The sequence below is a fragment of the Aythya ferina genome, assembly GCF_964211825.1.
Source record: "Aythya ferina genome assembly, chromosome: Z".
NCBI classification, from domain to species: Eukaryota; Metazoa; Chordata; class Aves; order Anseriformes; family Anatidae; genus Aythya; species Aythya ferina.
Window position 1 is genome coordinate 56,049,663 of NC_140299.1, and position 288,358 is coordinate 56,338,020.

The window sequence follows — 288,358 nt, forward strand, 5'->3', positions numbered from 1 at the left end:
TGTATGAGCTTATCTGAACAGTTTGCTGAGTTTAGCTGAACCTATCTTCATGAGGCGATCAATGTGCCTGTTCCTGTCCTGATCCCTATTCTGCTAGCCTGTCCCTATTCATTCCTTTTTTCTACTTCTTTATTGATGACATAACTTCATTACATTGTGTTGCCTTTTTATCTTGAGGACAGGCTTCCCTCTTAATAACCTTCTCCCCTCAGCAATCCTTTTCAAACAACTTTTCATTGGTCAAACAACTTTGCATATAACAGCAACAGCAAACACCTAGAAACTTCCATGCCTTAGTGACTGGAGAACAAGAGAGTGCATGGAGTCTCCTGAATCACCCTTCTTTGTTCCCTCTAAACTCTTTTACATTTCTGATGGCCTCATCATTAACAGTCTAATGTTATCATCAACCATGGGGCTTGCTGACCCCCCATGGCCACACTCCCACATTTCCCCCTTCTTTATTAATATCAACCATCTTATTGACACGAATTATTATGCCATATATCACACATAGGGGCCCACTAGTGATAATATGAATATGTATATATATATAAATATACAAAAATGCATGATATGTACTACTCCATTGTACCCTTCTACTGCAGTTCCCCTGTAATCTTTGGAATATTAAAACAAAATCTTCTTAAATCATCAAGGTCTCTCATATATAATAGTGTTATGTATGGAGTGGTAATTCATGTCAGAAAAATGGTTGATATTAATAAAGAAGGGGGAGATTTGGGAATGTAGCAATGGGGGTCGGAAAGCCTCATGGTTGGTGATAACATCAGACTCCTAAGGATGAGGTCATCAGGAATGCAAAAGAGCTTAGAGGGAACAAAGAAGGGTGATTCAGGAGACTCCATGCCGTCTGGGGTTGCTTGTTTTCCCCTCTGTTAAGGCACGGAAGTTGCTGGGGGGTGGGGTGCTGGTTAGAACTGTTAGCATTTATTTTTAATGTTATATGATAATAATATAATTAGTGTGATTTCAAGGGTTAATGAAATGCGGGAAAAGCAATCACTTTTTTTTGCTTTCGGGAACCTTGTGGTGGGCAGAGCATGTGCAGAAGAATAGGGAGACAGTCGAAGCCGCTCCTGCAGTCTGGAACAAAAGGTTGGTAATGGTGATGGGGAAACCGTGAGCCTTTCACCCACAACGACTACCACAAAGAGAATTATATTATGAAGTGGGGATAGGATATCCATATGTATAGGCGTACTTGGGTTTCTTGTAAATATGTAACAGCAATGTCCTATATATATTTGGAAAGTTCGACAGGTGCGTGTGCGTGTTGGTAGAGCATAAACTCCCCGCGCACCCAGTGCTGTTTACTTGCCTTTTATAAATATTCTTTTATGTTACTAAGTTCAGAGTTGAGACTTCATTTATAACAATAGGAAATAAAATAAAATCAATATTAAAATAAAATAAATAAAAATATAATACAATAAAGGTGCCACAAAATCCTTGATGTCTGGCCTTTAAAGAAAATTGATTTTTTGAAAAGATTGTTTTCTATATTACCTGACCTTACTTTGGTTTTGTGATAAATGAAAATGAGATTTTGGTAGAATAATGCAAAAAAGTACTTTGTCCTTTTCAGGAACAAAATGAAGAACATGTTAGAGCTATTGCAGATGAAATGGTGAGTGAGGATGGTCAGCTTTATGGGAAATGAATAAATAAATGAATAAATAAATATATTTTTCCTATTTATAAATGGGAATTCTCAAGCTATTTTTTCTTAGAATATTGGGATTATCATAGGAGCTCAGAATATTTCAGGCTGGAAGGAGGTCTCTAGTTTAAACTCATGCTCACAACAAGGTCAGCTGTACACTCAAACTAGGATGCTTTTTGCTTTGTCCAATCAGAACTTGAGAACCTCCAAGAATGGAGACTGCACCATCGCCCTGTATGACCACTCTCGGACTGTCCTCATGGGATTAAAAATATATATATATTTTGTTTATTTGTAATGTCATTAGATTCAATTTATACTGATTGTCCCTTATCTTTCTGCTGTGCATTGCTATGAAAACTCTGTCTGTGTCTCTTCAACAATCAGCTCATGGGCACTGGTATTTCCCAGACTGACTCTTTTCCAGATTGGACAGTTAACTCTCTCTCTCAATTTACAGACAAGTGCTTCAGCCTCAAACCACTTCAATGATTCTCACAGAACTTGTTCTAGTTTAACATGTACCCCAGACTTCATTCAGTACTTTCTTTATGTGTGTACTCAGGAGTGTATTGTTGTTTTTTGTGTATGTCGCAAGGGTTAGGTGGGAGCTGAAGTTGAGATAAATTGCTTGTGGATGAGGAAAAAAGCAATTAAGTTGGATAATTTGCTCTAAAAAAATATGTGTTAATTGCTCCCAGTAGCCTTCTCTTTCATGTGCCTGGTATTGCTCTTAAACTCTCAAATGCTGCACCTATGTAGAATTCAACAAAAATGTTAGTCTTTATTTATTTATTTATATATTTAAATAGAAAAAAATATAAGGTTAAGGTTTTGTGGAAAATAAAACCATTACACCAGTTTCATTCAGGACTGAAAAGATCATTTGGAAAAAAAAATATTTATTTAACTGTTGACCAAAAGAAGACTGTTTCTTTTTTGTACTCTGACTCATGACTAATTTTCATTCAATGTTGGGAGTATTTTGAAATGTCTATGTTCTTTAAGAATATGTATTTCCTTATAACATGAAGAAAGGTAATCTTTCTCCTATTGCCTTGCATTATATCATCATTATCATTATCATCATCATCATCACATTGGATCTAATAAAATAATTAAATGATTGGCATGCCATTGGCATATCTACTATGGTGATTTGAATGGACCTATCTAGTTCTGAAGTCACAAGGCAGTGATTATCTTGCAGTTGTCCTTTAAAACAGGCATAAGAATTTATATTTAAAGAGTATCAAAAGTGTAGCTACATAAGAAATTAAAAGTTTTCTCTATGCTTTGCTGTTCAAAGAATATATCTAGTAACTAGTGTGATCCAGATTTTTTTCCAGTTAGATTTTAAATCTTCTGAAATATTATTTTAATAGTAGAGCAAATATTTATTTTTCTCTTGGCCATCTTAACGCCATGCCCAGTGAAAACCATAGTGTCTTTATGATTTTTATGTACATGTATTGGTTATTTAACTGAAATATTCATGCTTTAGAGGAAAGGTTGTATAAAACTTATAGATCAATGAGATTTATAAAGTCTCCTAGATAGACTTAGTCTGAGTCTCTTGTCTTCTTTGCTTAAAACCTTAATTTTTTTCTTCCTCTGGTGTTCATTTTATAAGTGGCATAGACACAAACTATTCTATAGCAAAACATAACATCGAGAACTTGTTCTCCACTGTCGTGCATATACATTTTTTTCTCTGAGTGTGCTTTGTGAATTTTGGCCAGAAAGTTAAAGATCACAGGGATCTCTGAATCTTCTTGAATATATGCTTCATGTGACACAGACAATGGGGCAAGGGATGGCATTAAGGTACCTCTTTTTATTCTTTGTCATTGGGGTTTATGTTTGTTCTTGCAAAATTTGGAAAAGTATCTGATTGTTTTGTTGCACTTTCATATCACTATATTTATTCTTGTAATGAGTCATTACTAGCATCCATTTTGCTGAGTAGCTGTTGCACTGCAGGCTGGGATTAGGGCTGTGTAGTGCTACTACAAACACCAGTAGGGGACTTGTTCTGTTGTGGAAGATGATAGAAACTTGAATTAGTATGTCTAGAAACACAAGGTGTGATGTTCCAAGCACTGAGTTCTCTTCATGCTGGTTTTAGGAAGAAAAAGGAATGGATATTTTCTTCTTCTATCCTCAGAAATTTGATCATCTTACTCTGTGAGAGGGCAGATCCCTTCTCCTTGAGATAATGTTTCTATGCTTTTTTGATCTTTTACTTAGAGCAGTGTTTGCAAAATCCCTCCCTCCCTTCCTCCCTCCCTCTTTTTCTCCCTCTCACTTATCCCCCCCCCCTCTAATTTCTACTAAAGCTGTTTCAGTGGTGCTGTTCTGAGTGTTTAGGAAACTTGCTTCTGCTGTTCAGAGGAGAGAGCTTGTCAAATATTTGTATGGACCACTGACTATTTGTTAACATGGCTTTCAGCCTGTCCTCAGCAAATGAATGTTTTAGTCTCATTATCACTTCCTACATCACATATAGTAGAGTTTCAACTTTTCAGAAATTCTTATGTCTGATAGTTCTTTTTGGAGTAGGTTTTGAATGCATGTAATAAGCTTTACTAGAATCCTATCATTTACAGGCATTCAAGCTGAACCGAATGTTAAGAAGTGTGGCTGTTAAGGGCAATAGATATGCACTAGAATTACTCACAAATAATCTGAGTCAAATGATTTCTGTTTTCATTTCAAATTCAGAAAGCATTTCTAACACACTGATACATGATTAATTTTCAGGTGAATCTAATTGTTATATCTCAGGCAATTGGTTAAAAAATAGGTGAAAGTTTTTGACTAAGATGCTTTATATTTTGGAACTTCCTCAAACCTCAGAGATAATCATAGGGAGCTAGTCCACATGAGAGAAATGTTTGCGCGCATCCTGCCAAAATGGTTTTGCAAAGATATGTCTAAGCTACCAGACATTTTATACTGTTCCAATTGTCTTTTCTCTAGGTATGCTTTATGAATTTTGACTAGAATGTTAAAGATGAATACTCACTAAGGTATTACAAAAAGGCATTCTGCATCTGATTGAATATATGCTATATAATTATTGTTTTGTATTCCTAGACATGAAAACTAGCCTGCTATTGAAACTTTGTGATTAAAATGTGGATTTACTAAGAGCATGACAAGATTTATCTCTTGATTTAAATACTACTGGTGATTCTTTTCCTGACTGATACACTGCATCGATGTATCAAAACACAGAAGCAATGAATGCTTTTAGGATAGAATAAGAATAATAAAGTAAACTTTGGAAGGCAGTCTGTACTAGACTTCAAAGTTTGCATCATACATGGATAAAATATGCATCTACATCTCTCGAATGGAGATCATGGAAGTGAAGATTCATTGCAAAACAGAGAAGGACTAGACTAGGAGAAGAAATAGAGGCAGAGAAAGGTGAAGTGATTTGCCCAGAATTGCTGTTTAGTGATTAAGCTAGAAACAAACTGCAGGGCTCTAAAACCTATTAACTAATTCATCAAGATACCAATCTGACATTGTCATATGAAAGACAGTGATGCTTAGTGTTATACCCTTAATCTATTTGTTCACCAAAGGCAGCAATGACAGAATGCTTAGATTCAATCACTCAATGGATTTATTGTTGCTGCTGTTTTTCTTCTTGTCAGAATGTTTTTGAGATTTATTTGTCATCTGACACACTCTCTCTCTTCAAAGGGAGAACCCTTGCTTTCTGCTTAAAGAATGCCTTTTATAATCTTGTGGTAAACAGTATTTGGTCAAATAGCAGTATTTCTAAGACTGCTAGTAGAAATATTTATAGTTTTTTGAAATGCACAAAGAGGGACTTGGTAGGGTCAGTTGCTCTGTTTTTGCTTACATCCTTTGTCATATATTTGTTTGAACTGCAATCAAGAACTTTTTTTCTTTCTTTTTTTTTTTTTTTCTTTTTTCTTTTTTCTTTTCACTCTGCCTTAACCAGAAGTGGCCTTTGGTTCACTCTGTGACAGCTCAGCTCATGACTTGGACATTTATTATTACTTTATAATAGCTCATGACTGAGATTTTTAGAAGAGTATTGTTCAATAATGCCCAACAACTCAAGCTGCATTTCAGGTTTCATTGAAACTGCTTGATGTGTATAGATGATTTGGTGTACTTCAGTTTTATTGTTTTGCCTGGTGCATTGAATTGGACCATTAGAGAAAGAAAGTTTTCTGAAATCATTGCTCACTGTTAAGCCTTTATGTTGGTTATTAGACGCTAATCATCTAATGAAAACAGGCATGGTTTGCTTCTCTGGGCTAAAGCCTTCTGACATTTGCTTATTAAAGCTATTTTTTTTCTCTTCTCAGTGTGCTGCCCCAGCTCACCAAAAACAGAAACAAAAACAACCAAACAACATCAACAACAACACCCCCCAAACAAACAAACATGCAAACACATACACAAAATTCCAGACTTATGAAAATGAAATCAGCAGTAGTACATGGTAGATGGGTACATTATGAGACTTGGCTTTTTCTGTTGGTCCTGAATTGTTTCGTAACCTCTGGAATATTATATAACTTGAATGGCACTAAAAACAGCATGATTTAGAACTGTAGTTAGCATCTCACATGCTCAGGAATTGCAAGATTGAATAAAATACACCATTGTATTCCAGATACCACAGTTAATGTTTATTTACAATAGCAATTAATGCCTCTGTTTTGTTTTACTTATCTGTAGTGTCACTTCTGTTTTAGAGTTATTGGAAATCAGTTTTATGTTGTTTGAACATGAATATTGATACTTTGATGGTATGTAGGCAGGCCTGTACTTGGTATGTCAGCTTTCCATGCTAGCAAGCAAATTGTGATATGGAATTGGCACAACTTTTTTGTCAGATTGCTGAGCTGGAGCTAGCGTTGTATCCTTTGTGGAGAGCATAGTGTTATGACAATAGATGCAAGAGTCTCTTGGGTCCTGCTCCAGTTCAAAAGGCTTACAGGACAAGCAGGGCAAGAACAAGTTGTATAGTGTACCTATTCTCTGCAGTAAGGAAGAGAGAAAAACTTATAAGATCTATGGGCTTCTAAAACTTAGAAGAGAGAAAAACTTAGCAAGAAATATGGGCTACACAGAGTTGAAGTCAATGAACTTTTTTAAAAGGTATTTTTATATGACCTAGGCTTAATAGGCTATTAAGTTTTGTTGAAACTGTGATTCTGTAATGTTAATCAGTTACACAAAAACATACTTTAATTTACTTTGCATGTCCAAATTTCCTGTCAAGATAAACTTATTTTTGATTATCCTAGATACGACCTTTGCTCTCTGATGTAATATTCAAAACTTAAACGTATCTGTTATGTAACAAAGAAGTGCTTTTATTCCTGACTTTTTGTGTAAAATACAAATAAAACCAAAGGTAACTCAAGACATATATAATACACCTATTATGAGAATTCTCATGCCCCAACAATTTTTTTTTTGAAGTTATCTTTAAAAGTCAAGACTTTTAAAGTCATTTTGCAATGATCCAGAAATGCCCCTTGTTTTGACAATTGTCACCGTAAAGATACATGAAATGCAATTGCCCAAATATTGTGTAAGGGGTCTAACCCATTAGAGCCATGAGCCTTGATTTCCCCTATCTGTAAGACTTAATACATTGTGTTACTTGGTAACATTGTGTTACGTTCGGTAAGGGTAACTTTTATTGTGGCCTGAGTATCTTACAGTTCTTTTCACCATTGTGACTAACTGGGGCAGTTTTTCCCCTCTGTATTTCATTCATCTAGCTTTGTTCCTCTCATAATTTAACATTGATGTTTAGCTCCATGTAAAGGACCTGTGTAACCATTTTTGGTTTCCTATCTCTGTTACAAGAGGTATCATCAAATAGTACTTTTTACAGTTAACCAAACTAAAGCTCTTCATGAAATCTACTATAACACTTTATATTTATTTATTTATTTTCTTTCTACAAGAGCAGAGGACTAAATAGCAGAAGACATATAATAGCACTACATTCTGTAGTGACATATGCTGGTGTTAATGGCACTAATTGGTGACACTAATTCCATTTAATGGAACACATTGGTAGACAAAACTAGGCTAGTGTTATATATGGCGTAATAATTAGCGTCCAGAAGATGGTTGATATTAATAAAGAAGGGGGAAATGTGGGAGTGTGGCCGTGGGGGGTCAGCAAGCCCCATGGTTGGTGATAACATCAGACTGTTAATGATGAGGCCATCAGAAATGTAAAAGAGTTTAGAGGGAACAAAGAAGGGTGATTCAGGAGACTCCATGCCGTCTGGGGTTGCTTGTTCTCCAGCCATTAAGGCATGGAAGTTGCTGGGTGTTTGCTGCTGCTGGGCAAAGTTGTTTGACCAACGAAAAGTTGTTTTTGAAAAGGATTGCTGTGGGGAGAAGAGTATAAGAGGGGAGCCTGCCCTCCAAAGGAACAGGCTAGCAGAACGGTGACCAGGACGGGAACAGGCACATTGCCTCATGAAGATAGGTTCAGCCAGACTCAGCAAACCGCTCAAAGAAGCTCGTACCGAAAGTCGCTGGAAATGGGCGCACCGGAGCTGCAAAGAAGCTCACGCTGAGAGAAGCGGAGCCGTGCACACAACTGTCCCTCGCTGGTAAGCAGTTGCGCATTATGGGGAATCATACGTCCTTAGAAACAAAGACTGTCCTGGTAACCTTACGGCTTATTCTCCTTCTTAACAATCAGACAGTTTACGATCCTGAAATATGGGACCAAATTGAGGTCAAGGCGTGGGACTCTGCAACTAAAAATGACAAGGTTGCAGTGGGATTGCTCGGCACCTGGTGAGCAGTCTCTGAGGCCTTCAAGAGCCATGTGGGACCACAGTCAGACACGTGTGGTTTGCCAGACAGTGAGGGAGCTGTGGGCTCCTTTACTGATCCGACTGCTACGCCATCGGCCCTTCTGCTGCTACTGCCATCAAAGGCTTTTGCTGTTATGCCTCCTGTTGACCCGAACGTGCCTTTTGACCCAGGCCTCATTGGCCTTGAAAAGGAGATGGATATGCTTTTCTTCGATGCGGGAGGAAGGGGATACATAAGGCCTGAAGACCGAGTTGCTTAACAACTTAAAGTGAGACTTATTGTTTAAAAGGAATGGAAAATGGAGACTTGTTAGTAATCAAGAAAAGGAATGGAAAATGGAGACTGTTAAGTCATGGAACTTAAAGGATTGTTTGTTACCTTTCCTGATTGTACGTATGTATAGGCATACTTGGGTTTGGTGGGTAAAGCAATGTTCTGTGTGTTTGGAACGTTTGATGTTTGTGTGTGCGTGTTAGTGGAGCGTAGACTCCCCGCACAACCAACGCTGTTTACTTGCCTTTTATACCTTTTATACCTTTTGAAATATTTGTTTTATAAATATTACTAAATTCAGATTGAGTTGAGACCTCATTTATAACACTAGCAATGCGGGTAAATGTAGGTCATGCATTTTTTTTTTCCCCGCTGTCTCTAGAGAGCGATGTATTTTCATTATTTAAGGGTTTGCAGGAGTGTTAAGAGAGAACTGTGCAAGAAGCAGCTCTTTCTCCTTTTATATGTCTATCCTTTCTTACCTTTTGTTTATTATTGTTAGTCATGGGACGCCCCAATAGCTCCTTTCTCTGTGTACATGCCAATTGTATAGTAGCTAGTAAATACAGATTGTGTGGGCACTTGTCCCTTTCCCTTTCCCTTTCCCTTTCCCTTTCCCTTTCCCTTTCCCTTTCCCTTTCCCTTTCCCTTTCCCTTTCCCTTTCCCTTTCCCTTTCCCTTTCCCTTTCCCTTTCCCTTTCCCTTTCCCTTTCCCTTTCCCTTTCCCTTTCCCTTTCCCTTTCCCTTTTCCCCTTTCCCCTCCCTTCCCCCTTTTCCCCTTTTCCTTTTCCTTTTCCTTTTCCTTTTCCTTTTCCTTTTCCTTTTCCTTTTCCTTTTCCTTTTCCTTTTCCTTTTCCTTTTCCTTTTCCTTTTCCTTTTCCTTTTCCTTTTCCTTTTCCTTTTCCTTTTCCTTTTCCCTTTCCCTTTCCCTTTCCCTTTCCTTTTCCTTTTTTCCTTTTGCTGCTTGTGTTCTTTTACTGACCATGGTCAGTAACTGCAGAATCTGTGTACAGATTCTGATTGATTTGTACCGAATATTTGTGCCTGAGTTGACAGATCTTTTTTTCAAGTGGAGATGTTTTTCATATGGTAAACAGTTTGAAACCTGGGCTCAACCTAGAGAACATTGTTTTCATGAATATGCATAATTTATGATTTTATTAATGTAGTCTTGTTTTCTAAAAAATAATAAGAATAGTAATAATAAAAGAAACATTTTGAAGGCTACCTCTTGTTATAAATGAAGATACAACTCAATCTGAATTTACTAATGTTATAAATGAGGTCTCAACTAAATCTGAATTTAGTAATATTTATAAAACAAATATTTCAAAAGGTATAAAAGGTATAAAAGGCAAGTAAACAGCGTTGGTTGTGCGGGGAGTCTACGTTCCACTAACATGCACACACAAACATCAAACGTTCCAAACACACAGAACATTGCTTTACCCACCAAACCCGAGTATGCCTATACATACGTACAATCAGGAAAGGTAACAAACAATCCTTTAAGTTCCATGACTTAACAGTCTCCATTTTCTATTCCTTTTCTTGATTACTAACAAGTCTCCATTTTCCATTCCTTTTGAACAATAAGTCTCACTTTAAGTTGTTAAGCAACTCGGTCTTCGGGCATTATGTATCCCGTTCTTCCCGCATCGAAGAAAAGCATATCCATCTCCTTTTCAAGGCCAATGAGGCCTGGGTTAAAAGGCACGTTAAGGTCAACAGGAGGCGTAACAGCAAAGGCCTTTGATGGCTGTAGCAGCAGAGGGGCCGATGGCATAGCAGTCGGATCAGTAAAGGAGCCCACAGCTCCCTCACTGTCTGGCAAACCACACGTGTCTGACTGTGGTCCCACACGGCTCTTTAAGGCCTCAGAGATTGCTTGCCAGGTGCCGAGCAATCCCACTGCAACCTTGTCGTTTTTAGTTTCAGAGTCCCTCGCCTTGACCTCAATTTGGTCCCATGTTTCAGGATCATAAAATGTCCGATTGTTAAGAAGGAGAATAAGCCGTAAGGTTACCAGGACAGTCTTTGTTTCTAAGGACATATGTTTCCCCATAATGCGCAACTGCTTACCAGTGAGGGGCAGTTGTGTGCACGGCTCCGCTTCTCTCAGCGTGAGCTTCTTTGCAGTTCCAGTGTGCCTATTTCCAGTGACTTTCTGTATGAGCTTCTCTGAGATGTTTGCCGAGTCTGGCTGAACCTATCTTCATGAGGTGATCAATGTCCCTTTTCCTGTCCTGATCCCTATTCTGCTAGCCTGTTCCCTATTTATTCCTTTTTTTTTCCTGATTCTTTATTGATGACATAATTTCATTATATCGTGTTGCCTTTTTATCTTGAGGACAGGCTTCCCTCTTATACCCTTCTCCCCTCAGCAGTCCTTTTCAAACAACTTTTCATTGGTCAAACAACTTTGCATATAACAGCAACAGCAAACACCTAGAAACTTCCATGCCTTAGTGACTGGAGAACAAGAGAGTGCATGGAGTCTCCTGAATCACCCTTCTTTGTTCCCTCTAAGCTCTTTTACATTTCTGATGGCCTCATCATTAACAGTCTGATGTTATCACCAACCATGGGGCTTGCTGACCCCCCACAGCCACACTCCCACATTTCCCCCTTCTTTATTAATATCAACCATCTTCTGGACGCTAATTATTACACCATATATGACACTCTGGAGCAAATAAGTTTTTTAAGATACTTTGGCACCAATTGAATGTTTTAAAATACAAACTGTGTCGTTAGTCTGTTTAAAGTTCACCTGAATCTATGTAGTGGAGAAACCTTGATTTAATCATTTGTTAAATGTGTTTGTGTGTTTTTAATTTTATTTTTTTTTTTGAACTTTGGCTTTTTCTTTGTATTCTCAAATACTTTTTTGGGAAATTATCTGTTTTGACAGATTACAATAGTTGATGAATTTTGTTCTCTCATCATTGAAAGTGTGAACTTGAATTTGCACTCCGAACAGTTTCTAGAGAAATATAAGTAGGCTGTATGCCCTTCAGATTTGAGTGGTTTTGGCTATGTTGTTCTGGTCAAAACTGACTTTCAGTTTCTGCACCATGTTATCTTCTGGGGATAGTTTTCTCTATGAGTCTTAATAGCTTGTTGAGAGGACCTGATGGGATCTAGATACCAGAGATATTTGAAAGAAGTGGAAGAAATAAGCTTCTTATTCATCACTGCTACAATTTCCAATCTAATAATTGTTTGTTCTCATAAAAAATCATTGTGAGGTAGGTAAATATAATGATCCAATAGATACACTAGTTCTAGGTATTGTTTATTTTATTGTTTATTCTACAAGCCTGAGTACCAGGTTGTTTCCTACAAACTGGCACCCCTAAAAATTTTCCATGACACTCTGTACAATCCCTTATCAATACGTTTGCATGTGTGTACAATTGGGCCATGATTTTTAAACATCCTTCCACTACTGATCTTCTAAGCTAAACTCCAGTTTTAAGTATTTGAATAACATCCATGCAAGAAATAAGACTAGCTATATGCTTGATTTGTTTTCATTGTAGTGTTTTGTTGTTTTTAGCCATATGTATTTCTCAACAACATTTTGATCATTCGTCAGAACAGATAAAAGGAATGTTCTATGGATTGCATGCTGAATTATTTTGTCTAGTTAAGGGGTTCTGAGAATGATGGGTGTTCTGTAATCAGTTTAGCTCCATAACCAGTGCTCTGTGCCTGAGAGGCCCACTTCCAAGTGATACTTTGCTATGGTATTTTATTGTCCAGGAGTGTTTGTTGGCATGTTAACCATGGGGCAGATGCCAACCAGATGGTGTGGGAAGAATCTATCAGGAAGGCATCTGGACTGTTCCTGCTTGGTAGATGCCTGATCTGTTATGAAAATATCTTCCTCTTTAATTCAGAAAGTATGTGCCTATGAGAGACTTGCAGAATAATACTATCACAAAATAACCAAAAAGTCAATGCATTATGAAAACAAGGGAAAGGCTCTTACTCATATGGCATAGTTTTAAAATAAATAAATAAATAAATTACCAGTTGCGTCTCTTTTTAAATAGTAACAATCCAAAAACTGGATATCATGCCAAGTAGTAAAGAAAAGAAAAGAAAAGAAAAGAAAAGAAAAGAAAAGAAAAGAAAAGAAAAGAAAAGAAAAGAAAAGAAAAGAAAAGAAAAGAAAAGAAAAGAAAAAAGAGGGAAGGGAAGGAGCATCTATTCAGCATCATGTTAAATGACAGCTCTTGTCCAACCTAGCTGAAATGTTATTTATTAACATAACCAAAGGAGTTAATTATGTAAAGTGTAAATGCAATAGACAGGCAGTTGCAAATGAGAAATGGTTCAACATGACAGAGATTTTGGTTGAAAATGCACAACAGTTCATGTAAATGAAATGAATCATTAATTCATGTGTCCACACAATCTATCCACTGTCTTCTGGCTTTTCTACTGAATTTTTGAATGACTGAGGAAAATGGACAAAGAGCAAGGTAGAAATATGGTATTGATACCTACTTTGATTTTTCTGTTGTTCTTGAAATAGATTATGTTGTCATCGGTGGTTTTGTGGTTGTTTTTCTTTTCGATGAGCTTAGAGATCTGAAACATTCCAACAGAATGAAACTTACAGAAGGCTATGGAAGTATCTGCTGGTATATATTAGTGACACTTCAACGCATTCTTGGAATGTGATGGAAATTCAAGGCTTGTAAACTAGAATCTAGTTAGAAGGGACCCACCAGGGCCATCGAGTCCAACACAAGACCATCCAAAAATCAGACCAGAAGCCTGAGAACATCATCCAAACAATTCTTGAACTCTGGCAGGCTCGATGCCATGACCAGTGCCCTGGGGAGCCTCTCCAAGTGCCTGTTCAACCTTTCAGTGAAGAATCTTTTCCTAACACCGAGCCTGAAACTCCCCTGTCACAGCTCCATGCTGTTCCTTCAGGTTCTGCTGCCTGCCAATCCGCTCTCTTAAGAGGAAGCTGTAGGCTTCCCCTCAGTCTCCTCTTCTCTAGGCTGAAATTGGCTTCAGCCCTTCTTCGTATCTCTTCCCCTCTAGACCCTTCACCATCTTTGCTGCCCTCGTTAGGACACTCTTTAATAGGTTTCTGTCTTTCTTATACTGTGGTGCCCCAAACTGCACACAGTACTCGTGGTGAGGTCACATCAGTGCAGAGTAGAGTGGGACATTCAATTCCCTTGACTGTCTAGCAGTGCTGTACTTCATGCAACCCAGGACACAATTGGCCCTTTTAGCTGCAAGGGCAGACTGTTGACTCATATTTAAGTTGCTGTCAACCAGAACCCCCATATCCCTTTCTGCTGGGCTACTCTACAGCCTCTTGTTCCCCACTCTGTACATACATCCAGGGTTGCCCTGTCCCAGGTGCAGAATCTGGAACTTATTCATGTTAAATTTGATACTGTTGCACAGCCCTCTAATTTGTCAAGATCTCTCTGCAAGGTCTCTCTACCCTTGACTAAATCAACACCTCTTCCTAATTTAGTGCCATCTGTAAACTTACTGCGTATACCTTCAAGCCCTGCAACCAAGATGTATGCAAAAACATTAAAGAGAACTTGTTCCACAGTGGAGCCCTAGGGAGCCCCACTAGTGACTGTCTGCCAGTCAGATGTAACCCCATTTACCAGAAACCTTTGAGCCTAACCCATCAGTTCACCAATTGTATTAATATAGATTTAAAATATTTTTATTTAACTAGATTAGAAAGTCATTACTGTGTTTTATTGAAACTACTGTTCAGATGATGTGTAGTGGATGCTCTTGTTAAAGGAAGGAGGTATCATGTCCTATTGTAAAGGAAAAGCTTTGTCTGTTCTTTTGTTTCTTAAGATAACATTCACTTTTGTGGACCATTGTCAACTTGAACTTTTAATTTATTTACGAGATAGGTATTTCTATTACAGTTATTTCATATGCATACATCTTTTCTGTCTTGCAGGTAACCACTTTTCAAGTTAAATAATAATTTGCCATCAAAATAAGAATTATATTTTGGCCAGGTTAGTTACTAATTATTAAAATTACTTATAGTAGCTGTGTTTCATAATTGCTGCAGTGTTTTTCATTAAGGAAAATAGTTTTGTTTGTTTGTTTGTTTGTTTGTTTTTCCCTTTAGTGTCATAGAATAGACATTATGCTATTGCTTTTAAGCTATAATACTGTAGTGGGTTTACATGACAAGGTTTTGGTAGTAGGGGGCCATAGGGGAGGCTTCTGCAAGAGTCCAGAAGCTGCCCCATGTTAGAGAAGGGCCTTGCCACTAGCCAGAGCCAGGCCAATAAATGATGTTGTTTAAGCCTCTGTGAGAGCATATTTAAGAAAGAGAAAAGAAAAAAAAAATGCTGCTCATCAGCAGCTGGGAGAGAGAGAGAGGAGTGAGAAGCAGCCCTGCAGACCCCCAGCTGAGTGCAGCAGGAGGGCAGGAGGTGCTGCAGGCAGGCAGCAGCAGTTCCCCTGCGGGCTGTGCAGGGAGAGGCCCCTGGTGGAGCAGGCTGTCCCCCTGCAGCCCATGGGTCCCACATGGAGCAGATCTCCACGCTGCAGCCCCCCCATGGGTGGAGGAGCCCCCGGTGGAGCAGGTGGATGTGGCCTGGAGGAGGCTGCGGCCCATGGAGAGCCCCCGCAGGAGCAGGCCCCGGGCCGGAGCTGCAGCCCGTGAAGAGGAGCCCACGCAGGAGCAGAGGGTCTGGGGGGAGCTGCTGCCCACCCGTGGGGACCCGTGCTGGAGCAGTTTGCTCCTGGGGAATGGATGGATGGGCCCCATGGGACGGAGCCGTGTGGGAGCAGTGCTTGAAGAGCTGCTGCCTGTGGGCAGCCCCCGCAGGCTCAGTTTGGGAAGGACAGCATCCCGTGGGAGGGACCCCACGGGGAGCAAGATCAGGGAGTGACCATGAAAGAGCAAAAGAGAGGAAGTGTTAGGGACTGACCTCAGCCCCTATTCCCCTGTTCCCTTTCACTGCTCAGGGAAAGGAGGTGGAAGAGGGTGGATGGGGGGAAGGTGTTTTTAGTTTGCTTTTTGTTTCTCACTGCTCTAGCTTGTTAATAATAGGTAATACATTTTATTAATCGCTGTATGCTGAGTCTGTTTTGCATGTGAGGATAATTTTTGAGTGATCTTCCCATCCTTATATCAATCTTTGAGTCCTTTTCATCACATTTTATCCCCTTTTCCCTTTGAGGAGGGAGAGTGAGAGAGAGCTAGTGGTTGAGTTCAGCTGTGCAGCAAGGTAAAACCAGCACACACAGACCACGTACGTTACTGTGCATCTTATGTCCTTTATTGTAGATAAGTAGCCTCTTCAGGATTCTGCAAATATTTTTATTCCAGATGCAGCATAAAACCTTAAGGCTTTACTTTCCATTTTTAGAGTGTGTGGAGCTGATCTGATTTCAGAAATATTGACATTGAGCTAGTCCACTCTAAAATGCACTAGAACTGTCATCTTTTAGGAGCTGTGACATATTTGCATATTAGATAAAGGGTATATAATTTAGACAACTTCTCACTTTTGACTTCTGACAAGATATTTTTGTTATTCTGTATAACTTCTTTGAGCCTGTAGCCATGTTGTAATTATTGTTCCTCAAGGATACTTTTCCTCTATTAGACACGTTTTTGTCTTCTGGCAAGCTTCTTTCTCTTTCAATAAATGACTCATTTTATCATAAGCATTAAATCCAACTGAACTTTAAAAAAAAAAAAAATTTATGAAGTTAATTATATGAAATGTCTTATTTATCACAATTACATGTTATAGTACTGCAACCTCCTGCATTGTAGAGCTTAAGAAATAATAAAACAATGACTGCTTAACTTTCAACTGTTGTTATATTGCCACTAAACTTTTCTTTTGGAAAAAAGATTATAATACAAAATAAAAAACTGTTAAGACTACTCTAGTATTATGCATTTTTGTCTTTAATAATTGACTGACTGATTCTCTTAGAAAGATGAATATAAGACACATATTCTTCACTTAGTTGAAAATGCTAATATCTTTTGGTGACTACAGCTTTAGTACAGCCCTCCCTTGGATTTAAACATCAGACAGTAGGATTTCAAACTACAACTTAGACAATGCTTTTAGTTAATCTTCTACTTAGTAACATGGGAACCAATAATACATTAGTTTCAGTACAAAATTATAAAGTGTAATGATTATGCATTGTTTACTATATTATACATATATATGCACACACACATATATACATATAAATATTTTAACTGTTTCCTTTATCTTCTTGACTTTAGAAGATTTTGAACACACATCCCTGAAAGAGTAATTCTCACACTGAGTTTCTTGTTTCTGAAACAAACTTTTGGACCACAAAACCTATGCTGCATTTAATATGAAAGTTCATAAAAGTAATATGGCTTTTAACTGGACTAGCTACAGAGTAGAAAGTAGAGGTACAGAAAGAAAAGTATACTGCAATTACATGACTCATGCTCTGTATGGTTAGAAACCATAAACAGCAAAATCAATGTAAAACCAGTGCATATTTTTCCAAAAACGTATATATCTAGGAATACCCAATGTATATTAAGCTCTCTGAATGTGCATGTGATTACTTGCAGAACATATATATTCTCTCAAAACATCAATTCATTAAAATAAATAATATCAGTGGAAGAAAATGTTTCCTGCAGCAAAAATTACAGGAAAATATACTTAACATTAGATTTACCACACATGGTAGTGAGAATAAGATTTTTTTTTTCTATATCAGTTACAAAGATAAAGAGAGATAAGACAGATCTCAGTCCTTCATCTTCAAATTGAATCATCTACCTTTTTCAACATATGATGAGGTTCAAAAAGAACAAAGCTAGTCTTAAACATTTCAATCAATTCTTCTCCATGCTGGCAATAAATGATTATCTAATATCATATTCAAACATCATTCCAACATTCCATCATTCTTCCACATGATCCTCTTATTTGGTCTACCTGACAAGAAGTTACAGTTCAAGCTCTGTTTTATGATAGTGAAATCACTGAGGTGTTTAAAGAATATGAAAAACAGTGCTCAACATGATTTTTAGTCCAATAAAGTGTATGACTGTAAATCTAACATAAGCCAGACAACAGTGAGAATAACAAGACACTGTTTTTTCTTCCTTTTCATTCTGTTTGTGAGCATTATCTGAGTCATCTGAGTATGTATCTGTTTCCTCTGTCAGAAAAAAGAAAGAAAAGAAAAAAAAAAGAAGGAATTATAATAATAAATAACCTGCTACTAATCCATTTCATAGAGTGAACATAATAACTTAAAAATAATAACTTAAAACAATTAAGCACTACACTATATCACTGATCAGAAACAGTGAAGGATTTGGATTTTTAATAATATCTTCTTCCCAAGAGAATCCAGAACCCTAATATTTCATACACTGGGTGCCTCAGGACATATCTCAACTCAGTCTGAAAAAAATGGACCGAAAGGCATTCAAATTTATGTTGCACCTGACTACAGAAATCCCACAGGGTAACTGACTTGCAGGACAGAGCAAACAGATTTCAGGCATTAGAAGGTTGAAGTAGGACAGGAAATATGATCTCTGCTCTTTGATTCCAGTGAACTGTTTATTTTTTTTGAATGATTGTTCAATGTTAAATAAATAAATAAATAAATAACTGTCCATCCTCAACTAAACTAGATAGCAAGGTACATAGAGGTTCACTTGATTTTGTCCCTTCACAGCTTTTAATGGAAAAAAACCAGCAACTCTTCATTGAAACCCTGTCTCTGTTTATGTTGATTCTTCAAGAAAATCTACAGCATTAGATTCCTCTAAAGCCACAACACAAGAAATACCCAGTTCTTAAACTCTGACCAAATTGCAGATTAATGTTAGTACCAAGCTCATTAGCTCCATCAAAGCTATAGTCTGCTTTGGGTATGGAAAACTCACCTGCCTTGACATGGTTGGGAAGAGTGCAGAAAAATAAGAATGAAGATAAAAGTGTGGGGCACCGTACTCAAATATTCAGCTGAGCATAGTTTTTCAAGTATGAAGGTTTGAGCTTGGATGCCTTGATCCATTAAGATCTGAAGATCAGATCAAGTAATCAGCTTTCTTCTTCAGTAGAAGCATGAACTGACTTGTGGAAAAGAAAGCATAATGGACAGGATTGTATATATATCCTCCAGAGTTGGCAGTAAACTACCTCTGACTACCAACAAACCATTCAAGCAGCTTGAACCTTCACCTGCTAGAATAGTTCTACCTAGACCACGTTTCCCTATTCTGCTTATGATAATGCCATGTGCAGCTAGGTCTATAGCTTTACTTATATAATTTTTTTACATCTACCTTCCTGCCCATAGCTTAGTTCATCATGTCAAAATCATCCAATAGTCCATTCTGAAATTCTCTATATTCTTGATAAATTTATGCTGGCAGTGACTTACCACCATCTGATTCTCTGATAATTTATTTTCTCCCCTCTCTACTCTGACTGTCTTAAAGTGAGGTTTTGCTATTTCAGAGTGGCTTGGAATTTCCCTTTCAGTGCAGTGAGAGGAGCAGCCAGCTCTGAGAACACAAACAGCTGCAGCTTTCCGGGAAATTTACTTTCCAACAAAAACATCACTTTGCAAGAATTCCCCTCTCACACCACTTTGTTGTTGTTGTTGTTGTTTAGTTTAGGTCTTTGTGGATCTTTCTGTTGAAAATAATTTTGTGTCAAAACAAAAGACAACTACTCTTTTGACTTATGAGAGTAGAGGGGTAAATAGTAGCAACCAGGGGACGGGTACCCTACATTTGGGAGATGATACTTCTCAGCTCTCAGTTGTCCATAATTCAGAACAAAACCTTTAGTTGATGCTCTTCCACTATTCAGATTGCATCTTCATCAGTAGATGTTATAAATTGTTTATTCCCAGATTCTCTCCCCCCAATTCCTTCTCTACACTTTCTTCCCTCGTCCTCCTTCCCTCCTTCCTTTATCTATTTTTTTCTTCTGTGAGAAGATTGAAAAGCCTCTGGATAATATACATGTAAAATTTTCAAGAGACAGGAAAAACAAATCTCACATTTTTCTAATTGCAAATATGATATGGGTAGTACAGTATTAATTTATGCTCAAAAAAGATCAATTTTCATTAAGAGAGGAGGTGTTTTACCTTTTTTACTTGAGGGAGCTAAAACTGGGAAAACTCCATTCAAACTCCATTCAACTCCATTCAACTCCATTCAAACCTTGAGACCTAGTTAGAAGAAAGTCACTTGCTTTCTGTTCATGTGTTCTAATCTATTAATTTAATTATTTTTCTGCACCATATATGTGTATACTTTTTAATTCTTGGAAACTTTTCTACCAATCCAATTACTCCTGACAAATTAGCAGAATTTATATTTAAAATAAGGCATCATGAAACTCTTTCTTCCAAGGCTGCTTACAGAATATTTACTCTAAATCCTAGAATGTAGCAGAAAGGAATTCACATAACACACATTCCCCATACTATTGCATTTTGTAGAAATATTTGTCATTTATTTATTTATTTTATTCATCATCTTTAAAAGGTAGTTCAGGAATCACCTGGCACCTTTTTTCTATTCTGTTCTATTCTGTTGCTTTGTTACCTCCCTCACAGACAAAGCTAAACAAAAGCAAACAAACAAACAAAAAACTACCTAGATCACATTTTTCACTATATGTATTTGTGGTGATTTTGCTTAGGTGGCCAGCCAAGAGTCACATCAGCCGCTCTCTCACTCTCCCTCCTCAAAGGGAAAAGGGGGAAAAAACACAACACAAAAAGCTCAAGGGTTGTGATAAGGATGGGAAGATCACTCAAAAATTATCCTCACATGCAAAACAGACTCAGCATACAGCGATTAATAAAATGTATTACCTATTATTAACAAGCTAGAGCAGTGAGAAACAAAAAGCAAACTAAAAACACCTTCCCCCCATCCACCCTCTTCCACCTCCTTTCCCTGAGCAGTGAAAGGGAACAGGGGAATAGGGGCTGAGGTCAGTCCCTAACACTTCCTCTCTTTTGCTCTTTCATGGTCACTCCCTGATCTTGCTCCCCGTGGGGTCCCTCCCACGGGATGCTGTCCTTCCCAAACTGAGCCTGCGGGGGCTGCCCACAGGCAGCAGCTCTTCAAGCACTGCTCCCACACGGCTCCGTCCCACGGGGCCCATCCATCCATTCCCCAGGAGCAAACTGCTCCAGCACGGGTCCCCACGGGTGGGCAGCAGCTCCCCCCAGACCCTCTGCTCCTGCGTGGGCTCCTCTCCACGGGCTGCAGCTCCAGCCCGGAGCCTGCTCCTGCAGGGGGCTCTCCATGGGCCGCAGCCTCCTCCAGGCCACATCCACCTGCTCCACCGGGGGCTCCTCCACCCATGGGGGGGCTGCAGCGTGGAGATCTGCTCCATGTGGGACCCATGGGCTGCAGGGGGACAGCCTGCTCCACCAGGGGCCTCTCCCTGCACAGCCCGCAGGGGAACTGCTGCTGCCTGCCTGCAGCACCTCCTGCCCTCCTGCTGCACTCAGCTGGGGGTCTGCAGGGCTGCTTCTCACTCCTCTCTCTCTCTCCCAGCTGCTGATGAGCAGCATTTTTTTTTTTTTTCTCTTTCTTAAATTTGCTCTCACAGAGATGTAGACAGCATCGCTAAATGGCATGGCTCTGGCCTTTTGGAGTTGGCTGATGCTGCAACTAACCCTTGTCTAACATGGGGCAGCTTATAGACTCTTCTCACAGAGTTCTGTAGCCCTCTGCTACCAAAATCTTTCCGCATAAACCTGTGCTGTTTTGTAGAAGCTGATATTGCAGAGAAAGTTACAAAGATTTGTACAATTATTTGCACCAAAAATCTTGCAGATAGAGCCTTCATATTTTATTATACACAGTACCTAAAAATGTATCTTTTGGAGACACATATGTCAGGAAATATTATGCAAAGGTGACTTTTATTTTTAATGATAAAATAAAGCATACAATTTATGTGTCAGTTTCAATTTCTGCAATGTTACCATTTCCTATTAATCAAACAGTTGAAAATCCACTTGGTAGGACTATTTGCCTGCTCTTCTCCCTTGTCTGTCCCTGTTCTTTTTTCTTTATAATGTTACTTTATCTTCCTTCAACTCTTTTACATATTTGTTGAAAATGACTTTGATATACACCATGGTAGGCACACAAAAGATTCTCATAAATTTATAAACAACACTGTCCCAACATGGTGCAGAGTCTGCCTTGTAAGCCCTAACCCAGTGGCTGCAAATCACTGTCAGACTCCTCCTTTAATTTGCACTGCAGGGAGTGATGCTGAAGGGGATATACATGCTCTGGGAACTTTTCCAGAATCACATTGAAGTAATTCAAACACTCCATATGGACGGCACTAAACAGGTCCTGCAGCTTGCCATAATGCTTTTGGGAGCATGTCTGATAAAACTGCTGCTGGTGCTGTTGCATTTGTAACAGTGATAACTGGAAGAAGGGACCAGGGATGAAGGTAAAAAAGATACAGATTTATTTATTGCTTATGCTGTATTTTTTTTTTTTTTTTTTTTTCACTGTATATTCTTTTTTCCTTTTCTGATCATCTTTCTACATGTACTTCTTCCTCTTTGCCTAACTAGATAAAAACTTTCTTTCTTTCTCTCTTTCTCTTCCTTCCTTCCTTCCTTCCTTCCTTCCTTCCTTCCTTCCTTCCTTCCTTCCTTCCTTCCTTCCTTCCTTCCTTCCTTCCTTCCTTCCTCTTTCTTCTCCCCCTCCCCCTCCCCCCTCCCCCTTTCCCCCTCCCCTTTTCCATCTCCCTCCCCTTCCCTCTCCCCCTCCCTCTCTCTCTCTCCTTCTCTCCTTCTCTCCTTCTCTCTCTCTCTCTTTTTTTTTTCTTTTTTTTTTCTTTCACTTTTCTTGTAGTACAGCTGAAAGCACGAGCATGTAACAACTGAAAGAACAAAATCTACTTTTAGGTAAATCTCTGTACCTCAGTATGTTATGTGGATTCAGAAATCTAGCACAATATACTATTGTACCAACTCCTCTAAACTGCCTCAATTATTTACATTCTCAAGCACTGTCTTTCTTTTTAACTGTCTACTTGCTCAATATGTCTTAATGCCAAAATTATCAGCATGCTGGTAGAATTTTTTATGGTATACAAGCTACTTTTTCCCACCTGTTTTGCAAATTTGGACTTTGGATGACAAGGCAATAGACATCTCAAAGTCAGTATTGATAACACTTAGAAATCTGAAAAGCTTTTACCAAGAAAAAGCCAGCAATGGCAGCTAGTAATGGCAGAGTAGTCAGTCAGGCACTGGAATGGGTTGCCCAGGGAAGTAGTAGAATTGCTGTCCCTGGGGGTGTTTAGGGAAAGGTTGGACCTGGTTCTTAGGGACCTGATTTAGTGGGTGACATTGCTAGTAGGGTGATGGTTGGACCAAATGATCTTGAAAGTCTCTTCCAACCTTAATGATTCTATGATTCTATGATTGAGTCTTTGAGTCTATGTGTCTATGATTCTATTAACAGCACCATGGAAGTACAGGCATTAGGCTATTGCTGTGTAATCCTAGGTCAACTCTTACCCATTTTCTAGTTGTGTCCCATGTTGTGTTCTAGCAACACTTGAAGGGAGCCCAAAGCAATTTTGAGTTACAGAAGTGCACAAGGTTTTTCTTAGAACTAAAATTGGTTTGAATTGTTTAGTGAAGTCTAGGTTAAGGAATACAGCATAAAATTGCTGGTAATAGAAAGGCAAGTACATAACTAATAGGTTTAGCTGTGAACAGATGTTATGCTGTAAAACAGTTAAATTTATTTGCTCTGATGTCTATTCCTTTCCTTTCTAAGTTAAATTAGAAAAGGATAAAAAAAGGCCTAAAGTTATTCGCCTTACATTAGCATGAATATTCTTTAAAAGAGTATTTAAATAAAATAACTCAAGTAAATGTTCCAAAACCTAGACTGTTATCTATGAATTAAACTATTTATTTTTTTTTTATTTTTTTTTTTCCCTGAGGAATAAAGAGGAAGTGGCCTAATACACTGTACTCATGCAACTTCATTTGACTGTCTGAAAAAAAAATAAAAAATCTCATATTGCAGATACATTTTCCCTTACATTGCTTTTGTTTTCTTCACAAATATACTAGATAGGATAAGAATATTGGTGCTGGGTAAATTGGTAAGTAATATGAAAATCAGGGATATGGAATATGAGTTTTTTGTTGGTTTGTTTGTTCTGAGTAAGCCAATGTTTAATCGTAACATGGATATTGAAAATTTGAGTACTCCTTATTGCTCCTAGAAAATACTTTTTTTTTTTTTTTTTTTTTTTTTTTTTTTTTTTTTTTTTTTCTGACAGAAAGGAAAGAAGGAAAGAGTTAGATAAATTAAGATCTGATTCTAAAATGACCTTTAATATGATTGCTTTGGCAGCATGGTGGCTGCCTCCTAAAAGAGCACGGCAGCTATTTTGTCTGGCATGCAGCTTTGGGAAAAAAGGGCTTGTGTCTATTTAGACCTTAGGCAGACTGTTCTGAGGTCTCTACATTATGCTGTATAGGCATTAATAAAGTTTGAATTAAGATTTTTTTGCTCCCTCCAATGCTCACTTTTCTATGACAGTGATTTAGCCAACTTGTGTAAAGATACCCAAATGCTCATATATATAGCATACGCATATGACATTTTTCTTTGCCTTAAGTTGTGCTTGTGAATCAGGACTAAAGTAACTGAAAATTATGTTTTGCAATATAACATAGATATGAACTGTTCTTTTTGTCATTATTTTTCAAATTTGTTTCTTTGCACTGTTAAATCAGACACAGGAAATATGTTTGATCACCTAGCTCTTCTATTTACATAGACACAGTAAGTACTGACATTACTAGAAAGAAAGAAAAAAAACAAAACTCAACAGCAACAACAACAAGACCCAAACATGTTGAATGTTTTAATGCATTTTTGTCAATGATTAAATTGTTTTGTATTTTAGGATAAGAATGTATCTTGTTATATACAGTAGTGCAGAATCATCTAGCTTAGTTGGCTGTGGGTCAAATTCAGTATTTTCACTGTGCCCAGTGTTTTTGGATGTGTTTGTGCACTCTAGAGGGCTGATATGTTTGTGCACTCTAGAGAGGGCTGCACTCTAGAGAGCAGAGGGTCTTCTTGTCTGGTGCTACTGCAGCAGCTCATCTCTTCAAATGTTTGTGTAGGTGCCCCAAATATGGAAGAACTGAGTGAAACTGTAGTACTCCTACATGTTCGTTATTATTATTCTTTCAGTGTTAAAAAAGGAAAATATGAGAGAAATGCTTTTAAAAAAATGTGAGTAAAGGGTAAGAATTTCCAAAACTGTGAAAGATCTTTTGTTTTCAGAGAAGATGCTGAATAAGTACATCGTATGGTTGTCTTACATATGGAGTGGTAATTCGTGTTGAGAAAATCGTTGACATTAATAAAGAAGGGGGAGATTTGGGAATGTGGCCATAGGGGTTGGAAAACCCCATGATTGAGATAACATTAGACTCTTAACGATGAGGCCATCAGGAATATAAAAGAGTTTAGAGGGAACAAAGCGTGATTCAGGAGACTCCATGCAGTCTCTTGTTCTCCAGCCACTAAGGCATAGAAGTTTCTGGGTGTTTGCTGTTGTTGTTACATTCAAAGTTGTTTGACAAATGAAAAGTTGTTTTTAAAAGAACTGCTGTGGAGAGAAGGGTATAAGACGGGAGCCTGCCCTCAAGAAAGGAGAAGAAAAAAAGGCAGCACGTTGAAGTTACATCAATAAAGAAGCAGGAAAAAGAAGAGGAACAGGCTGACAGAACGGGACCAGGATGGGAACAGGCACATCGATTGCCTCATGAAGATAGGTTCAACCAGACTCAGCAAACTGCACAGAGAAGCTCGTACAGAAAGCCGCTGGAAACAGGCACACTGGAGCTGGAGAGAAGCTCACGCTGAGAGAAGCGGAGCCGTGCACACAACTGCCCCTCGCTGGTAAGCAGTTGCGCATTATGGGGAATTCTATGTCCTTAGGAACAAAGACTGTCCTGGTAACCTTACAGCTTATTCTCCTTATTAACAATCGGACAGTTTATGAGCCTGAAATATGGGAACAAACCGAGGTCAAGGTGTGGGACTCTGCAACTAAAAATGACAAGGTTGCAGTGGAATTGCTTGGCACCTGGCAAGCAGTCTCTGAGGCCTTAAAGAACCCTGTGGGACCACAGTCAGAAACGTGTGGTTTGCCAGACAGTGAGGGAGCCGTGGGCTCCTTTACTGATCTGACTGCTACACCATCGGCCCCTCTGCTGCTACAGCCATCGAAGGCCTTTGCTGTTCCGCCCCCTGGTGACCTGGATGTGCCTTTTGATCCAGGCCTATTGGCCTTGAAAAGGAGATGGATATGCTTTTTCTTTGATCTGGGAAGAACGGGATACATAAGACCTGAAGACCAAGTTGCTTGACAACTTAAAGCAAGACATATTGTTAAAAGGAATGGAAAATGGAGACTGTTGTTTGTAATGAAGAAAAGAAATGGAAAATGGAAACTGTTAAGTCATGGAACTTAGAGGATTGTTTTTTACCTTTCCTGATTGTACGTATGTATAGGCATACTTGGGTTTAGTAAGCCACGGAACTTAAAGGATTGTTTGTTACCTTTTCTGATTGTACAAATGTATAGGCATACTTGCGTTTAGTATGTAAAAGCAATGTTCTGTATATTGAGAATGTTTGATGTTCGTGTGTGTGTGTTGGTGGAGCGTAGACTCCCCACACACCCAGTGCTGATTACTTGCCTTTTATACCTTTTATACTTTTTATAGCTTTCATGCCTTTTATAAGTATAAATATAACAAAATTCAGATCGAGTTGAAACTTCATTTATAACAGTTGTTTTTTTCATTTTGAGAATTGGAGTGTTCTTCTAATCTTAGGTCAGTTGTCTACACTATACAAAATAAACGCATCTGACCTAACTCCAGGTATGTGGGAGTTTGCAAATTCAGTAGTAATGCAATTGCCATAACACACTAATTCCATTTAGCCTAAGTTTTAAAGCTAGACACGTATGATTCTCTTTTCAAACTGATGCATCCAGTAGTAAACTGAAGACTGTGCTATTCTGATGGATGTTGCCAGGGAAACCACTTGCCTTGTCACTATACATTGAAGACGACCCTTCTTTGTTTAAACTGAGCTCATCACAATGGAGAAAGTAACAGCATTTACAGAAGGTGAAAAGGATGAGAAGCACAAAATTTAAAACCAATCTGTCAGTGAACTGAAGATAGAAGTTATTGCACGCATCAAAATGACTCTCTCTTGCATTCTGATCCTCTTTATAAAAGAGGCAAAGGAAATATTGAACAAATGTTTGTTCCTCTTCTTGTATTAACTGAGACAAGTTTACAGCAACTGTAATTTAATATGTCTTTCTTCATTGCATTCTCTCTTAGAGACAAAGGAAGGAAAAAAACAAACATTTAATTGAAATGTTTTCCTACCTGTGTTTTCAGCAAAGATCAGTAATTGCTTTTTAAACTGGTGGTACCAATGGCACTTGTGAATAATCATTTTCCCCATTCTTTGCATTCTCTCTGCTTGCTTGCTTAAATGGTTATAGTAAATAAATCAAAACCAGCAGCATTGTATAACAGAAAAGAGGTCTGGTTGGAACCTGAACAAGTTCTTAGTCCCAGCATACCAGCACCAAGGCAGACTGAATTGTCATTTAATTAAGCCAAAAGACATGTGTCTAGTTGGTTCTTGAAAGTCTCCAGCAACAGAAATTCCTTGGCACCCCTCAATTAACTTTACAGTCCATTTCAGGTTTAAAGTAGGCTATCTCATGTCAAAATAAACTTCTTTCATGTTTTACCACGTCAGTGCTGCTGTATTTTTACTGACTCTTGGAAACCATTGGTCAACCTTACTAGGACACAGAACAATCACTTAACAACTGGAAACTGTAACATCTCTACTACATAAATTAATTATTGATAATAGTAGTTAAATGGGCCGCTAACAGTCATAGAAAAATACAAGAATTTGTGTGTTACTGATTAATTTACTAAATTGTTATCTTAAATGTAATGAGAGGAAATAAGAAACATGATAATACTATGTAATCCCTTAATTCATTCTCCTTTCCCCTCTTCTTTCTTTGTCAATTTCAATAAAATCTGCTCATTTCCCACATGGCCCACCCATTCACTACTGCTTGTATACAAACAACATTTTCAACTCAGCCTAATTGTTGTCCTGGAAGAATGAAGCAAAGAGATTGCTTTGTATTATAGCACTATCGATGTTTACCCTAAACTTTTTATTACTATGAAAATACTTACATTAAATTGATACATCTCTTTTCTAGGTGAATAGGAAGGACTTGAACTTCCAATACTATCCATGACAAAAAGGCTAGTAGGACTTTGACAGTTACACCTGTTATAAATGAAGTCTCAACTCAATCTGAATTTTGTAATATTTATAAAACAAATATTTCTAAAAGGTATAAAAGGCAAGTAAACAGCGCTGGGTGTGTGGGGAGTCTACGCTCCACCAACACGCACACACAAACATCAAACATTCTCAATATACAGAACACTGCTTTACATACTAAACGCAAGTATGCCTATACATACGTACAATCAGGAAAGGTAAAAAACAATCCTCTAAGTTCCATGACTTACTAAAATCGAGTATGCCTATACATATTCATGATCAGAAAAGGTAACAAACAATCCTTTAAGTTCCATGACTTAACAGTTTCCATTTTCCATTCCTTTTCTTCATTACTAACAAGTCTCCATTTTCCATTCCTTTTGAACAATATGTCTCGCTTTAAGTTGTTAAGCAACTTGGTCTTCAGGCCTTATGTATCCCATTCTTCCCAGATCAAAGAAAAAGCATATCCATCTCCTTTTCAAGGCCAATAGGCCTGGATCAAAAGGCACATCCAGGTCACCAGGGGGCGGAACAGCAAAGGCCTTCGATGGCTGTAGCAGCAGAGGGGCCGATGGTGTAGCAGTCGGATCAGTAAAGGAGCCTGCAGCTCCCTCACTGTCTGGCAAACCACACATTTCTGACTGTGGTCCCACAGGGCTCTTTAAGGTCTCAGAGACTGCTCGCCAGGTACCAAGCAATTCCACTGCAACCTTGTCATTTTTAGTTGCAGAGTCCCACACCTTGACCTCAATTTGTTCCCATATTTCAGGCTCATAAACTGTCCGATTGTTAATAAGGAGAATAAGCTGTAAGGTTACCAGGACAGTCTTTGTTTCTAATGTGGGAATATAAATGTTGTTTTTGCAGAGTTACATTGTTTAGAGGGAAGGAATGTGGTACTGAGATACGCTTACAGTGATAAGAAAGCCTAGCAGGCGACCTTGTAAAATGCAGACAACTAGACTCCTTAGGACAATTAGGTGAAAATCACGGTGTTAAGTCAAGTCAGATAAGTGAAGAAACATTACCACTTCAAACAGTAAAAATGTCAAAAAAACCCTGAAATTTAACAGGCCAGCAAATGAAGGCCATGCATTGTTTGTGAAGCATCAGATAGATTGTGAACCTGGATTACCCACTCAGTGGGGAAACAGGGAAGGGTCCTGTCATCAAAAAGTATATAAACTGTGTTTTGGAACTAGTAGATGCACTCTCTCCTGCTTGTGGGGTGCCCGCCATTGCAATTGCAAGTAAATTACTACTTCACTGAGATCCTTGCCTGAGCCTAAGTTATTGGCTGCGGAGTGTTTCTCACACTAAGGATGTATGATTTCCCATAATGCGCAACTGCTTACCAGTGAGAGGCAGTTGTGTGCACAGGTCCGCTTCTCTCAGCGTGAGCTTCTCTCCAGCTCCAGTGCGCCCATTTCCAGCGACTTTCTGTATGACCTTCTCTGAGCAGTTTGCTGAGTTTGGCTGAACCTATCTTCATGAAGCAATCAATGTGCCTGTTCCCGTCCTGGTCTCCATTCCGCTAGCTTGTTCCTTTTCATTCCTCTTTCCTGCTTCTTTATGGATAACGTAACTTCACCGTGTTGCCTTTTTTTTTTTTATCTTGAAGGCAGGCTCCCCTCTTATACCTTCTCTCCACAGCAGTTCTTTTCAAAACAACTTTTCATTGGTCAAACAACTTTGAATGTAACAACAACAGCAAACACCCAGAAACTTCCATGCCTTAATGTCTGGAGAACAAGAAACCAGCTGGAGAACAAGAAGCCTGAGACTGCATGGAGTCTCCTGAATCACCCTTCTTTGTTCCCTCTAAACTCTTTCATATTTCTGATGGCCTCATCGTTAGAGTCTGATGGTACCATCAACCACGGGGCTTGCTGGCCCCCATGGCCACACTCCCACATCTCCCCCTTCTTTATTAATATCAACCATTTTCTCAACACGAATTACAACTCCATATATAACATCAAGAATGCAGAAACAGCTGCGGAAGACTTTGTAACACAAGCAAAAAACACATAATTCCCTCCCCTCCCCTCCCCTCCCCTCCCCTCCCCTCCCCTCCCCTCCCCTCCCCTCCCCTCCCCTCCCCTCCCCTCCCCTCCCTTTCCTTTTCTTTTTCTCATTTTGCTTACCTTTGCTTCCCTCCATTTTCCTTCACTTTGCTTCTTCAATTTTTTTTAATACAATATTTTTCTTTTATTAGTGCAGTTTATGGCTGTCCTGACCATGATACAACAGCCTTTGTGTCAAGAACAATCATCAGTTGTCAGCAGTTGTGAAATTCAGACAATTGTAGTATGATACTAGAATGTTTTGCTAAAAAGTTTGTGATTTTTATAAGGTAGAGGGCAATAAGAGTAATACCCTTAATATGTGGTAGTGATTCTGGCTGGAAAACCACTGCGCATGGAGGAGTTGGTGATCCACATCAGGTTTAACATTAGTAGGGCTGGGCCTGCCCCTGTGCTGTGAGGCTGCTGAGTCCTGCCCCATGGCTTTCAGTCCTGTACCACGTTGCACAAATTGCTTGGCCACAGGGCAAACTTGGCCAGCTATCTTAGCAGTAGTATAATGAGACTGATTTGGCCAATTTAACTTTGTACTGGGTCTGGCTGGGATGTTAACTTTCCCTGCAGCAGCCCATACAGTGCTGTACTCTGTACTTGTAGCTGGAACAGCAGTGGTATCACACCAGTGCTGTGTCTGCTGCTGAGCAGTGCTGGCACAGCATTGGGCCTCTCTCTAACCCTCTTAGGGGATGGGCAAAAAGTGAGAAGAGAAACATCACCAGGGCAGCTGACCTAAACCAACCAAAGGGATATTCCATACCATATGATGTCACACTCAGCAATAAAAAGGTGGAAACAGGAAGAAGAGGGGAGTGGTGGGCTCTCGTGAAAATGTCAGCCCTCCTCCCGAACACTGGCTACGTGGGTTGAGGCCCTGCTTCAAGGATGTGGTCAATCATCGCTCATTTGTGGGAAGTAGAGAGTAATTTATTTCCTCTGCATTTCCACATAGCCTTTGTTTGTTTTATTTGTTTGTTTTCCTCCTTTTTTTTTTTTTTTTCCTTTCCCCCTCCCTTTTCCCCTTCCCCCCCCCCCCCTTTTTTTTCCTTTAGTTAAATTGTTTAGTTCATAATAATCTTTCTTTTATTATTTCCCTTTAATTAAATTATCCTTATCTCAACCTGTGAGTTGTTCTTTGCTTTACTTCTTCCCCTCCTCATCTAAGGAGGGGGAGTGAGAGAGCGGTTGTGGTGTTTAGCTGCTCAGCATGGTAAAACCACCACAAACTTATGGAAAAATGAAAAATGCTGTGAAAGGCAGATGTGTTACCTAAAGAGTTAATGTGCAATGAATGTTGCCAGCTAGTATTGACATGTGAACCAAGATGGACCAAAACTTGTGAAGGTAGGTCCATTCTTCTCAGAAAAGAACACATACAGAGTAAAGCTTTTCCTGTGATATTCTGATAGTGTCTAGATATCTGATTTCTATTTTTTTTTTTTTTTTTGGGGATGTTTTCCCATCCATTTCATTCATAAGCACTAACATAGTTATGCTCTAGAAATCTATTGAACATGTCAGTACTTTTGGACTCCATAGCAATCTTTGACAGTGGGTTCTCCAGCTCCATTGTTGTGCATTGGGTTTCAGCAACAAACACAAAATCAGCATCTTGGGTCTGCCCCAAAATTCCTCTGGGTGCCCTGTGTATCCTATGTTGTGTAGTTGGTGAGTAATCATTCAACTACTTTCCACATTACAACTCTACTTTTATGGGGTGGAGTAAACTCCACACTTCATCTACATGCCTTCATATAGGCTTGAAAATTTCCGTATAAATATCCTATCATTTTTTGCATCTCTCTAACCTTTACATTTGCATTGCATAATATCTGGAAGAAATCTGTAAGAAAACACTATCTTTAAACTGTTGGTGAATTCAGCAGATGCTTGAAAATGTCAGATGAAGAATGGTAGGACAGTCATGAAGTACAGGTGCTTGTACTCAGTTTGTCAGCATTCTAATTACATTTCACTGGTGGAAAACACATGAGACTTAAAACAAATGACATGATAGTCACTCAAGTTCCTTGAGAAATGGCATCACTGGCACTGTGGAAGCATTCTGACTTGTCAAGAAATGCAGCAAAAAATAGCTCTCCCCTGAAATCATTCCCTGGTAAAGGATGGATAGATTTTTATTTTGTTTGTTTTATATTATTTTATTTATTTTATTTTAAATCTTTTTTATTTTATTTTATTATTCTGCTAAGATTTATTTATTTGTATGTGCAACTCGAGAAGTTTGTATATGATTAGATCATTTGCACTTGCACATTATCCCCATGATAATGATGGGCTCCAATGGCAAGATCTTCTGTCTAATGAAAAGGATAAGAAAATAAGAATAAACAGAAAATAAGAATAAACATTTAAACTGTGGGAATACTTATCTTAATTCAGCTTCTAATCCACCTGACTGTCTACCTTGCAAATAATACTTATTTCTTGAGTACATCATTCATTTTTCAGATGTCTGTAGGCACAAATTTATTTATTGTTTGGAAAAATTAAGTCATGTAGTTTTGCTTTCAGTGTATAAACAGGAAACTAGAGAAAGAAACAGCAAATATCCAGTTTCTGGAACAGGGGATGCACTTCTAGTGCAATGCGTTCAAAATATATTACAACTCCAAAGGTGGTTGTTCTGCTTTGGCTCTGTTGGTTAATAAGAACAATTGGAGGTATACCTTCTCCTGTGGCCTAGTCAGTACTGGTTACACCACTTGCATTGCAGACAGGTTGCTGTCTTCGTAACTCTATTGATGAAACTAGCTTGCAAATATTTTGCTAAAGAAACTTATCTTGTGTATCAGCTATGTGCCCAGATGCAGTCTCAGCTTACTTAACTGAGAAATACATGTATTGTACCACAGGAGTGTTAACCTGAACAGTAACTTGAAACTACAGAAGACAGATGGGCAGTTAACTATAGTTACACAGTATACTATAACTCTAGAACACCTCAATTGAAATTTAAGATTTTATTATATTTGACAGTTACTAGCATTTGGTTATATAATGAGAATATCTTAGAGAAAGTCTTAGTTTAGCTACTGAGTTGCGTGGTTATTTTAAATGGATAAGATATTTAGATTCTTCATCTAAATTATACAAATTTAGATTCTTAAAAGTTTAAGAATCTACAGTTAGAGACCGTAGAGGGCTATGGTTTAGAGAACTTATGAAACTGATTTACCAAGGATGTGTAGTCACCTTTGGCAGGGTTTTGTTTTGTTTAAAATTTAAAAGATCAAACCTATAGCAGGCGAAAAGTAGAAGGATGAATGCACTTTATAAAGATGTAACACAAACACACAAAAAACGGTGGACTATCAGAGGCATGCATGCATTCCACATTTCACTACTTTCCCTACAGACTGACTAGTAGTTTGAGAAGCTACAATGACAAATTCAGCACTATACATACAAGTTCATTGCATTGTTTTTGTGAATTAATTGTATTTTGATTTTTATGTTGTGATTATGCCATATCTAGCAGTTGTAGAAGACTGATTTATGATTGATTTCTGTGACAAGATCTTTCCAGGCTCCTATCTTAATCTGTTAGAAAAATCTATTAAAATCTGTCTCTTTAAAGGGGCAGAATTCAAGTAGTTGCAGACTTCGTTTAAGAAAGATTGAGTACCATAAATTTTGCTGGCTGGGATGAGCTTAAATTCTTAAATAAATAAATAATTATTAATAAATATACACATATATATTTCATAGAATAATAATATAATAATATATATTATATACATATATATATCCATTAAAAGAACACTGTCAAGAAGACAAGGGTGATTTTTAGTTTACAGTTGATGGTTTTTGTCAACTGCTGTAGAAATACTGATGAAAATCCTAGTGGTAGTATTGTGCTTGTGTTGTTCATTTCACTACTTCGCACTTCAGTGGTTTAATATAATCATTTTATTTAGATAGTAATTTAGAGGGAAACAAATAATTAATATTTATTTTGAACGCATTTACTTTGAAAGTTAGATGTAACGTCTTGTCCTGTCTTTTTAATATGCTACTACAGGGTAGGTCAAATCCTCCATTTGACTGGTAGTTCTAGTGTAAAAGAAATACAATATATTATCTTCCATCCTTCATGTACATGCCACAAAAATAATCAGTCATTTCAAGTTCAAAGCTATATATAAGCATCACTCATCAGAAAAATGGCCTTTTTTCAAGTACAGCTAAGCAGAAATGCCTTCCCATTATTCATCATAAATACTTTCATGTGCACTTTAACAAGAAGAAATATGCTAATATCTTCTTTTATAATGCTTTCTGCTTTACCTTTCTAATTTACCATCTCTGTTTCACAGCTGTATTTGCTTCTTAACACTGTTCCTTTGGCTATTTCTGGTGACACAAAGAAAAGAAATTCTAGCTCAATAGAGTGGACTTCCTGAAATGAAACAGGCTCATTCTTTGCTCCCCTTTGCTCCCCTGCTCATCCTAGAGCAGGGATAGGGGTAGCCTGTCAAACTTTTTCTATCCTAGAAATTAAATGATATTGTTATGAGACATCTGTGTGTATGTGTGTATGTATGTCTCTTATCTGTCCTAAACTGTGGCCTAAGTGATGATTACAAATGAAATTAGATTTTATCCAGACTTTTTATCTTTGCATCTAGTTCTTACTATGGCCTTACCAACCATCAGAGGTTTTGTGCTTCCTTTGGTCTCTTGTATTGACTTTTAACAGGTCATTTAAAGGTCTTTGAAATTGGTACTAGAGTTTGGTTTTATCTTCACAGGAGCTGGAGTTAATAGCATGGGGAGAATGAAAAGATGAGTTTTATGGATTGAAGGACCCTGTGTTAAGAAGAAAATTGATCTTTTTTGCCTAAAACCAAGAAAAATATTATTTTAATCCTGGCAACTATTATTCACTTGGCTTACTCACATGACACAATGAGTAAGGTTATAGCAGGAGTAGGTAGTAAGGTAGAAGCAAGTGGTCATAATCACTTGGCACAATGTTGACTTACTTACTCAGAAACCAGTGCAGTAGTGCAGTTGCAACAGAATATGAAGAACACAGTAAAATTTAGAAAGTAATCATGATTAAAGAGCATGACCAAATGATCAAAATGTACTTTGATACGATAGTCCTGTCTCTAGCCAAAACTTGGGCTATATGCTTGTTATGATTTCAATGTGTTCACACTTTAATTTCATCGCCATACCTAAATGGACAAAATGACTGAAATGAAGCTTCCAAAACTATGGCAGTGACAGCAGTACTTATTTCTCTACACACTCACCTTAAATTCACTGTTGTTTCAATTCAGGTTTGTATGAATTCTGTTTTGTCCTTTCCAGGTTCTTGAAATTAATAAGAATCAAGGAAAAGAGAAAAAGAGAAAAAGAGACAAGATAAAGGAAAAGAGAAAAACTGAAAAAGGAAAAAAGAAAATGAAAAAGGGGAAAGGAAAAAGGGAAAAGGAGAAAAAGGGAAAAGGAGAAAAAGAAAATGAGAGAGAAAAAGAGGGAAAGAGGGAAAGAAAAAAAGTGAGAGAAAAAGGGAAAGGGGGAAAGAGAAAAGGAGAGAGAAAAAGAGGGAAAGAGGGAAGGAGGGAAGGAGAGAGAAAAAGAAGGAAGGAGAGAGGAAAAGAGGGAAAGAGGGGGGAAGGGAAGGAGGGAAAAGGGAAATGGGAAGGGGAAGAGGAAGTGAAAGGGGAAAGGAAAGGGAAAGGGGAAGGGGAAAAAGAGTCACAGCCTGATGTTGTTTCAAGTGAAGTTGGGAAAGCAACCTGTCTCTGTACTGAATGTTGGCCTCACCCTCTCCTCATCTTTTTCTTGACCAACAATGTGACAAGCCTTGTTAAGAGCCAATAGGCACGTGACAAATGACTTAGTCCCACCTAACCAAAAGTATAAATCTGGTATTCAGAAACCTCTATTTTGAGGAAAAGAACTCCAATTACTGGATGGGTTGATGGACCTGGACCTCTCTCCTTCCCAAGCAGTAACACCTCTCTGGTAAGACTCTCACCTCCGATTCTGTTGGATATTACCTGGAAAAATATTGATAACAAAAATGGTGAACTATTAACTCAATCTCAATTATTGCAGTAAATGAATTTATCACCAGCATTTCTGAATCTGTTATATCTGTCATCTTAATAAATAAGCTATCTTTGCAACTTTGTAGAATGGATAGAACACAGTAGAAGTGAACAAAAGATTAGAAAAGGTACAGATAAAAGAATTATATGTGATATATTGGGGGCTTGCTTATCTTGTACTCAAAGGAACTTAAAAAGTCCACTCCCTCCAAAAGAATTGCAGATTTTAACACAACATTAATATGTTGTGTTAAAATCGGAGAATGAAGTGTTGAAAACATCATTGACTTTTGAGAAAAATAACCAAGAAAAAGTGGGTCACAGATAGATATCTTCATGAGTGAAAACCAAAATCTTAAATCTGAATATAGGGAATTTAAAATGCAGTTGGCCTCAGGTGAAATGTGAGAAAAACAACTACATAAAAGAAATAAATCTCTTAATAACCAGGTACCATCCTATGTTTTGGCTAAACAAATTCACAAATTAATCACAGAATCACACAGAATCACAGAATTGAAGGGGCTGGAAGGGACCTCAAAAGAGGTGTTCAGGTAGGTGTCCAGATGGGCCTTGAATATCTCCAGAGAAGGAGACTCCACAGCCTCCCTGGGCAGCCTGTTCCAGTGCTCCGTCATTCTCACTGTGAAGCTCTTTTGCGTGTTGGTGCAGAATCTCCTGTGCTCTATCTTGTGGCCATTACCCCTTGTCCTGTCCCCACAAACCACTGATAAGAGGTTGGCCAAATCCTTTTGTCTCCCACACTTCAGGTATTCATATGCGTTGATGAGATCCCCTCTCAGTCTTCTTTTCTCCAGGCTGAGCAGACCCAGGTCTTTCAGCCTTTCTTAATAGGGAAGATGCTCCAGGCCTTGTATCATCTTTGTGGCCCTCCACTGGACTCTTTCCAGGAGATCCCTGTCTTTTTTTGTATTGGGGAGACCAGAACTAGACACAGTACTCCAGGTGAGGTCTGACCAGAGCAGGGTAGAGGGGGAGCATCACTTCCCTTGACCTGTTGGCCACGCTCCTTTTAATGCACCCCAGGATCCCATCGGTCCTCTTGGCCATGAGGGCACACTGCTGGCTCATGGTCAACCTGTCATCTCCCAGGACCCCCAGGTCCCACAGAGCTCCTCTCCAGCAGGTTGTCCCCCAGCCTGTACTGATACTTTGGGTTGTACTGATACTTCAGGTTGTGCAGGACTCTACACTTGCTCTTGTTAAACTTCATTTGGTTTCTTCCTGCCCATCTCTTCAGCTGGTCCAGATCTCACTGAAAGGCAGCACAGCCTTCTGGTGTGTCGGCTACTCCTTTCAGCTTTGTGTCATCGGTATACTTGCTGAGGGCAGACACTATTCCCTCATCAAGGTCATTGATAAAGAGGTTGAACAAGACCGGACCCAGCACCGACCTCTGGGGAACACTGCTAGACACAGGTCTCCAGCTGGACTCTGCGCTGCCGATCACCACCGTCTGACCTCAGCCAGTCAGCCAGTTCTCAGCCCACCTTACTGTCCACTCCTCTATACCACACTTTCTCAGCTTTGCTACCAGGATGTCATGGGAGACAGTATTAAAAGCCTTGCTAAAGTCAAGGTAGCTGTTCTCCCTGGTGGGAGCTGCTCATCCACTGCTCTCGCCCCATCTACTGTGATGGCATCAGCATGGTGAATCCATGCTAACTACTCATAATGTTCTTCTCTTCCAATTGCTTGGAGATGGCATCCAGAACAAGCTGTTCCAACCTCTTTCCAAGGACAGAGGTGAGACTGGCTGGCCTGTAGTTTCCTGGCTCCTCCTTCTTGTCCTTCTTGAAGACTGGGGTGACATTGGCTATCCTCCAGTCTTCAGGCATCTTTCCTGTTCTCCAGTGGTTCGACGATCACCTCTGCCAATTCCCTTGGCACCCATGGATGCATCCCATTGGGACCCATGGATTTGTGTGCGTTGAGCCCACTCAGATGCTCTCTCATCAATCAGGGGGGAGCCCTCCATTTCCCAGATCCTTTGTCCTCCCGCCAGGGTCAAGGAGTCCCGGGGTAGAGTCCCTGAAGCAAAGAAAGCATTCAGTATCTCCGCCTTCTTGGCATCTCCTGTTACCAGGAATCCCCCCTCGTTCTGCAAGGGACCCACATTATCCCTACTCATCCTTTTACTGTTTACATACTTTAAAAAAAAAAACAAACAAAAAACAAAAACAAAAACCCCCACCTTCTTATTGTCTTTTATCTCTTTTGCAAGCCTCATCTCTAGGTGGGCTTTGTCATGTCCCTGCAGGCCCTGACAACACTTCTATACTCCTCCCAAGAGGACAGACCCTTTTTCCAGATTTCATAGACCTTCCTCTTCCTTTTGATCTTATCCATGAGCTCCTTGCTCATCCACACAGGTTTCCTGCTCCCCTTCCCTGATTTCCTACTCTTAGGGATGCACTGATCCTGAGCTTGGAAGAAGTGTAGTTGAAATGTAGCCCAGCTCTCACAAGCACCCTTGCCTTCTAGCAACCCAGCCCATGAGATACCCCCAAGTTGGTCCCAGAAGAGGTTGAAGTTGGATCTCCAAAAGTTCAGGGTAGCAATCCTGCTTTTAGCCTTACTTCTTCCACCAAGTTCCACCTTGAACTCCACCATCTCATCGTCGCTGCATCCCAACCTGTTCCCAACCTTCACATCCCTAACAAGCACATCCCTGTTGGTAAGGACGAGGTCCAGAAGCAATCCCTGCCTTGTCGGCTCCTCTACCACCTGTGTGAGAAAATTGTCTTCAACGCATTGTAGGAAGCATTTGGACTGTGCATGCCTGGCAAAGGTGCTTACCCAACAGATGTCTGGATAATTGAAGTCCCCCATAAGAACCAGCGCCCGTGATTGTGAGGCTACTACCAGCTGCTTGTAGAAGGCCTCATCGACCTCCTCCTCCTCCTGACCTGGTGACCTGTAGTACACCCCCCCAACAGTGTCCCCCATACCAGCCCACCCCTTAATTATCACCCACAAGCTCTCCACTTGTCCTTGGGTACACTTTAATTGCTCCCCCACCTAAAGGGCAACCCCACCCCCTTGCTTCCTCAGCCCGTCTTTTCTAAAAAGGACATAGCCCTCCACGACAGTGTTCCAGTCATAAGAGCTGTCCCACCACGTCTATGTGATTGCAATGAGATCATGGCCCTGTGACTGAACACAGATCTTGAGCTCATCCTGTTTATTTCCCATGCTCCTCGCATTGGTATACAGGCATTTTAGGGAAGCAGCAGGCAGAGGTACCCCTGGAGGGATACAAGAAGAAGATTCCGGACGGGGTATCAGGATCATTATCTTCTCTGAGAAGCCCTCAGACAATCTACTATCTTTAACAGTGACAGCAGTGAAAACTTCCCCCAGCTCTTCTCTGTCACTTTTAGCTCCCCTCCCTTCCCCCGTCAAACCTAGTTTAAAGCCCTGGCAATCAGCCCAGACAGCTTGCTCCCCAACACATTTATGTCCCACATGCTGAGTTGGAGTCGGTCAGCAGCCCACGAACCTGGCTTCTCAAAGGACTGCCTAAGATCAAAATACCCAAATCCTTTGTCCAGACATCACCCCCTCGGCCAGTCGTTCACCTGTCCCGTTCTCCTTCTTTCTGGGTCCCAGTAACTCAGCAGGAGGACTGAGGAGAACACTGTCTGCACCCCCAATCCCTTTAACAACCTTCCCAGGGATGCAAAGTCCATTTTAATATTCCTCATTTTTCTAGTTGCAGCTTCCTGGGATTCAACCAGAATGACAAGAGGCTAGTAGTCCTCTAGTTTAATGAGCTGTGGCAGAGTCTTCCTAACGTCTCTGACACATGCCCCAGGAAGACAGCACACCCCTCTGGATAGGTTATCTGGGCGACAAATGGGAACCTCAGTGCCGCTCAGCAAGGAATCTCAATCACTAATACTCTCTGCTCTTTTTTTTTTTTTTTTTTTTTTTTTTTCTGTGGCACTGGTTGTGAAGCACTGCTCTGCCTGGCCCCAATCCCTATGCTCAGTACTTCCCCCAGTCGTGACATGCTGCTCAGTGCTGCTTCCCGGGTCCAGACCCTCAACCTCATCCTCTTCCTGCCTGAGAGCCTCAAATCTATTACCCAGGGACACCGTGGAGGTTGGTGGCACCATTGGTGTTGGAGGCAAATGTCTCTTTCTGCTTCAAGCACAGAAAACAGCCCCTTTTCTCTTGTGGACGGTCAAGCCTTCTGTCCTGCATGTGATCAGTTGGGTCAGCTACTACCCCTTGCAGGACTTAGGAGGGGGCTGCTGGGCATCAGCAGGAGCAGGTTGACACCTCCTATCTGTCACTCTCAGAGACTCCCAGGAGCCCCTCAGGCTGCCGATTTCTTGCTGCAGCCCAGCCACCTGCTCAAGGAGTTCCTTATGCAGGGCACACCTGTACCAATGACATCCCTCTTTTCCCTCAGGACCCAGGGAGGGCTCCAGATTCCAGAGCTCCCCAGTCTCCAGCCTGGACAGGGGATCCACCTGAGTGCCCACATGAGCCCAGAGAGGCAGTATCTCCTCTGTTTGGGTTGCCGCCTCAGACTGGCCACTGCAACGGACACCCACCACGGTGAATTCTAGGTGCAAAGAGGTAGAGTTCCTCGAGGAGAGGAGGGGAAGAGAAAGGGAGGTGGGAAAGGGAGGAGAGGATCCTTCTCACACTCCTCCCTGTCCCGCGCCAACTGCCTGCACTAACTGCCAAGCCGGTCCTGTTAGCGCGTCTTGTTGGCAGCTCTCCTGGGTCGTGGAGCTCTGTAGGGACTGTTTTTTTAGTGCCAGGGGCTGCTGTCCCCTCGGCTCTGCCCTCAGCCCATCAGCGCCCGCGGCGGCACAAGCACAGGTCCCTTCCAACCCAAACCATTCCATGGTTCTATGTTTTGTTAAGTATTTCTGTGTTTTGGCTTATCTGTAAACCAAAACTGTAATATGATCACAGTTAACAAAATTGTTACACTGTTTGGAACCATAATAATGTTTATCATGATCCATTGAATGCATCACAAAGCCCATGGGACCATGCATTAGTGAAATACACTGGGAGCTTTGAACTGAAATCCAATTAAAGAAACCTTGACTGCATGATGATAGTAACACATGGAACCAAAACTTATTTGAAAAGTGGATTTCCCCAACTCCAGGGCACAGGTTTCTTTCTAAACAAAGGTAATATGTATCAATATGATATTCTTATAAAATATTACAGGGCAACAACTACATTATAATGACTTTGATCTTCAAAACTTCTTATTTATTACTGGACAAAAAGAGCACTTTTACATTAATTAGAAGTTTTCTATAATTCTGTGATAATTCTTTTGCTGTCAGCTTGCTTTGTTATTAATAAAGTTTGATCCATAAAATTCAATTAATCACTTTAAGGATAATATATCTCCATTACTAAGAAGATAATTCCAGTCTAGTTTTTTTTTTTTTTTTTTTTTTTTTTTTTTCCCCCTGTAATTTAATATTTTTGTATATTTTTATGGGTGTATCCTAACTTAATTCACTGTTCAACTTTTCTCATTACCTCTGGAGAGATAATCTCTTTTAAATGTTGTCTGCAGGAAGAAATTGCAGGAAATTAATGAAAAGTCTGAATAGAAATGGTAGAGGGATTGGATTTGCAGATCCAAGGGTTTATTTTTAGTCATCTATTTCTGTTATAAATATATTTAGGAAATCTGCTAAGGAATCTTCAATGGATTTAACCTACATTGCACATTTTGCTTCAAAAACTTCACAAATCTGAAACTACACTGTTTGAAAATAAATACCTGCATGCGAGTTTGTACTAATAAGTCACTTGTTTTTAAGAATTTTGGTGACATTGCTTTCCTGCAATTAAGAAATAAGAAATGAAAGGCAGAATTTCTTTTATCTCATTAAGTTCATGAAAATCCGTTTTGTTTAGTTGAAAAAATAGCCTTCCTGTTCTCAAAGAAACTCACGTTTTATTATTAAAACACAAAAAGAGATTCTCATTTCCAGTTTCAGTTTTAACTTTTTATATATTCTGAATAATGCAGATCCATAACCAAACCAAACTACACCAAACCAAACCAAAACAAACTTTTAAATTTTATTTATTTATTTGTAATAATTATCTAACAATAATATAGCAAGAGAATAGATCCAAGGAGAGGGAGAGAGCCCATTCTTTTCAATGCTTGAATGAATTTTGAGGTGCTGATCACCAGATTGAAAAATGCTGATTTTTCAAGAACTTAAATTTGTACTAAAACATGAAACAAATTCTTCATTTAAAAACAAACAAACAAAACCAACAAAAAACAGCATGTCTGTAATATTTTTTTGTGCATTAAATTTCATTATCTCCATCTTCATTCTATTCACACCCTTTTTGTAGTTTTTCTTATGCAGAACATGATGTCGAATTTTCTGAATATTTTATTTTTCAACAAAAATAACATTAATGTGTTTTTTATGCTACGGGAAAGGCTTTATTTTATTTTATTTTATTTTATTTTATTTTATTTTATTTTATTTTATTTTATTTTATTTTATTTTATTTTATTTTATTTTATTTTATTTTATTTTATTTTATTTTATTTTATTCTCTCATTTTTTCATAGAGTTTGATTATAAGTGTGCATTTTCCACCAAAGTATTTCTGTTTCAAAGGAAATTTTATTTAAAAAAATAATAATAATATAAAAACTACAAATTTTATTGTTGTGAAGCTGTCAAGGGACTAAAATACAGTATAGGGTGTAGGTTGAAAAGATTTCTACCTGCCATCTGCAAGCAAACAAACCTAAAGATGAAAAACATTTTCAATAATCTTTCCAGCATGTATTTTCACATGGTTGAATGCATCACTGAAACTTGTTAAGGAGTGTAAAATGCTTTACATTTTTAATTTATTTCAATCCTAAGAAAAAGAGCGTTTCCTTAAATTCTTTCTTAACAGCTTAATAGCTACTGCCAGAAAATAATCTTAGTACCTACTCTAAGGTACATATTTTTTCCTCAAAAACATATACTATACCTAGAGTGGAATTCTTTCTGCTACCATCTATTTTTCCTGTTGTCTCTCTCATATGTGATGACTTATGACTTTCGGTACTTGTTATTTAACATAGATCTTCCACATGATTCACAAGATGCAGTTAAATGAAGAGTTAACTGAAAAGTTTTGGTTCTACTTATTAATAGATAAAAGTAGTAACTTTTTTTCCCTTCTTTGCTCTTATTGGAAGATTGCTATCAGTCCATTTTTTTTTTTCTAGGCTCAATAGATTTAATTAAATATAACAATATCTTCAGAGTGATTAGATTTATTAACTGAAAAATATTATATGTACACATATGAAATATCTGGAAAAGGGGATATTTGGCTTTTTTCACTTATAGGTAGTTATTGGCTTTTAGGTAGTTATTGACTTGTTTCACTTACAGGCAGTTTCAGGCTGAAAGTGAACACTATGCCATCTAATATCGTTCTCTCCTTATGGTGGGTCCTTTAGTTTAAACCATCTCTTCTTCTGAGCTCAGTAGCACATATTTCCTTAAAACAGAGACTTGCAGTGTCTGTCAGGGAACATGAAAGATTCATCATCTACAAACAAGACAAAACAAACAAAAAAAAACATTGAATAAGAACTTTGATTTTCTACTAAATGTGCCGAGTGTTTGTGTTAGTGAAAGTGTTGTGTTTATGTTCTTATAAATCCAATAAGCTTAATATTTTAAAAGTGATTTTATAGAATATTTTGATTTGCCTTAAGAGAATCTTTTGATGTTTTTTTTGGTATTTTCCACTTAGCTTTGCTAAATTTCAGTGAGTGTCCTGGACAATATTCTGACCCCCATAAAACTACAGTAGCACACAATTTGCACTTGGAAGGAAGACCTATTTACTCCAGAATCTGTGATAATAATGTTAGGGAAGAAATAATGTTAGAGCAGAATGGTGAACACAGACTTGTTTCAGCATGCATTTTTGGCTCTTCTCCCAGCCAAGAGACAGGCAGTGGGAGTACTTCAGATAGGCAGATCTCCATTTCCAAGGGACACATAAAAATGTAAAATCAAATATATAACAGACAGAAGCATTGTGGTTTTGTAAAAAAAAGTATTTCAAGAATGTATGACTTTTTTATTTCTTTTTTTTTTTTTTTAATTTTCTTTTTTTTTTTTTTTTTCCTTTCTCCCCAAATCCCTGAACAATAAAGAAGTAGAAAGGGAGAAAGGAAACTCGTTTTGTCTGGTAATAAAAATGTGCCAGAACTGCCAGATGTTCATCACTCAGAATGGAAACAGTTAGAAGCCTGTTTTAAATACAGTGCATTGATGGGGTGGAGTGAAGAACTTGTGCCAGAAGAAAACACATCTGAGTGTTGATTTTTAAAAATGATTCTTGTCTTTCTAAAAATAGCTTTCTGTCCTCTGGAGAAAATAAACATAAATCTTATGGTTGAAGACTTTTTAGATCAAAGGCTATGTTATAAATGAAGTCTCAACTCAATCTGAATTTTGTAATATTTATAAAACAAACATTTCTAAATGGTATAAAAGGCAAGTAAACAGCGCTGGGTGTGTGGGGAGTCTACGCTCCACCAACACGAACACACAAACATCAAACATTCTAAATATACAGAACATTGCTTTTACATACTAAACCCGAGTATGCCTATACATACGTACAATCAGGAAAGGTAACAAACAATCCTTTAAGTTCCATGACTTAACAGTCTCCATTTTCCACTCCTTTTGAACAATATGTCTTGCTTTAAGTTGTCAAGCAACTCAGTCTTCAGGCCTTATGTATCCCGTTCTTCCCTCATTGAAGAAAAGCATATCCATCTCCTTTTCAAGGCCAATAGGCCTGGATCAAAATGCACGTCCAGGTCAGCAGGGGGCTGTCATGGTTCCGCTTGAGTGGGCAGCCGAGCTCCACCACAGCCGCTCTCTCACTCCCCCTCCTCAAAGAGGAATGGGGAGAAAATATGTGAAAAGGGCTCAAGGGTTGAGATAAGGACAAGGAAATCACGCAATAATTATTGTAACAGGCAAAACAGACTCAGCATAAGAAGATAGTAAGATTTATTGCTCATTACTAACAAGCTAGAGAAGTGAGAAACAAAGGAAAGAAACCAAAAGCACCTTCACCCCCCATCCACCCTCTTCCACCTCCTCCCCCGAGCGGCGCAGGGGAATGGGGGAATGGGGGTTATGGTCAGTCTACAGCGCTTCTTTGCCGCTCCTTCTCGGTCACTCTCGTCCCCTGTGCTGTGGGGTCCCACCCACGGGATGCAGTCCTTGATGAACTGATCCGGCGTGGGCTTCCCACAGGCAGCAGCTCTTCCAGAACTGCTCCAGATATGGGTCTGTACCATGGGGTCCATCCCTCAGGAGAAAACTGCTCCAACCTGGCTCCCCTACGGGCAGCAGCTCCTGCCAGGTCACCTGCTCCTGTGTGGTCTCCTCTCCACGGGCTACAGGTCCGGCCCGGAATCTGCTCCGGCAGGGGTCTTCCACAGGCGGCAGCCTCCGTCGGTGCAGGGCCACCTGCTCCACCGTGGTCTCCTCCACGGGCTGCAGCGTGGAACCCTGCTCCACTGTGGTACTTCATGGGCTGCAGGGGGACATCCTGCTTCACCATGGTCCTCACCACAGATCGCAGGGGACTTCTGCTCCGGTGCCTGGAGCACCTCTCCCGCTCCTTCTACACTGACCTTGGTGCCTGCAAGGCCGTTCCTCACTGCTCTCTCCCTCCCAGCTGCTGTGTGGCGCAGAGTTTTTTTCCCTGTCTTAAATGTGCTCTCACAGAGGTGCAAAACAACATTGCTTATTGGCTCAGATCTGGAAAACAATGGGGCCCTTCCCAAACATGGGGCAGCTACTAGATCTTTCTCACAGAAACAACCCCTATGGCCCCCTGCTACCAAAACTTTGCTACGTAAACCCACTACAGGGGCGGAACAGTAAAAGCCTTCGATGGCTGTAGTGGCAGAGGGGCCGATGGCATAGCAGTCGGATCAGTAAAGGAGCCCACAGCTCCCTCACTATCTGCAAACCACACATTTCTGACTGTGGTCCCACAGGGCTCTTTAACGCCTCAGAGATTGCTCGCCAGGTGCCGAGCAATTCCACTGCAACCTTGTCATTTTTAGTTGCAGAGTCCCACACCTTGACCTCAATTTGTTCCCATATTTCAGGCTCATAAACTGTCCGATTGTTAATAAGGAGAATAAGCTGTAAGGTTACCAGGACAGTCTTTGTTCCTAAGGACATATGGTTCCCCATAATGCGCAACTGCTTACCAGCGAGGGGCAGTTGTGTGCACAGGTCCGCTTCTCTCAGCTCAAGCTTCTCTCCAGCTCCAGTGTGCCTGTTTCTAGCGGCTTTCTGTACGAGCTTCTCTGTGCAGTTTGCTGAGTCTGGTTGAACCTATCTTCATGAGGCGATCAAAGTGCCTGTTCCCATCCTGGTCTCCGTTCTGCTAGCCTATTCCTCTTCACTCCTTTTTGTGCAGGCTCCCCTCTTATACTTTCTCTCCACAGCAGTTCTTTTCAAAACAACTTTTCATTGGTCAAACAACTTTGAATGTAACAACAACAGCAAACACACAGAAACATCCATGCCTTAACGGAGAACAAGAAACCAGCTGGAGAACAAGAAACCGGAGACTGCATGGAGTCTCCTGAAACACCCTTCTTTGTTCCCTCTAAGCTCTTTTATATTCCTGATGGCCTCAACGTTAAGAGTCTAATGTTATCTCAACCATGGGGCTTTCCAACCCCCATGACAAAACTCTCAAATCTCCCCCTTCTTTATTAGTATCAACCATTTCCTCAATACAAATTACCACTCCATATATAACACAACTATCAGGACTAATTTCCCAACAGCTAGATTTTGCATCAGCTTCCTGACAAGGTTGCAGTGGGATTGCTTGGCACCTGGCGAGCAGTCTTTGAGGCCTTAAAGAGCCATGTGGGACCACAGTCAGAAACGTGTGGTTTGCCAGATAGTGAGGGAGTGGCAGGCTCCTTTACTGATCAAACTGTTACGCCATGGGCCCCTCTGCTGCTGCAGCCATTGAAGGCCCTTGCTGTTCCGCCCCCTGGTGACCTGGACATGCCTTTTGACCCAGGCCCTATTGGCCTTGAAAACAAGATGGATATGCTTTTCTTCGATGCGGGAAGAATGGGATACATAAGACCTGAAGACCGAGTTGCTTGAGAACTTAAAGCGAGTCATATTGCTCAAAAGGAGTGGAAAATGGAGACTGTTAAGTCATGAAACTTAAAGGATTGTTACGAACCTGTGTCACGAACCTTTTCTGATCGTGAATATGTATAGACGTACTCGAGTTTAGTAAGTCCTGGAATTTTAAAGGATTGTTTGTTACCTTTCCTGATTGTACATATGTATAGGCGTACTCAGGTTTAGTATGTGAAACAATGTTTTGTATATTTAGAATGTTTGATCAGTTAATCTCCTTCTAGTAGGAGCTGCCAGTCCTTCTGTAATCTCCTTACTGTCAAAACCTATGGTTTAGCAATCAGCAGCATTTCAGCACTTTTTCTGTGTTCCTTTATTGTTCCTTTTCTCACTGTAGAAGCTACAAAACCCTAGAGTTTCATCCCTTAAGCAGTATGAATTAATTTGACTTGCCTTCTAAGAAACCCTGAGAGTATCTAGCAGGTTAAGTTTAGTTCATTTTCCTTTATCCCCATAAGCAAGAAATTAACATATTTTAAGTATTGTCTGTATTTAAGTATTTAAGTTTTGGCTGCAGATCTGCAAATGTAATAGGAGCTCTCTTGCTGTGGGTCTAGGAGAAAATCCAGAAATAATGTTTTTGATACCATACTGATGACAATCATTGAAAGGTCTGAGAAGTGAGTCCTGTAGTCCTGTTCAATGGGCTACAAAATGACAGGTCTGTAAAAGGATGGAAATGATGTTCCCTCACAGCAGTAGCTAGGCCCAATGTTTATCAGCCTAGCTGTGGCTTGACTTAGGTAAGTTCAACTAGTAATTCAGCCAACTGAAGGAGAAATTGCTTTTCTTAGCCCAGCTATGGGACAGTTGTTCAGAGTATTTACACTATAAGATTTTTGTTCCTTGACTTATCAATATATATATATATATTTTAAAGTAACATTCAAGGGTTTTGAATTCTTTTCTTTGATTCTTTTTTTCATTGCTTTCTATTACTTAGAACTGATACATAAGACTATAATATTTAAAATAAATCATTGTACTTAATATCTTTAGAAGTGATAAATTTATGGAAAGAGAGAGCTAGTTTCTGACACACCACTCACTCCAGGTTCTTAGACAGCTGATACAAACCAAAGACAACCTTGCAGTAGCTCCAGCTCAGTTACCCCATCTGCATCTGCAAAGTTGTACTATAGATTGTTGCTGTTCTCTGGGTAAGAAGCCTCTTGATATTTAAGGTGAACTCTTCACAATTTGTTTATGATTAATCACAATACCTTTCTTTATTGAGAGAATCCTTTGACAAAATCACACTATCACAGAATATTTGAGGTTGGAAGGGATCTCTGGAGGTCATCTGGTCCAAACCTCTTGCTCATCAGGGCCACCTAGAGGAAGTTATCTAGGAGGCAATCTATGAGAGTTTTGGCTGTCTCCAATGAGGGAGACCCCACAGCATCCCTGGGCAACCTGTGCCAGTGCTCAGTCACCCTTACAGTAAATAAATCCTTTCTGATGCTCAGAAGGAACCTTCTCTGTTCCAATTTGTGCTCACTGTCTCACTGGGCACCAGTGAAAAGAGCTTTTCTCTGTGCTCTTTACAACTTTCCTTCTTGTATTTATACATATAGATGAGATTTCCCCCTTCTCCATCCAGGCTGAACAGTCTCAGCTTTTTCAGCCTTTCTTCAAATGTGATATGCTTTAGTCCCTTTAACATCTCTGTGGCCCTTAATATAACATTTGATATTTGCAAACTTGCTTTGAATAGAGGACAGATTGTGCCTTATAGACAATCTAAATCTAATTGTCTAAATGTTTCTTGTTCTGTATTTTGTTGTGACAACTGAGATTACTACATATCCTTACACAAATTATTTTTTTAGACACAATAGTAGCAGTGTGTTACTCATTATGGGCAGGCAAGAAGTTACTCTCTTTACCTTTCTACTCAGCTTGAATGGGATGATGGCACTTAAATTGCATACACAGTAAACAGAAACCTCAAATGAGAAAAAGAATGTCTAGAAATATTGACCAAAAGTGAGTTCACAGACCAATTTTGTAATCATTCAGAAAGCTTCTTTGTTCCATTGAATATATGTTGAAAGGAATAATCAATATATATATATATATATACATATAAATATAATATATATATATTAATGTTACATGTTGATGTAGAATTCTATACTAAAGGAAAGGTAGAGGGGAAAATAAAGTTTCAAAACGTGAACATGGAACTTTTGCCTCAGAAACAGTTCTACAGTAATGGATATTCATTTGGGATGTCATTGCAGGTAACTGGTTCTTATTATGAGTTCAAGCAACTTCACCAGTATTGCTCATTAATTCAGAATTTACATCAGTTTGACATATGGATGTAAGTGTATATATAAGTATTTCTGCAACTAGGTAATTCAGTTTCTACTCATTCCAATGATAAATCGGAAGTATGTACAGGAACGGGAAAATAGAGGGCCTTGTTAACATCTAGAGGACAGCTGGTGATAATTGACATAACATTAACTACATATGAACCAATAAAAAGTATCCTTCAGTTAATATATCCTTCATTCTTTGCCTTTGTCAACAAGAAAATTTACTGTTCTCTACATACTGAGCAAAGACATTATCAGAAGGCAGCATCTTCTTTGTTTGTTCCTTCTGTGATTATAGACAGTTGTCAGCACATCTGCCTTACTGTTGCAAATCACCTGCTAAAGATCTTCAACAGATGCCTATTTATTATTCTTCAGTGGATTTTTGCCTTATCATCCCAATAAATAACAGAACCTTATTTTTATTTCTGTGAATCTAAGATCCTTTGATAGCCTTGATAATTGTTCAGAAGACAGTATGAATATTACTTTTAACAGGGTTCCATCATTCTTATATTCTTACTAGCTATCATCCCATGGATACATTCAGACGTTAAAAATCAAATTATTGGTCTAAGTAGACTAAGAAGTTAATAAAGATGTTAGTTAAAAGAATTATTGTGTCCCTTTTGTAAAAACTTAACTTTGGCTCTACTATACTTATTGAAAATGATGACAAAGGAGAAATAAAAGGATACACTAAAAGGATTATCACAAGTACTCATGAAATCAAGTAACCTGCAGGAGCAGAACAAGTAATTGGGGGTCTCTGAAGAGCAGCAACTCTTAAAACTTCCTGGAGGTTTTGTGCGACTCCTAGCTTACCTGTTTTTCTGTCTCTTCTGGGAGCAGTGTCTTACTTTTAAGAACTGTTTATACTTTCAGCTGTGATGGAATTCTAGTGACTCCCAGCGTGGGTTTTAATTCTTATTTTTTAAAATAGAAAATAAACATAATTCACTATTTTGTTCTAAATGACACAGAAGTGTGACTTTTCTTTCAATGTGGGAAGATAAAGATCAATTTAATTGAAAAGAATTTGTCAGTCAAATGTAGGTCTTGTTAGTCTCAACATCAATTTTTATTTTTACCACTCACAAGTGCACAGATCAGGTATGTGACCTAGCTTCAGGAATGTACAAGAAAACTATCATGTTAAAGCATTTTTGCTAATCAAAGTTGGAATTTAAAATATAACCTGTAGGCACAGCTGTAGAGCCCCAAAACTTTAAATTTTGAAGTGTTTCTTCAAATGAAAACTTTCTTCTAAATATTTCTTAATTTTGGAGTCTATCATTCTTGGAGAGTGATTATATAATTTCACCTTGAGAAATTTTAAAAAAGCTATGTCCTTTCTATTCGATAGACATTGAACTGCTTCAAGATTAAACAAACAGTTTTTCTGCTATTAACTGAAATGGGACCATAATGTCCTTACTCAGAGAGAATCCCCCACGCTAGACATTACAGTGTCTTCCCTAGTCAAGTTTGTGTTTTTATGGAGAAGGTATTTCTGTTTCTCTGTTGGCAAATTAATACTGCCATTTTTTTTTTTTTTTTTTTTAATATATATGTAAACATCAACGTGAGCCTTCTAGGTCTAGTTAGGAATAGTTTTTTAATTCCAAATTTTAAGAACATAGTGCTCATCTGAATAAGAAAAGAACAACAACAACAAACCACTAAAACAACAATAACAACAACAAAACTATAAATTTCTCTTGAAGATTAGACATTAGACTTGAAGTCTTGAATAATATAAATACGACTTGTTGCAATCCTTGTAGCACATACAAGTTGTTATGTTTGAGTTTAGCATAACTGATATTACTTGTTTCTGAAAGTAACAATGTTCAGGATAGTCTTGTTTAATGGAAGAGAGAGGAAGAGGTCATCAGCATTAGATTTAGTTGTGTTTAAAAGTCCAAAATTTTGGAAACAAAACCAAGGTTTATGATATATTTTCAAGTAATTAATGCAGTCGGACTTGAATAGTAACACAGCCTAGCTTGAAGAACTTCAGACACCAAGTGCAGTAGAGAGGCAGGCAATAGTCAATCTTACTGTTAAATGATTTGTAATCTCTGGAGAAGGGAAAGGATGGAAACTGGTGACTTCTGGCACAAGAGGAAGGCTTCTGCCTCAGCTCAAGGCTTAAATTCACAAAATAGGTCCACTGACCTCTAAGTCAAACATGAGTCAGATCTGTCTAGAAGTAAAGCATCCTGTCTACCTAACCCTAAACCACACAAGACCAACAGGAAGAAACCTCCTGTCCTCCTTCTGCACTGACCTTGGGGTCTGCAAAGCTGTTTCTCACTCCCCACTCTCTCAGCTGCTGTTGTGCAGCAGTTTTTTTTTTTTTTTTTTTTCCTTTCCTTACCTTAAACCTGCTCTCACAAAGGAAATACAGAGAAAGTGGAAACAAGAAGTGTAACCTGAAAGGAATGAAGATTGTTGTCCAAGCATCCATGAATGACATCAGGAAAGACAAAGGACAGTTGGAATTGAATCCAGTGAGATATGTCAAAGACAACAAGAAGGGATTGGTGACAAAAGGAAGGGTAAGGAAAATGTAGGCCCATTGCTGAATGACAAGGGAGACCTGGTTACATAGGACACAGAAGAGGTACTGAAAACCTTCTTTGCTTCAGCCTTTCCTAGCAAGACGAGCTTTCATGAGTCCAAGGGACCAGAGGGAAAGGCTGGAGTAGAAGATGTTACTGATGGATAAACACATCACTATCCTGATTCAACCCCATTTACAAGAATCCTATGGGCCAAACATGTCAGCCAATTATTCACCCATCTTTTTACATTTTTATCTAACTGTATTCTGGTCATTTTATCCAGAAGGATACTGTGAAAGACAGTATTCAAAGCTTATGGAAATCCAGAAAGGTTACATCAGCAGCTTCCTTTGGTCAACTAGATGGGTCACCTTGTTGTAAAACAAAATTAAATTTGTTAAACAAGACTTTTCCCTTGTGAACCCATGTTGGCTGTTATCAACCATTATGTTGTTCTTCAGGTATTTTTCAACAACTCCCAGAATAATCTTCTCCATAATTTTACCAGGCACTGAAGTAAGACCGACAGGCCTGTAGTTGCCAGAATCTTCTTTCTTGCCCTTCTTGAAAATTGGGACCACATTTGCTAGCTTCCTATCAACTGGGAACTTTAAGGATTCCCAAAACCATTGAAATATAATTGAGAGAGATCCTATGATGACATCAGCCAGCTCTCTGACACTGATTACATTTTCAAGAAGAATCAGAAGATTGATTTATTGTAACTACTGTACTTTGATCAAACAGCTGATATGGTAAAAAGTAGGGTAAAATGGGAACCTGAAGAAGACATTGTTCTTACAAAAAGATTCTTAAAAATAAAAAAAAAGATTCTTTTTTTTTGTTCTTAAAAAAAAAAAGGATAGGGTTTAAAAAATTATATTTCCTAACAAAATTGGATGCAGATGACAAAAGAAGAGGATGTGTGCTAACCTTACAGAGCCGTACAGGACACCTTGATCAGCAGTATGAAGTATCAATGGAGCATGAGTAGTGGTATATCAAGGACCAGTACCTGATTGTATAAACTAAAGGAAGAAGGCTGATTCAGATAGCACAATATGAATTTCTGGAAACGAAATCTGGACACTAAAGAGCAATTCAGAACAAAGAAATTGAAAGAAGTAATTCTGTGAATTCTGTGATTTTGTGATTCTGTGACTATTATTATTATTATTATTATTATTATTATTATTATTATTTGTCTTTGTGTGTATTTGTATGTATGTGTGTGTTAATGAAAGGAGTGAAAACAAGGAAAAGGGGGAGAGGTAGATTTAAAAAAGAGAAGGAGAAGTAACTAGCTAATCAAATATGTGATTTTACAGAGTAAAAATCATGTGATGGTCAGGTATGAAGTGTGAATTTTTCAATAATTTCACATCCTGTTATTGCCCGGAGTTTATGAAACTTTTTTTTAGGCAAAGGAATAATATATGATTTACTTTAATGACTTTTATAACACCTTCTCCTGTATGTTTGACTTCCTTCTTGATTACCTTAATAATATTCTGAAACCTCTATTGCAAACACATTGAACTTCTTAAGAAATCAAATGAATCTGTGATAAGAACAGGAAACAGAATCCATCAAGGTAATTGTCATAGACTAAAATATAAACTTAGGATCATATTTCATTCTGATTCAGCAAGACATTTTAATGTGCTTAACTTTAAGCAAATTGTGTATTACAATTAAATCAGTAGTACCCATCACCTGCCTCAAGTAAAGGGATGTAGTCACATGTTTTTTCTGATTTGTGGTCTAAATTCTATAGGAATGTTAGAGTATGAACTCACATTTATTTCCAACCTGAAGACCACCTTTTTAAGTGAATCTGGAAGGGTAATTTTCAGTATTAGATGATTCTGGATTTCATTCTAATTTCATTTTATCGTGTGCTTGTCATTTTATCTCTGAAATCAAATAATTTTAATTCACAAGAAACCACAGTTACATCTCTTAAGATCTGAATTCCAAATACAACATCACCTCAGAATCTGTTTAAATCACTAAAAAGGAGAAATAACAAACAACTCCACAACCATAGAGCATCCTTCTCACTGTGACTGATTAGTTTTTGAGTGATTGAACTTGTTCTACCTAAGCTGTTGAAGAAAAATGAACAAATGAAAGCATTTATTTATTTATTTATTTGTTTTCTTATAATTAATGTTATAGCGATAATTGTTTATACTGCAGCTGGTCTCCTTTTGCTCCTTGACTTGATAAAAATAGACTAGTTACTTAGTTTGATTTCCACAGTGGTCTTGTCTTTCATTTCCTCTTCAAGAACCATTTTTTTTTTTAATCAATGTTCATTTTTTTGTTGTTGTTGATCAATGTATAAAAGCTGCCTGTTGAATTCCTAAAAGAAGTTTGTGAGGATTGTTATTTTTTATTTTGTGCCACTGGAAGTGTGAGCATATGAAAAAAGAAAGGTTGCAAGAGTTGGAAGTTGAAATGGAAGGAAGTAAATATGCAAAAACGTAAAGGATGATCATTTCTAGTGCTCTGTACTGTAGTGGTAATTACATGAATCCACAGGAGACTAAGAAGATAAACATAATTGCCTGCCTGAAACATTAGGTTTTCTGGATTGAGGATAAAAAATGGCCTAAAGGGAGCATGTGAAATTCTTTAAAGACTGTCACAACTCTGAATATGAAATAGTTCCTTCTGTACATGCTTCTTTTAGAAGGTCTGAACAAAAGTTATAGAAAGACAACAATAAAGGTTTAACATCTGAAGCAACTTTAAAATCTTCTTAAATAATTTAGCCTACAGAATTTCAAGACAATTCTCAGAGATTTCTGACATATTGAACTACTACAATATGAAAAGTTAGCTCTTCGCAGAACCTATGATCATCTTTCCTTCAGTAATCTTCCACTATTCTCTGTATGTACCACTTCAGCAGTGCTTATCATTATTGTCTGTCACAATAGAAAGGGTTGCTCAGCCTGCAGTTACATAGAAATCACAACAGTGGGATGGTACAATTCAGTAATATACAAAGACACAAATGCTTTATTTTCTAAACGTCCTGGGTTTGGCTAGGATATTTTTTCTTCTGAATATCTGGTATGATGCTATGTTTTGGATTTATAATGAAAATGGAGGTGATAACACACCAATGTTTTCTGCTGTTGCAGAGCAGCACTCACACAGAACTAAGGACTTTTCTGCTTCTGGTGCTGACCTGTCAGCAAGGACGCTGGGAGTGCACAAGGTGCTGGGAGGGAACACAGGCAGAACATCTGGCCCGAGGGATGTCCCATGCCATGTTGCATCATGGTCAGCAATAAAACTGGGGGGAGTTGGCCTGAAGGGCTTCCATTGCTCAAAAACTGGTTGGGCATCAGTTGGCTGATGGAGAGCAATTTTGTTGTGTATCATTTGTTTCCTTTTTTTTTTTTTTTTTTTTTTAATCTCAAACTACGAGCTCTTACATTTTTAATTTTTTCAGTTCTCACCCCATCCCACTGTGAGGAAATGGGTGAGCGGCTTTGTGGTGCCTAGTTGTCTGCCAGGTTAAATTACAACACTAGAGATTTCTTTGTATTACCTATCACCACAAATCACCACTAGCAATTGTACTAAGATCAATAAGATCGTTGATCAATTACTTTTGTGTATATACCTATATAAGCTATTATGGATATAAGCAGGAAGCAAATGTATATGTAGTAGTTGTTAACATTATAGTGCTAATTATTAATAACAGCAACTAGAAGTAGTAAAATTAGTAATATAGTAGCAAATATAGATAGGTACTATAGGTACCATCTATAGGTACTATAGGTTCAGCAATTCATCAATAATACTTAGCATGGACTACCAACTTATCAATTGTATTTTAACAGCACATACTTACAATAGGTTATACTTATTGATATCATGCTTATGACAAATTATGTACATATACATATATATTCATAATGAAAATATATTCATAAAATATCTGGTACCAAATGCATCAAATAGATCCCAGAATTGGAGGGTCAAAGTCATAGGCAGGTGTAATTTAAGAAAACTGACTTCAGATGAGACCTACACTCCCCCATAGGGGCTGGGCCCAGAAAGGGGAGCAAAGTAGGGAAGAGAGCGTCACTTTGAAGGTGTTTTAAATCATGGAGTGTGGAGCATCACAGGGTTTAGGAGCCAGTCTGAGTTTTAGGAATCAACTGATGTTACAGCAAAGCTTCAGCATTTTTAAATAATAGAGAGAGAAGCACATTAGGCATGGTAGTTTCTCAGAAAGGCATCATTTTGGGTACGAATCAGTCCTGTTTTATAAGTTTTCATACTGTTTATCACCTTCTCAGGAGAAAACTCGTTCCTCAGTTTGCTGTTTTGCCCTTATCAATAGCATCTTCAGGACATCTCCAGTTCTCAGAATGCCATCTGCATTCCTCAGGGATGCTCCGTGTTCCCAGGCCAAGTTCCCAGGCCTGCAGTTCACAGGGTGGCAGTCCTGTCATTGTTTTGTGGTCATTTTATGCCCACGTTTTCTCATTATAGTCAGGCTACCTTTGTAAACTTCTCCCATCATAGTAAATAAACTTTTTTTTTTCTTTTTTTTTCCCCCCCTCTTCTTCTACACATGATGTAGCTCAGAAAAGCCTCTAATTAATTCTGATGTTGACTGGTAATTCATCCAGAAAATTGAATTTTTTAAGACCTTTCCCCTTAAATGTGAAAAATAAAGGGAGATCTTGTGACTTATTCATGTCACCCAGGTACTGGATGAATATTTTCAGTTTTTATCACACAGTAGGAAATGGAAAGAATTCTGTTGTTACTAAATAATTTATATGTGTAATTTAAAAATATCAGTTTTCTTGTTGATAAAAATAGTTTTTTTTTATTATTTGCCCAATATACATGTATTATATATTGTTAGTGGAAAATAATCCATTTATCTCTGACATAATATGTTCACTCAAATTCATTTGCTAGTGATGAGTATGATTGGGTGAGTAGGGTAGGAAAGTCTGAAAAAAAAGTAAGAATAAGTGTTACTTCTCAGCGTTAAGGTTGGGGAGATACATGAAACATTGAATAGTGTCTGTGACCTGTTACCTGGTCCGGTCAGACCAAGGACTGCTTTGTTTACATTAAATCCTACTGAAAAAAATAGAATATTGTTACTTGAGTGCCAATATTATAACAGTGATTACTATCACTCTTTATGGTCTGGGACTTGAGATTACTTTCGAACTTCTTGTTCAGATGTACGTTCTGGACATACCTGAGTGTTTGCCAGAAAATAATCTAGGTATACATATCCTTTCCCTCCTCTAACTTTCAATATCATGAAACCTGTGGAAATGAAATCCTGGATGTGTGGGTAGGAAGGAAGCATAGTGTATTAGAACAAAGTCAAGACAATGGAGAACACTGTTACTGCTTATATGTCAGGTTCAAATTGTAGGTGAGATATCTGCTTCACAGACTAGTGGGATTTCTGGCATGTTCTCTGCAGTTTCACAGACTATGGAGTTTATGTGGAAAATACTGTATCAGTCAGAAATGTCACTTTAGAATGGAAAACAGCTAATCATGCTACATCCAGATTTGGATTCTCAGGTTCTGTTCTGAATGGAAGTATTTAACTGATTAATATCATGCTCTGCAAAATTTCTGTAATAGAGTCTATATTTGACTGCTTGATTAAGCAAATAATGTTGCACATATGTTCTTCTTATTTTTCATCCATTTTCCTTGAAGTTTGTTTAATCCTAAAATAGCAAGTTGGTTGCAGTGTTCCATTCTTCTGAAGTACTAGAGAGTGTTTTGGTAACATTTTGTCTGACTAGCAGTTTACAACTTTATGACTCATAATGTGTGTAATAAAACATGTATCTGGGATGCTTAAAAGTTCTATGATACTGCTTCCCTATATAGGGAGAGCAGCTGATACAAAGGATAGAGACCCATGCTTTGGTATGCATGTTAATTTCAATGTCAGCCTTTCCTCTAACCTGAATTAATTAGACTCTAGAGCTGATAGGTCAAGGTCAGCCACATAGTAAACTATTTATCTTTTTAACCGAATCTCAGCTTCTCAAATAGAAGAAATCTACAGAAATCCATGCTCAAAATGCATAAGCATATACAGGAAAATTCACACTGTTATGGAAAAAATACATTTCAAACCATGCATGTATGTTTAAACAACACAGTTATGTTTAAAACCGTATTGCACATTATTACAGTTGAAGTTAATGACACTTTTACAATTAATAAATCATTGACATGTGTCTTGGTTTTGCCTAGGAGAGAGTTAATTTTCATCATAGAGGCTCACGCAATCCTGTGGCTTGGATTTTTGATGAAAGTGGAGGTGATAACAAACCTGTTTTCAGATGTTGCAGAGTAGTATTTGCATAGAGCCAAGGACTTCTCAGCTTCCCATGCTGCCCTGACAGCAAGGAGGCTGGGAGTGCACCAGGAGCTGTGAGGGGACACGGCCAGGACAGCTGGCCCAGACTGGCCAGAGATGTCCCATATCATAGGATGTCATGCTAAGCAATAAAGCCTGGAGTAAAGAAGGAGGAAGGGAGTGGTGGCTTTTGTCATCCCAAGAAACTGTTACACACGACGAGCCCTGCTTTCCTGGATGTGGTGAACACATGCCTGCCTGTTGATGGGAAATACTGAATGAATTCCTTCTTTTGCTTTGCTTGCATGAGGTTTTTGTTTCTATCCAGTAATCTGTCTTTATCTCAACCTGTGAATTCTTACACTTTTACCTTTCTGATTCTCTCCCCCATCCCATCTGGGGAGAGTGAATAAGTGGCTGTGTGTCACTTAGCTGCCTGCTGGAGATAAACCACTACAATATGTTGTCTTCTTTGCATGAAAGACATTCCCAGTTTTTATGAGTAGATAGTGGAAGCCTTTTCTCTGTTATTCTTATTCTCTTAAAACATCCCCTGAGCCCTACTCACCCAAAGAAAGGAAACAGTGAGGATACTACATGAAGTTGTTTGGCCAGCTGCAAGCAGGGAAGGGGGTGTATGTATAGGAGAGGTCAATACTGATTCCCATCTTCAAAGCCTGATTCAAGTTCTATCAAGTATACTGGAGCTTGTGGAAAATCCTTTGTTTGAGCCCTAGGGGACCCTTTGATATATTGATATTAGCATATGCAGAGAAAAAGTCAGGAAGGCCAAAGCCCAGCACAAGCTCAAACTGGCTAATACGGTCAAGGATAACAAAAAATGTTTTTATAAATATATTAATGGCAAGAGAAGGGCCAAAAAGAATCTCCGTTCTTTACTGGATGCGGTGGGGAATATGACTACAAAAGATAAGGAAAAGGCTAAAGTTCTTAACGCCTTCTTTGCATCCATCTTTACTAGCCAGACCACTTATCCTTGGGGTACTCATCCTCCTGAACCTGGAAATATGGGATGAAGAACAGAACCCCAACAGTTCAGGTGTAAACAGATAACTGCTGCTTCGCCTGGGTCCATGGGGCCAGATGGGATCCACCCGAGGGTGCTGAGGGAGTTGTCGGATGTGATTGCATTATTTAAAACAAGCAGTCCTAAAAGAAGTTTCAGAGGAACTCCACTACTATTATTCTGAGGTTTGTGCCTGGTGTACCTAACCATAAAACACATATAATCAGAATCCATGCAAAACTCTTTTAATTAATCAATTAATTAATTCTGCAGAATCAGGTGCTTGGCAATCTTTTGCAAAGTTGCACACCTCTGACTTGAAATACAGTTATTTACACACAACCAACTTGTGAAACTACTTCCTTTGCTTCTTCTGATTGGTTGTCCCAGCTTGCCTAGATTATCTCCAGTTGAGCATGCATGTTACAGAAGACTAGTGGGGAAGTGGGGGAGGGGAAACAACATGACACACCAATTCCTGTATTTCCATGCATTTCCATTTTGATAGGTGTAATTTTCAATATGGTAATGACCTTAATGAACAAAAGGTTACTCCGGGTCAGTCCGAAGTCTTCCTTCAGCTGCTCCATTCTTGCTTTCATCTCCTTTGTTTTTATTAGCTCAAGGTTACTATTCTCCTTGTTTTCTTTAGCACATAACTAGCAGTTGGTCATTAAGTGGTAAGCAATCAAATACCACGTTCAGATTGTCTCCCACTGTCATTTTTCCTATATATTTTCCACTACCTAAAAGTAATCTCCGTTTAAATAATAATTTCCCATGCATTATCTTATCTACTACTAAAGCTCAAATAAATAACATTGCAATGCTTATCTAGGTAATCAATTATCTCATGAAAGAAAAAGAAAAAACAAACAAACAACACAACACATTAATTTGTGACAATCTTAAATTAATTAAATATCTGAATTTAATCCTTTAGACAGGGAGTAAAGCATTGCTGAAAGATGTTAAGTAAACTCTTCAGGCCAAAAAGGAAAAAAATATAAAACCCTTTGTAGCATGTGGCTAGAAATCTTCCTCAGAAAATATGTTAGGTTAACAAAAAATGGTTGCAGCTATTATAGACTGTTCACTTTGAAGGAATACTATGTTGAATCAGTATAACTTTTCTTTGAAGTACACAGAGATACTATGGCATAAGGTCTAACAAAAAATTTAAGCATTTTATTATAAATTCTTCCACAGACTTTACACAGAATGCCCTACTTACCTTTCAATTATTTCATCAAAAATGATATTTTAAATAGATATATCTGCTGCAACCCAGATATAAAAGACACACACTAAAATCTTATAATGAGTCTAATAATAGCTACATACAAAGGACACTCCGGAGTCAAATTCACAGATAATAGCCTGGAAGCTGCTATTAGTGAAAAAAAATGGAAATGTCCAAGGAAATAGAAATGTCTTGGAAATATCCAAGGTACCATTGTAATGTTAAAAAATGAACATGGCAAGTTTAGTGAAATTCTATCAGCTGTTTAATAATAGCTGCAAAAAAATCCCTTAAAAAATCACCACGGGGCAGGGTACAATTGTTAAATCTTTAAATACAGCAAGGCCAAGATTATTCCTTTTACTCATTACTTTGTGAATAGATTATGGATTTCAATTTCAACAAATGGTTCAGTACGAGTGAGAGTGGCAGGGTCAGTCCCTAAGTGAGCAATGCTTATACTGATGAGGAGAAGAAGAATCTTTCTCTGAATATAAAATAAGTCCTTTTATGTTATCTCAAAGACAAATATTGAATGTCGCTTTGTCAGCAATGCATATGTAATAGGCCTGGAGGGTTTAGAAAGTCAAATGATATAGTTCCTTCTCAGCATGATGATGAAACTCTTTCATTTAGTACCAGCTCTGGAGAATATTTAATGGCCTCCATCAAAGATAGATGTTTTTGTGCTACCAAGTTAACGTAACATGCACTCAACAGTATTAGAAAACCCATGTGAGAGGCACTCTGGAATATTAATACTAATTTTTAATAAATATTGCACCACATTAGGTATTTCAGAAGACTGAAAGGAAAGTAGCATGCTAATATTTAAAAGTGATAAATGGAAGAGCATAGGTGTTTTTAGCCTTTTCTGCCTGACACCAAACAATGTAATTAGAACTGCTCTGCATGTTTTGATTATTAAAAAGCAAGGCCAGGTGATAAAATAAACTTCTAATTTTTATGAACCTGAGGCTATTTTTCAATAAATATCTCTGGAAAACAGATTACTTGTATTAACATTGCATGTGTGTAAGACTTTGGTTGATGAATTTAATTGTATGAGAGCACTTGGGTGTACTGACACTTATGAAAGGTACTCATTTACCATTTTGTTTCAGAAGCTGCAGTGCCAACTCAGCATGGCTCTTACTACACTGATGATAAATTGGCTGTTAAGATCCAAATTGTAACTAATGGAGGAACCAAAAAATGGTTCTAGCAGAGCCTCAGATGATTTTATTCTTCAACCTGAGTTCTATTAGTTATTTCTATAGAGCCTATAGAAATATTCTATTATTTTATATTTCTATCAGTGATCTGGAGCCAACATAAATATTCACTGGTAATACGTAGCAAAGAACACAATTTACTGTTCCAGAATAATCTAGATTGGTGAGCAGTGTTCAAATGAAGAATACACACTTCTGTATAGAGAGTCTTTTTACAAGGAAAAGATAGTCTAAAATGAGAAGCAAAGGCTATATTAAACACTGTGATTGGAGGTGTTATCAGGCAAGTGTGATCTCTCAGTGTAGCAGTGTAGGTCAAAGACACTAATGTGAGTGTTGTTCATATAAAAAGATTGTGGTTGTTCCAAAACTTTAAGGCAGGAAAGTAATTTAAATTTAAGAATGAATCTGTTAAATTGCAGCAGGAATAAAGAAAGGACAAAAAAAGCGATTAAATGACTGAAAGATGGCTTAGAGGTTCAATGAGTTCTATCAGGGTAGCACATTAAAAGACTCTTCTGATAAGGAGAATAATAAGGAAGGTGTAATCATAAGCCCTTAAATATCATATAAGACACACTTGTCAAGTCTCTTTAACATAGCAAAGGTAAGAAACATCAAGTAGTTGGAAATTCTCAACCATATAGGTAATAAGTTATTAGTAAATGATATATTTCAATTCCTCTTGCTACAAGAAGGATATCAAGGTGCTGCAACATGTCCAAAGAAGGGCAACAAAGCTGGCGAAGAATCTAGAAAACTACTCTTATGAGGAATGGCTGGCTGTGAATGGATGTAAATATGTAGTTGTATTGGTTTGTGTTTTGTTTACAAGGCAAGGTTTTGCCATCTGTAAGAGATGCCAGGGTGGAAGAATCCAGGGGTTGCCCTGTGCTGGACACAGCTGGATCCATCTGGTTCTGGAACAGACCCACTACTGGTCAAAGCCAATCCCATTACTGAAACTCATGGTGCTTTTGGGAGCATGTAAAAACCAAAACCAAAAACAAACAAACAAAAAAAACCCCACTAACAACAACAACACAAAAAATCATAAACAGAATAACCCTGCACAGCAGTTGTGAGAGAAAAAATTCATGATAAACTACCCTGCAGACACCAAGGTCAGTGAAGAAGGAGGGCGAGGAGGTGCTCCAGCCACCAGAGCAGAGATTCCCCTGCAGCCTGTGCAGAAGACCATGGAGAAGCAGGTTGGCACCTATAGCCTATGAAGAAGAGGATGTCAGAGAAGATACCTACACTGCAGCTTGTGTAGGCTGATTCTGGAGTAGGCTTTTGGCAGGAACTATAGCCATAGCATGCTGGGGTATTCTGTTCCTGAAGAACAATACTGCCAGAGAGGACCCATGCAGGAGCAGTTCTTGAAGAACTGTGGCCTGGGGAAATAACCTACTCTAGGGTAGTTTGTAGCCCATATGAAGAAATCCACACCGGAACAGGGGAGAAGCGTGAGGAGGAAGGGGTGGCAGAGATAAACTCTTATGTACTGACTGCAACTCCCATTCCCTATCTCCCTGTGCCAATCAACAGGATGAGGAAGTGGAAGAGTCCTAAATGAAGAAATGAAGTTCAGCATGGGAAAAAGGAGGCAGGAGGGAATCTTTTACATTTTATTAAAATATAATAATATTAAAATATTATTGTTATTTCTTGCCATCCCAGTCTATTTTAAATTACCTGTAAATTAAATTAATCTTCACCAAGTTGAGACAGTTTTACCCATAATGGTAATCAGTAAGTGTTGAAGAGAGGGAGTGGCTAATTGTGGAATTGGCAGACAGCAAAGTTCAACCCAACAGAAGGTGAAATTTAATGCATTTTACACCAAGAATTATATAATTCTTTCCCTAGAGTCTCCCTTGTTTGTCAGTTTCTCAGCTTTTAAGACTTAGTGTCATGTATTTTTATGTTCTTCAAATGTATTTTTGCTGGTTTGAGTTGAGCTTACTGAGTAGCAACAAGAGTTTCAAAAGAATAATTGCCTTGCTTGAAGAATAAAAAATGCAAACAAGAATAGTGATAAAAATAGCAATGTTTGATTAATTATGAAAATCAACACAGAGGTAGGAAACTGAGTTTATTTCAGCTGAAAAGACAGATAAAATTCCGGCCATTATATAAGCATTTAATTAGTCCTCCTGGAAGTACTACTGCAATGGGAGAAAGGCCAAAGACTGTAAACAGAATTCCTTTGTAGCTTTCTGATAGAGTAGAAGATGATAGCTCATCACTCTTCCAGTCATCTTTGTTCAGAACTCTGCTTAGATACAGACAGTCAGCTTGAGGCCAAAGCAGTCTCCCTGAGCTCCTAGGCTGCTTCTCAGAGATCTGCAATGTCATCTCTTCCAGTCATGCCAACTGAAAAGCACAATGCTGAGAGGCATTTCTTCACAACTAGTGAGCTGTAGTCATTTCTGAACTGAAGCTCATGATACCGTGGGCAAGTGTGTCTCTTTGGTTCTTCCCAAAGTATTCACCAAGCTTTTTTCAATATTTTTTTTTAATATGTATTTTTATGTAAAAAATATAAATTATATATATCATAAAATAGATAATAATATTAAAAATATATAAAAATATGTATTTAGTAAACTGTGAATTACCACAAGATATAGAACTAGAATTAGTGTATAATTCCAGCCTTTAGGAAATCCTGTGATCATTCCCATTTTTGAAATCACAAAATGAAGTTTCTGATGTGTTATTTAGAAATAGGCAAAATATTTGTTTGTGTCCATTTATATATATATACATGTATACATATATTAAACAGCTTTCATAATTTTATGCCAACTACTTTGACGAAATCTACAGTTACCCATCATGGTAATAATTTTGTTGAATCAGTGCTTCCTATAGCTTGGTATGATCTATCAAGGTCTCAAGCACAAAGAAAGTGCCTCAGTGAATTTGGGCAGATATATTTCAGGAATCTTTCTTCTTCCATTTTACAGAAATGTTCATCTCAATTGATTTTATTCTGAGGTGGAGTTTTTTCTTTATTTGTTGATAAAAGTGACCACTGCTGTATTTGTGTACCTTTGTCAAGTATGTCATGTTTTACCTTTCAGTCAGTGTCAAATTAGGATTTAGAATATTTATAGTTGAAGAGATATGAGAGGCAACATAGCTTCTGGGGTATATGAGACTTTTTTTTTTTTTTTTTTTCTTTTTTTTTTTCTTTCCAGAGACTAAGGCAATTGGCTTCAGTTCTGGAGACAATAAACATGCGATATTCACATCCATGAGTTCCAGTGATTTAAACAGATTTCCTAAAAGCTGTTGATTACCCCGTAAGACTTACTGTAAGACTGGATCATGTTGAGAGAGATTATTGAAGAAAAATATGGTAACAGTAATAAAGAAAGATCATTAGTTAAAAGACAGATCACATCACACTAAGATGATTAAATGAACTTAAATGAAAATGGAACATGGAAAACATGCTGGACATATTTGAGAGGAAAAAATAAATCAGTCTTGATAAACTTTAAATAATGCATTACATATTTATTAGGCAGATAAAAAATAGTACAAGCCTGCCTAGCTATGCAAAGGACAGTAAAAAATAATTAGCAATTTCTAAGGAAAGCTGGTGGCTCTGACTAGAAAGTAAGCAGCAGTTAAAAGGGTATTGGTGAACTGATTAGAAATTCTGGCTTTCCTAGGGCAATGCAGTTTATAGACATACTTTCTTTCCTTCTGGTGAAAACAGGTTTTCAGGATTTTCTGTATTGTCACCATTTAAAGCATGCACTCTTGCATTTTTGGATGGAAAACTCATTCTCTTCTAAACTCAGTCAGCAGTTTGTTACAGGAGCAATTATTCCTAGTACCACAAACACAACGTAATAAACTGCAGTTCTTTGCAGGAACAGTTACTTTGTAGTATATATATGCAGATTGGTAGCTGTATCCATGATGTTTTTATTACAGGAATCTAATTTCACCATTGGGAAGTGGACAACTACACTTATAATTCTATTTGGAATAGACAAGGCCATCTCAATTCATTCAGTTCAGCAGGTTACAACCTGGAGTCCAGACTTAGATCACTTAGATCACTGTTTATGCTGCACCTTTGTTGTATGCCATTTTGATTTCAATCTTCATCATTCCCAACAAAAATTTAACATGGCTCTTTTAATGTGCAGTCATGCAGAACTGCCATAGATCTATCAAACTGCTAACACAGAAGAGAATTTGCTCTGCAAATTCCTCTACCCATGCCATGATCATTCTAATAGCTCCATTTTCTCCTGGAAAAGCAACTGATAATACTGTACTCTAGGCACTGAAAAATTCTTCAGTGAGATATTAGTTATCTTTTATTGCACCACAAGTTCAGCAAAGCTGATGCAAGTGTGATATGCCAGATAGCTTGACTGAAAAGAGAATTTTACAAACATTTCCTTGAAATACTGCTTTGGTTTATTACCTGCCTTACTGTGTCTACATACCTCTTTGTATAAACAAGACAACTCAAAGTCATTTCTGCATATACATTTCAAAGACTGTTCCTAAAGGATCCTCCTGCTGCTTACTGATTCTGTAGCTAAAATCAAATGACTTATACAGACAGTTGACTCATGTACAGATCTCTGAAGGGATGAAGTCTAGGATTTATAATTTACTGAATGGACTAAATTAATGGACTAACTTAAAGGAATCATTTATCTGTTAAAAAAAAAAAAAAAAAAAAAAAAAAAAAGTGTGATGTTTTTTATATTGAAATAAAATTCCAAGATGGAGCACTAACATTCATTTTATTTCAGCTAATGAAATTTCAGCTAATGCAGATTATTTATTTATTTATTTAGAATATATATGGGAGGAGGAAGGAGGGGGAGAAGAAGGAACACAAAGTCATTAGCAACTCCTGGTAACTCAAAACACAACTTCATTTTGTTTAGGGTGTAGCCAAATGTGGTGGACCAAGAAAGCCACAGGATTTCTCCTTCCTAGTTTGTTAGATTGAATCTCTTGCTGCTCCTAATTGCAGGATCAGACAGTAAGAAATGTAATTGTGAATTACAAGGATGCACATGTACAGACAAAAAAACTGCAAATAGCAGGACATACAAATAACACAGAGAGTAACATCTTTAGATGCACGCATATGAACATTAACAAAACCCAAACATATATAAACATAACAGTTTGAACATGCTTTTTGTTCCTTGTTGGTCAGGACTGAAGTTCCCTAGTGAAATATAAACACAAACCTTTCCTCTTTCACCTCATATGCAAACTGATATTCACTGGTCTCTCAAATACTAACAGACTTTCCACCCAGTAATGATTCAGAGATAAGTCTCTGGAAAGAAGAGAGGTCAAAAAAAGCTGGTTAATGTTCAAGGATCACCTAATCCAAGCCCGAGAGACGTGCATCCCAACAAATAGGATGTTAGGTAAAAAGACCAGGAAGCCTGTGTGGTTGAACAAGGAGTTCCTGACTAAACTCGAACACAAAAAGGCATCATACAGAGGGTGGAATTAATGACAGGTAACCTTAGAAGAATACAGAGACACTGTCCAAACACACAGGGATGATGTTAGGAAGGCTAATGCCCAAGTTGAATTGAATTCAGAGAGAAATGTCAAAATCAATAAGAAAAGTTTCAGTAAGTACATTGGCGACAAAAGAAAAGTTACAGAAAATGTGGGCCCAATGCTGAATGAAATAGGAGACTTGGTTACACAACACATGGAAGTGGCTGAGTTAGGACAGCTTTCTTTGTCTCAGCCTTTACCAGCAAGATCAGCCTTCAGGAATCCCAAGTCCCAGAGACCTGGGGAAAGGCTGGAACAGGGAAGATGTAATTGTGGAAGAGGATCAGATCAGGGAATACTTACATAGACCCCACATACTTAAAGTGCATAGGACCTGATGGGCTGCTATAATGGTTTTGTTTGTGATAGAGTTAACTTACTTCGTAGAGGTTTATATGATGTGTTTCGGATTTTTGATAAAATTGGTTGTGATAACACACCAATGTTTTTACTTGTTGCAGAGCACTGCTCACACAGAGCCAAGGACTTTGCATCTTCTGCTGCTACCCTGCCTGTAACGAGGCTCAGGGTCCACCAGAAGCTGGAAGGGGACACAGCCAGGACAGATGAACCAAACTCGCCATAGGGATGTCCAATACCATATGGAACCATGGTCAGCAATAACAGCTGGGATAAAGAAGGAGGAAGGGAGGGATGTTCGGAGTGATGGCAATCGTCTTAGCAAGAAATCTTTATGCATAAAGAGCCCTGCTTTTCTGGCAATTAGCTGAACACCTGCCTGCCAATGTGAAGTAGTGAATTAATTCCTTGCTTTGCTCTGCTTGCACTTATGGCTTTTACTTTACCTAGTATAATCTCTTTATCTCCCATGAGTTCTCACACTTTTGCCTTTCTGATTTTCTCACCCATCCCTAAGTGGGTTGAGTGAGAGTAAGTGAGTGGTTGTGTGGTGCTCAGCCGGCGTTAAACCATAAAAATTGCAGTCAGTGGAGGGAGTTGGCTGATGTCATTGTGAGTCCACTCTCTTTAGAAGTGCATGGGGGAGATTAAATATCACTCCTATCTTCAAGAAGGGCAGGAAGGAAGAATTATGCAACTACATGTTGGCCAGCCTTTCCTTGATCCCTAGGAAAGTGATGGGACATTTAATCCTGGAAAACATTATCATTTACATGAAGGACAAGAAAATCATCAGAGTAGTCAGCATGGATTCTCCAAAGGTACATCATGCTTGAGCAACCTGATAAGCTTCTACAATGAAATGAGCAGCCTGGTGGATGAGGGAACAATGGTGGCTATTGTATACCTGGACTTCAGTAAGGCCTTTGAATTTGTCTCCCGTAGGATCCTCACAGACAAGCTAGTGATGTATGAACTGGATGGGCAGATAGTGCGGTGGACTGAAAACTGGCTGAATGGCTGAGTCTGCAGCATGGTGACCTGTGGCATGATGTCTAGCTGGAGGTCAGTAACTAGTGGTGTACCCCAGGGGTCAATACTGGGTCCAATCCTGTTTAATATCTTAGTGAATGTACTGGACAAAGGAATAGAGTGCACCCTCAGCAAGGCTGCAGATGACACAAAACTGAGAGAAGTGGCTGCTATGTCAGAGGGGTTTTCTGCCATCCAGAGTGACCTAGATAGGCTGAAGAAATGGTCTGACAGAAGCCTTGTCAGTTCTACAATGAGAAGTGCTAAGTCCTGCACCTGGTGAGGAACAATCCCAGACACCAGTACTTGCTGGGCTCCACCCAGCTAGAAAGTAACTTAGCAGAGAAAGATGTGGGAGTCCTGGTGGAAACCAAGTTGTATATGAGTCAGCAATGTGGCCTTGCCTTTAAGAAGGTTAATGGTATCCTGCACTGCACTAGGCAAGGTATTGCCAGCAAGTCAAGAAGGGTGATTCTTCCACTTTCCTCAGCACAGGTGAGGTCACACCTGGAGAACTGTGTCCAGTTCTGGGATCCCCAGTACAAGAGAGACATGGGAACATGGTGAGGGTCCAGTGAAGGGCCACCAAGATGTTGAAGGACCTGGAGCATCTCTCCTCTGAGGAAAGGCTAAGAAAGCTGGGACTCTTCAGCTGAGAGAAGAGAAATCTTTCCCTTCCCTTCCCTTCCCTTCCCTTCCCTTCCCTTCCCTTCCCTTCCCTTCCCTTCCCTTCCCTTCCCTTCCCTTCCCTTCCCTTCCCTTCCCTTCCCTTCCCTTCCCTTCCCTTCCCTTCCCTTCCCTTCCCTTCCCTTCCCTTCCCTTCCCTTCCCTTCCCTTCCCTTCCCTTCCCTTCCCTTCCCTTCCCTTCCCTTCCCTTCCCTTCCCTTCCCTTCCCTTCCCTTCCCTTCCCTTCCCTTCCCTTCCCTTCCCTTCCCTTCCCTTCCCTTCCCTTCCCTTCCCTTCCCTTCCCTTCCCTTCCCTTCCCTTCCCTCCCCTCCCCTCCCCTCCCCTGCCCTCCCCTGCCCTCCCCTCCACTCCCCTGCCCTCCCCTGCCCTTTCTATTTTCTTTTTCTTCTCTTTTGTCCAGTGAGCATACTATGAGAGAGAAATAAAAAGTATTACATTAAAACCAACTCCATAATACATACCCAGATTTCCACTAATTTTGATGAAGCTTGGTTTTCAATTCAATATTCACTGTGCAATATTAATCTCTATACTCTCTTTATATGTAGGAGGAAATCCAACATGCTGCAAGAGTTATGATAAAATATCCTGTCTTGTTCTACTTGCAATTGCAGAAGAACAGGTTTGAATCTGTAATAGACAGTAATGTTATACAGTAGTAGGATAAATGCTTACAGTCATCTTCAAAACACCAAAGAAGACAGGGAAAGTTGAACAATGTCATATAAAGACTCTCCTGTACTGCTGCTCTCCACCGAGATGTGTGTTACCATCTCAGGGACTCTAGTGACTCTAGGCAATTCAGTCAAATATGGATTCAGATTCATAAAAAATCCAGGAAAAATCAGAAATTGATCCAGATTTTACAGTGAGGTTTCTAAATACCAACAATTATTGTCAATTTTTGATATGTGGTGACATGTCTACTAGGAACTACATGAATATCAGATTTTTTTTTTCTGCATTGGCAAAGAAGCAAGCAGATGATCTTTACTCATTTTAAATTTTCTGTTGGATTTAGAACAGTAATTCAGAATCCAAAGGCTTTGAGTCCTACCATTAGTTCCTGAAGCTATCTAATCAGTTAGAATGAGTACATACAAAGGTAATTGAAAGACCCTTACACGTGATGTTTTTGAGTGTCTCTGTGTCAACAAAATTTGTTATCAATTTATTATTTGAAATACATCACAACAGAGGCAAAACTCATCAAGGATTTTAATTATTATAGGAAGGTGGAAAAATCCTGTTATCACTCATGCATGCTACAAGAAGTTCTAAAATATTCAAGACTGCTACTCCACTTATATTTATGGATGCATTAGTCCATTTTGCTTGTCATTTCTGTATGCTTGCCTTTGAATGATATATGATTTCTGCATTTTGAATTCCAAAGGTATTAATGCTGTGCACTTGGCTGAACAGGTGACATGAGTTGCTTAACTATTGGAAAAATAAATGTGAGAAAAAAAAGAAAGGGGATAACAGAATGGAAGCCTGAAGGAGATATTAAAACAAATAAACAAATAAATAAATAAAGCTGTTTTGCCATTGGTCAAACACTTTAGGTTGTGTTGTTCATTTTTGCTATGGCAATTTACTGCAATCTTTGAGATCTGAAATATAATAGTAAAAATGTGGAAAAACATATTCAATGGCCATAGGGTAAGAAAGAACTTGAAACAAATTGATGTAATGACTATGTAAAATGGTCTGTTTTCTTACACTTAAAAAAAGCAAGTAAAATAAAACAATTACTGCTTTGTTATTTCTTCAGCAGTATGTAGTTACTTATGCTTTATGTATATTTCAACAAGAGTTTTGCAAGTAGGAAAAAAATGAAGCAGTTCACATTAAAGCTAAACATTTGCAGCACTAGAATATTTGCACAGATTTAAACTTAAAAATATATTCATAGGAGATTTAGTACACTGTTCCCTGAGAAAGTATTTTGTATGAATATTTTCTTATCCTATAATGCATAAACTATTTTGTGCAATACAATACTTTTAGTCATATTATGTATGTACATTACAAAAATATCCCAAAATTAGGATTTGGTTTGTATAACTCTTCTGACTCTTCTCCCAGTTTGGAAACTGGGAGATTAGAATTAGATCTAGTGTGTTATCTAGCTAGGAAGTGACTTTTCTAAAACACGTGGTGTTCAAATGCAGAATTTTCAAGCTGGACACTCTTTTAATGCAATTTAAAATCATGGATTCTTCCCAAAAAAGACTGTATGTTGATTTACAAAGAGCATGCTTGAAACTCATGATAAGCCATGCTGAAATCATACTGAGTTCTCTGCTGTTTTAAAGAATCTTTACAGGTTTCGCACATATGTTTATGATGGGTTATAAAAGTATCCAGTGAAAGGTGGCTAAACAGGAAGCACAAAGGAAAGGAAAAACAAAACAAAACAAAACAAAAACAAAACCCAGCCACATGCACAACAGGCAAACACTGCAAACACACCAGAGAGCCCTTTCTACACATCTGAAGTGTTAATTTTGAGAAGAAAGAGATCACAAGACTTCTCAAGGATTAAAGAACTGCAAGACTTCAATCTGGCCAGGAGAAGACAAGAAAGAATTTTAAGAGGTCAGATTGTCCAGGAACAGCAGCGCAAGCTGCCAGTTCGAACAAACTCATGCAAGGTGGTTGGAGAAGGTGGCAAGAAAAAAAATAAATCTTTCTTCCAGCTTTAAGCAAGGATTAGATAAATCTTGAGGGACCTTAAAAAAGGGACATTTGACAGGCAAACTTTCAGGAGAAATGAAGACATAGGAATACTTGTTCTTTGCTTTCACATTCTGCTTATAGAATTGGATTGAGGTAAAGACAGGGAGATTGTTTACCAATTACCATCAAGACAAAATATACTTGACTTGTGGAAACTAATTTATTCTCAATTAAAATATATTCAGTTACTGAGAAACAAAACAAAACAAAACAAAGATGTGGTTTTCTTAGAGTCCATGAACTCTCCATTCTCCTGTGTAAGAAAGTGAGCAGGGAAGAGAGAAAACCTGGATGGTTGTGCAAGGACCTGATGATCAAACTGAAGCACAAGAAGGAAATGCACAGGCAGTAGAAGCAGGGATGTGGCCTGGAAAGACTATGGGGGTGCTGTTTGGATGTGCAAGGATGCAAAGAATAACATGAATGTATTCTATAGGTACATTGCTCAGAAAAGAAAGGCCAGGGAGAGTGTACCCCCTGTGATGGATGAGAAAGGAGAACTCGTAACAACAGACATGGAGAAGTACTCAGCAACTTGTTTGTCTCAGCCTTCACTGTTAGGCTTCTTACATCTCTCAAATACCTGACTCTTTAGGCAAGGGGTGGGGAAGCAATGTCCCTCTCACTATAAGTGAAGAGCAGGTTCAAGACCACCTAATCAAACTGAACAGGTACAACTCTATGGGGCCTGATATCATGCACCCCAAGGTCATGTGGGAATTTGCTGACGGAGTTGACAAGCCTCTCCCCATCATATTTGAAAAGTCCTGTTAGTCAGTTGAAGTCTCTGGTGACCAGAAAAAGGGAAACACCACTCCCATTTTTCAAAGGGTAGAAAGGAGGATCTGGGGAACTACAGATCGGTGAGCCTCACCTCTGTGCCTGGGAATATTGTGGAACAGATACTCCTGGAATCAATCTTAAGGCACATGCAGGATAGGGATCTAAGACAGCCAACATGGCTTCACTAAAGGCAGATTGTGCCTGACCAATCTGGTAGCCTTCTATGATGATGATGGAGAGACTGCACCAGTTAACAAGGCATGACTAACCAATGTCATCTACCTGGATGTCTACTTTGACACTGTCCCACATGACATTCTGATCTCCGAATGGAAGAGGCATGGGGGTGAAAGGTTTACCATTCAGTGGATAAAGAAATGACTTGAAGGTTGTACCCAGAGAGTGGTGCTAAGTGTCTAAGATGTCTAAGTGGTGGCTGGTGATGAGGGGTGTTCCTCAGGGATCTGTCTCGGGGCCAGTACTATTTAATATCTTTGTCAGCAACATAGAAAATGCTATTGAGTGCACCCTCAATAAGATTACAGATGACACCAAGCTGAGTGGTACAGTCCACACAGCAGAATGAAAGGATGTCATCCAGAGGGACATGGACAAGCTAGAAAATTGGCTAGAACCTTATGAAGTTCAACAATTCCAAGTACAGGGTGCTGTACATGGTTCAGGACAATCCCGGACAGGAGGATAGACTGGGAGAAGAATACACTGAGAACAACCCTGATGCAATGAAATTGGGGATTCTAGTGGATGAAAACATTGACATGAGCCGGCAGTGCACACCTGCAGCTCAGAAGGCCAATTGCATCCTGGACTGCAAAAAAACATCATCATGGACTGCTGTTTAAACGAGCTGAACAGCATATAGCTTCCTTTTGTTTATGAAAAGAATGTTATCACCTTAGTTTACCAAAAGGGGAATTACTATCAAGAACTGGGGATGGGAGCAAGTTTTATGGAGGGCACAAAAGCCCATTGGTACAGAATGCTTTCCGCACTACTTTCCTTCCCTGGTTCTCTTCTGACATTTATTCCTGACTTTCTTACAAGAGAAAGAGTGGTTGTATCCACTTCCTTGTTCTAGTACATAGCATTGTAATCTGATACATAGCTTGCCAATAATTTTGAAAGAATCTATAGCAACCTTTTCTGTTGACCTTTTCTAAATCCCCTGAGTATCTGGTATGTCATGTGACAGATGTCACATAAATAAATCATGACAAAAAGAAAATAAAATAGTTGTATTTTATAAGTTGTATACCATTAAGAAAAGATTTTAATAGTTGTATACCATTACAGATCTATACACATCTCTTTGATTACTGCTTTACAGGGATGATCATATGTATCTGTGCAGCTGAATTTGCCTTAAATTTGCAGTGTGTGTATCATTGCAGCAGATATTCACAGTTTATTTTGAACAGGCCACTTGGAAGGAATATAGGGACATTGTCAGTGTATGTAGTGATGCAATGAGGAAGGTCAAGGGCAATGTGGAAGGTCAAGGCTCATTTGGAATTAAATCTGGCAAGGGATGTCAAGGACAACAAGAAGGGTTAGAAACTGGCTGGATAGCCGGGCCCAAAGAGTCGTGATAAATGGAGTCAAGTCCAGCTGGAGGCCAGTTACTAGTGGCGTTCCCCAGGGCTCGGTGCTGGGGCCAGTCCTCTTTAATATCTTCATCGATGATCTGGACGAGGTCATTGAGTGCACCCTCAGTAAGTTTGCAGATGACACCAAGCTATGCGCATGTGTTGATCTGCTTGAGGGTAGGAAAACTCTGCAGGAGGATCTGGATAGGCTGCACCGATGGGCTGAGGTCAACTGCATGAAGTTTAACAAGGCCAAGTGCCGGGTCCTCCACCTGGGGTGCAATAACCCCAAGCAGAGCTACAGGCTGGGAGATGAGTGGTTGGAGAGCTGCCAGGCAGAGAAGGACCTGGGAGTGATGGTGGATAGTCGGCTGAATATGAGCCAGCAGTGTGCTCAGGTGGCCAAGAAGGCCAATGGCATCCTGGCTTGTATCAGGAACAGTGTGGCCAGCAGGGCTAGGGAGGTGATCGTCCCCCTGTACTCAGCTCTGGTGAGGCTGCACCTCGAGTACTGTGTTCAGTTTTGGGCCCCTCGCTACAAGAAGGACAGCGAGGTGCTTGAGAAGGTGCAGAGAAGGGTGATGAAGCTGTTGAGGGGCCTGGAGAACAAGTCCTACGAGGAGCAGCTGAGGGAGCTGAGCTTGTTCAGCCTGGAGAAGAGGAGGCTCAGGGGCGACCTTATTGCTCTCTATAGGTACCTCAAGGGAGGCTGTAGCGAGGTGGGGGTTGGTTTGTTCTCCCACGTGCCTGGTGACAGGACGAGGGGGAATGGGCTTAAGTTGCGCCAGGGGAGTTTTAGGTTAGATGTTAGGAAGAACTTCTTTACTGAAAGGGTTGTTAGACACTGGAACAGGCTGCCCAGGGAAGTGGTGGAGTCACCATCCCTGGAAGTCTTTAGAAGACGTTTAGATGTAGAGCTTAGGGATATGGTTTAGTGGGGACTGCTAGCGTTAGGTCAGAGGTTGGACTCGATGATCTTGAGGTCTCTTCCAACCTAGAAATTCTGTGATTCTGTGATTTATATTCATAGAACTCTGATATGTACCGTCTGTAATACAGTTGGAAAAAAAATCTTTCTGCACTGTTTTTGCATTATCTATTGTCTATCTTACCTATTTCAATAACAAACGTATGGATCATAGTGGATCACTCAGCATGTGATTGTACACTGTAGCTAATCAAGATTTGTGTTTAAACATAAGAAAAATGCTGAATAATAAGAATGGAAATTGTGTGATTTAAATGACATTTTTTCTTTAGAGATTGCCCTGATATTACCTACAGACTTGCACTGCATAATGGCAAGTACATAGAGAGATTTGCTATTTCTTTCTCAAAAAGTATTCAATGCTAGAAGTGAGTTATAAAAGCTTGAGAGTATCAAGTACATATATAGTGTAATGGCAAGGATCAGAAAGATAAGCACATGGAGGCTAGTCAGCATGCATTCACCAAGGGTAAATCATGCTTAACCAATCTGATAGCTTTCTATGATGGACAACTGGATGGGTAGATGCAGCAGAGGATATTGTCTGCCTTGACTTCAGTGAGGCTTTCAAAACAGTCTCCCATAACATCCTCATAGGTAAGCTCAGGAAATGTGGGATGGACAGTGAGGTGGACTGAGAATTGGCTGGATGGCAGAGCTTGGAGGGCTGTGCTTAGCAGTGTACAGGAGTCTAGCTGGAGGCCTCTAGCTAATGGTGTCCCCCAGAGGTTTGTATTCGATCCAGGCTTATTTAACTCACTCATCAGTGACCTGTTTGGTGGAACAGAGTGCACCCTCAGCAAATTTGCAGATGACACAAAACTGGGAGGAGTGTCTAATACACCAGAGGGCTGTGCTGCCGTTCAGAGGGACCTGGAGGTGCTGGAGCACTGGGCAATGAGGAACCTCATGAAGTTCAACAGAGGAAAGTGCAAGGTCCTGCACCTAGGGAGGAATAAACAGATGTACCATTACAGATTGGAGGTGATCTGCTGGAAGGCAGCCCTTGGGAGTCCTGGTGGACAGCAGGTTAACCACGAGTCAGCACTGTGGCCTTGTGTCCAAGGAGGCCAGTGGTCTCCTGGGCTGCATTCGGAAGAGTGTTGCCAGCAGGCTGAGGGAGGTGATCCTCCTTCTTTACTCAGCCCTGGTGAGGCTTCACCTGGAGTACTGTCTCCAGTTCTAGACTCCCCAGTACAAGAGGGACATGGAGCTTCTGGAGCAAGTCCAGTGTAGGGCTGTGAAGATCATTAGGGGACTGAAGCATCTGTCTCATGGCGAGAGGCTGAGAGAGTTGGGCCAGTTTATCTTAGAGAAGGAATGAGAGGGAATCTTATCACTATATATAAATACCTGAAGGGAGTCTGTCAAAAGGATGGGACCAGACTCCTTTCAGCGGTGCTCGGAGACAGGACAAGAGGCAATGAGCACAAACTGAAACACAGAAAGTTCCCTCTGACTATGAGAAAACACTTTACTGTAAAGGTGACAGAGCACTGAAACAGGCTGCCCCACAGAGGTTGTGGAGTCTCCTCTGGAGATATTCAAAATCAGCCTGGATGCAATCCTGTGCAACATGCTCTAGGTGACCCTGCTTGGCAGGGGTGCTGGACTAGATGATCTCCAGAGGTCCCTTCCAACCTCAGCCATTTTGGGGTTCTCTTATTCTGTGATTCTCTGAAGGAGAGTTTCAGGCTCATATCAAAACCAGTATATTTTTGGAAGCTGAAAGCAGGGAGACTTTGAATAGGTGTTTATTCATAGGTTCAGGGAAATCAAGCCTAATATTGTTTCTATTTTACTTTTTCTTTAAAAAACAAAACCAAACAGAAAACAAAACACAAAAACTCACAGATGCATTTTATATATATATAAGAAGTATTGCATATAGAATGTTGCTTTTAACATTTAAGCCAAATGATTAATATGTTTAAAGATTCTAGTTGCATTCACGAATTGTACATACAAATTTAACAGAGGTTTTTAACAAGCCGTTTTTTTTTTTTTTTTTTTTTTTTTAATAATTGCTTTGTTAGCCTTTAGTTGAAGATGGATTTGTCTGAAGAAGTCTATTAACCCTATCTCACATGGAGATCCTGACAAACTCAGTGTAAACAAACTCCTGCATTGTTGTGTTACACAATGGCATTTATATAACTCCTCACTCTTTTAGCCAAAGCTCTCCTGTTAATTTATTTCAGTTATACAGATTAGCAGTCCCCACTAGCAGTGTTATAAAACATTACTCAGAAACACATTTATTACAGAATTGGCAGACAGAGCATTCTTTGCAGTTCAATTCTCTTGTTGATTCATTCCATTAATCATAAATTATTTGATTGGAATGTCAAGATCTAGCAAGACTGTTCTTTTGTTAAGTTGGAATAGTGTTGCAAAGATTGCTGTGCACTGTAATTGGGCTGGAAATCAAGCTTAACCTGTAATTCTCAGCCAAAACCAGCATTCTGTTGATACAGCATTGATGGCAGCATTCTCTTGATATACAAAATGATTTTCAGTTTAGAAATTGATTGTCAGTATTTACAACAAAGGCACAATAAATGCCACTTGAAACACATTCAAGAATGTAATTCAAAGAATACTTTTAAGATAAAAGCATTAAAATATAGAAGGTGGTTATATTTATAAAACAAGACCTCCAAGAAAGGGAGTTGTAATGGAAAGACCTCTAGTTCTTTAATTGCAGCAAATGTAAAGACTACAGGTGGCTGTGTTGATTTAAAAAATACAAAACCACTCTTGTAGCATTAGTTCATATTAGCAGCATAATTCCCGTGCAACACAGTTCCTATGCAGCATACACCTGCATGATTGTGTCAGTGCTGGGTTATATTAGGAATGCTCTCACAGTAGGCACATGCATGTGTGTTTGCATGTCTGTGCAGACACTCTCATGCAGGTGTATCTGTAGTGGCTTGACCTTGGTAGACTGCCAGAACTCCATCCAGCCATTCTTTTGCTCCCCCTGCTCAACAGGCAAAAGGGAGAAAGTACAATTAAGTTGATGGGTCATGACAAGTCTAGGAGTCCACTTAGCATGTATTGTCATGGGCAAGGCTGACTTGATGTGGAGAAAATAAATTTAATTTTTGCTAATATAAAATAGGGTAGGGTGGTGAGAAATAATAACAAAACAATAAAAACACTTTCTTCTACACCCTTTTTTCCCCAGGCTCAACTTCACTCCTTCATTTCTGACTCTTCCACCTCCTCATCCTGCTGAGTGCTACAGTTAAATGGGGAATGGGAACTGTGGTCTGTACAAAACAGTTCACTGCTCCTTCCTCCTCACACTTCTACCCTGCTCCAGTGTGGCCATATTGCTTTACAAACAACAGGGTTACAGTGCTTTGCAAACTCCTCGCACTTCTCCATTTCTCCAGTGTGGGGTCCCTCATGTATACTAAAATCCTTCCTGAACTGCTCCAGTGGGGTCCTTCCCACAGGCCACAATTCTTCAAGAACTGCTCCATCACAGGTCCTCTCCAGGGGTACAGTCTTTCAGAAACTTCAGAATGCACCAGCGTGGGGTTCCAGTGTGCCACAGTTCCTGTCAGATGCATGCTCTGTGGGCAGCAGCTTTCTTCAGGGTATATCTGCCTGCTGCAGTGCAGAGTCCTCTGTGGGCTATAGAGTGGGTATCTCCTCTGACATCTTCCTCCTCATGGGCTGCAGGGGCCAACCTGCTTCACCGTGGTCTTCTCCATAGGTTGTAGGGGAATCTCTGCTCTGGTGGCTTGAGTACCTCCTCCCCCTCCTTCCTCACTGACCTTGGTGTCTGCAGGGTTGTTTATTACACATTATTCTCACTCCACTCTCTCAAAGCTGCTTATGAAACCCATTTTTTCATGTTTCTTACATCCATTTCCCTAAGGCACTACCAAAGTCATTGGTAGGCCCAGCTATGCCCTGCAGTGGGGGCTGTTGAAACCAGCTAGAAACAGCTGTGTTCGGCACCAGGCAGCCCCAGCCTGGCCTCAGAGAGGAGGCAAGCATCAAGCTTCTGCCAAAACTTTCCCATATAAACTGATGCACATGTAAAGGTGCTCACATGGCTTCACAGAGTTGGGACACTGAAGGATTTTTGAAGCAACCTTATTGTATGATAACATAAACAATCATCTCCACTGCAGTCACCTCATTTTCTATTTCTACAGAATCATGCTGCTGAAACTCATAGGTATCCCATAATTAAGATGTCATTTCCTCACTAAACCTGGCCCAGTGGAGAGTTATACTGCTTAATAAGCATGTTTCCATCATAGAAGCCACCAATATCTAAAGAAACGGCCAAGAAAAATCCGATGTCACTAACCCCTGAAGTTTAACAAATGCTTGTCAGGGGACTTCCTTATCTATTTATTTTTATTTTATTTTATTTTATTTTATTTTATTTTATTTTATTTTATTTTATTTTATTTTATTTTATTTTATTTTATTTTATTTTATTTATTTTATTTCATTTTATTTCATTTTATTTTATTTTATTTTATTTTATTATTTTATTTTATTTTATTTTAAACTGATTTACAGTTATTGAGAATTTGAAACTTTCCCTTGAGTTCCCTGTCCACAGCAGAGAAAATCACTTCTACTTCACGTGTTTTGGAGAAGTGGTTTATCACAGAGCTTCTTTGAAGACTGCCATGGAAGCAGGCTACCAAAACATGAATAACAGTAGATCATTGTTCTGGTTTGGAGTATTGGTGCTGAGAAGGATTGTGTGTCGCAGAGAACATGTACATATTATCAAAATGAGCAATTCTAGTTTCCAGTTTCCATTTTTCCTCAAAAACATTTGAACAATCTGATTACTAGTAGTGCAGAGAATCGATTTTCAACATCTTGCCCACAGTTCCTGTGGGCTTTGGTTTTCTTAAAGCTTCTGTATATCTGAAGCCTGACATACAGGAAAAAAAAAATGTTTTAGAGTGTATACAAGTATCATGATTCTGTTTACAGTGCTTTATTTGTGTGGAATCCTCTTGTAGTGCAGGTGGTACATGTATCTATTATTCTATGTCTTGTGTAGTATGTTTTATGAAACTTCATCTGCATGCAGAAAGTGTTTTTATCTTAGGGAATAAAAATTGAAATTTGAATTTGTTCATAAAATTATTTGGTTTTATCCATCAGGCTATCAGCCTCATAAGTTTGATATATGGATGTCATGATTTAACCCCAGCGGGCAGCTCAGCACCACTGCTACTCACACACTCTCCCTAGGTGGTATGGGGAAGAGAATTGGAAAGGTAAAATTCTGAGAACTAGTGGGTTGAGATAAAGACAGTTTATTAGGTAAAACAAAAGCTGTGTTTGCAGGCAAAGAGGAACAAGGTATCCAGTCACTACTTCTTACTGGTAGCTGGTATTCAGCCATTTCCAGGAAAGCAGGGCCCATCATTCATAATGGCTACTTGGGAAGACAAATGCCATCACCACAAATGTCCCTCTCTTCCTCATTTCCAACCACCCCCACCAGTGTTTATTTCTAAGCATGATGACACATGACATGCGACATCCCTATGATCAGTCTAAGCCAGCTGCCCTAGCTGTGCCCCTCCCAGCTACTGGTGCACCCCCAGCCTCCTCACTGGCAGGACAGTATGAGAAGCTGAAAATTCCATGGCCCTGTGCAAGCACCACACTGAAAGAACTAAAATGTTTTTGTGTTACTATTTTAACAACAACAACAACAAAAATCAAAAACACAGCAACATACAAGCCTCTACAAATAAAAATAACTCTATCCCAGCAAAACCCAGGACAAGGGAGCAATTTTGAGGGCTTTTATTTTTACCATAAACCTTCCCCATGGAGGTCTTCCATAGAGGTCAAGCAGATTACCGACCAGTTTCCAGGTCAAGCAGATTAATGACCAGTTTCCAGCCTAGGAGATCATGCAAATTATGTTATCAACAGACTTCAGTATCATAGACATTCTTCCACCCTTTGTGGTGGTTTTACCCAGCTGGGCAGCTGAGCTCCACTTCAACCGCTCTCTCACTCCCCCCCTCAAAGGGGGAGAAAATATGATGAAAAGGGCTCAAGGGACATGGAAATCACTCAACAATTATCGTCACTGGCAAAACATACTCAGGGAAATTAATAAAATTCATTACCTATTACTGACAAACTAGAGCAGTGAATAACAAAAAGCAAATTAAAAACACCTTCCCCCATCCACCCTCTTCTACCCCAAGTAGCACAGGGCAATGGAGAATGGGGGCTGTGGTCAGTTCCTGAAACGTCATCTCCTCTGCTCCTTCATGGATTCCATGCTCTTGCATCCAGAGTTGGTGACTCAACCACTTCCCTTGGCAACCTATTCCAATGCCACACAACCCTTTCAGTAAATAAATTCCTCCTAATATCCAATTTAAACCTCCCCCAGCACATCTTGAGGCCATTTCTGTGTGTCTTATCACTTGGTGCTTGGGAGAAGTGTTCCTCTCTACAACCTACTTTAACGTAATTGTCAAATACAGAAAAGTCTCACCCGATCCTTCTTTACTACAAGCTATACAATCCCAGCTCCCTCAGCTGCTCCTTGTAAGACTTGTTCTCTAATGTTACAAGGAAGAAAGAAAGATTTAGCTTAAGTAACAAAGTGCAGAAGATGAGATCTGTGAAGAATGGAAGTTGCACTGAATGAATTTATAAAACTGAAGTAAGTCAAGCACAAAGTCTTCAGAACTGCTTTTAAGTGTTCTAATCTACAAAATGATCACATTAGAGAATATCTTATACACTGTTTAAAATGAACAGGCAGCACTTGAAATGAGCCAAACCCACAACATTAGATTTCATAATGAAAGAGATGTGTCAGGGGTGTGAAAATTGTATCATGGGACTGTTCTGGGGCTGACCAAGATTCCGTGGATTCAGTCCTCTGAATTAATAATTTCACTGAGATTTACTATAAACAAACAAACAAACAAAAACCCCACCATAAATGCCATACTGTACTTTCCTACCCAAAGCAGTAAAATTGTGAGTTAAAATACTCAGAAATGCTACAACGAAATTTAATCAAATTTTTACTGCCTATAAATTTTAATCCCTAGTTTATACCTGTAGCTGATAAATGGGAGCTTCTAAACACACACCTTCTCTCCCTCCCCCTACCCATTTATTTGGGAACACAAAATGAACCAAGTGAAATTCAGCTGATCATAGAATGAAAAAACCTTATGTTACAGATGAACAAGGCCATGGCTTAAATTCTGAAAGTCAGATATTTGCAGAGGAGTATTGGTGGAAAATAATTTGTAAGCAATTATTAGAATTCATTCATCAAAATATTTGCCTAATTTTCACAAAACCATTTGTTGTCCAATTTAATCTCATTTCATGTGAGTAGAAGATGTAAGTTTAACATTTTATATTTACAGAGTAAATAACCTGTGGAGTTCGTACTATCCTGACATCAGATGAACACTGAAGGGTTGAATGAATAGATGAATATATTAGTGTGAATAATATTTTTCTATCACCTAAAGAGAAAGATGTAAAATGACAGACAGCTGCATTTTCCCTTTGGCATTTTTGAGACTCTCACTCTCTTTTAGTTCAGTAGATGCTACATATTGCAAGACTGATTTTCCTCTCTCATTAAGGTTGTTGAAAAAGGGCTTTACTGAGGAAAATATGTTGATATGAAGGATTTTTTATTTTTTATTTTTCTTGTTCTTTTCTTTGTTGGGTAGTTAACCAATACAGTACATAGATGGATTAGTGTAGGATGGAAAATAATATGCTTGCCTAGAGTGAGTACTATTGGAACATAGGGTATTTGTTGAATGATACTACTTTCATCACAAATTGATATGTCTGATGCAAAAAATGCTTATTAAGTTCAGTCATCTAAAACCAAGGTATTCTATGTGTAGAGTAAGCATGATTTTTATAGTGAACTGATAGAATCCTAGAATCGTAGAATATCCCAAATTAGAAGGGACATGCAAGAATCATAAAATTCAACTCCCAGCTCCACACAGGACCACCCAAAAATCAGACCATATGTCTGAGATTACTGTATGCTTCTTGAACTTTGGCAGGCTCTGTGCTGTGACCATGCCCTGGAGAGCCTGTTAAACTTACTGACAACCCTATCAGAGAAGAACCTCTTCCTAACACCCAGCCTGACCCTTCCCTGTCCCAGCTCCATGCCGTTCCTTCAGGTCCTGTCGCTGTCTGCAGAGAGCAGAACTCGGTGACTGTCCTTGTGCTCCACTCGTGAGGAAACTGTAGGCTGACATGAGGCCTCCCCTCAGCCTCCTGTTTTCTAGGCTGAACAAACCAAATGACTTCAGGTGCTTCTCACACTTCTCTAGACCCTTCACCAGGTTTGTAGCCCTTCTTTGGACACTCTCTAATAGTTTTATGCCCTTTTTATACTGTGGTGCCTAAACTGGGTGGATCCCATCTGGACCCATGGACTTGCGACAGTCCGGGTGGAGCAGCAGGTCTCTGTTTACACCTAAGCTCTGGGGGGTTTCTTCTGCTCCCCATCCCAAACTTCCAGACTGGGAGGCTGAGGCCTTAGGATAAGTGGTCTGGCTAGTAAACACAGATGAAAAGAAGGCATTAAGTACCTCAGCCTTTTCCTTATCCTCAGTGGTCACATTCCCCTCTGCATACAGTTAAGGATGGAGATCCCTCCTTGGCCTTCCTCTTACCGTTAATGTATTTGTAAAAAAATTGTTTTCCTGGCCATATTAGCCAGTTTTAGCTTGTGCTGGGCTTTAGCCTTCTTGATTTTTTCTCTGCATATGCTGGCAACTTCCTTGTACTCCCTTCTTGTTGCTTGTCCCTTCTTCCACCAGACATAAACCCATTTTTATTTATTTATTTTTTTTTCTACTGGACACTCAGCATATTGTTGGTGTTTGCCAAGCCCTCTAATTTGTCAAGATCTCTCTGCAAGGCCTCTCTACCCTTGACAAAGTCAGCAGCTCCTCCCAGTTTAGTGTTGTGTATCATATTCAGAATACCTATACACATATAATGAAGATATGGTCAAGAAAATAACTTTCAATATTTTCATTTGTTTTGTTCTCTATTATTTATGGACATGAAATATGCATTTTTGATACATGCAAAATATATTTTTTTTTTCAAATGAAATTCTTGTCATTTGAATTTCAGTCTTGCATGGGTATAGGAATCTTGTTCTGATAAATCTGTGTATCACAGACAAAATATGTTAATGAGTTTCTTTTTCTTATGTTTTGTTTATTTATTTATTTATTTATTTATTATTATTATTATTATTATTTTATAAATTACACAGGTTCCTTATGAAATATTCATCATTACTTTTATTCCTGCCAGAGAAAATAGATCTTTGAATTCCAGAGAATGCTTTAAAGGGCATTTCACATAGTTTAAATAATGAAAAAAATATAATTTGAAGTGCTATTAGTCTCCAATTCATATAACTTACTGGGTGTAAATCATAGGCCTGAGAAATCAGTTCATTTTGCATCATGCATCAAGTTTATAATGGCTCAGAATTTATGTACCCAATTTCTCATTTTTTTTACTCTAACATAAAGAGTAGAGTTTCTCCCTCAGTTACATACAGCTATTTTATTGACAATTTTTTTTTTTCTTGCAAAATTGTCTCTTGCATTTGAATTGGGTAAAAATATTTTCCCAGTTTTGTGTAAATTTTCATGGTTTCTGAAAATGTCTGATTTGTGTATGGAGGAGCTTGACACCTGACACTTCAGACCTTATGGATTTTTTCTTTGAGAACAACGTGCCTGGTCTTACACTGTAGCTCTTAATTCCATGATTAGCATATTCAGTTAGGATTCAAGAGAAAATGAGAAAGCTGTAATCTACTACTTCATGCACTGAATTAAGACTGGAACTTGACTGGAACATCTCATCTCATGAAAGATTTGTCCCTACGTTTTTTTTTATCAGTCCTGAAATGTCTAGTATTCTACAGAACTGACTGATTCCAGTAGGAACCAAATGAGAAAACAAAACAAAACAAAACAAAACAAAACACAATAGCCTACTGGTGGGTTAAGATAAGAGTCTATTGATTCTGGATTTCCAATATATCATTATACCTAGATTGTTGGAAGGTAGGGTTGTATTTACGATAGTTTGTGATTGCAAAACAGAACTTTTCACTCGGATTAGTCTAAATTGAATCATTTAAGGAAAATCTTTTTTGAAATAGTAAGTTGCTATTTTATAAAAGGAAAACTTCAATCAAAATGTCTGAATTCTCTACCTTTTGTTTGTACTGAGTTATTGATTCAGAATAAAGGAATGAAATTTGAACAAGAAATTTGAATCATGAGTTTTTTCAGAAAATCAGAATCGGTTGTACTTTATGTTTGTTTGTTTGTTTGTTTTTTAGTCTCTTTACTTGCAAGAGGATTCTATACATTAGCTTTGTTAGCAAATACATGAAAAGATACCATACTTTGCACAGGTAACATATTGTAGAATCTATGTATATATATTGTTTTAAAATCCCAGTTAAAGAAATAGGAAAGAATCCCACCTTAAATATGGATCAATTAATTATGAAACATAGTAAAGTGTGTGTGTATATATGATTAAAAACATAAAGCATATATTGATGTAACATCTATTTTTCTTGCATTCTGAATTCATCTTGTCTTCTCACCAAAGCAAATGCGATCCTAATACGTGTGCACTGAGTGAAAAGGTCAGTTGATCTTTGACTTAAGTGCCAGCTGATTATAATAAAGTATGGAATGAGATAATGGATATCTTCCCACATTTCCTCCCATATAAATCCACAGCAATACATTATAGAGCTGGCAGTATGTCACTGAAGCTAGTTACTGCACTGTGCAAATTTCCATATAGAAAATTTACAAGGAGTACTATATCAGGTCAAGTGAAAAGTTCGGTTAATCTTCCTCCACAACTGAGAAAGCCTCAACCAAGCTGAAGGAGAGTCAAAAGATGGAAAAAGCAAAATTATAGCATACAGAAATATTCATCCTGCATTGCAGAATGGTTTGGGGAAAACGGCTAGTATATTCTGTGGCTATAACAGGAAGACGTAAAGATTCTGTACTTAGGAAACTTCATCTACTTGAAATTTGAGATATGTGTCATAGAGATACAATGTTCTGTTACTTGATTTTCTTTTCAGTAGTCTCTGTGCTTCATTCCAATGCACTGAATGGGAGCAGCAATGGGGGGAAGAGAGATGGGAAACCACAAGGTACAAATCACAGATTCTTAGGTGGTCGCCCTTCATTTCACCACCTCTGAAATACTTTGAAAATACTTTGAAAAAAAAAAATCAGCAGTGAACTTAAATGTTTCATCCACACAAAATGTAGAGGTGAAAATCCAGTTCTGACAGAACTTCTAAGGTTTGTTTCACATTGTTAGCATCAATTTGTTTCATAGTTTCTTTCTATCACACAAATCACAGATTCACACACAGAATTTCTACCATTTTTTTTAATAAGTCTTGTGAAATGAGAAAATAGTCATAGTTTGATTGTTCTATGTTACAGCAATCAAACAGCATGTCAAGGAAGTTCCCAGCAAGATTGGACTACCCATAAGCTAAATGAAATTGGTATTCATTTTCTCAATTAACAGAAAATTACCTGAATATTTTAGTGTTATGTGGTATAATTTGCACAATGGGTATAGTGGATAGCATAGTCAAAAAGCTTCTTGTAACAGATTACTTGGAATAAGGATTTTATGTGATATTTGCATATGTTACAATCACATTCATCATTTCCGCATGAAGCTAGTTATTATTAGTATATAAAAATAGCTAGCTATATGCAGATGAACTGAGAAAATTATGTATTCAGCAGGTCATCTCTGTGTGCAAATTTACCCTTTTTAGAGATAACAGTAATTTCTAGTGTAAATTAAATGGACAGTTTAATTATTCATCTTTGGCTGTTCATGAAAGATCAGGTCCTGAAGTCAATCCTTTATCTGATAGGACTATGCTATGTCTGCTAGGACTCAAAGGTAGGATTCCTTGCATATGAAGTGACTTCAATAGTCTCCAGTCACTTAGAAATAGTTGAACTCAGTCTCTAAAAATGCAATCAATTACAGTGCTCCTATACAATATTGTTATAAGGAGAGCCCAACTTTTTTATTTATGGCCATATGTCACCTACTTTTATTGTCTCAGCTCCTAATAAAGCTACTGCTATTTGATTAAAAGATAAGTCTCACACTAATGGAACACTTTACTCATAATTGTATGCAGTATGAAATTCAGAATGAAATATTCAGACCAAAACTGTCTTCAGCCAACGTCTGCCTGTCACTTTGAAGAATGTTTCAATTTTATTTTACTGCTGAGTATATCAATATGCCAGATCATAGACATTCTCTTATTGTGAACAGAATATGATAAATAAATGTGTTGTATTTAGCTCTGCTATGGTTTAATTTAACAAAAATGTTGAAAAATATACTCTTTCTCATTTTAAGTAGAGAAAAGGCAGCTGTGCAAGATCAGTGTGGAAGGACAGATTCCAAACTACAGTTCTTTTAATGTCATATGTTAGAGAGATCTGAAATGAAGTGAAGATTGAGAAACAAGTTCAGGACTCATATAGTTTTCAACATTAAGACCAATTAGAGATAAGATTTAAATACATGTAAATAAATTAATAAATTAATAAAAGCCTTTTATTACATTATATAAAATTTGGTTGCAAAAAGATATCCCATACAGATAGTTCCCACTGTAATTCAAAGACTTCCATATTAATATCCTTCTGTAACTAATGTTCACTCAGACAAGAGAGCTGTCTCTCAATTGCCAGGATTTTATGTCATGTTGTGATTGTGAGGCCCTATTATGTGCAATAGAAAGACAGCATAATTGAACCTCCAGAACATTTCCTTGGAACTCAAGGGCTAGGAGGGTGACCTTTGATTTCTCCTTACATTTTGCAGGAAAGAATAACTACAGTTGTGTGTTGACGTCTGAGCAGGAAAGGAATTTAATCCCTGTAGTTTTGGAAAAACTTCTGAGGATATATATAGAAGGTGATAAAGCTCCTGGGGGATTAACTTTTGTTGATACTGTTTTGTTTTGTATACTGAATTGCTCTGTGAATTCATTTTCATCTGGTTTACATTTATAGCAAGTCAAATATTTCAATATGTAGCCAATAAAGTTCTACCTTACACAGTAGATGCTAAACAAATGCACCTGAATGGGGCTTGTTACAACTTGTCCGTCAACAAACTTTAACCTGTAATTAAGCAGGATTGAGGGCTGCAATCAGAATATTGCACTTAGGTTTTATATTACATTGAGATAATACAAGGGAAAATTTACTGTGCTATCTTCAACTCCCTATAATCTTTCTAACTTTGGTTTCCTAGGCCTTTCTCCCTGTCTCCTACTTGTTCTCCCAACTCAGTTTTTGAGTTTACATAGGGAAAGACTATCAAAATACTAATTTTCAAGGTACTGTTTTTAATGTAGTATATATTATCTGACATAGGCCCTACAGATGAAAATAGAAGAAATATAGCAACTGGATGAATAACGATAATAGTTTGAGAATTTGAATCGGTAGTTAAAATTAAAAAAAAAAAAAAAAAAAAAAAAGCAAAAGCAAAGCAAAACTCAGAAGCCTGTATTTAAAAAGTGTCATTCTTTTTCTTAATAAATAAATAAATATAAATTTAATACTTTATTGCACAATAATAGACTTCAGCTCATGCTGAAGTGCTTTATTGCATTAGGACCAACACTTCTGTTTCGCAGTTTTCTCTACTAGGTGCCATCAGATAAGAACTTAATCTATGGTCTAAGAATGTCCTTTAATTGTGTCTCAGATTTTAAAAATCAATTTCACTGTGTCTTAGCTTGTGTGGTTCCAAAATTGATGTATATGCCTACGAAACTTGTTAAGTGTATTTTTGTAAATTGAGGTGTAAATAAAGAATAGACATTTTTATAAACTGAGGTGTAAATAATTATTAGACATACCATTGTAAGCTTTCTTATTTTCTACAGTTAGTCTGAACTTAGTAGTTTATAGTAGTGCAATCACACTGCTGAGAAAAAAAAATAAAAATAAAAAAATTGTCTTTTTAAATTATGAAAACAACTATTTCACTGCAGCATCTTTAGGAAAAATCTGTAAATTTCTTCAGTGATCTATATACTCAGCTCATCTTTTGTGGATATGCGTGTTCTCTTATATGCTAATTCCTGATGAACTAATAAGGAGAATAGACTTCTAATTGTATGTGTATTCCTATTGCTGCAAAAACATACTTGTTCACTGTTATGGATGGCATTATACCTGTCATCAATATGACAACACTCATTTCCATGTTTAACTTAGTATTGTGTTTATTGCAGATCTATCTTAAAGATTCTGCCCTTTCTGATTTTCAATGCTGTTCTTTCACCTTCTGCAATTTTGGTGACTTAAGCACCTGCATTTAACAAAATCAAAAACAACCAAAACCAAAACCAAAACAAACAAAAACAAAGAAACCAAAATTAAAAAAAAACAGAAAATGAAACATGGTTTTGGAGGCTGTAAAAAACCTAGCTACTTAACACAGCCAAAGAAACAACAGAATTGGCAAAACTATGAAGGTGATTGCCTTCATTCTGCAGAAAGTAAGAGAGTGACTTCAGGCTAGGAAGAATGGAACAAAAGCCCTTTACTTGGATCTACTGAACCAAAAGGTAAAATATTTTGAGTACAGTTTGGCACATTGTTTTTGTGTGAATCTGTTAATAATGAAAAATGGTGTTTATTCATGCAAAAAGTAGTTGCTTCTTTCTCTTTCTTCTTTGCAATGGGTACCATGAACTAATTCAATGAAATCATGCATGGAATTGAGATGGTAAATTGGAGAACTATAGTTCAATTCCTCTTATAAAATAATAAGTAAGGACATTTTTAGAGGTGCCAGGTTGGAACAAACAGAAATATTTATTCACATGTTGTCAAACTTGGCTGGGATTTTTTTGACATAAGATATCTTTACTCATTCAAGCTTATACAAGTTCAGAAAGAATTTGGACAAATTCATCAGAGAAAAAATACTAAAAGCTATTGCATACCAAGTTATTCTCTTATGGCTTGTGAAGTCCCTAAACTGAAAACTAATGGAAGCTGGAAAAGTTTACTGAAGTATTACTGTAAGTTGCCCTGCATGACAAAAGGATACCATCCTGGGTACTATTAGAGAGAGAGTACAGGGCAAGGTAGACCCTTTGTCAGGCTCTGTTTTCACAGTGACTATTTTGTCTCCTGTTTTTGTCTCCTGTTTTGTTTTGTCTCAGACCTCAATTTGTCTTGTGGTAAGTGATAAGGCGGTGATAAGGCTTATTTCTCTTCTCTGTAATGATATCAACATCCTCTGTTGCACACAAACCTAGTTACTTAGCAACAAACCAAACTGTAGACATCAGTCCATGTATAATAAGAACCTTAAATACTAACAGAGACTGGATTTAAAACCCCACAAAATTGATTTCTGTAGTTTGAGTTCTGAGGCTGTGAATTCTTCCATGAAGAATAAAGGGAACTAGAAATAATATCACTCTTGTATTTTGGGTATGTGATCAATGTTTATCTGTTTATTAAGTGCCTGTTAAAGACATGTGCAAGTCAGTGGTGGTGTCCATCTATTCCACTGCTCATTTCTTAATGCTTACAAATACGTGTTTAAAGACACGGCTGTCCCTTTGAAAAACAGATCAGGGGAAAACATGAGACATTAAGCATCTGTAGTAAAAGAAGTGCAATGATTATTATTTTTTTTTTTTCATTTTCATTGATCTTTGGGTCATGAAATCCTCCCCTCCCCTCAAATAAGCATTTATTAGTGACTCGGTATCCCTACTATAAACAATTACACTACAAAAATTAGCACACAATTGATGTTTAGATGTACAGTAGCTATGGACATGTGAACAATAACCACCAATTTAAACAAACAGAGTGAACCTGACATCAGTGAGGTTCATTACAAGTTGTCATTGACTCCAGCAAAGAAAGGATTTCCCTCAGAAAACTCAGGTACTGTAGCATGATTTTTTAATGGCCTGTTTGGTACAATTGTTTGAACTGAAACACAATTTTAAGAATAATATCACTATAGAAATAAATACAGTGATATAATTTTGGAAAAAGTAGTTTATTAAGTATTATAACTTGACATATTTATGTACGTAGTTGAGACACTCAAGAAAATCCATATCATTAAGAAGGACATCGAGGTGCTTGAGCGGGTCCAGAGAAGGGTGACGAAGCTGGTGAGGGGCCTGGAGAACAGGCCTACGAGGAGCGGCTGAGAGAGCTGGGCTTGTTCAGCCTGGAGAAAAGGAGACTCAGGGGTGACCTTATTGCTCTCTACAGATACCATAAGGAGGCTGTAGTGAGGTGGGGGTTGGCCTGTTCTCCCACGTGCCTGGTGACAGGACGAGGGGGAATAGGCTTAAGTTGCGCCAGGGGAGTTTTAGGTTAGATGTTAGGAAGAACTTCTTTACTGAAAGGGTTGTTAGACACTGGAACAGGCTGCCCAGGGAAGTGGTGGAGTCACCATCCCTGGAAGTCTTTAGAAGACGTTTAGATGTAGAGCTTAGGGATATGGTTTAGTGGGGACTGCTAGCGTTAGGTCAGAGGTTGGACTCGATGATCTTGAGGTCTCTTCCAACCTAGAAATTCTGTGATTCTGTGATTTATATTCATAGAACTCTGATATGTACCGTCTGTAATACAGTTGGAAAAAAAATCTTTCTGCACTGTTTTTGCATTATCTATTGTCTATCTTACCTATTTCAATAACAAACGTATGGATCATAGTGGATCACTCAGCATGTGATTGTACACTGTAGCTAATCAAGATTTGTGTTTAAACATAAGAAAAATGCTGAATAATAAGAATGGAAATTGTGTGATTTAAATGACATTTTTTCTTTAGAGATTGCCCTGATATTACCTACAGACTTGCACTGCATAATGGCAAGTACATAGAGAGATTTGCTATTTCTTTCTCAAAAAGTATTCAATGCTAGAAGTGAGTTATAAAAGCTTGAGAGTATCAAGTACATATATAGTGTAATGGCAAGGATCAGAAAGATAAGCACATGGAGGCTAGTCAGCATGCATTCACCAAGGGTAAATCATGCTTAACCAATCTGATAGCTTTCTATGATGGACAACTGGATGGGTAGATGCAGCAGAGGATATTGTCTGCCTTGACTTCAGTGAGGCTTTCAAAACAGTCTCCCATAACATCCTCATAGGTAAGCTCAGGAAATGTGGGATGGACAGTGAGGTGGACTGAGAATTGGCTGGATGGCAGAGCTTGGAGGGCTGTGCTTAGCAGTGTACAGGAGTCTAGCTGGAGGCCTCTAGCTAATGGTGTCCCCCAGAGGTTTGTATTCGATCCAGGCTTATTTAACTCACTCATCAGTGACCTGTTTGGTGGAACAGAGTGCACCCTCAGCAAATTTGCAGATGACACAAAACTGGGAGGAGTGTCTAATACACCAGAGGGCTGTGCTGCCGTTCAGAGGGACCTGGAGGTGCTGGAGCACTGGGCAATGAGGAACCTCATGAAGTTCAACAGAGGAAAGTGCAAGGTCCTGCACCTAGGGAGGAATAAACAGATGTACCATTACAGATTGGAGGTGATCTGCTGGAAGGCAGCCCTTGGGAGTCCTGGTGGACAGCAGGTTAACCACGAGTCAGCACTGTGGCCTTGTGTCCAAGGAGGCCAGTGGTCTCCTGGGCTGCATTCGGAAGAGTGTTGCCAGCAGGCTGAGGGAGGTGATCCTCCTTCTTTACTCAGCCCTGGTGAGGCTTCACCTGGAGTACTGTCTCCAGTTCTAGACTCCCCAGTACAAGAGGGACATGGAGCTTCTGGAGCAAGTCCAGTGTAGGGCTGTGAAGATCATTAGGGGACTGAAGCATCTGTCTCATGGCGAGAGGCTGAGAGAGTTGGGCCAGTTTATCTTAGAGAAGGAATGAGAGGGAATCTTATCACTATATATAAATACCTGAAGGGAGTCTGTCAAAAGGATGGGACCAGACTCCTTTCAGCGGTGCTCGGAGACAGGACAAGAGGCAATGAGCACAAACTGAAACACAGAAAGTTCCCTCTGACTATGAGAAAACACTTTACTGTAAAGGTGACAGAGCACTGAAACAGGCTGCCCCACAGAGGTTGTGGAGTCTCCTCTGGAGATATTCAAAATCAGCCTGGATGCAATCCTGTGCAACATGCTCTAGGTGACCCTGCTTGGCAGGGGTGCTGGACTAGATGATCTCCAGAGGTCCCTTCCAACCTCAGCCATTCTGGGGTTCTCTTATTCGGTGAACTTTTTTTCCTATCATGTTTACATTAACATCTGAAAATTAAAACTCTTCTTACAGGAAGCAAGAAGGCTGTGCTGTGTATGTTCATTTAAAGTACAGCACTCCACAGAATTAGACTCACAGAGTGATTAAGGTTGGAAGGGACCTCTGGAGATCATTAGGTCCAACTCCCTGCTTAAGCAGGGCTGCTTAGAGCATGTTAGCTTGGACTGTGTCTGCATGTCTTTTAAAAATCTCTAAGGAGTGAGACTCTACAGCCTCTCTGGGCTACATGTTCCAGTACTTGGTTACCCACACAGTAAAAATTTCTTCCTGACGTTTGGAGTCATCCAGGCTGGAAAAGAGCTGGATCCACAAGTTTAACCACCAACTTTATTGACTCCCATCACTAAACCATGTCCCTTGTTTCTGTGTCCACGTCTCATAAATACCTCTAGGGACAGGGATTCTGGCATTTCCCTGGACAGCTCATTCCAATGCTTGATCATCTCCTCTATGAAAAAATTTCTTCTAATACCCAGTCTAAAATTCCTTCAGGGCACAACTTCAGACCGTTTCTGTTTAGACAGAACCTGTTGTGTTCCAGTTTGTGGCCATTGCCTCCTGTCCTGGCACTGGGCACTGCCAAGAAAATTCTGGCTCCACTTCTGCATCCTCCTTTAACATTGATAAAAGCCTTCCTGAATCTCCTCTTCTCCAGGCTGAACAGTTTCAGCTCTCTCAGCTTCTCATTATAGGGGAGGTGCTCCAATCCCTTGATCATCTTGGTGGTCATAGGTGGACTCTTCCAGAATGTCCATGTCTCTCTTTTAACAGGAGACCCAGAACATAGTACTCCATGCCTAAACAATGCTGAATAGAGGGGAAGGATTACTTTTCTCGATCGTCTGGCTGTACTTTGCCTAATGTAGCCAATAATACTTTTAGTCTTCTTCATAGCAAGGGCACATAGCTGACTCATATTCAGCTAGGATTCCAAGGTCCTTTTCTGCAAATCTGCTTTCCATCTGGGTGGAACGCAGCATGTAGTGGTGCCTGGGGTTATTCCACCCAAAGTGTAGTACTTTGCATTTGTCCTTGTTGAACTTCATGAAGTTCTTGTTAGCCCACCTCTCTGACCTGTTGAGGTCCCTCTGGCTGGCATCATAGCCCCCTGGTGAATCTGCCACTTCTCCTACTTTTGTGTCATCTGAAAATTTACTGAGGGTGTTCTCTATCCCATCACCCAGATAGTTAATGATGTTAAACAGGACTTGCCTTCTGATATTCTACAACACTGTAGGAAATATTATGCAGCAATGATGGAATAAACCATCTACCTATTGGACTTTCTTGCATCATAATCAAAAGTTGGAAAGTTAGTATTTGGAGAATATTAACTCCCTTATAGGGAAGTAAGTCAAATCAAATATTTCCATTGCAAGGAGGAAGACTAAGTACCTATAATCTGTTCCCACTGCCATGGCTCATATAAATTCTGGTTAGGAGTTATAACTTCTTTGGTCTTTAGAAAGTCACATGGAAGAGTTCTGTAGCATAGTATCTGTGATTTTTACTTGTTTGAGCCATGTAAACTTCCCTTATTTCTTGTTAGGCCAGCCATGCTTCTGATCTTGTGTATTCCAAATTTGGTGGAAAATCTGCTCACTTTGTATGCTTTTTACCAAGAAAATAAAGAACTTCTCCTTGCAATGCAGTTTAAATTTATTTTATGAGCACAGCAGTCTGCATATGATAATATCTAAACAAAAGCTTTTAAATAGAAGGGATTAAGGGATATACATGTATATATATATTTTCTCATGTATATATATATTTTCTTTGCTAAGCATTGTTTTGCTACTAAATGTGTGCATACTACCCAGACTGCCTGTAACTGGGTGCTCTTCTGACAATCTATTCTGTTTAAGACTTACCATTTGTACTGAAGATATTTTTCCAAATATTAGCCCAAAACTGGGACCTCAGATCAAATTATGTGTTTTATTTATATGCTAGATTTACTGTAGATGATTTCACCAGTATTGTAATCAGCAGCCTACTGGAAATACAGCTGGCAGTGCTCAACATACATCTATCCTGTTCATATATACTAGGGAAACTGTTTTTATTTTTATTTATTTATTTATTTTTATATAATTTTTAAGAATTGACTGTTCCCTTTGCCCATGTCTAGAACCTATAAAAAAGAAGTTCTGGATCTTAATAGAAACATGCTAATAATTAATTATACTCTTGTATTTGGAAGAGAATTTGTAAGATTTCCATATTTCAAATGTAAGAATGGACGTTCAGAAAGATGAAACAGGTCTCTTCCAGTGACAGCATTACTTAAAAGCAAAAGTAGGAAGTGATGCTAAAAGCAATTAATCGTTTCAGGGTGCTAATAATTTCACGATGATATTTATGTTCTGTAGATATAATTAAGAGCTTTCGTTACTAAGTAAGAATTTCACAGATTTTCATTTTTATCTAAATGCCAGTAATAAGATGGAGAAAGTATGTATAGGAAACCATTTTTTTTTCCATGGGAATAATAATCAAACAGGCTAAAGTTCAAAATTTTAGAAAATTCTATGATAATTTAGGAAAAAAAAAAAAAGAGAGAGAGAGAGAAAATTACTCATTCTGTTTTCTGTGAGCATCTCTCATGGGTTTATGTGCAAGTTTTTGGTAGTAAGGTGGGCTGCAGGATGGCCTCTCTGAGCAGAGCCCAGCAGCTGCCCCATGTCAGATCACAGTCAATTCCAGCTGGCTCCAATAAGGAATTGCTGCTGGCCAGAGCCGAGCCAGGGAATAACACCAGTTGGGCCTCTGGGACAACAGATGGAAGAAAGTGAAAAAAAAAAAAACACACAGCATCTGGGAAAGCGAGGAGTGAGAACCAGTCCTGCAGACCCCAAGGTCAGTGCAGCAGGAGGGCAGGAGGTGGTCTACTCCGTGCTGGTGTGGCCTCACCTTGACTACTGTGTGCAGTTCTGGGCACCACAGTACAAAAAGGACATTAAACTGTTGGAGTGTCCAGAGGATGGCGATGGAGATGGTGAAGGGCCTAGAGGGGAAGACATATGAGGAGTGGCTGAGGTCGCTTGGCCTGTTCAGCCTGGAGAAGAGGCGGCTGAGGGAGGACATCATCACGGTCTACAACTTCCTTGAGAGGGGGAGTGGAGAGGCAGGTGACCTATTCTCTGTAAATACCAGTGATAGGACCCACGGGAATGGTGTTAAGCTGAGGCAGGGGAAGTTTAGGCTAGACATCAGGAAGAGGTTCTTCACTGAGAGGGTGGTTGCACACTGGAACAGGCTCCCCGGAGAAGTAGTCACTGCACCAAGCCTGTCTGAATTTAAAAAGCAATTGGACTGTGCACTTAGTCATGTGGTCTAAACTTTTGGGTATAGCTGTGTGGTGCCAGAAGCTGGACTTGATGATCCTTATGGGTCCTTTCCAACTCAGGATATTCTATGATTCTATGATTCCAGGCACACAGCAGCAGTTCCTCTGCAGGCTGTGCAGGGAGAGGCCCCTGGTGGAGCAGGCTGTCCCCCTGCAGCCCATGGGTCCCACATGGAGCAGATCTCCACGCTGCAGCCCCCCCATGGGTGGAGGAGCCCCCGGTGGAGCAGGTGGATGTGGCCTGGAGGAGGCTGCGGCCCATGGAGGGCCCCCGCAGGAGCAGGCCCCGGGCCGGAGCTGCAGCCCATGGAGAGGAGCCCACGCAGGAGCAGGGGGTCTGGGGGGAGCTGCCGCCCACCCGTGGGGGACCTGTGCTGGAGCAGTTTGCTCCTGGGGGATGGATGGATGGACCCTGTGGAATGGAGCCGTGTGGGAGCAGTGCTTGAAGAGCTGCTGCCTGTGGGCAGCCCCCGCAGGCTCAGTTTGGGAAGGACAGCATCCCGTGGGAGGGACCCCACGTGCAGCAGGGGCAGAGAGAGACCATGAGGGCGTGGCAGAGGTGAAGTGTCAGGGTCTGATTGGAGCCCCCATTCCCTTGTGCTGCTCTGAAAAAGAGTCAGAGGAAGGTGGATGGTAGGAGGGAAAGATGTTTTTAGTTTTCTTTTATTTTCTCACCATTTTTCCAGTTTTTCCACTGTTTTACTCAGGTGTACAGTCTGGCTATTAATGCGTTAAAAAGGCACAGAGACTCTAGAGATTGTTCAAGCACTTAAATCTCTCCCAAAGGCATCCCAATGGGAGGGAGAAGAGAGGCTCAGCCCATCAACTGATCCAGAAGTCAGTGTGGTATCTTCCCTAACACCGCCTCTCTCTTAAGCCAATTTATATTATTTTCTACCCTTTAGGTACAGCTTGAGTGACTCTAGTGAAACATGTCTTAGTCGTGATTGGTGAGAAGTTTTCTCATCTTCGTTTAAGGGTATAGGTTCCAAGAAATTCAGAGTGCATGCTCAGTGAGGGGTGGTCGCACCTCGGAGGCGGGTAGCTTTTGGGATGGAGGTGTGCTTTGGTATTATAATGATATTATAATGAGCAAAAGTACACTAGAGTACAACATTTGTCAAAAACATGACAGGGCATTGGCTCAGGGTAGCAAAGTGCAGCTTATCGGTCTTGGTGTGCACAAGAACAATCGAGTCTCCCTCTTGTCACAGAGCCTAGCTGTGGTGTCTCCACGCCCCTCTAAGCTCCGTATTGTTCCTTAGAGTTAGCACACCAGGTTCCCCTGGTGTGTTAACAACATCCAAGGTTAGAAGCCTAGGGAACACTCAGGTCATGCAGCTGTACCTTGCCCTGAAAACCTCTTCAGTGCTGTAGTTTTCTTTAGAATATAAACAATAGCTTGATTTTCCAAGTTACTTCAGGCAATCACACCACAGCAATGAGTGACATTAATCTCCCTGTGCTGAGTTTGTTTTGTTCATGATAACTGTTGAGTGATTTCCCTGTACTTATCTCAACCCTTAAGACCTTTCCTTTCTATTTTTCCTCTTCTTTTTTTTTGAGGAGGGAGAGTGAGGGAATGGTTGTGGTAGAGTTCAGCTGCCCAGCAGGGTAAAACCACCACAGCCCCTAATCCAAAATCTCAAATGCTGATATTTCAACAAAAATGTGCTAGTGATATTTTGTCAGATAGTAGATGATACATTATTAAGATAACATAAATCAATACTTCTTATTTATGTAATTTTTCGTGTTGATTTTTAGAGCCATAAGTTAAAAATGCTTCAAATTCTTCCTGCTGAAAATTTTAACATGTCCCGTTCCCCCACCCCATTCCCCCTCCCCTTTTTGGAAGACTCATCTACTCATCTCTGTAGTAGTTATTTTCCTCTCAACTGCTAAAATTTCCACATGAACAAAATTTAAATTCAAAGGAAAATTTCAGATGAATTTGTTGAAACAGGATTAAGGTGAAGTAGATGATGCCTTGGATGTTAAGTCAAAGGATTGTTTTTACTGTGAACAAACAAAAGGTAGGTTCTGCAGAGATCTGAAGAGCTTTAGAAGAAGTCCACAAGAACAGAACATTTATCAGTTATAAGGAAGCTATAGAAAGACAATGCAGCTTACAGAGGAAATACAGAGAAAAACTGTCAAGATATTTTTTATGTAGCAAGAGGAGTAACCCTAGGTACTTTTCCATTCTTGCTTAGTCAGAAATTTTCCCACATCTTACAGGAAACTCTCTCTCATGTTATTACTTTGTGAAGAATGAAATAAATATTATTTGTGTACAATGAGAATGAACTACAGTGTCTACTTGACTCAGGCTGGGAGTGTGCTTACTTCTGAAACACTGCAAATAATCTAAATCTATCTGTTAAGCTTGATTCTGCAGCTGGAAACATATACGATGTAAGGAACAAATACTGCATAAGAATCTAAATCAAGTGCACAGCAATCTTTTTAAATATCTTTATTTATTTATATCTCAGCCTGCCAACCTTGGCCATTCAGATTTTACATAGAAATAAGCTGGATGTGGCAAGGCAAGGCAGAATAAGTCCTGAGTGGAGCATTCTTTGGCACTTTCTGAGCTTCAGATGGCTATTGACAGCTAGCTATAATGCCAAGAACATTTCTAAGCTAATTGGTCCTAGTAGAATTCACAGTTGCAATTGGTCTTAGTGGATAAAAAAGTTACATAAATAAGTGGCTTAATTCTTTTAGGAAAGGTGATTAAATTAAATTAAATTAAAAATGATAAGTATTTTGAAGAATTAGAATTTTATTCCTAAATTAGTCTTTAGCAACAAAAGGAATCTTCTAGATGAAGAATGCTCATGTGGATTGTATTGTCTTCTAACCACCAAAATACAAATGCTTTCATTTTGACTTGTTGCATTCATTTGAACTAAACAAACAAAAAATAAAACAAGAAAACAAACAAACAAAAAACAACTTGGAAAAACATGATTTTCTATTCATAAGCTCTTTTCTGACCAGTACTTTTCACTGAGAAATGAATTGTAAATCAAAAATTTAATCCAACTCCCCTGCAATCAAAAACAACTCAGAAGGTAGCTTAACAATGAATGGGGTTGGTGTTCTCCGTAGGTTCAGAAATGTAGTCATTGGAAAGATCTAAAACTATGTGCTACACAAGTGTTGTGATTTAACTCATCAGACAGCTAGACACCACATAGCCATCTCACAGCGGGATGCAGGACAGAAACAGAAAAAACAAACAAACAAACAAAAAAACAGCAACAACAACAACAACAAAAACACCAGCTAGTGAGTTGAGATAGAAACAGTTTAATAGGATAGGAAAGGAAGAGGAAATGATAATGATAAAAGAATATACAAAGCAAGTGATACATAATGCAATTACTTACCACCTGCTGACTGATGTCCAGCCAGACTTTAAGCAGTAGTATACCCCCACTCCAGCCTGCCACCCCATATTTATAGTCCAACATTGTTTTTCCATGAATGTCTTTACTAATTGAATAATTCTTTTAAGTTTCACTGCTATTGGCAAGGATGAAATTTTACGAGCTAAAAAGGCTTATATCCTTTAAAACTTGTTATGACTTACTACTATAGCCCTAGACAAACTTTGAATCTCAGACATAAAAAATGAAAATAGAGATAACTTAGAGTATAAGCAGGTCCAAGAAACTTGCTGATTTCAACTCATAAATATTAGTTAATGTCCAATTAGAGGAGGAAAAAACACAACACTCTTCTTTGGGAAAGAATCTGATTTTTTTGATGAGCAACCATGACTAGTCAGTAATTTGATGCAAGGAAAAAGAGATCAACACTTCCCTGCCTTTGGGAAATAGAGATGAAGCTAAACAAAATTAAATTATAACATAGTGACTTGTGCTCCAACATCTAGTATGTTGACTGCCCATGATGAATGATCATTTTTATTTCATTTTGTTCCATTTTCTCTTTTTCTGCAAGGTTTATTCAATACATTCTTTTGTCTTTCAAAATCTTCCAGGATTTCTATGTATTTTTCAAAATAATGTGAAAAGACTATCTCTAGTTGAAAAGTAAATAAAGTTTAAGAGAATGTCAGTAACTCCAGCAAATAAGACCAAATTACATATTCTTCATGGATGATTTAACTTGATTGTTTCTACTGTCATTTCAGTTCTGTGAAGAGCCTTATCAACAAATTATATTTTATTATGCAAAATCAGAAATAATGAAGTGATGTTATAAGCATATTCCCTATAAGGTGAGGGAAGAAGAACTAATAATTTCAATGTTTGATACAGGTTAAATCTTCTTTTCCATGTCTTTTTTTTTTTTTTTTTTAAGTTAGGCTGTATGAACTCAATCGAAATTCTGATTTCCAGGAATTGTTTCACTCTAAATAGAGTCCTTATTACAGTCCTTGCAGATAAATTATCAATTAAAAGTGCAAAGCCAGTTTCTATTTTTCTGTGCCTACTGATTTTTAATTAAGTAAGCACTGTTGTCTTTATTTATTTATTTATTTAGCCTAAGTAATGAGATGGTCAAAAAGTAAGAGTCATTTTTGGTCATCCAGAACACTATAGAGTGACTGTGGAAGTGTGCTACAAGTATTACTGCAACAGTGGAGCTGCCATAGCTTCTTAGTATTGCCTCTGTGACGGAAGGGGACTGGCTTAAAAACACTAGACTTATTATCTTAAGATCTGTTGGACTAGGAATGTATTTAATTTCTGCATTGTAGAATACTTTAACATCCATAATTGCTCAGCATCTTCACTAACCTGCAGTTATATTTTAGTGCTGCAATTTGTTTTCAAAGCAACTATATTGTATTCAGAGCTTTTAACAAAATGAAAAGAATCTGAAGTAGTTTTGAGGAATCTAAAGTCTGAAAATGCTTTGCATACTTTTGTAAATGATTTATGTTGATTAAATATTCCAGCCACATGCCTTGACACACCATTATAGCCTACACATCTGGTTTTCCTTCCTGTTTAATATAAGCTAGTTAATTTCGTTTTTACAGCCACTGATGAGTATTTTTCATTACTGATTTAGCTATTGGGGATTTCCTAGATTTGCCTAGAATAGGATTATAGTAGTAGTTCCTATTTGGAATTATTCAGTGAAGTTTTGTGTAAGTGTAAATTCAATTAAATCATTTTTCTATAAAAAGTCTTTTGTTTTGTCTTTCCTGTTTTTCTTTACATATATGCATATGATACATATGATACATGATGATATGTATATACAAAAATTGTAACTGTCATATTAGGGTGTACATTTTTATGATAAATACTCAAGAGATTTAAATATATTTCGGTTGATGTATATAATAGTAAGCAGTGGATAAAGTCGTTACTATTTGAATGGACAAAACTAGCCTTTGAGTCTCATCTCTGCATCAACCTGTTTGAATCAATGAAGCTTATATTGAAATACCCCAAAGAAAGCAGTGCCACTGCTAAATAATTATAAAGCCTTTTAGTGCATCTGAAAAAGTCTTTATTTATTTTTTTTTATTTAATTATTTTCTGTGAATATAATTTTCTGTGAATAAAGATCACTACTCTAAACAAATTGTGTCCAATGGAGTGATATTATATTGGGTCTGTTAGCTACTCATCTCTTTGACTTTGTATGTTGCTGAAAAGAATAATAAAATCTAACTTTTTATTGTATAAAGGGATTGTTTTTATATGACACAGTTACTTAAATGAGAAAAGTTCAGCAGAGAAGTGAAATGTTGCTAGAATTTGTGAATTTGTCAGCTGTACAAATCTCTTTATTGCTTAACACTATGTAAAGTGACATGCATTAAGTAGTGCTGAAGTAGAAAGTCCATCTCAGTAGCTGCAATTGATTTTCTTAAAATGCATTTTCCTTTCTTTTTTAAAAAGAGAGAAAAAGATGATTTAATCAGGAGTTAATCTGACCAGGAAAAATGGAGGAAAAGCTATTTCAGTACCTACATCAACCTGGTGAGTTCAACTAAGAAGCAGGAAGTAAGAATGTTGACTTTCTGCCTAGTTCAGCTCTGTAAGGGAGGGTCACCATGAAGTACCTGTATGACACAAAATTTGTCCCCTTTCATAGCCAATAAGAAATCTGTCAAAATGATACGACTAGTGAGAACTCATACAAACAGCCTGGATAAACAGAAATATGGACTTTTGGTGGTAATAAAATGCCTAGTAGTCCAAACTGACAGCAAGTTTATTCTATTGTTTCGTTTCTCCCCCCTTCCTCCCCTGCCCTCCAGTTGAACCTTTTACCACTGCTGAGCTGAAAAGCAAGAGACATATTTCATGTAAAAAGAGTCCTTAATGCAGTGGTGCTCTCTCATCTCCATTATAATGAAGTGCATTCACTTTGTATATGCAAATATACATTTAAAGCTGTCTTTTTTTTTTTTTTTAACCTGTTTTGTACAGTGTCTCTAAGTGCCATTACCCTCCTTTAGAACACATATGGAGACCATATGTGTTCTAAAGACCATATGTGTTCTCCCTCTCCCTCTCCCTCTCCCTCTCCCTCTCCCTCTCCCTCTCCCTCTCCTTCTCCCTTTCCCTCTCCCTCTCCCTTTCCTTTTTCCTGTCTACAGGAAAATGATCATGCCTGTTTAAAGACCAGTCATAACACACAGAAGCAAAACTGATAAATGAAAACCATATCTGCTAAGACAAAAGGCCTTTTAAGAGCAAAGTAATGCTCTAATTTGAACTGTTTCTTCAGTTGAATGACAACAGCCTGGTTATCAAAGGGATATTTTTATGCACAAGTTCTTCACATTCACAAGCCATTTCCCCTGAAATTGTAACCCAATTTGTTGTTATAGAAAACTCTTTTCATAGTTATAAGCTCTGATACTGTGAGAGAGTAAGAGAGAGAGAGAGGATGGATAGAGGGAACCTTCATATCGGTCCTAATTTTGAAGCTGGCCTTCTATGAGGGTACAAATGTTCCTCACAGTCCAAATTATTCTGTGACTGTATTATATTACAATTACATTGTACTACATTAATTTTAATTTCCCCTTCAACAACTGTACAAAAATAGACTGCAATCAAAATATTCTTGTCATGGTTTTGTCTGGGATATAGTTAATTTTCTTAGTGAAGGCTCACATGATGCTGTGCTTTGGTGGTGATAACACAATAATGCTTTTACTTGTTGAAAAGCAGTGCTCTTACAGAGCCAAGGACTTTTCTGCTTCTCATGCTGCCTTGCCAATGAGCAAGAAATCAATAAACCATTACATGTGATGAGCCCTGCTTTACTGGAAGTGTCTGAACACCTATCTGCAAATGGGAGGTAGCAAATTAATTCCTGGTTTTGCTTTGCTTGTTGGTGTGGCTTTTGCTTTATGTAGTAAATTGTCTTCATCCCAATCCATGAGTTTTTACAAATTTTACCTTTCCAATTCTCTCCACCATCCCACTTGGGGAGAGGTGTCTTAGCTGCCTTCAGGGACTAAACCACAACAAATCTGTTTCTTGTCAATTTTTATCCTAGACAAATTCTCATCTAGATTATCATAGAATCATAGAATGGCTTGGGTTGGAAGGGACCTTAAAGATTATCTAGTTCCAACCCCCCTGCCATATGTTGCTACCTAGTAGTTTGGGTTGCCCAGAGCCCCATCCCACCTGGTCTTGAACAGCTCCAGGGATGGGATATCCACAACTTCTCCAGGTAGTTTGTTCCAGTGTCTCACCACTCTCATAGTAAAAAATTTCTTACGAACTTCTAATCTAAATCTCCTCTCTTTTGGTTTAAAACCATTTCCCCTTGTCTTATCGTTATCTGCCCTGGAAGCTAGAGTGAGCCTCACTTCTGTGCCTGGGAAAATCATGGAACAGATCCTCATGGAAAAATGTCAATGCACATGCAGGACAATGAGGTGATCTGAGACAGCCAGCACAGTTTCACCAAGGGCAAATTGTGCCTGACCAGTCTGGTGACCTTCTATGATGGAGTGAGTGGCTGCATCAGTTGACAAGGAAAGACCAACCAATGTCATCTACCTGTCCTTCTGCAAGGCTTTAGACATGGTCCCACACGACATCCTGATCTCCAAATTGGGAAGAGATGGTTTTGTAAGATAAACTATTCAGGGGGTAATGAATTGGCTTGAAGGCTGCACCCATAGAGTTGTGGTCAATGGTTCTATGTCCAGGTGGAGACAGATGATGAGTGGTCTCCCTCAAGGGTCTATCTTTGGATGAATATGGTTTAATATCTATATCAATGACTTCCCTTGGCCTTGCTTTTTAATGTACCTATAGAATCCATTCTTGTTATTCTTTACATCCTTTGCCAAATTATGTTCCATATGTGCCTTGGCTTTCCCTGCACATCCAGACAGAATTCTTGTACTCTTCCCAGGCCACATGTCCCTGCTTCCACTGCCTGTGCATTTCTGTCTTGTATTTCAATTTGACCACAAGGTCCTTGTTCAGGTAGACCAGTTTCCTGCCTTCCCTGCTTGCCTTCTTATACATGGGGATGGAAAACTCTTGTGCTCTAATCAAAGTGTCCTTAAAGAGTTGCTAAGTCTGATCAGTTCATATAGGCATAGTTTAGATTATTTTTCCCTAGATTAATTGACAGTTTTGTGGCTCATCTGCTTCTGAGTTTCGTGAGAGCCTTCTGGAATTCCTCACTACTGGCATCAACTACCCAGAAAAATCTGCTGCAAACTTACAGGTTTCATTGTTCACTGTTGTCTCAAGACTGTTAGTGAAGACATTGAATAAAAACAATCTTTACACTGATTAATGGGGCTTTTTCAAGTATTGCTAGCTCTTCTTTGTCCTGAAAAGAGAGAGGCTCTGCCCTTTTTCTCCTTATCTTTGATGCACTTTCAGATGATTGAGGGATGTTTCCTCTCATATACTAAGGAGGAATTTAGTTTCTATTGTGAGTTTTAGGCAGAACCTTGTATGTGACTTCTGAAAATTTTCAGGTACTCTTTGCAGCATAATGACCACACAGACACCCGGGTTCTTTTAGGATCAGTAACTGCTTCATCGATGACATAGCTTCAATTCCAACTTCATCGATGACATAGCTTCAATTCCAACTCCTCCCTATATTGAGGTCAGGCTCCCTTCTTGTACCATTTGCTCTACAGCAGTACTCTTCCAACTATTCATTGGCCAAACAACTTTGCCCTGCAACTGCAAACACCCAGCAAGTTTCATGTCTTAACGACTGGAGAACAAACAGTCCAAGACAGCAAGGTGTCTCCTGAATCACCCTTCTTTGTTCCTTCTAAACTCTTTGCATTTTTCCTGGCCTCATCGCTAAGAGTCCGATGTTATCACCAACCATGGGGCTTGTTGACCCCTGTGGCCACACTCCCACAGTTGTTCACTGGACCATTTGTACAATGTTGGCGATCTTTTGTCAAACTTGTGTGAAGCCGGACTTCCCATTACAGAAACATATGCACACACACAGTTTTTTTCTCTGTATTCAGAGATATTATTTTTTTACTGTAGATTTGGCCACACTACCGGGGATAGAAAGTGGACTTGCTGTTCTGCAACTCCATCGATCCCTTTTAAAGCAATATTTGTGGCATGGAGCTTTTTGGTGTATATTACCCAGATGTTATAATATAAATCTGATACCTTTAGATTCCTGTATGATATTTTGTAAAGCTCCTACATTATTTATTATGCAGTGAAATATCCTCCCTTGGGGAAACAAAACAGTGAAAAAAATTCAACTTAATATTGATATTTCAGTGTGGAATCTTGATTTGGCAGTACAGATCATAACATTTTCTAGAGTAAAATTATCTAGGGGTTGAAAACTAGAATTAGAATCATTGTATGATTTCAGTAGCTGTTAAAGAATATCTCATAGAACTTTTTTTTTTTTTTTTTCCATAAAAAAAAACAACACCAAATCTAAAACAAAACAGACTTACAAAACAACAACGACAACAACAAACAGCTGCAGGCACAGCAGTCCCAGGGATGCAATTAAACTCAATAGCCTTATAATGTATTCTACAGTCTTTACGACTTTACATTTCCCCAATAATGCATTACTTAAAGTAACAATTATCAAGTGATTTGGATTGTTTCTGTGCATAAAGTAAAAATGGGAAGGAAATTATTTATATATAAACTAAAAAAAAAAAAAAAAAAAAAAAAAAAGAAAAGGAAAAAAAAATGCTTTAAATGAAAAGGCAGAAAAGTGAATTTAACCTCAGCTTATATTTGGATGCAACTACATGAAGAAAATGAGTTCCTAAATGATGCCACCACAGCCGTTAGTATGGAAAGTACTGGTTAAATGAAATGATAAATGATATCTCAGAGGGGTACAATATTAGCCATCAAGTGATGAACTTAGAGGAGCTTAACAATATAAGTTTTGCTTTCACATGGAAGACCAAATCTCAGACTGCTGAAAATACTTTTATACTAATGTAAACAGGTTCAGGCTATAACATTTAAGATGAAGACATGGAATGGAATTGCTGGCATCTATCTAATGTTATCAATCTTTGACTGAAAGATAAATTAAAAATCCACATTGCAGAGAGCACAGAGGTTCCAAACACAGGAAGTTACAGTCTGCTCTGATTCTGGATGTAGCAAACTAATCAACTTTACATTATCACAAGAATGCTTCTTTATCTGTAAGACCTAAGAGATTTACCTTCTCTAACAAGCTCTGTTACTGTTAACCCTTTTGAAATCAGTATTCTCAGTGAGCTTCCAGGGAGAGACTTTATGGAAAATTAAGAGTTCAGCCTTGCAAAGGACTGTGTGACACTGCTTCTGTGACTAGCACCTCTTAAAGTTCAACTTGGGAAAGACACTGGGGCAGTGTTATTGATTGATTTCAAAGCAGCTTGGAAAGTTCTTGTGGATTTACAAGAATTTTCATTTCCTTTTGGTCATTTTTAACAGTCTGACCATTTTCAATAACAACTTTATGGTTCTTGGGTAAATTTCAGGAGTTTACATAGTCACATGACTAAGCTGACAATTAAAGGCTTCCACTTACTTAGACATCTGCATCCTTGGGTATTGCTAATTGTTTATTCACACTTATTAGCATATTGCCATGAAAAACTACTGTATCTCTTACTGCTGAATGACAGTTTTTAGAAAACCTTGGATTGCTTTTGTGGTCTGTTGTTTGACAGAAACTTATATCAAAAGTGAAAGTATTTCTGAGGAGCTGATTTTGTCATTATTAACTGAGAATACTTCCTATTTGAATTTATGCAATCTTAAAACAGAGAAAACTAAAACAAACAAACAACCCAAAACAACAACAACAACAAAAATATAAAGTGAATTCTATCCTTTTATAAAAACAATATCTTGTCAGACCACTTTTATGAAGTATAATAGTTTTAGGAAAATAAATTAAAATTTGAATCTACAACAATACTAAGGCATATGTTATGTTTTATTTGTTTATTTATTTTATTCAGTATTTTACTGTGGCTTTTAGGTTAGCTGTCTTTTCCAAGTGTACTGGAGAAAACTAAGTAAAAATATACCTGACAGGATTACTTAACCTCTTGACTGCACATATGGCATATTAATTATAAAATACATCCTGAGTAACAGCTCCAAATGCTGGGAAAAACAAGAATAAAATTGACAAAATTTCTTTTGAACTGTCACTGAGTTCAGTTGGTTGGAGTTACTATGTTGCATGTTAGTCTGCTGACAATATCTATGACAGTGTTAGGCTAGTAAGCCATAGTAAATATGCCTCATCTTCACAGATGTCAGACACCTATATGCCCCTGCCCTAAGCCCATTAAATCAGCTCAATTTATGCAGTCTTTGGGAACATTCCAGAAAAGCAAACAAACTAACAAACCAACAAAAAAAGTGCATATAAAGATCTGTGGTGGCCCCTCAACCTCCAGATAACCTGTTGAGTGAGGTTTTCCGCTTTACCTGATTGGATAGCTAACCAGAAAATGGAGTTAACATTCTGTCATGAACACCAAAACTGGGACTGGCCCCAGCCCAAATTTCATAACCTTTACCTTATGCATTTTGAAGGAATAAGATTATTTTAGTTTAGAAGTATATGCTTTCATATATACCTGCCATTCACTTTCTTACTCATTTTTCTTTCCCTCTTTCAGCGTTCCTTGTCTTGACGTCTCAGAATGTGGCTTCATCAAATGCCTGTCTAGGTATTGGTCTTGTTTTTTACTTTGACCCCATCAATGGATATTCAGGAGAGTAACTGAAACCTAGAAGAATCACCCTTTGGGATCACTTTGGCTGTCCTAAACTCAGTATTTGTAAGGGAATACATAAAAGATGAGCAAAAGGATTGCCTTTCAAAATCCTTAACTTATTAGAGGAAAAACATGGTTTTAAATGTTTGCCCATTCTGCCCCATTTTCTTGAGTGGAGCTGTAGAACACAAGATAAGTCAGTGACATTTTTACTTTCTGACAGCATACCTGAAGGAAACCATCCTGCTAAATAGAACAAATGGCAAAACTCCCCTTTCTCCCTTTTTTTATTAGTGGCACAAAGTCTTTACAGTTCCAATTAACATGAGATAGAATTTTGCTCAACAGGTATGTCCATACTACACACTGCACTTCAGTCTATTATTTTGTGAAGATCCCTGGACTATATTAACATGAGTTAAGTATGAGAAACAATAAGGATACACTACAACACACCTATCAAAATTAATTTTATCCACTGAGAAAACAACCACCAGTTTTCTATGTATGGATGAAAACTCCTTCAGCCAGGTACTATGCTGTGGACAACCAGGCTAATGTAGAAGATAAGGACTTCAATGCTGTTTAATACTGAACCTTTAAATGCTCAAAATTTCACTAAATCTCAGTGAATTGTCAATGCATCATAAAAATATCCTTTGTGTGTGTGTGTGTGTGTGTGTGTGTCTGTTCTTTTCACCTTGAAAAACGTTTACCATTCACTTAAAATTCTTCTTTGGTGGCAGAAATGTCATTCACTCTGTTAATGTTAACACATAACTCCTACTCCTTTGGCTTGAAAAATGAATATGAATGCTCAGATACATTATGAGTTGGTGCCATGACAGATATTTTCTGAATGTGTTTAACCCTGAAGGTTGTTATTTTTTGTCTTTTTAATGTCACAGTATAAAAAAAAAAAATAATAATAATAATAAAAAAAAAGAGAACCAAAGCAGATTTTCATAGAATTATATCATAGAATGGCATAAAAGGGACCTTTAAGATCACATAGTTTCAACCTCTCTGCCATGGGTAGAGAAGTCACCCACTAGATCTTGCTGCCCAGTGCCCCGTCTACCTGACCTTGAACACTTCCAGAGATAAGGCATCCACAACATCTCTGGGCAACCTGTTCCAGTGCCTCACTATCCTCTGAGTGAAGAATTTTTTCCTAACATCTAATCTAAATCTCCTCTCTTTCAGTTTAAAATCATTTTCCCTTGATTTCCCTCGGTCATTATCTGACCGAATAAAAAATCACTCTCCATCTTTTTTGTATGCTTCCTTTAAACACTTAAATGCTGCAATGAGGTTTCCCTCATCCATTGTCTTCTTCAGGCTGAGAAACACCTGTTCTCTCAACCTTTTTTCATAGGAGAGGTGCTGCAGCTCTCTGATCACCTTTGTGGCTCTCCTTTAGACCTGCTTTAACAGGTCCAAATCTTGTGATTGGGGCCCCAGGTCTGGATGCAACACTACAAGTGGGGCCACACTAAGGCAGAGTAGATGGGGACAATCAGCTCTCTTGACCTGTTGGCCACACCTCTGTTGGATCAGTCTGGGATGAGTTCGGCTTTCTGGGCTGCAAGCACACGCTGCAGATTCATGTCAAACTTTTAATCCACCAGAACCTCTAATATCCTTCTCAGCAGGGCTGCACTCAATGTGTTCTCCTACTCTGCAGTCACGTCTGGGATTGCCCCAGCCTAGATGTAACATCTTGCACTTCGACTTGAACAAATTGAAAAGACTTGTGACTTTTGCTCCATTGAAGAGAGAAGAAATTAGGGCACCCCAGAGCTTTTTCTAGTAGTGGCTCAAATTAAATCCACACTGTGACTATATCCTAGGAGACCTGATTTGTGGAAAAGCCCACGCTAAACATTTCTGTTATGGCAACTTGAGTGCTGTAGGAAACTCAGTAATGTGCAATCACTGTTCTTTTAAAAACATAAATGGGCAGTAAAATCAAGAAATGAACAGGAGTCTGAGAATGATGTTCAAACCATATGCCTTCTGTGAATCAATAGATGCTGTTTTTCTTTGCCATTAATGTTGCTTGGAGGGAAATTTGCTCATACATAAATTCAGGGTCACAAGGTGTAATTAAGCAGACTTTCTGGAAGGAGCTAGTACTGCTGTTTTTCAGATGTTGTCATTATTTCCAAAAGCTTAAATCTTTCACAGTAGACATAAGCTACTTGTCAGTCACAGAAATTTTATGCAGGGTAGAAGGTCAATGACCTTGGAACAGTGGGAAAAAAATCTTGAACTCTTATCACTTTATAATGAATAAACATTAAGAAAAAGTTTATGTTGTGGTCAAAACAGAACATCGTGCTCCTGTTCAAGTCAAAATCAAAAAATTCTGTTAATTTCTTTAGGAATTCATGCAGGTTGATAATTTGAAGTAAATCTATATATTGCTGTTGATGAGAACCAAATTATCACTTGGTTCTATTTTGAGCAGTTGAAGAAAACTAGTCTTGTTTTCTGCAATATGAGAACCTGAATTGCTTCAAAAGACTGTTGCTAATGGTCAGGGTTTTAATGATGGTAGTCTGGAACTTAGAATGGCACATCAGTCAGCTAGAGCTAAGACAAATGAAAGATACAATTTAATAAGTTTGCCAAAAAAAAAAAAAAATAACAAAAAGGCAGACAATCTGTGTTATGCTGCCTAGACAAAAAAAAAAAAAAAAAAAAAAAAACAAAACACAAACTGATGCTGCCTAGACAAAAAAAAAACAACAACTGAACTCAGGTCTCTGAAATAAGTTGCAATTAGGGACACTTTTTTCAACTTTGAAGCATATATGAAATAAATAACTACTGATTTTTTCAATAGATAATTCCAATAGATTTATATATAGCACTTGATAAGCTGTGTCAATTGACTGGTAAACTGTTTCTCAGTCACTAGAGAAAAAGTGCAAGAACTATGTTCTCCATCTTCCAATTTAATTTTAGTGGTCACACCAACAGCCAACTAAACTCCACCATACTGCTGTCTCACACCTGCTCCTCAAAGGGAGAGAGGGGGGAGAAAATATAATGGAAGAAAAAACAAAAAACACAAACAAACAAATACACAAACAAAAAAAAAACGCCAACCCAAACCAACCAAGCAACCAACCAAAACTCATAGGTTTATATAAGGACATTACAGGATAAAGAAAGAAAGAAAATAAGGAAAGGAAAGGAAAGGAAAGGAAAGGAAAGGAAAGGAAAGGAAAGGAAAGGAAAGGAAAGGAAAGGAAAGGAAAGGAAAGGAAAGGAAAGGAAAGGAAAGGAAAGGAAAGGAAAGGAAAGGAAAGGAAAGGAAAGGAAAGGAAAGGAAAGGAAAGGAAAGGAAAGGAAAGAGAAAAGGAAAACAGCAAATATGAAAATAACAAATATGAAAAGGCCACACAGAAACAAAGAGAGAAAAAACAATTATACTATACTTCCCATCAGCAAGAGATGTTTGGCTACATCCCAGGAAGAAGGGCCTCAAATCAGTTGTTTGTGAGGATAGACGTTCTAATAGCAAGAGCTGCCACCTCTCCCTCCCCTTCCCAGTCTTTCATTGCTGAGTGTGACCTCATATGGCATGGAATATCCCTCTGGTTGGTTTAGGTCAGCTGCCCTGGTGATGTCCCCTTCCCACCTCTTTCCCATCCCAAGCCTACTGGCTTTCAGGTGTTGGAGAGAGTCTTCATGTTGTGCCAGCACTGCTCAACAATAGACAAAACATTGGTGTAATACTACTGCTGTTCTAGCTACAGCTGCAGAGCACATAACTATATGGGCTGCTGTGGGGAAAGCTAAGTCCATCCCAGCTAGACCCAGCACAAAAATTTCATTTAAACTGTTCCTTAATATTTTGATTAATAGATCTCCGTGCTCTGAAACACATTTTGTAATACATTTAATAAGTGGTTCAAAAAATTAATCATAATAAACACCCTGATTCAGAATATCAAACAAGCCTGTAGGAGCTGGTGGGTCAATTCAGCCTCTCAATCAAGGCAAAGCTATTGAGAGTTTGTCTATAATAGAAAAGAAAGGTCTGCATGCATTGTAGGCAGGTGCATTTTTGGACTTTCTAATTCTATTTTTAACATGTATTTTTCCTGGAATCATAATAGATCTGAGCTGGCCTTTAAACAGATAAGTTGAAAAGTTGTCTTTGTGCAGCACAAAACCGAATGGAACATTTTTCTTCATTGTGCTAGCTGCAATGACCTGATTATAGCAGTTTTGTCTTAATGCTACAGAAATGGATAATTTCACTCAGAAAATACAGAGATAAAATGTCTGACTATCAGTGTCTGCATAATGAAGACAGTCCACAAGTTTTAGCATTCTTTCAAAAACATGTTATAATCAGCTTATAATGCATATGCCTAGGTATGTTCAGCAGTTCTCAGACGTTCAGGAAGTTCTATCACTGGTGTTAGAATATTCTCAAACTTTTAGAGAGAGCAAGAGCCTGCTGTCATATCTTAAGAACTGTGTAGAAATATGATCTGAAATCTGGTACAAAACCTCAGTAGCAGAAATCCTAGAAGGTTGTGTTTGCCCTACATATATTACTTTTTATTATATGGTAGTACAAAAACAGTCAAAGTATTTGCAAATGAAGCTTACATGCACTTCTGCTGGCAATACTTTGTGTCATTTTTAATATGGATATTATTAGGATGATATTTTGTCAAGGAATATGGCTATGTGCTCTGTAATCTTGTAGTCACAAAAACTTTCATTAACATATAAACAGTCAGTGATATTTAACACATCACTCTAAGGACCTCGTTGTACATTTATCAGATTTATTTGACTAGAAAGTAAAGTATAGTCTGCTGAGATTGCCATAAAGAGACCAATTAGGAGACACAGATCTTAAAATAAAGTATGTTATAGTTCTTGAGAATGAAATTTAGTCAGCACTGATAAGCCTTTTCTAGTTTCACAAACAGATGTCAGGAATATTTTGCAACCTTCAGCAATGCATTCTGATGCCCTCAACAGTGCTTTACTCAGATCCTTGAACAATGTTATAGTATATGAGATGAATGGAATAATCAGTCTCCTCACTGTATCACCAGTACGTGATATTCTTTAGATGTCAAGAATAATGCAAATTCAAAAGAGCTTTATTACAGAAAATTCAGATTTACATGCCAGTTCTTTATTTCTGTGAGCCTGAGAATTATCCTCTAAAAAGGTAAATATTAAATTAAATGCAGTACCTATAGAGTGGATCTTCAGATCATAGTGCAATTAAGACACTTTCAGGTGGCTATATGAAGTTTTCATTCACCATTATTTTACCAATATTTCTGATATTTGCTATACTACACTGACTCCAACTGACATTTCTGTCCTTTGTTTTTCCACCAGTATCCTGAAATAACGTCTTCAAAATGCTTTAACCCACTGGAGTTAAATAAGACTAAATTAAACTTAATAAGGGAAAACACCAAAACAGCTACAAAAACTGGTGGAAATAAGGCGAGTCTTAAAGTTTTTGTACAGTTCACTTGTCTGAACTTTCAGTCTCTTCTTCTTAACTCCCTGTCTTCTCTAACTAGATTGACTATTTATATGATAAAGTGTATCATGTTAGGTTTTTGTTAGGTTGGACTTGATGATCTTGAGGTCTCTTCCAACCTAGACAATTCTGTGATTCTGTGATATGTTCTCTGTGAGTTTTAAACAGGCTGAAGACTTTTTACGAGTATTTTACAGTTACAAGAACCACTGGCCTACTAAAAAAAAATGATTAGTAAAGATAAGAACAGTTTTATAAATATCTTACTTTTTTTTTTTTTTTTTTTAATCTCTCCCAGTCTTTTTTGAGGCCTGATCAGCCACATGCAGAGCTCTAAGTACTTTCGAACATCAAGATACTATCAAGATACTACAAAATAGAAGGAAAGAGTCTGAATTGCTGGTCGTTTTTAACATGCAATAACATCTTTGTGAAATGTTATGAACTATTACACTTGTAACAAGCATGAATTTTCTAACCCTTTGATCAAAACTAGCTTGCTGCAAATCACAGGTTTTCACCAGATTGCTTTATAATGGGTTAATCCACCAGGACTCTAGCTTAGGGATATGGTTTAGTGGTTTAGTGGGGACTGTTAGCGTTAGGTCAGAGGTTGGACTCGATGATCTTGAGGTCTCTTCCAACCTAGAAATTCTGTGATTCTGTGACTCTGAATGCAACACAGCATGCATACTTTAAACTAGTTCAGAGAACTATTTTGACAATACTTGTGCTTTTAGGAATCATGAATGAAAGCTAAACAAACTATACGGCTAACTCAGGAAACAGTGTAGTAATCCTGTACACTCATGTTCTTAATATAATTGAAATTCATTTTACAGTTGAAACTTAATAAGGATATGCTTGTATGGATATTACAGTGGTGGCAAGTAATGGTTGCTGACATAGAAAAATAAATAGTTTTGCTGTGCTTGCATAGATACATCTTCTATTAAACAAAATATTTTTTTGATGTTTAACTTTATTTCCATAAAAAAGATGATGCACAAAGAAAAACTGGTTTTGATTGTTACAGCTAACGTCTTCAAGGAATGAGAAACTCAGGATATTTTAAAGCAAAAGACTTTGTTTTAACCTAGACAAACTCAAAAATGCCTAGAGTAGCTTTACATGTTCCTGCTGCAGGATTCATTCTAGGCCTTCTTTTCAAACTATGGTGGCACATGGAATCTTTAACAAAAACATATTTTACTTAAGTTTGTCTTTCCATATGTTAATAAAAACAACATTAATACTGTCACCACACAAAACTCAGGCCTTATTTCCAAGATATTTGAGCTACTATATCCATAACATTTCTTTTTTTTCCTCTAACCCCTCAGTTGCAGGGATTGACAAGGCAAGATTGAAGACCTACCAAATCAGTATCTGTCTCTGAGCCTGGTGTCACCTACCTCTGAGGGGGGAAAGTAGGATTCACCTATCTCTGAGGGGGGAAAGGATCTTTGCTCAGGAGTTCATCTGTCTGCCACCCCTGTTGAGGTAGGGGATGGAGAGCCATGTGGTACCAAATGCACAGTTTGCATTGACAAATCACCAAAGCACTTGGGGAATGTTCCTGCATGAATTAGTACTTCTCTCTTCCCCCTCCCCACCCCCTACCCCACACACTTGTCAGGATTGCTAGCCCAGATGAAATGCCTCTATGCCAAGGCATGCAGTATGGGCAGAAAACAGGAAGAGCTGAAAGCCGTTGTTCATCAGGAAAACTATCACATAGTTGTTATCACTGAAACATGGTGGGACAGCTTGCATGACTGGAGCACTTCAGTTGATGGCTACAAACTCTTTAGAAGGGATAAGCTAAGAAGGATAGGCAGTGGGGCAGCCCTGTATGTTAGGAAGTTTTTGAATCCTCTTGAGATTAATAATGGCAATGACAATGTTGAATGTTTATGGGTAAGAATCAGGGGGAAGGCCAATCCTGGCAGGCATCTGTTATAGACTGCCTACCCCAGCTGAAAAGGAAGATGAAATATTCTACAAACAGCTGGGAGAAGTCTCGCAATCACTAGCCCTTGTTCTCATGGGGGACTTCAACTTACCAGATGTCTGGTAGAAATGCAACACAGCAAAGTTGAAAAGGTATAGGAGGTTTCTAAAATGTGTGGAATATAACTTTCTGAGACAGCTGGTGAGTGAGCCAACTAGGAAAGGTGCCCCACTGAACATTTTGCTTGTAAATAGAGAAGGCCTTGTGGGTGATGTGAAGGCTGGAGACTATCTTGGGCACAGCAATCATGAATTAATAGAGTATTCAATTCTTGGAAAAGTAGTGAGGGTGATTAACAGAACTGCCTCCCTGGATATCCATAGGGAAGACTTAGGCCTGTTAAGGAGACTGATTGACAAAGTCACTTGGGAGTCAGTTCTGAAGGGCAAAGGAGTCCAGGAAGGCTGGACACTCTACAAGAAAGAAATCCTAAAAGAAGAGGAGCAGGCCATCCCCACATGCCAAAAAATGAGCCAGGGCAGAATAAAACTGGTCTGGTTTAAAAGAAAGCTCTGGCTAGAGCTCCAGAAGAAAAAAAGGATTCATGACCTTTGGAAGAAGGGGAGGGTCACTCAGGATTAAAAGATGTTGTGAGTCTGTGCAGAGACAAATTTAGAAGGTCCAAAGCTCAGTTTGAGTTCAATCTGGCCGTTGCTGTTAAAGACAGCAAAAATGTTTTTGTAAGTATATAAACAAGAAAAGGAGGACTAAGGAGAACCTCCATCCCTTATTGGATGTGGAGGGAAACAGTGAGATGAGGAAAAGGCTAAGGTACTTAATGCCTTCTTTACCTCCATCTTTTGTACAAGAACAGCTATTCTCCAGGTACCTGGTCTCCCTAGCTGGTAGAGAGGGGCAGGGAGCAGAAATTGGCACCCTCATAATCCACGAGGAAATGATTAGTGACCTGCTACTCCACTTAGATGTACTCAAGTCTATGGAGCTAGATGGGATCCACCTGAGGGTACTGAGGGAGCTGGCAGAAATGTTTACCAAGTCACTTTCCATCATTTATCAGTAGTCTTGGCTATCAGGGGAGGATCCAGTCAACTGGTGAATAGCAAATGTGACATCTATCTACAAGAAGAGCCACAAGGAGGACTTGGGAAAGTACAAGCCTGTCAGTCTTGATGCTGGGTAGACTCATGGAGCAGGTTATCTGGAGTAGCATCATGCAGCACTTACAGGACAACCAGGTGATCAGGCCCAGTCATCATGGGTTTATCAAAGGCAGGTCTTGCTTAATGAACCTAATCTCCTTCTATGACATAGTGACACACTCAGTGGATGAGGGAAAGGCTGTGGATGTGGTCTACTGTTGTGGTTTAACCTGGCTGGCAGGTAAGCACCACACAGCCATTTGCTTGCCCTCCTCCCTCCCTCCCTGGGTTGGGGGAGAGAAAGGGGAAAATGAAGCCTGTGGGTTGAGATAAAGACAGTTTATTAAGACAAGGTAATAATAATAATGATGATGGTAATAGTACTACTACTAATAATGTGTATGAAACAAGTGATGCACAATGCAATTGCTCACCACCCACTGACCGATGCCCAGCCTATCCCTGAACAGCCAGTCCCCCCACCCTGGCTAGACACCCCTATCTATTGTTTAGCATGACGTCAGATGGTATGGAATACCCCTTTGGCCAGTTTGGGTCAGCTGTCCTGGGTCTGTCCCCTCCCAGCTCCTGCTGTACCCCCAGCCTGTCTGCTGGCAGGACAGTGAGAAGCTGAAAAGTCCTTGGCTTAGTGTAAGCACTGCTCTGCAATGATTAAGATATCACTGTGTTATCAACACTCTTCTCATCCTAATCCAAAACATAGCACCCCACCAGCTACTAGGAGGAAAATTAACTCTATCCTAGCTGAAACCAGGACATCTACCTAGACTTCAGTAAGGCTTTTGACACTATTTCCCACAGCATTCTCCTGAAGAATCTGGCTGTTCAAGGTTTGGTTGGGTATACACTTCATTGGATTAAAAACTGGGTGGTTGAGCCCAAAGAGTTGTGGTGAATGGAGTTAAATTCATCTGGAGGCTGGTCACTAGTAGTGTCCCCTAGGGCTTAGCACTGGGGCCACTTCTCTTTAGTATCTTTGTTCATGAATTGGATGATGGGATTGAGTACACCTTTAGGTGTGAGTGTTGATCTGATTGAGGGTAGAAGGGCGATACAGAGGGATCTGGATTGGCTAGACTGGTGGCCTAAGTCAACTGTATGAAGTTCAGTAAAGCAAAGCACTGGGTCCTGCACTTGGGGCCCAACAACCTCATGTAAGGCTACAGGCTGGGGGAAAAGTGTCTAGAAAGCTGCCCGGCAGAAAGGAATCTGGGAGTATTGGTCAATAGTAGGCTAAATATGAGACAACAGTGTGCTTAGGTGGCCAAGAGGGACAACAGCGTGCTGTCTTGTATCAGAAATAGTATGGCCAACAGGTCTAGGGAAGTGATTTCCCTCTGTACTCAGCTGTGTTCAGTTTTGGGACCCTCACTACAAGAAGGACATTGTGTTGCTGAAACATGTCCAAAGAAGGGCAATGAAGATGGTGAGGGGTCTAGAAAAATAGTCTTACAAGGAATGGCTGAGGGAACTGTGGTGCTTGGAATGTCTGAGGGAACTGTGGTTGTTTAGCCTTGAGAAAGGAGGCTCAGGGGAGACATTATTGCACTGTACAATTACCTTAGAGGAGGCTATAGTGAGGTGGGGAAATGGTCACCACTTGGTGCTCTTTTCCCAAGCACCAAATGATGATATCAGAAATGGCCTCAAGTTACACCAGGGGAGGTTTAGGTTGGATATTACAAGAGTTATGCATCATTGTGGTAGGCTTCCAAGAGAATTGGTTGAGTCACCATCCCTAGAGGTCTTCAAGAAATGTGTAGATGTAGAACTTGGTAGCATGGTTTAGTGGTGAACTTGTCAGTATTTGGTTAAAGGTTTGGCTAGATGATCTTACAGGTCTTTTCCAACCTGAATGATTCTATGATTCTATTTGTTCACAGAAACTTCCAAGGGAGGAAGTCTGAACTTTTAATGATAAGCACAGGAGGAAATTTAAATATGAAAATGGAAAATGATTTTGTTGTTGTTGTTTGTTTGCTTGGTTACTTGTTTGCTATACTTTAATGAAGGAAAAGAACAAAAACAGTACAAAACGATGGTCACCTTAAACATTTTATACTTGCTGGAAGCTCACTGATAATTCTTACTTAGCTCTTATAATGAACAGTGTGATAAATTCAGCAATTGTTACTTATAACAATTGTGGCTTTATAAAAACTGCCATTGTGAGTACAAAACAAACTACATGTATGGAAACAGAAATGTTGTCCATTAACTGCTAAAAATATATGGGTTTTGTATACTTCTTTTAAAAATATTTTACAAGAACGTCATGTTCACTGGCTCAAGGAACTAAATTAAAATATTATTTTTATATTCAAACACAATTCAGACTAAACAGATGGGTTAGATACTTACTCTTGGGAAGTATAAAAAGGGTTATTTACTTAGTCTCAAATGTCTCAAATTCTTCAAGGCACATTGAGTAAACGTGAATGTAAGGTCATCAGGGAAAATATTCCAGTCTGCAGAGTTTAATCTGCATTTTCTCAGGACTAGGGTGAAATCTCTTAAGTGTATTCCAAAGGATTCTTACCATTGGCGTTCCTTTTAATTTTATTTGTTTATTTATTCTGTGGATGCTTGGACACATGATGGAGAATGTTTTTATTCCATTTGTGATGAACCCAACCCATTTCTCTTTTGGTTTTTCATATCTTATCTTTTCTCCTTATCTTTTTTATTGTTTATTCTGGAACAGCAGAAAAATCTAAGAAAATTTAAGAACCACTGTAGCTGGGAAATCAACTAAGTCTAGACAGACCATTCATGTACAAATATGATGCTACAATAGATTTTCCAATATGATTTGGACAGTTGATACAGTGACAGAAATTTTTGTCACAGAAATTCAGTTTATCTTACACTTTAAAAATAGAATTTTGCTTTAAACAAAGAAACTATGCTAGAACTATAAATGAATAATTTATGATTATGAGTAAAAATTAAATGAAATTTCATTAAGCCTGACTCTACCAATGAAGCCAGATGTGTTTTGATTTAGACTGATTGGGTAAATATAAAATAGGGAGAAACAACTGTCAATTAGTTCTTCTATTCTTTATTTGATTCCTTTACCTTTTTATTTTAAATGGTGAGTATCATTAATGTTTACAAATCTAAAAACTGAAAATTAAAAAGTGCTGATATTCTTGAGAAAGAAAAAGACCAAATAATAGTAAATCTAGTTTGGGCAGAAACTTTTTTTTTTCTTCTGTCTTTATGGATCATATATTGCTTAGCATAAGATATATGGGAGAAAAAACAAGCATTCCATAATAATTCCATAATAATAATTCAAGTCAGCATGTTTTGCATTCCTGAAATATTTCAGATCTTTTCAATCTTCATTTGAATAATTCTAAAAATCAGCAGGAACAATACTCTGTAATGGCCAAGTGAGATAAGTATTGAGAGAAAATGCTGTCAAGTGAATAGAGAATATAATGCATAATCTACAAAATTACCAAATTTTGCCTGAGAGATAAGTATTGATGTAAAATTGATTTTAAGGTTATCTGAGCTTCTTCATCATTTGTTCTTTCTTAACTATAAATTGTGGTACCCATCATATCTCAGAGACAGACAATTAAGCAAAGCAAGGCTTTATATTATAGAATCTTTTCTACTTTTCACAATTCGTGCCTGACATGTATGTATTTGAATGTATCTTTCAACTAGACAAAGCAAAAACATTTTAGACAAACTTTTATTTTTTAATGAAAGACATTTTGCAGAGATTAATCTTTAATTTTCTGTTAAATTTTCAAATATGTTTGATGAAAGTTTGAAAGAAGGGAATGTGGGACAGTCAGAATGAAACCTTCAATCTGAATTGAGGTTGTTTGCTGTAGAGTAGCATAGCTCCTAATTCCCTCTATGTGGAAACATGGATAACAGAGGAGAACAAAGAAATGTTCAATTCTTTGTGTATCCCTTCAAAAGAAGCCGTGACTTGTAACCTACCAGCAATTATGGGTAAGTATAGATGTTTTTCTACCTGCTGAACTGAAGAACTCCCTTCTCATTCAGAAAATACAATGTTCCTTATATGTATACATATATATATGCATATATATATGTATATACAAATATATATATATAAATAAATATTTAAGGTAATGTACAAAAACCAACCAACCAAACAAAAAACAAATCATAACAAAAACCAAAGCAAAACAAAAACAAAAACAAGATAAAGTTTTTCATTGCCAGACTAGTTTTACATTAGAATCATTTCCAATGACTCTTTTCACTACTTACCTTCCACTTTTAATCAAATTATCAAATACATATAAGCTTTGGTAGCCAGCCATTATGTGAAACTAATGCCATTTTGAATATCAATCCAGGAAAGTGGAGAAATCCATAGATCATTTCTATGACAGATTCAATTCTGGTGCTTCTACCTTCTGTAGTCTTTTAGTCTTTATGTAATGGATTTCCAGAAGTGGAAGAGTAGTTTGAGATGGATAGCTTCCGATACACCTCATAAGATCATAAGTAGATTTGTACCAAGTTATGCAAAAGAATAATTTAAAGAGAAGTGTGTGTTTCCTTTAATATTTTCACAAACAGAATCCCATTTAAAGTTATTTTGGCTTATCTAAAAGCAGGACTCTTTCTTTTCTTTTTGCGGTCTCATGCCAAATATGCAAGGGTGAACCAAAGTGTATCTACCAGTATTTGCCACATTGAACGGTGTTGCCATACTGTAGAGAAGTATGCTTTAAACTATTGATCATTACACACAGAAGCTATGCTTCTGTTCTTATCTACAGTCTCAATATTGTTCTGGGAATTTTTCCAAACTTCTACCATCTGTACATCTTTGCACATTTGTGAGGAAAAGGGGATTCTCTCTAATAGAACAGCAGTAAACAAACCAAGAGAGATTTATACTCTGACAAGCAAGTTTCTATCAGCTGAGTTTGCCTTGCTTGTTAGTGTTATGATTAAGAGAGAAAGCCTGATTCACTGAAAAATTGCTGTTGCTCCAACTCAGAAAAGCCATCAGCAGAGTTGCCTCAGACATATGGTAACTTTCAGAGTATCAATGCAAGCCACAAACATGAAACCATCCTGACTTTTTCAAACAACTGGGAAACTGGACGAATTGATTCATACTTTTTCTGTTCTGTATTTCAATAGCTTCTAAAAGCTTTCATAAAAGAGGATTTTGTGCTTACATTTTAGAACCATAATCTGTCAGAGGGACAGAAGTGTAAATAGACCAAATCATGTTCTCTGAATGACAGGCAAGAGATGAGAAAACATACTTATCATGTGATAAATGTAGAGCTTCAAGGCTTTGAGACTTCAGCTTTAATTCTGTTCTTCTGTCAAACATGATAGGATGGGAAAAATATTTGCTTAGATACCATTCTTCTATAATAACAGGGCTGAAAGAATTCCTTGAGAAGATTCAAGGATATCAGTCCTGCCCTTTCTGTTCCCTTCCTCTACTTCTAGTCTGGTTAAAAACACAGTTTTTGTTGAATTTTTTGGGTACAGAATCTATGTTCCTCCATTGTACCAGGAGGTGTACCATCATGAAGTTCCAATTACCATAAAGGCTGCTGAAGGAACAAAAGAGAATATTTTGGAAGAAATCGGCAAAACTTGTTAACTTTACTAGTCAGGATGCTAAGAAAACAAATGTGATCAGTATACTCTGGCAGAATCTGATGATATACCAGGATGTTTGTAGGATAATTATTGCTGTTAGAAAATGTTATTGCTGTTCCCACTCTTAGTCCATTTTATGTAACACAAATTTTGTCCTTGCTCTTGCAGTATTATTTGAAGCAAGTAAGGGAGAAATCTGAATTAGGTCTGAAAAGTTAACAGTCATAATTTCATGGAATAGCATTGTTACATGTCCGGTTTCTCCCAAATACTCTGCTTCTTCCACTTTCTGCAACCTCCTTCTTCCAGCACAGATGATTACAATATTCTACTGCATTCTACAGATAACTCCATTTTATATTTCATAAGAATTCCACAGTGAAATCTTTTCACTGTAAACTCTGCCATCTCTCTGCATTATTATACCGTTGATTAGTCATGAACTCTTTGGTTGGAGAGCTGCCAGGCAGAGAAGGACCTGGGAGTGATGGTGGATAGTCGGCTGAATATGAGCCAGCAGTGTGCTCAGGTGGCCAAGAAGGCCAACAGCATCCTGGCTTGTATCAGAAACAGTGTGACCAGCAGGGCTAGGGAGGTGATCGTCCCCCTGTACTCGGCTCTGGTGAGGCCGCACCTCGAGTACTGTGTTCAGTTTTGGGCCCCTCGCTACAAGAAGGACATCGAGGTGCTCAAGAGAGTCCAAAGAAGGGCAACGAAGCTGGTGAGGGCCCTGGAGAACAAGTCCTGTGAGGAGCGGCTGAGGGAGCTGGGCTTGTTCAGCCTGGAGAAAAGGAGGCTCAGGGGTGACCTTATTGCTCTTTACAGTTACCTTAAAGGAGGCTGTAGTGAGGTGGGGGTTGGTCTGTTCTCCCACATGCCTGGTGACAGGACGAGGGGGAATGGGTTAAAGTTGCACCAGGGGAGTTTTAGGTTGGATATTAGGAAGAACTTCTTTACTGAAAGGGTTGTGAGGCATTGGAACGGGCTGCCCAGGAAAGTGGTGGAGTCACCATCCCTGCAGGTCTTTAAAAAATGTTTGAATGTAGAGCTTAGGGATATGGTTTAGTGGGGACTGTTAGTGTTAGGTCAGAGGTTGGACTCGATGATCTTGAGGTCTCTTCCAACCTAGAAATTCTGTGATTCTGTGATTCTGTGGAATCTTAGAGAGTCTTGCCTGATGTACCAAAAATAAAGGAATTGGTGCTTTATCTTGGAAATAGTTTTTATGAACTATCAGTGTAAATCAACAGTACACTTGGTAAGAGAGCACCTTACTGGTGCAAAAAGGTAGGAAAAAAGCTTTTTTTCTAGATTTCTTTGCACTGGAACAAATTTGCTTGTTTATTGCAGGTTCATATTAAATTGTTGTTAACATTGATAATGGAAGTCACTGATTCTGTAACAATCAATTTGGCCATGACCAGTTTTGTTGTAATCACTACAGCAGTAAACAAACCAAGAGAGATTTATACTCTGACAAGTAAGTTTCTATCAGCTGAGTTTGCCTTGCTTGTTAGTATTATGATTAAGAGAGAAAGCCTGACTCACTGAAAAATTACTGTTGCTCCAACTCAAAAAAGCCATCAGCAGAGCTTTATTTCTGGCTTCTTTAATTACCCCTCTGATTTTCTTGTTTGTTCACCTTAAATGTGGATTTTAACCTTCTATTAAAAGTGAATCTGGACTTCTTGCTGCACTAAGGTGTATTTAGGCAGCTGTGAGTGGAGTATGAGATCCCCTAGTACCTTGATGACAGCCTGAATTTTACAGTAAATCTTCTTACAGGGAAGAGAAAGTGTTTCTAGGTTCTCTTCAGGATCCATAGACAAGAATAACCAGTCAGAAGACAAGTAATTGAGTGGAAATCACTAATGTAAGAAAACTCTTAAAATATTCTGATGGCATAGTGTAAATGCTTCAGTAGGGAGCAAAAGAGAGAGACCTATGTTCTCATCATCCATACAGCCTGTATGTAGGTTCATCTAAACCCTAGGCTGATTTTCATTTCTGGTATATATTTTTCTACCTACGAAGTAGAGAATTTTCCTGAACCTCATTGCAAATTTAAGCACAATTATATCACAGATCTTATGAATTAAGAACAATAGATGATATCTCTTTGAAAGAGAGAATACACCAACCTGTAGTGAAACCTCTACATAAGTAGGAATCACCTTGTTTTCTTCATTGCCACCTTTAAATTCAGAGCTCACTCACCAACCTGAGGTCTCTGTAGAGGTAGTAAACCCCTCTCCAACAAGCTATAAAATGCTCTCTTACTGCCATTTTTTTGTCTAATGGCAGATTTATCAGGGTATAGGTATCCTTGACATTCTAATACTATGCAGCGAAAAGACATTTAAGACCACAAGGTCTACTTCAAAATAGTATGCCTTTTAAAGACAAGGACAGGTTATACAAGTACATTATTAACATATAGTTATATTAACTACCTATGGTTATATGATTGAGTTTTGAAAATGCAAACTATTTTTGTCAACAAATTTACATGCAGGATTTATTAAATCTTTTTTTTTTTTTTTTTTTTTTTTTTTTTTTTTTTTTTTTTTCCATAGGGATATAATGTGCTTTTATGGAAAAATAACTTTTATGGAGATCAAGTGTTATGAAAAGTGTTATGAACTATCATATTCCCCCGGTAAGAAAAAAGATATGGATTAAACCTGAAGTCTTGATTTAACGCTTTGATAAGTGGAACAAGACAAGAAACCAGGGGAAATGAAGGTCTTTATGAGGCTACATTGCAATGTAGGTAGATTTAACATATGTTTTCTTTCATTTGTTTACCTGTGTCTCTTAAAAATATCTACAATTGTATAGTATGTGTTTTGGATAATTTAGAAATATTAGGAAATTATTTAGAGCCTAGAATAGTTATTTTTTTCCAAACAAACACACTAAATTTATGTATGTTAAACAGCTTGGATGTGAAGAGCTTGAAATTGTTTATTAAAAACATTTATGCATTGATAATCAACAATTTTTGAGAACATGAAAATTTCTGGAAAGAAATTGATCTAAAGGAACATTAAAAACATTAAATGTTTGTAATTTTTTACATGAATGGTTTGGCAGAAATAGAATAAATTAATGACAATCATTGTCAATGAATATGTGATTTTCTGCTAAGTGAAAATTACCTGCCAAAATACTTTATCTTCTTCTGTGAACGGCTTTATCTGGCATAGGGTGAGTCAGTCAACAAAATTTGAAGAAACATATGACTGATACAAAGAACCTGGTTAAGAAAAACTGTTAAAGGTCAACAAACAATCCTAATGCAGGCCAGTATTCTCTAACATATTCTCAACATGGTGTAGTATACTTGGGAAGGTACCTCAGAAACTGACTTCTCAGTTACTCAGGAAATAAGATATTGCCTGTTGCTGAAAGAAGACTAGACTGCTTCTCCTAGACTGTATTCATGCCAGAACTGGTAGTAATTGCTGGTGGCCTTGTAATAAGATTTTTTTTCTCTGATAACTATTTTTTTTTTTCTGGGGGTTTATACATGTACATGTTTTGAAAGAAATATAGTGACACTGTAACAAGAAAAATGTGGAAAAGACTGGCAAACACACAGTATGACAATAATTTATTTTAAACTCTGAAATCAAGGTCTTATTCCACTAAGTATTATATAAATACGGATGAAGTTAGCCCTCTTCGCAGAGAGTATGCAGGTTGTTGACAACAGTGTAAAGACTTGTATAGTTTAGCATGTCTCAACTTAAGGAGGCAGGGAACAGACTGAAGATTATTCAGTTCAGTAGAAACTGTTAGTTGCTGTATAATACTACAGTTATAATTTTTCTGTTATAGAATTATAGAATGGTTTAAGTTGGAAGGGACCTTACAGATCATCTATAACGTTCCTTCCACCTCCACACCCTCCCAACCTACCACCATGGGCAGGGACACCTGTTAGATCAGGTTGGCCAAATCTCCATCCATCTTGGCCTTGAACACTTTCAGGGGTGGGGCATCCACAACTTCTCTAGGCAAGTTTTTCCAGTGCCTCACCACCCTCATAGTAAGAAATTTCTTCCTAAGATTTAACCTAAATCTTTTTAATCTTTAACCTAAACCTTTTTAAGTTTTAAACCACTTGTCCTATTGCTACACTCCCAGATAAAGTGTGTCTCCCCATCTTCCCTACAAGCACTCTTTAAGTACTGGAAAGCCACTAGAAGATCTCATTGGTATTAATTTTCATTATATTTTGCTTATATTAAAAGCTATGCTGGTGGCTTTCTGTAAAATATGAGAGTGCTATGGATTTATCTGAAAGTCATCTAGAGTAGAATCAACAATGTAAATACAGAAAGAGAAAATTCCCTTTTCTCTTTTATTGATTTTTATAAAGTTTTATGACGTTTTTATACGTGTCCTTCAGAAATGCCTCCAGCTTAATATTTATCCATACCCATGTGAAGATGCAGTTTAGTGGAAACCAGTAAGTATGAGCACAAATTATGTCATTTAAAACAGTCTAACAGGTATAAACACATATGTTTCTTATATTTCATAATGAATTTATCCCTCTTCACTCAATGTGATACTTGCTGTAATAGCAAGCAACTTAGTATTTTTTTTTTTTTTTTTTTTTTTTGTGTGATCATAACTGATTCTTTTTCCTGAGTTGTTAACTGGGCAATAAAATAAATAGGATAGTTGCCATCTCACATATCAGACCTGAGCAAATGTCAGAAAAGTATGTTCTCTGCTTATTCTTCATGTCTTCCAGGTAAGAATGGATTTTTCCATTCCTAAATTTGTAAATATATTCTTTTATTAAGATGTACAAATATAAAAGTCACCTGCATGAACATTTGCAGAAACATAGCTGAAGATAAGCACATCTACCACATCTACAATTTGTATTCCACATCCATTATAATAGATTTTGCCTGGGACAAAGAAGAAGGTATTCTGAATACTCTTCATACTTTTGTTATGGTTTTACATACTCTGTTACTTATGTGGTTATTCAGTCTGTGTAAAGTTTTTTTTTTTTTTTTTTTTTTTTTTCATTTGATCACAACTGTACTCTATCCACTCTAAGAACTGTCATAGAAAACATCACATTGTCAATTCCCCAAATAAATATTATACCATGTATTATTTTGTTTTAATTATTGGTTTCCTATGATATTTATAATCAGGGTAATGTATCTTTTACTATCTCTTATTTATTTTCTTATCCTGTTTCTTATAAACTAGAAATATTAGTTCCTTGCTGCTTCTTTACTCCAGAGTAATAACCGTTATCACATTTTTATTAACATTGGAAATATACCGGATGTATGTTAGCAAGCCATCCATTACTCATTATCTAAATAAATTTGCACTTCCAGATGCTTTAAATCATATAATCATAGAATCATTCAGATTGGAAAAGACCTCTAAGATCTAGTCAAACCTTAACTTAGTACTGGCAAGTCTACCATTAAACTATGTTAATAAGTTCTACATCTACATATTTCTTGTGGACCTCCAGGGACTGTGACTCAACCACTTTCTTGGGCAGCCTATTCCAATGTTGCACAACACTTTCAGTAAAGAAAGTTCTCCTGACATCCAACCTAAACCTCCCCTGGTACAACTTGAGGCCATTTCCCTTTGTCTTATCATTTGGTGTTTGTGAGAAATCACTGATACAGTTACTTTAAATGGGTGAAGGAAAAAATCTAAAAGTGGTAAAGGGAGCTGGTTCTTTTTATTCAGCAGCAGAGCTGGCATGTGTACACCCAACTTTGTTTCTAAATTCAGTGTTAAATTATGGCAGAAAGGAAGGATACCTTGCTGAAGGGCTGTATCTATGTACGCAGCTGTACCTTCTTTTCTGTAACTGTGAGTCATTTCAGAATGAAAATGCTACAGAAAATAGAAGAATGAGCTGCCCATCTCAGGGAATTGACTTGGCTTTGAATTTAATGAAGGGTATTAAGGAACTTGTTAGTTTTTGTTAGCTTTGCAGATTTCCTTACCTGTTTAAGAATAAAATTTATCTGTCAATTTATAACAAATCTCTGTGGTATTTTTTTAAGCTTTTGCCTAAAGTGATAGACATGATCTATGCTAGAAATCATACAGAGAGGAAAGTCTGAAGAGAACAGGTATACCTCTGAGAAGTTTGAGGAGCATGTTTCATATATTTCATAAAGATTTAGCTGAGCATTGTGGCAGTGGCAATGTGGGCAAGAACTTCCTGAAAAAGACAATATCGCAGGTTCTTCTTGACTCTTATGCATACCCTAAACTGTAGATTTGTAGAAGTAGATGTAGATTACCAGCATAAGAGTTGGTAACCCATCCAAAGGAGAACTATCCCAGACATTGTTGGTTGCTGTCAGGACTCATTAATTTGTGTCAAAATATTTACAAGGATTATCACTTGACATTTTAATGTCTTATATTTTACAAAGTGGAAGACGCATTCAAATATATCACAGCTGTCTGTATCAAAATTTATTCTCTGGTTGTGTTATTCCATCTCTCTGAGTTAATAAAGGAGGATTTATCTCTATTTTTGGTGAAAATGACAGTAGAAATTCTTTAAGTGCTTTACTTCCATTTGTCATTTTCTCAGTGACATATGGTGATGGATCTTTGCTTTGTTCTGAAACTTGAAATGAGAACACATATGTTAACAGAAGATTCTATGCTTAAAAGAATGAACCTGCCAATTCAAATATTAGGAGTAAATCCCATTTGTAATTCCAGGAATTTCCCTATTGAAACTGGAGAATTTTCAGAATTTGGCTAGTTTACATGTCTTATACAAACTCTCTTTTTCCCAACTGCAAAAAGAGACCTGGATAAGTACTTAGAGAATATAGATATTTCTCTTTTTGTTGTTGTTGCTTTTCCCCTAGACATAAATCTTAAACTTTACTTGGAAAATCCTTAACTGAAAACAGAAATTGCTGAACATAGAGAAAGTCACCAATTGCACTTATATACATATACTAATCATCATTTTTAATTTTTTTTTTTTTCCTATGTTCATAGTTTGGGAATTTTCTGGCATAACATACTGGGTTTTTCATATTAATTATGCAAAGTTAAAACTCCTCAGAATTAGATTAGTTTAAAGAACCTGGTTCACATAAAAACTATGAAATGTGGAAACCAGCTTTTCAGAAACTAATGTCTGCTCTGAGATGGCAAAACCCCATGCTTGGATCTTAAAACAGACTGCTAGCCTTTGTGTTTGTGTAATTTTTTTACTTTTTATAAAAATAAAAGTACTAAAATAAAAAATATACAAAATATAAAAATATAAAAATAAGGGTATTAAAATTTGGTACTAAGAGAAACTTTCTGCCAATTCTGGAATCCTAGTTTAACAAATAAGATATTCACTTATTATTACTGAGGAGATGCAAGGGGAAAAATACATACCATGGTGATGGTATGTATTATATAAAAAGTATAATAAAGTATATATATATATAATAAAGTATATAAAAAGGAGATGGAAGAAAGGAAATGTCAGACAGGGAGAAATATGAATTAATTCTTCACATGAATGAAGGTACACCACAAAGTGATAAAAGTTCCTTTGAATTTAACCACTTATTGTTCGCAAAGACATAGATCAAGATCATTAAGAGCCTTCATGGACAAAGTCTGCTTTATACTTTTATTTCACAGTTCTTGCAACTCAGTTATTTCTGAAAATATTATTCTGATTGGAAACAAAAAGAAATTGTATATTGACAGAATGCAAAGTGTTCTTTACATATTTGTTTTACATGATACATTTTTTTTTTTTCCCCAAAGTTGCTTTGATATAGTATCAGATGTAATGAGCCAGATGAAGGGAATGGAAGCACATTCACAAAAAAAAAATAAATAAAAAAATAAATAAATCTTTTCTACACACAAGGGAGGGTAAAGGAGGGAAGGAATTGCGATTATTATGTGACTAATAATTAAAAAAGAATGAGAACCTCTACTTTGTTTTATAAATGGGAATGGTTTTCCATATCTAAAGTAATGGTTGTTAAGCATGTTATAGACAGTATTGTAATATTTTTCCATTTTTTTTTTTTTTAAAGTTATAATTTAAATGACATATATACTGTATTTTTTTTCATGTATGTAGATAATTGGGTAACATATTGATAGATATTTCAAACTCACAAGGAGTTTAATCTCTAACACATTAAACGAACACCGTAGATGTATGCAGCTGATTCACATACAGAAGTGTAAATACTCATATAAGTAAATATTAATAAGATTTTTTTTCTACTAGAATAGCTTGACAATGAAAAAAAAAAAAAGGATGTTTTGAATGAATGCCATACCCTTTCATTGAAAACATAATAGAGATATTAGATAGTCAGTAGAGGAAAAATAACATTCTTTCTAGATTTCAGAAAATATAAGTATTGTTATATGAGAAATATCTAGTATATTTAGCCAAAAAATATATTTCTTTCTACTGCTGTCAAATCATTCTTTTAAAATCTAATTTGGGAAGCAATTATTGTATCTCATTAACTGCAATTCCATTGTGATTATTTCCTGGTTTTGGCCTCAAGCCACAAAGATACAGGGGTTATCCACATGAGAGATTTTGTGCACATGAACATTCCCATTATGCTTGGAGTTTTTATGCCTATAAGTGTTTTCATAAATAAAAAGTTTTCATAAATAAATAAAAACACAAGTGTTGCTTAATATAGCTCTGAGTAATAGATTTCAGGGACTGTTCTTCAATTTGGAAGGAAGTAGTCACTCCACTGTGTTCAAAATATTATTCAGAGACAGCAAGTTTCTTGTGAAAATACTGACTTAGTAAGGATACTTAGTTATAGTGAGAATGATAAATGTTGGAATGAAATGCAGTATGCTGCAAACCAGATAAATACAAAAAGGAAGACAGCAACTACAACTTTATCTCCCTTTGGGTTCTGACAAGTTAGAAAAGCCACAAAAGACATGCAAGACTGTCCTTTGAGGACACCATTTCTGACCCTTTTCAGAAATGAGCAGGTTAACTCTATAGTGTCACATGTAAGTCAATTGTGATGCTGAAGATGCTGCGTCCTTTCATTATGACAGAAATAAGTCTGGATGGATACAAAGGAAACATTTGCTTAAACACTGTCTTCTGAACCCAGTTCAATTTACAGGGGGTTCCCCTTTGAGATCTTTCTTATAAAATCATCAGCATAGCAGTGCTGTGGTTACAGTTGAGGGAGCATTAACATTATAACTGCTCATTCTTAGACATCTACAATGTTCCTGAAAGATAATATTATGTCTAAAACTACCTATGTTTACTTTTATCCCATAGATAATTTATCACTAAATAAAATAATAAAAGCTATAATTATGTTTAATTGCATTGCTCAATCACTCAAGTATTAAATCATTTTCTTTTAGTTGTTCATACAATCTCCTTTCTATGCTTATTGCTTTTAAACTTTTAGTCTGTTTTAAATAATTTTAGTTAAAGTCTTCATCATATTGAGAAATACCAAACACATGAAACAACATTTATTAAGAATGTGAAGCAGTCAGCTAAAAATAATTGCAAATCTTTGTGCTCTAAGACTATATGGTGATTTGTTTGTGTTCACAGAGTGTCAGTTATAATAATAAGGATTACTGATAACTTCTTCTCAGTGTAGTACTTCTCCACAAGGGAGAGAAAAACAGCTACACACTGCTTTAGTTTTTCCATAACCCTGAAAGATACCACGACATGAACACATACTGTGAGTGTATTATGGCATTGCACTCCCATGCTCATGAAATCCAGACTGCACATAACTATAACAGATAGAAAACACTATAGGGTGAAGATTTAGACAAGAATGTCACAGAACATCTAGTAGAAGATCCAAAAATGTAAATAAGTGACAAAAAATACTCAAAAAGAAAAGTTGTATGCTGAAAATGGAAATAACATACTAGAAACAGTAAGGTATCAGGAAAAGAGATACAAAATGATAATTTTATGATTTAGAATAAACCTTACATTTGATGCTAATTAATCTCTGAAAAATGCAAGAAAATTTGTGGTGGATTTTCTTCAATTGGATTTCTTTTAACACCGGAACTTTTTGCTTTCTTCAAACGGAAATGGAAGAAGGGCAGTCCTGAGGCTTGCACTTAGCATGTGTCTGAGATAGCTGGTCATGCTGGTTTTTTTTTTGGCCATAAAATCTGTTAATGAATGGCACATATTTTCTTAAAGTAATTTATTTTCAAAATTAAAACTGAATGAGTTATACACAACATTTTTATGTCTTTGGTTGGCCCCAGCAGCTAAACTCTCATCCAGTTGCTCACTCACCCTTCTTCTTCCTAATCCCCAACCCTAGCAGGACAGAAGAAGAGAACAGAAGGAACAGAAACGAGAGAGTACATGGGCTGAGATAAAGATAGGGAGATCACTTACTAACTACCATCATGGACAAAACAGACTAGACTTGAGGAAAGGTAATTTATAGACATACATACATATATATAAATATGTATGTATGTGTATGTATATAAGTATGAAATAACTGCCTTAGGTATGCAGAAGAAAAAAAATAAAATAATAAAAAAGACACAGGCAAAACACCTTTCCTACCTGCTTTCCCAAGCTCAACCTCACTCCTTCACTCCATGCTCTTCCTCTCCTCAATTGCTACTGCTGTAGGTCTCCCTAAGTCCCTTCATCCACACAATAAACAGCATGGTAGGAAGTTATACTCAGCACATATAGATTCCTCTCTGATGTTCCTTCCTTCTTCCACTTCTGCTCTGTCAGGTGCTCCTGCACAGCCTGTAGCTTCTGTCAGGAATATCCATCTTCTCAGGCATGGGTCCTCTGAAAGGAGGCCCTCTGCTCCAGCACCTTGAGAATCTTCTTCTCTGATCTTGGTGTTATTTCTGTTGTTTCTTACTCTTTCTTTATTTCCTGCTCCTCTCTGCCCTGTCTTGAGTATGTTTTTACAGAAGCACTAAAACTTTGATGATGGCTTCAGCTGTGCTCTGTGGTGGGTCTCTTGGAGCCTGTGACCAAATAGGCTGTACCTGCAGCCCCCACACTTCAAAAATCTTGCTACCTACACCCAGTACAGTGTATTTAAAATAAAGTAAAACAAAATAGAACAAAATTAAACAAACACTCCACAGAATTTTTGATGCTAATAAAATCATTCTGTGTAATGATATACTGTCAAAGAAAATCAGTTACTCTAATATATAAATATGTTTTCCTTCAAACTCTTCAATTTTGCTAGAATTAAACTACACCCAAGCCCGACAGAACTAGAATCTGACTGCCTACCAGGCAAATTTTAAAATCTTCCACCATTGTTCACCATTGCTCACCATTGCCAGGCTCTCCGCCTGGCTCCTCAGCAAAGGTTTTGTCAGGCTGACACACAGTCCACTGCCCATAAGCCCTGGGGACACCTCATCCCTGGCTCATTGTGCTTCCACCACTTCTGTTCCCTGCATACCAAAGGCTTGCGCTCCATTGCATATCAGAAGGAAAATACATTTCTATGTATCACATTGAATCACAGTTCTCCCCAGTCTTTTATTCATATGTTTTATTTTCAGACCAATTCTATTCAGGTAAGAAATAATTTAAAGCTTTAAGATTAGATAATTCTATTTAAGTATTTAACACCCTCACTCTCCAGCTATTGTCATGATTTTATTTTCTGTGGACTAGAGGGATTTTTTTTTTCTTTTTTAAGATTTCTTATACCCATATTTCAGAACTGACTTCTGTCTGTCATTGGTGACAACAGATTTCAGTGCATTTGCTGTTTTTTTTTTTTTTTTTTTTTTTTTTTTTTTTTTTCTGGTAATTTTTTCAAACATTAAATGCATTAGTGAGACAAAATCTAGATTCATGGAGAGCTACAGGAAAAGAATGAGCAGGATCTAAGTAGAATATGATATTCATTTTTACTTAAGGTGAAAATGGGGAGCAAAAATTAGGTTCAAAAACCAGATTTTCTTAGGATGTGGTTTGCTCTTTTGTATGAGATGAATTTGCACAGAGAAAATTCAAGCTGATCTGAACCTTGAAAAATTCAGCTGCCTGACACTCACAGCATGTGTTGTTATTAACAACACATAACAAAAAAAAAAAAAAAATGAAGGCAGAAGGAGCACAGAGCAATGCAGCAACAGAGAAAGAAATTCAATAAGGAAAGCTTTTAAATCAATGTCATGAATGTGGACTTGAATTCACAATTGGAATACCAGAGAACAAACAATGGGCAGTCCAGCAGTGCAAATTAAATAAGAGGTAGGAAGTTCTTCTGACATATATTCTTGTGAAGTGCTACCTTGCAAGGGCTTAAGAAACAAAACATTTCAAAAATTCCCAGGGGTTTGGGCACCAGAAATCATAATCATAGAATCATTAAGGTTAGAAAAGACCTCCAAGATCATCTGGTCCAACCATCCTCTTACTACCAATATCACCCACTAAAGCATGTCCCTGAGCACCGTGTCCAACCCTTCCTTGAATACCCCCAGCAATGGTGACTCCACCACCTCCACCCTGGGTAACCTGTTCCAATGTCTGACTACTCTTTCTGAGAAGAAAATGTATCAAAAAGTGTGAAAGCAAACCTAAATTCAAAGGTAGAATAAAGAGATACATCTCACTCCCTTACAGGATTTAGTAGCAGTCACATGCTAAGAGGCATCCTTTCTCATAGTTTTTTGTTCATGTAGTGACAGGACAAGGAGTAGTGGTTTTAAACTAGAAAAGGGTAGATTTAGATTAGATATTAGGAAGAAATTCTTCACTTAGTGAGGCACAGGAACAAGTTGCCTGGAGAAACTGTGGATGGCCCATAAATATATTTATGTTGTCGTAAAATATGTCATAAGACATCTGTCATTGTAATCATAGTTGTTCTTTGCATTGCCAGCTTTCTTCTGATATGAATAATCTTTACTCCTATCAGGAAATCCACTAAGGCTGAAGAATTTTATGTGTAAATAAGTAGTACATGAATAAAATTGTATATATGAATACTTTGGCATACTACAGAATCATAGAATGATTGAGGCAAGTTTTGAATATCTGCAGAGAAGCAGACCTGCTGTAGTGCTCTGTCACCTTCACAGTAAAGAAATGTTTTCTCATATTCAGATAGAATCACAGAATCATAGAATATCCCAAGTTGGAAGGGACCAATAAGGATTGTTGAGTCCGAATCTTGGCACCTCACTGGTCTACAGAAAATTTTACACCATGTGATGAAGTGTACAGTCCAAATGTTTCTTAAATTCCGTCAGGTTTGGTGCAGTGACTACTTCCCTGGGGAGCCTATTCCAGTGTGCGACCACCCTCTCAGTGAAGAACCTCTGCCTGATGTCTAGCCTAATCCTCCCCTGACTCAGCTTGACACTATTCCCACATGTGCTATCACTGGTGATTAAGGAAATAGAATTCCTCCCTCTCACGAGGAATCTGTAGACTGCAATGAGGTCCCCCCTCAGCCTCCTATTCTTCAGGCTGAACAGGCCAAGTGACCTCAGCCCCTCCTCATCTGTCTTCCCCTCTAGGCTCTTCACCATCTTCGTCACCCTCTTCTGAACACTCTCCAATAGTTTTACATCCTTTTTGTACTGTGGTGCCCAGAACTTAACACACAGTACTCAAGGTGAAGCTGCACCAGCACAGAGTAGAGTGGGACAATCACTTCCTGGTGATGCCGTGTTTGACACACCCCAGGATACGGTTGACCCTCCTGGCTGCCAGGGCACACTGGTGGCTCATACTCAACTTGCTGTCAATCACAACCCACATATCCCTCTCTGTGAGGCTGGTCTCCAGCATCTCATCACCCAGTCTGTACATATAGACAGGGTTGCCCCCTCCCAGGTGCAGGACCTCGCACTTGCTCTTGTTAAACTTCATGCAGTTGGTGATTACCCATCTCTCCAACCTGTCCAGATCTCTCTGCAAGACCTTTCCACCCTCAGCCAAGTCTACAACTCCTCTAAGTTTGGTGTCATTGGCAAATTTGCTCAAAACACCTTCTAGTCCTACATCCAAATCATTTTAAAAAACATTGAAGAGGAGTGGCTCTAAAATGGAGCCTTGGGGGACCCCACTAGTAACCATCCACCAGCCGGATGTGGCCTCAATAACCACAACCCTTTGAGCCCTGCCCAACAGCCAATTACTCATCCATCATATGATGTTTTTTTTAGCTCTATGCTGGACATTTTGTCCAGTAGGATCCTGTGGGAAGCTGTGTCAAAAGCATTGCTGAAGTCCAAAAAGATCACATCATCTGGTTTCCCATGATCAACTAGATGGGTGATCTTATCATAAAAGGAAATCAGATTTGTTAGGCAGGATCCACTCCTCATGAACCCATGTTGGCTGGGACCAATGACAGTATTGTCCACCATCTGTGCTTCAATAACTTCAAGGATTATCTTCTCCGTAATTTTACCAGGCACTGATGTGAGACTGACAGGCCTGTAATTGCTAGGGTCTTCAGAACTCCTTGAATTTCATGAACATTAAACTCTTTTTATTCCTCATAGCCTGTGATCAATTGCCACTGCATTATAACCAGTTTGACTGAAAATACTGTAACAACCTTCATTAATTTTTTTATTTAATTATATTTACCAACTGAATGGTAATGTTGAAATGATCCAGCTAGGATCTCCTGTATGAAATAACAAGTAAAGCTGGATCTACATGTACATGTAACCCTTATATTTTCTGCTCCCATGTCCTGTATTTAATTTATTTGTTTCTTTTTTTTTTTTTTCTTTTTCTTTTTCATACAGTGGATCCTCTCTTACTTTTTAGTTATTTTATCTAGATCTTTTCAGTTATTTCCATCTTCATCTTTTTTCCCTTTTCCCATCATCATGTCCCTGCAAAGAAGAGCAATGCAACCAACATTTTCATTTTCCTGCAGTTGTTTTAGGTGTACATCCACATGTACACACTCAGTCAGTAAGCAATGGCCTCTGAAGAGTGTTGAGTCCCCAGTTTTACAAAGTTCTAAAGCATGGGACTGATTTTAAACAGTCCTACTTCTTCTATGGTAGTTGTAGTTGTTCTTGTTAGTATTAAAGCACAGAAGAAAAGTATTACTGCATGATTTAAAAAACAAGCAAACAACAACAACAAAAAAAAATCCAAAAAAAAACAACCAAACAACAACATCACATGAAGCGAAAACATTGGAGTCAGGCTTCTGGAATATTTTTACAGGTTGCAATGGAAAAAAATTGCAGCTTATTACAATAAAAAACTTATAAAAAGGATGGAATCACCAAAATGAAAGGTTTGTCTCTTTCTTGCTAGTGAGAAGCACTTTCATGTATATCTTTACATATTTATGATCACATTCTTATATTTTCTTATTCAGCAGACTGATAAAAAAATCACTTCTTGTAGCTCCCCTTAGCCACTGTTTTGTTAATGCTTCCTGCATTATTAATTCAACAGTTACAATATATATATGTATATATATATTTTTTTTTGGGGGGGGGGAGGGGTACCATCCATTTCATATCAGTTATAAAAATAATAAATCTCCTCTGCCCCCTCCCTTAGCATAGATTTATCTTCACTGCCATTAATTTCTCTTTCAATTCTTAACAGTAATTTAAACATTTGGAATATATGATCTAATTTGTAATTATTTATTTTAACTGTGGTTTCTATTTCTTAATAATTTTGTAGTGTTTTTATTAGCATATCAGTTCCTAGACTATCATATAGCTGTCATTATATATGTATACTAATGAGTGGTTAGTTAAAATTAAAATATTATATTACTATAAGATCAGGTCTGAATCCCTTTTCCTTTCCATTTTCTGGGAAATTATTATTATTATTTTCTTTTTAAAGGTCTAATAAGGTACTCTTCCTAAAAGAAGTTTTTCCTACATATGAGAAATTAATTTGAAGAAAACTTTTCCTTTGTTTCACTTCAAGATTTGAAAAATATGAATTGTTAGCACTTTAAAGTAAAAATTAGTAAGTTTAAGTAAAGTTTAAAATTATTAACCCTGGGCAAAGCCAAAGTGTTAGGTACCATGTGAAGTAGGAAATTCTAGACCTTGCTTCAAGAATTTTTAAACATAAGTGTACAATCTGTCCTGTTGCCAGGAGATACAATGTGAAGGATAAAAAATATCAGCACTGGTAATATTTTTTTACATGAATTATTATTATTGTTATTGTTATTATTATTATTTTAATTTTTCTGCTTTTAAACCATGGTTATGTATTTAATTGGGGGTAGTGAGGTCAGTATGATTGTTTTATGCATAGCTCAACAGCTTAAGACCAGTAATGAATGTGGACTTTTTCATTGCTTTATATACATAGTGAGATACATGTTATTATTCTGTGTCTAGATACCTCAAAGTATAAAACCATCCCATCTAGTGTCTACGTTCCTGTTATCCAAGCTTTTGTGAGTAGCTGGAAATTAGTTAATAGTTTTTCTGTAATTATGAAAGAATTCACAGGTAATGTTGCTCAGTTTTTAAAAGATTTTCAGCATGTCTGGCACTGCAGCACTCCGAGGTGGAGTGACATCATTCAGGCCATGATAGTCCACTGTTAGTCTCCACTCACCATTAGATTTTTGTGATGGCCATATTGGACTATTAAAGGGTGAGTGAGTCTTGCTGGTCACTCCTTGGCTCTCCAGTTGATGAATTAGCTTATGGATGGGAATCAGGGAGTCTTGGTTGGTGCGATATTGCATCCCATGCATGGCTGTGATAGTGATTAGCACCTGCTGGTCTTTGACGCTCAGCAGTCCCAAAGCAGAAGGGTCCTTCAAGAGACCAGGCAAGGTAGACATTTGTTTAATGTCCTCTTTCTCTAAGGGAGCTGTGCCAAAAGCCCACTAATATCCTTTTGGTCCTTTTCCAATTGCTTTGTCATTTCCATTTGTAAAACAGGTACAGAAGTCCTGAGAGCAAAACAAAACAAAACAAAACAAACAAACAAGCAAAAATAAAATAAAATAAAAAAAACAGCAACAGAAAAAAACAACATTGTGATTAGCAACGATTAAACTGGTCTAATGATTATAACAATTTTATTTTAACATGCTCTGGTCAGATCTGTTCTTAGCCCAACGCTTCAGGCCCCATGTTGAGCAGCAAAAAGACTGTAGTGGTTTAACTTGGCCAGCAGCTAAACACCACTCAGCCCCATCTGTGGGATGGGGAAGAGAATCAAAATTAAAACAAACAAACAAACAAACAAACAAACAAAAAACACATTGTGGATTGAGATAGAAGCAGTTTATTAGGATAGAAAAAAAAAAAAAAAAAAGGAAAATAATAACAATGATAACAGTACTACTAATAATCACAGAATCACAGAATCACTTAGTTTGGAAGAGACCTTCAAGATCACCTAGTCCAACCTCTGACCTAACACTAACCAGTCCTCCACTAAACCATATCACTAAGCTCTACATATAAATGTCTTTTAAAGACCTCCAGGGATGGTGACTCCACCACTTCCCTGGGCAGCCTTTTCCAATGCCTAACAACCCTTTCAGTAAAGAAATTCTTCCTAATATCCAACCTAAACCTCCCTTTAGCCCATTCCCCCTCATCTTGTCACTAGGCATGTGGGAGAATAGACCAATCCCCACCTCGCTACAACCTCCTTTAAGGTATCTATAGAGTGTGATAAGGTTGCCCCTAAGTCTCCTCTTTTCCAGGCTGAAGAATCCCAGCTCCCTCAGCAGCACCTCATAAGACTTGTTCTCCAGACCCCTCACCAGCTTCATTGCCCTTCTCTGGACTTGCTCGAGCACGATGTCCTTCTTGTAGTGAGGGGCCCAAAACTGAACACAGTACTCGAGGTGTGGCCTCACCAGAGTTGAGTACAGGGGGACGATCACTTCCCTAGTCCTGCTGGCCACACTGTTTCTTATGCAAGCCAGGATGCTGTTGGCCTTCTTGGCCACCTGAGTACTTGGCCTTGTTGAACTTCATACAGTTGGCCTCAGCCCATTGGTCCAGCCTCTCCAGATCCTACTGCAGAGCCTTCCTACCCTCGAGCAAAGTGACACATGCACCTAACTTGGTGTCTTCTGCAAACTTACTGAGGGTGCACTCAATCCCCTCATCCAGATCATTGATAAAGATATTAAAGAGGACTGGCCCCAGTACTGAGCCCTGGGGGATGCCACTAGTGACCAGTCTCCAACTGGATTTAATTCCATTCACTATGACTCGTTGGGCCCAGCTACCTAGCCCAATTGCCCTGCAAGCACTGTGTGATGACACTCAAAATAATCTGCTCCATAGCTTCCCTGGCACTGAGGTCAAACTAACAGGCCTATAGTTTCCTGAGTCTACCTTCTGGCCCTTCTTGTAGATGGGTGTCACATTTTCTAACACCCAGTCAACTGGGACCTCCCCCAATAGCCAGGACTGCTGATACTGATGTGTACAAAACAAGTGATGCACAATGTAATTGCTCACCACGCGCTGACCAATTCCTAGTCTATCCCCAAGCAGCTGGTACCCCCTACCCCAGAGAGCCCTCCCATATTAATTGTACAGCATGATGTCAGGTGGTAAGGAATACCCCTTTGGCCAGTTTGGGTCCACTGTCCTGGGTCTGTCCCCGCCCAGCTCTTGCTGCAACCCCAGCCTGCCCTCTGGCAGGACAGAGTGGGAAACTGAAAAAGTCCTTGGCTTAGTGCAAACATTGCTCTGCAGCAATTAAAACATGTGTGTTATCAACACGCTTCTCATCCTAAATCCCCAAAAACACATCCCACCAGCTACTAGGAGGAAAATTAACTCTATCCTAGCCAAAACCAGGACACCTATTATTATTAATCTGAGTAAAGAGTCTTTCTTCATCTTTTTTATTAGACTCTTTTAAGTATTGAAAGGTCACAATGAGGTCTCCTCAGAGCCTTCTGTGGTGGTTTTACCTTGCTAGGCAGCTGAACTTCACCACAACCACTCTCTAACTCCCCCTCTTCAAAAGAAGAGGGGAAGAAGAAAAAGAAAGAAACAACTCATGGGTTGAAATAAGGAAAAATTAATTAAAGGAAAAATAAGTATTAAGGGAAATTTTTTATTATCATTTAAATAATTTAACTAAAGGGAAAGGGGAAAGAGAAATAGGGAAAAGAAAGAAAGAAAAAATAAGTGAAGGCCATACAGAAGCACAGAGGTAAGTAATTTCTCTCTACTTCCCACCAACAACAAATGATGTTAGACTATGTCCTTGAAGCAGGGCCTCAACACACATAGCTGTTGTTCAAGAGGACAGAAGTTTTCACAATGAGAGTGCATCCCTCCTCTCTCCTTCCTTTTTCCAGCTTTTATTGTTGAGTGTGACATTATATGATATGGAATATCCCTTTGGTTGGTTTAGATCAGCTGCCCTGGTGATATTCCTTCCTCACCCCAGCCTTCTGGCTCTGGGGGTGTTGGAGGGAGTCCTGGTGCTGTTGCTCAGCAGCAGACACAACACTTGTGTATTACCAGTGCTTTTCTAGTTACAAGTGCAGAACACAGTATTGTATGAGCTGCTGCAGGGAAAGGTAACTCCATCCCAGCCAGACCCAATACAACTTCTCTTCAGGCTGAACATCCCCAGATCTCTGAGCCTTTCTTCATAGGAGAGGTGTTGCAGCCCTCTGATCCTCTTAGTAACTCTCCTTGGGACTTGGTCTAACAGGTCCACATCTTTCTTGTGATGGGGGCTCCAAACCTGGATGCAGTACTCCAGGTGGGACCTCACAAGCCATAGTATTTTAGTGGTGATTTGTGTTGATCTGTAATAAATAGAAATCTTTAGTGAACAAAGCTTCCAATGTCCTTGTGTATCACGGAATCCTGACCATAATTCGAGTTATGATTTCTACATATCTGTGGGCCAGGTAGCTCCCCTCCCCTGTCAAATTGTGACAGATGCACAGTAACATCTTAACAGCATTTAGGAAGATATAATAATTACTCATATTTCCAACATGGTAATCTATTGTGAATATGAAAAAGCTTACTAATTAAGGAAGTGATTTATTTTGTCTCCAAGACTCAAACATTTAACATGCTTGAATTTAACTTAATCTGTTTATGTTAATGTCCTTTTTTGGGGGGGAGGGGTGGTGTCAGGAAAATGACTTAACACAATTTTTGATTTTATTTTGCCTTGCAATTTGTGCCTCTTTGTTCATAACTAAAACCAATACATTTTATCTTCATTAGGCCATGAAACTGTCCGTCTGTTCATATAATGGACTGCTTACTTTTCATTTGCAGATAATTAGTGTATACTTTTAGAAACTGAAGTTGAAGTCTGAGAGATTAGAAACTTCCATGAGCAATAATCACCATGTATTTCAATGCCTTCAATTTCATTCTCCTAGTGGAAAAGGTAACATATATACCATTAAAGCAGACCACTGCCATGAGGATGGTATCACATCCAAAGAATCAGAAAAATCTTAGCACCTGTGTTGATAACTTAATTCCATTGTCTTTTCTGGATTGACTGGTTTGAGTTTTATCTGTCTAATTCTCAAAGAAAATCATAGAAGAGGCACTGTACCTCCTAGAGCAAATGATATGCATGCTGAACAATGAAGTCTTCTATGTTTATGTATCTCATAGCATCTATATAGATAAGTTGAACATTGACATGATATTGCAGAGTTTTCTGACCTTACTGATTTCTGTTACATGCATTGAAGGAAAAAGAACAAAATCTTTTAAATATGCTACAAAGGTAGAGATCATAAACAGGTCAACAAGAAACTGTTAAAAATTATACTGTTATGACTCACTTTGGGAGCAGTTTGCACATGTTATACAAGCCATAAGTTAAAAGATTTTTCAAGTAGTATATACAACACATAAAAGTGTAAAGCAATACCTTCCATGAGTATACATCAAAGACAGATAGGGTAACATGAGCTACTAAGCTAAGGGTTAGTGTACTCACTGCACCGAGGCATCCAAGGACTCTTTGCTGGCTAGACAAATGCTAGTCAGGAGTTGAAGTACAGGCCTCTACAGTTCCTTGGAAGGGACCTTCAGTGTTTCTGAATAGCACTGTTCTCTCTAGCAATAATAATATAGAAAACTGAATGACATGGCTGTTCCTGATTTTGGTTATCTTTCTTTGTTAGTGTTTTATGTTTTGAATTTGTGAGCAACTAATAATCTTTCTCAACCACCCTATCTCTCTGCCTGAAGTTATTACCCGTTTCATCTCATTTTAAAGACTGTCTTACAGCTCTTCTCAGTGGTCTGAATCAAGCAGTTTGAGGTTACTTAACTAGCCAATATTAGAGCTGGGCATTGGTTTTGTGGGACTCAGGCAGCTGAACAGCAAGGAGCTGGGGGTTTGCTGACCCCTAGAGAAGGGGATAAAGGAAGAAAATGTGATATTATCCATCCCATAGAATTATCAGAGAGACACGCTCTTGGCCCGGGCCTTGGACAAATCATTACAAAAGGCAGAAGAAGTCTAAGGTACTGCCAAACTGAGGATTCTATGGAGAGAATCTAATACATTTATATACACTTTAGATACTCAGGTACCTAGAACCATGACCATGTAAGAATTCATCAACAATTTGACAGCCACTACTATCTTCCTAATGATGTTCTGTTATTATGAAAAGTGAAACTAGTGTCGTGGTTCCGCTCGAGTGGGCAGCCGAGCTCCACCACAGCCGCTCTCTCACTCCCCCTCCTCAAAGAGGAATGGGGAGAAAATATGTGAAAAGGGCTCAAGGATTGAGATAAGGACGAGAAAATCACGCAATAATTATTGTAACGGGCAAAACAGACTCGGCATAAGGAGATAGTAAGATTTATTGCCTACAACTAACAAGCGAGAGAAGTGAGAAAACAAAGGAAAAAAACCAAAAGCACCTTCCCCCCCCATCCACCCTCTTCCACCTCCTCCCCCCGAGCGGCGCAGGGAAACGGGGAATGGGGGTTATGGTCAGTCTACAGCACTTCTTCTCTGCCGCTCCTTCTCGGTCACTCTCGTCCCCTGTGCTGTGGGGTCCCACCCACGGGATGCAGTCCTTGATGAACTGATCCGGCGTGGGCTTCCCACAGGCAGCAGCTCTTCCAGAACTGCTCCAGATATGGGTCCGTACCACGGGGTCCATCCCTCAGGAGAAAACTGCTCCAACCTGGCTCCCCTACGGGCAGCAGCTCCTGCCAGATCACCTGCTCCTGCGTGGGCTCCTCTCCACGGGCTACAGGTCCGGCCCGGAATCTGCTCCGGCAGGGGTCTTCCACAGGCGGCAGCCTCCGTCAGTGCAGGGCCACCTGCTCCACCGTGGTCTCCTCCACGGGCTGCAGCGTGGAACCCTGCTCCACCGTGGTACTCCATGGGCTGCAGGGGGACATCCTGCTTCACCATGGTCCTCACCACAGGCCGCAGGGGACTTCTGCTCCGGCGCCTGGAGCACCTCTCCCCCTCCTTCCACACTGACCTTGGTGCAAGGCTGTTCTCCCACTCCCTTGACTCTCCCGGCTGCTGTGTGGCGCAGCGTTTTTTCCTGTCTTAAATATGCTCTCACAGAGGCGCAAAACAACATCGCTTATTGGCTCGGATCTGGAAAACAATGGGGCCCTTCCCAAACATGGGGCAGCTTCTAGATCTTTCTCACAGAAACCACCCCTATGGCTCCCTGCTACCAAAACCTTGCCACGTAAACCCACTACATTCCACCCCTCGCCTCTGTTAAAAGCATATTTAAGACTACTCACAACATACCATCACTTTACAATTATCACAACAACCTTCACAAACTTCACTTACATCAAAAAGAAAAAGAATTCACCACACCAAAATAAACATAACATCATCACAGCACCGACAAGGTGGACATTTTACACACACACCACCCCTCGTCCCTTCACCACACTAACATCTCACAGTTACTGCTTTCTTAAATTCTTCACAACTTGTACATTCCTAACAATCATCCTGCACATATTTTTGCCTGTTACTTCTACTAACTATCATCCTTATCTCAAATTCCTTGAGCCCCACGTTGGGCGCCAAAAAAGACTGTCGTGGTTCCGCTCGAGTGGGCAGCCGAGCTCCACCACAGCCGCTCTCTCACTCCCCCTCCTCAAAGAGGAATGGGGAGAAAATATGTGAAAAGGGCTCAAGGATTGAGATAAGGACGAGAAAATCACGCAATAATTATTGTAACGGGCAAAACAGACTCGGCATAAGGAGATAGTAAGATTTATTGCCTACAACTAACAAGCGAGAGAAGTGAGAAAACAAAGGAAAAAAACCAAAAGCACCTTCCCCCCCCATCCACCCTCTTCCACCTCCTCCCCCCGAGCGGCGCAGGGAAACGGGGAATGGGGGTTATGGTCAGTCTACAGCACTTCTTCTCTGCCGCTCCTTCTCGGTCACTCTCGTCCCCTGTGCTGTGGGGTCCCACCCACGGGATGCAGTCCTTGATGAACTGATCCGGCGTGGGCTTCCCACAGGCAGCAGCTCTTCCAGAACTGCTCCAGATATGGGTCCGTACCACGGGGTCCATCCCTCAGGAGAAAACTGCTCCAACCTGGCTCCCCTACGGGCAGCAGCTCCTGCCAGATCACCTGCTCCTGCGTGGGCTCCTCTCCACGGGCTACAGGTCCGGCCCGGAATCTGCTCCGGCAGGGGTCTTCCACAGGCGGCAGCCTCCGTCAGTGCAGGGCCACCTGCTCCACCGTGGTCTCCTCCACGGGCTGCAGCGTGGAACCCTGCTCCACCGTGGTACTCCATGGGCTGCAGGGGGACATCCTGCTTCACCATGGTCCTCACCACAGGCCGCAGGGGACTTCTGCTCCGGCGCCTGGAGCACCTCTCCCCCTCCTTCCACACTGACCTTGGTGCAAGGCTGTTCTCCCACTCCCTTGACTCTCCCGGCTGCTGTGTGGCGCAGCGTTTTTTCCTGTCTTAAATATGCTCTCACAGAGGCGCAAAACAACATCGCTTATTGGCTCGGATCTGGAAAACAATGGGGCCCTTCCCAAACATGGGGCAGCTTCTAGATCTTTCTCACAGAAACCACCCCTATGGCTCCCTGCTACCAAAACCTTGCCACGTAAACCCACTACAACTAGTTGAGTTATGTTGTCCCTAAGAAGACTGGCAACACTGAGAGTGAGAAAGACACTGCGAGAACTAGATATTACCTTCATCACTTTTATTCATTCCTATTTTGAATGAATAAAATGGTCTCATAGTATCACAAAACAAATTTCCCACAAAGTTTATTCTTTGTTTGGTTGTATTCAGAGGCTGAAGCAGGATTGTCTGAGAAAAGAAAACCCTGTCTATGGGATCCTCCTTCACTTGTTTTTATGTTGGAAGATTATCTGGAAAGTAAGAAGGAGAGAAATACTTTTGGGTCCAAATGATTTAAGTAATTGCAAGCACTCATGGGTGAACTGGATTTTACCTTTATTTCTGCCATAAAGTGTTAGTAAGTGTATGACATCTTTAAATAAATAATAATAAAATATAATAAAGAAAAATAGTAGAATTATTATATATATATATATTTTAAACTGCTGTCATTCTCATTCTCCTCCAGTTTCTAGTTTCTAGTTGACAAGAAATTTGAAATTATTCTGAAACCTCCACTAATGTTTCTAGAAGGTGTGAGTTTAAATTTCCCCTAGAATTTTAGAAACCAAATAGATATTATTTCAATTCCATATACTATCTATTGAAGCAGTCATTCAAAACTGTTTTTATCCTAAGGATCTGAAACTGGATGAATGAGATTATGATTTTCATACCCAAAAGCTGTTACAAGATGTTATCACTAATTAACTAATTAACATATTAATAACAACTTCAAAAGAACTTCAATAACCCTATAGTACAGTTAAAGATTCTTAAAGTAGCAATAATACAATTGTATTCATGCAATTATTCATTCACTTATTCAAGATTATACAATAATCTTGCTCTTCTTCATAAGCAAGGGAAGCCAAGAGTAATCAGATCCCTTTCATTTACATGTGGAGTGATGGGCAAAAAGGAATAGAAATGGAAGGCAGAATCTGTAAAATATGAAAAAGATGGTGTCAGGGAATCCAGTTATGATTATTTGGGTATGAACGATGAGTTTGTGATTGATGGTTGAGACCAGAGAACAGTCTATCATACTCATTGGAAACAGAATGCACTGAAAGAGATTTTTTTATCCAAGGAGAATACAGACAAATACCTGTGGTGTCAAAATGAGAAGAAGCCATGGAGTATTAAAGAATCTGATAATGTGGTAGGTAGGAAATGTTCAACAACTTCTCAAGCATACCACCTTCCCACTATGAAAGGAGAAAGACACTTTCATGGTAAGTGTTAGTCATCAAGGTCATTTATGATGTAGGTCCTAACACTTTTCTGTGAATCTTCATGATTGGAAGAAATGGGATGATCAAACTCTGCATGAATTAATGTGGAAAGAAAAGATTGCTAAATTGAAGGTATCCTGAAAACCTGATACCAGAGTGTATGCAAAAGAACTGTTTTCAAACATATTTTTCTCAGATTTAAGTCAGAAATAATTCTGTTACATATATTTGAAAATAAGAGAACTCAAATTATCTGTGAGTATACATTGCAGTTTAGTCTTATGGACAAACTCTTATGCATACACAGAAAGAATAGTCTGGCTTCATGGCTGAGCTCCTGTGCAGTTTGCAGCTCCGTAATGCTTTTTGTTGCAATGACAGCAATTGAAAAGTGGTAAAAGGAAGGTATTTCAACAGGAGAAAAAAAACCTTAACTGCTTCTAAATGAAACTATTGTGTAAATTTTATCCCAGTGCAATACTTAGGAGATGCTTTAAGATTCTTTCATTCTTAAAACACAGACTTTGATGATAGATCTATGTGGTTCTTATACTTCAGGGTAACACTGCCTGTTTATTTTTGTTGTTTTTGTTCAGTTATTTCAGATGTGTTTTGAAAAATACTATATTGAGAACAAGGAGTCCTCAAGGAAACTAATTCTACGTCTTCAGTTTGTGAACTCTGATAGAAAATTTACATAAAAGTACTTAATCCCTATAGGAGATAATTTAGCAAACAGGGGAAAGGGACAAGAAGAAGGGAGAAATTATTGTGATTATAGAGAAAAATAATAATGTGTTGTGTGTAAAATATGTAGCTTTTCTGCACAATAAAATTTACATCCTTTTTGCATTGATGTGCTTTGTGATACATTCAGTGAAATGTCAATCTCAAGCAGAGGTTATAGACTATATTTATCATATCTTTTGTTTGCTTTTTCATACTTGATTCAGGTCTTGATTCAGAAAAAAAAAAGACAATCACAAAGCTAACTTAAAATCCATGAATCAAATATAAAGTTTCAATGTAATTATGTATCATAGCAATAGCTTATCAAAACTTGTTTTTAACTGAAATATTACAGATTTATGACTGTAATATCTCTAAAAAAAATACAGAAGAAAAGTATTGACAACATTATGATCTGGAATTTGAGGCTCTAAATTAGAACCTTGTTAAAAAAAATAATAACCTTATTTTACAAAAAATGTATTTTTTAATATTTTGAGATACTTAACATTAAATATGTTGTCTTTGTGATATAAAATACAAAATGCAAATAAAAAGCAGACAATATCTGATAGCTTGAGGAGGAGGAAGATTCCAATGTATGCTGTATTAATAAAATCATGACTTTCATTAAATGTTGATCATGAGTTTTTTATATTTAACTTGAACTATGATTCAAGAATGTCTTCCAATTCAAAATGTACATATATACTTGCACCTTGAAGATTAATACCATTCCAATTCTAAGGAGACATAAATATTAGTTTAATGAATCAAAAAGTTTATGGACTTAAAGTTTTGATTATTTTGCAACTTTATTGACTAGTTGATTTCTGTAAACTATTTAAAAAATTTGAGAGGAAAAAAAATATTGTTAACACCACTATAATCATAATGGTATGTAGGAGGACCCTACTGGTCCCATTCTGAGGAATCCTTAGGGATTAACATTTTAATGTTTGATTTTTTTAATGTTTATTATTATTGTTGTTGTTGTTATATACAAATTATACATAACTGCAGATTTTTTGTTTATTTGTTTCCCAGAAAACAGTTAAAAAAGCATGCATACAACTTCAATTATTCTAAGAAAGTACAGAAGGGGTTACTATATTTATTTTAAATTTTCCTACCCATCTGGCTTTATGTGCTACACATCTCATTTTCATGAATGTCTTAAGGGAACAAAAATCAGACAGCATTACAGAAACATATTTAAGTAAAATAAAGCAATATAATGTAGGACATTCAATCTAAAATAGTGGCGAATGAAAATGAATGATTGCAATTTCATACAGTGACAAGATTTTTCAAGACAAAGTGTAAAAAGTTTCTTAAAAAAATACAAAACAAAAACCAAGTAATATTTCAGCATAACAAGGAGTTTATTCCAGCTATTGGAAATTGTTAAAAATTGTCTCTCATAGGTATATTAGAGACTTAAATTTAGTTTTAAAAATGTTACTATACAAGTGCTTTAGCTGTCTAAAGCCATAGACTGAAATTTAAAAAACCAGGACTAGTTGTTTATGTAAATAATTGTTCCCTTAAAAATTTCACTAAAAATTGAAAACAACATCTGGCTCTAACAGAAATGGAAAATTCATCACTTGCTAGGACTGACTGATTTCACTAATTTATTCAATCATTCATTGAACTAGTCAATTGTTTTCTGAATTTCTACCAGGTTTTTCATTTTTCTCTGTAGGGAGAGCATAAGGAGAGACTTAAAAAAGACACATTTTTTCAATGGCCAAATTTCTTAGAGATAAATTCATTTTCTTCTCCAGTTTGTATGAATCTGAGTTTCCAGTAAATTACAGTCCATTATTGTTAATCAATGGAACACTAATATTAAATCATAGAAAAACTTTATGTAAGAAAGAATAATGGGGAAATGGAAGGGTAAGTATCTGGAATCTTACAACACACCAATTTAACAAAGACTATAATGAAAGCCTGGCTAAGTCCTCTTCAAAGACCTGGTATAAGTCAAAAAAATGCCAAAAACCTGCAGTCCAATCAGCACATGTAATCATATCTTTCACTTGACATGTGTTCTCACTAAGATTTATCTGCAAAGCTCCATCTTAGAAAAATAAATTTCAGTTTTGGATTATATTCTTTATGTCTAACCTATATTTGAAGATTATTAGATATAAACCATGACCTTGTTATGGTTTAACCCGTCCAGCAGTTAAACACCATGGCAGAAGAGAGTGAGAAACTGAAATGTCCTTCGCTTGGTGTAAGCACTGCTCTACAACAATTAAAACATCAGCATTTTATCAGCATGCTGATTATCTCATCCTAATCCAAAACATAGCACCCTACCATCTACTAGGAGGAAAATTAACTCTGTCCTAACCAAAACCAGGACAGACCTCATAATATTTCACTTTCAGATAGCATTTATCACATCTTACAACAGTTTGATCCTTGACAAATGAAATTTTAGAAACTTATTTCAGAAATTGTAAAACAAAAACATGAAAATACAACACTTTATCATCCCCCATGTTGATAATAGAAGATAATATATTTACACAGATTCTTAACCTTCTATTACTTGCTGCCTTTTCAAACCTACAGGACACATCATCCCTAGAATACAAACTAAAATGTCTATAGTATCTTTTCATTCTTCATTAGAAATTCAAGATTCTTTATCAATATACGTTAAAAATTACTAGTGAAGTTTTGGACATATATTTGGACAGTTTGTGTGTGATAAATCTTAGTCTTAAAGCTGTATGTGATAAGCCTTAATCTTAAAACTGTGACAGAATTCAGGACCTGAAAATGTTCAAATAGTGAACAAACCACCACTGTTACGATGCCTGATGATGATTTATGACTCTGAATGAAAAACTAAGAGCTTTCACTAAGAAAAATACTGAAGGGATGAAGATTTTTTCTGTTCTGTTACTAACAGAAGAGCATCCTGTTACATCCTGCAGAACAAAATTCAAAGGTATCATTATTTTAGGGCCAGATCACAAACCTGTTAAATATATCTTGATACACATTTTTCTGAACTAATTATTGAGTTACTGTTGAGTTATTGTTGAAAAATAAGTCAGGAAAGAAAAAAAAAAGAAAAAGAGAGAGAGATTTTAGGATGTGACTCATGCAAAGAATCATAGAACCATTTAGAATGGAAATAAACTTAAAGTCATCAAGTCTGACCATCAGCCTAACACTATCAAGTCCACTACAAAAACATAGCTGTAGTGTCCACTACAAAAACATAGTGTCACATCCATACATCTTTCCAGGTATCTTTCCAAACATCTTTCCAAATATTACAGGGATGGAACTCCATCACTTATCTGGGCAGCCCATTTCATACTTTGCTTTTCATTTCCACAAAAATGTGGAAGAATGATTCTCAGATGGGTAGAGCTTTATGATGTTAGACCTGCATCCAACTCAATGTTGGATGGTTGTTGGTACAAACACTTTGCTTGGCTTTCTTTGGCTATGCGCTTTCCAGATTAGTCATTCTGTAAGATTCTGTGAGAACAGAATCAAGCAAAGAATAAAAACAAGAAAAAATATTTTCTATGTGGGGAAAATTGGTATTTTTTATGCATTAATTAGACAGATTTTATTAAAGGAGAACTTATACTGACCAAAATTTTAACTGCTTTTAGGTTATTGACCTTGCATATCATTGACATAATTTGTAAAACCAGCCAAAAAAGTGGGCAAATGCACAGAAAGCTGGTCATCAGAGGTGGGCAATAGAATTTAAGATTTTCTCTCTTGATCCTTTACTTACTCCACAACAGCAGTACTGCAACTACATCCTTCTTGTCTTTCACTGTTATCTGGTCTTTCACACTTATCTGGTCTAATTTTACTCAAGACATAGCCAGGTTTGAGCCCCTTATTTGGCAATTTATCCTCAAAAGCAGAAAAGCTTAAGAAAGCCTTTCTTAGTCCCCCCTCATCTCCCCTCCCTCCCCCCCCCCCAAAAAAAAAATAAAAATAAATCTATTTTCCCCTAGAACATTTCTATTTATCAATAAGCTATTAGTTGATAGGTAGGTTGTCACAGCAACAATCAAAAGGATTAATTATCACCAGCATAGCTAATATGTCTAATTTTTAATGCACAGCTCACAGTTACACCTCTCTAATTACTGGATAATATAGTCACTTTTCAAATTACTTAATCAAAATAACATTGATCACAATCATCAGATCACAATACGACACACTATTGTGCAAGTATGAGACAATAATAGAACACAAAAATCAACTACTCAGGAAACATGAGAAAAATGTAAATAAAATAAAAAGTCATCTGTGTATTTTCTGATAAAAGGTACCAATTTTTACCTGAATTTATTTGAAGGTACAACACTTGTTACTTGGATATGTATTCTATCTTTTATATCAAAAAGCAAGCAAACAAACAAACAAACAAAACCACACGGACCGAATTATTACATCTGTAAGTAACATCAGTTATAAGCACCAAAATAAACCCACTTTTATACCTAAATTTTTTAGTTTCTACTGACTCATCTTTAGAATCTCAAATCTATTTATTTTTGCAGAAATGTAAATTCATATTTGTGAAAATGGATTACAGAGTTAATTTCCTAACTGTGCCAAAGCATGCTTCATATAAATACCTAATGACTGTAATTATCTGAACAGCTAGAGTCAACTGGTAACTGTAATATTCTGGTGTAAATCAAGTTGTTTATAGGTTGACTTTCATAGATGATAAAACGCTGTGTTCCTCTTACCTCTCCTTCACTCATCTCTCTTATCATTTATTTCTTCCTTTCTTTTTCTCCCCTGAATACTGCAAAAGAAAATAGTACAATATTGTACATAAACTGACTCTTTTGATCTCTAGAATCAATGGGAGTCTTTGGTAAACATCAGGAACTTTGTCCACTCATCATTAATGATATTAATGATGACTTATGGAAAGGAAACTTCATTTTTTCATTTTGAAAATCTTTTCTCATGCTGATTACTGGAGAAAAATGTTGGTCATACTTCACAACAAGATTGAAACTCTTATTCTCTTTTCCATAGTGCATTTATTCATCCTTTGATATTCACTGTATAATTATACCACGGAGACAACATCAGGCTGGCTTTTGTGGTTGATAATATTGGAATCAAAATCACTGGGGATAAGTGTGGAGATGTACTTCAGCCCTGTGCACAGGATTCTAACAATGTGTAGAAAAAAAGGCCAATAAAGCCCAAAGAAGGTGCAAGGCTAACTTACTGCCTAAATGTTATTACTTACTGATTACAAATGTTATTACTTCTCGATCTGAACTCTTAGATTCCACAGTGTTGCATCTCACTCCTCTACACATCAGCAATTAAATTAAACTGTGGCTATAGTTTCTAACTATATTCAGCAAGGTCTGACTAATCAAATTTGCCTAATATACAAAATTAACAAAAATGGGAAAGGAAAAACCTTAATAGAAACTGCACTTACAAAAACAAACAAACAAACAAACAAACAACAACAACTACAAAAACAGTACTTTGTTAGCTAATAGTCAGAAAGACATACATGGAATATTCTGTCCTGACAACCTCCATTTCAAAGGACAATAACAGGAAATTACTAAATTCTGAAATAATCTTTAGAAGACTTTGCATTCCTTGTTGGTATGGAAAAGAAATAATTGAAACTAGAGAAGAATACATTTCCTCTGTCTCATCTTTCAAGTGAACACCTCCAAATTAACCAAAGTGTATGTGACTGTGAAAATGGACATAAAATGAAATAAATAAAAATAAAATGAATCTCAAGGTCTTATGTCAACCATTTTCTGGGATGTCCATGATATACATTTGGGCTATATTATAAATTAAAAGAAGAGAAATATTAAAAATATAAAAGAAGAGAACATCTTTGAGTCATTATTGGAAACTGGTAATAACTAACAATGTTGAGAGAAGTGATTTAGGATTTTTAAATGAAAACAAAATAAATATCTAAGTCAGAAGATATGATAACTATTCTAAAAGAATAAGTTAAGAGGTATAAAAAGATTTCTAAAAGAATATTCTAAAAGAATAAGGTAAGAGACGGAGCATATCAGCATTGTCAAAACTGGGAATACAAGGGAGACAACATGAGCATAGCAGACAAAAACATTCTATGTGGAATTTCAGATCAATTGTGCTCTCTTGCAACAAAAAGCCTTTACCATTCAGTAAAGCTGTGACAGAACCACTTCATGTCATTCTTGCACTCCTGCTTTAACTTTCCAAGTCAGTTTAGGAAGTTGCTCTGTAGTATTACATTAACTATTCTATCTGTGATTCTGATGTTCATGTTTCATCATATTTCTATTTTAAAAGACCTAATGAAAGCAAGAAAACAAGCAAGAAAGAGAAAAAATCAAGAAAGAAAGAAGAAAGGAAGGAAGGAAGGAAGGAAGGAAGGAAGGAAGGAAGGAAGGAAGGAAGGAAGGAAGGAAGGAAGGAAGGAAGGAAGGAAGGAAGGAAGGAAGGAAGGAAAGAAGGAAGGAAGGAAGGAAGGAAGGAAGGAAGGAAGGAAGGAAGGAAGGAAGGAAGGAAGGAAGGAAGGAAGGAAGGAAGGAAGGAAGGAAGGAAGGAAGGAAGGAAGGAAGGAAGGAAGGAAGGAAGGATGGATACGTCAGCACGGAGAATAATCCCAATTGAATTCTCTGACTTCAAGCTGTCATTTCAAGCTATCAAAATTTGCATTCATCTTTTCGAAGAAGGAACTTGAATAGCAAGAGCAACTGATATTAACAGTTTATTAACTAGGGAGGGGAGGAGTTGTCCAGTACTTTTCTTTATGAATTCAGATGTGAATTGCTATTCATATAGTTTGAAAAAAACTTGTATCTGCACAAATTTAATTTATGTTTATGACGATCAACTCAAATCAGAGTTCAGTTCTAGCAACAGTTCTAACTTATTTCTATTTGTCTGTGCCTTGTAAATGAATAATCCCTGTTGTGAAATACTTTCTCACTTAATGAAGATCAGAACTTGTCAGATGAGGTTTCTCCTATAGTCTGTGTAACAGCTTTAGATTGGAGCTGCTACAGAGAAATAGAAGTACTGACAGTCATAAAATTATCATCATCATATGTTCAGGCTTTGAACGATTTAGTGTGTAAGTAAGGGAGATTGAGTTGTTACAATCTACCCTGATTCCTAAGTTGTTTTAGTGAAATTTAAGGTAAGATACAATACAACATAAATATCCATGGATTTTTTTAGTTTGTTTTTATTTTTGTTGTTGTTGTTCTCATATTTGCATTTGTTAATTTTATTTGTGTGTATGTTTTTTTTTTTTTGTTTGTTTTTTGTTTTTCCCCTAAGATTTAAAAAGATAGATGCATATTTGAAACTGATTCAGAAATAGAGTTATAACTAAAATTTATCTCAGTTCTTTGGTGCTACTTAGTTATTTATAAATTATGTGAGAAAGGGGAAAAAATAGGAAATATTTGACTGAGAAGAATTATTGGAGGAACTCACAATGCTATCAGAAGAAATAAAATAAAATAAAAAATTTAAACTTCTAATTATTTAGACAGTAATAAACTCTGAATTATCCATGAACAAGTTTCAGGGTTATAAAACATGAGCTCTTCGCTCAGAAGTAAATGCCTAGAAAATTAACACAATGTTAGAAATTATTAAGAAAGGAACAGAGAACAAAACAGAAATTATGCCATTATGTAAATTCATCCCAAATAATGTGTGACATGGTTCCCAATCTCTGGAAAACTAAAGTTCTAAAAGGCATGGGATAATGAATAGCTTCCATTTAAGAAGAGTTAAACATTATCATTCCTGTAAAAAAGCTATTCAGAGATTATCTAAATAAGACATAACACACAGTCAGTGAAAAGAATGTGACAATTCACTCTTTTCTGTCACAAAATGTAGGGGAGCTACAACTGAAAGAATTAACAGCAAAATAAGCAAAATAATGCACTTCTCTACAAAACAGTATAATGTTAATGCTAAATATTTACTGAGATTCAACAAGACATTAGACAAATTTGTGGAAGAAATATTCAGCAAAGGCTGTTAAATATAGAGACAAGATCTTTCTTTCATAAAGTGATTGCTCTGTCAAAAGAGCATGGCAAAATATCTGTAATATAACTGCCTGATCACTCTGTTTTTTGTACTCTTCCAAGAATTCATTTTGACCTTGGTTGGAAACAGAATGCCCAATTGATGGAGCTTTGGTTAGATGTAATATAGTCCTCCCTATATTTTTAACAGTACGTGCTACCAGATCACTATTCCTGTGGTAAGAATAGAAACCAAGATTATATTTAATAGTGCCCAGATAAATGCTGCCTGACACTTTTCTTGCATTGTTTTCTAGAGGCAAGTAAAAGAGGTTAATGAAATTGCAATTCGTGGTTTATTTTAACTTGAATAGAGAAAGAGAAGGTCTCAATTGATTTGTAAAGTAAAGGAGTTAATGGCATCTCTTTTCAGGCAAGATGCTTAGTTTTGTCCACATTTATCCTCTCCACTGATCATTTAAGAAAATATGTTAGACTTTCTTTTGGAAGAAGGCAGTAGAGGACATAAAGTGACTTTACACTATGAACTATCTTGTTATTTAAGTGTTGCCACCTCCTAAAGCATATGATATAATGTACACTACAGGAGAGAACACAATTGAAAATTGCCTATGATTTTCTTGAAATTCTTACAATTTCTCTGTAGTAACATCATAAGTCCATTATAGCTGCTTTTCAAATATATAATATAAAATATTATTAAATATTAATATATTAAATTTAAATATATTATACAATAAATATTAATATATTAATATACTAATATATTACTATTAATATATTAATGTGTAATTTAATATAAGTGATACAAACAGCATCACATTGAGGTCTGTGTAAATTGCATTGTAGCTTCCAGGACTGTTAAGTCTTCTTCTTAAAACATATTTTTAAGACCTGAAAGGAAAAGCAACATTCTCAGTAGGAATAAATGACCACTATTCTTCAACAGAATTGAAATAAATTATAATTGCAAAGCATTTAGCTCTGCTCTTTCTGTGTTTAAACCAGTTCTATATTTTTTTCAGCTACATGATCTACACCAAATACTGAAATAATGAATGACAAAAACGTTACAATAATAGGTAATTACATAACAAATTTGTCCAGTAAATGCAGATTGTTGTTTTATGAATAAAACACCCCCCATTCCTTATTCCCCTGCACCACTTGGAGGAGGGAGGTGGATGGGGGTGAATATGTTTTCAGTTTCCTTTTAGTTCTCTCTGCTGTAGTTTGTTAATAACAGACAACAAATTATACTAATCACCCTACTGTTTTAATTCTGTTTTGCCTGTGATGATAATTGGTGAGTGATATTCCTGTCCTTGAGACCTTTTAATTGTATTTTCGCCTTCAGTTCCTTTGAGGAGGTAAAGTGAGTGATGAAGTGGAGTTTAAGTAGCCTTCAGTGTGAAACCACCATAGCCATTTCCTTTCCCTGTGTCCTGGTTTAAGTTAGGACAGAGTTAATTTTCTTTCTTGTAGCTGGTAGAATGCTATGTTTTGGCTTAGGATGAGAAGAGTGCTGATACACTTCTAATGTTTTAGTTGTTGCAGAGCAGTGCTTACACCAAGCCAAGGACATCTCAGCTTCTTGCTCTGTCCTGCCAAAGGGCAGGCTGGGGGTGCAGCAAGAGCTGGGAAGGAACAGACTCACAATAGCTGACCCAAACTAGCCAAAGCGGTATTCCATACCATCTGACATCATGCTAAACAATATATAGGGGTGGCTAGCTGGGGGAGGGGGGCCGGACTGCTTGGAGTTAGGCTGGGCATCGGTCAGTGGGTGGTGAGCAATTGCATTGTGCATCACTTGTTTCGTAAACATTATTAGTAGTAGTACTATTATCATCATCATTGTTGTTATTATTATTATTATTATTGTTATTGTTAATATTATTATTATTTTCCTGTCTTAATAAACTGTCTTTATCTCAACTCACGGGCTTTACTTTCCCGTTTCTCTTCCCCATCCCTGAGAGGGAGGGGGGAGGGTGAGCAAACGGCTGTGTGGTGTTTAGCTGCCGGCTGGGTTAAACCACAACACCCTGCTACACCCTTCAGACTAACACATTTTTGCTGAAATTAAATAATTAGTTAAAGTCAAAAAGATTGGATTTCCTAACCTACAGAAAATCTTAGGGATAGTAGACTATAAAAATATGTCGAGAAAACGTCTGTAAACTACATAACATTAGAAACAAGGAGATTGTCTTCCAAATGACATGAGTCTTACAATTTAATTTTCTATGAAGAGCTAATATTGGCATATCTAAATATGATGTATATTAATGCAAAATTAATATAATATGAATGGAATTTTTAATAAATATTAGTAGACAAATTTAGAAGTTTATTTACTAAGCTCACAAGCTATACTCATCAACACTTTCTTTTACCAATATATTAACTTTAGATTTTCTAATCTCACTTATATTTAGTGCTTAATAGGATAATCCATAGAAGTAAACCACTATTTCAAGATATGCAAATTAAAGATAGTGTAATTAAAATATGAAAATGACAACTCTGTTAAGCTTTATTTTTAAATAGTATGTGTGAATAATTTACCTTGGTCTGAAATTGATATTTCTTTAATTATCTGGTTGGATCTTGGACACTGAACATGATTTCTTTTTTTAATATTTTTTTTTTTTAATGGAAGAAATAAATAGATAAATATATATATATTTTAAGAAGACATATTGTGAAGCCAAATGCAATTAAAAAGTCTTCCAGTATTTTTCAGGAACAGACTGCCTGCATTCTAGAAGGTGTCAAGTACATGTAATTCCCATAGGATTTTCAATCTCTATTTAGGTCTGGCAGATAGGATACAGTTCTAAAATCAGGGATAACATACTGGAAATTTTTCACAGGAGTGTAGAGAACTGTTTTGTTACCTGGAAAGATGAACTTTTAAAAATATTAAATTTTTACACAACAAAACAAACCATAACCAAACAGTTTAAAGATCAAAGAAATCTTAAATGTTTAATATCTTGAGGAGTTGATGGTGCGATACCAACTTTTATTTTTTTTGCCCATTGTGGAAGAAAACACAAGTGTAAAAATATGAAAAAAAAATATATATTTTATTGGGGAAATCTAAAGGATCAGTATTTATTTTCATTGCTTCTTTGTATCTACACTGAATGCATCTACACTGCAAATGCTGTGATGTCTTGTAATTCATGGCAGTATCATCCTGTGTCACACAAATCTATGAGCTGCACTGGGATAAGCTTTAGGGCAAATATAGGACTGAAGGTACATTCTGCAAAGATAAGTTGGAATGTAGATTCCAATTTATCTGTAATTCACAATATTTTTATATATACAAGCTAGTGAGGGCCATAAATATAGTAACCATAATTGAAATGTCTCACATATATAATAGTAAAGAACTATGAGTGTCTGAATTACAAACCCATAATATAATAAATGTAAGGTATCAGGTAAACAATCAAACTGCACAAGTTTTTGTACTTTCTATCCCTCTTGGAAACACAGAAAGTAAAGGTCTTCAAAAAAAGAATCAAACAAAACCAAGTCATGTCCTCTTGTAGGTTCACTATGCTTCAGTCCTGGAAATGTGTTTAAGTGACACAAACTAATCTCTTTAGTGATTTCAAAAAGAAGAAATCATCTTATTTTAATGGTACCTAAAGCAACTATCTCAGATCTAAACTCAACATCTCTTCTTATTTTAGCTAGCAAGATCTTAAAAGTTCGATTTCTTTTAATGGTAAAATAATACCAGCATCATTTGCAGCTGGTTTCAATTGTCTGTATGATCAGACAGGAAAGTTAATGTACTTTGATATTAAAAAGGTAAAAAGTGGTCTAGAGACCCCCAAAATCACCACTACATCTCAAAACCCTCTTTTTTATACATATCAATGAAGTGTGGAGAATTTGTTTGGGGTGACTGAAGGTATAAGCAAACTGCAGTGCACAACAGTTCTGTGCTATTTATTATAAAAATTAAGGTGCAGTTTACAATAAGTGCTTGAATTGCCATGAAATAGGTTATGTCCGTAACAAAGCTGTTATATATTAAGGTCACATTTCTCCTGAATAATCATTCAGGATTCAAATTTTTCTAACCTCTCCCTTTAAGTTTGTGATAGAGTAGAGCTGTATTTTGGCAGATGCCCAATTTCTTGCCTTACAGGTGATCTGAAAAAATAAACTGCTGCAGTATTTATTGAAGGTCTCCTGTGAACTGTCTAAAAATTTAGAAAAGTTTTTGTCTATTCAGACCTAATGTTCTGAATAACTTAGCTTGGGTTTCTGATTTAAAAACAAATAAACAAACAAGCAAATGAAACCAACCAAACAAAAAAATCATACAGAAAAGAGACCGAGAGTGCTTTTGTTGAAATCTCATTTTGTGTTTTCCTTGGCAAGATGTGCATTTTTTTATTTTTTTTTTCTCCCTCTGGAGAGTTTTCTAATCAAGTTCAGGCTAATTTATTTTGCCCTGCAGTGCCTTTATTTCTCTGGTCCAAAGACAAAATTTCTCTCTTTTCAAATGAAGTTATTTTCACATGATTCATCATAATACATCTTAAGTTGCAAAAAAAAAAAATTGCTGTGTCCACACATCTACATCTGTAGGAGGAGTTGCCAGATTATTTAAATACACTCTTAATATGTTTCTTTAGTGCATACAAAGGAGAAGCTTATAAAAGATACTCTTCTGTGTTTTCTCTGTATTGTTCTTCAAAGATACTTTCAACTTTTCAGTAATGATGTACACAAGAGTAGAAAACAGTGAAGGACTGACCATATCAAAATTAGCAGGTGGTGTTAAGCAAGAGCAGCAGAAAAGAAATGAAACAGGTAAAGCCAAGGACCTACTCTATACTCTGTACATATTTGTGAAACTTCTTCATCTGGTCCCAAGAAATGAACACTTGCTAGGAATGGGTGCACTGTATATATATATTATATATTATAGTTGTATATTATAGCTGTGTATCTTGTGGTTTAGTTTGCTCCCACAGAAACCAGTTTCAGAAGATATGGACCTACACGGCTATAAAAACCTGAGCCCAATTAATAACAGAGAGGTTTTGTTCAACACCTGACTATATCAAGTAGAGCACTAACATAGATACATCTATACAATGCCATTAAAAATGACTCAACAGTTGCTTGATATGCCATAACTAAATGACAACTTTTCAGGTTTTATTACTTGACTGATAGACTGGTTTGGGGGAAAAAAATGTGGACGTAAGACATTGGACAGAGAGTAATTTGTTTTGTGTCAGTTGTTTCTACCTGGATTCATAAACTTTCTCTACTTAATCTTTATATTAGAATAGAGTGCCTAATTTTTAACTTCCTTTCTTTGACTTTCTTTCTCACAATATTGATTGTAAAATTTAAATATTGTCTGAATGTACACTACTGAAGATTTTTTTTTTTTTTAAACAAACAAACAAACAATTTGTTTTTTCTTGTTGTTGCCATCAATTTATGTTGCCATCAGTTTACGTTGCCATCAGTCATATGTTTTGCTGTCAGCTATGGACTGTTACCAGCAGTTAACTTGTTAAGATGGAAATGAGATTCATTAGACAAAGTCTTAAAAGATTATATAAATCGTATATGCAGAAGGAGTTTGAACAAATATTAAGTACATTACAGACAAGCCTGGATGGGGCAGGAGACCTGGTGAGAGATGTCACAGAAAAGGCCATGATTCTTGAAGCCTTCTTTGCTTTTTTTATTTTAATTGTAAGGCCAGACTTCAAGGATCCCAGCTTCCTGAGGCAAGAGATAAAACCTGAAGCAAGGAAGAGCACTCAGAAAACTGGATATATGTTCACGGGGTCTATCGATTTGCACCCACAAGTCCTGCTAGAGCTGACTGGCATCCTTATAATATGACTCTTGGTTTTCTTTGAAAGGTCACAGTGATTCAGAATGTTATTGAGAAAATTCTCCTGGGAAACATTACAGAACAAGGACAAGAAGGTGATTGGAAGTAGTCTGTATGGATTTACAAACTGGGAATCATGCTAACCAACCTCACAGATTTTCAGAATGTATTAACTAGCTTGGTGGATGAGAGAGAGTAGTGTCTGTTGTTTACCTTTACCTCAGCATGATTTTTGACATTGTTTCGTATAACATCCTCACAGACAACATTATGAAAGTGAACAGTGAGGTGGATTGAAAATTGTGTGAAGAAATGATTCCAGAAGGTTTTGATCAGTGGTAAAATGGCCACATCTAGAGTGCTGAACCCAAGAAGAATATAGGGAAGGAAATGAAGGAAGTCCAGTGAAAGGCCATAAAGATGATTAAAGGACAGGACCGTCATCATTCCTAAGAGAAGGGTTGTGAGAGTTGACACAATTCAAGAGAAGGTGGGGGGGACCCTGTCAACCCACTTCTACAAATACCTGATGAGAGGCAGTAAAGAATATGGAATCAGACTCATTTCAGTAGTGCCCAGTGACAGAATGAGAGGCAGTGGGCACAAACAGGAACATGTTAAATTCCATATGAACAAATGAAAACACTTTTTCACTGAGAGGCTGATCAAGCTAACTTGCTCTAGAGACTTTACAGATACCCAAAACCTGACAGTACACAGTTCTGAGCAGTCTGTTCTAGCTGACACTACCACCATTGAACTAGATGGTCTCAAGATGTCCTTGCCAAGCTGAATGATTCTGTGATTATGTGTGACACCGTGAATAATGTGACTTAGAGCTGTTTAGGTTTTAAAATGATGAGTAGAAGAAAGACACTAAGCAAACTATCGCAAACCTAAACATCCTAAGATCTATTCACCCTTACAAGAGCTTGCATATCAAAGTCAAGAACAGACAGAAAAACAAATTTATATGGTTGAATTATAATCCCTTTAATACAACAGATCATAATGGAAGTACTGACATAACCTTTACCAGAACTCTGACAAAGTATCAGCATAATCAAGACAAAAAATGACAAGAGGTGAAAGAAGAGTGTATATTTCAACAGAGAGACGGGCCTAATAAGTTAGGAGCACCAGTGCCCTTGTATATAATAGAAAACACATGGCAACTGATAGACTTGCTGTAAGAGGTGAACCACAAAAATAGAGGAAGAAAACAATATAAAGGATGTAGATTTTATGGCTTTTGCAATACAATAAAACAAGAAACTTACTGGAAAAATTAGTGAAATTTCACAAATGTATATAAAGATGTAGAATCTGGAATAATTCTGAGATATTTTTCAAAATTTTATGTTTAACTACCTTGTATCTGGAGGGATGTTTATGCAAGAATGAACTTTCTCAGAAAGATGGTATCTATTATTACCAGACATTTCCTTCAGAATCCATTTAATCTTGAAAATTTGCCTGTGTATTAGCAATTGAAAAAATAAATAAATCTAAAAGCACAAAATAAGGAATAGGAACAAAGTCACATGAATATATATATATATATTTATATGTATACATATATATATATATATAAGCTTTTTCAGTTTAGCTTTAAATATTTTGACTGTTCAAGTTTATGTTATCTATTATAGGGGATGTTATCTATATAGGGGATAAAGTCAGATCTAACCTTAAAGCACAGAAAACATTTCAGATCTTTACAAATATATATTATTTCATTAAGATTTGTAACTTTCATAACACATTTTGAATGGTATGATTCTTGCAGTGCAAGAATCTCTTTATAGTTACTCTCCATGCTACATGTAATAAATGGCTCAGTCTTCAAAATAGGACTATAATCAAATTTTACAATTTATTAAAGGAATAGAGGTAAGCAAACAGTGCTGGGTGTGCTGGGAGTCTCTGCTCCACCAAGATGCACACCAGTTACATCAAGCAGCTGATTTTTATGCTCCTAGGCTAATACATATTCATTACTACTTCTAAAAAAAACAAAGGGTTATTATAATTAGTTTCTGGAATCCAAACCCTCCTACTGGAGCATGTGTATCAGTCTCTGGTGGTCCCTCTGGGGGTCTCTGTGGTTCTCTCATGCTGAAAGCTCATAGTCTTCCTCCCTCTTGTCCTTCTTTGTCCAACTTGGCTGTATGTCAGAGACTTGTGCAGCATCCCCTGTAAGCTTTGTCTTTTAGTTGTTCTTCAGGTCTCCCCATCTCCTTAATCTCCTGGCCAGATATCAGAGACTTGCATAGTGTCCCATGCAATAGTCATAATAGTTAGCAGTTATCCTGAACCCCCCTCAGATATCAGAGACTTCAAAGAAAAGCCTACAAACACATTTCCCTTCAAGCTCTCTATTGACACAAATTGCTAACACATTCATTTGCAAGATACAAGAACTATATACATTAACCACTCTGTTTTTCTTAGACTTGTGGTTACACAAGAGTATGTAAGACAGAAGGTCACATTCATCATACCATGCGGCTCTAGCATTGTTCCATACTGACACGAATCAGATTAACATATTTCACACTACAGAACTGTAATATGGTGTTATACATATATATAGAACATATAAAGTAGTGCTCTCTGTCTTCCCAGGTGATGACTGGGACCCAAGAAGAAGGTGACAAACAGACCAAATGAACGATTGGCTGAGAGGCTGGTGCCATATTCAAGGTTTTGGGTTCTATGATCTTGGACACACTTTTGAGGGTCTGGACATGTTGACACTGGATGGGGCAAAACTGACCAGATGGGGCAAAAGTGTTCTGGACAGCAGCCTGGCTAGGTTTATCAGGAGGGCTTTAAACTAGATTCAGTGAGGGAAGGGGATGTACCTCTGAGTTATGGAAGAAAACCTGAGAACATTTTCACTCTAAGAGACAACAGGGTAATACTTGTGAACTGTCCCAAAGCAAACCCAAAGAAGGGTTCTTCTGTAAAAGTGACATGACTGATAGCCCAGCTGAAGAGTCTCTACACCAATGCACACAGCACGGGAAACAAGCAGGAATTGGAAATCATGGTGCTCTTAAATAAATATGACCTAATTGCTATCACAAAAATTTGGTGGGATGGATCACATGGCTAGAACACTGAAATAGAGGGCTAGAAGCTCTTCAGAAGAGACAGGCAAGGAAGGAGGGGAGGAGGTTTTGCCCTCTGTGTTAGGGAAGAGATTGATTGCAAAGAGGTGCCTCTGAGGAACAGCCATGGACAGGTTAAGAATTTATGGGTAAAAGTTAAGGACCAGACCAATAAAACATACCTTCTGGTTAGGGTCCACTACCAGCCACCTGATCAAGGGGAGCCTGTGGATGAGGCCTTCTGGCTTCAACTACAAGAAGCATCATGCATGCTTGCATGCTCCCATCCTGATTTGGGATTTCAATCACACAGAGATCTGCTGGGAAAGCTACACACTAGGCTGTAAGCAATCCAGTAGCCTCCTGGAGTGCATTGAGGTTTGTCTAGTGACAAACCAACAAGAAGAATAGTGTTACTGGACCTAGCGCTAACCAGTGAAGACAAACTCATTAAAGAGGTTAAGACAGGAGGCTATTTAGGGTGCAGTGACCATGCAATGGCTGAGTTTGTGATCTCAAGGAATATGGGTCTGGCTAAAAACGAAGTCAGGACCCTGAACTTCCAAAGAGCAAACTTCAATCTATTTAAATAATTAGTGGATCTAGTGGATGAGATCCCCTGGAACACTGTCCTTGGGGACAAAGGAGGTAAACAAAGCTGGCAATTCTTTAAAGATGCTTTCTTAGATCACAAGAACTCTTCATACTACTGTGTAAAAAAGCAAGCAGGGAGGGCAGACAACCAGGCAGTCTGAGTGAGGAGCTGTTGGTCAGACTGAGGCAAAAGAAGAAAATGCACAGGCAGTGGAAGCAGGGACATATGGCCTGGGAAGAGTACAGGGATGTAGTTTGGATGCACAGGAATGGGATAAGGAAAACCAAGGCACATATGAAACTGAGCTTTTCAAGGGATGCTGTCTTGGTTTAACCCGTCCGGCAGCTAAACACCACGCAGCCGTTCGCTCACCCTCCCCCCTCCCTCTCTGGGACGGGGGAGAGAAATGGAAAGTGAAGCCCGTGAGTTGAGATAAAGAGAGTTTAATAAGACAGGAAAACAACAACAACAACAACAACAACAACAACAATAACAACAACAATAATAATAATAATAATAATAATAATAATAATATAATGGTGATAATAGTACTACTAATAATAATGTGTACAAACAAGTGATGCACAATGCAATTGCTCACCACCCGCTGACCAATGCCCAGCCTAACCCCGAGCAGTCCGGCCCCCTCCCCCCGGCTAGCCACCCCTATATATTGTTTAGCATGACGTCAGATGGTATGGAATACCCCTTTGGCTAGTTTGGGTCAGCTGTCCTGGGTCTGTCCCCTCCCAGCTCTTACTGCACCCCCAGCCTGCCTGTTGGCAGGACAGAGCAAAAGGCTGAGATGTCCTTGGCTTGGTATAAGCACTGTCCTGCAACAATTAAAACATCGGGGTGTTATCATCACTCTTCTCATCCTAAGCCAAAACACAGCATTCCACCAGCTACTAGGAAGAAAATTAATTCTGTTCTAACTGAAACCAGGACATATGCAAAAAAAATAAAAATAAAAAGAAGGGATTATATAGGTACATTGCTCAGAAAAGAAAGGCCAAAGACAGCGTACCCCCTCAGAAAGATGAGTGAACGGGTAACAATGGACATAAAGAAAGGTGAGGTACTCAACAACTCCTTTGCCTCAGCCTTCACTGCCAGTCAAGCTTCCTATGTCTCTCATTTCTCTGAACATGAAGATAAGGGGTGGGGGAGCAAAGTCTATCCCTCATTAAATGAAAAACAGGTTTGAGACCACCTGATAAAATCAAACAAGTGGAAATCTATGGGGCCCAATGTCCAGGGTCCAAAGGGAACTGGCTTATGGAGTTGTCAAGACACTCTCAATCATATTTCAAAAGTCCTGTCAGTCAGGTGAAGTCTCTGGTGACCAGAAAAAAAGGGAAACATCAGTCTCATTTATTAAAAGACTAGAAAGGAGAATCCAGGAAAAAACAGACTTGTGAGCCTCATTTCTGTTCTGGGATCATCATGGAACGTACCTGCTTGGAAGCAACACCAATGAATATCCAAGACAAAGAGGTGATCTGAGACAGCCAGCATGGCTTCAGCATAGGCAAATCATGTCTGACCAATCTGGTGGCCTTCTGTGATGAAGTGACTGCATCAGATGACAAAGGAAAAATGACTAATATCATATTCTATAAGGCCTTTGACATGGTCCCACATGACATCCTGATGGGAGATCAGGATGGATGGGAGAGAGATGGATTTGAAAGGTAGACCATTCAGTGAATAAGGCATTGGCTTGAAGGTCGTACCGAGCAAATTGTTGTCAATGGACACATATCCAGGTGGAGGCCGGTAATGAGTGGTGTCCCTCAGGGGTCTGTCCTGGGACCAGTGCTGTTTAATATATTTATCAGTGACATAGACAGAGGGATTGAGTGCATCCTCAGCAAGTTTGCTGGTACAACCAAGCTGTGTGGTGCAGTCAACACACTGGAGAGAAGGGATGGCATCCAGAGGGACCTGGACAAGCTTAAGAAGTGTGCCCATGTGAACCTAATGAGGTTCAAAAAGGACAAGTGCAAGAGCTTCACCTGGGTCAGGGCAACCCCAGACAAGAGTACAGACTGGGAGAACTGACTGAGAACAGTCCTGCTGAGAAGGACTTGAGGGTTTTGGTGGATGAAAAGCTCACCATGAGACAGCAGTGTGCACTTGCAGTCAGAAGACCAACTATATCCTGGACTGCATCAACAGAAGAATGGCCAGAAGGTCGAGGGAGGTGATTGTGCCCCTCTCCTCTGCCCAAAGTTATGGAAAGTAATGTGCTACAATGCTCGATTTGGAAAACAGGCACAGCAGACTTGAGATTAAAGCAATCAGCGTTATGACTAGCAACTATTAAGCAGGTCTAATACTTATACCAATTTTAGTTTAACACTCTCTACTCAGATCTGTCGTTATCTCAACCCTTTGGGCACCATGTTGGGTGCCACAAAGGACTGTTGTGGTTTAACCCAGCCGGCAGCTAAACACCAGACAGTTATTCACTCACACTCACCCCTCCCTCTCAGGGATGGGGAAGAGAAATGGGAAAGTGAAGCCTATGAGCTGAGATAAAGACAGTTTATTAAGACACGAAAATAATTATAACAATAATAATAATAACAATAATAATAATAATAATAACAACAATAATGATGATAATAGTACTACTACTAATGTGTATGAAACAAGTGATGCAAAATGCGATTGCTCACCACCTGCTGACTGATGCCCAGCCTAAAACCAAGCAGCCCAGCCCCCCACCCCAGTTAACCACCCCTATATATTGTTTAGCATGACATCAGATTGTGTGGAATACCCCTTTGGCTAGGTTGGGTCAGCTATTGTGAGTCTGTCCCCTCCCAGCTCTTGCTGCACCCCCAGCCTGCCCTTTGGCAGGACAGAGCAAGAAGCTGAGATGTCCTTGGCTTGGTGTAAGCACTGCTCTGCAACAACTAAAACATTAGAAGTGTATCAGCACTCTTCTCATCCTAAGCCAAAACATAGCACCCTACCAGCTACAAGGAGGAAAATTAACTCTGTCCTAACTTAAACCAGGACAGTTTCAGTGGATGAAAAGCTCACCATGAGACAGCAGTGTGCAACTCAGAAGACCAACTGCATCCTGGACTGCATCAACAGAAGAATGGCCAGAAGGTCGAGGGAGGTGATTGTGTCCCTCTGCTTTGCCCTTGTGAGACTTTACCTTGGAGTGGACTTTACTTCTGGAGACCCCATCTGAAGAAGGATGTAGACCTGTTAGAGTGGTCCAGAGGACTGCCACAAAGATGATCAGAGGGATGGAGCATCTCTCCTATGAAAAAGGACCAAGAGAGCTGGGGATGTTCAGTCTGAAGAAGAGAAGTCTCCAGGGTGACATCATTGCAGCTTTTCAATACTTACAGGGAGCTTTGAAAACAGATGAAGAACAACTTTTTGCTTGGGATAATAACAGGACAAGGGAGAATTATTTTAAACTAAAAGAGGTGAGATTTAAATTAGAGGCTACGATGAAATTCTTATCATACAATCATCCCAAGTTGGAACGGACCCATAAGGATCATCAATTCCAATTCCTTCACTCATAGAGTGGTGAGGCACTGGAACTGGTTGCCCAGATAGGCTGTGGATGCCCCATCCCTGGAGGTGTTCAAGACCAAATTGCCCTGGGCAACCTAATCTAGGGGATAGCATCTCTGCCAATTGGCAGGAGGGTTGGAATTAGGTGATATTTAAGATCCTTTCCAACACAGGCCATTCTATGATTCTATGATTCTGTGATGTTGAAGGCAGGTTTCCTCTTTTTTGTTAACATTAATATTATTACCTAAATGTTTTTGATATAGAAATACTGGTGAAGAAACTCCAAGTAGATCTGTGTAGATCTTTACCTTTAACACAAAGAAACTGTGCCTTTACCACACTTCGCAGTGTTAATTATTCCGAGGGAACACCAGCTCAAGCACTTGGGTCATATTCACTGCTTTTCTTGGAAATTAACAAATCAATGGACTTTTTTAGAGCTGAACAAACCATTTAATTGAAGAATCTACTGTACCCAGGTAGTCATAATTATTAATCATACTTGCCATAATTTATATATATACGTGTATTTAGTTCTACCACCAGCAAAAGCAGGAAATTCCTATAGTCCTCATTCTAATTTGGGTAACAAACACAATCTTGACTGCCTGGTTACTTCTGTTACTCTGAGAGCCCCTGGACATGTTAGCTAAGAAGCAACATACAAATTTTCAAATATAAATCATGAACCGTAATCACAAACATGCTGTTTTTTAAGATGTGTCAACCACCCATGTCTGAGGATTTTAGTTCATTAACAAATCAACAAACAACATGGTGAAACAGCTCAGAAAAGATATGCCATTCATAAAGCTAGAGGCATTCTACCATCTAAATCTTAAGAACAATTCTTAGGGACATTCCATGTCATCATTAAAGAGAATTTAGTACCTTAGGGTGCATTACAACTCTCCCATTGCTATATTCTGCTATATGGCAGCTTATTCATGCTGAATGGCAGCTTATTCATATTAAACATACGGAGGCTCTTTGAAGTCCCTTTGTGAACATGAGCTTATAATGTTATCATCAATAAATACTCAACATATATCTTCTGCAGACTCAGTACAGCAGCATGAATGCTTCGTTCTTTCCTAGTTAGAGTCTACTTAGATCCAAGAGTTTGTTTTCTACTCATAATGGATACTAAAATTTCATAAATATTCCCTTGTTTGACAAGATAAATAGATTTTTCTGATAATTTAACTTCATACTAGGAGAGCATAAAAGAGTGAGTATAGTTCAGACTATTTTTTTTTTTCCACTGTCTTAAAAGTTAGAACAACATGATAATGCCTGAGCATTACAAAATTTTAGAGGAATATCCTCTGATCAAACATGGATTGTTTAAACTGGGGATGCAGTGTGCTAACTTTGATTGCTCTGCTGTTGTTATTACTGGGTAAAAAAATAACCAGGGTTAAGAAAAGAGGTAAGGCTCTTAAGAACACCATATCAAAACAGTTGAAAACTTTAAGTAACATTTAGTAACAAGTATATTACAAACATCAATTAAAAAAAAAATAAAAATCTTTCAACAATCCTCCAACCAAGAAAGCCTAAATCTGGCTGTTTGAAGGCACGTGTTAATTAAATGAGATTTTTGTTCTTTGTGGAAGAGCAATACAAATAGCAGTAGCACGTCTAGTGTAAAATCATTTGAAACACAAATAAATATTCTTAGAGCTTTCAATGTTTATATCAGCCTACTGCTGGTCACATTTCAAATAATGTAGAAGAAAAGCTTAATACATTTCAAATAGTGTAGAAGAAAAGCTTAATATAAAATGCTTTGAAAGACAATGCAGGCCTTAGACAACAACAAAAATGGACTGTTCATTATCAAATTCTAATAATAAATCAAATTCACTGGGTTGATATATATAACATATATAACTGGGTTGCTATATATAACATAGTATGAGAGCCGTACTAGAGTTTGCAACATAATTAAAACTTACAGTTAAATGTCATCAGGAATATTAATGACAATCTTGCTGGAAAATTCTGAATTAAATTGTAGCAAACCATTTACCTTTATTCAATTATATTCAGAATTGTTAACAACGTAAGGAAACAGATGCTGGACACATACTGTTCCAAAAGCATACACCATGGGAGGTGTGGGATCACATCTTTTTCATTTTTACTTTTGTTCTTCATTTTGTGCTGATCTCAGAACAAAATTTCTGAGTTTTGGCAGATATAAGGGTAGTGGTTTATGAGAGCAAACTAACAATCACTTCTAATAGAACACCATTTTTCAAAGAACCTCTTTGAAATAAAAACAGAAATCACAGAATCACAGAATTTTCTAGGTTGGAAGAGACCTCAAGGTCATCGAGTCCAACCTCTGACCTAACGCTAACAGCCCTCCACTAAACCATATCCCTAAGCTCTACATCTAAACGTCTTTTGAAGACTTCCAGGGATGGTGACTCCACCACTTCCCTGGGCAGCCTGTTCCAGTGCCTCACAACCCTTTCAGTGAAGAAGTTCTTCCTAACATCTAACTTAAAACTCCCCTGGCTCAACTTAAGCCCATTCCCCTTCATCCTGTCACCAGGCACGTGGGAGAACAGGCCAACCCCCACCTCGCTACAGCCTCCCTTGAGGTACCCATAGAGAGCGATAAGGTCACCCCGAGCCTCCTCTTCTCCAGGCTGAACAAGCCCAGATCCCTCAGCCGTTCCTCGTAGGACTTGTTCTCCAGGCCCCTCACCAGCTTCGTCGCCCTTCTCTGGACCCGCTCAAGCACCTCAATGTCCTTCTTGTAGCGAGGGGCCCAAAACTGAACACAGTACTTGAGGTGCGGCCTCACCAGAGCCGAGTACAGGGGGACGATCACCTCCCTAGCCCTGCTGGTCACACTGTTTCTTATGCAAGCCAGGATGCTGTTGGCCTTCTTGGCCACCTGAGCACACTGCTGGCTCATATTCAGCCGACTATCCACCATCACTCCCAGGTCCTTCTCTGCCTGGCAGCTCTCCAACCATTCCTCTCCCAGCCTGTAGCTCTGCTTGGGGTTATTGCACCCCAGGTGGAGGACCCGGCACTTAGCCTTGTTGAACTTCATGCAGTTGACCTCAGCCCATCGGTGCAGCCTATCCAGATCCTCCTGCAGAGCTTTCCTACCTTCAAGCAGATTGACACACGTGCATAGCTTGGTGTCATCTGCAAACTTACTGAGGGTGCACTCAATGCCCTCGTCCAGATCATTGATGAAGATATTAAAGAGGACTGGCCCCAGCACTGAGCCCTGGGGAATGCCACTAGTGACTGACCTCCAACTGGACTTGACTTTCTTTCACAGATGCTTCTGAAATTTCTTGGTTGTGGTTGTTACAGTATTTTCTACACATATTTAGTTGACCTTTTTCTTTTCCAATGTGTTAATGGAAAAGAAGGAACTCAATAAAGAAAAATACTTAAAAAAAATACTAAAAAAAAAAAAAAAGTGCACCTCTTGTCTTTTACACCCAGATATAATGGACTGGCAAATTTTAAAATTGACAGAGCTAACAGGCATGGATTTTGAACATCTTCATACAGACTTACAATCATCACTTAAACAATTATAACAAATTTACAATAGACTTGATTAAAATGAAAGCATAGACACAGAGAAAAAAATAATGTGTATTTGTTATTAAATTTGAGATAGCTTTTAATTTCAGTTTCACTTCCACTGAGAAAATTTGTTCAGTCAGAGAACAAGAAAGAACGTCATTGAAGAAAATTTGCAATTAGGCACTGAGACATTGTAGATTCCGTTGTATTCTCTGATATATTTAGCTTTCTGCAAATCAGAACTTTTCATCATTTGTTAGTTTGTTGACTAGTTGTCTTCCAGTCAACAGAAAAAATATTCTAGGAGATACAAAGGACAAAAAGGACTAAAACAAGATAGAATATTTGGTTAAATATTGGTTAAAAAACAATTGAAATTGAAAATTGGTGGATGTCTAAAAAAAACAAACAAAAAAAAAACAAACAAAAAACCAAACAACACCACCAACAAAAACAAACAAACAAAAACCACAAACAAACAAGGTATGTCATTTCAAAAGAATATTTCTGTTTTATTTTGTCATACCAGCTTTCCCAGAACTAAACATCTGAGGACAAAAAGGGCATAAATGGTTTATATAGTTTTAATATTTAAATGAGTTGACTGGTCTTTTCCATAATGTTGACATTGACTGTCTTATCTGAACACCGAGGAAGAGCACTTGTTAAAAAACTGAGACAGAAATCCAGGAGGCTGAAATGTAGTCACCTTGATTGACATATTAGTTTATGGAAGTGTCAGTTTGTGAAGTCAGGTGTCTTACAGAGAAAGTATTTAGCATTACGTTTAAAGTATAATAATAGATATAAAATATTATATATGATGTATTACAAAATATGTCTTTGTGTCTTTACCTTGAGCAGTAAAAGAAAGCAAAGTTTACATAGTGTTGAAAGACACTAAATTACAATTAGGAAGGGGAAGAAAAAAGGAAAAAGAAATGAGGAACACAGGAAAGGAAAAAGGAAGGGAAGAAGGAAGGAACAAATGAATGAACAAAGGAACAAAAGAATAAAGGAAAGAACAGAATAGGAAGAAGGAGAGAGAGATAAAGAGAGGGAAAGAAAGAAGAAATAGAAAGAAGAAGTGAATTAAAGATTAAAAAAAAAAAAGATTTAAAATCATCCTGGACACAGTTTTCTTGTCTGCCATAACTGTGAGCACAGACTTGGAGGATTTTGTTGTATTATTTTTAGAAATTCTTTCTTCTTTTTTTAAAAAAGAAAAACATGTTCATTACAGTGATGCACTACAAAAAAAAAAAAAAAAAGATAACTTTAATCTCTAGCATACATCGTCTCCTATGAAAGCTCTGAATTCAAAAGGCATATGGGATGAAAAAGCTTTTTTTGTTTTTTTGTTTTGTGCAGAAAAGATTGTTCCTGTAAGGCTGATGGGGCCTGACAATCTTTGCCTGAGGAGACTTAGCTTTCACTTTTTCCAGAATCTCTGACCCAAGAAAATTTTTAAAGAATCACAGTTTCAGCAAGTTATAGTCAAACACTTCTGGAGTTGGCACTGAGAAATGTGGACCAACCACCTACTTCAGCAAGGTGCTGTGGAAGCAAGCTCCCACTTTATTTTTCTAAAAGTGGTGTTTGGAAGATGACTGTCAACAAAAATGAGGGGCGGGGGGAGGGCAGGGGTAGTGGAAGGAGATGTATGCCCAGAGATAACGTGAAAAAATCATATATATATTCAGAGCCAGTCTTTTTCTAAACAGCATGGAAGGTATACAAAAAGCAAAACTACTGAATGAATGCCTAAATCATTAAAGCATATTTACACCACAAATGGGTTTATGATTTAGGATCTTGGCTTTGAAGTGTTCCCTGTCTAATTAAGCCAGATTTCTTCATGAGGTTTTTTGATATTAAATGATATTAAAGCACACATAAATGAGAAGCTAAAAGCACTGACATCACCTTAGCCAAAAGAAGGACCCTAACACATATGCACCTTAGCCAAAGAAAATCAAATACATCTCTTCACTTTAGCTCCTGGAAGTTTTACTGTACTAAGTCCTGACAGCACCCTGTTACTAACCAGGTATATGAAATAAATTATTCTTTCATGAGCAAAGTTTGACATTGCCAAAAAACTGATGTGAAGTAATTTACAATATTGTTGCCTACCTCTGTATATTCTAAACAGCGTAGACGTGAACATTGTAATAAGTGTGAGCATAAACCTCCCTATTCTGTAGCTATCAGTCAAGTAAACTTCATGAGCTTTAAATGAACACTATATGAAAAAAAATATATAAATCCATACTATTTATTCATTTGAAAGTTACATTTGCATAGAGACCAAAAATAAGTCTTAGATTTAACAAACATCAATACATTAGAATTACTTACACTTTATTTGGAACATAGGCTGAGTCAAGATATTGAAGTAAGCAGTCGAAAATATATTATCCTGGACCCAATAGACAGGATAATACCTACTGGTTCACTGTGAGCTATCTTGATTCTTGAATTCCTGAGAATATTTTTTTATTATTATTGTCCCTGTTTTCTGCTTTGTTTGTTTCTTTGTTTGTTTGTTTGGGGGGTGGGGGGAATAATGGGGAGGTTGGTTCTATTTGAATAGAATTCTAGCTTGGCTGTAAGTATCTTCGTTAATATTGGAAATTCTCAGGCAAACAAAATGCAGCACTCATTCTTCAAAACAGTATATCGTACATGGAATTAATTCAGTTTCTTCACTGCCTGAGAACTTATTCATCAAAAAGAATCATCTGTTTAGTTAAAAGTCAGTGTAATCATTTAACATAGAAGTGCAGTCTTCATTCATATAGACTTTACCTGAACATTTTTGTGCTTTAAAAGATGTGTTCATTTGATTTTAATATTTATGTTCCCATTGCCTGTAGTTCATTACAATCAACAAGCTAAATAATTAAAGATAAAAAGAAATATATAAATAATCCATTATACAGTTAAAAATATATATAAGACAAGGGTTTTGGAGAGTTTCTTGTTAGTCTTTTCTCTGCCAGAGTTAGCAAATAGTCAACTGTGGTTTGCACCAATTGGCCTAACAAATTAGTTTCAGTTAGTACAGAAGCGAGGGAAACAGAGTCAAAGATGTCACCTATAGACTGCTTGGTGTCATGTTCTGTTACGAAAAAAAAAAAAAAAGTTTATTCAGTGTCGAGAACTTAAGTATTTACTAAAATCAGTAGAATTACTTAGCCTGGGGGCAGCTGGGGGAAGAAAAAGAGGATGATTTTTTAAAATTACAATTTTCCAATACAATACAATTTTTAAACTTGTTTTATTTGGTAATGAATTTCTACATTGCCAAAATAAAGAAAACATTAAGTTAGAGATTGGGAGTAATTTGTCAGTATTAAATTAGATAGTTTACTCACTGCAGGCTGAATCTTGTGCCTCAGCATAATCAGAAAACAAAGCATTCATAAGTTATGTATGCAGTCTTGATAAATTTTATAGTTATTGTAGCCTCTACTGGACTACAGAAGTGATATAGTAAACAAAACGACAATTTCTAAAGATAACTAAGTCTCTAATTCTCAGTAATCAAAAGAGAACATGTGATATTCAACTATTCAGATAACTACTAGAAAACTTAGTGACTTACTACTCTTCTAATGAAAATATTCCTCTTGTTACCTTCATTTTTGTAAGGAAAAGGATTAACACTTCCCAAAAAGAACATCTGGTAGAATTTTTATGGGCAAACATTATATATATATATGCTAATATTATATATATATGGGGGGGGTATGTATAAACATATATACATATCTATATATCTTTTCTGGTTCTAAAGAAACATAGATATGAAGGACTCTGAAGTGAGAGAGGCAGCTCACTGAAGAAAGAATCTTTGGAGCCTGGCATGACTGGCACAACTCACTTTGCTGGTATTTTGGAAAATCTGATTTCCTCAATTTCATAATTTATACATAAGCTTTTTGGAGGGAAAAAAAAAAAAAAAAAGAAAAAAAAAAAAAAGAAAAAAGCTTTATTAAGTTTGATTAAGTGCCTTAATAAGAAGTAGTTAACAACTATGTACATAGCTGTATAACAATCTATATAACAGCCAAGGGACACTATCAAGACTTTCTCTCAGATGCATGGGATCAGATTTTGTGTCCCATGAGCTAACAAGAAATACCAATATATGGTATTTAAAAAACAATACAAAATAAAAACAACAAGAACAAACACAAAACAATGACAACAAAACCAACCAACCAACCAACCAACCAAACCAGCCAAACAAAAAACTGTTCTACCAAAAAGAGACACAATGCAATTTGTCCATTGTCTTAACAAGGTGCCCACAGACTCTTAACCTGGATCAGTGTGGGGAGTTATTCTTCTCTTATTCTGAACTCCATGCAAGGATGTTTCTCTCATTTTCTGAAACTGCCCTTTTCCATGTTTCAGGTTTATTTTTTGATCTCTATATTTCCATCTTTCTCTTTTTGCCTTTCCCTTTCCCTTTCCCTTTCCCTTTCCCTTTCCCTTTCCCTTTCCCTTTCCCTTTCCCTTTCCCTTTCCCTTTCCCTTTCCCTTTCCCTTTCCCTTTCCCTTTCCCTTTCCCTTTCCCTTTCCCTTCCCCTCTCCCTTTCCCTTTCCCTTTCCCTTTCCCTTTTCTCTTTCCCTTTTTTTTTTTTTTTTTTTAACTTAGTGAGACGTAATATCAGGATTCACTATTCTGTAGAATGAGGTGTGCAGTGATGTCACCTGATGTTCAAAGTTTGACAGTTTCATTAACGTCAAGGGCTAGTATCATTTATTCATTTCATCAATATTTTAATTATTGGTATAATCCATAATACAGTTGTGTAAGATCTGGAACAAGAAGAAAAAAACAATGTGTCTCTAAAGGTAAATTCTAATAACTAAATGAATTTAAGCTCCATTGTATTTAGTCTCGGCAATGGAAGAATTAGATGAAAGTGAATATAGACTTTTCACAAATCCAGCACTGCTCTTCTGGACCTCATCCTTGGTACCATATCAGTTTCTGAACTGCATATGAAGATACAGTGTACAAGCATAGAATACAGCAACAGTGGGTTGCTAAATATTATCAGGAGAAAATTGACAATGCCCTAGGAATGACTGCTAATTTAATTTTTAATTGAAAGTGACTTTAAGACAAGAGAGACTAATATGAAAAGTAAGCTTAACTGCAAATACCTCAGTACATTATGCAGATAATAACTGCTCCCATGTGGCTAATACAGAGCTAAAGAAACTGAAAATTATGCTTTCTTTTACAACAATGAAAATTAACCACCACCTTCTTATCTCCCAGTCCAGTGATGGAATTCAAAGTGTCTCATGTCTCTAGGTTTTACTAGTACTACTAAATGATCTTATATGAAGACTTTTTTGTTTGTTTGTTTGTTTGTTTTGTTTTGTTTTGTTTTTTCTTCATTACTTTACTGTGATAAAGAGCTCTGGTACACCTAAGAGAAATATGTAAAAATGGATTGAAAAATACTGCCTGCAAATTGTCATCCTGATCAGTTCTTGTTTTCTTTTCTTAAATTTCATCACTCATTATTGTATTAAATTGGACTGGTGGATGTATTAATTTTAAATTAATGTATATTATAGGACTCATTGCAGGTTACAAATCACACACACACAGAGGGAAGTATTTTGTCTGAGTCAGTAATCCCATCAGCTATGCCAGCTAGTCCCACAAAATTTGTATTTAAAATTTAATGAGAAACCACAGCAACCCAATGAGGTAGAATATCTCTTGATCTAAGCCTTCATTAGCTTTTATTAGTATGTTCTGCAAATATTAAGAAATAGTTAATCTAGTCTCTCTGAAGGATTCACAGATACTAGTAATACCATCACAAACACTACCTCTTCCAGTGAGCTCAGTTATTTTGTAAACATTTTCTGTATTCAAAGACAGCTAAAGAAGTCTCTGCTCACCTGTAGTGCTGGCTGCTCAATGTATGTCTTTATTGCACTTCACTGACCCAGTTGTGTGGATGGAGAGGTTTGCCGGACCACAGGAACTTATGCTGTCATTCTATCTATTTTAGATCGAGGGAAAGTAAAGGTAAAAATTTTATTGTTTATTGTTTTAACCTTGATCATTTCTGTGATTAGTCTGTGGAAATGCCCTAGAGACAGGTGACTGAGCAGACGGTGAATTGCAATGAAGAGATAAGAATAGAAACCCAAGCCCTGAGGAGGTCTGGGATAGAATTTCTTAAAGATTTGCCCCATTGAAAATAAACACATAACATAACATTCCTCAGTGCTACTGAAAGACTGAAAAGTTATGTGATCAATGTAGAACACAGAAAACACTAAAAACTGTACTGAAGTTCATACTGCTAGATTTGACTTTTTGCTGTCTGATTTTTTATAGCACCTCTCTTGACCTAATTTTTATGTGGGACCCAGTCCTTCAAAAGCATTGACACTTGCAAAATCTGTCAGCCAGTTGTGCTAGTGTTAGTATAATTGAAAAGATTTTGCTCAAACAAGGGCACATGCTCTGGTAAAGCAGAGAATTAGAAAGCTAAAACCCAAAGTCTTGGTGTTTAGTAAACAATGTTATGCACTTAACATACATAATGTTTTGAGTTTTGGAAGACAAGGCTAAAGTACCATAACTCTTCTGCAGATTTTAGCTTTAGAATCAAATTATTTCTTAGGTAAGAGAAGTAACTGTTGCTTTGGTAGGGAATACAACTGGAAACTTAAATAAAATAAAATAACAGCTAAAGGTATAATGCTGTGATATGTACTGGTACTTAGTGAACTAGTTAGAAAACATGCCTGATTCATGCATGCTTTTTAGTTCTAATTTAAAAATTCAAAGTTTTTTTTCAAATACACTTTCTGTTTTGTTTTGTTTTGTTGTTCCTTAGTCAGCGTGAATATGCAGACAAAAGCATATATTTGCTGGTTGTTTATTTTGTTGAATATAATTCAGTTTTCAAAATATCTGTAAACAAATTCATTACAAAATATAAAGCTCTCTAAAATATCCACTTAAAAATTGCTTCTAATATTATATTTCTACCTCTGGTGCAGGACTGTTAACTGCAGGACTGCCAGAGTTGCTTTACAAGATACAGACAGTAGAAAGGCAGTATTGGCAAATCATTTATTTTAATGTCAATTTTATATCTGATACATCTTAAAAAAATCCTACTGTAATAAGTAAATTAGATTTACTTTTCTTTATAACTGCTTAGGTTGATCTTACATTCTATTAAAATATAATTTGATGTAGTTTCTTGTTGTTTTTCAAAATGATTTACTATTTGGAAATACATTGTGTTATTCTATTTATGAGAATATTCCATAAATTCACACATGTATACCATGTATAATTGAATCTCAAATGTTTTCCCTTGTAGAAATATTTTTTGCTTGCATATTTGTTTTGTCGGCAGGTGGTGCTGATTTATTATTATTATTATTATTATTATTATTATTATTAGGTTGCATTGTTTTGTTTTGGGTCCCAGAAGTACTTTGGACAAAAGGTTTTTCAATATGCTTAAATAGCTCTACCCTATGAAGTTCATCTGTGGGCTTGCCAACAAGAAAAATATGCCTTGAATTTTAAGGAATAGGAACTGCTTACATTCATAAATCTTGCATCAAATTACAATACTTAAAGAATATTTTTATCCCAATTAATTGAATGTAAATATCATATTTCTTAAATGTTTCTTTGTTCCAGTATCAGAGACCTCTACCTCAAACAGGAGGCAGACTGACATTTTCTCACAAGCAACTGTATTTAAAGAACAAACTATCTCCCTAAGGAAGGAAAGTTCTTTTCAAATAAGAATTTTTAACTGGCTGGCAGTTCCAGAATACTAATTCAGGCTTAAATAAAGAAACTATTATGGATGACACATTAATTATATTCATTTTTACTGTACTGGGTGAAGACAAAGATTCTCTGCATGAAACAAAAAAAGGACTACAAATCAGTGTTTACATGAAGGTACCTTGCAGCCAATGGGAGGTGATACACACTGGTTATACCAGCACCATCCTGGACATGTTCTCTATAGTTCTTTTTCAAAGGAGATTGTGCTACAAAAGCTCCACTGTATTGTCCCAGCTCTATTATGCCAACAGTTAGTAGGATGGTTTAGTATTACTGCATCTTCTGTGAGAGGCTTTATTTCCATATATATATATATATATACGTGGTGATTTTACTGTGCTGGGCAGCTAAACCCCACAACCGCTCTCTCACTCCCCCTCCTCATCTTTAGATGAGGAGGGGGAGAAGTAAAGCAAAGAACAACTCACGGGTTGAGATAAGGATAATTTAATTAAAGGGAAATAATAATAATAATTAAATAAAGATTATTATGAACTAAACAATTTAATTAAGGGGAAATAAAAGGGGAAAGGGGAAAAGGGAGGGGAAAAGGGAAAAATATAAAAAGAAGAGAGGAAAACAAACAAATAAAATAAATGAAGGTTATATGGAAGTGCAGAGGAAAGAAATTACTCTCTAATTCCCACAAATGAGTGATGATTGACCACGTCCTTGAAGCAAGGCCTCAACGCACATAGCCGGTGTTCGAGACGAGGACCGACGTTTTCCCAAAGAGAGCCCACCCCTTCTCTCCTCTTCCTGTTTCCACCTTTTATTGCTGAGTGTGACATCACATGGTATGGAATATCCCTTTGGCTGGTTTAGGTCAGCTGCCCTAGTGATGTTTCTCTCCTCACTTTTTGCCCACCCCCTAGGAGGGTTAGAGAAAGGCCTGATGCTGTGCCACTGCTGCTCAGCAGTAGACACAACACTGGTGTGATAACACTGCTGTTCCAGCTACAAGTGCAGAGTATGGCACTGTATGGGCTGCTGCCAGGAAAGTTAACATTCCAGCCAGACCCAGTACAACCTCCACCCCTTATTCCATAACATTTGTGTCACACTCAGATCCCCATACTTTAGCATACAAGCATTCTCATCATTATTCCTTGTCCTTTAACAGGACAAGGATTTAACAGGACAGGATTAATAGGCAGGTGTATCTTTTCATTCCATAGGTCTTTCTTGGAAAATGTTCATAAGAACTGTTGATGATTAGGTCTTCACCTGCCAAAGTGGCCACTCAAGGCAGGTGGAGTTGGATGTCTGGACACCAGCACCAGCTTAGCTCAAGTCCTTGTTGCACTGCCCGGCTCCTTGCAAAGTTGACCTGTCGTTGATCCTACAGTATCTTCCAACAACATATAACTTAGATTACAGATCAGTTTTCTCTCAATGTCAAATCTCCTTGAGGCACACACTTGATATCCCTATTCTTTTGCATGACCCACCAGGTATACCCTGGTCCTTGGGCGAAGACAATCCCACGAGTGAGTTTGCCTTTTCCCGAGCAACCCACACTGCCTTTCCCATCCACCTTCCTACATGCACTACGGGAACTTTAGCTCCTTTCACAGTGTGTAGGGGTTTTGTTTCGGCAGGACCAGCATGGCTGTCAGACCCCCTATTGTTAACTAGCCAAGTGGCTTCTGGTAGATTTGTGTCCCATTGTTTCCACGTCCCAGCACCTAATGCTCGTAACATAGTCTTTAACAGTCCATTGTATCTCTCAACCTTCCCAGAGGCTTGTGGGTGATAAGGGATGTGGTACACCCACTCAATACCATGCCTCTTTGCCCAGGAGGTAACAAGATTGTTTCGGAAATGACTCCCATTGTCAGACTCAATTCTCTCTGGTGTACCATGACGCCACAATACTTGTCTTTCCAGGCCCAAGATAGTGTTTCGGGCCGTGGCATGGTTTGCAGGGTACGTTTCCAGCCACCCAGTAGTAGCTTCTACCATGGTGAGTATGTACCGTTTGCCTTGGTGGGTTTTTGGGAGTGGTCCAATATAGTCAATTTGCCAGGCCTCACCATATTGAAATCCTAGCCATCTCCCCCTGTTCCAGGGAGATTTTACCTTCATGGCTTTCTTGATTGTAGCACAGGTCTCACACTCATGGGTAACCCGTGTGATGGCCTCAATGGTCAAGTCCACCCCTCAATCATGAGCCCATCTGTAAGTGGCATCCCTCCCCAGATGTCCTGATGTTTCATGGGCGCATCGAGCTACAAACAGCTCACCCTTACGTTCCCAGTCTAGGTCCACCTGAGCCACTTCAATTTTCGAAGCTCGATCCACTTCTTCGTTGTTCTGATGTTCTTCAGTAGCGTATCTCTTGGGCATATGGGCATCTACATGACATACTTTAACATCCAGGTTTTCTACCCGGGCAGCAATGTCTTGCCACAGGGTAGCAGCCCAGATAGTTTTACCTCTGCGCTGCCAGTTGCTCTTTTTCCATTGACGACTTCCTTGTGTGGGGCAACACAGCAGAAGTAGTTTTTGAGAAAGGGAAGAAAGTAATCCAAATTCTCCTGAAAGTTGGTTTTGCCATTAAACAGAGCAAGGTCAAGGGGCCTGCACAGGAAATCCAGTTCTTGGGGGTAAAATGGCAGGATGGACGTCGTCATATTCCAATGGATGTGATCAATAAAATAACAGCGATGTCTCCGCCAACTAGCAAAATAAACGCAAGCTTTCCTAGGCCTCGTGGGATTCTGGAGAATGCATGTGCCAGGCTATAGTCAGCTCAAAAGAGAAACTATTTTGAGTGGGGCCCTGAGCAACAACAGGCATTTGAACAAATCAAACAAGAAATAGCTTGTGCAGTAGCCCTTGGGCCTGTCCGTACTGGACCAGCTGTGCAAAACATACTTTACACTGCAGCTGGGGAGCATGGCCTCACCTGGAGCCTTTGGCAGAAAACCCCAGAAGAAACTCGAGGTCGACCTCTGGGCTTCTGGAGTCAGGGCTATTGAGGATCAGAAGCCAATTACACCCCAACTGAAAAAGAAATACTCACAGCATATGAGGGTGTTTGAGCTGCTTCAGAAGTTGTGGGTACAGAGGCACAGCTCCTCTTGGCACCGCGGCTACCTGTGTTACATTGGATGTTCAAAGAGAAAATTCCTACTACACACCATGCATATTTTATTATTATTATTATTATTTTTTTCTATTCCTTAGCTACGATTCTGGCATTAATTTATGTTCTCTGAACAGAACAAATTCTGTATGACTCCTCAGAAAGGGGATGCAGAAGATGGCATTACTTGTTTGGGAAAGGAAATAGGTATAATTTTGCCTCTACTATCAATCTCAATCCACCTGATAGTTTGTTTGGTTAGTCCAGCTATATCTGTTACAGAATTTTGCATTTGAATTTTATATCACCTATGACTTCTTGATTGTCTTCAAGAATAATACTACACATAACAACATACAATATATGCATCTGACATCAGAGGGAAAAATCATTGTCAATGGCATGCAAAGCTCTAGAAGACCTGCAAAAATTACCACTGACAGCTGCATTTGTTCATTTTATGAATTGAACAACAATTAATATTAATCAGTTACATAAATAATGAAATTGCACAATGAGAAGTAGTATATATACATAGCAACATACAATTTATACATGTATATAGTATATATAGTGTTTGTGTATATATATAACAGTATAGTATTAGTATATTATAATAAATATGACATAATGATATTACTATATTATAGTAAATATGCCATATATATTATATGGCATATTTATATAATAAGAATTTATACCAAATTCTCCATGGTTTTAGATGTAGAATTAGAAATTTTAAATTAAAAACAAAACAAAACATATTTTTCAAGTTTAAAACTTTCTGTCTTCCCACTTCATCATAAATATATCACTCTATACAGGTTCATTTTTCTATTTTCATTCTTAGCTACATACAATTAGTAGCATAGAATAGAATGGTCTGGGCTGGACGGGACCTTAAAAATTGTCTAAATAAAATCCATCTACCATAAAGAGGACACCTCCCACTAGACCAGGTTTCTCAACGACCCAACCAACCTGGCCTTGAGCATACACAGGGTATTCACAACTTCTTGGGGCAACTTTTTCCAGTGCCTCATCACTGTCAGAGTAAAGAATTTCTTTCTTACATTTAACCTGTCCAGCTTTGAAAAATCAAAATGTTTTTATATCCACTCTCATAGTTTACAAAAATCTTTTGTATTTTAGTGTTCAGAAGCACACAAATATACCTAAAAATAAAGGCAGAAACAGAGTTAATGCAATCTAGGTGAGAATGTTTTCTTCTGGTTAGCACTGGGAAAAACAACAAGCCTTCACAAAGATTTCAGTGTATAAAAAATCTATTTTAGGAACAGGAGGACAGCAAGGAATTCATGCAGAGTTCTGTGGTATATTTGGGAAATAGATTTTTATTAAGGTGTATGAAAACTACCCTGTGAGGCAATGCTGTAGTACCCATATCCATTCCAATGTTTCTATTGCTGTAATTAACTTTCTGACAAATAAAAGACCAAATCTGTTCCATGTCATATATTAGCAATAAGCTTTTTATTGTTTGAAAACAGTGCACTACAGCATTTCATTGAGTTCTGTTCCAGATTTCTGTGTCATCTTGACTTCAAGCAAGAGTATTAGTCAGCTCATGAAGTTCAGTTGCAGATCTGCATATGTCAGCTTATTTTTTTCTGTTGGTGTTGTTTTAAGAGACTGCCATACTAACTTTTTATATTTTCTGCCATTTTTTGTCTGAATTTCCTTGCAGATATACTATTAATTATATCGAAAAAAAAAAAGGGATTTGATGGATCTTGACAATAGACATTGTCCATGCTGTTGGGAAGGATACAATCTCAATTTTTCAACAGTCTGGACTTTATGCTGTAAGATAAAAAAAAAAAAAAAAAAAAAAAAAAAAAAAAAAAAAAAAAAAACACTTGCTTGACATCTAAAATTAGTATTATTATTACTATTATTTTTGGTGGTGGTGATCATAATAAAATCAAACTAACAAGAAAATATAATCATTTTCTTTCAAAAATATTTAATATTTTTGTTCTCCTCATTACAACTTCTTTGTATTTTTTTTTTCTTTTTTTCTTTTTTTTTTTTTTTTTCTATTTGAAACATATAGAATGTGTTTCACCCTAAATGAATGCACAGTGCTTTCAGATTTGAGATTAGAAGAACATTAGGTAACACAAGCATACAATAAGCAGAAGAACCATTATTTTTCATAAAGTTTGGCTATTTCTTTCAGAGAATTTAGAATAAATGAAATCAATAATCTAGTTAGAAGTTTGGATTTACACTGGAAACAACAGTAAATAACATGAAAGTGTAGTATGGAAAATCTACATGTCAAGACTAGTGCATAGAAAACATTTGAAAATAAAAACTGACATAATAGATTTTAAGGTCAACGGTTGCTGAGATAAAGTAGAATATGTTCAGTTTCAGCATTCAGTATTTATTCATCTGAATTAAGTCAGGTCAGAAGTTAACTTTTTTCTATTAGTAACCAGATGTATTTTTTTCTTTATCCTTATACTCATTAAAGGAATTTAGACCACAGTATGTACACAGTCTTTTTGAAAATATTATTGTAAGCTTTACTTTAAAAAAGAATTAACATGTTTTTGTTTTATTTAACTGTGCCTCACTTAGTTGACACATATGATCTAAAAATTAAATCACGTCTTTTGTAATTCTTATTGGAATCACACTTTTCCTATTGGATCTAACTCCATGCCAGCTGCAAAAGGTGAAAGCAAAATAAATTCAAAACCAGTCAAAACAGTGCCTTCTTCTTCTACCTGGTATATGTTTTTAATTATATTATTGGTTAATGAGATTATTTTTTTTCCCTCTGGTGGTGCATCAGTCCACTATGCCTTCCAATACACTTTTCCAATACAGGTAACAGAATGAACAATTAGTTTTTCTTCTTTTACCTTTTGTGTGTCATTCACCCAGGTGAACATATGCATTCAAATACTTCATAAATCAGAACTATTGGGATGGATATTATAGGCAAATATTATTTTTGGCTTTGTTAAACACTGTATAAATGTCTGTGTTAGAATTAGCTGACTTTCACTGTGTGCTTGGACATATGTTATTTAACTGAAATATAAGAAATATTAAATAGCAGAAAAAATATGTAGATAAGGACATAATTAATAGAAAAGAATTATCTGAAATAATACCTTTATTTCATATTTTTCAGGTTCAGTGTGTCTTGATGTGTCTTTAATGACCCTCACCAGGGAACTTAATTCTTTTTATATTTACATTGTCATCTTAAATTGCTACCAATTAGTTATAATTTTGTTTCTGCAACATATTAGGCAGTGTCATCACAGAAAAATAAGTCTCTGATGGACAAAGTAGTCAAGAATTCACTATTTTGAATTGAAAAAATGGCTTTTTTTTTTTTTTTTTTTTTTTTTTTCCATTTAACAAAATGCTATTAGTATAGTGTTTTAAAAAATAGGAAATATTAAGACACTAAATTGATGACAGAAAATGAAATACTTATATAACTGGCAATGGGGAAAATAGACACTGATACTTTCATTCCATATTCTACATCTATCATGCTGTGTTTTTTAATGGTGTAAGAACATAACACATAATCACGGAATCATAATATGGTTTGGGTTGGAAAGGACATTAAAGATCACCTAATTCCACATCTCCTTCCTTGGGCAGGGACAGCTCCCATTGGATAACTTGCTCAAAGCTCCATTCAACTTGGCCATGAACACTTCCAGGAATGGGGCATCCATGACTTCTTTGAGCAACCTGTTCCAGTGCCTCATCACCTTCAATTCACAGTGAAGAATTATTTTCTAATCTAAACCCATCCTTTTTCAGTTTAAAACCATTACCTTTTGTACTGTCACTATATTCCCTGATAAAGTGTCTCTTCCTATTTTTCCTGTTAGCCTTCTTTATATATTGGAAGGCTTCTATAAGGTCTCACCACAGATACCTCTTCCCTAGGCAAAATAAACACAACTTTCTCTGCTTTTCTGCATAAGAGGGGTTCTCCAGCACTTTATGACCCTCCTCTGGACCTACTCATACAAGTCCATAACCTTCATATGATACATTCCTAAGAACTGGATGCTGTACTCCAAGTGGTTTCTCACAGAAGCAGAGTAGAAGGCCGATTCACCTGTTCCGACCTGCTAGCTACATAAATATTTAAGTTCCAAAATTATTTGCAATTTCATCAGGAGAGACTGCAGCAGTCTTGAATCTGTGTGAAATTTCAGTGGGTTGTTTTGTCTTCCTATGTTAGAAGTAGATTATTCGATAAGAAAACAACTTTTAGATTCCCACAGAAAGGTATTGTGTACTAATGTTTGTAGATTGTAATTATTGTTATAGACGTTATTTAACAGATTTTAAAACAAACACACAAGTTAGGAAAAGCAAAATATAAGAAATTAATGTGCCTTAATTACAATCAATAGAATTACAGTAGGTTCATATAGTCCAAAAGCTTAACTTCTTAGTAGAATAACCTCAAATGGAGTAGAAACTAGCAATCAGCTGTACAAATGTTGACATAAGAAGTGGAATGAAACAGTGTTGCAAATATTGATCATCAGTATTGTAATGTACCTGAAAGCTACAGCTCTAGATTATTATTATTATTATTATTATTATTATTATTATTATTATTATTATTATTATTATTATTTATAGAACCTAAGCATTTATTTAACAACTGCCACAAAAATTTACCTTTGATTGATTTATGCTAAAGATGTGAGTCAATCACTCTAAGATACAAATGGGCATAAACTGTGAGACAGGATTTCATCAAACAGATGTAATAGGTGTTCTCCTGAGCTGGAAGAGTTAGATAAGTATTTCAAATCCTTTCTTAAACATGCTTTCACAGAGGTGCAAACATGAAAGCAGTGAATCTGATCACTTTTAGTCCTGTCCTCAACTTTTCCCTGCTACTTGAAACACAAAAGTTATTTTTACATAAATGACATCCAAAAAGCTTTAAGCAACAAAATCCAGTATTTTTCATGGCCTGTATCTCTTTCAGAAGCCTTCATCTTCGAGCTGAGTCCTACTCACATTTTATATTCAAAATTCTTTTATATTTTCCGCTTATTATATTTTTATGAAATGCTATTTGTCCTACAATAACAGATAGACTGTTATAATACCTTACAATTTAGGTAACACACTGTTTTATCAGAGGTAGGATGAATGTTTTCTGTTCAATATTTGTGCAATCTTTAAATATCAGCTTCTGTCAAACTTTCTAAGCAGTTCTTCGTCAGCTTCTTTCCTTCCTGGGACTCCTTCAGGGAGTGCAGAAGCCTAAAGTCATCTTTCCCTGATTATTTGCCTAAATGCATCTTCCTACCACTGTGCTTTCCTCAAAGGAACAAAGTCTGACAGATCAGATTTCTGGTCCTTCTTGCTGTCTGGCTGTGAAGTTAAACAACGGTAGGCCAGCTGATCACTTAGATACATTTAAAGTCAAAGTGGGACACTAAGTTCCGTGTTGATAAAGAAAATAAAGAAAAAATGAGTAGCAAAAAGAATTTGTGTTCATCATAAGTTCTATATTTCAAAGCTTAATGTTCTTTTCTTACAAATGAGAGTGATAAATCAAAAATCTATAATAATAAAATTATATTTATGTGGAATAATAATTTTTTTTTCATTGCAAATGTAGAAGTAGATTTTTTATGTTATTAAAGAAATCATATTTTCCATAAAATAATATGAGAAATTTTATCAAGCAAAGCAAATGCTTACATTCTAGTGTCTAAATGGTCCCTACCCATTCCTTGAATATAATCTTTTTAAAGACTTGATCTCCTTTTCAGGAATATTGTTGCACACACTTACTTATCATTTATCACTTGAAATCACATGTAGAATCACGGTAATTGCAAAATGAACAAACTCTGTGGTGACTCTCTAAAACACATTTGGTATCTATGGGATGCCAAAAAGGTACAGAAATGTTCATATCCAACTGTCTACTGATGACAGAGCTGCTGCTCTTGCAAAGTGATGGAAAATAGACAACTGGAAAAGCTAGAGACTGTAAGCAGCACCTGAAGGATTCTAGAGCTGATTGTGAAGGAGATGGCCCTGGTGGTTAGACCTAAATATAAAATGAGGCCCTGCATTTGTTTATATGAGTTTTGCAGCTATAAATAGAAGACGTCTGTGGGATTTTGTTTGTTTGTTTCAGTTAAGATGGAAAAGTCTGGTGCCACTTGGGCTACCATCTGATGTTATCATAACATATGATGTAGCTCTTAAACATAAATGATTTCTAGCTTTTGAAGACTCCCTCCACTCCTTTGATTCACTACTTTAGTAATGAAATGATGAGGATATGGCTAATGATTTGCAAGTAGGTTTAAGCACTAATGAATTGGTATCTGTATGTGAACAAAACTGCAATAGTGTTTGCAGACTGTTAGTGACTAGCTGGAATAGGATTTATTGGTATTTTAATTTGATTTCTTGTCCAAAAGAACAAAAAAGATAGAGTGTACTGTAAACTCTAAGTTTAATTAAAATAAATGATTTTCCTGAAATGGAAGTAAATTGTATTTGTAAATGTTTCTGTATTTCTAGGGGCCTGTAACCTTTTCCTCTATCCCAGAAAGTCCATCTGTGTTTATCACACCTAGTTTTTGTCTCATTCATTCCTCCCTAATAATAGCACTACACAGCGGCAAGTTAGGAATAAGTTAAGAGTTCCATGTCCCTGTCTTTGCCTCTCCCTTTGTTTGCTTAGAAGGACTGTTTAACTGAAACTTTTTCTCCATCAGTTTCCTTTCTCAAAGACTACTAACATGGTATGAGAACATGTAGAAAGAAAGCTCAGGAATAATACTGACTTATCCACTCCCCTTGTGGATATTCTGGTTAAAACTCAGAATTCCCACTCAACACATGGGAGGGTGAAAGTTCCAGGCATGGAAGAACCCAGCCTATTCCAATTGAAATAGAAACTTATTATTGGAAAAAAAAATATTGCAGAAATACATATATATAAAGATATTTTTGAAAAAAATAAAATGGAAGGAAGGAAGGAAGGAAGGAAGGAAGGAAGGAAGGAAGGAAGGAAGGAAGGAAGGAAGGAAGGAAGATAGATTTCCTACTAGCTGTGCAGTCACATTTATTATTACTATATATTACCCTTTTCCATTGACTAATCCAGAAGTGCAGCCATTCAATTGCGTTCTTACATTGTACTATGAATGTAACATGAGAATTACACTGTTGAGATGCATATAAATACAATGTGTATTAGATCATGGAAATCATAGCCTATGAGTAACTAAATGTAGAAATACCTTCATAATAAAAGTTCCATATTAAAAAAAAAAAAAAAAAAAAAAAAAAAAAGGAAAGAAAAGAAAAAGGAAATTAAGGAAATTATTATCATACTACATTCATTGCTGTGGTATGCAAGCCAGTATTTTTCATCTGTAAGACTTTTTGTTTCTTCATCACTGCCCTGAAAATAGCAAACGTATTTTGCTTTGCTTTAGGTTCTTTCTTATGGCTATAAACTTACAGAAGCCAGAAGGAAGTCAAATGAATTTACTTTGCTTAGGATGGGGTCTTTCATGATGCTTTTTCTTCTCTAGGATATGGATCTGTGTTTTTCTGAGGAGGTACTTGTGGAGGGTAGAGAGAATCTTGCACAGAAAAGCTTATTGTCATATAGGAATGTGTTTGAGTTAATGATAATCTTCATTCTAATGTTTTTGGAGATTATTTGTTCATCAATTTATATATATTAGAACTGGGACATTCAGAAATAAGGACTCAAACCTCGAACTGTAATAATTCGTACCTGTAGAAAAAATAAAAGAGAAATTCAATGGACTTACAGTAGCTCTTACCCCCGAGTTTTAGAGTTTTGTAATAGCTGGAATTTCCAAAATGCCAATGACTTCATGCTTTATTTGCTAAGCAACAAATGAGGAGAATATAAATCCCTGTTTTTTGTTTTATACAGCAAGAATACAGTATTTACAAAATCAAGATATACTACTCTTCTGACAGTGAATTATCATGAAATGTGATTCTAGAAATATTAAGAAATTGAAGTGGCAATTTGTCTTTAAAGTAAAGCATGGGAACAAATTTCATTTGACTTTCCACTTCAGTAAAGATCTAAAACCCTTAAGTATATATCTTGCAAATGATACAGAATTCGGTATATCACTTTTCATATCATACTAATATAAATACTTAACAGATCCATTCTGAATGGCCATATACATTAGTTACCCTGCTTGCTGAGAAGCTGACATGTAAGAAACTATACTATTCCTATACTAGGAGGAATAACTGTAAGTGGAAAGAAAAAACTGACAAAAATTTAACCAGTGGTTTAGAAACAAAGAGAAGCAAAACTTTAAAAATTAATTGATTAAGAGATAAGATTTCATCCAGAGACTGGCCAAAGATATTCCTTTTCAAATATTTGATATTTGAAATAAAATAAATTTTATTTCAAATATTTTTTTTTCTTTCAGAAATAAATTTATTTATTTTATAATTTATTTTACTTTAACTTTTATTTATCTATTTTCTTCCTCTAGCAAACAAATATTTATAAAAGATGATTGCAAAAATTAAGTATTTTTGCAACAGCTACTGTTGATGGAATTTCTGAGAATTATTTTTAAGCAGCGTTCCCTTCACTAGTTTGATGGATTGAATGGACAATAACTAGATTCATGTACATTCCCCATGTTCCTCTCCTGTTCAAATGCAATTATTTGTAAATATGTACATTTGGTTTTCTCCACTGAATGGAATTTCCACCTGATATGTGTTGGCAGATGAAAAACAGACCAATGATTGAGGTGAAGTAAATAGGAGACTCCGGAGAATTCAATCCTATAGTAGGTTTTCCTCACGTTTATTTGAATTACTACAAAGCAAATTACAAATCGCTTAATGCAGGTCACACATTGCAAACCAAGAACCATCTGCATTTCAGTACTGCCATCCCATCCAATGGGCAGGTTTGATAGTTATAGATATGTCTGAATTATCACAAAAGACTTTCACCTCTTCAGGTGTTTGTAAAGAGTTTACAGTGGATCAAAGGCTTCTTAATTTACCATATATCCTTTCTATTTTGTATTCATTTTATGTCTGTGAGACAGTTTCTACTTCTTTCAAAGTGTCTAAAGAAGAAGGGACTGCAAGTGGAGGGTGACAAGAGGTAATAGAATAAATACCTAGTACCAGATAAGAAGTTGTTGTATTTATAGTTTAATCTGTCAAACCCTGAATCTCTAGATTAAACTGACATGTTACATTTTAACATTTTCTCACAAGATTCCACAAGGAGAAACAGATTTATTTCTGTGAGTTGTTTTTGTCCTGTACAGGATGATAACATCACAAAACCAAAATATATATATATATATTTATTGTTTTTATTTTAGTTAAACCCTTTTAACATCTTCTTGTATGAAGCAGCTGTGCAAGTCTTCAGCTCAAAATGTAAGACCTACCAATTCTGTCTTGATCCACTGAATACAATTAAATAGAAGATGGGCACAGTATGTAGAAAGGAACAGAACTGGATACTCTGGAAAGGAGGGACAACAGATACGTTTGTCCTATCAGAACATAAAGATAATACCAAAAATTTTGGAACTAGGAAGGATTAGCTGGATCTCTGCAACCAGTAACAGACCCAAGACTGGGTTCTGCACTTTTTTAGTGACAAACAGTATGTTTTGAGTAGGCGTTTAATTGAGAATGTTTTACAAAATGTTATCTCACTACCTGTTACACACACTAAAAAAAAAAAATAAATTTCTGATACCTTATGATGTGTCAGATCAATAAAACACAAAACATTAATGAATCACATAAGGATAGACTGTCTCTTATTCATGTGGTAAAATCTTTCTGGGGTAAAAGATAAAGCTCGTAGTTCAAATGACACTTCTCCCAGAAGTTTTCTCCAAGATATATGTAATTTTTAAATGCTAGCTGAACTTTTGAAAGGTACATTCATAATAGTAGCTGCTTCAGTAAGAGATTAATTCTCTGTTAAACATATCCTAACAATCCTAAGGATACCTAGATATTATGTGGAAATTCCATAAATAGTGATTGTTTTCTAGTTTCTTACTTTTTAAATAGTTTCTTTACATTTTAAATAAAGAGATGTAAATAGATAAATACTGCAACACTGTTGGAGATCTTTTACTTTCTTCTGAGGAGACCTTAATAACAGCCAAATTCTGTGCCTAATCTTCCCTGCTCCCCCTCATTTCTCTCTTGCTTTTAAAAGTGAAGCATTGGTTGGAAAAAAATACAAAAGAAAAGGGTTTAGTTTGATATGCTTCTTGTCTTGACAACGTTCTTAAGCTGTCATAGAGTTAAAGATTACATGAAACAGCATAGTAATCATTTGTGCAGTATATTCTGGGACAAGGTACAAGGAAAAGGTTCATACGCAGTTCTGTACATCATTAGCACATTGCTGCAGGGATTCTTGAAAGCCCACAGTATGCCTAGCAAAGAAAAAATAGTAATGTATTCTCACAGTAGAAATTCACATTCTGAAAAAAAGGAATCTGATTCCATGTATAACTGTGTAAGATGTCTTATCACATAGATCAGAAATTAACATCCAACTGCTAAGGAAACAGTACAAAAGTAAATACTTTGGTAAAAAATTTGTTTGTACCAAAGAATAAGATGTCCATTTGTTTGGATTTTTTAAATTATTATTATTTTATTTTTTATTTAAAGATTGAATTCTTCTGTTTAGGAATGCCGTAGGAATGGCTGAGAACTTCTGTGTGCTTTGCCTCTAAGGTATAGCATATTTTTGAGCAACTTTCTTCCTTAAGAAGATGTTCCAGCTTATTATTTATTAATTTAATTATGCAAATAATTAATGTAAATGTTTAATTAACAGTTTAAGATTAAATACTAAATATCACACATTTTAGTAACATAGTATTATTTTCCCAAAACATTAGGCATTTGCAAATTTTGATGTTAGTGTTTCTGCAAATATATTCCCCCAGCTTAAAGCTAAGATAATGCAATTTCAAAAAAACATGTAGACCTCAGTGAAGTGCAATTTGCGTTTTACTGTAAAAATTGTTAACATTATACTGTCAGTATACAGTTAATAGTAGTAAGCATGATCAAAGAATTTAGCTCTGCAGATCACTGTCAATAAAATGACATCTAATATTTGCACTAAACCAGTAATTACCTATGGGAATGACAAAATCCAGTCCAGGTCCATTATGGTATTTAATCCTGGTCTCATCATCTACATTCCCAGAAACAGCCATATAAAAACTTCACCTCACTAACAAATCTACCAGAAATTCATGGTGCTTCCATATTACATAAGAGAAAGACTTGTAGTCTTACTACAGAGTGGTCTCAAAAATGTGTGGAAATCCAGTGTCTTCCTATTCAAGTCTGATCAGCTGGCAAGTACAATGTCTTCCATTTATTTTGCTCTAGTCTCCCAACTTTTATTATCTCCAACTTGTATTTTTCCCAATCTTCTCTTAATTGTGCATTGTTTCTTGTCCTATTTCTTTTCTGTTTCATAAAGCAGTACCAGTATTCATTCTTTAGTTTCCTTTTCCAAGCCCTAGATTCCAGCACATACTACTACAAATGCTTCTGTCTTGTTTTAGAATCACAGAATCATAGAATGGTCTGGGTTGGAAATGATCTTAAAGATCATTTAGTTCCAACCCCCTTGCCACGGTCAGGGAAAACTTCCACTATGCCAGGTTGCTCAAAGCCTCATCCAATCTGGCCTTAAACACTCCCAAGGATGAAGCATCTACAGCTTCTCTGGGCAACCAATTGCAGTGCCTTACCACGCTCATAATAAAGAATTACTTCAAAATATCTGATCTAAATCTACCCTTTTTAAGTTTAAATACATTATTCCTTGTCATATCACCACACCTCTGAAAAAGAGACCTTCCGCAGCTTTCCTGTAGGCTCCATGTAAGTACTGGAAGGCCGATAGAAGGTTTACCTGGAGCCTTCTCTTCTCCAGGCTGTACTCTTCCTAATTCTAGGCTCCTCATTTCTATAGTGATTTATTACCCTGGTCACTGCTTTTATTACTTCAGACACTTGTTCCAGTTTAATTTTCTAAATATTTGAGCCCTGTGCATCCTGTTGACACCTCATCCTCATTCTGTATTCTAGAATATTATGTCATTTGTATCTGATGCTCTTATGTTCAGTTGTACAAAAATGACATAAGCCAGTCTTTTAGCCCAAATAGTTTCAACCCTCTTATCCTTCTGTAACTGGGTTCCTATTCCTTCTTTATATTTTAAAACATACCTTCTACAAACTTTTCTTTCCCTACTGTGCTGCCTGACTCCTCAGAATATTAAACAGATAGGAACATCAAGCAGCAGCATGCAGGGAGACACTGTTTCCAGTGTGGGATTGAATTTATTTCAGGTCAACCTGGAACCAACACTACATAAAAACTTCCTCTTGGCTTCAATAGATCAGAATTCATAAATTCTGTGTTCAGTCACAAGACTACGATCTCCTTGCAATCACAGAGACATGGTTGGATTCCTTGCATGACTGCAATGCTGTCATGGAAGGCTATGTGCTTTATAGAAAAGACTGGCCAGAAAGGTGAGATGGTGGAGTTGCTCTTTATGTGAGAAAGCAACTAGAATGTATGGAACTCTGCTAAGCGGTGAACGATGAGCAAGATAAGAGCTGTGGGTAAGGATTAAAGGTCAGACTACCATGGCTGACACTGTTGTGGGTGTTTGCTACAAGCCACCTAATCTGGAAGAGAAGGTAGATGAAGCCTTCTTCAGACAGCTTGCAGTAGCCTCAGTCACAAGCCCTGGTACTCATTGTGGAATTCAACCACCCTGGAGGGAAGACCACACAGACAGGCACAAACAGTACAGGAGGTTCCTGCTGTACATTGATGACAACTTTTAGACACAGGTGGTGGAGAAGCCAACAAGGAGAGGTGTGTTACTGGACCTTGCATTAACAAATGAGGAAGGACTAGCTGGAGATGTGAGGGCTGGGGGCAGCCTTGGCTGTAGTGACTGTGACATGGTGGAGCTAAGGATCTCGTGAGGGGAAAGCAGGGCAAAAGGTAAGATTGCAACCTTAGCCTTCAGGAGAGCAAAATTGTCTTCTTCAAGGATCTACTTGGCAGAATTCCATGGGGAAGGGCCCTGAAAGGAAGGGGGTTTGAGACAGCTGGTCAGTATTCAAGTATCACTTCCTCCAAGCTCAAGATCAGTGCATCCCTATGAGTAAGACGGCAAGCAAAGGGGGCAAGAGTCCTACATGGATGAACAGGGAGCTCCTAGTGTATCTCAGACAGAAGAAGTAAGTTTACAGCATGTGGAAAAAAAGGACAGGCCATTTGGGAGGTATATAGGGACACTATCAGAGTATGCAGGGATATGACAAGGAAGGCCAAGGCCCATTTGGAATTAAATCTGGTGAGGGATGTCAAGGACAACAAGAAGGGCTTGTTCAAACACATCAGTAGAAAAAGGAAGACTGGTGAAAACATCATCCCACTGCTGAATGGGGCGGGTGCCCTGATAATAAACAATGTGGAGAAGTCATAGTTGCTGAATGACTTTTTGTGTCAGCCTTTACTGCAAAGATTAGCCTTCAGGAATCTCAGATCCTGGAAACAAGTGATTAAAAACACCATAAACACAAATTTATGTATATTTGGAATTTATTATTGTTTTTAGCTTTAATAAATAACCTTTTGACCAGGTAAGGAAAATAAGGGAATGGAATGGAAAATTATTCTTTTGTTTGTTTGCTTGCTTTTATTATTTCAGTGGACAGACTTATTTTATTATATGTGGTTTCAAAAATATATTTTAGGGTTTATGATTTTTGGCTGGTGTAGTGGCACGAGATATGTATTTTACCTAGAGATTTAAAAGCTGTGAAATAATACATTCATTACTAACCACAAATACCTTCATTGAAGAGTATTGGATTGAAGAGCTTGGATTTAAAAACAAACAAACAAACAAAACATATCTCAATACAAATTGCAAGAGAAAAATAAAGAAAAGCCATCCAGATCCAGAAGTTAGAAGTTAGTTTAAAATGCAAGTTATGCAAATTGAATTTCAGACTAGGAGAGGTTACTGGAAAGTATATTTCTAAGATGCTATCTGTATAAAACGTGCTATGACAACCTCAAGTTGTATCCCAAAAAATTAAAAAAGGTGGACAGTCGAAGAAGATGAGCTGAACAACCTTCTCACTTACGTAACACCAATTCAATTCCTGTAACATCAGCAAAACTAGTTCCAATAATTTTTATATACATACTGACAACATTTTGCTGCCATTCATGTTCCAGAATGACATCCTCTTAAATGCTTCTTTTTTAACACTTTTCCTTTCCATTCAGGGAGACAGAAGTCTCTCTATATATGGCTGAGTGAAAGAAAATAATGGTGTTTTCCAAAAAGGGTTTGTCTTAATTGAATTCATATTGCTTGCCTATAACTGGCAGTCAGATTAAAAGACTGGCTAAATGTTTGTACAATACCATTTGATATGCTGTCTGTTTACAGTAGTCAGCTGGTTTCTCAAATTCCTGTGGGAATAAAAACAAGATTGGTAAATGTTATTAAAACCTACATAATATTATGTTTCAGTCTCTGTTTATATTTTTCTCTTCAAGCCCTAACACTTCCCAAGAAAGAAAAAAAAAAAAAAAAAAAAAAAAACACCAACAAACTTCTTATGCAATAGTATAAGAAATTTTAGAAATTTTGAAAGATATTGGACCTCAGTAGGTCAGTCCTACTTTTAATGTTTATATAGAAAGATTTGTTCACCACACTGCCTTTGAGAGTCATACAATCAAAGAATGGCCCAGGAATCTTCCAGATTTCTAATTCCAACCCCTTACCATGGGCAGGGACCATGGGTTATCCACATCTTCTCTGGGCAACCTGTTCCACTGCCTCACCACCCTCAGTGTAAAGAATTTCTAATCTCTTTTACTGTAAAGACATTATCTCTTGTCCTATCATTATATCTCCTGAAAAAAATCCCTCCCCAGCTTTCCTGTAGTCCCCCATTAGGTATGAAAGGCTGCTATAAGGTCTCCTCCTATACTCTCTTCTTCAGGCTGAACAACCACAACTGTCTTCATAGGAGAAGTGCTCCAGCTCTTTGGTCATCCTTGTGATCCTCCTCTGGACTTCCTGTATTAGCTGCATGTCTCTTTTATACTGGGGACCACAGACCTGAACACAATACTCCAGGTGGGGCACAAACTCCTCCGTTGACCCACTGGTTATGCCTTTTTTTGATGTAGCCCAGGATGTAGTGGTTCATGTTGACATTGTTCATGTCTCACCAACACCACCAAGGTCATTCTCCCCAGGGCTGCTCTCAGTCCATTCTTCACCCAGCCTGTATTTGTGCTTATAGTCTCAGTTAGAGACCAAGCATAGGCAAAATATCTAGGCTTTACCAAGAATGTCTTCCCAATATAATAATTTTAGTGAAATACAACTTAACAAGGCAATACATATTTTACTCTTGAGTATCTCTTGGCAATTTTATTTGGATGTTTTGGAGGAGTGTTCTTTTAAAGTTTAAACTATATTTACAATAATAATCATATTTATGGTGAAAATCAAATGCAAAACCCCAAAAGTTTATTGGGATAAACTTATAAAAGAACAGAGGAGAAACACATTATTCTGTAGGGTAGTAGTGAGCTGTCCCCAAATGAAAATATTGCTGATTAATTTTGTCTCAGATCTATAATCAGAAATGTTTTGGTTTTATTTTTAATCTATAAATAAAAACACAGAATAGAAAAGAAAACACAGAATAGAAAAGAAAACACAGAATAGAATAGAAAATCTGAGAAGCTTCAGATTTGGTTCCACTAAGTGCAGGGTTAGGGCAAAAATTTATTTAGTTTGATATTTTGACTGCATGCAATAAAAGTCTTATCTGAAACTGTTCAAAAGAATATGGCTGCTGCAGCAGTGTGTATCCACATGGGAATCTATCTCTGTATCACTGAATTAGAGATCTCTGCTGTAGGAGTGCGTGTAAGTCTGATACATATGCAAGGCCAGGTTCAGGCCTTGATTTTACAAGGCTTGATTAAACTGACTTGATAGTGGCACACTTCATCCTGACAGATAGTTCTCACATATAATTAATCGTTACTACTACTTATTCACTGCATACACAAATCTGATAGCAGGTAAATATTAGGAGTCATGAAGTTGCTGTGTAATTAGTACAGAAGGATGCACATAATCCTTAGCTTCTGTGAACAAGTTGATCAGTCTTCAGAGCTCTTAGATAAAAGAAATGCGAACTGAAGGCAGTCGTCTTCTTTCTTGTCCATCTTTCTCTGGTCACTGTATATATTTATGCTCTCTTTTCCTTTCAAAAGTAGGATCTCATCTGTTCCTCGTGCTATTTTCCTTGTTCTTGGTTCTGCTCCTTAACCTCATTGTTTGGCAGGTTGTCTGGACCACATGCAGTCCCTGGCACTTACCTTCTTCTTTATTTTGCAGTTTGTCTCACTTGGTTACCTCCTGCTTGCAACCACAAAAGCCATTGCTTGCTGCCTTTGTGGTCATATTGCTTACATGCTTATGTAAAATCATTATATTTTGTGTTTGTCTGTGCTACCACAGCATTATAAAGATAAAATAAATTAAAAAAAATATTACTGGTTAGAGTGTTTCAATATGCCCATATTTCAGCCCAAAGTGATCTGATATTGATTATATTACACAGTTCACAAAATCACAGAATCACAGAATTGTAGGGGTTGGAAGAGACCTCAAGAATTCATTGGGTCCACCCCCCCTGCCAAAGCAAGTTCCCTAGAGCAGGTTGCGCACGTAGGTGTCCAGACGGGCCTAGAATATCTTTAGAGGACACTCAACAACCTTCCCATTTGGGAGTTGCACTGTTGAAAGGGCAGCCTGTTCCAGTGCTCTGTCACCTTCACCATGGAGAAGTTATTTTGCACAATGGAACCGAACTTCCTGTGCTCTATTTTTTTTGCCATTGCCACTTGTCCTGTACCCAGAAACCACTGAAAAGAGGTTGGTCAAATCCCATACTTAAGATATTAGTAAACATTGATAAGATCCCTCAGTCTTCTCTTCTCAAGGCTGAGCAGACCCAGGTTTCTCAACCTTTCTTCATAGGAAAGATGCTTCAGGCCCTGTATCATCTTTGTTGCCCTCCATTAGACTCTTTCCAGGAGATCCCTGTCTTTTTTTGTACTGGGAAGCCCAGAACTGGACACAGTACTCCAGGTGAGGCCTGACCAGGGCAGAGTAGATGGGGAGGATCATCTTCCTTGACCTTCTGGCCACACTCCTTTTAATGCACGCCAGGATCCCATTGGCCCTCTTGGCCACAAGGGCACACTGATGGCTCATGGTCAACCTGTCATCCACCAGGACCCCCAGGTCCTTCTCCTCAGACCTCCTCTCCAGCAGGTCATCCCCCAGCCTGTACTGATATATGCAGTTGTTCCTTCTCAGGTGCAGGACTCTACACTTGCTCTTGTTAAACCTCATTTGGTTTCTTCCTGCCCATCTCTCCAGCCAGCCCAGGTCTCGCTGAATGGCAGCACGGCCTTCTGGTGTGTTGGCCACTCCTCCCAACTTTGTGTCATTGGTATACTGGCTGAGGGTGGACACTATTCCCTCATCAAGGTCGTTCATCATCAGAGATATTACTGACCTCTGCTTGGCCGCATGGCTACAAAATAGTATTTATTTTATTTAGTGCGTTTCCAAATCAATTTTCAAGGAAATTTCACAGTGTCTACAATTAGAAATCAAAGTCAATTATTTTCTCACCTTAGTTTTTCTTCTTTTCATTTAGTTTCAAGTTAGATACAGGCTTATTTTATTAGAACATCTGTTACAAGAAGCTAGCTGTCATTCTTAAGGAATTGTTCTACGTAGTAATTATTAAAAATATACTACATTATACATATAACTATCTACTACATAAATTAATTGGATGCATAATTCTATGTCCACTCTTCCTGTATAAAGTTGCTCTGGGTAGACCCTCAAACTTTTCAACAATCCTTAATGCAGTGAAATAATAAAACATGATATATATTTATTCTACGCTGGCTATAGGAAAATTTGTTTCCAAGGTACAGGAAAAGAAGATTTGAATGGCTGAAATGAGCTTTGACTGGTACCATAATGAAAATTCCATATCTACAGTGAAGTTGTTGTATTCTGGCAATGTAGAGGTGTGAGAGAGATAACGGGTTTGAAAAGCTAGTCTAACCTGGGAGTCTCTCTTCAATTTCTTACTCAACTTTGTCACTGATTTTCTATAACTATCGATCTGTAACAGGGCTAATGAGAAGTTCTGTATCATTCTGGAAAAAAAAATTATTTAAGACTCCAAAATAGATTAAAAAATAATCCTGAAAAGAGATGAACATTTTTTTTTTTTTTTAATATGAAATTTGTTACTGAGCAGTTGTTAAATCCAAGGGGATTTGAAGGAATCTGGAACCCAGATTTGGATCCAATTCCCAGTATTCACAGTGTTTATTATTATTATTATTATTATTATTATTATTATTATTATTTTATTTAGCATTGTAGGAGTACTTATAGCTTAAATAATCAGAATAACAAAAGATAAATGAAAAAGATAAATGAAACAAATAACAATATCACAAGTTTGTAAATCTATTTACATCTGCAAGATTGATCACTGTATAATAAAAATATGCCAACATGCAGTGAAACGGTTTTAAATAAAGGTGTCTGAGAGCAAAGAGAATTTGAAAGGTTAAAAATTATGCCATTTTTATAGTCATGCTATGGTTAAATCAGATATCTAACAATGTTTGGTGTTATATAATCAACCAAGAAATATTAGACCTAAACAGAAAAAATCATGGTCTGTTGTCTCATTCATAGCTTGAGATTGAGATTTTATCCGTGACTGACACATTATTTTTAATGTTGTACATTTCCAGTACTATTTATATATATATATATATATATATATAAACAAAAACACAACTATATATAAACCGTACTATGAATTCCATAAACAGGAAGAACCAAGTTACCAAGTTACCATTACCATGTAAACCAAGTTTACATTACTAAAATTATAATTTATGTAAAAAAGATCTGCTGGTAAATTTACAAGACTGATTATATGAAAGAGAAAAGGAAGGGAAAGACAGACAGGCACAGATAGACTGAAGAATCTATTTTTGCATATCATTTATTTTAAGAACAAAACTAGAAAGAGAGATAGATCTGCCGAAAGTCCCTGATGATAAACAAAAGGAAAAAGGATATGGGCAGTGTCACAAGGCTTTCATTCACTAATAGCCAAGCTAGGAATGATTTTATAGACCTTTATGTGTACTCTTGCTTCTTGCCTGGAGAATGGTGACTTTTCATTTGAGTTCTCCATAAAGGAGGGCAGGCCAAGAAGGAGGATACCTTGTAAACATAGTTTTGGTGATGGTGTAGTGATAATGATGAATTAGCTAGGATTCAGATGTTCCAGGACTAGAAACAATCTCTGTGAAATAAATTTATGGCCTTCCAGTAGTTTCACACACTGCAGACAGTCTGAAGAAACCCCTGCAAGAAATTCCTTTGAAACATCTTGCAGTGTGCTCTCTGCCTTATGAAAACTGGATGCTCATGGCCAAGCAACAACATCCTAATCACAGAGTAGTGAATGCAGAGAGTCAGCCCAGGAAAAAACATTGTTTTTTAACCCACAGACACTGTGCAAACTAGCACATATATTAAAACAAATGCTTGTTTTCCTTAAGGAAAAAAGATGTATATTAGTGTCTATAGAATATGTTATGCATGAAAGAGATCAATTAACCAACATAATTACAGAGGACAAAGGATGACAATTCCATAGCAAATGCTACATTATACTTAAAGCAAAAGAGGCAAAAATAATATTGATTTATGCACTTAACAGTAAGTTTGTTTGATTACAGAAAATCTCACGCATTTATTTTATCTAAGTGATCTTGGTGTATAAGAAGTATTATTTTTAAAAAAGTATTTCCTTAATAGAAGGAAATTGAGACATTTGCATGTCTCAATAAGATCTCACTTGCTACAGAGAAAGCCATTATATTCAACCACACTAATCACTTAAGAAGCACTTATTCATGATAAGCTGTCCTGTAGTCTCCCACCCACCCTGTGCTATTCAGTGTATCTGTAGTTCACTGCTGTAGTGTTTAGTTCCATCATGTAGTTTGTAATTACAGTAATATAAAAGAGTGGCTTATTGTAGACCCAGTACACTTAATGAAATTTGCTTTTTGTCAGCTTGCTTCAGAACTGTAAAGAAAAATGAAAATTACAATTATTGTTGATTTGAATAAAGGAAAACTTGAACCATGAAACAACCTACTGAATTTTTATTATTATTATTATTTCCTTTGAGATTTTGTAGAGCTGCAAAGTAATGTCTAAAAGTCTATGCATCTTGCTATAGCTCACCACTTTTGTACCAGACACAAATAAATAATGAAAGGGGATTCTTTTGGAAGAAAGAGAATAGAAACAGTCTGCCAAATTTTAGCATATTAAAATTATATTTTTACTGATTTTTTTTAACATACTGTTACAATCGTGCTTTCTCATCAGTTCTCTTCAGGGAGAGGAGACTCGAGGAGAGGAGACTCGAGGAGAGGAGACTCGAGGAGACTCGAGGAGACTCGAGGAGAGGAGACTCGAGGAGAGGAGACTCGAGGAGAGGAGACTCGAGGAGAGGAGACTCGAGGAGACTCGAGGAGACTCGAGGAGACTCGAGGAGACTCGAGGAGAGGAGACTCGAGGAGAGGAGACTCGAGGAGAGGAGACTCGAGGAGAGGAGAGGAGACTCGAGGAGAGGAGACTCGAGGAGAGGAGACTCGAGGAGAGGAGAGGAGACTCGAGGAGACTCGAGGAGACTCGAGGAGACTCGAGGAGAGGAGACTCGAGGAGACTCGAGGAGACTCGAGGAGACTCGAGGAGACTCGAGGAGACTCGAGGAGACTCGAGGAGAGGAGAGGAGAGGAGAGGAGAGGAGAGGAGAGGAGAGGAGAGGAGAGGAGAGGAGAGGAGAGGGGAGGAGAGGAGAGGAGAGGGGAGGAGAGGAGAGGAGAGGGGAGGGGAGGAGAGGTGAGGAGAGGAGAGGAGAGGAGAGGAGAGGAGAGGAGAGGAGAGGAGAGGAGAGGAGAGGAGAGGAGAGGAGAGGAGAGGAGAGGAGAGGAGAGGAGAGGAGAGGAGAGGAGAGGAGAGGAGAGGAGAGGAGAGGAGAGGAGAGGAGAGGAGAGGAGAGGAGAGGAGAGGAGAGGAGAGGAGAGGAGAGGAGAGGAGAGGAGAGGAGAGGAGAGGAGAGGAGAGGAGAGGAGAGGAGAGGAGAGGAGAGGAGAGGAGAGGAGAGGAGAGGAGAGGAGAGGAGAGGAGAGGAATTTGTCATAGTAATTTGTATATATATTTTTTGTATATATATTTTCTTTATTTTTTTTTCACCACTCAGATATAGCTTTTTTGAGAATGTGAACAAGTGAAGCATTTGTTCTTTCTTTATTCCCCTTCTTGGCAAATGATTAAGATTTACAAGTATGAAAAGTAGTAGGAAAAGGAAATTTCCGATCTATATTCAATACTCACTAGTAATAGGTTTTAGGTGTCCTTGAGCAAATTCATGTAAACTTGTTTCAGAAATTATGTTGTAAAAGAAATAACCCAGATTTTCTCATGTATCAATCACAGCTAAGTCACACAATTCACATAACTTATACTCAATATTTCAACTTAAGCCATAGAGACCAGGAATCACTGAATAACTTTCAATTACAAACTCAAGGAAATGAGTCATGAATATTCTGTAAACAAGAAAACAGACTGAATTTGTAGAATAAATCACCATTAATTTTCCACCTCCTTCTTTCTGCAAGATAGTAAAGTGTTGCAGGAAGAACGGCAGAAAACACGATAGACACTAGTATGGTCAGATCATGCTCTCTTTATTACCCAAATAGCCTGACTTTTATAGCAAACTTAACAAGGCAGATAGTGTCTCACACAAGATTATTGGTCAAAAGCACTCAGACAAACAACTGCAAGAAAACAACCCCACCTGCAAGAAAACAACCCCCTTGTGATTAGCAGTCATGTAGATCCCGTCCCTGAAGCCAGCTGCTGGCAATATTTTTCTAAATTCCTCAATCGGGTGATGTGGGAACACTGTAATGGGAACTTTTCTATAGTTGTCCTGGTAGCTTGGTTTGCTCAGCTGCAGCAAGTCATGGTCTCCTTGCTGTTTCAAAAATCCCTCAACAGTAGTCTACTTCAGATACATTTTTCCCGGAATATTTTTCCCTAACTTCCATGAGCTTGCAATGAATAATAGTGCACCCTCAGTAAGTTTGCAGATGACACCAAGTTAGGTGCATGTGTCGATCTGCTTGAGGGTAGGAAAGCTCTGCAGGAGGATCTGGATAGGCTGCACCGATGGGCTGAGGTCAACTGCATGAAGTTTAACAAGGCCAAGTGCCGGGTCCTGCACATGGGACGCAATAACCCCAAGCAGAGCTACAGGCTGGGAGAGGAATGGTTGGAGAGCTGCCAGGCAGAGAAGGACCTGGGAGTGATGGTGGATAGTCAGCTGAACATGAGCCAGCAGTGTGCTCAGGTGGCCAAGAAGGCCAATGGCATCCTGGCTTGTATCAGAAACAGTGTGACCAGCAGGGCTAGGGAGGTGATCGTCCCCCTGTACTCGGCTCTGGTGAGGCCGCACCTCAAGTACTGTGTTCAGTTTTGGGCCCCTCGCTACAAGAAGGACATCGAGGTGCTCGAGCAAGTCCAGAGAAGGGCGATGAAGCTGGTGAGGGGTCTGGAGAACAAGTCCTATGAGAAGCATCTGAGGAGCTGGGTTTGTTCAGCCTGGAGAAGAGGAGGCTCAGGAGCAACCTTATCGCTCTTTATAAGTGCATTAAAGGAGGCTGTAGCGAGGTGGGGGTTGGTCTATTCTCCCACGTGCCTGGTGACAGGACGAGGGGGAATGGGCTTTAGCTGCACCAGGGGAGTTTTAGGTTGGACCTTAGGAAGAACTTCTTTACCAAAAGGGTTGTGAGGCATTGGAACAGGCTGCCCAGGGAAGTGGTGGAGTCACCATCCCTGGAAGTCTTTAAAAGACGTTTAGATGTAGAGCTTAGGCATATGGTTTAGTGGGGACTGCTAGTGTTAGGTCAGAGGTTGGACTCGATGATCTAGAGGTCTCTTCCAACCTAGAAATTCTGTGATTCTGTGATTCTGTGAATACATTAAAATGGCTTGTATTCACATACTCTCAGCCTATTTCATATGGTTTATCTATAAATAATCTATATGAAAACAAATACATTGCATATTTAGATTTTCTTTTTTTTTTTTTTTTTTTTTTTTAATATTCTGAAGAGTATGGTTATGGTACAACTGTGATACAGCATAGACATATGTAGGCATACAAAACTGAAAATGAACAGAAGATTCTGCATTTTTTCTTTCTCTAAGTAATATTCACAAAAAATATTTTGGTATTTCAATGTCAGATGTATTCAGCTGTTGTTTCATGAGTAAAGTCATGTGCCTTAGGGAAAATATATTCTGGATACATCATACCCATATTATCTTGTATATGTAAACTGTCCTGAGATCACAGGCCTAATGGGCTGTTCTATCTATATTTTAGATAGGTATAATTCAGGGCGTACCTTAGGATGCCTAACTTACAGCCATCTGGGGTAATTTTTCAAATATGCCACTGATGTATCTTAATCTATCTTGCCATTCTCTTAGTAGCTGACAGGTACACTTTCCTGTTGTGTTTGAACAACAACAAAAAAAAAATCATTAAAAAAATATATATGTATTTGCTTCTGCTGACAAATATGCCATTTTCTGTCCTTAACTAAAAGTAGAGGTCTGGAACTATAGGAGCTATGTTAATGACTGCAATAAACTCTCCAGAGGATGTTTTCTTGGGTTCTCTCAGGAGCAGTGGAGTTTGTTGGTTCAGGCACTGTGCTGCATATATACAATGTGTCCAGTCATATACCAGGGAAGACCTGTAGTACAGTTCAGAAAGTGCTGTCTGTTGTGTAACCCCGACCGAAGCAGACAATAGAAAAGGGAGGCACTTAGCTTATGGAAGCCTGGAAGCCAGGAGCATCATGCATCATCACAGTTCAGATATATGGGGGAACTGGATAGGAAACTGGATAGGGAGAGGAAGCAGAGATACTGCTCCTTTTTTTTTTTTTTTTTCTTTTTTTCATGACAAGATTTCATGGCTTGTAACATATTTGTTATCTCCTAGGACTTTTAAAATGAAAAGTATAGACATACAGTTGGAAATGAAGCCATGTTCACACCAGCTTAACTAAACATGTTTTACTTTGCAATTGTACGGCTGAAACCAAATATATAAAAAATTATTACTGTTCTGCAGGTGGATGGTAACATATTTAGTTGTGCTAACTCTGATGTTAATATTTTGATTAAGAAATATTTAAAAAGCAAATGAAACAAAAAGAAAAATGTGTGTGTATATGTAATTAGAATAATTTTGGTAGTAGCTTGTGATATAGGCTTCTAAAACTATAGCCCGTCTCTCCCATGTTTCAGTATGAATCACATGAATTTCAGCACACAAAATACAGCTGGAAGAAATCTCTGAATAATTTGCATCTCAACCTGAGTTCATGAAACAGGATTTACTTATCTCATTTCCAAGTTCTTTAAGTTTTGTGATTAGAAGAAATGGAAATCAGCTGAGAACTTTAAAAAAATCTTCAAGAAAAGGCTTCAGCTTTATATCTGTTGTGTAAGCCTAGTTTTGAAACTAACAGTAGAATCAATATTTGTTTCTGTGTATGCATGCACCTGGTTAGATTACACTGCATTTAGTTTTAATAATACAATATCGGAACACCTGTAAAATCAAAAAAAAATATTGCTCAAATACTTATAAAACTGCAACCATGTGCTAACATAATAAGCATACATGTTTGGATCTTGTAAAAAAGAAGAAGCTGGATTTGGAAGACCTGTGTGAGCAGACTTGTTTCCAGATCCAGCTAAGGAACTTTTTAAGAGCAATTTTTTTCAAAGTCAGTTAATGACTTGGGATCATAAACACAATTGAAAATCAGTGATGTTTAGATTCCAAATAAATTCATGTTAAGACTTTCTGAAGTTAGTTTCTCTTCCTCGATTCACATTGGTGATAATTTTTTTCTTGCGTCAGGTCATAGGCAATTCTTTCTGGTTGCTTCCTTGATTTAATTTAAAAAATTATGACACCAGGCTAATTCTATGTTAAATAGAATACTATTCTAGCTTCAGTCACTCAATCTATTAATTGGGAGGTATGCATGTGTTGTTTTATACAAGTCAATATGGAAATTCAGATAAGGAATTGTCACTTACATCTCTGCTAGATTATTGACACAGTTAGTGTAGCTTCTGAAATTACTGAAACCAGTTTCAAGACTGTCAATACTTTGATTGTAACTCATATTTAGCTCACTGTAGAACTGAATTTAGTAAAGTTAGCCATGCTTTGTCAATCATTAAGGAAACCTTAAGGAAACAGAAGTGATAAATTCTCCCTCTTTAAACTAGGGCAGCAGCAAAGCTGATCTTAGAAGAATTTTTCAATCAGCCAGACTCAAATATCTCTTTTAAAATAATTCTGTTCTGTGGAAAGATGATTCATAGGAAAAGATTCTTCCAATTAAGGCAGGAAGACTGTGCTGTGTATGATTTTAAAACCTGTCCATGTGTATGCCAGGCCTCCACGTGAGGTCTAGAATATGTGAGATTAACAGAAGAAATCATCCTTAACACCAACTGTCAATGACAGATGAATAAACACTCAATATGATGAGACAAAGTTTATGCACTTTGCCTACAGGAAAGAGGAAAACTCCAGTTGATGTTACAGCAATTTGGTGATGTAAAAGAATAAACAAACAAACAAACCCCCCTCACTCTCATGTTATTTAGCTTTTATTTTTTTCTGAAATTGTGGTGTTCAAACTAAACAGAAGAAAGAACTGCTTCATGGCTAGTTTTATGAAAGCAAATGATGCAAGCTGGCTTTTATGATGTCTTTTTTTTTTTCTTTTTTTCCCCCTTTGGTGACTCCTAAATGAAGCTCAGCACCTATACATGAAATGTACACGGTTTACAGCTGCAAAGTTCATGGATTATTTTTTGATGTAATTGTGTCCTTTCCTTATGAAATCTATTCCACAGACAATGAATTAATAAAAGAAATGGAATAACTATGACATTCACTGCAGTGCAGGTGAAGCATAAGATATCTGTTCACCAGTTCCTTAAATTTAAGATGTTATTTTCACCCTTTTAAGAAAATTTTGCTCCTATTGGCATAAAGAGTTGCTTTGCCACTGGCTTAATTACAAACAGAACTAGACATTTCCAAATGTCCAGTTATTAGAGGAGTAGTTTAAATATTATCCAACATTAATGTTATTAGATGTAGGTAAGATAAAAATGAAATTCATAATTCAACCACTAATTCAAGGTTAGGTCAGAAACAGTGTTTATGATTTCTTCAGACACATGGCATATAGAAAAATCATCAGTAGCAGTCAGCATAGATTCAGTAAGGGGAAGTCATGTTTGAACAACATCATAAGCTTCTTTGATGAAATGACCAGACTGGTGGAAGAGAGGAGAGCAGAGGATATTACCTACTTTGACTTTGATAACACCTTTCTTACTACACCACAGATGATTCTCACAGAAAAACTGGTGATATATGGGCTGAATGGGCAGGCAGTGAGTGGATTGAAAGCTGGCTGACCAGTTAGGACAAGAAGGTGGTGACGAGCGGAACAATGTTTAGTTTGTGATTAGAAAATAACCAGGTACCTCAGAGGTCAATACTGCATTAAGACCTGTTTAACATCTACATTAGTTATCTGAATGATCACAGAATTTCTAGGTTGGAAGAGACCTCTAGATCATTGAGTCCAACCTCTGACCTAACAGTAACAAGTCCGCCACTGAACCATATCACTAAGTTCAACATCTAAACGTCTTTTAAAGACCTCCAGGGATGGTGACTCCACCACTTCCCCAGGCAGCCTGTTCCAATGTCTAACAACACTTTCAGTAAAGAAGTTCTACCTAATATCCAACCTAAAACACCCCTGGTGCAACTTTAGCCCATTCCCCCTTGTCCTGTCACCAGGCACGTGGGAGAATAGACCAACCCCCACCTCGCTACAGCCTCCTTTAATGCACTTATAAAGAGCGATAAGGTTGCTCCTGAGCCTCCTCTTCTCCAGGCTGAACAAACCCAGCTCCTCAGATGCTTCTCATAGGACTTGTTCTCCAGACCCCTCACCAGCTTCATCACCCTTCTCTGGACTTGCTCGAGCACCTCGATGTCCTTCTTGTAGCGAGGTGCTAAAAACTGAACACAATACTCAAGGTGCAGCCTCACCAGAGCCGAGTACAGGGGAACAATCACTTCCCTAGCCCTGCTGGCCACACTGCTTCTGATACAAGCCAGGATGCCATTGGCCTTCTTGGCCACCTGAGCACACTGCTGGCTCATATTCTGCCGACTATCCACCATCACTCCCAGATCCTTCTCCGCCAGATAGCTTTCCAACCACTCATCTCCCAGCCTGTAGCTCTGCTTGGGGTTATTGCGTCCCATGTGCAGGACCTGGCACTTGGCCTTGTTGAACTTCATACAGGTGGCATCAGCCCATCAGTCCAGCCTATCCAGATTCTCCTGCAGAGCCTTCCTACCCTCGAGCAGATCGACACACGCATCTAACTTGGTATAATCTGCAAACTTACTGAGGGTGCACTCAATCCCCACATCCAGATGATTGATAAAGATATTAAAGAGGACTGATGTGACAGAGTGTAACACCAGCAAGTTTGCAGATGATGCAAAACTTTAAGTAGTTGCTAATATGCCAGCAGGTCATATTGCCGTACAAAGGAATTCACACCTGCAATTTTGTGTTCCATTCAGGGCTTTCCTGTATCTACCTTCCAACCTACCTACCTACCTACCTACCTATCTATCTAATCTACGTTAAAAGCCAGAAGAAGAAATAAAAGTCTTGGTCATCTCAGACTCCCTGTATGTAGGTATTCGTGGGATAATTTCTTCATACAAGATAATTTCTCCTTCACATAAGATTATTTCTTCACACAAATATTAGCAAATTCACTCCAAGCATGATGATGTAGCTTTATCAAAGAGCTGAAGATACTTAGTCTGACAGATACAATTATACTGTGTAGAAAGACCACTGCACTACAAAATATTCTGTGATGTTAAGAATCTGTTTAGAAAAGAAGTGTAATGTGTCAGTAAGTGGAATATTTTGATAATTCATAAAGTACAGATTCTGTAATGTTTTTAAAAAATGTTATAATTCAGATTTAAAACTTATTTTAATCACTATAGACTAATGAATACAGAGTTAGCAATCTGAGTAAGTGACAATTATTATGAAGTTAATGATAATTCTTGTTAATGGCTACCTAACAGTAAGGAAACCTATCCAGAAAGAAACCCGATGAGCCTATGTGAACACAAGCACTTGTTAATAGCTGTCTAGAAGACTTTTCTCTATTTGTTGCATCACTGTTTAAAGTGGAAGTCATAATTTCTTCCTGATACAGAGAATCTGAAGTTTTTTATTTTATTTTATATTTTATTTTATTTTATTTTATTTATTTTATTTTATTTTATTTATTTTATTTTATTTTATTTATTTTATTTTATTATTTTATTTTATTTTATTATTTGATTTGATTTGATTTGATTTGATTTGATTTGATTTGATTTTTATTTTCTTGTGTAAAAGCCACAGAATTTCTTTCTTTTTCTTTCTTTTTATTTTTTTTCCAACTTTTTATCAGTCTCTGTTTTCAGTTTACCTTTGCTGTTTCTGTGTCTATTATGTGTTTATTTTTACCCTAACAATTTACAGAAAATCTCTCCATCTCAATCTCTCTCTTCACCTCATCCTTCCATGATATTTTTTTCTGTTGTCTCTCTAGAGCCATTTAATATAAGTAACAATTACTTTCCTATTATGAATTGAAAATTCAGTGAAAATTCATTGAAATGAGGATCATGAATATGGCTTTAATAGCCAAGAGGTTACAGATGTTCAGTGCCAAATCCTTCAGTTAATCTATCTTTTCATATACTTACATTAACATAGCATCATAACATAGCATCGGTGCTCACTACAGAATATGTACTAATTGCTAACCTCCATGATTGCATAACTCTGAACAAGGTATACTACTTTGTAGAAAAATATTTATGTAGAATATTTAATAGAGACATAGCATATATTTATAAATTTAATATTGCATAGTCATATTTACTTATTAAAAATATAATGCTATTAGAAGTGCTAGGAATGAATACTAAGTATATAGTAGCATTATAATGAATGAAACATTGAAAGGTATTACATAATAATAAAAACAAAACAAAGTAAAATAATCCCATCCTTGATTAAATTAATATTTTAGTATTCTTTGCTCTACTGAAGAAATAATTTCAGTATATAATTTATGTTACTGAATACTTTTTTTTTTTTTTTTTTTAATAAAAGAGTAAATAAGGTCTGTGGCTTCTGAAGACAGCATATTGCAATAGAACTCAACTATGACTCTCACTGGTAGACTAGACCCTCCTATTTTTGTACCTGATTAACTACAAATATCTATTTTCCTAATAAGTGCACACTTTTTTTCTCTTCTTGTCTCTCTCTTTTTTTTTTTTTTTTTCTAAAAAATTTTGAAATTACTCTAACAATGGGTTTTACTCCTTCTCACTAAACTTTCAGTAATCTCAAGGACCCATTCAAAAAGTTAAGTACTATGGGTCAGTGTTCAACTGTTTGGAGGAAAAAAAGAGTATTAACATCTTAATATAGATCTTCCTAGTGTGTCTCTTATTGAATGGAACTCATTGATGAACTTCTAAAAAAATGAGAAAATATTTTCAATTTTAAAAAGTCTATCTTTCTATAAGTATTTAGTCAATTCTCCTAGAACTTCATCAACAAAATTAGTGTTATGTAGCATTTGTTAGTATATCATGCCTCACTAAATCAGTTATCACAGCAAATTTCTAATATTATTTTTTATAATATTTTTATACAGATATCATCAGAATTAACTTTCATTGGCATTAATTAATTCCAGCAAAAAGTAAATTAAGCTTATCTGACAAAAGATTGTCTTGTAGAAAGTGCTCTTCAATTTTTTGTTTATTTATAAGTTTTTCATAATGTTTGTATTATTTAGTAAATGACTGACTGATTTCTCATTAACAAGTTCACAGTTTCTGGTGACTTTCAATATAAATACAGTATCTGCAGTTTTTCTGAGTTATCACAGAATGGACAGAGTTGGAAGGGACCTCTTAAGATCATTGAAACCCCTGCCGAACAGGATCACTTTGAGTATCACAGAATCACAGAATCACAGAATCACAGAATTTCCTAGGTTGGAAGAGACCTCAAGATCATCGAGTCCAACCTCTGACCTAACGCTAACAGTCCCCACTAAACCATTTCCCTAAGCTCTACATCTAAATGTCTTTTGGAGACTTCCAAGGATGGTGACTCCACCAGTTCCCTGGGCAGCCTGTTCCAGTGCCTCACAACCCTTTCAGTGAAGAAGTTCTTCCTAACATCTAACCTAAAACTCCCCTGGCTCAACTTAAGCCCATAACTATGTTGTGCAAGAGGGGATCCAGGCAGGTTTTGAACATCTACAAAGAATGATACTCCACAACATCTCCAGGCAACCCATTCCAGTGCTATGTCACCTCCTCATATCTCCTCATATCTCCTTGTCACCTCCTCATATCTCCTCATATCTCCTTGACATTCAAGGATTTTTTATTTTGACAGCTTTATGATTAATTAGTGCTTAATTGATTCTTGGTGGGTGGATTCTTGGGTGGGCTAGACCTCCTGATAAAACTGTATCAATCTCTTTTAGCCACCATCTACCTCAGTTCTTCATGGCTCTGAAAATATTTCACAGATTTCATGTTCTAAACATATCAGTTTGCTTCCTAATGGGCAAAGGAAGTAACTATTGGACTTAGTTGTTTTTTTCAGGTTTCTGAACAGCTTTGTTTATTTGAAGCCAATGAACCTTTCACACTCTAGGGAGTCTTCTTTCTCTAGATCTCCAATGCATTAAAGTGTTTGTTTTTTATGGGATTTAGAAGAAATGAAACTTTGGTCCCTTTAATTTTGAAAAAAAAAAAAAAAAAAAAAAAAAAAAAAAAGATGAATATACCCTCCCTTATTACTCTTCCTATCGTCACATAGATTATTGTCTCATGTTCTTTTAGTTTTCTATTTGTTTTTCTATTACTTTCAATCACAGGTTTAATATTAACTTCAGTGTTCTTGTTCTTGTTCTTTGTTGTTGTTATTGTTGTTCTTCTTCTTCTTCCTTTTATTTCTAAAATCATTACCCCTGACACTGAATGACATTTTACCCCTGACAATGACATTTTAGCTCAATGTCTTCTTTCTCAATTATGAACTTTTATGTTCATCCAATATATCCTTTTTAAACAATCTTTAAGAATCTCTACATTACTGATTTACATTACGATTTCGTCCTTGATGATATAAAGCAGCTTTTCTGAAGCCCCAGTTTTGAATATGTATATGTGTGTCTCTATATGTAAGGTTTTGCCTTGTTTTTTAATCATATGACACTGCCCTTTACATAATGAATGTAATTACATCATTTCTATTTCTACTCAACTCTTTCTTCTAATCCAGTGATTAATTGAAGTGGTAACATGTAGTATCTCTTGAGATATTATTAAAGCAGGAAGAATCACAAAAGAAAAGCTAGTAAAAGAGAAAAGTTGAAAGAAAGAAGGTAAAATTGTACTTAATTGTGTCACAGTCTTTCAGTCTAATTACATTAGTTGATGCCATTTAATTAGATGAAATGATAGAGATCTGAGATTTTAAAATGGAAAGGTAATTATGCATAAATAGGAACACTTTTAAAGGCTTTTTGAGAAGCATATGATACATAAAAATGCATTAGGACAGGAATATCAAAAGCAAATTTTCAAAAGGAAATTTTAGCAAAATTCTTTCTGTTCTGTAATATCAAGTATTGGAAAGAACGAATGGGGAGATTACTATATGAAAATGTAAGTACTTCTGTCAATTCTGGAATATTTCTGCTGCATGTATATATGCTTTTTAATTAATTTATTTTTTTTCATTAGAATATTAGCAACTTTCATTCTGTTTATCACGGAACGATATGTGATTTTTTGGTTATGGTTTAGAATCCACTGATAAAAATGAGTTATTTTTCAGCTGCTGCAAAAATCTAAAAATCCCCTAATCTGAAAGATATTTACAGTTGTCAGAGGTCTACATGTCGTCCAATATCTGAAGGCATTCCTTTTTTGCTACTTGATAATCATTCAGGGCAACCAAAAGCAATTTCAGAAGATGAAGAATGGATTAAACCTGAATTAATTGAATATTCCATATTACAATTTACTCTGTGAAAAAAGTTTGAGGTAGAGAAATGCAGAAAGAAATGAAAACTAAAATTCTCCTCACAGGGCTCTCTTTGGATGAGAAAGGCAAGTCTTAAGCCTTTTGTTTAGACACTTTAATGAAAAGTAATGGTGTAAAAAGTAATATTGCTTTGTAGAACCATAGAACAAAATACCTCTGCAAACACTTAGGTTTTAGTAGTATTTTTTTCTGTCACTCTACTGTTCTGTTTCAGTATGTGAAATGAGCATTGATAAAGCATGTCAGAAGGGCGAAAGTTTTGAATTCTTTGACTACTATTTTATAAGGATTACCTCTTTATAGAACTCAATCCTGGAGGGCAGGGGAGGGAGGGGGGGAGGGGGTGGTGGCGGTGGGAACATACCTACTAGGATTCCTTTCTCTATTAGCAAATTAGACATTGGAAGTACATCAGGTGGAAAAACACACATGCACTGGATAAGAAAATGGGTTACTTATCTGCATAAAATAAAAGTTCCTTTACACATTAATTCCTGTTGCCGGTGCTGTATGTAATTTGGGCTTCACAGGCATGAAAACTGACAAGCTTTTCTGCTACCTATGTACTGAACTATGAGAATCTTCAACTGAGTCTCCCTGATTTTTATTTTTATTTTTAAATACACTGTTTCTTCCTCAAATGCAATTAGCTTCACTGTACTGAGCTTGACAGAAAGGGAAAGCCACTGTTCAGAATCACTCAAAGTGGAAAATGTGAGTGTGATTAAAATTAAAATGAAAAAAAAAAAAATGAAAATGAAAAAAAAAAAAAAAAACACAAAAAAAATATTGCCATGATAAAAACATGATTTTATCATGGTAAAACAGCAAAATAATTCTATACACAGAAGATAATTAGCAGCTACCCTAAAAACAAACAAACAAACAAATGAAAATTAACAACTATTTCCTTCTCTAGCCCTTCTCTGCTTTAATACTGGCACTTCAACTTAAGCTGTTCTTGCTCCCATTTTCATTTGCTTAAGCTACCAGGAGTGCTATCTATATTGAGACACTTGCATCCATTTGTGTAACACTGCCATGTAAATAGTTTGTTTTAAGATTTTAACAAGAGTTTTCCGTATCTCAATTTGATAATCTCCTGAAATCAATACCCTTGCAAGGCCAGACTTCCATTAACTCAGTGTTATTAAACTTAATGATTCCACTGTTTGCTAACAGAAAATCAGAATTCAATTTCAATCTACCAGTCGAACTTTGGAACACTTGATGTTCAATTTGCAGTAGCAGATGTGTTGCAGAAGTAGTCTATTTGTAAAACAGTAAGATATTTTAAAAATAATTTTATGATCCTCATTCCCTAAAACAAACAAAAATCAGTAAAGTTAAGTGTGAGAGGTGAGAGCTAAGGTATTGTCTTCCATTAAGTGACCTTATAAATTTTATATCTAATTAAATGATATAGACAAACTTATTCATAACTCATCTTTCTGTTTAATTCATGTATTCAAATAGAAATACAATAAAATGTGTTAATACCAAAGGAAATAAACATTTAGTTCCAATGGAAAACTTCTTCTGATTCTCATTCCTAAAAAACATATTTAAAAATCTTGAACTACTGTTAAAGTGAATAGATGATCTTCAGTTTACATTTTTATGCTGGAATCTCTTATTAGAGAATTTAAAAACAAATACTACTGCATGGCAGTAGCCTAAAAGCTGTTTCCTGCTTAGTGAATTAATTAATAATCTACTTTTATGTCTTCATGATGCACACAATTAAGCACTTGATGTTTAGAGAGGTTTTTTATTTATTTATTTTATTATTTATTTTATTTTATTTTAATTTATTTTATTTTATGTGAAGGACATGAAACGAACCAGCAATGCACCCTTGCCCTAAAGAAGGTTAATGGTGTCTTTGGCTGCACTGGCATCCTACACAAAGAATTGCCAGAATGTGGAGAGCTGTGATCCTTCCCCTCTACTTAGCACTGGTGAGGCCACACCTGGAGTACTGTGTCCAGTTATGGGCTTCACAGTACAGGACATGGATGTACTGAAGAGAGTCCAGCTAAGGGCCACCAAGAGGATGAAAGGACTGGAGCATCTCTCCTCTGGGAAAGGATGACATAGCTGGGACTGTTCAGCCTGAGGAAGAAAAGGCTTGGGGGAATCTCATCAGTGAGACCCCATACGGAGGGTGCAAAGAGAATGGAGTCAGGTTCTTTTCAGTGGTGCCCAGTGACAGGACAATGGGCAACAAACATCAAGAAGCACTTCTGTATTATGTGGGTGACTGAACACTGGAACTGGTTGCCCAGAGAAGTGGTGAAGTTTCCTCCTTGGAGATCTTCCAAAGTCATCTCAAAAACCTGTCTTGGGCAACTTTCTCTAGGAGGCCTGGCTTGATCAGGTATTGAAACAGATGACCTCCAGAGATTCCTTACAATCTCAATAATTCTGTGATTCTGTGGAATACCTCATAGGAAAACTAACTGTTCTGCTATTCTGTTTGATGAACCAGGTGTATGAGCAGTAAAAGCCCTGCCAGATGAAATCCTGTGAACATATTACTAGCTATCAACAACTTACTAAAAGTTGTTCATGTCTACATTTTATTGCCATGTGTTTTATGAAGTTTACAAACTGAGATACACATAGAATTAACCCTCTCCTTTAAAGTTATAGGTTCATTGACTTAATTGTTTAATTGTTACCTATCAAGTAAGCAAACTGAAAACAACACAAAACTGAAATACTGAAATTAGCAATGTAATAGTTTCTCGGTGTTGTTACTTGTGATTAGGTTGGTGGGGGGAGGGCAGTGGGTGCTGAACCATGGTGATTTGAAGGTTTTTAATTGTTGCTGTTTTCCACTGAATTATTTTGATAGGAAAGTTCTGCAGAGCAAAGGTAAAATGCATTGGTCAATGGTCTGTAGGTCAGAATGCTTTCCAGGGTTTCAATTTCAGCCTGATTTAGACTACTCATAAGAACTGAAGTCCTAGAAAAATTCCCTGACAAAGGACTGAATGGTAGGCTGTTAAGTAATTTGGTACATTGTAGCTGTCCTAAATTTTCAGAAAGTTCTGTTTTAAACCTGAATAAATAAATAAATAAATAAATAAAAGCCAAAATGGAATTCTTGTTATTAGACTAGTCTTAGTTGCTGAAACACTGAGGGCTTTAAGAGCTTATCACCTACACTTTGTATTTTACCCAGCAGCTCTAATTTTCATTTCAAAGAAACTTTGCTTGTTAAGAGGACCAAAGGTCTCAAAACAGCCTGGGGATAATTCTTAGTCAAATATGCCATTATTCACTGATTCCCAAGCCCATCTTGAATTAATTTCTGTTCTTCTGTGATAATGAACAAAATATTTTTACTGAAGGAGTTTTGAGGATTATCTACAGTGAAATATGTTAGGTAGGACTATTTTTTGAATACTGAAACTGAGGCAAGGTCCTTTTTTTTTTTTTTTTTTTTTTTTTTCTTTTTTTTTAAGGGTGCTGAACACTAACATTTTCATGCAAAGTAAGGCCTCATGTCCTGCTTAGATACAGGGGAGTCATTTTTAACAAGGATACTAATGTAAAAATATCATTGTAATAGATATGAAACCACTGTAACAAACCCTTAAAATCTAAGATTTTAGTTTATCGAAGTTCTTAAATCTTTGTTCACAGTGGAAGTATTATTTGTCCCATTAAGATATTTCAGATGTCTTTTATGATCAACTGTGAGTAATAAGATTGCAGATAAAAGATACTCTGGCTAATAGGAAAAAATAACTCTGTAGAATATGTCAGATACCTGCAACAATATATTTTTTTTTTCTGAAAAGCTTAAATATGAACAAACTAAATTGGTTAAATGTAAGTTAAGCACAAATAAAATAAAATAAAATAAAAAATAAAATTACTAAAATAAAAAATAAAATTACTAAAATAAAATAAAATAAAATAAAATAAAATAAAATAAATAAAATGTTGACTTTTAGTCAACATTTAGCAATAGAAATTTTGGTAAATGTTTCCTCAACATATTCAGCTTTAATCCTAAACTGCCTTTAGAAAATAAGAAAAACAAATGTAAACAGCATAGGACATCATATGTTGATTGCATTTTCCTTACACCATTTAATTTAAACTAAAACAAAGGTTGCTTTTCTGGGAGCACTAGTTTTTCATAGTGTTAAACAACATTTAAATTTCAGCCATATTCCTTTTTTTTTTTTTTTTTTTTTTTTTTTCACCAAAACATCCCAGCATGGATGTTTTGAGAGCTAGGTACTCTTTTGTGAAGAAAAGTTGTGCTTCCTTGCAAAGATAATGTGACCTGCTACAGTAGCTCCTTTTCATTCACTATACATCCCAACACTGTTGCTCTACGTAAAGGATTTCAGCCTACAGTGCTTTTAGTCTCATCTTACATAATTAAAGGAAAAAATAAGGAGCTGAGTTAGTCTGTAAGGTTGCAGGTGCCAGAACTTGGGAGAATTTCTAACATTCTTGTTCATGTACATCCAATCTTAACTAGGGTCTAAAAGCTCTCCAGTGTCTACTGGAAGGTTTCATAGTACTCTGACTTCATAAGCACTAATATCTCATGAAAACATTTTGACTACATACAAAATATCTTTGTAATGACTTTCTTCTCGTACTTGGATAGAATCTGAAGTGTTAATTTGATTTGTATCATCAAATATTGCAGACTGACTTGACATCTTCTGTCTGTTGCACATAGACTTTGACCATTAAAATATATTCCACTGGGATTTTTTTCCACATGGTAGTGTTTGTGCATGGTTCTGATCAAATTTTTTTATTAGGGAGGTCAATTTCTAGTTAGAACATGATGAGGATTTGTTAGCAAGCCTCTTCCTTTATAGATGCATCTTCAGATGGATGAGATGAGACTCTTCCAATGGTTGTACTCTTCAGTTTTATAACTCATTAGGCCTGTGGTCCTGTGTGACCACTCCAGCATATGCATGATCCATTGCCATTGATTATCAAAAATTAGAATCATAGAATGATTTGGGTTAGAAGGGACCTTAAAGGTCATCTAACTCCACCCCCCATGCCATGGTCAGGGACATCTTCCACTAGACCAGATTATTCCAAGCCCCATCCAATCTGGTCTTGAATACTTCTGCAGATGGGGCAACCAAATCTTCTCTGTGAAACCTGTTCCAATACCTCACCACCCTCAGAGTAAAGAGTTTCTTCTTTATATCTCATCTAAACCTGCCTTCTTTTAGTTTAAAATCATTGCACCTTGTCCTATCCTCACACTCACTGTCTCTCCCCAACTTTCCTGTATGCCCCTTTCAGGTACTAGAAGACCACAAAGAAGTTTCCCTGGATCCTGAACAACCTCAGACCCCTCAGCTTGACTTCAAAACATCTGCCCAACTACCCAACTACCACTCTACTCTACTACTACTACTACTGCTACTACCACCACTACTACTAAAAAAAAAAAAGAAAGAAGAATAAAAGAAAAAATCTTAAATATTAATTATTTTAAAGGGATGAAAAATGTCACAGACAGAATCTCTCTTCCTTTCTCTCTCTCTCTCTCTTTCTCCCTCTCCCTCACTTTCTTCTTCCTTTGGAAAGCCTTAGTACTCACCAAAGGAAAAAAACATTTGAAAAGTAATGGTATTGTTAATCAGTGACATATTTGAAGCTCATTTTTATTTTTATTTATTTATTTATTTATTTTTCCTCATGTGGTTCTAGGTAGCTGATGTTAAATACTTAAATGCAGTCCACAGCAATGGAAAATAAAAGCATGTATAGCTGAGTTAGTACCCTTTTCAAACCAGGCTTCTATGTTTCATGAGTAGAGTAGAGTGGAGTGGAGTGGAGTGGAGTGGAATGGAATGGAATGGAATATGGAAGGGACCTAAAAAGATCACCTAGTCCTACTTCCTGACCACTTCAGGACTAAACAGAAGTGAAAGCATATCATTCAGGACATTATCAAATGCCTTTTGAACACTGACATGCAAGGAACAATCTAGGAAGTGTGTTCCAGTGTTTGACCAGCCTCATGGTAAACAAATGTTTCCTGATGTGCAGTCCGAACTTCCCCCTGGTGGAACATTGTGCTGTTTCTATGTGTCCTATCATTGGTTAATAGGGAGAAGAGACCAGCACCTCACTCTCCATTTGACCTCAGCATGCAACAAAACAACATCACTTTCCATCTCTCCTGCCCTAAAGGACTGTTATGGACAGAGCTTCAAGTCATGGACTAAATGAATTCAACAGACATTTTAGAAGGATGGCCTATAGACCGAAGGAATGGTATCTGTGTATCTGATATATAACTAAAGACAGGAAAAGTGATGATTAATTGCAATGTATCAGAAAGTGTGGGACCTGTTCATGATATAAATAGTATAGAATAATGTGTGGATATTGTGCTGATTTTGGCTGGGGTAGTTAGTTTTCTTCCTAGTAGCTGATATAGCTGTGTTTTGGATTTAGCACAGGAATAATACTGATTATACTTCTAAATAAATACATTCTTACTAATGTTTTAGTTGTTGCAGGGCAGTGCTTTTCGGCTTCTTGTGCTGCCATGCCAGCAAGGAGGCTGTGGTTGTGCAAGAAGCTGGGAGATGGACAAACCAGGACAGCTGACCCTGACTCTCCAAAGGAATGTCCCATACCATATGATGTTATGCTGAACCATAAAACTCATGGAGGTGGCCAGGGGTGGCTTCTGCTGCTCAGAGACTGGCAAGGCATTCATTAGCAGCAGATAAGCAATTGCATTGTGCATCACTTGCTTTGCAACCACTCCAATTCAATTTGATTTCATTTATTATTTTCATTATATTATCATTATTAATTATTATTATTAATAATAATTATCATATAAGAACGTAATATAATAATATAGTAGCATATAATTATAATATAGACTATATTATATATCGTCGTGGTTTAACCCGGCTGGCAGCTAAACACCACGCAGCCGTTCGCTCACCTTCCCCCTCCCTCTCTGGGACGGGGGAGAGAAATGGAAAGTGAAGCCCCGTGAGCTGAGATAAAGACAGTTTAATAAGACAGGAAAATAATAATAACAGTAATAATAATAATAATAATAATAATAATAATAATAATAATAATATGGTGATAATAGTACTACTACTAATAATACGTACAAACAAGTGATGCACAATGCAATTGCTCACCACCCGCTGACCAATGCCCAGCCTAACCCCGAGCAGTCCGGCCCCCTCCCCCCGGCTAGCCACCCCTATGTATTGTTTAGCATGATGTCAGATGGTATGGAATACCCCTTTGGCTAGTTTGGGTCAGCTGTCCTGGGTCTGTCCCCTCCCAGCTCTTACTGCACCCCCAGCCTGCCTGTTGGCAGGACAGAGCAAAAGGCTGAGATGTCCTTGGCACTGCTCTGCAACAATTAAAACATCGGGGTGTTATCAGCACTCTTCTCATCCTAAGCCAAAACACAGCATTCCACGAGCTACTAGGAAGAAAATTCTGTTCTAACTGAAACCAGGACATATATAAAATACATAATATATAATAATGTATCATAATATAATATGTATTATAATTATATGTTATAATAACAATAATTTTCCCCTTTATTTTCTGTCCAATTAACCTGTCTTTATCTCAGCCCATGAGTTTTTTACATTTTTTTTTTTCAATATTCTTTCACTCAGCCCACTGGGAGAGTGAGGGAATGAGTGAACTCTTAGCTGCCTGACAGGTTACGCCACAACACTCGTATGTATAGTAACCACAGTGTTGGCTCAAACTGAGTGCTGGAGAAACTGACAGACAGATATCTTGCTCAGCAGCTGAGGGTCAATGGAACATGTGCCAAAAAACAATATGACTATTAGTCTATCATCTTACCCAATAAACAGTGAGCCATGAGATTGTTGAGCTTTTCTCCATGGTGGCTGACTGCAGATCTCATTGAGTAGGGACATTTCTCAAGGTCACACTTTCTGCAGAGATCCTTTATTCCTCTCAGGAGATTCTTTACCACAACAGATCCTTGACAAGTAATAAATAGCTGTCTAAGCATTGTTAGCTTCACTGAGAAGTGAATATCTTAGGTTGGTTGTGCACATATAACATTTAGACATAAACCATTGACCAAGTCTGTGACTAGGAGTAGTTTCAGCCACACCAATGCTCATTACCTCTTTGGTTAAAAGCATTTAGAACACAGGGGAGTCCACTCTGAATGTCATGAGTCAATGGGAAGGTCTTACTTACATGTCTGATTTATCCTGTCCTCTATGCAGTAAATAATTAAATATAACTTTTCATCTTAAATTTTGTCTTATTTATGTCTTATTTATGATTAAGCTTTGTTAGATGATTACATTATATCAATAAATATATTACTGTTTCCCTCTTATGAGGGAGTGTATAATTTCCTTCACAACCGAAGTGCTCCAAATTGTATGGCAAATTATTCAAATTACTTGAATAGTTTTATTCAATTCATTTCACATTTCTACTCTGACCACTGACTTTGTGACAGCTGGCAAGTCTTGCCTTTTTCCCTCACAGTAATCCTTGACATTGAACTCAATAGTCAGTTTCAGCTGAAGTAAATTGACATTTATATCACTACCAAAGCTAGGATACAATTTTAGAGTTTATAGCCATGCCCTCCAGGGCAGCAGTATCAAATAATATAAAGGACATTGGTCTCATTGTTAAAACAAGGAAGAGAGAAACCCCGCTCAGCAGGGACCTACTTTATGGTTCCACCTGCCTGTTCTGTTGGACTAGATGCTGTGATATTTTCTTTATGGCTGATTTGAGAAATTTAAATGCAAATGAACTCATGAAGAAAATCTAATTGAGCAAGATACACTGTTTAATAAGGCTGTGGGGATAACAGCAATATTTAATCAAATGTCACTAAGCTCCCTGAAATGTTCAGTTTTGGTTTCTAAACACGAACAGATTTAGTTCTTTGGAGAGTCACAGAATCATAGGTTAAGGTTAAGTTTAGAAGGGACCTTCTTCTAGGTATCAAGCAGAGATACCTAGAAGAGGTTGCCCTGGATGACATCTAGATGACTTTGGAACTCCAGGGAGGAAGACTCCACAACCTATTTGGGCAACCTCTGCCAGTACTCAAGAACCTTCACAGTAAAAGTATTTCCTAATGTTCAGAGAACCACAACTGTGGTATTTCACAGAATCACAGAATCACAGAATCACAGAATTTCCTAGGTTGGAAGAGACCTCAAGATCATCGAGTCCAACCTCCAACCTAACGCTAACAGCCCTCCACTAAACCATATCCCTAAGCTCTACATCTAAACGTCTTTTGAAGACTTCCAGGGATGGTGACTCCACCAGTTCCCTCGGCAGCCTGTTCCAGTGCCTCACAACCCTTTCAGTGAAGAAGTTCTTCCTAACATCTAACCTAAAACTCCCCTGGCTCAACTTAAACCCATTCCCCCTCGTCCTGTCACCAGGCACGTGGGAGAACAGGCCAACCCCCACCTCGCTACAGCCTCCCTTGAGGTACCTAAAAAGAGCGATAAGGTCGCCCCTGAGCCTCCTCTTCTCCAGGCTGAACAAGCCCAGCTCCCTCAGCCGCTCCTCGTAGGACTTGTTCTCCAGGCCCCTCACCAGCTTCGTCGCCCTTCTCTGCACCCGCTCAAGCACCTCCATGTCCTTCTTGTAGTGAGGGGCCCAAAACTGAACACAGTACTTGAGGTGCGGCCTCACCAGAGCTGAGTACAGGGGGACGATCACCTCCCTAGCCCTGCTGGTCACGCTGTTCCTAATACAAGCCAGGATGCCGTTGGCCTTCTTGGCCACCTGAGCACACTGCTGGCTCATATTCAGCCGACTATCAACCATCACTCCCACGTCCTTCTCTGCCTGGCAGCTTTCCAACCATTCCTCTCCCAGCCTGTAGCTCTGCTTGGGGTTATTGCGTCCCAGGTGCAGGACCCGGCACTTGGCCTTGTTGAACTTCATGCAGTTGACCTCAGCCCATCGGTGCAGCCTATCCAGATCCTCCTGCAGAGCCTTCCTACCCTGGAGTAGATCGACACACGCACCTAACTTGGTGTCATCTGCAAACTTACTGAGGGTGCACTCGATGCCCTCATCCAGATCATCGATGAAGATATTAAAGAGGACCGGCCCCAGCACCGAGCCCTGGGGGACGCCACTAGTGACCGGCCTCCAACTGGACTTGGCTCCATTCACCACGACTCTTTGGGCCCGGCTATCCAGCCAGTTTGTGCCCATTGCCCCTTGTCCTGTCACTGGGCACAGCTGAAAAGAACCTGACTCCATTCTCTTTGCACCCTCCCTTCAGATATTTATGCATATTAATGAGGCCCCCTCAGCATCCTCTTTTCTAGTCTGGACAGTCCCAGCTATCTCAGCTTTTCCCCATAAGAGAGGTTCTCCATTCCTTTGATCATCTCTGTGGCTCTCTGATTTACTCTTGTCATTATGTCTAGGTCTCTCTTGTACTGGGGGAATTAGAACTGGACTCTGTACACCACGTGAGGCCTCACCAGGCCACAGGTTTTGTATTATCTGTAAGTTTAATAAGGATACAGTCTACCGTATCATCCAGATTTTTGCAGAGTCACACAGAACCTCTTGGTTATGACAAGAACAGATTTATTTATTTATTTATTGATTCTGAAAAGCAAGATCTGATGAATTAGAATTTGTGTTGAGTTTTTACATGTTGGTCTTAAAATCAAAAGAAACCCAGAGCACAGAAGTGTTGGAGCAGGAGTCTTTTATCTAGAAATCTAGTCATCAGATCAGTCATCATGGATTCTTAATGTTATTTCAATTTTTTTTTCCTTGAGAAATCTGTAACACTGCCAGTGATATTTATTTACATAATAATGTTTTATATAATATTTATTTATAGAGTATATTGGGTTTTTAAGAAGGAAATATTGAGGGACCATAGCACACTGCATAATGCAACACAATATACTTGGGCAATTTTGTGATAGCTGGTAGATGGAGAAGTGACATGAGACCAGGTCTTCAGTGACATTGTATTTGCTCTTTTGAATGATTCCCTAAAATTGGACCAATAAGGTTTCACCACTTTTAAGAATTTGGTTTTAAAAATAAAATCTGAAAGGGTGTAATTGTATTGACCAAAATTTCTGATTAGTTTGTTTGACCAGAAGGAAGAAAATTTTAATAGTTTTCCAAATATTTAATTGAATAAATACTGAGTCTGACCAACTTTACATCCTTCGGAAACTGCAGTTAATATGATGCTGGTGTGTAGATCATACCAGGATATAGTGTTTGTTTGTCAATAGGAATATATTTTCTCCAATTGTTTTATTCTCTTTTTAGGGACAGATTCACGATATTATTTTTCTTTTGCCTGACAGTTTTTATCTGATTATTCTAATGTTGATCTTTTAAGTTATGCCTCCTACTTCAAGCATTCTATATAAAGTCCTACAAACTTAACTCATATAGATGAGACAGGTTTGGAATTGGTCTGTCACACTGATAAAGAATTTAAACCTGACTCAAGACCCATTAAGTCCAGTGAAAGGATTTTCATTTATTTCAGTGACTAGGCTCCTTATGCTCCTTCTTGCTTGAGTAGGTCAGTTGCTGTCAGTGGGCCTAGTCCTGTAAATGTATGAGACATAGTGAATTATGTGACACTGGCTTTGACATTTTTTTTGCAGTTCTGGTATATTATTGTTAATTTAATATGAATGTATATGTGCAAATGTATTTCCATTTATAAGCACATATCTCGTTTATGATATTGTAATATTGTGTGTGTTGCAGTGTCCATAAGCCTAAGGAAAAACAATCAGAGTTTCCAAGATTAATTCTATAAAATCTGAGCTGGATAATTCCAGCCCTAGGTGCAATTAATTTATATCCACTCTGATTTAGTAGCTTGTACAAATGCAGGGATGTAATAAAATATAGAAGTTCAAAAAAATCTTAGAGTGGTGAAATCCAACATGGAAGATTTTCCTTTGTCATGGATATATGAACTTTTGCAGATGTAGACATGCAATATAGTCATGCTCCTTAAAAAAAAAAAAAAAAAAAAAAAAAAAAAAAAAAAAAAGCTGATTTTTATTGTCTTTTATTTTATTAATAAGAAAACTTAAAACAAGATGAAGAAGTAGGCTTTTTTGGCTTTGTTTTATGGTCAGAAAACAACACTGAATATGAAAAAATATTAGAATCATTTAAATATGAATATATATAATATCTACTAAAACAAAAACAAAATCAATAACAGAAAGCTATTTCCATATTTTTAATATATTACCTTTTTTTTTTTTTTTTTTTTTTTTTCTATGATCATATTTGGGAAAATAAAAGCAACATGTGATGTGGTAATATTGTCAGACCTCTCACCCTGGTTTAATATTAGATACCAAATTATATAATATCCCAAGCTGGAAAGGACATTCAAAATTCATTGAGAACAACTCTTATATAAAACCATATTTCTGAGATCATTGTCCAAATAGTTCTTGAAATCTAGAAGGATTGGTGCTGTGATCACTTGCTGGGGGAGCCTGCTGTAGTGCCTGATCACCCTCTTGGTGAAGAAACTTTTCCTAACATCCAACTTGAACTTCTCTTGATGAAGGTTCATGCCATTCCTTTGGGTATTTACTAGATATACTATATTACTAGAGAGGACTCCAGTGCCTGCCCCTCTGCTCCCCTCATGAGGAAGCTGCAGGCTGCCATAAAGCCTCCCCTCAGTCTCCTCTTCTCTGGGCTGAACAAACACAGTGACTTCAGCTATTTTTCATATGTCATACCTTCTAGACCCTTTTTTAGATAAAGCTATATAAAACAGTAATAAAGATGATAAAACAATAGTTTTGTGTCCTTACATTGTGGTGCCTCATACTGCACACAGTACACAAACTGAGGTTAGAGAAGTGCAGAATAAAGCAGGATAACCACTCCCTTTGACCATCAGCACAGCAATATTGTGCTTGATGCACTCGATGAGATGACTGGCTCCTTTGGCTGCCATGGCACACTGTTGATTTATTTTAACTTACCATCAACCAGATCCATTTCTTTGGGGCTAATCCTCAGCCTCCGGGGTGGTTTTTCTCAGGTGGGTAGCAGAGTTCCACCATGGCCACTCTCTCACTCTCCCTTCCTCACAGAGAAAATACAACACAAAGAGCTTGAGGTTTGAGAATGACTTAATTAAAGGGAAAGGAAACGGGAAAACAAAACAAACAAACAAACAAACAACAACAACAACAACAAAAACACAAACAAGCAAAGAAACAAAAAAACAAGGCCGTATTGAAGCATGGACAGAAAGGGAAAAAAAAATAATTAAAAAAAAGTTATTCTCTACTTCCCATCAAAGAGCAATGTTCAGCCACATCCTGGGAAGCAGGGCCTCAAAATGCGTAGAGGTTATTTGGGAGGACAGCCTCCTCCCCCACGAGAGCTCCCCTTTTGTTGCTGAGTGTGACATAAGGTGTTATGGAATATTACTTTTGTTGGTTTAGGTCAGCTGCCCTGGTGAAGTCCTCTCCCCATCACTTGCCCACCCCCAGCCCATTGGCTCCTGAGGGCTTGGAGGGAGTCCTGGTGCTGTGCCAGTACTATGCAGCAATAGAAACAACACTGGAGTGATATCAGTGCTGTTCCAGCTACGAGTGCAGAGCACAGCACTGTGTGGGCTGCTGCATTGAAAGTCAATTCTATTCCAGACAGACCCAGCACAGGACTCCACAGCACAGGGGATGAGAGTGACCGAGAAGGAGCCGCAGCAAAGAAGCACTATAGACTGACCATAACCCCCATTTCCCCATTCCCCTGTGCCACTCGGGGGGAGGAGGTGGAAGAGGGCAGATGGGGGGAAGGTGCTTTTCGTTTATTTCCTTTGTTTCTCACTTCTCTAACTTGTTAGTAATAGGCAATAAATCTTACTGTCTCCCCATGCTGAGTCTGCTTTGCCCGTCACAATAATTGTTGTGCAACTCCCTACCCTTATTTCAATCCTTGAGCCCTTTTCATTGTATTTTCTCCCTGTTCCTCTTTGAGGCTGGAGAGAGAGAGAACTGTTGTGGTGGAGCTCAGCTGCCCACCCAAGTAAAACCACCACAGTCTCTCATCCCCCAGTCTGCACGCAGGGTTATATATACCCAGGGATGCCCCATCCCAGGGGCAGAATCTGGCACTTGCTTTTATGAAATTTCACACAATGATTGTACAGACCTCTAATTTGTCAAATTCTCTCTGCAAGACATCTCCATCCTTACGGGAGTCAACAGCTCCTCCTAATTTATTACCATCTACAAATTTATTTAGTACACCTTGCATCCAAGTCACTTATAAAAATGTTGAAGAGAACTGTCCCTTCAATGGAGCCCTGGAGAATCACACTAGTGACTGACCGCCAACCTGATGTAATCCCATCTAACTCTTTGAGCTGGTAACCCTGTGATGTAACTCCTTGAGCCTAATCTCTATCAGACAATTGTTCACCCATTATATTATGTACCTGTCTAGCTGTATCCCATACATTTTATCCAACAGGATACTGTGAGAAAAGCATTGAAAGCTAGCTGAAATACAAAAAGATTACAACAGCTGGCTTCCCTTGTTCAACTAGTTTGGTAACCTTGTTATAAAAAGAAACTAACTTAAACAGGACTTTCCCCTTGTGGAACCATGTTGTCTATGACCAATGGCTGCATTGTCTTTCAAACATTTTTCAGTAACTCCCTGAATAATCACTTCAAGCACTGAAGTGAGACATGAATGGTTCTTTGCAAGGCTAGTCTCTGGCAACTGGAAATACAATTGCGTTATGATCCCATGCTTAACTTCTGGTTGTTAATTAAAGAGATCTAAGTAGAGCAGTCACCTCTTCTTGGCATCTGACTGGAAGATGGGAGATATTTGCTACTGGTTCTTGCATGGCCTTGATTTTTTCATTGTTCCTTAATTCCCTTTCCGCAGGTCATTTCAAGACCTTAGGCCTTCTGCACGTCCCTAACATTTACATAACCTATATGACATCTTGGTAATTTTCATCTTGATTAACTGATCTTCACCCTCACAGCCTCTGCCTTTTTTTCCTTAAGCCTGTTCCCATTAACCAAAAGTGGTGAAGCACTAGTCTTTAACCTGAAAGATCCACAGAAAAAAACAGAGAAGGAATACTTTGCAATGTCAGTGAAGAAAAACAACTTATAGAAAATAATTCTTTCATAGCCATCACAAGAAAGTTGCTGGTAGAAAACTAACCATTGGGAAACTGCTGTCACAAGATAGCTGTGGCTGAAGTGGGATTTTACAGGGGAAGGGAACAAAGGGAATGCTGTCAACCCCAGAGAAATGAATAACGGGTGAAACAAAATGGACAGATTGACAGACTTCTTTTACACTATGTGTAGTTCTGGTTACTGAAAAATATATCAGAGTATGAAAAAAAAATAAATATAGAGAACAAGACAAGAACAATTAAAATCTCTAGGGTATCTTCCATATCAGAAAACTTTAACATGACCACAAGTGTTCAGATGGGAAAGGAGAAGACCAATGGGAAATATGAGAGGACTGTATCATCATGGTTGTACAGAAAACGTGAATTAAGAATCGTTTATATTTAGTCCAAGGTCTACAAATATCAGACAAATCCATCTGAAGGAGGTGAGTTCAAACCAGAGATGATCAGACACTTTCTGCAGAATTACCTTTCAGGGCTTACTGGCAGATGACTCTATGGGTGCTAAAGCCATGGTCAAACTTGCAGAAGCTGTAGGGAAAGTCCAGGAAATAAAGTTTATCAGGGATACTGTAGTGCAAAGATGTCATCTCAAGTTTTAAATTCCTGAGCCTCTGCATAATGGAAGCAGAAAGCTGTTGCAGAGGAGTTTGTTGTATTCCTCTCCTAGACACTCACCACTGGCCAGTGAACATTAGTAATCAGGCTAAATGAGCACAGTGTGGCTGTGTTTGTGCTCTTAACCAAGCCTTCATCAAGCAGTTATGGAAACAAGCAAGCAAAAAAAAATATATCTAACAGATGGTATAACTGTTACTAAACTCTCTGCAACTACTCTAGTGTTGTTTTTGCCAGCTTATTAGAGCCACTAAATCAAAATGAAAGCCATTATCCGGGTTTGTCAGTAAAACTTTTAGGCAGATCACTACATGCTCCCTGTTACTCTGCTTTACAAAGAGAATGAAACACTTATTTAGAATTTTGTCTTCATTTTATATAACAAACAAAACCAACATACTAGAATTGATATATACAGCATGAAATTACCCTGGAACTCATACACAGCAAATACACGGAATAAGTGGCACAGGGCTATTGTTTGAAATAGCTCCCCAGAGAGTGAGAGGCATTTTGAGAGAGATATTTTGTGGATCAGATTACAGTTTAACATAACAGGTTGTGCTTGCTACTATTACAGTAGTTTAATTAGAGAAGGAACAAATTGTCTGAATAACAATTTTAGGCAGCATTGTCCAGAGTAGCTGGATTAAGAAGACAAAAGTAGTGAACAATATTGAAAAATATACCTCAGTGACTTTGTCTTACTGAATGATGTATGCTTTCACTGGGAGAAATTAAAAGCAGAAAAGGGAAAAATTAAAATAAAATAATAAATAAATTGACATGCCATTAAAATGTTGTATGAATAAAAAAGTAAAAAAAAGAGGGATATTTGTTGTTTGGAATAAGGGAGTATGTTAAACTAGAGAAACATTTCAGCTCCAAATTATATTTAAGTAAAAATTTCAGAGCAGAGATTAACTTGACCTTTAAATTGTTGAACGAGAATATTCATAGATAAGTCTTGTTTGAGAAAAATTACAAATATTCTGTAAGCCTACATGTGTCATATGGGAAGTCCATGTGTAGTAGTCCGTACAGATTCAGGCTCAATGGCATGTATCCTTTCTAATATGGTAGTATGTCAAATGCTGAGTACCTCATTTTTAATAAAACTGTGTTTAAGAATGAACTTGATTGTCAATACCTGAATTTTTGTTCAATAAATGTTTGTGTTTGTTTGTTTGTTTGTTTGTTTGTTTTATGGCCCAGATGAGAAGCCTTTGGTTTGCTGTAATAGCAGGTATGATATCTGTCAGCAGCACAGACCAATTTGACTACAAGGCTGGTTACTTTCCAGTTCCCTGCTCAGAAGTTTTTCTGAGGACAAGAAATTTACAACTGTCAAACAGTTAAAGTTGATTTCATAGTTACGGTTAAAATTGGTTTCATACTTGACACTAACTGTTTTTAGTGAAATTCAGTGTTTAGTTTTACTTCAGATTAACAAAATTAAAAATAATAACAATAATAATAAAGCACTACTTCTTAGATTGTTCAAGGTGTTGTTTAAAAAAAAGGTAATATCCTACCACTAGTTCCTCGTGTTGTGTGGTTTGTGAAGAACTAGGAGAAAAATGTTTAGATGATAGGATGAAAACAGCCAAGGTAAAAATTACATTAAGTTGAACCATCTTTTACAAATTCTGACATAGCAATGTCAGAATTCCTAGATGTATTTAGGGGTCTGTTTGTAGGGGGTAAAGGAAGAAGAAGGAAGAGAGGTCATTAGTATAAACAAACCTGCTAGTCTGCACTTCAGGTTTAACTTCATAATGACTATAATTCATATGTGTTTCATAGAATCACAGAATTGCAGAATTGTAGGCGTTTGAAAGGACCTTGAAAGATCATCCCCTGCCAAAGCAGGTTCCCTAGAGCAGGTTGCCCAATCTAAAACTCCATTAGACTCTTTCCAGGAGATCCCTGTCTTTTTTGTACTGGGAAGCCCAGAACTGGACACAGTACTCCAGGTGAGGCCTGACCAGGGCAGAGTAGATGGGGAGGATCATCTTCCTTGACCTTCTGGCCACACTTCTTTTAACACATGCCAGGATCCCATTGGCCCTCTTGGCCACAAGAGCACACTGATGGCTCATGGTCAACCTGTCATCCACCAGGACCCCCAGGTCCTTCTCCGCAGAGCTCCTCTCCAGCAGGTCATCCCCCAGCCTGTACTGATATATGCAGTTGTTCCTTCTCAGGTTCAGGACTCTACACTTGCTCTTGTTAAACCTTATTTGGTATCAAAATCAGTATCAAAAACCTTGCTAAAGTCAAGGTAGATGACATCCACTAATCCTCCCCTGTCTACCCAGCTGGTGCTGTCATCATAGAAGGCAATGAAGTTGGTCAATGTACTGGGTCTGGCTCGGATTTAAACTTTCCCTGCAGCAGCCCATATAGTGCTGTACTCTGCACCTGTAGCAGTGTTATAATACCAGTGCTGTGTCTGTTGCTGAGCAGTGCTGGCATAGCATCAGGATTTTCTCTAACGCTCCTAGGGAGTGGGCAAAAAAGTGAGAGAAGAAACATCACCGACAACCAAAGGGATACTCCATACCATTTGATGTCACACTCAGCAATAAAAGGTGGAAACAGGAAGAAGAGGGGAGGTGTGGGCTCTCATTGGGAAAACATCGGTCCTCCTCCCAAACACCAGTTACATGCATTGAGGCCCTGCTTCAAGGATGTGGTCAAGCATCGCTCATTTGTGGGAAGTAGAGAGTAATTTCTTTCCTCTGCACTTCCATAGAGCCTTTATATTTATTTATTTATTTATTTATTTATTTCCTTTTTTCCCTTTCCCCCTCCCTTATCCCCTTTCCCCTTTTTGTTCCCTTTAGTTAAATTGTTTAGTTAATAATAATCTTTCCTTATTAGTTATTATTATTATTATTTTTCCCTTTAATTAAATTATCCTTATCTCAACCTATGAGTTGTTCTTTACTTTACTTCTTCCCCTCCTCATCTAAGGAGGGGGAGTGAGAGAGCAGTTGTGGTGTTTAGTTGCATAGCACAGTAAAACCACCACAGTCGAGTACGATTTCCCTTTAGTGAATCCATGCTGACTACTCCTTATAACCTTTTTCTCTTCCAATTGCTTGCAGACGGCATCCAGAACAAGCTGTTCCAATGCCTTTGCAGGGTCAGAGTTGAGACTGACTGGTCTGTAGTTTCCCGGATCCTCCTTCTTGCCCTTATTGAAGACCGGAGTGACATTGGCTATCTTACAGTCTTCAGACACCTCTCCTGTTCTCCAAAGTCAGTGGACTGTGGTTCATTGGAAGAGGATGTCAGTAATAAATCTGCATCAGTCCTTTATCTTCTTTCACTGCTGAATGGTACCAGAATACAAAAAACTGAGTCCAATCACGTATCTTAGCAGCTTTTATTTTTCTGTTGGTTCTGAAAAACATAATTTCTTTCAAGCTAATCTGGCTTGACATTTTTTGCTGTTATGCACTGATAAAAGCATCCTTCCTCACTCCAGCTGCTAGTGTTATGGGTGAACAAGACTTTGTGGTGGTTGCCAGCACTCAAACCCCAATGAATATATTCAGGAAGAAAGAAATGGAGAATAATGAGAAGACAGAACAGCCTGCAGTGATCAAACACAGGGAATAACCAGACAGGTATACTGACTGGCCCATGTTTGCACACAACTATACTCTTTTATCCCTTAACACTCTATTTTTCCACACTTTTTCCTTCCCCCAGTCCAAAGGTTTGTGCAGTACTGCCTGACATCCTATCACGATGATCCCCCATATTCCCTAGGCAGTGAAATGATTCCATCCTCGAGGTGCTCTGGGAGCTGCCCTGTGTCATTGGCATACCAGATGACCCCAATCTACAGGGCTGATGCTCAGGCAGGTCATTGGGGTTCTCCGGTTTGCCTCATGATTCTGGGCTCTCTGAGTATGTGGAGATCTTCTTATCACACTGCTAACACTGGTCTTTCTGTATAGTGGGCTAGCATACTGATAACTTGCAGTAATACAAACTATATTTTATTTCAGTCATAAAACCATAAACCATACATTTAAATTAAAAATTCAAGTAATAGTTTTGAATCTTGTGGAGCTTCTCAAACTTAAAATAAGCACATGCTTAAGTACAAGGTGGAATTTTATATTGTAATTAATATCAAACTTCACATAAACTTCTTTTCACACTGAATTTATTGATTTTCAGACTGAATTTGAACATGATGACTTTTTAAATCATAAAATATTCAAACTAGTAAACAAATGAGGATATTTGAGACAACTGTAAGCAGGGGATAAACAATATATTGTCTCTGTGTGAGTTTGGGCATATATGCAGATACAAGTAACTGGGAAGAGTAATATTCATGACATGTAATTCTGGAAACCTTTAAAGAAAAGCTTTCGTTGAAGTGTCATTGAAAAGTTTCTTCTCATTTAAGTGTTAAACTTGGAGTGTCTGTATATTTCTGTAACATGTGGGTTTCTCTGTATGTTCCAAGACTCCTTTTAAATTATTATTATTAGAAGGTTATTGCAAAGAATAAAAGAAATGAAGAAACTTGAAGAGTGGAAAGGTTTAATACTGAAAGTAGGTATTACACAAGAATCCATTTGTGAGGAATGTTTTAACAATTCGCGTCCATAAAGAACAATTCTGTTTGAATCCTGTCTGCTTCTGGGCCCTGCACTGGCAATTTAATTCTTGAACCATAGATGCAGTGTGTCCCAGTCTCCCCCTCATTCTAGTCAATTTATCACGTCTTCAGAAAACACTCCTTAAATTTATGAACCTGTTTACTTTTGTTATTCTGGACTTCAATTTCTAACAGTTACAGCCTTTTTTCCTGTCTTCTTTGAGATTAACTTAACACTGCTATAGATGTGTCTGTGAATGGCTGGGGAAGAATGTTTTAATTACTCGTGAAGCGTCAAATAAGAAAGCTGTTTGTGTTTGATGTCTAGGAGTTTCAGAACAACTGATAACAACTAGTGACTGTTATGGGATACTATGCGGATCTTTGGTATCTGGTTAGGGGGGCCGAGAGATAAAGAGGAAGGAAAAAGAAGCTGAAGGACGGCTGGGAGACAAGACCTGAAGAGAATGTTCTATAAACTTGGTATGGTGCCAAGTAAGTACAAAGGGGGAGAGGAAGACTACGAGTCTTCAGCATGAAAGACCCCTAGAGACCCCCAGAAGAGACCCCCAGAGGAGACTGCGCATGCTCCAGTAGGAGGGACTGGACCCCAGAAGCTAATTATAATAATCTATTTTTTTTAGAAGTAGTAATGAATATGTATTAGTCTAGGAGCATAAAAATCAGCTGCTTGATGTAACTGGTGTGCGTCCTGGTGGAGCGGAGACTCCTGGTGCACCCAGCGCTGTTTGCTTACCTCTATTCCTTTATATTCTTTGAATAAATCCTATTTTTTTATTTAATCCTAATTTGAATCCTGAGCCATTTATAACAATTTGGGGGCTCGTCCGGGATGGCTATAGTTCCTGAATTCTGATTTAATCTAGGAGAGGCACCCCACCATTTGGTGGCTCCTGTTTGAGTCAGATCGGGACTAATGCCATCCTGAACCTCAATAAAGGTAAGCAAAGAATTTGATTTTTTTTTTGAGCTCCCTTGCCGGCTGTTTTTTTTGCCCGTAATTCTGCGCGCGAAGATCCGGATGAAGACAACAGGGTCGTTTGGATACCGTTCGGTTGGATTCCGGTCTCCGGGATCGAACTGGACGAAGACGACAGTTGTTTGTGGATACCGTCTGGTTTGATCCCAGACGAAGACAGCAGAGATGCTTGTGGATACCGTCCAGTTGGATTCTGGACGAAGACGACTGATTTGTAAGATACCGTCCGGTTGGGTAAAGGTGCGGTTGCCAGTGTTTGTGTGTGAGAGTGTAACTGAAACTTCTAAAGTCAGCGTGGAGGTCTTTTTGTTTTCTCACTGGTTCTAATCTCCTGTGGGGGGGCTGGGCTGGTGAAGGGAGTGATACGTGGGTGGGTGATAGGTCCTAAACTTCCTGCAAGACACTCTCACTGGGGGCAACCAAGGGCTGTGGGAATTGCCACTAGTAAAATTCCTGGATGGGTCAGATAAAATCGAAGACCAAGGACCAGAAAGGGAGCAAATTACCAGATATATGACCAAAAAGTCCATTATGAATAATGATTAGAAATTGGAACAATAGGGGCCTCAGAAAATTAAAGAGTAAATTGAAAATGATCCAGTATTATATGATAGAATGACCAAAAGAATCCTATTTTTTTATTTAATCCTAATTTGAATCCTGAGCCATTTATAACACATTTATTCTAAACATTAATTTAATAGATCACTTAGGACACTTCATATCATTGAGGAAAAACACAACAAAATGAAACAACAAAAATGATCCAACTCAAAAGAAAACCTTCTAATAATGCTCAGTTGCATTCTTTGTTAAAAAGTGTGAATCAGTTTTGTAAGTGAACATCAAATATAATTATTAATTATGTAAATGTTCTCTCAGTTACACATTTTAGTCACTTATTTATAATGCAAGTAGCTTTTAAATGATTACATTTAATTATGCTTCAGCTGGTGATAGATTATATCTAATTAACAGATAAATGTCTCTCATAAAATGATGCCATTGTACTGCATTATTAGGACACAAGAACACATTATTACGTGTTCTTGTTGTACCCATTCCTGTAAGTAACAGTCAAACAACAGCTTAAGAATCTATATTTTATATTTAATCACAGTAATCAATATTTTATTTTGATTTGGCAAAATATAGTTATCTTTCATTTGAAATTTGACATATTTTTTTATCTAACTTGAGTAATTTTATATTCTTTAATTATACTTTAAGGTTGTCAAGGGTTACCTAATTTCAGAGAAAGGGTACATGTATTGCAGAATATGACATGGTTTAGTTCAATCATGTTGCATTACTAATCACCATTTTCTTTTTTTTTTTTTTTTTTTTTTGTTAATGTGTAAAATTTACTACTTTTGTGTACACCAGCCTTTCTCACAGTACTTCATTTTTATTATTTCTATTAGTGTCACAAAGCAAAAATACAATATCCCTCATTTACTTCTGAACTAATGTTCCTAATACTTCCTGACCTCTATCAGATATTTATACGAACACATGACTAGCATCATGAAACCTAGATTCAATCAAGTGACCATGTAGTTAGACAAACATTTACTCCTTAAAAATCAACTCTTCATCTTCACAAGGCAGTCCTTGTGAACAACCCCCCCAGAAATATAGAATTAGAAATAATAAATAAATAAATAAGAGTGCCAAAAAGAACAAACAAACAAACAAACAAACAAAAAACAATTAAGGAATCTGTTATGTCTCTGAGCAGAAAGGCAGGAGGGGCTTTGTCAGGTGAAAATTACTGTTGTGGATCTAGGAGGGACAAAAGAATACTTTTGCCATTTGTGCCAGTGTTCCTGTGCTTTTTGTTGTGTTGTTTAGTTTTTCTGAAATAGGGTAGGAAGCTTCTGTATGAAGATTTGTTGGCAAATTAAATATTTCAAGTCATTCTCCCATGCCACTTTCACAATCTGTCATTTCAGTGTAAGAAGAGGAAAAACAAAGCATGGAAATGAAAAATAAATGCCAATTTGAGATTTGAACTGGCACTTCAGATGGCTGGTTAGCATAAACGATCTAGTACTTTATTCTGGCTAGATAGGACCAGATCCATACTTTATTCTGGATAGATATGACTAGATCCTTATTTGCTGTTACAGTATTGTAAAGCACCTTAATTTGTATCAGCAGAGCTGATGTTGCACATTCAACATTTTTCACCTGAGCAGTTGTTTATAGTCACACTTACTATTTGACAATGAGAGCTTTGGTTACACACAAACTGAAGCCCCATTTAGATGAAGAGTGGAACTTCAGTGTGTATACAGCTTTACTATCAGCCAGGTGGTTTTCAAGGTTCTACGATTATTTTATATGCTATTGAACAATGTTTCTCTTTCTGTCCCGTATATATTAGGCAGCTGTTTTTCCAGCTGTCTGCAAACTGATAAATAAAATTCAAGTGTCTGCTAGACAGCTATGTAACTGTTCAGAGAGGTATTTATTCTGCTCAATATAATAGCTATGTTCTTTATTTGCATAAATGCTCTTCAGTAACATATCCATGGGTAATTGTTTCATTTAAAGTCTTCCATGTTTTTATAGCCCCCATCATTTTTATAACCAAAGCAATTATATGCATTTTATCATTCTTTTTCATAAATCTTTCACATAAATTTCTTTGATACTTGAATGATTGAAGGAAACAAGGGTAATCAAAAAAGTGGTAATAAGAAAAAAAATATTTTTATTATAAATGTCGTTACACATTAAAAAGTACTCATTAAATATGTCCATACGTTCACACCATTTTTCAAGAAACTGGCATCAGAGCAAGATTTACCTTTCAAAAAGTAGGGTGGGTGGTGATATTCTCTGAGAAAATTGATGGTGCTAAAAGGGCTGTTTTCAGCCCTTCAGTTTAAGGGTTTATCATTTAGTAAAGTTTGAGTGCTAAGGAGGCTGGAAATTCATAAGGTACTTTGTTAGAAAGCAGAACACGTTGTCTCAGACTTCAGGAGGACACACAGAAATTAAGCAAAGGTCAATGTTCATTTTACATGTAGTTTCTTGGCAGTTTCCAAGAACAGTACCAATCCAAGACAAAATGCAACAAAAACAAGCAAATGTGTTGCATTCAGGGGAAACTTTGAGGTAAAACAGTGTCTGGTACTGTTCAAATTTGGAAACCTTTCTGCTCCTATGGTAAATTAAATTTGAAAATTGCTTGTGTTTGTGACCATTTACACAGGAAGACACAAATGAAACAAGCTTGCCTATTGCTGGATCTTTTAATTATGTATTATATTAATGTATTTTTGTCCTATTTGTCCAACATAGGAACTGAAAAAAATGTAGCATCTTAAGTCCCAGTTCCCTACACTTTACACTACCCAATATCCTACTGAAGCACAGATTGGATAAAATAGCAGTTCTTTCTCTTCCTCTTAAAGGAAACTCCTGTGTGAATGTCATGAGGTTCAACAAGATCAATTACAAGGCCCTGCACCTGGGTTGGGGTAATCCCAAGCACAAATAAAGGCTGGGCAGAAAATGGGTTGGGAGCAGGTCTTAGGAGAAGGACCTGGGAGTATTGGTTGTTGAGAAACTGAACATGAACTGGTGAAGCACACTCGCAGCCCAGAAAGACAACCATATCCTGGACTGCATCAAAAGCAGCATGAACAGCAGGTCACGGAACTGATTGTCCCTCCTCCTTTGAGACCCCACCTGGAATACTGCTCTTAGCTCTGGGGCCCCCAGCACAAGAAGAACAAGGACTTATTAGAACGAGCCCAGAGGAAGGTAATGATGAGCAGAAGGTTGGAGCACCCTCCTCAATTCCAGTGCCTCATCACCCTCAGAGTAAAGAATTTCTTCCTTATATCTAATCAAAACCTACCCTCTTTTAGTTTCAAGACATTCCCCTTTGTCCTGTCACCATACATCCTGACAGAGTCCCTCCCCAGCTTTCCTGTAGGCCCCCATTATGTATGGAAGACAAGTCTCCACGCAGCCTTCTCTTCTCCAGGCTGAACAACCCTAGACCACTCAGCCTGTCTCCATAAGAGAGGTGCTCCAGTCCTCTCTTTGGACTTGATGATTCCTGTGGGTCCCATTGAACTTGGGATATTCTATGATTCTATGATAATTCTTTTTAGTTGCATCTAAGAAGTCCCAATCATTATTCTTTCTAGTTCATACCATCTTTTAAAAATCTAGTATCTTCTTCACAATTGGAAATAAGAGATCTACTTGAGGATACAGATTAATCCTTTTATATGCTCAGGTATTTATCTTGAAAGTCTTGATTCAGAAATAGTGTTGAATATATTAAGAAAAATGAAAGTAATCTAAGGTAGTTTGATTGTCAAAAGAAATTGAAGGCTATATACTCAATTTTACCAATCTTCTGTGCACACACCAAGTGCCAGGGGGCACCCACAGACCTATAGCTCATTCTTTGTAATGTTGCACAGCACTGCTCTAGATTCCCACATTTCGTGTCATGTGTTATTCCTTTAGTGCAAGTGATATACATCCCACCAATCTGTTCTGAAAAATCAATTCTGCCTGCTTTTCATGGCCAGAGGAAGAGCTCACCAAGATAACTAATGGAAGTTATTTTGCTGCCTTAAAAATATATGCATCAATTATGACAGAGATAGATAAATGCTGAAATATTCCTGTTTTTCATTACTAATTAATTTTTATAATATATTTTTGTGTGTGTGTGTACATTCATAGCCTATGAACTTCATGGATTTATTATTCATTAGATCTCCTACAATTAGATCTCCATCAGAGCAATATTTGCAGTTGTGCATCTATTACTTTTTTTTTTTTTTTTTTTTTTAAGCCATTATTGTATTATTGCTGATTTAGGTCACACTTGTGACTTTTCATACTTTTTTATTGTTTGTCACAGAATAGAAATTCTTTGCAGTACAAGTTAAATCTATTCCCCAGGAATCAAGCCTTCAGTTCTCTTCATTGGCTTCTTTTTCTTTTCAGGGATAGATTATTATTATTATTATTATTATTATTATTATTATTATTATTATTATTAATTTATTTATTTATTTTTCCTGTGGCAACAATGTTAAATAAATTCTAAAGGTTTATAAATGTTTTCAAAATTACATTTTTATTTTTGTTGTTATGAAATGCATTTATATGAAATAGAACATGAACACCAATTCCAAGTGATATCACAGAATCACAGAATTTTCTAGGTTGGAAGAGACCTCAAGATTATCGAGTCCAACCTCTGACCTAACACTAACAGTCCCCACTAAACCATTTCCCTAAGCTCTACATCTAAACGTCTTTTGAAGACTTCCAGGGATGGTGACTCCACCACTTCCCTGGGCAGCCTGTTCCAATGCCTAACAACCCTTTCAGTGAAGAAGTTCTTCCTAACATCTAACCTAAAACTCCCCTGGCTCGAACTTAAGCCCATTCCCCCTCGTCCTGTCACCAGGCACGTGGGAGAACAGACCAACCCCCACCTCGCTACAGCCTCCCTTGAGGTACCCATAGAGAGCGATAAGGTCGCCCCTGAGCCTCCTCTTCTCCAGGCTGAACAAGCCCAGCTCCCTCAGCCGCTCCTCGTAGGACTTGTTCTCCAGACCCCTCACCAGCTTCATCGCCCTTCTCTGCACTCGCTCAAGCACCTCGATGTCCTTCTTGTAGTGAGGGGCCCAAAACTGAACACAGTACTTGAGGTGCGGCCTCACCAGAGCCGAGTACAGGGGGATGATCACCTCCCTAGCCCTGCTGGTCACACTGTTTCTGATACAAGCCAGGATGCTGTTGGCCTTCTTGACCACCTGAGCACACTGCTGGCTCATATTCAGCCGACTATCAACCATCACTCCCACGTCCTTCTCTGCCTGGCAGCTCTCCAACCATTCCTCTCCCAGCCTGTAGCTCTGCTTGGGGTTATTGCGTCCCAGGTGCAGGACCCGGCACTTGGCCTTGTTAAACTTCATGCAGTTGACCTCAGCCCATCGGTGCAGCCTATCCAGATCCTCCTGCAGAGCTTTCCTACCCTCAAGCAGATCGACACATGCGCCTAACTTGGTGTCATCTGCGAACTTACTGAGGGTGCACTCGATGCCCTCGTCCAGATCATCGATGAAGATATTAAAGAGGACTGGCCCCAGCACCAAGCCCTGGGGGACGCCACTAGTGACTGGCCTCCAACTGGACTTGGCTCCATTCACCACAACTCTTTGGGCCCGGCTATCCAGCCAGTTTCTAACCCAACGAAGCGTGCACCAGTCCAAGCCAAGAGCAGCCAGTTTCTTGAGGAGAATGCTGTGGGAAACAGTGTCAAAAGCCTTGCTGAAGTCAAGGTAGACCACATCCACAGCCTTTCCCTCATCCACCCAGCGCGTCACTTTGTCATAGAAGGAGATCAGGTTCGTCAGGCATGACCTGCCTTTCATAAACCCATGCTGACTGGGCCTGATCGCCTGCTTCCCCTGCAAGTGCTGCATGATGACTCTCAGGAGGATCTGCTCCATGAGCTTTCCTGGCACTGAGGTCAAACTGACAGGCCTGTTGTTTCCCGGTTCAGTCCTCCGGCCCTTCTTATAGATGGGCGTCACGTTTGCTAGCCGCCAGTCGATTGGGACCTCCCCCGATAACCAGGACTGCTGATAAATGATGGATAGTGGCTTGGCCAGCTCCTCTGCCAGTTCTCTCAGTACCCTTGGGTGGATCCCATCCGGCCCCATCGACTTGTGCACATCTAAGTGCCGTAGCAGGTCACCAACCAGTTCTTCATGGATAATGAGGGCCACATCCTGCTCCCCATCCCCTTCCACCAGCTCAGGGTGCTGAGTATCCAGAGAACATCCGGTAATGCCGCTAAAGACTGAGGCAAAGAAGGCATTGAGCACCTCTGCCTTTTCCTCATCTCTTGTAACAAGGCACTTTCTTACCACTGAAAATCACTGGGGAATTCTTCCTTAAAGCCAGTGGAATACATATGTCCTGCTGCTACTAATTGCCTCTTAATCCAGGATCCACTGTCATGTTTAATTCCCTATCATTACCGTCTACAATAACAGATGTGGTTCCTACTTGTTTAGTCCATATAAATACCACAAAAGAAAATTTTATTTTGAGACTATTTTTATAATTTCAATTTTTCTGTGATGTTGGAGAAATGACAGGTAACCTGCTACATGAAAGATAAGCTTTATGTTCTTTGGATTTTTATTTTCCGAACACAAATCATCAAAGCATTATGAGATCAACTAAGGATTAAAAAGAGTGATTGTATCAATTTGCGTATAAGAACCATACACAGTCAAGTGAAAATTATTTTTGTGATCTGAAAATGCCAACATTTGTGCTCTCAGAGAGTGAGTAAATATGCCAAAACCTAAGTGACTTACAAGGCGAGGATCCATTTTCTAAAATTATTTTTAAACAGATACATAAAAACGGCAGATTACATGCATAGGCTAAGGTGACTATTTGTCTTTAGCAGCAAATACCTTTCTCATATTTTCACTTGACTTTTATAAATTCCCTTGGTTTTTAAGGAAACATCTAGAAAAACAAACAAACAAATAACAACAAAAACAAAAAACAATGTAACCTTGTATCAGCTTAAGGAAAAAAAAAGGGGGAGGGGATTTAAATTCAGAGTGGACTTCAGTGTTTATGGAATTGTTAGCTACTGTTATGCAGACTAACTTTTACAGTTGTTTCTTTATGCCTGTGTGTGCATTTCATACAGGTGTATGAGAAAAGCAGAGCATTCAAGTAAGAAAGTATGAAGGTGAGGGGACTATATTTTGTGAATCCATCATAAATTATTCAGCAGGAATTATATTTAATATCAAAGCTGAGGTACATAATTTATAAATGATAGACAAGCTGGAATATGTTGGCTGAAGATATTTCTTAAAATAAATAAATAAATAAATAAATAAAATCTATTTGTGCTTAAGTGCAATAGACCACCAAAGCACGAAAAAAGTTCTGTGGAATCATGTAGGGTAAGGTTACCTTTATTTTGTTAAGAAAAAAATGAAAACAACCAGTGTTAAGTAACTCAGGTTACACAACATAGTGAAGCAAAGAAGGCTGAAGGGAGTAAGAGAGCATACCACTCTAGAAGATCTCATGGTTTAGGCACCTGGGATTTGATTTATTCATTGATCTATCCATTGTCTGTGAGATGGTGCCTTGAGAATCACCCTACCTTACCTTTTCCAGACTTGAGCAAATTTGGTCTTGGCTTTTCCATTCACAGAGGCCTTCTCACTTGTGCTGCTTCCTTTGTCACCACTCTTACTTTTCTTTCCATTTTTCCAGTTAATAAATTTGCAAGAAGAGATTCTGAAGGATTCTTTTTTTCTTTTTTTAATCTAAAAAAGATTAAACTAGAATCAACAAGTCACCAAAAAGTGACACATATCGTTCACATACAAAGGTTTTTTTTCTTTTTTTTTTTTTTTTCCTAAAATTTACTTTCTGTTCATAGCCTCTCTCTGATTCCTCTAGCACAAACTTTTCTGACACAGATAGAAGGTGATAGGATTGAGAAGTGATTCAGAAGTGGTTTGTAGGAATAAACTAAGAAGAAATTGCCATAAATTTAGTGTGATGCTCTTATGCTCTTATGCTCTCTGCACAGTTAAATGCAAAATATGGAGAATCATCCATTGTACATGGCACTAAATTCATGAAGTTCTAAGTTATAGATATGCCCAGTTTTATTTCCTGTTAACTGTTATCTGAATACGAATGATGTCTATAAATGAATAAAAATCCAAACAAATAGGAAGGGAAAAGTAGTTACTTTCCTATGAATTTGCTTTCTCCTGACAGTTCACTATATTTGCAATATAGAAAGTACTACATAATTTAGTAATAATTAATGAAGTCTGATCAGGCTAGTAAACTTATATGGGAAGCAAAATACACAAGAAGAAACTTGTATGTAAATTTGCTAATTTAAGAAAAATAAGGCATTTTCAAGTATATGAAGTATGAATGCAATTCTAATGGTAGTATTAATGCGTAATAGAGAGCTGAGGTGATGAAAATAATGCCAAGAAGACAAATATGCCTAATAAATATTTTGGTCCACATTTCAGGGAAACAAAGAAATAAACAAACAAAACAAAACAAACAAACAACAACAACAAAACATGAAATGTAGTTTTCTTATAATGAAAATTAAAATAAAAATTAAAATTTAAAGAACGGGGCCCCATTCTTTGCTGGGGGCCCCAAGGCTGGATGCAGTGCTCCTCACAAGGGCAAATCAGGTGGGGACAATCACCTCCCCTGCTCTGCTGTCCATGCCTCTGTTGATGCAGCCTAGGCTGCAGTTGCCTTTCTGGGGTGCAAGTGCACACTGCTGGTTCATGGCAAGTTTTTTGTCCACCAGAATCCCCAAGTCCTTGAGAGAAGTCCTTTTTAAAAATGGGAGTGATGTTTCCCTTTTTCTAGTCACCAGAGACTTCATCTGGCTTCCAGAACTTTTCACATATGATGGGAGGAAACTTGGCAACCTTATCAGCCAGTTCCCTCAGGACCCTGGGATGCACGGTATTGAGGCCCATAGACTTGTATCTGTCTGCTTTCATCAGGCAGTCTCAAATTTACTCTCCTCTTACAGTGGGAGGGACTTCGCTTCCCCAGCCCTCGCCTAGAGTTTCAGGGAATCAAGAGACATGGAAAACCTGCCTGACAGTGAACACGAGCAAAAAGTTTGCTGAGTACCTCAGCCTTCTCCATGTCTGCCATTATCAGTTCTCCCTGCTTGTTTGAGGGAGAACACTCTCCTTGGCCTTTCTTTTCTGGCCAATATACTCGCCATGGAATCCTCTCTTCTTGTTATTTGCATTCCTTACTAAGCTCAGTTCCATCTGTGCTTTGGCTTTTCTGATCCCCTCCCTGCACACCTGAACAGCATCCCTGAACTCTTCCCATGCCACATGTCCCTGCTTCACTTTTTGCCTTGCTCCTTTTTGCTGTGCTCCCCAGGGGTTGTCTTTGTATGTGTGGGGGTGGCTTCCACTTCTTCTGGCCCTGCCTATGACTCCTCAGCTTCTCTTGTGGGTCTGCCAGGTGCTGGCAACTCCTCTGTTCCCTGGGGTTGTCTTGATGCAGGACTCCCTTGTACACCACAATCGCCCACTCCACTACAGAATGCTCCTGCCCTGGAGTTCATCAGCTCAGCTTATATCTCCAAGAACAACTCTATAACTTCTCTGGACAAATTTTGCCAGTCCTCAGTCGACTTCACAGTAATGAAATATCTCCTGATGTTCAGGGGGAACTTCCTGTGTTTCAGTTTGTGCTCATTGTCTCTTGACCTCAGACTGGGCACCACTGAAAAGAACCTGTCTCTTTCATCTTTTCACCCTCCACTGAGGTACTTGTATACATTGATGAGTTCCCCGGAACCTTATTTTCAGGCTGAAAATTCCCAGTTCTCTCATACTTTCCTCATAAGGGAGATTACCTAGTCCATTTATCATTTCTGTGGCCCTTTGTTGGGCAGTATATCCATGCAATTTTTGTACTGGGGATCCCAGAACTGAACACAGTAATCCAGGTGTGGACACACCAATACTGAGTAGAGCAGAAAGATCACCTTTCCTGGCTTTCTGGTGACACTTTGCCTAATGCAGCCTAGCGTACTGTCGGCTTTCATTGTGGCAAGGGCACATTGCTTATGCATATTCAGCATGGTGTCCACAAGCTGCATGGCCCCAAGCATGTACTGGTGAATGGGCTCATTTCTCACCAAGTGCAGGACTTCCTGTTGATGGACTTATTGGAGTTCCTGTCACCACATTTCTCCAACCTGTTTGGATGGCAGTATGACTCTCTGGCATATCAGTCATTCACCCCAGTTTGTGTCACAAATATATGGGACCATAAGAAATATATTATTCTGAGATGCCAGGAGCTCAGTCAATGAATAGATGAAAAATTCAGTTCATTTCCTTCACAGTCTAATTTTCATCAAAGAAACAATAAATTAAAACTAAATATTTTACAAGACCCACTGACAGGACACTGGAATTAGCCAAATTCATAACAGGAAGCAATTTATCAGAATAGAATATATTCTGAAAATATATTCTAGAATAGAATTTAATTTGTTGGAAGTCAGAACTGTATCTTTTTGTGTTTGTGCTTGACCCATTCAGCAAAAGTTTGCAGCCTGTTTGAAAATAGTTCAGATAAACTGATTACTGTGGTTCCTGATTTAAAGTTAGCAGCTTGCATTCGGTATTATTATAGTGTTTTCTAACTGTGCCAGGTTTGGCTGTGATGGAGTCAATTTTCTTTACAGTATCTCCTGTGATTCTGTGTTTTATATCTGTGACCAAAGCAATGTTTGATAACACAGCAATGGTTTAACTGTCGCTGAGCAGGTCTTGCACAGTATCAGGATTCCTCTGTTTCTCATTCTGCCCCTGCAATAAATAGATTTGGGGTGTGCCAGGCTCTAGGAAGGGACACTTGTCCCCTGTCTCACTAGGGTTTTTGTGGGAGGAAATGAACAAGCAGTTGTGCGTTGCTTAGCTGCCTTCTGGAGTCAACTCACAGCACTAATGTATTGTTGGTGTATTTATTAACATATATATTAGTGTAAATGTTTTTGTATAGCTTGCTAACTAGTATACCTAGGAGCCTGCACATTAACATTAACCCTTCTTACAACTTGTGAAATCCACTAAATCTACTACTAAATCTAATTCTAGAAGTTAGAATCTGCTCGTAACCAAATTTCAGTTCAATAAATATGGCTGGCAAAGCTTTGAAATTACTAGCAAAACATAGTCCAACAGAAATTACTGGGGTGAAGAGTGAAGACTAACATATTTACCTATGCTGTTAAAATCACTTATATGTAACATCATACATACAAAATATGTATGCCATTACAATAGCCATAAATGCCTCATTATCTGCAGATTGGAAACTGAGCTGCTAAATGATATTGTCAGTTTTAAAGTTTCTCTATACTATTTGGGTAAATAACCAACATTTTAGTTTTTGGGGAGGGGAGGGGAGGGGAAAGAATTTACACAGAGCTAGATCTAACTTTCAAACAGGCTTAGCCAAGATATTCATAGTTCTTGGTTCTACTGTGACATACAGAGGCATACCACAGGGAATAAAGAAAGGGTGGATCTCCAGTAACCTATGGGGAGGGGGCAGATGGGCAGAGGTCTCAGAGTCCTGAAAGCTTTTCAGGCTGGTTGATTTAGACCCCTGAATCCTATTATTTTAAGACCATTTAGAAGATCTATACAAGCTGACCAGGAAACCAGGTACTGTAAAATACATGATGAGGTAGCTTGAAATTGAAGCAGCTTTGTGGATATTTTCAAAGTATAAGTAAAATAAATATATCCCTAACCATAACTTCTCACAAGTTGTCACTTTACCATTGTTTAGATCTGACATACTATTGTTTATTATATTCAGTCATGTCCTGCTGGTGCTGCTCAAATAAACTGACACCAAAGTGTGTATTGGATAATTATTTACAATTACTTTAGTAATAGATAGACATTTATATTACAGAAGTTTATGTTTATGAATTATTTGCAAATAAATATATATTTTTTCCTACATTTTATACTAAATAAGAAGAGAATGAATTTTCTGATTATAGTCTCAGGTATGTGATCATTTTAGAATCAAGATATCTGAAATCATATTAAAAAAAAATATTTCTGAGCTGTGAAGCTGTGGTGTTTTAAATTTCTTCATTATCACTTCAAACAATGAAATGGAAATGGAAATGTACTCTCTGGCAATGAAAATTCAGAAAGTTGCTCTCGTTGTTATGGAGACTTCAAACTTAAAAGTTTCTGTAGGTGGAACTTAAAACCCAAACTCATTCCTTATATAGTATAAGCACAGATCAACAGAAATTATAGCCAGACAAAATAAGGGCTGAAGAGCAAAACATTTTAATTTCCTTACATTTTTTTTTCATTACCACTGCAAATTATATTTATTGATTTATTTAATTTCCTATCTTGATTTCTATAAAATCAGATCATGAATAAATTGGATTTGCAAAGTAACTTGTGTTTAGCCAAACACATAACATAATAAAATGACAAAGAACAGAAACAGTGAAGATGAGAAAATCAGGTAAAACTGAAAAAAATATCAAGATTTCAATATATTATTTTGATTTACATTATATAGGGCATCTAATATTCCAGCTTATTTCTCTTCTTGGACAGAAAAGTTATTTTTCAGTTTTTCCAGCCACAGAGCTTTAAACTTATTTTAAATGGACACACTGAAAGCAATTATTCTTTTTCCTAAAAATGCCAAATGAAATACAGAAGAGAAAATTAACCTTTGCACAAGAACATTGTATTCATTTGAGTCTAATACGGTGTGCTCAATCAAGCTTGCAGATTGATAAATAATCAATTAGAAATGCTACACTTTTACATTTTGTGCCAAGTGTGATATGCAAGCTAAATGAAATTGAATGTAATTATATTGACTATTGCTATCAATATATTTCTGGACTGCTAACAGCAGACAACTTTCAAAAAGCAGAGTTTTTGCAATGGGAAAAAAATGCTCTTTCCGTTGTGGTTTCCAATGTGTAAATGTGATATCCTCTGATATATAATAATAATTAAAAAAAAAAAAAAAAAGGATTAGCAGTAATTCTCACTGTTTTTCAGCAACTTTGATTTAGTGTGCTTTGCACTAAGTGTAGTTGGTTCAAATTCATTTCTAGCTGCAGAATCACACAGAATCACAGAATGCTTGAGGTTGGAAGGAACCTCTGCAGATAATCTAGCTCAGCCCCTCTGCCAAGTAGGTCAGCTGGTGCACGTTGCACAGGATTGCATCTAGGTGGGTTTTGAATATCTCCAGAGAAGAAGACTCCACAACCTCTGTGAACAACCTGTTCCAGTGCCCTGTCATCCTGGCAGGAAAATATTTTCTTATAGAATTGTTAAGGTTGGAAAAGACCTCCAAGATCATCTGGTCCAACCATCACCCTGCTACCAATATCACCCAATAAACCATGTCCCTAACTACCAGGTCCAATCTTTCCATAAACATCCTCAGGGACAGTCACTCCACCTGGAGTCCCTGGGCAAGCCATTCCAATGCCTGACTACTCTTTCTGAGAAGAAATGTCTCCCCATTTATAACCTAAAATTTCCCTGGCACAACTTGAGGCTATTTCCTCTTGTCCTGTTGCTACTTTTCTGTGAGAAGAAGGTAAATCCTATATGGCCCCATGGACTTGAGACAGTGCAGGTGGAGCAGTGGGTCTCTATTACCACTGGAACTGTGGGGAGTTTCTTCTGCTCCACATCCCAGACTTCCAGTTTGGGAGGCTGAGTACACCAAGGATAATTGGTCTGACTAGTAAAGACAGACGAAAAGATGGCATTAAGTACCTCAGCCTTTTCCTTATCCTCAGTAGTCATATTCAGATGTATCTTCCTGTGTATTAGTTTATGCCTGTTGCCTCTTGTCCTGTTGGTGAAGAGAGTCTGACCCCACAGTCTTGACATTCTCCCTTCAGATATGTGTACACATAGATAAGATTCCCTCAGTCTTCTCTTCTGCAAACTAAACAGACCCAGCTCTCTCAGCCTCTCCTCATGTGACAGATGCTTCAGTCCCCTAATCATTTTCATATCCCTCCTCTGAACTCACTCCAGGAGTTCTATGTCTCTTGTACTAGGGAACCCAGAACTGGACACAGTACCTCAGGATTGGCCTCATCAGGGCTGAGTAGAGGAGCAGAATCACCTAATTCAGCCTGCTGGCAACAATCTTCCTAATGTTTTTCCATCAGTACTCCCAGGTATTTCTCCACAGGTCTGCTCTCCAGCAGGTTACCTCCCAACACATACTGGTGTATGGGTTTATTCCTCCCTAGGTGCAGGACCCTGCATTTGCCTTAGCTGAACTTCAGGAGCTTCCTCACTGCTCAGTGCTCCAGCCTGTTCAGGTCCCTCTGAATGGCAGCACAGCCATCTGGGTTTTCAGTTTTGTGTCATTAGCAAACTTGCTGAGGGTGCACCCCGTTCCATCATACAGGTCGTTGATGAATAAATTGAACAGCATTGGAACCAGTACTGACCCTTGGGTGACACCACTAACTACAGGCTTCCAGCTAGACTCTGCACCACTGATTACAACCTATGAACTTTGCCGTCCAGCCAGTTCTCAATCCAACTCACTATCCACTCATCCATCCCACACTTCCTGAGCTGGCCTATGAGGAGACTGTTATGAGAGACAGTGTCACAAACCTTGCTGAAATCAAGGTAGATAACATCCACAGCTGTTCCCTCATCTACCAAGCTAGTCATTCCATCATAGAAAACTATCAGGTTGGTCAAGCATGATTTCCCCTTGGTGCACCCATGCTGACTACTCCTGATCATCTTCTCCTCCATATGGTTGAAGATGACTTTGAAGATGACATGGAGGTGAGCCTAACTGGACTGTAGTTTTCTGGGTCCTCCTTGTCCTCATTGAAGACCAGGCCTATATTTATTTATTTATTTATTTATTTTTCCAGTCTTCAGGCACCTCTCTTCTTAGCCATGACCTTTCTAAGACGTTGGACAGTGGGCTAGCAATAACATCCACCAGCTCTCTCAGCACTTGTGTATGCATCTCATCTGGGTCCATGGGTTCACGGGTGTTAGTTTTGCCTTACAGATCTCTGACCTGATTCTCTTTCACCAAGGGAAAATCCTCAATTCCCCAGCCTTTCTTCTTTGTCTCTAGGGTCAGAGATTCCTGAGGGCTGGTCTTAGCAGTGAAGACTTGAAGAAAAGAAGATATTCATTAATTCTGCCTTCTCTGAATCCTTTGTCACTAGGGCACCCCCCTCATTAAGCAGTGGGCCTACATTTTCCTTAGTCTTCTTTCTGTTATTGAAAAGCCCTTGTTGTTGTTGACATCCCTTGCAAGATTTAGCTCCAAATTGGTGTTGGCCTTCCTTGTTTCATCCCTGCACACTCTGTCAATGTCACTATATTCTTTCCAAGTGGTCTGTCCTCTTTTCCACATTCCATATACAAAATCACAGAATTTCTAGGTTGGAAGAGACCTCAAGATCATCGAGTCCAACCTCTGACCTAACACTAACAGTCCCCACTAAACCATATCCCTAAGCTCTACATCTAAATGTCTTTTAAAGACTTCCAGGGATGGTGACTCCACCACTTCCCTGGGCAGCCTGTTCCAATGTCTAACAACCCTTTCGGTAAAGAAGTTCTTCCTAACCTCCAACCTAAAACTCCCCTGGCGCAACTAAAGCCCATTCCCCCTCATTCTGTCACCAGGCATGTGGGACAACAGACCAACCTCCACCTCGCTACAGCCTCCTTTGAGGTACCTGTAGAGAACGATAAGGTCACCCCTGAGCCTCCTTTTCTCCAGGCTGAACAAACCGAGATCCCTCAGCCGCTCCTCGTAGGACTTGTTCTCCAGGCCCCTCACCAGCTTCATCGCCCTTCTCTGCACTCGCTCAAGCACCTCGATGTCCTTCTTGTAGCGAGGGGCCCAAAACTGAACACAGTACTTGAGGTGCGGCCTCACCAGAGCCGAGTACAGGGGGACGATCACCTCCCTAGCCCTGCTGGTCACACTGTTTCTTATGCAAGCCAAGATGCCATTAGCCTTCTTGGCCACCTGAGCACACTGCTGGCTCATGTTCAGCCGACTATCCACCATCACTCCCAGGTCCTTCTCTGCCTGGCAGCTCTCCAACCATTCCTCTCCCAGCCTGTAGCTCTGCTTGGGGTTATTGCGTCCCAGGTGGAGGACCCGGCACTTAGCCTTGTTAAACTTCATGCAGTTGACCTCAGCCCATCGGTCCAGCCTATCCAGATCCTCCTGCAGAGCTTTCCTACCTTCAAGCAGATTGACACACGTGCATAGCTTGGTGTCATCTGCAAACTTACTGAGGGTGCACTCAATGCCCTCGTCCAGATCATCGATGAAGATATTAAAGAGGACTGGCCCCAGCACCAAGCCCTGGGGACCGCCACTAGTGACCGGCCTCCAACTGGACTTCATTTACCACGACTCTTTGGGCCCAGCTATCCAGCCAGTTTCTAACCCAACGAAGCGTGCACCAGTCCAAGCCAAGAGCAGCCAGTTTCTTGAGGAGAATGCTGTGGGAAACAGTGTCAAAAGCCTTGCTGAAGTCAAGGTAGACCACATCCACAGCCTTTTCCTCATCCACCCAGCTCGTCACTTTGTCATAGAAGGAGATCAGGTTCATCAAGCAGGACCTGCCTTTCATAAACCCATGCTGACTGGGCCTGATCGCCTGCTTCCCCTGCAAGTGCTGTGTGATGACTCTCAAGATAATCTGCTCCATGAGCTTCCTTGGCACTGAGGTCAAACTGACAGGCCTGTAGTTTCCCGGGTCTGCCCTCCGGCCCTTCTTGTAGATGGGCATCACATTTGCTAGCCGCCAGTCAACTGGGACCTCCCCCAATAGCCAGGACTGTTGATAAATGATGGATAGTGGCTTGGCCAGCTCCTCTGCCAGTTCTCTCAGTACCCTTGGGTGGATCCCATCCGGCCCCATCGACTTGTTCACATCCAAGTGCCGTACCAGGTCACCAACCAGTTCTTAACAAAATGTTTTTTGTTATCTTTAATGGCAGTAGCCAGATTGAGCTCCAGATGAGCTTTGGCCTTTCTAATTTTGTCCCTGCACAGCCTCGCAACATCCTTATAGTCCTCCCTAGTGGCTTTCCCACTTTTCCAAAGATTATAAACCCTCTTAACCCTATAAACTTAACCCTATAAACTTCCTTCTTCCATTTGAGCCCTTCCATTTGAGTCCTTCCAGGAGCTCCTTGTTTATCCAAGGAGGTCTCCTGACCCCTAAAAAGGAATACATTCCTGCTCATAGGAATACAGAGATATTGAGCTTGGAGGAAGTGATGCTTGAATATTGATCAGCTGTCTTGGATTCCCCTCCCTTCTAGGGCCCTGACTCATGGTATTCTTCCAAGTAGGTCTCTGAAGAGACCTAAGAACTTTCCTGACATCCTGGGTTGTGATCCTACTTCTTGCCCTGCTTCCTCCTAGAAAGATCCTGAACTCCTCCATGGTCACTTCAATGAAGTCTGTCCCCAGACTTCACATCTCAAACTAGCCCTTTTCTGTTTGTAAGCATAAGATCCAGCAGCACACTTTTCCTCATGGGGTGCTCGACCACCTGTGTGGTGGTCATCAGCAACACTCTGCAGGAACCTTCTGGACTGTTTGTACCTAGCCATGTAGTCTTTCCAGCAGACATCAGTATGGTTAAAATCCCCCATGAGAATCAGGGCTTGTGAATGTGAGACTAATTCCAGCTGTAGAAGACTTCATCTAGTTCCTCTTCCCGATCAGGCCTGTAGCAAACTCCCACAAGAGTATCAGCCATAGTAGCCTGCCCTTTAATACATACCCATAAATTCTCAACTCGCTCTTCATCTACTCCTAGGCAGAGCTCCATGCATTCCAGTTGCTCTCTCACATAAAGTGCAATCCCACCACCTCACCTTCCTGGCTTCTCTTTCCTAAAAAGCACATAGCCCTCCATGACAACATTACAGTCATGTGAGCTATCCCAACATTTTTTTGTGGTTGTGATGAGATTCCAGCCTTGCAACATCATACAGATCTCCAATTCATCCTGTTTAGGAGAAAATAGGAATAAGAACTTTCCAAAACTGCAACTGAGCTTTTATTATCATTGTTGAGAACAAAGTCCTAACTCTGTGTTTATTCATATTTTTTCTCCTTTATTTGGTTAATTGTCCTGCTTGGTTTTCATCGATAGGAAGTGCTAGTGAGCATATGACTAATGGGAAGACATTAGATCTTTGGTGCTAGATCAGTTACATTTAAACCTAAAGGAAAGTCTGTAGACATGCAGATGGACACTTAGTGTACTTAAGAGTGGATCAGAAAGTTTCACTGAAATTTTCCTACTTCTCCCATAGACATGTACAGCTACATAACATATCACATATGTATATGAATTGTTTCCCTTCCCTTCCCTTCCCTTCCCTTCCCTTCCCTTCCCTTCCCTTCCCTTCCCTTCCCTTCCCTTCCCTTCCCTTCCCTTCCCTTCCCTTCCCTTCCCTTCCCTTCCCTTCCCTTCCCTTCCCTTCCCTTCCCTTCCCTTCCCTTCCCTTCCCTTCCCTTCCCTTCCCTTCCCTTCCCTTCCCTTCCCTTCCCTTCCCTTCCCTTCCCTTCCCTTCCCTTCCCTTCCCTTCCCTTCCCTTCCTTTCCCTTCCCTTTTCCTGTGCTAGCTGAAAGCTTGTAGAATAATTCAAAAGCAATGGCAGTAATAAATAATATTTGGTCTTACACTACAATGGAGATAAAATATTCAGATGATGAGAGGATTAAAGAAACAAAGAAACAAAGAAACAAAACAACAATATCATGAGGCCAAGAATTTGTGCACAGTTGCAAATACAGCATCGTTTATCCATATCTTTTCCAATCCACAATCAATGTATCTTTCAAAATGCTTTCTAAAAATTACTGTAGCAATCTTTCAAAATTCAAAAATGAACAATCATTTCTCTTACAGAAAACATAGTTCTCATAGTTCTGGCTATAACATCCTAACAGACAAGCATACTCTGGTCTACTACACTCCAGAAATCAGACTAAAGTAATGCTGAGTACTCACATGACATGCTGGATGCGGACAGTAATGTGTGATGTTATCTTCTGTAGATGAGGCAGATAGGTAAAAGGACTCATAGCTCTGCTGTTAAATTTTTTGTAATTAGTTTGTTATCTGTAAAATGGAAAAATCTGATCATATGTTATTTAATCTCACATACATGTTTCAAGACATAATTAAAGTTTATAAACGTCTTTGAGAGCCTCTGATAAGTAGTGCATAAAATACAACTTCATTACACTGGTTGCATCTCAATTCTTTAAACATCAGGATCATTAAATTCTTTATTGCCATAATTGCACTTTGGGTTAGGTTTGACTAGCTCTATAAATGGAGCTGTAAGAGCAGAATTTTCTTTAAGACAGAAATGCAAGTGTCATTGCTCATATAGCGAGTATGCTAATGATAAGAAAGCATTTAAAAAATGAAAAAATAATGAAAGCTTTAGGTTTCTTTGGACTTTACCCATATTTATCTAAAAAAAGGGCTTGCTTCATTTTTAGTTTTCATTTTTTCTCCCCTCAGAACTGGAGAATGTATCTAGTTCTCTAGGGATTAATTACAGAGCATAATGCTACCAAAAACAAACAAACAAACAAAACAACAACAACAACAACAACAAAACACTGATAATTGTGATGAATTTGGATAGAATTTTCAGAATCTGTATGCATAAATATCATATTATACTCATTCTCAATATCAAAGGGTTACATATCAACACAACAGGAAATGAATATAGGAATTTATTCTACAGTCTTTATTTCCTTTACTTTATCATTTTTATGTCACTGCTTTCTTCTGAGAATACATCTCACTTGTGAACGTCTAGACTTTGGCTAAGCTGAAGATTCATTGGATTCTAGAAAAAGAGATGTTTGGAAAGCTTATGAAATTAGAAGCTTATATATATTTGCAAAAAGTTTTGGGGTTTGAGTAAAACTGAAGTAGTCCTTCGAACTTATAGCTTAGCCCAAAAATTCATTCTGCTCTACTTTTCATTTATTCTTTTATCTATTGTTTAAAAATGGTAAAGGAGTTGTTTACTTGAATGACTTCCTCTGAAATGTTGTATTAAAAAAATCATCTTTTGATGTACTAAAACAGCACCTGTAGTTTGTGTATTTGCTTTTTTCATTATCTGTGGAGTTTAGGGGATAGTGGGAAATAGTTGCCACAGCAACAGCTTGTTTTTTTACAGATGTGTGTTTACTTTTATTGAAACTTCAATTTAAAAGGTCTTTTTTTTTTTTTTTTTTTTCCTTTTGATTGTGTGATTAAAAAAAAAAAAAAAAAAAGAAAAAGTTAATTTAGTAAATTATAACCCCCCCTTTTATTATGTCCTGAAGGTTAACACAAAGTTTGGACAGCTGTGAAAATTAAATATTTCTTCAATAAATTTTTTCTTTCAGAGCACCGAAAAAACAACCTCTAAATATTTTCACATATAAATATTAAATTTTAAAATTATGTGTAGCTATCAAATTTATAAAATATCTCTGAGGACTAAAGAATATTTTATTTTTTTTATTCTTTCTCCCTTCAACTCACTTTCCAGAAAATACCAAGGAGCCAAAATATTTTTTTAGTGTTCACTGCTTTCTTTTCATCCCAAGATATGCAAGTTCCCACTTCAGAAGGGCATTTAAATTGCATTAAATATGCTGAGCTAACTACAGATTTTTATTTTGTGTTTACAGTCAAGGATTTTCTGTAATATTGGAGCACACCTTTAAAAGATGATAATAGGCAAAACCCCATAATGGGAACCAGCTTAACTGGCATAGCTTAATTTTAGCTATCTAATGACTAACTGAAAACATGTAGAGAAGAGATATAGATGAGATGTCATTTTCAGAATAGCATATTGTTACCATGATGTACAACTTAAAAAGTGAGTTCATGTTCTTCATAGAAGAAATAGAAAGACAAGACTAGAAAACAGGATGTATATAAAAGAAACAAGAAATAAGAAAGCCTAATTGCCATTCTTATAATGTACCATAGGTAAATTTTAAATATTTTAAAATTATTACTACTATCAGGTTTTTGGCTGAAAGTTTCTCTGAAGACAGATCAACATCCTTTCCATTTTCATTTAAATATTTCTTGCTATGGAAACAAAATATGTGTTTTGGTAGTCTCTGTCTTTATTACTATTGCTTCAAGCTTTTACCAGTGTGGTAGAGTAGCTCTTTCCCCATTTCAGCTATGGTTCAATATTAACTAATGTTACATCATCCCTCTGTTATCAGTGGACAACAGGAATAACAGGTGAGTACAAGCAGGCACTCCTTGATTGTGCCTTGGCCCCTGTGGCCTAGATCATACCCAGTCTGGAAAGTAATTGAACTGCACATTCAGAAAGGAACCAGAATAGTACAGCTGATGGAAAATTGCTTTATTTGAACCATAGCCTGGATGGAAAAATACTGACTAACCGTCAGTCGTCTGATGGTCTTACAGTGGTCCTAAATGAAAAGCCCTTTGAGCTCTCCAGGGGTCAGAATGGGCTGTGACCCTCCTGAGCTTGGATGCCTCTCAGCGCAGAGTCCTTTGGGTTCACAGTGGTTCCACTCTGTTAACATGCTGACAAAGGAGTGGAGTGAATAATTCACCAAAAGGGAAGGAAATTTTTAAGCACACAACTGAATGTAGAAACACCCCAATACCCTACAGTAAGTCTCTTGTGAACCTTGCAATTCTTGAAACTTTAACAAAGTCACTGTTTCAGTTGTAGTAAATTCTGTTGACAAAATGTATTAAATTGGCTGATAATTAACTACTGTTAAGAATCATACAATCTAATCTTATGATTTACCATAAAACTATAAAATAAATATTAAATTGCTGTTAAATCAAAGGAAAAGTACTTTTCCACATCCCAGAGTTAGACAAAAATCTATGGAACTTTCTTAACAAAGTAGGTAATAAGATTTCTGCATTTTTCCTCTAGAATTCTATTATTGCAGTATTATTGCAGTATCTATTCCACTTTCTGGATAGACATATGTCTTGCTTTGCTGCTAGATAGAGTAGAATGATTTCTTCTTTCCAAACCTGAAAGAGATTCCTGGTTCAGCCCTGTTTTTTAAGGCCAGGATAAGGGGCAATACTGTGTTGGCTAACAAATACGTGTTGCCTGGGGACAAGGTGAGTAACTGATTGGATAGAAGCTGTACCATGACCCTCAAAATTAATTAACTAAATGTAATAATAATTACATTTTTATAAACTGTGTCTTATCTCATCCACATTTTTCTGTTCACATGGTGGAGTTCACTTATAGCTAGAACTTATTCCTGTGTGAAAACAGATTGTCATTCATGACTGGCCATTTCCTACATAATATGTTTCTTTGCTTGGTAATACTTTCTTGGCTGACCATAGAAGCACAGAATCATAGAATGAATGCTTTGTGTTGGAAAATGATTTAAATGTCATCTAGTTCCACCCCCCCTACCATGTACAGTGACACTTCCCACTACACCAGGTTGCTCAAATCCCCATCCAACATGGTCTTGAACAATTCCAGGGATGGGGCATCCACAGCTTCTCTGGGCAACCCAGTCCGTTGCCTCAAGACCAACAGTAAAGAATTTCTTCCTTATATCTAATCTAAACCTACCCTCTTTTAGTTTAAAGACATTAACTCTTGTCACTCTTGTCCTGTCACTAAACTCCTTGGAAAGAGTCCCTTCCCATCTTTCCTGTAGGCCCACTTTAGGTACTGGAAGGCTTCTATAAGGTCTCCATGCAGCCAGGTTTCTCTTCTCCACACTGAACAATCTCAGACCTCTCAGCCTGTTTTCATAGGAGAGGTGTTTGAGCCCTTTGGTCATCTTTGTGGCCCTCTTCTGGACTCATTCTAACAGGTTCATGTCCTTCTCATGCTGGGGGCCCCAGAGCTGAACACAGGGCTCCAGGTAGTGTCTCACAAGAACAGAGTAGAGGGGGAGAATCACATCCTTCAACCTGCTGGTCACACTGCTTTTGATGCAGCCCAGGATACGGTTGGCTTTTTGGGGTGCAAGTACACATTGCTGATGAGAATGCTGAGCTTCTCATCAACCAGCCCCCTCAGGTCCTTCTCCTCAGGACTGCTCTCAATCCATTCTCCGCCCAGCCTCTGTTTGTGCTTGGGATTGCCTCAGTCCTTGTTGAACTTCACAAGGTTTGCACAGGCCCACCTCCCAGACTTGTCCAGGTCCCTCTGTATAACATTTCTTCCCTCCAGCATATCAGCCACACCACACAGCTTAGTGTCATCAGCAGACTTGCTGAGGATGCACTCAGTTTCACTCTTCCTGTCTCCAACAAAGATGTTAAACACTGCCAGCTACAATACTGACCCTTCAGGAAGACCACTCATTACTGATCTCCACTTGGACACTGAGCCACTGACCACAATTCTTTGAGTGTGACCATCCAGACAATGCCTTACCCACCAAGTGATATATCCATCTAATCCATGTCTCTCCAATTTATAGACAAGGATGTCATGCAGGACAATGACAAATGCTTTGCATAAGTAGAGGTAGGTGACGTCAATTGCTCTTCCCCTATCCACCAGTTCTGTAACCCCATCATGGAAGGTCACCAGATTTGTCAGATATGATTTTCCCTTACTGAGGCCATGTTGTCTGTCACCATCCACCTTCTTATTTTACATGCATATTTACATTGATGTGAATTCAATTACACGAATAAAAGATGTTACATTTATCTTTCATCATAGAATCATAGAATATCCTGAGTTGGAAAAGACCTAGAAGGATCATCAATTTTAGCTCCAGGGTCCTCAAAGGATCACCCAAAAAAACAGACCATGCGTTTGAGAGTGTTGTCCAAATGCTTCTTGAAGTCCAGCAGGCTCAGTGCCTTGACTACTTCATTGGGGAGCCTGTTCCGTTGCTTGAACACCCTCTCGGTGAAGAACTTTTTCTTGATATCCATACTGAACTGCCCCTGTCACAGCTTCAAGTCATTTCTTTGGGTCCTGTTGCTGGGCACCAAAGAGAAGAGATCAGCGCCTGCCCTTCTGCTCCCCCTTGTGGGGGAGCTGTAGACCATGATGAGGACTCCCCTTAGTCTTCTCCAGGCTGAAGAATCAAGTGACTTTAGCCACTCCTCATATGTCTTCCCCTCTAAATCCCTCACCATATTTGTAGCCTTCCTTTGGACACTCTCTAATAGTTTTATATCTTTCTAATACTGTAGTGTCCAAAACTTCACACAGTACTTGAGGTGAGGTCACAAAACACAGAGAAAGCAGGACAATCCCTTCCATTGACCAGCCAGCAATGCCATGCTTGATGCACCTCAGGATATAGTTAGCAATTCTGGCTGCCAAATCACTTACTCATGTTCAGCTTGATGTCTACCAAAACTCTCAAATCCCTTTTTGTGGGGCTGATCTACAAACATCTTGTTCCCCATTCTGTACATATAGACAGGTTTACTCCATCCCGGGTGCAGAATCTGACACTTGCTCTTGTTAAACTTCATATTGTTGGTGATTGCCCAGCCCTCTAATATGTCTAGATCTCTCTGCAAAGCTTCACCACCTTCAACTGAGTCAACAGCTCCACCAAATTTGGTATCATCTGTGAACTTCCTCAAAAAAGTCTTCAAGTCCTACATCCAAATCATTTATGAAAATATTGAAGAGGACTGGTCCTAAAATGGAACCCTGGGGAACCCCACTAGTGACAGATCACCAGCTTAATATAACCCCATTTATAAGAAAACCTTGGGCCCGACCTGTCAACCAATTTTTCACACATCTTATTATGTTTTTATGTAACTGTATTCTGGTCATTTTGTCCAGAAGTCAACCATTAGAGACAGTATTGAAAGCTTTACTGAAATCCAGAAAGATTACATCAACGGCTTCCCTTGGTCAACTAAATGGGTGATCTTGTCATAATTTCCTGCATTTCTAACAAATTTATCAATACATTACTACTGGAATTTTAAATAATGAAAATGAATTATCATTGCAAATATTGATTAATTTTTTACTAATTGTTTTATACCAGAGAATAATATCAGTTGAAGGTTTTTATAAATACCATTACAATCTATATCATACTATTTTCTGCCAGCAGAAGAGCAAATATGGAATGAAGTAATCATGTCAATTTGATCAATACATCACAGGGAACCAACTGAACTTTATAGGAACCTCAAAGTAGCTTGTATATCGTAGAGAGATAGCTCAATTCATTGTTGGTTTGGTGTAATTTAATGAAATGGAATTCTTGCCTGTTCTTGGCAACACACATAGATGATTTTTTAAATTATACCACGATAAGATATTCTGTTTGAAGGCTACTTCACAATCTGGATAATCTTCACTTTTCTGAAGAAGAGATTCCTGGTCACTGGATTAAATGAAAATAATTATTACTCTCTTGTTGCTCTTATTCATTTCAGAATAGTTATAAGCATCAACTTGATGGTTGCATATCAATGTTTTTGAAGATTGTGAAGGCTAAATAGTTATCTCAAGCCCAGGATAAAGTACAGTGGCAAGATCTACAGTTATAATAATAGCCACTGTACAAAACACTATAAATGATGGTATTACATGTTCTCAAATTAAACCAAAATTTTGATATTAACTCAACAGTAGCTTGACTGCATATCATTCATTGTTTAAGCACTTTTAATACGTTAAGAGAGTAGAAGGCAAGCATTAGATTTGGGGGTTACAAAATTATTAGTGAATTCACAAAAGCAAATTTTAAAAAGAGCAGGTCCTTTTAATGGCTGTTAAAGGTCATTGTTTGGACACAGTCTTCCAGTTATATTGTCCCAAAACTGATGGTTTTAGCTGATGTGACTGTCTTGGAAATTATATATTAAGAAATTACAATACATTTCCTGGTTCTCACTATCTCCCCATGCAACCATTACTGGTTACACGATACAGATCTACATGGACCTATTTTATGGTCCATGTGGCAACCTTTATGTTGTGAAGCCTTTCCCTGCCTTATGAGACATAATGTAAAGATCAGGTTTCTGCCTTTTCTGGACAAACACTTAGCACATGAAACATGTGATTAAATCATGCTATTTTAAAGGAAGAATGGCTTTTAAAGTCTGGATTTTTTTTTTTGTCTTGGAAAATATTTATTCTCAGAAAGATGCAAAACTTGGTACAGGCTGAAACATACGGTAATAGAGAAATGAGCATGCAGATACTTTCTAGTGATTTCTCTGAGAAACACAAAGAGCTGATTGTGTACCATTAAAAATTTAACTTGTAGATTTCAAAATTTCACTTGTAGATTTCCTTTCATGGGAAAGTGGTTATGGGAAACAGGACAGACAGAATCTTCCAGTGCTGCTAGATTTATTTCAAGTTCCTCATCTCATACTTCGTTGTAAAAAAAAAAAAAAAAAAAAAAAAAAAAAAGTCACTTAGGTGGTCTCAAGATATATAGTGTTTTGAAAGCAATTTAATAAATGCACGTAACTTTTGTGGGAAGCAGTTAGCTTGTGGAGTTCACATCTTTTATAAGCCACATAGACTGTCCACTATAAACCTGAAGCACGTAAGTATGAATTCAGAGAAAATCTTCTGGCTGTTGACCAGACACATAAAAAAAGAAGAAGAATGCACTGTAGTGGTGCTGTATTTCACTAGACTCAAAGTGATGGACTACTTATTTTCCAATTTAGCAGGTGATGCCTTGCAAAAATTATGTGCAAGCAGACTTGTTCTTTATCTGAAAGTCCTGGACTTTAGGAAGCATTCTGGACATCTCATATCATTCCTGTTTCAGGGTTTTCCTATCTGTAGAGCTTACTCATTTGGGGCTTTAAAAATACAAAAATAGATTATGACTTTATTTTACTGGTAAGTCTCTCATGATTTATTCCTACTGAACTGCAACTGTGACTTCTGTACTGACACTCACCTGGAATATAATCACCTGAAGTTGAAAGAGTTGTTACTTTTCCTGGAAAACTGATTTTTCTATCTTTTTAGGTAGCTGTCTCTTTTATGAAGCAAATGTTTATTTCCAAAATGAAATGTTTCCTATATAAGGATGAATGCAGTCAAAAGCATGTCTATTTATGGCGCTGTCCTGGTTTCAGTTAGAACAGAATTAATTTTCTTCCTAGTAGCTGGTGGAATGCTGTGTTTTGGCTTAGGATGATATCAGCTTAGTGCTGATAACACCCTGATGTTTTAATTGTTGCAGAGCAGTGCTTATACCAAGCCAAGGACATCTCAGCCTTTTGCTCTGTCCTGCCAACAGGCAGGCTGGGGGTGCAGTAAGAGCTGGGAGGGGACAGACCCAGGACAGGTGACCCAAACTAGCCAAAGGGGTATTCCATACCATCTGACATCATGCTAAACAATACATAGGGGTGGCTAGCTGGGGGAGGGGCGCTGGACTGCTCGGGGTTAGGCTGGGCATCGGTCAGCGGGTGGTGAGCAATTGCATTGTGCATCACTTGTTTGTACATATTATTAGTAGTAGTACTATTATCACCATTGTATATTATTATTATCCTTATCCTTATCCTTATCCTTATCCTTATCCTTATCCTTATCCTTATCCTTATCCTTATCCTTATCCTTATCCTTATCCTTATCCTTATCCTTATCCTTATCCTTATCCTTATCCTTATCCTTATCCTTATCCTTATCCTTATCCTATTAAACTGTCTTTATCTCAACTCACGGGCTTCACTTTCCATTTCTCTCCCCCATCCCAGAGAGGGAGGGGGAGGGTGAGCGAACGGCTGCGTGGTGTTTAGCTGCCGGCCAGGTTAAACCACGACAGGCACACATTAAAACCTTTATTTTTCCTATAAGAACACTTTAAAATTTCTTTCACACTCAATTAAAGTAACAATTGAGCAATTTCCTTTGCTAATAAGCTTAATTAATCAAAGAAAGTATGTCTGCCAGTATGTCAGCTTGAACAGGTTTCAGAGAGGTTCGACTATTTTGCAGAGACTGTTCAAAACTGATAGAATATTCCTTGGTTTTCATCATCGCTGAGTGTATACATAAAAGAAGTTCTTTTAAAAAACAGAACATTGAAAGTGTCTTTTCCTGAAAATACGGCTTGTTTGTTTTTTGTTTTTTGTTTTTTGTTTTTTTTTTTTTTCAAGCATAAACAGACATAACATTGCATTCCTCATTTTAAGATTTTATCATGTATAACTTGATGAGTTTAACAATGAAAAGAGTGAAGTTTAAATAACCCCGAATGAACAAACTGTATCACTACACAAATTATAAATCTAAGGACAATTCATTGTATTCAACATATTCAAAAATTTTCTGGAGTAGTAGATGAAAGATAAAATAAAGTTTAAAGATGATACCAAATTAATCAGAACAGGGAAATGTAAAAGTGACTAGAAAATTTGCAAAAGACCTTTTGGTACTTAACAACTAGGTGAAAAATACAAAATGCAAGTCAATGTTAGAGAACTCAGAGTAAGAAAACTGATGAGGGGGAAAAAATCCTAACTAATGTAAACAGCAATTTGCTATAAAATGGGGTATTGCCACCTAAAAATGAAAGCTCCAATAGCCACTGTGTATAGCTTAAGCTATGCTAATAAAAAGGGGCTGGTCATTCCACTAGAAATAGAATCTGATAAAAATGTATAAATATACTGTTTTTCAAGTAGTAATAAAAGACATAATAAAAATCAATCAATAAATAAATAAAATAAAATAAAATAAAATAAAATAAAATAAAATAAAAACACAAAAACAAACGACAAAAAAAAAAAAAAAACATACTAAAATGCACTTTCTCCTTGAGGCACAAAAGAGGTATTCTCAGCATCTTCGAACTATGTCTCTTTAGAATTCAAAGGTTTTCTGTTTTGTGGAATAAGCACACAGTTAATTTTGCAGATTTGGGTCAGACAGAAGTGCATTATTTCTATAGCTACAGAAGAGACTGTTCAGCCTGTCCCAGTATGAACAATGTCCCAGTATGAACAATGGTGTAAGAGATAGATACATCTAGAGCAGTTGCAAACTGGTCTGTGAAGGGGCCAGCTATAACACAGCAGCATCTGCATAGAATTTGTTCCAGCAAATATACCTCTGTGTTCATGATAACTCAGGATCTGCAGCCCTCTCTGCTTAGCTTGTCTGTCTCTTGAATGTGATGTTGCTGTGTCCCTGGTCAACTTATAGGATTGCTTCTACAGCTGTCTTACTGTAATATTCCTTCTCAATTATCAACCTATTGAAAGATTTTTTTCCATCCTTCTAGTGATTCTCTCCAAGCAAATATTAAAATAATAACAATAAAATAAATGCAAATCTTCACAAAAACTAATGGATAAGAGGAGACACTTTGATATTTTATTAAAATATATCATAGTTGAAATGCAGTCTACTGAAGTTATCTGATAGGCTTGGATGGTTTCATCCTAGATAAAAAATAACTTATCTGTTGCACGAAGTCTACTTGGAGGCCATTTACTATCTGGATACCACAGGATTCAGTAATGGATCCAGTCCAGTTTAGCCATCTTCATTAACGATCTGGATTATGGGGTAGATTTTACCCTCAGTAAATTTGCAGATGAGACAAAACTGGGAGGAGTGGCAGATATATCAGAGGGTCATGCTGCCATACAGAGAGACCTCACCAGGCTAAAGATATTGGCTGAGAGGAACCCAAAGAACTTCAAAAAAATATTGTCATGACCTTGGGAGGAACAAACCCATGCCAGGGGTCACCCAGCTGGAAAAAAGATTTTCAGTAAAGGATCTGAGAGTCCCAGTGGACACCAAGTTGAATCTGTGTTAGCAATTGCCACGGAGAAGACTAATGGTTGCATTAGGCATAGTATTACCAGCAGGTGGAGGGAGGTGATCCTTCCAATCTACTCAGTACAGGTGAGGCCAAACCTGGAGTACTGTGTCCAAATCTGGAATTGTCATTAAAAGACATGGACATGCTGAAGAGAGCTCAACAAAGAGCCACGAATATGACAGACTAGAGCATATCTCCTATGAGGGAAGGCTGCATTGGGATTGTTTAGCCTGGAGAAGAAAAGGCTTGGGAGGATTTGATTAATGGGTATAAATAATGTAAGGGAGGATGCAAAGATAATGGAGCCAGGTTCTTTTTCATGGCGCCCAGTGACAGGACAAGGTGCAATGAGTACAAACTAAAACAGAGGAGGTTCCCTCAGAACATCCAAAGAATTTCTTTACTGTGTAGATTCTTGAACATTGGCACAGGTTGCTCAGAAAGGTGGTGGTGTCTTCCTCCTTGGAGTTCTTCCAAAGTCATCTGGACAATCTGTTCTAGATGTCCCTCCTTGAATAGGGATAGTGGACCAGATGACCTCCACAAATCCCTGCCAACCTCAACCGTTCTGTGATTTTGTGATATTACCTGGGGATTCCTGTAGCTGTGTTTTGTAGAAATACTTTAGTCAAAAATGAATGGTAATAGACAAGCTAAATGTACCTGTCCTATTTCATTTCCTTCTTTTTTTTTTTTTTTTTTTTTTTTTTTCCTGTTTTGATTCTAATATTTCTAAACTAAACACCATTGTTTTAAGTGAGAGAAGCTCTACCCTGTGAACTAGAACAGAGCTTTACCTGATGTTTTACCAGTCAACAGTTTATTTACGTTTTGTAGACTAATACCTCATCTAGCATGTCAAGCTATGGAAACACATTGTTAGTTGATGTGGCTGAGGACCACATTTCAGATGGGAATACCAGGAACAGTACTAGGGAAGTTGGAACCATGATATCATTCTCTACACTATAATCCATGACTGATCACCACACTCCTTACCCGGATCTTGATTTTCTTAGTAACAGCTAAATGCACAAGCAGAGCTCTGCTTTATTGTAGTAATGTAATTACAAGAGTCTGCATTCCTGGAATAATAATAACCTGAAAAAGGTCAAAGTTTCATCTTCATTGCTAAGAATAGTTCTATAGCCAACTCGTTGAAATCTTATATATGCATACAAAAAGAACCTTTCCTAATCTAAAAGGGATTTAACCACATTTTTATATACCATGATTTTTCTCATTGTTAGCTCCTTTATGGGCATAAATATCTTATTTGAATAAAAAAAATTAATCAGAAGAAAATTGGCCTCAGCAGCAATCAATGTTAAAGCAAAAAGATTAAAATAACTACCGTACATAACAACATCTAATACATTCAGCAGTGATTAAGTCTCTAGACTCTCTACAGTGATGTAGAATGTCATATGTAAGGAGAAAATGTTACATCACCTAACATGTTGTCTTATATTGTCAACTCTATATGCTGGTCAGTTGGATTATGCAATTCACTTATTCCTTGAATATGAACATTACTTAGGTTATCTTGTTACCTTAGTCAGATTATACAGGAACCTGGATGATTTTAGGTGCACCTTACATGTCACAGAATTAAAGAAGGCATCTCAGGTGACTGCAGCTGAAGTGAAGTACATTCAGCTCTGTGGACTATGTTTTTAGTGTTTGAAGATGAAACATATTGAAGATGCTGTTCATTCTTTCGGTCTTTGGGTTCACTCTTTCGGTCTCATGGTATCACTAGTACATATGCTAGAAGCAGAATTTGTTCTGAAGTAGTGATGGTATCATCAGCCTGGGGGTAGTTTAGGTGATTTTTTTTTTTTTTTTTTTTTTTTTTTTTTTTTTTTGGATAGCACTTGGATAGCACATTTTAGAGTTCCTTTTAAATATTTTGTGACACACCTTCCCATCCCCACAAATTAATTATTCTTCAAAACATTTCACAACTTTTCTGAAGTTTTTCATTAAAACCAAACCAAACCAAAACACAACACAACACCAACAGCAAACAGAACTAGAGTGCAAAACATTTTGGAAATCACTACCTGATTTTTGTGGAAAAATTGCTAGCTGTTCTGTGAAGCTCACACCAGATGGTTAAAAGTACCAAGCCACAGATCCATAAGGTACCTGCTCTTGACTGTTTTTATCATATCATTGGGAGCTTTTGAGAAGCAGTTTGTAGTTCAAGACCCATACTCTAAAAATTTAAAAGATATGCTTGTATATCTCAGCTTCATGTAAACTTCCAACTTGATACAAGACAAGAACATATAAAATAGTATTTTTCCCTAGCCTCTTCCATTTCAACGCTAGAACTGACCCTAAAATAACCACCCAGGCTCAGTCACTGGAACCATCCCATCCTCAGATAGGATGGATTTCCTTGCCACCAGGAGAGTGATTGCTATATCACTGTATGTTACACAGCAGCATAAACTATCAGTTAATAAATTAAGTTAATAAAAAATTAACTGAAAATATGTGTAGTTAGAGGAATTAAGCCACAGCTGCAGTGATGTTCCTCAATCCTCCTTTTGTAAAATTAGAATAATAGTGACTTGTTATGTTAGATAAGTTGCATAAATACCTTAATAATAGTAACTTTCTCAGGTACAACTGAAATGCATTAATATGTTTTTAACTATATTGGGATAAATAAATTATATGTGGATATTGCTCCTAATTGGATATTAAAAATGTCATTAGATTCTTTACAACATCTCTGATTGAAAAGTCAAAAGTCTTCCAAAGAAACCATTGTTTGTATTAATCTTTTACATGTGGTTCTACACTGATAACATCGCTTGAAGAAAAATAAAATATAATAAAAAATGGAAGCACTTACTGAGCTCTAACAAGGAACAGTAAAATACCATTGCACTACAATATTTTATCATCATTCTAATGTAATAGTTTTTCACTAGTCTAGTATTTAATTTTAATTAAAGCTTCACAGATCATGGAATGACCACAGGCATGGAATATTTTATCTAATTGTTTCTTTATGTTTTCTCTCCCTAATTTTCTGTTTTAACATAGAAGACACTACATATTGTTTCCTTGCCAGCCAAAAGCAAAGCACACTTTAAGAAAATAACATTTTTTAGGAAATATATCTTTAATGTAATATTAAGAAATAGATTTATTATTATATAATGGAAAAGCAAACAATTACAATCTTGTTTTTAACTTTTTCTTGTGAGTATGGACACTGCTCCCATGACACATGCTCTGAAAGCAAGTAGTCAAGGGCAGAAGGGACATGGAGACACAAGAGAGTGGTGAGAGATGACTAGATGGAAGATTTACCAGCTCTTTACCAGATCTTTGTGAATGGAAGCCAGAAACAGCAAACCAGCCCTTTCAAGGGATGTCTATTTCTATTGCCTCAATTTCAGGACTTGTCTTGTCTCCTCATAATTTATTGTTAAAGTCCTTGTGAACACAGTTAATAAAGGAAAAAATAAATAAAATAATAATAAAATCCACACATAGTGATGACCATGACCAAAAATAAATAAATAAATAAATAAATAAATCCTTGCCTGGAAATTGAAGAACAGACAAAGAATACAAAAAAGTTTTCTCTTAAAAATAATCAGTCTCTCACTACCACTTTGTTTATCGCTCTTTGTTTTCAGCAGTTTCATCATCACCACCTGTTTACCAACATCCTGTTTCCTAGGATTCTTACTTCTTTCTTAAGCAGTTATTACTGCTTCAGATTCTAATGATTGGAAATTATTCTCTCTTATTTTAGGGTGTTATGGTTTAACTCAGCCAGCAGCTAACTACCACACAGTCATTTGCTCACTGTCCCCCCTCCCTCTCTGGGATAGGGGAGATAATTGAAAAAAATTGAGAGCCTGTGAGTTGAGATAAATGCAGTTTATTATGACAGAAAAGAAAGGAAAATAATAATGGTAATAGTATTACTAATAATAATGTGTACAAAACAAGTGATGCACAATGCAATTGCTCACCACCCACTGACCGATGGCCAGCCTATCCCCAAGCAGATGATCCCCTCACTCAGGCCAGCCCCACCCCATATTAATTGTTCAGCACGACACCATATGGCATGGGACTTCCCTCTGGCCAGCCTGGGCCAGCTGTCCTGGTTCTGTCCCCTCCCAGCTCCTGTTGCACCAACCCACTGACAGGACAGTGTGAGAAGCTGGAAAGTCCTTGGCTTAGTGTAAGAACTGCTCTGCAACAATTACATCTGTGTTAGCATTATTCTCACCTTAAATCCCAAAACACAGCACCCTATCAGCTACTACTAGGAGGAAAATTAACTCTATCCTAGCCAAAACCGGAACATAGGAGTTACAACACAATTAAATGTTTCTTATATCTCCTTGTAACTAACTTGGTGGGAACCAAAAATAAAATAAAATAAAATAAATTATTATTTTGCTGTCTTATGGAACAGCACCAAAAATTTCCTGCTTTGCTTGTTTGTAGTCTGTAGATGGATATCTGTAGATCCTAGAGGATGGTGTCATACAAGCACATCAGATCACTGGGTTTGGTTATAAATAAATAAAAATATTTCTAAATTTCTATTAAAATGCAAAAGATGGGATCTAACACTGAAAGTAAATTAAATGAAAATTGATCCCATTTTCTTGTACAACATTACATCTAGGCATAGTCAAAGTGAATGACACTTGAAAACTTATTATTTCTATTTTAATTTATATTAGCTTATTATCTTCATGAGATAGTTTCCAGCATTTTTCAGAGCTTTGAATACAAAAAATACAAATAACTGTATCCAGATGAATCTGAATCCAAATAACTGTATCCAGAGGAACCAGGATTCTGTTTTTCTAACTGATAACAAAAATCACATTGGGGATGATAGGCAGAATTTGGAATACAAATTCATATTAAACTTTTTTATGCCTTTCATTAATAAACATATAAATACATTTCCAAAAACATCCCACTAAAAGCAAAAGTTGTAAATGATAACGCTGTAATAAATGTTAAATTCTTCCTTCATAATCAGACTGAAAATGAAATAAGGAATACAAATATGTATGTACCTGTTTTTTCTTTGGGCATTTAAGCATTTGACAAATCATGGCTGGGAACTGACAAGGGTCAATTTGTCTATCAATTTCTATCTAAGCAGAGCAATGCAATTCAAACAAATTATTATGTCATCAGTCTCAAGACCTCCATTCTTCTATAGACAATTTGAAATGTCCTCTGCAAGTCTTTTTATTAACATGCTTTGCCTTGGCTCATACCAACACTTAAAGTGTTTACATATGTGTAGAGAAAAATTGCAGATAGCACAGTTTTAGATTTTGAACTTCATTTCATAATCCTCCAATACCCCAGCAACGATCTAACCTAAGAAAACATGCAGTGTCACTTTTTTAGCAAAGAACAAGTAGAAAGATGTTGCAGGGCAGGCTTGAGGCAGACATAAGAAGCATGTGTGAGCCTGCATTACACAGCACCTTACACCCATGCAGATTGGTTCAAGTGTTGGCAAAAACACTTGCTTTAGACTGAACAACTAAATCCCTAGTCACAACTAGTCACATGGTGGGAGTATTGGCAGAACTCTTACCTCATCAGTGCTATGACTGCACCTTGGTGTCAGAGGATTTCAAGACAGGAAGGCTTATATACTCAGAAAGACAGAAAATGAAGTTTTAAATCCATTTCTATCACTTCAGCATTTGAGTTTACTTTGCTTCCTGTGTAACGTAAATGACATATCAAAGAACACAGAGCATTTCATACTCTGGGAACACCATTGTTAGCATGTGGCCAGCTTCTGTGATATACCTAGACTTTTTCTGTCTGGATTGTTTTTTTTTTTTTTTTTTTTGTTTTTTTTTTATTTTTTTTTATTATTATTATTATTTTTTTTTTATTATTGTTTGTATCTTTAAACCAGTGAAACAAATCATTCATGGAATCAGAAAAAGTCAGGAATTACTGCTTCTTGTAATTTCATATCTATACATTTTCCAGAAAACATGAAAACTACCTGAGAAATTTAACTATTTATCTTTCTGCATGGTCTATATGAAATTTTAAAAAATAATTTTGGTGGGTTCATGGATTTATGGACCACAACCTGGGACACTGCCACTTACATAGTAGTCTAATTATCAGGTTCTAGAATGAAATTTCTTCATCACAGAAAATAAATAAATAAATAAATAAATAAAAATCTGTTTTCACTTCTCCTTTTATTTGTTTTTGTATAGAAAACTAAGCTTGACAAACCGAACATTTGGTAACTCTTTCTACTTTTTTTTTCCTTCTATTTCAATGTCAATTCACTCAAAGGTCTATGGATTTTGATTCTTACATTTTTTTTCTATATTTAAATAACATTACATCTTTTATTATATAAACATTCAATCATTTATTATATAAATAGCAGTGTGCCCTGACAGCCAGGAGGGCCAACCGTATGCTGGGGTGCATCAAACATGGCATTGCTAGTCAGTCAAAGGAAGGGATTGTCCCACTCTACTCTGCGCTGGTGTGGCCTCACCTCAAGTACTGTGTGCAGTTCTGGGCACCACAGTACAAAAATGATATGAAACTGTTGGAGAGTGTCCAGAAGAGGGCAACGAAGATGGTGAAGAGCCTAGAGGGGAAGACGTATGAGGAGTGGCTGAGGTCACTTGGCCTGTTCAGCCTGGAGAATAGGAGGCTGAGGGGAGACCTCATTGCAGTCTACAACTTCCTCGTGAGGGGCAGTGGAGGGGCAGGTGCCAACCTATTCTCCTTAATCACCGGTGATAGGACCAGCAGCAATGGTAGCAAGCTGAGGCAGGGGAGGTTTAGGCTAGACATCAGGCAGAAGTTCTTCACTGAGAGGGTGGTTGCACACTGGAACAGGCTCCCCAGGGATGTAGTCACTGCACTTCCTGTCTGAATTTAAAAAGTGATTGGACTGTGCACTTAGTCACAAGATCTAAAATTCTGGGAAGACCTGTGCAGTGCCAGGAGTTGGACTCAATGGTCCTTATGGGTCCCTTCCAACTCCGGATATTCTACAATTCTACATAGTTTTTACCACAATAAAATGCTGAGGAGACTTGGCTTAACAGCGGAGATAAAAGGGTTGTAGTGAATGGGGCTACAACTGGATGGTGGTCAATCACTAGTGGTGTTCTCAAGGGCTCTGTTCTAGGGACAGTCCTATTCAATATATTTATCAATGATATGGATGCAGAAGTTGAATGCATTCTCAGCAAGTTTGCTAATGATACTGAACTGGGAGGTGCTGTTGACTCCCTGGAGGGATGAGAAGTCTTGCAGTAGGATCCAGATACATTGGAGGACTGAGCAATCAACAACAACATGAAGTTCAATAAAGGAAAATGCCGAGTTCTGCACATTGGACAGAGCAATGCCAGTCACAGGCACAGGCTGGAAACCAGCTCAGCAAAAAGGGACCTGGTGGTGCTGGTGACAGAAGGCTCAGCATGAGCCAGCAGCATGCCCTGATAGCCAAGATGCAAGATGGCAAAACACAAGTTAAAGATCAGGAAAATATCCTAAGAAAACTTGAAATCACACTTGATGATGTATTAGTCCACGCATTTGTTACATAACTTTTTTTTTTTTTTTTTTTCTGTCTGTTAGGGAATTTATTGCGAAGTCAGAGTGTCACCAGTGTTTCACTGTAACAGTATATTAGTTGCAAATTTTTAGGTTGAATTTAGACTACCAACCTAAATGAAAATCTGCTGCAGTGGATGCATTATCAACATAAAGAGCAAATGTTGTTAGATTAGAGATTACAACTGTAAAAAAATCAGTAAAGATAACAAACTGAATTTCTACATCATTCCTGTTACCTTCTGCTAATAAGTAGAGTTCATTTTACATTTGATTAATTTCCACTTCAGTCTGTCCCAACCATTACATCGTTAATCTATTAGTCTCATATCTACAGAGCAGTAGTGCAGCAATAAAATGGAAAACACTAGATTCTTGTCTTTAGAGAAATTTCTGTATTGTCACATTTCTTAAAATTCAGGTGGGACAAAATTCCAAAAAGGCTAAGATAGTTATCTAGGTGACAAAGAAGCACACAAAAAAATAAAAATAAAAATAAAAAGGTCAGAAAAGTGTATGTTTTCTTTCTGTGCAAGTAGTGGAATTGGACATTGGACTCTGAGGTGATAAATAATTTGGTTGTACAGGAACAGACTAACTGATAATGAAAGATTTTGTTGCAGATCTACAGAAACAGACTAATGAAAGGGATGAAAAACATATATTCTTTACTTTTTAATGTAGATAGAAAATGTGCAATCTGAAGTTAATTAACTATCTCATTTATGTTTTCTGTTCATGAAAGTAAAAGTGAGACCTTCTATACTGTTAGTTCCTCTTTTATCTTTGTACCAGCAGAAAAATGATGTTGCTGTAAGAAATCCTAGTACATCTATAACATTGTTCTAAAACCTTCATCAATATTATTTTAGAGAAGAAAAAAGAATGAAAAAAATGCTCTGTTTGCTAGACATAGTCTACATCACTTTTTTGAAATGTGGCCACCATTATTACGTGTCTCATGACAGTCATGTTCACTGGAGCTTCCAGCCAGTAGGAATTATTTCCTTTTAATAAATGAATTACAGAAGAGATTACAGAAATGATAATACAGGAGATTTCTCATTGCCCATGACTAGAATCACAGAATCACAGAATTGTAGGTGTTGGAAGGGACCTCAAGAGATCATCGGGTCCAACACAAAGAAGAGGTAGGGAGGTGAGATATGAGGGGAAAGAAAATGAAAAGAAAAGGAAGAAATAGTGCTTATCAGTAGGGAATATAAATATGGATGACTTAAGTTGTCATTATGAATGACTTAAATCAGATATAAATTCATTTACCAAAATCAACAAGAATAGCAGTTGACCTAAAGAGATTAATTGAAATGTTTTTGTGCCTACCTTGTCATATTTTTCTGCACCAAATTTCTTCTTGGGAAGACAAGGAAATAATTATGTATAAGATTTAAAATCTCTAGGAAGTGCTCAGACATTTTGAATGTGGACTTCCTATATATAAGAAGAAGAAATAGTAAATGCTTTCCCCTGGTCACCAAGAATCATTGCAATATTAGATTTTCATAAATGTATCCCTTATGAATAGTACTTCACTGTGCAAAGGTTAGGATTATGAGTAACTTTTATTCTATCCTGCATTGCTTTCTTCCTAACAAGGAAAATATCAAAAATGAATAAATTATCAAGGTCTTAATTACTCAGTTTACCTGTTTGGATAGGCATCTCTTACCTTGTCATTCTCACATTGTGTTTGTGGATTAATCTGCAAGCAAGCTCACTTAAAACTTCGTTTGAACATGACGTTTTGTTTTAATTTCTCTTTCTGCTCCTGCTGCTGTCTTGTCCTGTGCAGTATTTGAGAACTGAAGGTGAACATAAAACACTTTTAAGAACAAAGTTAAATTAGAATTACCATATGGAAAGAAGGCAGAAAGTGTGTTCTAATATGGGCTTGCAGGAAGTCTTATTTTTCATTTTATGTTCATAGAATATTTTCATGTTCAGGCAATAAACAAAACAAAGGAGATATGCTCTTCTGTTACCCAACAGCTTCCTAAGAAGCCCTGAAGTCTCATGTGGAATTTGTCTGGTTCAAGTTTATTGCAAGGTTTTTGAATTTGTATAATCTTTCATTAACATTTGATCAATGCTGTTCAGGTCATTTCAATTTTGCATTAATGACAGAGAGCAGTAAGAACAAGATATGTGGGCTTCACCATGGACTAGTAGTTCAGCCCATGCACTGTTAACACAGGAAAGTCACAATCCCACACTATTCTTGAGGGCTCTTTCCTTGCCTCGCCTCACCTCACCTTCCCTCCCTTCCTCTTCCCTGTCCTCCCCTCTGCTCACCTTCCACCTCCTCACCTTCCCTGATGCTCCCATGTATGTGGGACAGTGAGAAAACACATAGACATAGTTAAGAAATTATTTAACAAAAAGACAGGACAGACTGCACTGACAAGGTGTGGGTATATACTGCGTCTGGCTGGAATAGAGTTAACTTTCCCAGCACCAGCCCGTATATTGTTGTGCTCTGCTCTTGCAGCTAGAACAGCACTGGTATCACAGCAGTGCGTACTATTTCTGATCAATACTGACACAGCACCAAGACTCCCTCTGACCCCCCAGGAGCCAGTAGACTAGGTGTGGGCAAGAGATGGGGAGGGGACATCACCAGGAGGACATCACAGCAACATTTTAAGGATGTTGCAAGGCAGTGCAGGGACAAAATTAGAAAGGCCAAAGCTCATCAGGAGCTCAATCTGACTACTGCTGTCAAAGACAACAAAAAATGTTTTTACAAATATATTAATGCAAAACAGAGGACTAAGGAGAATCTCCAGTCTTTACTGGATGCGGGGGGGAACTTAGTTACAAAAGATTACGAAAAGGTGGAGGTGCTTAATGCCTTCTTTGCCTCAGTCTTTCACGGCAAAATCAGTTGCTCTCCGGATACCCAGTACCCTGAACTGGTGGAAGAGGATGGGGAGCAGGATGTGGCCCTCAATATCCATGAAGAAATGTTTGGTGACCTGCTACATCACTTGGATGTACACATGTCGATGGGACCAGATGGGATCCACCTGAGGATACTAAGAGAATTGGCAGAGGAGCTGGCCAAGCAGCTTACCATCATTTATCAACAGTCCTGGCTATCGGGGGAGGTCCCAGTCGACTGGCAGCTAGCAAATGTGATGCCCATCTACAAGAAGGGCCGGAGGGCAGACCTGGGAAACTACAGGCCTGTCAGTTTGACCTCAGTGCCAGGGAAGCTCATGGAGCAGATCCTCTTGAGTGTCATAATGCAGCACTTACAGGGCAACCAGGTGATCAGGCCCAGTCAGCATGGGTTTATGAAAGGCAGGTCCTGCTTGACGAACCTGATCTCCTTCTATGACAAAGTGACGCGCTTGGTGGACGAGGGACAGGCTGTGGATGTGGTCTACCTTGACTTCAGCAAGGCTTTTGACACTGTTTCCCACAGCATTCTCCTCAAGAAACTGGCTGCTCGTGGCTTGGACTGGCATACGCTTCATTGGGTTAAAAACTGGCTGGGTAGCTGAGCCCAAAGAGTCGTGGTAAATGGAGTCAAATCCAGTTGGAGGCCAGTCACTAGTGGCGTTCCCCATGGCTCAGTACTAGGGCCAGTCCTCTTTAATGTCTTTATTGATGATCTGGATGAGGGGATCTAGTGCACCCTCAGTAAGTTTGCAGAAGACACCAAGATAGGTGTGTGTGTTGATCTACTCGAGGGTAGGAAGGCTTTGCAGGATGACCTGGATAGGCTGCACCGATGGGCTGAGGTCAACTGCATGAAGTTTAACAAGGCCAAGTGCAAGGTCCTGCACCTGGGACGCAATAACCCCAAGCAGAACTATTAGCTGGGAGATGAGTGGTTGGAGAGCTGCCAGGTGGAGAAGGACCTGGGAGTATTGGTTGACAGTTGGCTGAATATGAGCCAGCAGTGTGCTCAGGTGGTCAAGAAGGCCAACAGCATCCTGGCTTGCATAAGAAACAGTATGGCCAGCAGGGCTAGGGAGGTGATCATCCCCCTGTACTCGGCTCTGGTGAGGCCGCACCTCGAGTACTGTGTTCAGTTTTGAGCCCCTCGCTACAAGAAGGACATCGAGGTGCCTGAGCAAGTCCAGAGAAGGGCGATGAAGCTGGTGAGGGGTGTGGAGAACAAGTCCTACGAGGAGCGGCTGAGGGAGCTGGGCTTGTTCAGCCTGGAGAAAAGGAGGCTCAGGGGCGACCTTATCGCTCTCTACAGGTACCTCAAAGGAGGCTGTAGTGAGGTGGGGGCTGGTCTGTTCTCCCACATGCCTGGTGACAGGATGAGGGGGAATGGGCCAGGGGAGTTTTAGGTTGGATATGAGGAAGAACTTCTTTACTGAAAGGGTTGTTAGGCATTGGAACAGGCTGCCTGGGGAATTGGTGGAGTCACCATCCCTGGAGGTCTTTAAAAGACATTTAGATGTTGAACTTAGTGATATGGTATAGTGGCGGACTTGTTAGTGTTAGGTCAGAGGTTGGACTTGATGATCTTGAGGTATCTTCCAACCTAGATAATTCTGTGATTTCAGGGCACCTGACCTAAACTGACAAAAGAGACATTCTGTGACATATGGTGTCACACTCAGCAATAAAATCTGCGAAGAGAGAGGGGTTCTTGCTAAGAAGATGTCTGTCCGCCCCAAACAACTGCCACATGTATCGAGGCCCTACTTTGCAGGATATGGCCAAACATTTCTCGTTGATGGGAAATAGAATGTATTTTTATTTCCCTCTTAGCTTCTGCTTGGCTTTGCACCCCTCCCATCCCCAACCCCCACTACATTATCTTTATCCCAACCCATGAGGTTGGTTTTGTTTTTCGGTTTTGTTGTTGCCAACATACTTTCTTTTCCCCTTCTTCTGGGGACAGGGAGTAAGAGAGCAGTTGTGGTGGAGTTTGACTGCCCAGCAGAGCAAAAATGTTACAGGGTCTCTGCCAGACAAGTGTGCTTATGGCCCCATTTTACACACAAATTTCTCTTTTATATCACTTTCTGCCAGCCCCATCTCTGCACCTCACTGCATATCCCCCAAAGGTTTGCAGACCTCTGCCCATCCCTGCACCCTTCCCATCCCAGGCCCCTGGTTCACCACTGTACCTTCTTCCTGAAAGCAGCTCCTGTAGTTTCTCTATAGAGCATCAACCAGTGTGACTGGGAGGTTTGATTTTGTCATTGGCCCTGTGATTTTTTTGTCAGGTCTGTGTCTTGGCATATTCTGGTTTCTAGCTTTCCCTTATCCCTTAATTTCCTAATAGACCAGGTCCCCGAACAGACAATCTTATTAGAATAAACCTTTTCACACTCTCTCATTAATTATTTGCTTAAGTAATTATCTCTTGTTGCATTGAAAAAAGGTTCTTGACTGGATCTGTAAAAGAACAGACATTCTCCTTCCACATACCCTTCAAATATAACTTATCCTGTAGAAAGGAAGCTTCTCTGACTCACTACTCCTCAATTATTTTACCATCAGGTCTGGCAAATTTCAGAGTTTCTTTCTGTAAAATTAAAACTTATTTAATAGTAATTTCCAATGACACAACAACTAATTTTACTGCTGTGCCACATCCTGGTATTTTCTTTCAAAAAAATGACAGACAATTACTATATAGATACATAGTAAGTGTATAATATATGTATATATAGTATATAAATATATATATATTTTTATATATGTATACATTTTTCTAGAGGGGGAGGGGGGCTAGAAGAAAGACTTTTTTTTTTTTTGTGTATGGATACTTTGAACTTCCTTCTTTGAGGCTTTACTTTATAATCCTTAAAGTAAAATTATGCATTTTTACTTTATTGCTCTTGTGTTGATTTTCATTTAAACACTTCTGATTATGCGTTTACTTTCTCTACTTTCTTATTTGTTTTTATTCTTCATTGTTGTTGTTTTAGAATTTATTTACAAGTCTTTTACTCACACTTCTTTTCCTAATTGATTTTGATAAGACCATCATAGTACCTAAAGATTTTAGAATTTCAATTGCTTTATAATTTTCTTTCAGTTAACATCTGTTTTAATCTATTCTACTTCATTTAATCTTATTCTTCAAAAACTCACTTTCAGGTCTCTTTCAGGTCTTACTGAATCATCCAGCAGCTTTTTCTTTCCCTTCCCTTCCCTTCCCTTCCCTTCCCTTCCCTTCCCTTCCCTTCCCTTCCCTTCCCTTCCCTTCCCTTCCCTTCCCTTCCCTTCCCTTCCCTTCCCTTCCCTTCCCTTCCCTTCCCTTCCCTTCCCTTCCCTTCCCTTCCCTTCCCTTCCCTTCCCTTCCCTTCCCTTCCCTTCCCTTCCCTTCCCTTCCCTTCCCTTCCCTTCCCTTCCCTTCCCTTCCCTTCCCTTCCCTTCCCTTCCCTTCCCTTCCCTTCCCTTCCCTTCCCTTCCCTTCCCTTCCCTTCCCTTCCTTTCCCTTCCCCTTTCCTTTTCTATATATATGTATACATATATATTTCTACATATATCTATGTATTTCTCCCAGGCTATCTGTCCTCGGTTCTGCCCTAAATAGGCCTCCGTTTTCTGTTTAAACTTCCTCAGGAACTCCTTGGTGATCCATGCAGGCCTCCTGGCATTTTTGCCTAACTTCTTCTTTGTTGGCATGCATCACTCCTGAGTTTGAAGGAGGTCACCCTTGAATATTAACCAGCTTTCCTCGGCTCCTCTTCCATCCAGAGGTTGATACTCCACCCAGTCCTACAATACTCTACCAATCAGATCTCTGAAGAGACCAAAGTCTGTTCTCCCAAAGTCCAGGGCAACCAGTTTGCTGTGCTCCCTCCTCTGTGTGCTCTGAATACAAAACTGGACTATTTAATGGTCACTGCAGCCAAGGCTGCCCTTGAGTTTCACATTGCCCACCAGCCCCTCCTTCTTTGTGAGAAGGAGGTCCAGCACAGCATGTCTCCTCATTGGCTCCTCTATCACTTGGAGAAGGAAGTTGTCATCAATACATTCCAGGACTGCCTATGCCCTGCTGTGCTGTTCCTCCAACAGATATTGGGGTGGTTGAAGTCCCCCATGAGAACTACGGTTCGTGAAAGTGAGGCTCCTTCTGTCTGTCTGTAGAGGGCTTCATCTGCTTTTCCTTCCTAAAGAGACTGTATTCTTCAGTTCCAACACTCTAGTTAGGGGAACCATTCCATCACATCTCTGTAATGCCAGTGAGGTCATAGCCCTGCATGTGCATGTACATTTCTAACTCCTCTTGTTTATTCCCTGTGCTATGTGTGTTAGTGTACATGCATTTAAGTTGGTCCTCTGATGAAGCTGGTTTACTAGCTGGAATGGATGGCCTTCCTTTGTACTGCTCTTCAGGTGCTCTTCTCCTAACCCATGACCATTCTCCAGGCTCTGGGCATCTGTCACTGACACTGGCATCAAGGTGGGAGGTTTGAGATGGATTGAGGTTCCCCTCCCCCGGCAACTCCACTTTAAAGCCCTCTTCACCAGTTTGGCAAGCCTATGACCAAAGATGATCTTCCCCTTCTCTGACAGGTGGACTCCCTCAGGCTCCAGCAGATCATGTTTCTCAGAGTGACTCCCATTGTCTAAGTAGCTGAACCCCTGTCTATGGCACTAGTCCTGCAACCATTGATTTGCCAGATCTGACTGGCCCTTTCAATCCCCTTCCCTTTGACCAGCAAAACTGATGAAAAGTCTGTCTGCACTCCTGAGTCCTTTACTGCTCTTCCCAGGGCTCTGCAATCCCTCTTGATGCTCCTGGCTGCATCATTGATGCCTGTGTGAAACAGCATCAGCAGTTAATAGTCATTAGGCTGTACAAGTCTGGTCAGTCTCTCGGTAACATCCCTGATACAAACCCCTGGTAAGCAAGTAAGCAGGAAGCTGTTCTCAAGTGTGGATCAGGTCAGCAGACAGGTGCCTCTGTACCTCTCAGAAGAGAGTTTCCTCCCACTATCACCCATTGCCTTTTCTTAGTTGGACTAGTTGTTATATGGGGAGCAGACCAGGCTCTCTTACTCAGCTCCATGCTCCCTGCAACGGGTCTTTCCTTTTCACTCAGCAGAGCAGTGAAGCGGTTCTGTGAGAGCACCTCAGGTTTTAGGGGAACACTCTTCCTCCTGCTGGTCCATGCTGTTGCCAGCTTCCATTCTCCAGTGCTATTGCCCCCTCTCCCCCCTCCTCCCCCCTTCCGGTCTGTGAGTGCCAATGAAGGAAGACTGTTTGGCCAGGGACGGTTGGTCCTCTGCCAACTGTGCTGGGATCCACCTGTGTAAATCCTCCTCAGCCTCCCTGATGCTTCGCAGCCTTCTCACCACCTCCTGAACCTTGGCCACCTGCTGCAGGAGGTCCTCCACCTGGGCACACCTCTCGCAGGCAGGTCTGCTGCCTATCCCTGCCCCAGGAGAAAGACCTAGGCATTTCCAGCAGTCTGCACTGCAGTCTCATCCCTCAGTAGCTCTGACTGGGTGTAGATGTCAACGCTTGCTGGGGCAGAGGGTGCAGACCACACAGCCAGAGCCTTTGCCCTCAGGTGAGTATTCACCATTCTGCCTTGAGTATCAGGAAAGGTGTGTGCTGTTGACCCATGCAGATCTAGCTGTGGGGTTAAGGTGTACCTGGTGCATTCCTGCTTGGCCCATGGATGTCTCTCCCTCACCGGGCACCCTCCTGTGCTAAGTGCCATACCAGCTGCTGTACCACAGCCTGGCTGAGGTGCCACACTCTGTTTGCCCACACTGTTCACCATGCTCCTGGTCATTCACACTTCCTAGGAGTTGCTTATGGAGGAGGGGTGGGTGTGGAGAGGGTCGGGGGGTGACTGCTATATTCTCCATTAGATATTTGGAAGAAATTCCTTATTCTCAATAGTCAGTGGTGAGGCACTGTACCAGATTGCCCAGAGAAGCTGTCGATGCCCCATCCCTGGAAGTGTTCAAGGCCAGGCTGGATGGGGCTTTGGGCAGCCTGGTCTGGTGGGAGGTGTCTCTGCCCATGATAGTGAGGGTGGAACCAGATGATCCAACCCAACCCATTCTATGATTCCATGAATCTGTGCTTAAAAGGAGAAAGTAACATTCTTAATATTGAGCTGAAATCCTCTCAGCTAGCACTCACAGAGCTTTAGGACTGAAAGAATGGAAAAGGCAAGAGATTTCAATTAAGCTTACTTTACTAGAAGTGCATACTGCATAGTTTTATCATAGACATTTTATAACACCTACAGAAATGAAAGAATAAACCTAAGATCCTAATATTTTCCAGAGGCAGCTAGCCTCCATCTCAGTTGTTCTATCAATATTTCTAAACTGGAAATTTCACTTAAATTACAGGACTATGGCTTTTAATGAACTATGTATTTTATCTTTGACTTGGTGCTATGTGATAGGGGAAAGCGGTACAAGCCAAAAATATAAAATGTATTTTCCTTTAGCTGCTAAATAAAGTAAACTGACACCTTGTACTGTAAGTGAGCCACCATCTCATTAAATCAAAAGGCAAATAACTTTCTGAAGATAATATGATGCATTGTGAAAAGATCATGTTATTTAAGACTATCTATAATAGGAA